The sequence below is a fragment of the Notechis scutatus genome, chromosome 3 (assembly GCF_049901735.1).
Source record: "Notechis scutatus isolate UNSWTSFEM ecotype Mainland chromosome 3, rNotScu1.2, whole genome shotgun sequence".
Lineage (NCBI taxonomy): Eukaryota > Metazoa > Chordata > Lepidosauria > Squamata > Elapidae > Notechis > Notechis scutatus.
In genome coordinates, this window is record NC_142011.1 from 1,023,964 (window position 1) to 1,312,321 (window position 288,358).

Genomic DNA, 288,358 nt, shown 5'->3' on the forward strand with positions numbered 1-288,358 from the left:
GATAGAATTTTAAGGATGGAAGGAATAATGGAAGCTTGAGATCGGGAATGCAAAATGCCAAGAAACCACCTCAGGAAAGAAGACATCCAAAGACATGTGCTCCATTTCTAAGATCTTCCTCCAAATGTCTAACACAAACCTGCTTGTGGGATCCTTGGTGCTTCCTGAGTTTGGCTGATTTCTTGCAGATGTTTCAATACTTACCTAGGTGGTTAAGGTTGAAGATGTTATTTAGTTGGGTAATGAAATGTCTGCAAAAAAACCAATCAAGCACCCACAGTCCTTTCCTCCTCCTCCTCCTCCTCTATCAACCCTCCTCCTTGTAGCATTGATGACGTTACTTAGTTGAGTAATAAAACATCTGAAAGAAAACCAAGGTCAGAGATCACCAAAGACCCCACCGTTGTCCTCTTCCTCTTCCTCGTCCTCTTCTTCTTTTTCTTCTTAAATCTTCATCTTCCTCCTCTTCTTCTCCTCCTCCTCTACCTCCTCCTCCAACCCCATTTGCTTCTAGTACTGGTGATGTTTTATTTATTTTATTTTATTTATTTGATTTGTCAATCGCTTACAAGGTAACAGGTATAAGTGTCAACATAGTTTTGAATACATGAGATGGATACGTATAAGAAAAATAAAAAGAAACAATAGGACAGGGACGGTAGGCACGATTGGTATGTTCCCTAATTGGGTATTGAAATGTCTGCCAGAAAACAACTGATCTCAGAAAGCACTAAACACTCCACGCTATCCTTCCTCTTCTTCCTCTCCGCAAGGCCCACTACCTTCCAGCACTGATGATGTACTTAGTTTGGCACCTCACTTCCTCTGTCTTAAGATCTTCTACGGAAGTCTGCAAAAGTATTTAGAAAGTACCTTACTGCCAGAATGTTCAACCTTGGCAATTTTAAGACTTGTGGACTTCAACTCTCAGAATTCCTGGCTGGGAAATTCTGGGATTTGAAGTTCACAAGTCTTAAATTTGCCAAGATTGGACACCCCTCCCCTGCAATAACAGATAACAGATATAAGGGGCACCTGAGTCTTGGATGACTGCAGTGGCCCCCAGTTTCTGCAAACAATTTGAAGAGAGTCGGGGTCTCCTTTTGATGCAAGAATGACTCAAATTATGTGAAGGACACCCCTCCTGTGAGAAACCTGCCCATCTCTTGAGAGAGCTCTTGAGTGTGTTTTTACAACTCTGAAAGCATGTCAGGTTACTCAACTTAAACAACAACAGAAGAATGTTGGCCAAGGCATTTTTTGTCAACTTGGTGCCAATTTTGATAATTACTGCATTGATTCTAAGGAACCGACTGATGGATTCCTTTGCAATCTTCTCTAACATCTTTCTAAATGCTGACGTCAGACTGATTAGTCCTCTTGTTTTTAAAGATGGGGAAATTTTGTGTCCTCCACTTGGGACTAACACTTCTAAAATCTAACATCCAATACTAACATGGGCTCCCCAGGCCCTCCCTGCCCCCTTTTTTTGCATTGTAATGCGTTGCATGGTCTCCACGTGGAACAAGGATTACGGTCCATTGAAGGAGAAAGAAGGGAGAGATACTTGTCCTGGCTTCAATTGTCCCAGTTTGTCCAGGAGAACGGCAGATTTCAACAGAAGAGCATCTTTATAAACAACGGGACCTTGGTGCTCTCTGAGCTTGGTTACTTTCTTGCAGACATTTCATTACCCAGCTAGGGAACATCATCAGTGCTAGAAGGGAGGGGGTTTGTGGAGAGGAGGGGGAGGAGGGGAAGGGAGATTGTGAGGTACTTGGTGCTTTCTGAACTTGGTGATTCTCTTGTGAATGGCCCAATGTGAATGACCTTGGTGCTCTCTGAGCTTGGTTACTTTCTCGCAGACATTTCATGACCCAACTAGATAATATCATCAGTGCTGGGAGGCAGAGGGGTTTGTGGAGAGGAGGAGGAGGAGGAGGAGGAAGAGGAAGAGGAGGAAGAGAAGGAGAAGGAGAAGGAGAAGAAAGGAAGGTGGAGAGGGGGAGGAGGAGGAGGAGGAGGAGGAGGAGGAGGAGGAGGAGGAGGAGGAGGAGGAGGAGGAGGAGGAGGAAAAGAAGAGCACTATGGAATCCTTGATGGTCTCCAAAGTTGGTTGTTTACTTGGAGATGTTTCATTACCCAACTAGGTGGCATCATCAGTGCTTAGAAAGGAGTGGGGTTGCTACATGGAAGGATAAGGGAATGAGGAAGTTTTCTTGCAGATATTTTGGTACCCAATATCATCAATGCTATTAGTTCTATCATGATACAGTAGCCCTGATGATGTCTCCTAATTGGGTAATGAAAAAGCCTGCAAGGGAAAAAAAACACACACACAACCTCAGAGAACACCAAGGAACCCACAACCTCAGAATGGGGGATCCTAGGGGTTCATAAACCGGATGCCCAGAGCTGGGCCTGAGTTTGGAGAAGCATTGTAGAGATCTCCATACTCCTTTGGACTCTCCTTCCAAGCCAATGAATCCCCTTTACACCACAGAAAGATGTCACTACCCTGTTGACCCTGGACACTGTAGAGCGCACATGACTCGCTTCTACTACAATCACAAATATAACAAGTGTAAGAAGTTCATTTATGGCGGCTGTAAAGGAAACTACAACAATTTTGAGAGTTTCGAGGAATGCCTTCACTTCTGTAAAGGTAAGTGGGGAAGGGGATTTCGGGATGGGTTGGCCCTGTCAAAGACCTCCAGCTTGGGTAAAAAGAGGAAGCAGCCTCAGGCCCCACAATTAGAGAAATTTTAGTTCAGAATAGAGTGGGAAGGGACCTTGGAGGTCTTTAAGTCCAACCCCCTGCTCAAACAGGAAAGCATTATATAGCATTTCAGACAAGTGGTTGTCCAGTCTTTTCTTCAACACCTCAAGTGATGGAGAACCCACAACTTCTGAAGACAAGCCACTGGACAGTCACTTATCCCTTCCAGCTCTATTCTACTCTACTCTGTCCTTCATTTGGGTATGGCTAGCCTAGGGAAGGGAAGGCCCAGGGGTGACATGATAGCATCTTCCAATATCTGAGGCGCTGCCCCAAAGAAGAGGAAGGGGTCAAACTAGTTTCCAAAGCACCAGAGAAGGCAGGACAAGAAATAACAGATGGAAACTGATCTAAGGAGAGAAGCAACCTGGAATCAAGGAGGAATTTCCTGACAGTGAGAACAATTAACCAGTGGAACAGCCTTGCCACCAGAAATCGTGGGTGCTCCAACACTGGAAGTTTTCAAGAAGAGTCTGGATAGCGATTTGTCCAGAACAGTATAGAGTATCCTGCTTGGGCAGGGGATTGGACTAGAAGACCTCCAAGGTTCCTTCTAATTGTGTATTCTGTTTGTCAGGGCTCCAACAAATCCACCCCCATTCAAATCATAAGTCTCTCAGAGTAAAAAAATAAAAATAAAAGAGTAATAAAAATGATTTATTAGGAGTGGCCATGTTGGCATTACCTGGGTGCAGCTGACACCAAAACACATCATTCATTTCCCCCTTGACCCTGGTCTTCCCTCAACCCCCTGGATGTATATTCTCCAATGGGACACATCCATAGCCAAGAGTCCTCAGTCATGCTCTCCAGTAATAATCTTGCACGCCAACAGCTTTGGACTGCCTAGCAATTATCTGAAGCATTTCAGGAATGCACTACTTCCCCCACCTCTCTTTCTGCTGGCAACTAAAAAGACCAAAGAAGTATTATTATTATTTTTAGTTGACATTGTTATTCTGTCTAGAAGGAAAACAATTTTCCTCTTTGGAGGAAACAAGATTGCAGATTTCCGCTCCAGGATCCCAAATGAATAGAGAGGAGCCCAGTTCTAGGGTCCAGCCCAGGGTCCTGAGAAGTTGACCCCACAGTGGTTGTCCATGGCTGTGTTTTGTGGGGAAGTAAGGCATGGGGGAGGTAGGATCCTGTTCCACCTGTCCATGTCTCAATCTGGATTCACGGAGATGTTTTGGCTGCTCAAAGACCCAGAGACGGGGTCTTGCTTGATCTGGGATTCCAATTCCAGAGGATTCTCTCAGACTTGGGATCATCTGTTTTGCAGAAAAACCCGGGGTGTGTCCCAAGGCCCCTCCAGGCCTGATCACTGTTTGTCCCGTGAAGTGTGAAAGTGACTGGGAGTGCCATGGGAAACAAAAGTGTTGCCCTTATGGATGCATCGTTGACTGCACGGATCCAGTCTAAGGTAAGAGCATCAATCTCTCTGGAGGGCTTCATAGATCCCGGAATGGACTGGATCCAAGTGGATCTCTCTGGAATCCTTGAAACTTCTGTCCTTCTTGGCTGTGACCTTGGAAGAGCCAAGACTCAAATATGATGAAAGGAGAACATCCAGGTCTTCTCCAGCCATCAGAGACCTGGCAGCGAAGGCCAGTCCCACCTCAGAAAGATGGACAGAGAGGGTGGAGGGAGGGGAAAGTTCTCTCTTAGCTGAGCCTTAAGGGAGGGTCCGATTCTGGGTTTAAAAGATTGGGAAGGGGGGCCTCTTTGATTCCAGAAGACCTGGTCTTCTTTGCTCCTTGAGGGAATGAAGTCCCCAATCCTGCCATTTATTTTATATGTGTTCTAAATTCCTCTCTTTGACTATGTTGAGGCCACAGGAATCTTAAGAGCCATGGCTTCGATTCATTTGATGAATTTGGAAGTCCTGTCACCATCATCACCACCTCTTAGGAGGCCAGAAGAAAGGAGGCAGGCCTGGGAGGGTGGAAGGTCCAGAAAGCTCTGAAGGGCAGCAGATGCTGACCAATGGCCATGTATCTGAGAGTGCGGAGGATGGCCTGGGAGGATGACCCTCCACTCGTGGGAATCTCACACAATCCCAGCACATGGGACCTGCCTATGTTTCCTCGGTGCTGAAAGGAAGACATGTAAACCCATCAGTTGCACCATGTCATGCTCCACGCCCAAGCACTAAAGGATTTCTTTGGTAGGAAACATTGATAGGACCACTCTACTCAACCCAGGTGACTCTGGGCAGCTTAGAAGAATAGAATAGAATTCTCTATTGGCCAAGTGTAATTGGACACACAAGGAATTTATCTGGTGCAAATGCTCTCAGTGTACATAAAAGAATAGATACATTCATCAAGAGTCAAGAATCATCAGGTACAATACTTAATAATACTCATAGGGTACAATGAGCAATCAAATCATCATAGGAAACAGTCAATATAGATCATAAGGATACAAGTGTCAAAGTTACAGTCCTACAGTCACAAGTGGGAGGGGATGGGTGATAAGGAGTGATGAGAAGATGAATAGTAATAGGAGTGCAGCCTTTGTAAATAGAAAAATAAAATGCAAGGAAATCTAACAGAACTATTTTTAAAAAACCCTCAGGGCGCAGATCAACAGGCAATATTAAATCAATACAGCCCATCATCATTTAATGGAGGCTCTGGCACATCACGAGTCGAAGGCCCTGGGAAGAGCCAAGTTTTTCTAACAGGGTCAGGGCAGCCATAGGTTGGGAGAAGAATGTCCCATGAGGCAGGGTTCGTGTCCCTCGAGTTGGCATCGCTTCAACAAATGGACGCAGAATCCTTGTCAGTACGCATGGGGTGGGATGATGCAGGTCATGAGATAACCTGGTCCTATGCCATGTAGAGCAGGGGTGTCCAACCTTGGCAAAGCTGGCTGAGGAATTCTGGGAGTTGAAGTCCACAACTCTTAAAGTTGCCAAGGTTGGACACCCCTGATGTAGAGCTTCAATGGTTTACTTTTAATTGTACTCCAAAGCCCATTGGGAGCCACTGCAGCAGCCCTAAGAGTAGTGGAGGCATATGGGCAAGCGGTGGAGAGACCACAACAACACATGTCATCACATTCTAGACCAGTTTCTAGGGAAGTCCCCTGTAGAGTGCATTGCAACAGTCCACCAGGAAGTGATTATGACATGAGCAAGGTCTCCTGATGCAGAGAAGGACAATTGGTACAAATTTCTTCCCATTCTCTGGGGGTAGCAGCCTGATAGAATCTTCTAGGTCTTTCCTCCTCCTCCTCCTCCTCCTCCTCCTCCTCCTCCTCCTCCTCCTCCTCCTCCTCCTCCTCCCTCCTCCTCCTCCTCCTCCTCCCCCCCTCCTCCCACTCATGATGTTATGTATCTGGGTGATTAAACACCTGCAAGAAAACAACCAAACTGAGAGAGCACCAAGGACCTTTCAGTTGTTCTTCTCCCTGTCTCCTTCTCCTTCACCACTTCCAGCACTGATGATGTTCCCAAGTTGGGTCATGAAACATCTGCAAGAAAACAACCAAGCTCAGAGAGCACCAAGGACCCCACAGTTCTCCTCCTCCTCCTCCTCCTGCTCCTCCTCCTCCTGCTCCTCCTGCTCCTCCTCCTCCTCCTCCTCCTCCTCCATCTCCATTCTTCTTGAATAATGACATCCACTTGAATGCTTCTGGAGTTGACACTGGAATGGGGACATTTGGGACAAAGGGACAAAGGAGCAGTGGACTAGACACAGGTCTACACTCAGGTGTCACACATATTTATGGCTTGATCAGGTGAGCCAATTATAAACCCTTGTTTCTGTCAGACAGGGTCTATACCCCAATTGGTGATTGTCTTCATTTGGACATCTAGTGCAAAGTTCTTATTGGTAGCCTCATGTCTCTTGTCGTAACCATCTTCCCTCCCACTTGCCTTCTACTTTCTCCTCCTGAAAGTCCTTCATTGCTCCTGGAATGGTGCACATCGAATTAAAATTGCTGGCAATGGGACTCTTTTGAGAGAAGGTAGAATCCACCTACTAGGGTCCACCTCACCTGCACAGATGAACAGCCATTTGGCTGTGGACTTAGGTGACATAAAGTCCAATGGATTGGTCTGGTGACCCAACTACAAACTCTAGCTCTCTGAGAGGTCCTCTAAGGCTATCAGTGATGGTCCCACAAACTTTTGAATTCTCTGTTGTTGTAAGATTAAGCAGGGCAAGGCTCGGGGCCTCACGGTTGTAAGATTTAAGCAGAGTGTGGAAGACATCTCTGAGGAGAAACATCCTAACTGACTCTCTTTCTACAGGTTCCCGTCCATCAAGATTCACCATTCAACTTTTCCAAATTGTGTCTGGTGCCTCAACTTAGACCAAAGACCCACCAGCCGCCATGGGGACCCTTCCCCTCAAATACACGGTGGACTAATTCTTCTTTCCTCAAAATAAAGGCATTGGGTCCCTACTTCCCATGGAGTGGTGTTTCTTCTGTCCCTTGGAGGCTCTCCGCCCTCCCCTTTATGTGTTTTCCTCCCCATGTCTGAGGCTGAGGGGCTAATCAAGCAAGGGATCTCTCAAAGGCTGAGAGATTTAGGGGTTCGTGAATTCTCTGTGCAGCCGGATTTTCAATCCAGCCTCCATGAAGGAAGTCAGGGGTAGACAAGGAGACTCTGCTATCCTATAATAATGGCTTGACCTCAATGGAGAAATGATGCACACAAGCATGTCTTCTTTGAGAGTCAGAGTTGGCTATGATGCTAAGCAAGGATGGGTCAAGGACACCTTGCCCTGACCATCTTGTCATGGCCGGCTCACCTTAAGCAGAGGGACAATCCCTCTGAAAGCTAATTCAGCATGGATCCAGTTGAACATCAAACCATCTTTAATAAATTCCCTGTAAGACTAGATGAAAAAAAGGCTAAATAAGTGGACTTTCTTTTTTTGCTTTAGCATATGGCAAAAATGTTAAAAAGCACAACTACCTTCTCAATGAGCAAATATGAAACTATTTAGCCTGTTTACACATTCAAAGGTAGACTATTGTAAATACACGATGGAGTTGTATAAAGAAAGCCTCCAGCATTTCCCTGATACGCACACAGAGGGCACCGCTCCACAATATATCGCATTACTTTTTTGGAGCACCACAGCACCACCTTCCGAAGAGGAAAGCTTTCCCGATTTATGGAGGATTGACCAGATCTTACAGAGTAGATCAAATCAGGATAACAGATTTGGAACGGACCTTGTAGGTCATCTAATCTAGCCCCCCATCCCAAGCAGGAGACCCTACACCATTTCTGACAAATGGCAGTCCAGTCTCTTCTCGAAAGCCTCCAGGCTCCCACAACTTCTGAAGGCAACTTCTGTTCCATGGGTTGATTGTCCTCCCTGTCAGAAAATTCCTCCTCCTTATTTCCAGGCTGAATCTCTCTTTGAACAGTTTCCATCCATTGTTCCTTGTCTGGCCTTCGGGTGCTTTGGAAAATAGCTTGACCCCTTCCTCCTCTCTGTGGCAGCCCCTCAAATACTGGAAGGCTGCTGTCCTGTCTCCCCTGGTCCTTCTCTTCACTTAGATTAGCCAGGCACAGTTCCTGCAACCGTTCTTCGTGTTTTAGCCTCCAGTCCCCTAATCATCTTTGTTGAATTCTTTGGATTCAGCTGTAAAGCAGTGAATTGTTGTGACACTCTGGAGAAGCTCTTCAGAGTGGACCTTTCACTAATTGGGACAACCGCTAACCAATCATGGTAGCCTTGATTCGTTTCCTATCTCAAGAGATGAAGGCTCTGGAATTTCATCAGAGTCCCTTAAGGAGTAGCTGAAAGACTAGTACAGCAACCCAGCCACGGGAGGTAAAATACGAAACCTGTCTTTGTATTTGCAAGGCATGACTCAGCTGGCAGTTACTTTTTGGAGAACAATTTTTCACTTTTACTTGAGGAAAAGGGAAGTTCTGGAAATAGAATTAGGTTTGCTGTAAAAAAAAAAAAAGAGGTGAAGAGTAGGTGATGATGATGAAGGTGACATCCCTTCAGTTGTGTCTGACTCTTGGCAGTTCTCTGGGCCAGGTGGTCTCTCCACATCTTCCAATCCTGCCCTTCTTCTTTGTTCTACATTCTGGCTGGTGTCAGCTTTGAGTTCTTTGGCTGCTTGGTTTCCTTTTAGCACTTAGACTTGTATACCGCTTCACAGTGCTTTTCCAGCCCTCTCTAAGCAGTTTACAGAGTCAGCCTCTTGCCCCCAACAATCTGTGTCCTCATTTTACCAACCCCAGAAGGATGGAAGGCTGAGACAACCTTTAGAAAGAAGGAAGGAAGGAAGGAGGGAAGGAGGGAGAGAGGAAGGAAGGAGGAAGGAAATGTGAAAGACAGGAAGATAGCAATAGCACTTAAACTTATATACCACTTCACCGTGCTTTTACAGCCCTCTCTAAGCGGTTTACAGTCAGCCTCTTGCCCCCAACAATTTGGGTCCTCATTTTACCTACCTCAAAAGGACAGAAGGCTGAGTCAACCTTGAGCCTGGTGAGATTCGAACTGCCAAATTGCAGGCAGCTGGCACTCAGTAGAAGCAGCCTGCAGTACTGCACTCTAACCACTGCACCACTGAGGCTCTTTTTATTATTAACTCTTCCAAACATAATTGTGAATTCTCCCGCATGACATGTTTAAGCAGCAAACGGCCTCTGGATTCCCACCAAGTATGACCTTTAAGCAAAAAAGGGTGTCCAGATTCCTCTAATCACTGGGGGTTCAGAATCCTGGTTTGGGCAGATGTATGGGGACACCAGAACCAGAATCAGAATAGAGCTGGAAGGGACCTTGGAGATCTTCTAGTCCAGCCCCCTTTTCAAGCAGGGGATCCTAGACCGTTCCAGACAAGTGACTGTCCAATCTTCTTAAAAGCCTCCAGTGTTGGAGCGCCACAATTTCTGGTGGCAAGCTGTTTCACTGGTCAATTGTCCTCACAGTTAGAAAATTTCTCCTCAATTCCAGGTTGCTTCTCTCCTGGATTAGTTTCCATCCGTTGTTCCTTCTCCTGCCCTCTGGGGCTTTGGAAAATAAACTGAGCCCCTCTTCTTCTTGGTGGCAGCCTCAGGCTGTGTTACATACCTCCAGGGGGTTAACGCCTTGGGGTATTTTCCAGTCCCTTGGAGGAAGAGCCCAGCTAAGAGAACAAGAATCCAAGACCCCAGCTGGAAGTGTCACGAATGCTCCCTTCTCAACATCTTCATTTCAAACGTCCCATGACTGATTCCTGATGAGTCAGGTGGTGCAACATCTCCATGGCAGTTTACTCACATGTTCTGTGCAAGAAGAGGCCATAAACAGGAGATGAAATGTTTGCCCAGAGGTTGAGTAAGCTGGGTTTTGCAGCCCATCTTGAGGGATCTGGCCTGGTAAATGTTTGAGTTTCCTCATTCCGTGGGTTGTGTGGTTCAAGCCAAGTTGGAACAAAGCTCACTCTGTGGTTTGCATGCCACCTTGTCATAGGCTGATGATTGATCTCTTTCACCAGCTTCATATAGCTTTATTAAACAGGAGGGAGAAAGGACCCAGCCTGGAAGTGGTCTATCTTGAAGGGGTTGCCACCCCTGACTGGACCACCCACTTAGGTAGAACTGCTCCAACTCCCAACCATTTAGGTCAGGGGTCTCCAAACCTCTCCAGATAGCTAGGCAGGTCTGGGGAATTCTGGGAGCTGGAGTCCACAAGATTTAATTTTGGTGTCCTGTCATTTAGGTGATTTGAGAAGTGTAGGATAAAAGAAGACCCTTGGAGGCCTTCTAGTCCAGCCCCTGCTCAAGCAGGAAACCTTACACCATTTCAGACAAGTGACTCTCCAGTCTTTTCTTTAAAAACTCAAGTGTTGGAGCACCCACAACTTTTGGAGGTAACTTCTGTCCCACTGGTTATTTGTTGTAATTGTTGTCAGGAAATTTCTCTTTAGTATTAGGTTGCTTCCTTGGTAAATCTATGTTCACATCATCTATGACTAAGGAATATCAAAAGTAAGTGACATGTAGAGTTCAAGTCATATATTACATTGTATTGTATTGTATTGTATTGTATTGTATTGTATTGTATTGTATTGTATTGTATTGTATTGTATTGTATTGCATTGCATTGCATTGCATTGTATTGCATTGCTTTGCTTTGCATTGCATTGCATTACATTACATTACATTACATTACATTACATTACATTACATTACATTACATTATATTATGATATTAATTGTGTTGTGTTGTGTTGTGTTAGGGCTAATATAGTATCCTATCGTATTGTATCATATCATATCATTCGGCCTATAATACCAGGCCCTCTGTGCCAAAATCTCTCTGCAGTCCCAAACCAAAGAGGAGAAATCTCTTCACCTCTCCCATCACAACCCCAGGGCAGCCCTGGCAAGGAAGTGACATCATCCCCCCAGCTGAGCAGCCCCCATATTCCACCCTCAGTCAGGGACCCCCTAACTCCTTAATGGGGGGACTTTCCCGGCTCTGCTGCAACTCTGGAAAGGCGAGTTTTGCTTGACCAAAGAAATGATCCATCAACATCAAGAAGGAGCTGCCGAGCTCCCTCCAAATTGCTCAGCCAACCCAACTCTCAGATTCCCCACCTGTTGTTTGACCATCTTGTGAAAGAGGAAGGAATGTGTATTCTCACCGCATTACATCCTCCTGCTTCCTGGATGTGAAATTCCCAGTTGCGAGACTATTTAGTGCAAGCAGCCCGAGGGTGGTGCAGATAGATTCATCATGTCTTCTGGAGGTCTTCTTCTCCTGCTGGGACTCCTCACCCTCTGGGCAGAGCTGACCCCCGTCTCTGGCCAGGACCGTCCAAGTGAGTTTTCTGAATGATCTTGAGACCCTTGGAAGGGAGGGGCTGAAGTGATCAGAGTTCTCCCCCAGGAAAGGGAAACCAAAGACCCCAGTCTAGAACCTCTGGCTTGGTGGGGCTTCTTCTGCGGAGGTTCTTGAGATGGTGGTTGGGTGTCAGCTGAACAGGAGACAGAAATGGGAGGGGGTCCCAAGAAAGAGAGATGCAGTTTTAGGGGAAGACTGACCTATCTTGACTCAATGCAGCAGAAGAATCGGGATTTTGAGCAACAGGAACTATCATTCAGCCACCTGATCCAACATCTCAGATGGCTTTTGACCATGTGCAATCTGAGCATGCTAGGAGGGCACCAGGTTGGGGAAGTGTATTAAAGACTTTTGTGCTAGCTAATAATATAATATCCCACTCCCCTTTCCATTTGTTACAGGGTTTTGTCATCTTCCTCCTAACCCCGGACCATGTAGAGCAACAATCACTCGCTTTTACTACAACTCGGATTCAAAACAATGTGAAAAGTTTACTTATGGTGGATGCCATGGCAATGCCAACAATTTTGAGACCAAAGATAAATGTCATTACACCTGTGTTGGTAAGTAGAGGAGGAGTTGCAGACTGACTCTTCCAATACAAGGGAATTTATGTAGCTCAAGGTTGAACTATGGGGTCCTTGTTGCTTCCTAAGCTAGGATGTTTTCTTGCAGACATTTCATGACCCAACTAGGTAACAGATTATAGAAGGGAGTGGTTTGCAGGAAGGAGGGGGAGGGGGAGGAGGAGGAGGAGGAGGAGGAGGAGGAAGAAGAAGAAGAGGAGGATGGGATCCTTGGTTCTCTTTGAGCTCAGTTCTTTTCTTGCAGACATTTCATTACCCAACTGGGTAACATCAACAGTGCAACGAAGTATGTTATTTGCTCTGTGTATGCAGTTGCTTGCCCTGCCAGCATTGGTGTGGGTGTGGTTTTTCTCCTTGGTAGTTCCATAATGAGAGCATTATTTTCTGCTTAGCTTTTTTTGTCCCTGTTATCTGGATCTTGGCTTAAACCTCAGTCCTTGTCCATAGCTGTGCTTTAACAAAATAACCGAGTTGGAAGAGACCTTGGAGGTCTTCTAGTCCAACCCCCTGCTCAAGCATCCCATTTCAGAGAAATGTCCAATCTCTTCTGAAAAACCTCCAGGGATGGAGCACCCACAACTACTGAAGGGAAGCCATTCCACTGATTAATGGCCCAGTCAGGAAATCCCTCCTTCCTTCCAGATCTAATGAAAAGAAGGATTAGGGGAGACATGACAGCAGTCTCCCAATATTTGAGGGGCTCCTACAAAGAGGAAGGGAGTCAAGCTATTCCCCAAAGCTCCCGAAGGCAGGACAAGAAGCAATGGATGGAAATTGAACAAGGAGAGAAGCACCCTTGAACTAAGGGAGGAATTTCCTGACAGTGAGAACAATTAATCAGTGGAACAACTTGCCTCCAGAAGCTGTGGATGCTCCAAGACTGGAAGTTTTAAAAAAGAGGTTGGATAACCATTTGAAGTGGTGTAGGGTTTCCTGCCTGGGCAGGGGGTTGGACTAGAAGACCTCCAAGATCCCTTTCAACTCTGTTATTTTATTCTCTATTCTAGTTGCTTCTCTCCTTGATTTAGTTTCCATTCATTGCTGGAAATCAAGGAGAGTTTCAACCGAGAACTAGGGAGAAATTCCCCTCCTTCATTGGGAAGGAAGTGGGGAGATTGGACCCTTCTCTCATCCTGGATGCATGAGAGGCTTGGGCTGCTGAAAGATCCAGAGATGGGATCTTATTTGCTCTGCGATTCCAATTCCAGAAGAATCTGTCAGTTTCGTGGTGTGTTGAAAAGACATTGGGAGACCTGGCTGAGGAGATATTGCCAAGAAATGGTCAAGGAAGAGACTGCCTAGCCTGATGCTGCACAATGGGTGGATAAAGAGACTCAAAAGAGACCCTCCCTAGTAGCTCAGCCTGTAAAGGAGACAGTGAGAGATTTGTCCTTTCAGACCTGCAAGATTCTGTTAATGTAGCTGTCAGGGTTCCGGCGATTGCCCTAATTAAATCATGAGCCTCAAGCCAAGCTTCAAAAAAATTCAAAAGATTTATTAGGAGCAACATGCTGGCATTAGGAGCCTCTGTGGCGCAGTGGTTAGAGTGCAGTACTGCAAGCTACTTCTGCAGCCAGCTGCCTACAATTTGGCAGTTCAAATCCCACCAGGCTCAAGGTTGACTCAGCCTTCCACTCCTTCCGAGGTGGGTAAAATGAGGACCCAAATTGTTGGGGCAATATGCTGACTCGGTAAACCATTTAGAGAGGGCTGTAAAGTACTATAAAGTGGTATATAAGTCCAAGTGCTATTGTTATCAACCTAAATGAAGCCGACTCTGGCATACGTAATTTACAGTCACCTGTAACCCTGTTTCCCCCCTCCCCCTTGGTGTGTCATAAATCAGATTCTCCAATGAAGCACATTGACAGGCTGGGTGTCATCAATCACATTCTCCAATGAAGGATTTTCATGGGTAGAAGATCCGGTAGCCTAGCTACAATCTTTGTAAGATAAGGGTGGAATGTACTTCTGGTTTTAAACTGCCCTACTGCTCCTTCAGATTTTCCCCCTCCCTTGTTTATTGGAACTTGAAAACAGGCATAGGAATGTTTTACAAGTTGATAGTAGCTTTACAATAAATCAGAATTATGCTATCTGGTTGTGTTTCTTGTCTGGTCTACCTGATAAGTCAGACACTCAGCCTCGGGATTTTCTATTTGCAGAAAGGCCTGGGGTGTGTCCCAAACCCGATCCAGACGTTTTCACCATTTGTCTCGTGAGATGTGAAAGTGACTGGAAATGTCCTGGGAAGCAGAAGTGCTGCAATTACGGATGCCTGGTTGATTGCATGAATCCTGTCTAAGGTAACTCCTGTATGTTGCCACTTAATTTACTTAGAGCAAAGGAACAGCTGTGTGGCATCTCCTAGAATTCAATGGAATGACATCTACATGAAGTAAGCAGTGGGGTACCACAAGGCTCCATCTTAGGCTCAGTACTTCTTCAAAAATGGTTTAGATGAGGGTATAGAAGGGGAACTCATCAAATTTGAAGATGACACCAAGCTGGGAGAAAGTAGCCAACACCCCAGAAGATAGGCTCAAGATCTAGAAGGATCTCAACAGACTTGAGCACTGAACCCTATTGTCAGTGTTCCAACTAACCAACACCAAACCAATAAACTCCAAGGCAATAATTTTCTCAAAGTTCCATTTTATTAGAGTTGTCATATTGGCACATCTGGGAAACCTTGAATCTGGGAGTTCCGGGTTTTCCCTTCCCAAAAGAAAATCAAAAATCCATCCTCTGCGTCCATCAGTCCAATCAAATATTCTTCCCAACTGGAGACATCCCTCTAGACGCTCCTCTGCAGGTGCAGGGTAGAGTGTCCTTGACTCTCTGAGAAGAATGTTGTTGTGTCTAGTCTTCTGCCCCACTATGAAATCCCCCCTCCCAAATTCCCAGATACTGAATGTGGCAACCTCGAAGCTTCCAAGTAAAAAATGCCTTCCAAGACTGACACCTATCCAATAAAATGCAATTCAGTGGTGAGAAAAATAAAGCCACATACTCAGGCAAACATCCACCCACCCCAAATATACAGATATAGTAGAATAGGTGGCACTTGGCACAACAGCAGTAATAGGGAGAGAGATCTGGGAGTCTGGAGTGGACAATCGCTTAAATATGAGCAGCAAAAAAAAGCCAAGACAGTCCAAGGCTGCATCAACAAACGGATAGTATCAAGGTTACAAGTGTTGGTACTGCTTTGATAAAACCACTCTTGGAACACTGTGTCCAGTTTTGGTCACCACAATACAAAAATGTTGTTGAGACTCTCAAAAGAGTGCAGAGAAGAGCAACAGAGATGATGATGAGACTGGAGGCTAAACTGTGTGATAAATGGAACTGGATACGTCCAATCAGATGAAGAGAAGGACTAGGGGTGACATGTAGCAGTCTTCCAGGCAACTACTAAAGCAGGCATAGGAATCACGATTTAATTAGGGAGATTTCTGGAATTCTGACACTTCCAATATTTGAGGAGCATCCACAAGGAAGAGGGGGGTCTGGACAGCCATTTGTCTGGGATGGAATAGGGTCTTCCGCTTGAGTAGGGGATTGGACTAGAAAACCTCCAAGGTCTCTTCCACCTCTATTCTTTTGTACTTTATAGCTCCTGTCCATTGTCACTTGTGTAGTTTGCTTAGAACAAAGAAACAGCAGTGTGATGTTTCCTATACATGTAGCTCTCTTTGGGATCATTTGGGCTGTTGTGCCTCCAGGCTCTCCCCTCGTCCATCGAAGTTTTGGCTGATGGTACCAAAGGTGCTGAAGCAGGACTTGGAGTGGTGTGGTCTTCTTCCTGATAGATATTCACCCCCATTCTATGGAAGCCCTCAGGCTGACCTTCCACCCCTTCCCACTGTCTCTTGACTTCTCCTCAATCTCCATCGGTAGAACGCTGTGCCCCCCGCCCCCCAGTTCAACTGCTGTTGGGCATTGTGTTGAAGAAAATGGTCCCTCTGCCAGCCTGGTCAGAAAGCCAGAAGGCTCCAGGCAACTAGGACTTCCAGGAGAAGGAGAGGCCGGGACAGAACTCCTTGCCCACCTTGATCCAGCTCATCCTCTGGGCAGACCACAACTGGCCCAAGCTCAGGTGACGGGAAGGTCCATAGCTTCACCTGGGGAGCCAAAGACAGACTTACATTGCTGACTGTAAAAATGCTCCCTGCCTGAGTTAGGAAGCTCAAGTGAACATGCTCAAGTACTGACCTTGAGGGCTCCTAGAAACAGAGGATGGGGAAAGCATCCTGGAGGTCTTCTAGTCCATCCTCCTTCGAGTTCAGAAATCCTCTGAACCTCCCGGAGAGATTCTGTCCCACCTTTGCTGGAAACCTTCAATGATGGACAACTCCAAGGGAGAGGCTGTCCCATGGCTTCCTGGCTCTCCCAATCAGGCCATTTCTCCTGATTTCAGGTTTGGGTCTCCCTGGTTGTAAGACTGGGAAGAGTGAAGTCCTGGGTAGCAACAGAAGCCACCATGGGCAGAAACCTCATATCTGAATCTTTGTTTTTACAGCATCACCGAGGAGGAGACTCAACCGAATTGTGCCCAGTGTACCAGTCTCACCCAAAGACCTCTTCTCTAGCCTGGCTCACCCTGGAGTCCCTCCCCTAAAACCCACCCTGGATTTATCCCTTCTTTTCTGGAATAAAGTATTGGTCCTAGCTTCCATCTCGGGTCTCAGGTGTCTTCTTCGGCCCCTTTGGGGTTTTCCCCTCCCTCCCTTGACCCTTGTTCCTCCCCATGTCAAAAGAAGAGGAGCTGAGACAGGGGTGGGATTCAAATTTTTTAACAATCGGTTCTGTGGGCGTGGCTTGGTGGATGTGGCCATGTAGCTGGGTGGGCATGGCTCTTTTTTTTTTGCCACCCCCCTGTTTTTGGGGCCTTCTGGGCTGCAGGGAAACCTCCTGGTGGGGCGTTTTTGCTCCTGAAAGGCTTCCCTGGGGCTCAGGAAGGAAAAAAAACAGAGCCTGGAGGGGGTGTGCAGCACCCCCATGCTCCATTTTGGGGCCATCTGAGCCCCAGGGAAGCCTCTTGGGGGGGCATTTTTGCTCCCAGGAAGCTTCCCTGGGGCCTAGGAAGGCAAAAAATGGAGTGGGGGTGGGAAACAAGCTGCAGAGACCCTGGGAAAATCCCCCAAAAAGTCTGCAGGAAAATTCCCCATCCCATTTTCCTACCAATCTATCATTCTTTACAGTCTCCAGCTCCGTTCTCGGGGGGAAGAGAGAGCGAGAAAGTGTGAGACTTTTGGCCTCATGCAAGGTAAGCAGCAGAAGCCGCAGAAGTCTTTCTTTCTCTCCCCCAAACTCCGCCAGAAATGAGTCTTTGCTAGCGGAGCCTCTTGGAGCAGGAGGCCTTGCAGGGTCCCAAAGACTAATTTCTGGTGGAGTTTGGGGGAGAGAAAGAAAGATTTTTGCTTCTTTCCTTGAGTGCAGCCAAAAGCCAAATTACAAATCTGGGACTGGAACAACTAGTAACCAACAACACTAGACTAAACAACTGCCTCGATCTCATCTTCTGCAATAGTTTGAATTTAATTTACGGAATACAAACTAAAGAACCCTTTTCCAGTAGTGACCACAATATGATTGACTTTTGTCTCAACATACGTCCACACAAAAATCACCACAATGATATAATCCCCAATTGTAACTTCAAAAAGGCAACTATGATCTTATAGACAACGATCTCTCATCCCTGGATTGGCAATCTCTATTCACTGGATGCAATACTGTTGAAGACCATTACAACATATTTTTACTTGAAGTCAAAAGAGTCATCAAACTATATGTACCAACAACAACTCCCAAAACAAAACAAAAAAGCAGATTACCCATATCAATAAGGAAACTTCAATCCAAAAGAGATCACTCTGGCGGAAAAACAAATCTGGTCACGTTGCCAATTTCAAAAACCGATACAAAAATTTATGCCACCAGATAAAGACTGAATGCACCAATTATCACATTAAACAAGAGGAAAACCTTCTAAGCACCAATTCCACCCGTGCTTTTTCAATTTTGTAAACAACAAACTAAAAGACTCAAGGTCCATCCTCCCTTGATAGGACCTGATGGTAAAGACTGCAACGCACGACACCATTAAAGCCAACATCTTTAACACATTCTTCGGCTCAGTATTTGTAAACAGCAATGGATCATGCCCAGTATTTCCTAGCCGTACCACAGATAACAATAATGATCTAATACATATCGATTTCACAGAAGACAATGTTGAAAAATTACTACGCAATCTAAAACCATCTCTATCTATTGGACCGGATGGAATATGTGCCTACTTCTTAAGAAAGCTATCCACTGCCATAGCCAAACCTCTAAGCATAATCTTTGAAAAATCTTTCAGGACCAGCTCCTTGCCTAACCTATGGTCACAAGCCACAGTCATCCCCATCTTCAAAAAGGGAGACCCAAGCCTAGTCGAAAATTACAGGCCAATCTCCTTATGCTGCGTCACCTGTAAAGTCATGGAATCAATTATTAACCAATCCATCATCCTCCACTTAGAGACAAATAACCTACTCTCCAATAAACAATTTGGTTTCAGAAAAAAACTATCCTGTAATCTACAACTCTTACACTGCAAAAACATATGGACGACACAACTCGACCAGGGCAAAGCAATAGACGCAATCTACATAGACTTCTGTAAAGCCTTTGATTCAGTGGTACACGACAAACTACTCCTAAAAATAAAATCCTATGGTATCTCTGGACAACTGAATAACTGGATAGAAGCATTCCTGTCAAACAGACAACAAATGGTCAAAATCGGAAGCGTCCTATCAAATCCAGTACCTGTCAATAGTGGTGTCCCCAAGGCAGTGTTCTAGGACCAACTCTCTTCATACTCTACATAAACGACCTCTGTGATCATATTAAGAGCAATTGCGTTCTCTTCGCTGATGATGTAAAGCTGTTCAATACCACAGACAATACTGCTACCCTACAAAAAGATCTTGACTATGTATCAGAATGGTCAAACAAATGGCAACTTCAAATCTCAACAAATAAATGCTCTGTCTTACATATTGGCAAAAAAATCAGAAAATAAAATACAAGCTGAATAGTCAAGAACTTGTCGATGACCCAAGCTCTGTAAAGGACCTTGGAATACTCACCTCTAATGATCTAAGTGCTAGAGCCCACTGCAACTACATAGCCAAAAAGGCATTAAGAGTTGTTAACCTAATCCTACGTAGCTTTTTCTCTGGTAATATCACACTACTAACCAGAGCATACAAAACATTTGCTAGACCAATACTTGAATACAGTTCATCAGTCTGGAACCCACATTACGTATCTGATATTAGCACAATTGAGAAAGTCCAGAAATATTTCACAAGAAGAGTTCTCCACTCCTCTACTTGTTGTAGAATACCTTATGCCACCAGACTTGAAATTCTAGAACTAGAAAACCTTGAATTACGCCGACTTCGGTCTGACTTAAGCATGGTATATAAAATCATACATTGTAATGTCCTACCTGTCAGTGAATACTTCAGCTTCAACCATAACAACACAAGAGCACACAATAGATACAAACTCAAAGTTAACCGCACCAAACTTGATTGCAGGAAATACGACTTCAGCAATAGAGTGGTCAATGTCTGGAATACTCTACCCGACTCTGTAGTTTCTTCCCCAAACCCCAAAAACTTTAACCTTAGACTGTCTACTATTGACCTCACCCCTTTCCTAAGAGGTCTGTAGGGGCGTGCATAAGCGCACCAACGTGCCTACCGTCCCTGTCCTATTGTTTCTCTTATTCTTTTATTTTTCTTATATGTACCCATTTCATGTATTCATAACTATGTATACACTTATACTTATTATCTTTTAAACAATTGGCAAATCAAATAAATAAATAAATAAATAAATAAAAATAAAAGCAGAAGAAGGAAGAAGCGGAAAGAAGCAGCCTGGTGGCCAGGCCAGGCAAGTGGGATGAGTGGGGCAATTCCCCCCCCCTCCTCTCTTCCCCCCTCCCCTCACTACCTCGTGTTGTTTTCAATGCAAGCCTTGTGTTCCCGCAGGCCATATGGGCGGTGCAGCCTTGTGTTCCCGCGCAGCCTGGATTAATTGCTTAGGGGTGGACATTAATCTGTGGACCACCAACATTTTCTCACGGACCACCAGTAGGCCGCAACCCACCAGTTGGCAACCACTCTTCTAATCCAACCCCCTGCTCAGGCAGGAGACCCTAATGGTTGTCCAATCTCTTCTTAGAAACTCCCAATGTTGGAGAATTCACAACTTCTTTATCTTGTGCACATTATACCTTTGTTCTGAATGCTGCACCAACTCTCAGCTGTTCCTGGGTGCAATCCAAAGCCCTGATGGTCACCTGTGAATCCCTGCATGGAATGTGGGAAGGTTATTTGCAGGGCATCATTGTCTCCACCCATCCATCCCATCAGGTCAGGTCCCAGGGACAAATTCAGGATTCCGTCAAGCAGGGATGGTCATTGGGTAGGAACTGATAAGACTCTCCTGCCTGAGGTGAAGATGGCCTGGACCTGCTGACCTTCCAGCCTTGAAGATCTGGCTCTTTTCGGGGCATGGACATTGGAAGTGTAATCAAGATCATCCTGTTCCTGTTCCTGTAGCTTTCTTTCTTTCTTTCTTTCTTTCTTTCTTTCTTTCTTTCTTTCTTTCTTTCTTTCTTTCTTTCTTTCTTTCTTTCTTTCTTTCTTTCTTTCTTTCTTTCTTTCTTTCTTTCTTTCTTTCTTTCTTTCTTTTGGCAGCTGCTTTGTGATTTTCTCCATGCTTTTCATTTGCAACAAAAAGTACTTTTATATTGCATGTTTAAATCTTCATTAATCACCCTGAGTCATGATAGAAGGATGTATGAGTATGTAAATCAATATTTCAAGGGCATTTTTTCAAAAAGGCAACTGGGCTGTTTCTTTCCTTGAGGAGGAAGATCGAAGCCAAACATACTTTTTTTTTTCCAATAGGCAACTGGACTTTCTTTGGTTTTTCTTTTGAAGACATTTCACTTCTCATCCAAGGAGCTTCTTCAGCTCTGGCTGGATGGTGGGCAATGGAAGGATTTATACTCCTTGCAGACAGAGCTGGTCATTTGCATCCTTTTAGAGGGTCATTATGGTTACCTGGAAGTTTATTTGTGTCATCAGGGTCAAATGGATGTGGAGCCTTCTTGGCTGCAGGATGTTTTCTGCAGATGTTTTCATGCAAGTGGCTGTGGAGAAGGCTCCACATCCATTTGCAGCACTCAGGTGACCCTGAAGTGGCCCCAATGACTCTCTAAATGAATATTGGACCATAGATGGCCATCCATCCATCCATCCACAAAGGAATCTGATTAGTGGACACCTCAAAGGACATGGACGACCAAGAGTCACTCAAGAGAGCACCCATCATTTTATTATTCCTCTGAGCATCTTTTGATTGGAACTTTAGCAATGGGAGCATGATTGGAATTCTGTGTTCAAAGAAGAGGAGATCACCAAAGATATCTTTGGCTTCTTTGCACAGAATTCCAATCATGCTCCCATTGCTAAAGTTCCAATCAAAAGATGCTCAGAGGAATAATAAAATGATGGGTGCTCTCTTGAGTGACTCTTGGTCGTCCATGTCCTTTGAGGTGTCCACTAATCAGATTCGTTTGTGGATGGATGGATGGATGGTCATCTATGGTCCAATATTCATTTAGAGAGTCATTGGGGCCACTTCAGGGTCACCTGAGTGCTGCAAATGGATGTGGAGCCTTCTCCACAGCCACTTGCATGAAAACATCTGCAGAAAACATCCTGCAGCCAAGGAGGCTCCACATCCATTTGACCCTGATGACACAAATAAACTTCCAGGTAACCATAATGACCCTCTAAAGGATGCAAATGACCAGCTCTGTCTGCAAGGAGTATAAATCCTTCCATTGCCCACCATCCAGCCAGAGCTGAAGAAGCTCCTTGGATGAGAAGTGAAATGTCTTCAAAAGAAAAACCAAAGAAAGTCCAGTTGCCTATTGGAAAAAAAAAAGTATGTTTGGCTTCGATCTTCCTCCTCAAGGAAAGAAACAGCCCAGTTGCCTTTTGAAAAAATGCCCTTGAAATATTGATTTACATACTCATACATCTTTCTATCATGACTCAGGGTGATTAATGAAGATTTAAACATGCAATATAAAAGTACTTTTTGTTGCAAATGAAAAGCATGGAGAAAATCACAAAGCAGCTGCCGAAAGAAAGAAAGAAAGAAAGAAAAGAAAGAAAGAAAGAAAGAAAGAAAGAAAGAAAGAAAGAAAGAAAGAAAGAAAGAAAGAAACCTACAGGAACAGAATGATCTTGATTACACTTCCAATGTCCATGCCCTAAAAGAGCCAGATCTTCAAGGCTGGAAGGTCAGCAGGTCCAGGCCATCTTCACCTCAGGCAGGAGAGTCTTATCAGTTCCTACCCAATGACCATCCCTGCTTGACGGAATCCTGAATTTGTCCCTGGGACCTGACCTGATGGGATGGATGGGTGGGACAATGATGCCCTGCAAATAACCTTCCCACATTCCATGCAGAGATTCACAGGTGACCATCAGGGCTTTGGATTGCACCCAGGAACAGCTGAGAGTTGGTGCAGCATTCAGAACAAAGGTATAATGTGCACAAGATAAAGAAGTTGTGAATTCTCCAACATTGGGAGTTTCTAAGAAGAGATTGGACAACCATTAGGTCTCCTGCCTGAGCAGGGGTTGGATTAGAAGAGTGGTTGCCAACTGGTGGGTTGCGGCCTACTGGTGGTCCGTGAGAAAATGTTGGTGGTCCACAGATTAATGTCCACCCTAAGCAATTAATCCAGGCTGCGCGGAAACACAAGGCTGCACCGCCCATATGGCCTGCGGGAACACAAGGCTTGCATTGAAAACAACACGAGGTAGTGAGGGGAGGGGGAAGAGGAGGGGGGGAATTGCCCCACTCATCCCACTTGCCTGGCCTGGCCACCAGGCTGCTTCTTTCCGCTTCCTTCTGCTTTTGGCTGCACTCAAGGAAAGCAGCAAAAGTCTTTCTTTCTCTCCCCAAACTCCGCCAGAAATTAGTCTTTGGGACCCTGCAAGGCCTCCTGCTCCAAGAGGCTCCGCTAGCAAAGACTCATTTCTGGTGGAGTTTGGGGAGAGAAAGAAAGACTTCTGCGGCTTCTGCTGCTTAACTTGCATGAGGCCAAAAGTCTCTCGCTCTCTCTCTCTCTCTCTTCCCCCGAGAACGGAGCTGGAGACTGTAAAGAATGATAGATTGGTAGGAAAATGGGATGGGGAATTTTCCTGCAGACTTTTGGGGGATTTTCCCAGGGTCTCTGCAGCTTGTTTCCCACCCCCACTCCATTTTTGCCTTCCTAGGCCCCAGGGAAGCTTCCTGGGAGCAAAAATGCCCCCAAGAGGCTTCCCTGGGGCTCAGATGGCCCCAAAATGGAGCATGGGGTGCTGCACACCCTCCAGGCTCTGTTTTTTCCTTCCTGAGCCCCAGGGAAGCCTTTCAGGAGCAAAAACGCCCCACCAGGAGGTTTCCTGCAGCCCAGAAGGCCCCAAAAACAGGGGGTGGCAAAAAAAAAGAGCCATGCCCACCCAGCTACATGGCCACATCCACCAAGCCACGCCCACAGAACCGATTGTTAAAAAATTTGAATCCCACCCCTGTCTCAGCTCCTCTTCTTTTGACATCCTTCTTTTGACAACAGATGGAACCTAACCAAGGAGAGAAGCAACCTGGGACTAAGGAAAAATTTCATGACGGTGAGGACAATTAATCAGTGGAACGACTTCTTCCAGAAGTTGCGGGTGCTCCAACACTGGAAATTTGGAGAGTTTCAAGAAGTCACTGCACAATGATTTGTCTGAAATGATATAAGGTGTCCTGCTTGAATAGGGGCTGGACTAAAAGACCTCTGAGGTCCCTTCAAACTCTGTTTTTTTATTTTATTTATTTATTTTTATTTGTCAATTGCTTACAGGATAATAGCTATAAGTAAAAAAAAAACATAGTTATGAATACATGGATGCATATAAGGAAAATAAAAGAAACAATAGGACAGGGACCGTAGGCACGTTGGTGCGCTTATGCACGCTCCCTACAGCCCCCTTAGGAAAGGGGTGAGGTCAATAGTAGACAGCCTAAGGTTAAAGTTTTTGGGGTTTGGGGAAGAAACCTCAGAGTCAGGTGGAGTATTCCAGACATTGACCACTTTGTTGCTGAAGTCGTATTTCCTGCAATCAATTTAGCCGAATTTAGTAAGAGGAAAAATTCAGGTATTTTATTTACAAGGTTTCTTGCATTGAGTAGCTTGCATTTAAGGCAAGTTGTGGTTGGAATAGAGGTAGCTAGGGGCATGCGTGCCTAGTTTTGAGTGGTGTTAGATTGGATGGGGTAGGATTGGATGCGGAGTTGTGGGTTGTGTGACTTTCTTTTGATGCAATCAGCTCTGTAGTCAATGTATAGGTCCTTTTCCCCATTGTCTAGACGGTTTTTGAGTTCTGCATGGAGTTCATGGGAGTGGATTCTTTGCAGTATGGATAAGTCTGGTCTTGAGCGAAGTTTTTTGTGGTTGGGATTGGTTTTTGCAATGGCGTTTATTGTATGAATGAATATGCGTTTGCTGGACTCATTTTTGCATACAACTCTACAAAATCTTGGGGCCACAGAGCCGTCATTGTATTTCTACCCATGGCCATCTCTGGTTATTTCAATGATATCTTCAGGAGAGATGTTTGTTGTATTTGTGTTGCTTATGATATCACGAACTTTGGTGATGTCATCTGATTCGTTGGTGTCTTCGAGACCAAATAAGATGGCATTTGGACGTTTCTGTTCATGTTCCATGGTGTCTCTGATGAGTAAGGAGATATTATTTGTGGAATTATTTGAAGGGATAGTAATTGTTTGTGGCTGTGGTTTGGTGGTTATTTTTGGTTGTAGTTGTGATTGTAGTTGAGGTAGTGGTTGTGGTTGTTGTGGGATTTGATTTTGAGCTGATAGGTCCTCACTTATCTTTGCTGTATTTCTTTTTCAAGAGAAATTAGGCTTGCTTGTATAATTGTTTCAAAATGTGTTGCTAAGCATTCTTCGATTGAATGAATGAGTGATTCTATGCTTTCAACTCTGTCAGGTAGGGTACTCAGTTTGTTTAGCTTAGGAGAACATGATGGACATAGAAAAAAGAATGTATCTGAATTTCAGCTAGGCTGTTATTCCATATTCTTTGCCTAAATGTATCAGGCCCATGTCCCGAGGTAAAACTTCTCTGCAGTCCTCTCTGGACCAAAGAGAAAAAGTCTCCTTATGTCTCACATCCAGCTTGAGGGCAGCCCTGATGGGGAAATTGCATCATCTCAGCAGGTGAGCAACAGGGCTAATCCATTATGAAGTTGACACAACCTACCCATACCAACAACTCATTAGCACGGGACTTTCCCTCCTCTGCTGCAACTCTGGAAAGGTGAGTTTTGCTTGACCACAGAATTGACCCATGGAAATCAACAGGGACCTGCCTGGCTTCCCCCAAAGTGGTCAGCCAACCCAACTCTCAGATTCCCCACCTCTTGTTCGACCATCTTGTGAAAGAGGAAGGAATGTGGATTCTCACCACATTACATTCTCCTGCTTCCTGGATGTGAAATTCCCAGTTGGGAGAATAAATAGAGCCAGCAGCCTGAGTGTGGGGCAGACGGCTTCATCATGTCTTCTGGAGGTCTTCTTCTCCTGCTGGGACTCCTCACCCTCTGGGCAGAGCTGACCCCCGTCTCTGGCCAGGACCGTCCAAGTGAGCTTTCTGAATGATCTTGAAACCCTTTGCAGGGAGCGGCTGAAGTGATCAGAGTTTTCCCCCAGGGAAGAGAAACCAAAGACCCCAGTCTAGAACCTCTGGCTTGGTGGGGCTTCTTCTGGGGAGGTTCTTGAGATGGTGGTTGGGTGTCAGCTGAACAGGAGACAGAAATGGGAGGGGGTCCCAAGAAAGAGAGATGCAGTTTTAGGGGAAGGCTGACCTATCTTGACTCAATGCAGCAGAAGAATCAGGATTTTGAGCAACAGAAACAATCCCTTCAGCCATCTGATACAAACCCCAGAGCAGAAAACCAAGTGAAAACATCCCAGATGGCTCTTGACTGCTTGCAATTTGAGCATGCTAGGAGGGCACCAGATTGGGGAAGTGAACTGAAGACGTTTATGCTCTCTAATCAAATAACATCCACCCTCTTTCCATTTGTCACAGAGTTTTGTCATCTTCCTGCTAACCCCGGACCATGTAGAGCAACAATCATTCGCTTTTACTACAACTCGGATTCAAAACAATGTGAAAAGTTTACTTATGGTGGATGCCACGGCAATGACAACAATTTTGAGACCAAAGATAAATGTCATTACACCTGTGTTGGTAAGTAGAGGAGGATTTGCCGACTGACTCTTCCAATACAAGGGAATTCATGTAGCTCAAAGTTGAACTATGGGGTCCTTGTTGCTTCCAAAGGTAGGTTGTTTTCTTGCAGACATTTTGTTAGGGATATACACCCTAGCAGAACGTGCAACGGCAGTCTAGCAGGCAGGCAGATATGTGAGACAAAACGTTGTAGTAGCTTACACTCAGTAAGACAGATACACTGTGCAAGTTAAATAGTTTTTATTCCAGCAAGAGTTATAGCATAGTCAAACAGTCCATATGTCATACACTAAGTTCAGTCAGTCCGGGGGTTATTCAGTTTGCAAAGTCCAGTGTAGAAAAAGAGTTCATTAAACTTACAATATCAGTCCAGTAATTTATCTCTTTTGCAGTCAGAGATATGAAGAAAAATCAAACCCCTTTTCTTCTCTCAGCAAACACGCAGTTATCACCATCAATCCATCATTGTCAGCAATCCAGTAAAAGCCAGCAAACAGTGAGCTCTCTTGCTCCCTCTTATGGTGATTTTACAACCGCACCCAAAATACTTGGTTTACAGTTTAAAGTGATACATACACTTAAACTCACTAACATAGTTTATAGTTATTTTACCCAAACTAAGTTAGGTAACCAATGTTATCCCTAACATTCTCCCCTTTTGGGTAATATAATAATATATATATCTATTTACAATTTCAACCCATAGTTTTTACAATTTTCCTTGTGCTGTACTGCACCTTGGGCTTTTGTAAATCCATCTGCAAAAAATTTTTCAGTTATGCAATAGACCAATCTTATCAAACCATTTTTTACAGATTGTCTAACATTCAAATATCTAAGGTCAGTGTGCTTAGATCTAGTCTTTACAGCAATATTTGTAGCCAACCGTATGGCTGCTTGATTGTCCTCATACACTACAATGGCATCTTTAACAGTTATTCCCATATCTAACAACAACTGTTTATACAGAATTAAATCAGTACATAATAATGATAAACATGAAAATTCTGCTTCCATTGTGGACATACTTATATGTTGCTGTCTAATTGACCTCCAACCAATCAGTAGTTTTAAGCCTCGAAACCTAGTAGTACGTTGAGCTTGAAAGCTCACGAATCCCGCCTGAGAGTTGATTTCAACCAATGGTTTTACCTAGTATTTGATTTCTAGTTTTTATATCTGTTGCAAAACTTGCATCAGCATATGCACTTAAAATCAAATCATCTTTTGGCTCTAAATACAATGTATAGCGCATTGTCTTTTTAAGATACCTTAATATACGCTTTAGCGCTTGCCAGTGACGTTCATTTGGTTCAGCATTAAATCTTGCCAATTGATTAACGCCATAAGCAATATCTGGCCTTGACCAATTACTTATATATGATAAACTACCTATTAATGACTGATAAATAGTCTTATCGAATTTTGAACTTTGAGCATCAGTATGACAAAATTCCTGACTCATTGGAGTTTTTGCCGGTTTACAAAGTTCCATTTTATACATTTTTAGCAATTGGTATATTTTATCTTCTTGTGATATCTTAAAGCCACTATTGGTTTTGTTTATTGTCAATCCTAAATACTAATTGTCAATTGTCAATCCTAATTGCTTTAATTTTATCCTCTTACTTAATAATGATATTATCTCAGTAGTTTCATTATTAGTCTTCGTTATTAAAGCAATATCATCTATAAACAACAATAATAACGATACTATTCCATTTGTCTCTCTCTTGAATAAACATGGATCAGCTAAACCTGCTTTAAATCCTATATTGTTTAACTCTTTAACAATATATTGGTTCCATTCATAACCAGATTGCTTTAATCCATAGAGACTCTTTTTCAGTTTCCAACAGTCACTATTATTTTTATCATCTTTAATACCTACTGGTTTTCTTAAATATATAGTGTGCTGCAATGGTGCATGCAGATAGGCAGTTTCTACATCTAAATGATTTATAATATAATTTTTCTTAGCTGCCCACACTAAAGCTGCTCTCAAGGTTATTGTCTTTAAATTCGGTGCAAATACTTCATCATAATCACATGCAGTTTGATTAAATCCTTGAGCTACCAACCTAGCCTTATGGGTAACAGTCCCATTTTTACCAGTTTTTAATTTAAATATCCATTTGCAACCAATGGACTTTTCACCTGGAGGTAATTTGGCATCTTCATAAACTTTCATTTCTTTTAATGAATTTAGTTCCTTTTCCATTGCCTTATTCCAATTCTCCTGATCCTTTGCAGGATACATCCTAAGTTCTTCAACACTAGTTGGAACTTTACTAACTTGGCAAACTATACTTGCTTGATACCTATCAGGTGGTCTGGTTACACGTGTAGAACGTCTAGGTATTACAGGGCTTACAGGTGGACTTTCATGTTTATTTATTTTTATTTATTTTTATTTATTTATTTGATTTGCCAATTGTTTACAAGATAATAAGTATAAGTGTATACATAGTTGTGAATACATGAAATGGGTACATATAAGAAAAATAAAAGAAGAATAAGAGAAACAATAGGACAGGGACGGTAGGCACGTTGGTGCGCTTATGCACGCCCCCTACAGACCTCTTAGGAAAGGGGTGAGGTCAATAGTAGACAGTCTAAGGTTAAAGTTTTTGGGGTTTGGGGAAGAAACTACAGAGTCGGGTAGAGTATTCCAGACATTGACCACTCTATTGCTGAAGTCGTATTTCCTGAAATCAAGTTTGGTGCGGTTAACTTTGAGTTTGTATCTATTGTGTGCTCTTGTGTTGTTATGGTTGAAGCTAAAGTATTCATTGACAGGTAGGACATTGCAGTGTATGATTTTATATACCATGCTTAAATCAGACCGAAGACGGCGTAATTCAAGATTTTCTAGTTCTAGAATTTCAAGTCTGGTGGCATAAGGTATTCTACAACGAGTAGAGGAGTGGAGAACTCTTCTTGTGAAATATTTCTGGACTTTCTCAATTGTGCTAATATCAGATACGTAATGTGGGTTCCAGACTGATGAACTGTATTCGAGTATTGGTCTAGCAAATGTTTTGTATGCTCTGGTTAGTAGTGTGATATTAACAGAGTTTCATGTTCTACCTGTTCCTGATTATCTATTTCTTCCTGTTCTGGTATTTCTTCCTGTTCTGGTCCTATATGCTCTTCATGTACTTCCTCTTTAATTGTACTCTTCTTATTACTGATTTGTTCTTTTTGTCTTTTGTAGGGTTCTATAATTACTTCCTTATTTGAATCTTGCTCCAGTTTTTCCCATCCTACATGTTCTAGGAATTGTGCACTAGCACTACAGTAAACTCTAGATGTACCTTTTCCCCAGAATCTGTATGATTTGTGATTAGATTCATAACCTACAAAGAATAACCTTTTAGCCCTATGTTGCCCTTTCTTTTTCAGTTGTGTAGGGATATGCACCCATGCTGGTGCTCCAAATGTGTGCACGTAGCTTAGGTCAGGTTTTCTGCCATGCCACCATGTGAATGGTAATTCACCAGTTGTTGAGTTAACAACATTATTCAATATATGATTACCACTGTTAGTGTTTTGGGAATTAACCCCTAGCAGAGTATTGCAGCAGTAGTCAAGCCAGGCAGCCAAACGAGAGTGGAAGGGCCCCAGAGTATACACACACTGAACACAAACACTGTTTGTAGTTTAAATAGTTTTTAATTCATTTAGAGTTTAAAGCATTGTCATTCACTATATTTCCATCCAGTAAGACTCACTATTACAGTCCAAGTTAAGAGTCCTTACAATATCTTTATCAGCCGATAAAGATATCTTCTCCTCCTCCGGTGCCTCTCTCCAGACAAACAAACGCTGGATATTCAGCAAGACGCTCAAACAGTAGAACAGTTGAATTCCGCAGTAAATCAGCAAACAGTAGCAGACAGGATCATCTCGGTCACATGCACAGTACAAACAGTATTCACAGTTAGTCACAGTAACAGTAACAGTAACAGTAACAGTAAGCTTTCCAGCTTCCAATGCTTCCTTATATTGTAACTTCTAACCGCACCCTTAATCGGCTAATTGCCTGCAGCATTGTGCTTAAAGTGATAAGCACTTAAACCATGATATCTAAGTTTTATATATTTATTCACCCAAACCATATTTGGTATCAATGTTATACCTAACATACTCCCCTTTTGGGTGAAATAAATATATAATACCTTTACAATCTAATCCCATAGTTTTCACAACTCTCCTGGTGCTTACTGGCACCTTGGGCTTTAGTAAAATTATCAGCTAAATTGTCCTCCGACATACAGTACTCTAGCTGAATCATCTTACTTCTTACAGATTGTCTCACGTTTAGGTATCTTAGATCTGTATGTTTGCTCCTTGTTTTTACTGCAATATTTGTGGCCATTTGAATTGCTGCCTGATTATCTTCATGTATAATTATAGGATAATCCACAGTTATACCTATATCAATTAACATTTGTTTATACATGATTAATTCTGTACATAACAGAGATAAACAGGAGAATTCTGCCTCCATAGTAGACAAACTTATATGCTGTTGTCTTATTGACTTCCAGCCTATTAATGTCTTACCCAGCATTATGGCTGTTCCTGAAGTCGACTTTCTAGTGTCTCTTTCTGATGCAAAACTAGCATCTGCATAAGCACTCAGAATTAAATCACCTTTTGGTTCTAAATACAATGAATAATTCATTGTCTTTTTAAGATATCTTAATATCCTCTTAGCTGCAATCCAGTGTCTTTCACACGGTGCAGAATTGAATCTAGCCAACTGATTCACACAGTACGAAATATCTGGTCTAGACCAATTACTTATATAAGTCAAACTACCAATTAAAGATTGATAAATCACCTTATCAAACTCCGGGCTTTGTTCATCAGTGTTGCTAAACTCCTGACTCATTGGAGTCTTAGCTGGCTTACAAAGCTCCATCTTGTAATCTTTTAGCAATTTGCTTATCTTATCTTCCTGAGATATCTTAAAACCTTTCTGTGTTTTCTTTATATTCAAACCGAGATACTTCTTTATCTCCCCTAATTGCTTGATCTTTATTCTCTTTCCTAATGATGCTATTATTTTATTTGCTTCATCATTAGTTTCAGTTATCAATGCAATATCATCTGTGAACAACAATAATAATGATACTTTCCCATTTGTCTCCCTCTTAAACAGACATGGATCGGCTAAACCAGCTTTAAATCCTATATTGTTTAGTTCCTTTACAATATACTGGTTCCATTCATAGCCTGATTGTTTAAGACCATAGAGGCTTTTCTTTAACAACCAACAATCATTATTATCCTTATTTTCACTTTTAATACCAACAGGTTTTTTCATATAAATAGTATGTTTTAATGGGGCGTGCAAGTAAGCAGTTTCCACATCTAGATGGTTAACTATATAGTTTTTACTAGCTGCCCACACTAAAGCTGCCCTCAAGGTTGCTGCCTTAAGACTAGGTGCAAACACCTCATCGTAGTCATTAGCATTCTGCCTAAAACCTTGGGCTACTAACCTTGCCTTATGGATTAAATTACCATCTTTATCTGTTTTTACCTTAAATATCCATTTGCAGCCAATGGACTTCTTACCTACAGGTAATTTGGCATTCTCATACACTTTCATATCTCTTAATGAATTCAGTTCCTTATTCATTGCTGCATACCAACTTTCTTTTTCCTTAGTAGGATACTTTTTTATTTCTTCTACAGAATTAGGAACTTGATTAATCTGGCACACTGTGTTAGCCTGGTACCTATCAGGCGGTCTAGATACACGTGTAGTTCTTCTGGGAATTACAGGGCTTACAGGAGGACTTTGTTGAACTACTACCTGTTCATCTTCCTCATCCTGTTCAGCTATTGAATCTGTTTCTTCCTTTATGGGCACTATTTCATCCTGTATTTGTCTCTTTACTTTATTTTTAAAGTTACAGGGATAACTAATGGGATTTCTATAGGATTCAATAATTACATCTTTATTGGCATCCTGTTCTAATTTCTCCCATCCTTCATGTTCTAGAAATTGGGCACTAGCACTACATAACACTTTAGATGTGCCTTTCTCCCAAAATCTATATGCCCTATGGTTTGCCTGATAACCAACGAAGAAAAATCGTTTAGCTCTATGTTGCCCTTTTTTCTGAGTTGTGCAGGAATATGCACCCATGCTGGTGCACCAAATGTGTGCAGGTAACTTAGGTCAGGTTTCCTGCCATGCCACCTGGTGAATGGTATTTCACCTGTTGTTGTGTTAACAACGTTGTTCAATATGTTATTAGCACACATTGTAGCCTCCCCCACAAATAATCAGGTAACCCAGAATCATTTAACATTGTTCTAACCATTGCCTGTAGTGTTTGGCCTCTTCTTTCAATAAAAGCGTTATGTTCTGGCCTGTATGGAGCAGACTTCTTATGCTCTATTCCAGCTACCTTAAGTCTGTTCTGGAATTTGTTATTAATAAATTCCGTACCATTATCTGTCACCAGGGTTATCAGTTGCCGTTTAGACTTTCTTTCAGCAAACTTAAGCCAATTGAAAAAATGTTGATATGTTTCAGTTTTGCTTTTCATTAAATAGCAAAACCCATATCTAGAATAATGGTCCATAATGCTCAGTATATATCTAGCACCCCCCATACTGGGTTTCTTTGGACCTATGATGTCTGCAAATACCACTTCTAAAGGTTCTTTTGTTTTGAAACCATTTAGCCTATTTGCAGGCAATACCTTGCTCTTATCTTCACAGCAAACATTACAACGTAAATATTTATCACAAGGTTTTAACCTTATTCCTTCAGATAACTCAACTGTACGTTTTAGCATTTTAAAATTTACATGCCCCAAACGCCTATGCAATAAATGGATACATTCATTATGAGGCTTTATATTATTAAATACAGTCTGTGCCTCCCCTTTCTTACTATTATCTAAGACAGGGGTGGGCAATTAATTTCTGTCGGGGGCCACATGGAAAATCAGATCTGCGTTCGAGGGCCGAACCAATTTTATAAAAGGCCATTATAGATAGACAGATTCTTCCCCTACGAATAAACGACTGTGTATGTGTGTGTGTGTGTGTGTGTGTGTGTGTGTGTGTGTGTATGTATGTATGTATGTATGAATGTACCCCCTCAGTTTACACAAGTTGACCACTTATAAGATAAAAAATAAATAAACGCCCACCCCCCAAAACATAACTCCTCCGGTGCCCACGGATAAACTGTGAACCACCAATTAGTAGCAGGGCTGACCCTCCCTCTTGAACCAACGTCTAATTGGGGGAGCAGACCGCCTTCAGTCTCTTACAAGAAACTGCTGGCTAACCCTGCAAACCGCTTGCCGAGGTGTGTGTGTGTGGGGGCTTTCGCCTGCCTTTCCCCCGCCCGGCCAGTGCCCATCCCGCCGCTTTTGCCATTAAACCGCGAGTCCTCCCGGGCACTTGGGAAGCCCGCTTGGCAGAAAACATCTGCGCGCCTCTCCCAGGACCTGCCCGCCTCCGCCCAGCCAGGACGTCCACCACCGAGTGCGCCGGTCCGGCTGCGAGGTCCCGGCACCGGTGCGCTGAGGGCGCCACTGTTCTCTCCCATCTTACCGCAGGGGAAGGTCATGGAGGGAGGTGTGAAGCGCCTGCTGGTGCTCAGGTCTACGGGAATACGCATCACAACAGCGGGCGTTAGGGGAGGAAGGAGGCGGTGGCGGCGGAGCTGCTGCTGTTGCTGCTGCTGCTGGCTGAGAGGTGAGGAAAGGCGCGCCCAGGGCGCAGCGAGCCAGATGCCCAAGAGCGCACGGCGGGCCGCTCCGAAGCCAGGCGCGCGGGAGAAAACCGCCCCAGCCCCCCCTGCACAGGTCGGGCCCTCGCCACCACTGCCAGTCCTGGCCGCTCCGGCCGCCAGTCGCTCCTTGGGGCGCAGCTCTTCCCGTGGCCCCGTTGCGCTTCGTGCTCCTCGCCGCCGGCAGTGCTCGGGAGCTCCGCCTGAGCCGGCGGCGGGAAGAGGCACGTCGAGCTGCAGCGAGCCGGCTCAGATCTCTTGGTCGAGGAATCCCCTCCACCGAGGTGCCTGAGCCTCAGTGGAGGGGGATTCCCCGGGACCAAGAGATCTCAGCCCGCTGCAGCTTCGACGCGCCTCTTCCTGCCGCTCGGCTCGCCATCCCATGGCGCTGGGTTCCGGAGCGCAGCCCCAAGGTCTGCCAGCCGTGGTGGGGAGCCCGGAGCTGCTCAGCGGGCGGTTGGCCGAACCCCAGAGCGCCCCTTCCAAATCAATCACGGCTCAGGCGAAAATCAAGCGGGGCTCCATCGGTGGCGGCCGCAAGGGCAGCGTTCGGGGATCCTTCTCCCTCAGTCATGACAGAGGGAGCGGGGAGGCGAGCCGGCAGCATCCCGCACTCCTCCCGGCTCGGCGGCTTCTCTCCCCGCGAAGGGACTGCGGCGAGACCTCAAAAGGTTTCAGCTCTCTCAACTTCCGGTTTGTCGGCTTCGCGAGCGGCAGGGATTTCTGGCGAAGCTGCGCGATCCCTGCCGCGCCAGCTAGCGTTTTTTTGGGGCTCCGACCCAGCCGGGTGCGGAGCTAGGCTGCCTGCAGGGGCAGCTGAAGTAGGGGGATCCGGAGAAGGGTTTGGGGGTGCTGCAGACTCCCTCCTGGCGGCAGAACTCCCTTTTCCCAGGACGGTGCAGCGGCGGTCCGTAATGGCCGCCACAAAGAAGCTGGCAGCCGGGTAAGAATGCGCAGGAGGAAGTGGAGAAAGTGATTGAGAGGAGAAAGTTTTTCTTGGCTCCTAGGACTCTAAGACATATTTAATAAAATTCCTGAAAAGTATGATTCTCTGAATAATACCTGCCAGAAGAGGAAAAAGCGGCTGCTTGAAGGTGCTGAAAGGATAGCTTTCCCTCTTTTCCTACGGAATAAATAACTGGATATTAAGAAACCTATTTTTTTAGGTGGAAATTGGTTTTAAGCGATGAGTGGGAAGAGAGAGGATTAAGAAGAAAATATTTGTATGCTAAGATTTGTTGGAGCAGATGCCTTAAGGATTTGAAGACTAGAATATATTGTAATAAGATTTTAAACAGATTTGGACTTTCTTTCTCTTTGATTGATATTACCCCAGAAGGAGAAAGTGAGAACTCTGCCTTGGTTTGGACTGATTGATAACTTTGGGACTGTTTTATCTTTTTTTATTTTCTTTTGAATATTCTGGTTGTTGTAAGAAGAAAGAAGAAGAAAAAGAAGAGAAAAGATTTATAATGGCTCTTTCTGTTGAGGAACTAAGAAAAGAATATGAACAAGCAAAAAAAAAATGGTAAAGATGGTGTGGAAGAAGCTTTCCTTTTCTTAGAAATGGCGCTTACTAATTATCAACAAAAATTACAACAGATGAAGACAGCAGAGGAACAAGAAAGAAAGGAAGGAGCCATCTTTAATGAATCTCAGAATTTGATCCAGAAAAAAGGAAGAGAGAAACAAAAGAAGAGAAGAGAAAAGAAGAAAACTAAAGGATTTAAGGACTTAAGATCCAAAAAAACATTTAAGAAAGGGAAAAATAAAGTGCAAAACCAATATGATGATTGTAAACAAAGGGGAAAAAAGAAATACGACAGAGAAGGGAAGCCGGTAAGGCAGAGGCTAGAAGAAGGGGGGGTAGAAAGGTTTGTTGGGAAAAGAAAGAAAGGGAAAAGGTGGAGAAAAAGCTACAACGTTTTGAAATTAAATGGAAAAAGGAATTTTTTATGGATAATGGATAAAGTATAATTTTTTTTTTTTTTAAAAAAAAGATTTTGCAAGGTACATAAGATGAGATGGTAGTATTGTAATGGTTTAAGAGTTGATAAGAGATTAAAATGTTAAAATGTTTAAAAATGATTGGCTTTAAAACTTAATAATAGGAGAGGTTTAGAATATTGTTTTAATTAAAGAGTTTAATAAAATTATGGTATTGATGTTATTATAAAATTTTTATTATAGTATTTCTTTTTAATATTTGGATTTATTGTCTAATTATGCACTTAATTGTGTTGGATGTATTAGTTAGATAGAATGTACCAAGCAAAATCTGATTGGGTATTAGATATTATTTTAAAGATTAATTTGATTAACTTAGGGGGAGATAGAAAGGCATCATACTCTGATTAATGATTTCAGGAGAAACTGATTTTCTTTTTTTCATAAGGGATGAGACAAAGGGATGATAAAAATGGACAAAAGATACAAGTATAATGATTTAAACTAAGATGATTAATTAAGGTAGAATTAAGAAGTGTGAAATATGTGGAGAAGTTAATATAGAAGGTTTAGAATGGTAAATAAAATAAGTAATGATATGTAAGATGAGCATGAATATAATTGAAGTCCATGAAGAGAGAGATACCTGGGCCCAAGTTACTTTCCAAAAAGATTTTTTTATGTTTTGTGTGTTGTGTGTATATGTCTTTTTGGGGGAGAATTGGTAAAACTTGTAGAAATATAGAATGAGAATAATGGTAACTAAGTCAGAAAGAATCAGATGAAATAATAATAATGATATTGAATAAGAGTAAAGAGAAGTAAAGAGAAATTGAATAAGAGGTTTTGGTATATTATATGGAAATGGTTTAAAACAGAATCATAATTTATCTGACTTGTTAAATTTACAATGGAAAAAGGTTTAAACATGTAATGAATAATGATAATTTGTGTGTTTTAAAAATTAATAAAACTTGTTTAAAAAAAAAAAAAAAAAAAAGGTTTCAGCTCTCTTCGCTCTGCCGGGCTCCTGCCCCCATTTCCTGCTCCGCCTGACAAGCCCGCTAGGCGCCCTGCTCGCCTCCGCTGCCCACCCTCCGCCTCAACCACCTCCTCTCGACGCCAGCGTCTGAAAGCAACCAAAAGTGGCCGCGGTTACATACGGACCAATCTTCGGCGGGCGGATTAAAAAGACCAACGGGCCGGATGTGGCCAGCGGGCCGTGGTTGCCCACCCCTGATCTAAGACATATAATGTTCCATTTAAAGCTGCAGTTACCCTTTTGTTATCTTTTTCAATTATGCAATTATTATCCTTAAAAGTAATTACGTAACCTAATTTATCTAATACCCTTACTGAAAGCAAATTAAACTTTAGTTGCGGTACATACAACATTTTTATATCCTGGTTTATGCACGGACAATGTGCAACACCTTCACCTTTCGCTTTCAGATTCCAGCCGTTAGCAAGAGATATATGTTGAGAGCTTGTAGACATTTTTATAAATTTTGTCTTATCTCTTGTGATGCAGTGGGATGCGCCACTGTCAACCACCCATAGATCATTCTTCACATCAGAGTTGCTAAACATGGCTAGTTCAAATGCTTTCTTTGGCTTTTTTACATTCTGGCTTTTTCCCTTTTTGCAGAAACTTGCCAAATGTCCTTTTCCTCCACAATTAAAACATTTTTTAATTGTGTATGCTGTTGAAGATAAATTCTTTTCTTCCATGTGCTGTATTTTGCTAAGCTGGTTTCTTTCAAGCTTTGAAGATAATTTCTCTTCTTTCTTATCTTCTCTCAGCTAAATCACGCTCACGCCTTCTTCTGGCTTCTTCTAATAGCCTGCCTGTTATGTCGGTTAATGAGAGGCTTTCTTTTGGCAATACCTCTAACGAAGTCACATAGTCATCATAGCTTTGATCTAATGAAGATAATATGATGTAGACTTGTTGCAGTTCATTAAATATAAGCTCTTTTTCTTGCAATTCTTGAAAAATGCTCTTCATACAGTTTAAATGAACTAACATATCTCCATTCCTCTGAAGATGCGTTCGAAAAAGCTTCCGTGTAAGATTTATATGTGCTCCTACACTGTCCCGAACATAAATCTTCCTGAGGTTCTCCCAGCAGTTTGCAGCATTTTCTACTCCACGAATATGGACAAGCTGCTGATCACAGAGAGTCAGTCCTATGATGCATAAAGCCTGCTCATTTTTCAGTTTAAAGTCTTGTAACTTTGTTATCATCATCATCAGCAGGATCCCAGCTACTCACATCTGGTGGGTTTGCTATAATGTCCCACAAACCTTCTCTGTAGAAGTAAACTACATTTCATTGACCATGAAACATAGTTTGTTCCATCCAGCCTGGATATCATGGACAGTTGTGACAAATTTACTTGTGCCATTACTCTTCAGATATTTTGACTATTTTAAACTAATTAAAACAGTTTGTTTTTACAGTAATGTGCAACTCACAACAACTCTCTCTGCTATATCCTGGTTAGTTAGACTATGCTGCTGGGCCCATAACCAATGTTAGTGTTTTGGGAATTAACCCCTAGCAGAGTATTGCAGCAGTAGTCAAGCCAGGCAGCCAAACGAGAGAGTGGAAGGGCCCCAGAGTATACACACACTGAACACAAACACTGTTTGTAGTTTAAATAGTTTTTAATTCATTTAGAGTTTAAAGCATTGTCATTCAGTCCATTTGTCATTCACTATATTTCCATCCAGTAAGACTCACTATTACAGTCCAAGTTAAGAGTCCTTACAATATCTTTATCAGCCGATAAAGATATCTTCTCCTCCTCCGGTGCCTCTCTCCAGAGAAACAAACGCTGGATATTCAGCAAGACGCTCAAACAGTAGAACAGTTGAATTCAAGCAGTAAATCAGCAAACAGTAGCAGACAGGATCATCTCGGTCACAGGCACAGTACAAACAGTATTCACAGTTAGTCACAGTAAGTCACAGTCACAGTAACAGTAAGCTTTCCAGCTTCTAATGCTTCCTTATATTGTAACTTCTAACCGCACCCTTAATCGGCTAATTGCCTGCAACATTGTGCTTAAAGTGATAAGCACTTAAACCATGATATCTAAGTTTTATATATTTATTCACCCAAACCATATTTGGTATCAATGTTATACCTAACAACCACACATTATTGCTTCTCCCCACAAAGTTTCAGGTAGTCCTGAATCTGACAGCATAGTACTGAGCCATTGCTTGTAATGTTTGGCCTCGTCTCTCAATAAAGGCATTATGTTGTGGCCTATATGGTGCAGACTTTTTATGTTCAACACCTGCCATCTTCAGTTTATTTTTGAATTTATTGTTTATAAATTCCGTACCATTATCAGTGATAAGAGTTACTAATTTCCTTTTAGTTTTTCTTTCAGCTAATTTAAGCCAATTAAAGAAATTTTGATATGTTTCCGTTTTGCTTTTCATTAGATAACAGAAACCATATCTGGAATAATGGTCCATTATACTTAGTATATACCCACACGTCCCACACTTGGTTTTTTAGGACCTATAATATCAGCAAACACGACCTCTAGAGGCTCCTTTGTTTTAAATCCATTAACTCTATTTGCTGGCATCACCTTGCTTTTCTCTTGACTACAAGAATTGCAGTGCAAATACTTACTGCAAGGTTTCAGTTTTATACCCTTAGATAGTTCTACCGTTTGTTTAAGCATTTTAAAATTTATATGCCCTAAACGTCTGTGTAACAAATGTATGCACTCATCATGAGGTTTAACATTATTATAAACTGTGTTAGCCACCTCTAATGAATTATCATTTAACACATACAAATCACCTCTTAAAGTTGCAGTAACTTTTTACCTTCTTTTTCAATTATGCAATTGTCTCCCCTAAAGGTAATTACATAACCTAGTTTAACCAAACTCTAACCGAAAGCAAATTAAACTTAAGCTGTGGTACATATAACATTTTACATTTTCTTTTATGCAAGAACAATATGCTATACCTTCACCTTTAGCTTTAAGTTTCCAGCCATTAGCTAACAATATCTGCTGTGAAATCGTGGACATCTTAACAAATCTTTTCTTATCTTTCGTTATGCAGTGCGATGCTCCACTATCTACCACCCATAAATTACTATTCACAGTTTTGTTGCTATACATGGCTAACTCTATGCATTCTTTATCCTTTTGATGCCTTTTAGCATTCTGGCTGGCTTTTTGGCTTTTGCTTTCTTGCAGAATCTAGCCAAATGTCCTTTTCCTCCACAATTAAAACATTTTCTAATTGTATACGCTGTGAAGATATTTTCTTCTTCACATTGTGGTTGTTCCCTTCTGAGTTGATCCCTTTCAAGCCTTCTCCTGGCTTCTTCAATTAATCTGCCAGTAATGTCAGTTAATGTAAGATTATCTTTGGCAGAACTTCAAGTGAAGTTACGTAGTCATCGTAGCTCTCATCCAAAGAAGACAAAATTATATAAACTTGGTGTAGTTCAGTGAAGATAAGTTCTTTTTCATGCAGTTCTTGAAAAATTCTCTTCATAGCGTTTATATGATTCAGCATGTCTCCATTCTTTTGAAGATGTGTTCTGAACAGTTTGCGTGTAAGATTAATATGTGCTCCTATGCTGTCTCGAACATAAATCTTCTTTAAATTCTCCCAACATTTCGCACCTGTTTCTTCTCCACGAATATGGACAAGCTGTTGGTCAGAGAGTGTCAGTCCTATTATACAGAGAGCTTGCTCATTCTTCAATTTATCATCTTGTATTTTCTGGGCATCATCCTCATCCTCCGGATCCCATGCATCTACTTCTGGTGGGTTTTGTATTATACTCCACAAACCTTCTCTGCGTAGAAGTAGGCTGCATTTCATAGACCGTGAAACATAGTTTGTTCCATCCAGTTTGGATATTAGAGACAAACTTTGTAAATTGACTTGTGTCATCTTTATCTGGATATGAAACTATAATTAATAAAACACAGCTGTCTGTTTACAGTATTGTGTTGCTACACAAACTCTCACTTTAATATAAGCCTGTTATATCCTGGTTAGTCTGACTATGCACCTGGGCCCATAACCAGTGTTGGGGATATACACCCTAGCAGAACGTGCACCCAGCGGCAGTCTAGCAGGCAGGTGCGAATATGTGAGACAAAACATTGTAGTAGCTTACACTCAGTAAGACAGATACAGAACAGCTGGCCGGGAGGATCGCTGGGCGAGAGCGCTCCAACTGTGGCTTCAGCTCGACAGGCAACCGTCTGTCTCTTCTCCCTCCAACTCCGAGGAATGAAAGCTTTCCAGGCGGATTTGGCTCTGCTCTGCTTCTTCCTCGTCAGCCAAAGAATTGCCACATCCACTATCCAGACTATTGAGATTCAGCGGTGAGACGGTGAGATTCATCCCATCCTTGCAGGGCGGTGAGCACTGGGAGCTGTGAGTCTGTCTTCAGAAGTTTGCAGCCAGAGTGTGAAGCAGACTGCTTCCCCCTGCCGCCCCCACTTCCCTCTTCCCTCTTCTCTCTTCACCAAATTGCTAATCCGGACTCCATCTTTAAAAGGACAGTAACTTTGGACTCCCAATAAGTAGGGAAGTATTGTTATAACTGAACTCCTGTGAAGATTGGAAGCAATTTTATTTCCTGTGATAGAAGCAGAAGTATATTGAAGCCAGGAGTGATAGAAGCAGAAGTATATTGAAGCCAGGAGTGAATGCTCAATACAAATCTGAGTCTACACAGTAAAAATATAAACTGTTCGAATTGCCAGTGCAAGACGTGCCTCTTTCTCTTAAAAGCAACAAACTTTGAAAGTGTATTTAGTTAACTAGGAGGGGCCCAGAAATCTCATTCATCAAGGGAAAACAAAAACAAAAAGTTTCCTGTTGTCTCCCTGTGAATTGTTCAGTTTGTCTCTGCTGAATCAAAGTCTTCTTGCAAAAAGGAGAGAAGAATAGTTGGTTTCCTCTGTTCTTAGAAGTGAAGCCCTTTCCTTCACTCGGATAAAAACCCTTTGAACATCGTGTTACAACCTTTGTTTACAGAGTAATAGCAATCTGCTATTACAAAGAGCAATAAATTCCTCTCATTCAGTCAACTACAGCTGCTAGTAAAACAATTAACCCTTTCCTTGCAGACTCTTAATACTACCTCATTACTTTAATCAAACACTGATTAATTCATTACCTCAAAACTTACAACTTTTCTACATCATCACCTATATCAACGATTAGATAATCAATTTCTATAAAATATTTTATTAATGGTTTAATTGATTTATTGTTTTAATTGATTAGTGTGATTAGAGTGTTTTAGTGCAAATAGTGTGATTACTGACTAGTTTAAAAGATCAAGATTCATGTAATTTAATTGAATAGTAAAATCAATGATTTAGTGAATTTAAGTGAACAGTGTGATTAATGATTAGTGTAATTAATTGATTAGTGATTAGAGTAATTAATTGATTAGGCTGTTTGTTGCTCAGGAATATTATCTGACTAGAGAGATTACTGCAATTGATTGTTTGATTTGATATTGGCTATATAGATTACCCAAAATTGTTCCTTTAATTAATTCAATCAACGTACTATCTTAACAAACCTACCATGCCAAAAAGAAAATCCAACGCCAAACCACAATCTAAAGAGAAGATAATCCCACCAATGAACCACAAGACTCCTGCACATGCCTTAAATGCTACAAAAATCTAAAGGATAATGAAAACTCCATCAAATGTTCTCTGTGTAAAAATACGCTCATCATGACTGCTTGGGATTACCTGAGCAAATGATTCAATACCTAGAATCATCCAATGAGTTTCCATATCTCTGCAAATCATGCAGACCCAAACTGGATCTGTCTAAAAGAGTTGATACCATTGAAACCATTGAAACATCCCTTAACACCATAGTAGCATCCCTGGACGCCGTAAAAGAAAGAATATCCAACCTTGAAAAAAAAGACACAACGCAAAAACCTGAACATCCAATAGCTACAAACCACATCTCTACCCAACAACCACAACCCAATCCAAAACCCAATCCACAAATAAACACAACCCAGACAAATATTGATATCCCAATCCTCATCAGAGAAGCCGTTGAGCGTGAACGGAAACGTCCAAACGCCATCTTATTTGGTCTAGAGGACATCAATGACAATGATGACATCACAACTGTTCAAACATCATCAGTGATTATCAAGCATCAACCATCTCCGCTGATGAAATACTTGACATTTCCCGCATTGGCCGAGAGCTCAAAAACAGAGACGGCTCTGTGGCCCCATGCTTATGCAGGGTCATTTGCAAAAATGAATCAAGCAAACGTAAATTCATTTACACTATAAATTCACTCGCCAAAACCAACACCAACCATAAGAACCTCCGTTGTCGCCCTGACCTAACCATACAGCAACGTGCCGCTCCCGTGTACTCCGCACTGAACTCAAAAAACGTCTAGACAATGGAGAGAAGGACCTGTACATTGACTACCATGCTGACTGTATCAAAAGTAAGCCACACAACCCGCAACTCAGCTTTAACCCTCAACCACAACCCTACCTCAACCGATCCACCATCACCCAAGACTAGGCATGCACGTCCCTAACTACCTCAATTCCAACTACTACGGCCTTAAATGCAAACTACTCAATGCAAGAAGCCTCGTGAATAAAATACCTGAATTTTTCCTCCTACTAAATATGGCTAAATTCGACATTATATTTGTCTGTGAAACATGGCTCAATGCATCTCTCCCTGACTCCATTACCACAGTAAGGGACTATCATGTTTACCGATCAGATCGTGAAATTCGTGAGAGGTGGTGGTGTTGCTATCTTCTATAAAAAGTCCTTACATCTAAAAAATATCCAAGTTACCCAGGAGCTTGCTCTTCCTGAGACCATCATCTGTGAACTATCCTTAAATATCACAATTCGATTCTTACTATGTTACAGAGCACCTGATTATGACATCGAACATGTAAACAAGCTAAATACACTACTAACATGGGCTGCATCCTGCCCATACCCTTTTATCTTTCTTGGCGATTTCAATCTACCTCATATTGACTGGACCCTAAATGAATGTACAACTGAAATCATACACACAACCTTCTACAATGCTATTACAAATCTGGGACTGGAACAACTAGTAACCAACAACACTAGACTAAACAACTGCCTCGATCTCATCTTCTGCAATAGTTTGAATTTAATTTACGGAATACAAACTAAAGAACCCTTTTCCAGCAGTGACCACAATATGATTGACTTTTGTCTCAACATACGCCCACACAAAAATCACCACAATGATGTAATCCCCAATTGTAACTTCAAAAAGGCAACTATGATCTTATAGACAACGATCTCTCATCCCTTGATTGGCAATCTCTATTCACTGGATGCAATACTGTTGAAGACCATTATAACATATTTTTACTTGAAGTCAAAAGAGTCACCAAACTATATGTACCAACAACAACTCCCAAAACAAAACAAAAAAGCAGATTACCCATAACAATAAGGAAACTTCAATCCAAAAAGAGATCACTCTGGCGGAAAAACAAATCTGGTCACGTTGCCAATTTCAAAAGCCGATACAAAAATTTATGCCACCAGATAAAGACCGAATGCACCAATTATCACATTAAACAAGAGGAAAACCTTCTAAGCACCAATTCCACCCGTGCTTTTTACAATTTTGTAAACAACAAACTAAAAGACTCAAGGTCTATCCCACCCTTGATAGGACCTGATGGTAAAGACTGCAACGACGACACCACTAAAGCCAACATCTTTAACACATTCTTCAGCTCAGTATTTGTAAACAGCAATGGATCATGCCCAGTATTTCCTAGCCGTACCACAGATAACAACAATGATCTAATCATATCGATTTTACAGAAGACAATGTTGAAAAAGCACTACGCAATCTAAAACCATCTCTATCTATTGGACCGGATGGAATATGTGCCTACTTCTTAAAAAAGCTATCCACTGCCATAGCCAAACCTCTAAGCATAATCTTTGAAAAATCTTTCAGGACCAGCTCCTTGCCTAACCTATGGTCACAAGCCACAGTCATCCCCATCTTCAAAAAGGAGACCCAAGCCTAGTTGAAAATTACAGACCAATCTCCTTATGCTCGTCACCTGTAAAGTCATGGAATCAATTATTAACCAATCCATCATCCTCCACTTAGAGACAAACAACCTACTCTCCAATAAACAATTTGGTTTCAGAAAAAAACTATCCTGTAATCTGCAACTCTTACACTGCAAAAACATATGGACGACACAACTCGACCAGGGCAAAGCAATAGACTTAATCTACATAGACTTCTGTAAAGCCTTTGATTCAGTGGTACCTACAAACTACTCTTAAAAATAAAATCCTATGGTATCTCTGGACAACTGAATAACTGGATAGAAGCATTCCTGGCAAACAGACAACAAATGGTCAAAATTGGGAGCGTCCTATCAAATTCTGTACCTGTCAATAGTGGTGTCCCCCAAGGCAGTGTTCTAGGACCAACTCTCTTCATACTCTACATAAATGACCTCTGTGATCATATTAAGAGCAATTGCATTCTTTTCGCTGATGATGTAAAGCTGTTCAATACCACAGACAATACTGCTACCCTACAAAAAGATCTTGACTATGTATCAGAATGGTCAAACAAATGGCAACTTCAAATCTCAACAAATAAATGCTCTGTCTTACATATTGGCAAAAAAAATCAGAAAATAAAATACAAGCTGAATAGTCAAGATCTTGTTGATGACCCAAGCTCTGTAAAGGACCTTGGAATACTCACCTCTAATGATCTAAGTGCTAGAGCCCACTGCAACTACATAGCCAAAAAGGCATTAAGAGTTGTTAACCTAATCCTACGTAGTTTTTTCTCTGGTAATATCACACTACTAACCAGAGCATACAAAACATTTGCTAGACCAATACTCGAATACAGTTCATCAGTCTGGAACCCACATTACGTATCTGATATTAGCACAATTGAGAAAGTCCAGAAATATTTCACAAGAAGAGTTCTCCACTCTCTACTCGTTGTAGAATACCTTATGCCACCAGACTTGAAATTCTAGAACTAGAAAACCTTGAATTACGCCGTCTTCGGTCTGATTTAAGCATGGTATATAAAATCATACATTGCAATGTCCTACCTGTCAATGAATACTTCAGCTTCAACCATAACAACACAAGAGCACACAATAGATATAAACTCAAAGTTAACCGCACCAAACTTGATTTCAGGAAATACGACTTCAGCAATAGAGTGGTCAATGTCTGGAATACTCTACCCGACTCTGTAGTTTCTTCCCCAAACCCCAAAAACTTTAACCTTAGACTGTCTACTATTGACCTCACCCCTTTCCTAAGAGGTCTGTAGGGGGCGTGCATAAGTACACCAACGTGCCTACCGTCCCTGTCCTATTGTTTCTCTTATTCTTCTTTTATTTTTCTTATATGTACCCATTTCATGTATTCACAACTATGTATACACTTATACTTATTATCTTGTAAACAATTGGCAAATCAAATAAATAAATAAAATAAATAAATAAATAAACTGTGCAAGTTAAATAGTTTTTATTCCAGCAAGACTTATAGCATAGTCAAACAGTCCATATGTCATACACTAAGTTCAGTCAGCCCGGGGGTTATTCAGTTTGCAAAGTCCAGTGTAGAAAAAGAGTTCATTAAACTTACAATATCAGTCCAGTAATTTATCTCTTTTGCAGTCAGAGATATGAAGAAAAATCAAACCCCTTTTCTTCTCTCAGCAAACACGCAGTTATCACCATCAATCCATCATTGTTAGCAATCCAGTAAAATCCGGCAAACAGTGAGTTCTCTTGCTCCCTCTTATGGTGATTTTACAACCGCACCCAAAATACTTGGTTTACAGTTTAAAGTGATACATACACTTAAACTCACTAACATAGTTTATATATTTTATTTTACCCAAACTAAGTTAGGTAACCAATGTTATCCCTAACACATTTCATGACCCAACTAGAGAACATCATCAGTGATAGAAGGGAATTGAGTTTTCCGGTAGCAGGAAAAGGAGAGGAGGAGGAGGAGAGGAGGAGGAGGAGGAGGAGGAGGAGGAGGAGAGGAGGAGGAAGACCTTAGAGTCCTTGGTGCTCTCTGATCTTGGTTGTTTCCTTGCAGATGTTTCATGTCCCAAACTAGGTAACATTATCAGTGCTAGAAGGGAGGAGGGCATATAGAGAAAGGAGGAGGAGGAGGAGGAAAAGGAGAAGGAAAAGGAGAAGGAGGAGGAGAGGAGGAGGAAGACCTTAGGGTCCTTGGTGCTCTCTCATCTTGATTGTTTCCTTGCAGATGTTTCATGTCCCAAACTAGGTAACATTATCAATGCTAGAAGGGAGGAGGGCATATAGAGAAAGGAGGAGGAGGATATAGAGAAAGGAGGAGGAGGAGGAGGAGGAGGAGGAGGAGGAGGAGGAAGAGGAAGAGGACTGAAGTGTACTTGGTGCTCCCTGAACTTTGCTGTTTTCTTGCAGACATTTTATAACCCAAATAGCAAATACCATCAGTGCTAGAAGGAAGAGAAGGAGATCATGATCTTGGCTGGTTTTTGTATGGGGGTTCGCTTTCTGTATGTATGTGTGTATGTATGGTATTCAGCTTTGTTCGGGTATTGGCTAGGGTTTTGGTGCCTTCAAAACAGACAGAAATATAACAGCCATCCTTAGGAACCCCAAAGATAAAATTGACCTGGAAAACCAAGGTATATATGAAGTCCCCTGCGCATCATGCTCTGCCACATATATTGAAGAATAAGTACCCATCTAGATGAACACAAAAATGCAGTAAAAAAGCTGGAACACACTTCCTCACTAGTCCAACACATGAAAGCCTCAGGTCATAGCATCGACTTCAATGGGACCAAAACCCTAGCCACTATAGAAAACCCCAGCTACAGAATTATCAGAGAAGCCATAGAGATTGAAAAAAGACCTGAAAGCATGAATAGAAGAGATGATTCCACCAGACTGTCAATTATTGGGAAGCCTGCACTCTCAAACAAACAAAATCTCCACACCACAAGCCAGGCAAACACCTGGGCACAAACAGATCCCCCCTGATACCTCCAGCTCAAACACACCCCAACCAGGCACCCAGATGAAACCTAGCTTCCTAACAAATGATAGCCGTCCATTTACTCGGAGCCAAGCTGCACTAAAAGCCTCCAATACAGGAACACAATGTTGCTAGCCAATCAAGACAAAAAAAACCCACAAAACAGACAGAAGATATTAGAAACACCAATCATGCAGAACACAGCAAACTCCAAGACCAATAAACACAGACCAAGACTCCCAACCAATCAGGATGAAGAAAAAACCATTCTGGCACAGCAGTAGGCTAGCACCAAATTTAAAACAGAAACGGCTGTGAAAGTCTGACTCAAAGACGAACACAATACAGAAGCCTGATGATGTCAGATGAGATTCTGCCGAAATGTTGCTACAACTTTAAAAGCACAACTATAATGACGTGGGAAAATACCCGAACAAAGCTGAATACCATACATATAAATACCCGCAAAAACTTAAGAAAACTAACATAAAGATGTATCATTACTGGATGGATTTGGGATAATAATATGAATTGTTATAATATAAATCAATTTAAAAATATGGAACATCTCGCATAACATGAATAATAGTATAGTCAAATGAATGATTAACAATGATAATAAATGTATTCAGAAATATTTCATTGATAATATGAGAATATATACAAACAATTGTAAGTGAAGACTATGGAAAAGATGCACAAAAAGTGTGTAATCAAGTGACACACTGTATGTACGTAATTGGAAGCTGGCCTTGTGTTTTTATGTTTTGTTTGTGTATGTTTGTCTAAAAATAAAAAAATCTTTTAAAAAAAAGAACTTTGAAAGGAAAGCAATATAGAGCTCCACCTAATGGTTAAAGATTTTCCTCTTTTATGCTTCTATGGAAAATTACTGGTCGTATAAATATCTGAAAGAGAGAAGAAATGGAATAAAAGACTACTAATACAAAAAGAACACTGAAAGTTTTTTAAAAAGTTGGGACTACAGTAAAATATAAAGGAATACAATATTTTGGGATTGTTTGAGGTTGACTGTGACAAGAAAACAGAAGAAAGAGAGTGTGAGATAAACGGAGACTTTTGGCAAGGACTATAACAGAAAAATCCTACTCTTAATAAAACAAAGATTAACTCAACAGATTAAAGAAATGGAAGAAATAAGCAAAGAATTTAAGTTGGAACTGCAAACTGTGAGAGGTATGTTAAAAGAAAGAATGAAACTGTTGGACATAATATCTGGTAAAGTAATGGTGTTGCAGCTTTCAGAAGAACAAAGAAAGCCCAGAGGGGACGAGTTAAACAAGAAAGACAGCAGCCCAGATGAATATAGAAAACAAAGGCCATTGCCAAAAGACATAAGAGGACTTAAAATAGAGACATTGATGACAGAGACAACAAATAAAAGAGAAAACACTTCCAAGACTAAGCAGCAGAAGAAGAAATTATACAAGAAGAAACCACCCCCCAAAAAAGAACTGAAAAGGATGGGGGAAAACATGGCTGATAGGCAGAGGGAAATAAAAATAATATTAGAAAGAAAAAAGAAGAAAGACTGGGGAAACCTAGAAAAGGGAAAGCTGGCTAAAATTAAAAGAAATGTTAAGGCCAAGAGGTGTAGAGATAAGGGTTAGGTATAATGTAAGGGGGATACCAAATGGGGATGTATATTGGTATTTTAGATTGGGGAAATGATAAGTTTAAAGCTTGCTGGGAAATTTCTTAGGATTGTATAACTATATATATATAATTGTATATGAATTATGCTGTTATGAACCCTTTCTTTTGAGATTTAAAAATAGGGGAATGGAAATTTTTCAAAACCTATAGATGAACTTGGATTAAGTGGAAAGAAAGAAAAAACATGATTATGAATGATATACAAGAAAAGTTAAGATAAAATGAGAGATATTAATGACTTATTGTAATTATTTTGTTGTGGGGGTTGGGGGGGTGTTTAAGAAGTTATTTTAGTTATTTCCTGGGGGGATACTTTAAAATATATACATTTTAAAATATACAGTTGATTATTTAATGGATGATAGAAATGTATAATGAGAATACTTTATTATGATTAAAGCAGGGGAATGAAAATTTATTAAATTAGATAGACTGAGGGGATATACCACATGGATCCTAAATATATTGGTTTTGCTTTATTTTTACTCTTTTTAGATTGTTTATTATATATCGGCCTAGAGAAAATTAAGGATAATAATGATGTGTAATGTAAAATAAAATAGGTAGTAAGCTGAAAATGGAAATAATAGGGGATAAAGAAGTGAAAATTTATGTGTGGATGAAATGATATAGATATTGAATTAATGAATTGAAATATGAAATGGAAACATTTAAAAATGAGTGAAATGGATAATGACATGAAGTGATAGTATATAAGATTGATGGAAATGGAAGTATGACTATGTACAAGTGTTGTAATCCAGAACCACATTGGTCATGTGAAGAGATGTGTAAAAATAAAAAAATAAAAAACTTTTTGGGAAAAAAAAGAGTACTGGACCTAAGAAAGAACCTGTGGAACCCACTGCTTACTTCCCTCCTTGTAGATGTAGTACCATTATGGACTACTCGTTGAGTACGGTTTGTCAGCCAGTTGCAAATCCACCTGTTGGTGATGCTATCTATCCCACATTTTACTAGCTTATCAAAAAATAGGTTGAGGTCTACTTTGTTGAATGCTTTGTTGAAGTCTAAGTATACTATGTCCATAGTATTTCACTGGTCTACTAATTTAGTCACTTTGTCAAAGAATGGCACGATCTGTTTTTAACTAACCCTTGCTAGCTTCTAGTTGTAACCTTATTTGTTTCTAGATGTTCACAGATCTGTTTTTCCCCCCAGTATCTTCCCAGGCATTGATGTTATGCATAATAGGGTAGTTCAAGTCTCCCACCTGGATGGAGAAGCCTTCTTTCTCAGCCCAGCCTCCCTCACAGGGCTGTTGTGAAGAAAAGAATGAAGTGCAACTCCTGGAGGTGAGGATATACCTCTATGAATTCCTGGTGACATACATCTAACCAGGAAAACACTTTTATTTCTCCCATTTTATTTTCCACATTCGCATTGCATGTGTAGTGGCTGCACACGCATACGCATGTGAGGCAGCCACAAGACATCCGTGTGAGCTTAGCCCGGAAACCATGTGGTAGGGAAAGCTAGGAGTGACTGGGGCAAGTGAGTGACCGGGTGACCAGGTCAGGGGCATGGCCAGCCAGGGGTCACTACCAGTTCAATGACCAATGCCAAATCACTGCTAATGGTTTGCCCAAATTGGTGCAAACCCGTTGAATACCACCTCTGATTTCAGGCATCAGTGCTAGATGGAGGGGTTGCAGAGAGGAGGAGGAAGAGCAACCTGATGTTGGAAACAACTGCCCAACTGCAACCTTCATGGAATCTGAACAGCAAGAGTGCCAGGCTGGGTTGGATGGATGGACCTTTAAGTCCTACTTTGAGGATGCAAGAATATCCTTTGCATTTGAAGGGATTTTTTTCTACACAATGGTCCATTGGCCTTTCCTATGTCAGGTGAGGCCCACACATGTCACCTGTATTGAACAGGTGAGCCCTGTAGCCACTGCTCCTTCCTGGATCCTGGCTTATATAACAATGTCCTGCATTGCAAAGCCTGTTTGCATGTTGGCATCAGAAATTGTACCATGACTGAGTCAGAAGAGGGAAACAACAGCCCAGATGAATATGGAGAACAAGGATCATTGCCAAAGGATATTAAAGGATTTAAAATAGAGACATTGACAACAGAGACAATAAATCAAAGAGACAAGGCTCCCAAGACTAAGAAGAAAAAGAAGGAATTATATAAGAAGAAACCCCCAAAAAAGAGAACTGGAAAGGGTGGGGGAAAACATGGCTGACAGGCAGAGGGAAATAAATCTAAAACTAAGAAAAAGGAAAGCTGACTAAAATTAAAAGAAATAATAAAGCTGAAAAATTTAGAGATAAGGGTTAGGGATTCTATAAGGGGGATACCACAGGCGAATGTGTTTATGATTACAAAATGTATATGAATTATGCTGTTATAAGCTCTTTCTTTGGAGTATTAAAAACAGATAAATGGAAATGAATTAAAATATATAGATCAACTTTGGCAAAGTGGAAAAGAAGAAAAAATATGATTATTAATGATTATAAGTAAAGTGAAGATAAAATGAGACATATTAAGAAGTTATTTCAGTTATTTCCTGGGGGGATACTTTAAAATATATACATTTTAAAATATACAGTTGATTATTTAATGGATGATAGAAATGTATAATGAGAATACTTTATTATGATTAAAGCAGGGGAATGAAAAATTATTAAATTAGATAGACTGAGGGGATATACCACGTGGATCCTAAATATATTGGTTTTGCTTTATTTTTACTCTTTTTAGATTGTTTATTATATATTGGCCTAGAGAAAATTAAGGATAATAATGATGTGTAATGTAAAATAAAATAGGTGGTAAGCTGAAAATGGAAATAATAGGGGATAAAGAAGTGAAAATTTATGTGTGGATGAAATGATATAGATATTGAATTAATGAATTGAAATATGAAATGGAAACTTATTTAAAAATGAGTGAAATGGATAATGACATGAAATGATATTATATAAGGTTGATGGAAATGAAAGTATGACTATGTACAAGTGTTGTAATCCAGAACCACATTGGTCATGTGAAGAGATGTGTAAGAATAAAAAAAATAAAAAACTTTTATACTCAAAAAAGAAAAGAAATGGTACCCTGAGTGAAAGGTTTGGAAGGGACATCCTGCATGAGTGATGCTGCCCTCGCATGACCCCAACTTCAAATCATGAGGGTCCATTTGTGTCCTGTACCAGCATGGAGGGCATTGGGGGGACTCTGGAAGAGGGATCCAGTAGAAGTTCAATAGAAGTTCAAATTTGGTGGGCTCTTGGGGAATAACGCCAAGAGGTCAGAGTGCCTCACTAAAGTCCTTAAGCCCTCGCAATGGAAAGGAGAGGAGATGCTGTTGAAGAATGGATTTTAAAATAGACTTAATTGGCAGAGATGTCAAAATGATTAGAGATGATGGACTAGACGGCTTTATAAGAGACTGGAAACCTTTTATGGACTTTCTACATTTCAACCACAATAACAGACGGTGAACAGAGGGATTTGAAGTCTAGTGTAATGTTTGGGTTCAGCTGTTGACTATTTTATATATTTTTTCTTTTTTTTTCTATATAAATATTAAATGCTGGGTTGATTCAATTATTAGATAGGGTCCTCCTCATCTGAAATATTTGTTGTTATAATATATTTTTTGTGTTAAAGTTTATAACTGTTTTGTGAGAAAGCTTATAACTATTGACAGATCCATCGTGTAAGATGAAGAGAATCAATCAATTGATTTTTTAAAAACTTTTACTTTTCAGCACCCAGCCAGGGTAGGTGTTTTATATGTTTAATGTTGGGTGTTTGGGTCTTTCTTTTTCTTTCTTTCTTTCTTTCTTTCTTTCTTTCTTTCTTTCTTTCTTTCTTTCTTTCTTTCTTTCTTTCTTTCTTTCTTTCTTTCTTTTTATCTATGTTTAATGTTGGATGTTTGGCTCTTTCTTTTTCTTGTCTTCTTTTCTGTACACATTTTGTCATTGTTGTTACTGCTGGATCTTGCACTTTTTCTTTTTTCTTTTTCTATTTTATTTCCATTGATAAATATAGAGATGAAAAAATAAAGTCTTTAAACTGCTAATGTGTGTGCGAGTGGGACTGGAATAGGTTAACAGGCTAACTTCCCTGCCTAACTTCCCCCAAACTATATAATATCCCCTCAATCTATATAATTTAATAATTTTTCATTCCCCTGCTTTAATCAAAATAAAGTATTCTCATTATACATTATACATTAAATATTCAACTCTATACATTCCCCTGTGACATCCCCCTTATAGAATCCCTCACCCTTATCTGTAAATTTTTCCGCTTTATTATTTCTTTTAATTTTAGCCAACTTTCCTTTTTCTAAGTTTCCCTGGTCTTTCTTCTTTTTTCCTTCTGGTATTAGATTTATTTCCCTCTGCCTGTCAGCCATGTTTTCCCCCACCCTTTCCAGTTATCTTTTTTGGGATTTCTTCTTATATAATTCCTTCCTCTTCTTCTTAATCTTGGATGCTTTGTCTCTTTTATTTGTTGTCTCTGTTGTCAATGTCTCCATTTTATATCCTTTTATATCCTTTGGCAATGATCCTTGTTCTCTATATTCATCTGGGTTGTTGTTTCCCTCTTCTGACTCGGTCATGGTACAATTTCTGATGCCAACATGCAAACAGGCTTTGCAACCCAGGACCTTGTTGTATAAGCCAGGATCCAGGAGGGAGCAGTGGCTACAGGGCTCACCTGTTCAATACAGGTGACATATGTGGGCCTCACTTGATATAAGAAAGGCCAATGGACCATTGTGTAGAAAAAGATCCCTTCAACTGCAATGGATGTTCTCATGTCCTCAAAGTAGGACTTAAAGGTCCATCCATCCAACCCAGCCTAGCACTCCTTCTGTTCGGATGCCATGAGGGTTGCAGTTGGGAAGTTGTTTGCAACATCAGGTTATTCTTACTCCTCTTCCTCCCCCTCTCTGCAACTCCCCCTTCTAGCAGTGATGCCTGAAATCACAGGTGGTATTCAACCGGTTCGCACCGGTTTAGGCGAACCATTAGCAGTGATTTGGCATTGGTCGCCGAACCGGTGGTGACCCCTGGCTTGCCATACCCCCGACCTGGTCGCCCAGTTGCTCACTTGCCTATAGGTGCCACGTCTTTTTTTTGGTGTTGCTCAAGTCCAGCTACATGGAAAAAAACGCATGGTGGCTGTAGGGATCTTGTGACAAGGGTGAGATGTGGGGTGGCAGGGAGCCCAAGGACAACAATGGCTCAGCCCTGGCTTGCTTTCCCTGGCAGCCAGCTGCGGGAGGAAGGTAAAGTTTCAGGCAGTCAGGAAAGCCAAACCGAAGCTGCCTAGCCCTGAGCTGCCAGCTGGAGGGGGGGTGAGGCTGCAGCACATGCCTCGCTTGAATTTCCTAGCCCCTCCAGAAGTCCCTCCAGCAGTCCTTTTGTTGGACCCAGAAGCCTTGCCTGCCAGTTTTTTCAGGCAACATGGGATTGGAGACTGATCGGTTAGAACCCTAGTAACAAGTGATTCTGCCAGGTGCTTGGAAGCGTGTGTGTGTGTGTGTGTGTGTGTGTGTGTGTGTGTGTTTCAGGTGGGTCTCCTTTTCTAGCTTTTATATCCTTTGGCAATGATCCTTGTTCACCATATTCATCTGGGCTGTTGTTCCCTCTTCTGACCCGGTAACGGTACAATTTCTGATGCCAACATGCAAACAGGCTTTGCAACCCAGGACTTTGTTGTATAATCCAGGATCCAGGAAGGAGCAGTGGCTACAGGGCTCACCTGTTCAATACAGGTGACAGGTATGGGCCTCACCTGACATATGAAAGGCCAATGGACCATTGTGTAGAAAAAGATCCTTCAACTGCAATGGATATTCTTATGTCCTCAAAGCAGGACTTAAAGGTCCATCCGTCCAACCCAGCCTAGCACTCCTTCTGTTCGGATGCCATGAGGGTTGCTGTTGGGAAGTTGTTTCCAACATCAGGTTGCTCTTCCTCCTAGGAGTCGCTCTCCTCGCTTATCCTACCACATGATTGCCAGGGCGCAGCTCGGGCAGATGTCCCGCGGCTGCTGCACATGCTTAGTGCATGTGCAGCCACTACAGATGCAGTGCGCATGTGAAACATAAAAGGGAAGAAATAAAAATGCCACCTGTAAAACATCTCATACAAATTCTCTTTATAGGCCATTGACATAGTTAATTTATAATTTCTAGACCATAATATCTGCCATTTATCTAAATCTATTCCATATCCCAAAATTTTCCCCCGTGCAATCATTGTTTCATTTACTTGTTCATCCTCTGATTTCACTCCTAATAAATAACCATATACTTTTTTTAATCAACTTATTTTATTTATTTTTATTTATTTATTTATTTATTTATTTTTGTCAATTGCTTACAAGATAATAGGTATAAGTAAAAACACAGTTATGAATACATAGATACATATAAGAAAAATAAAAAATAAAAGAAACAATAGGACAGGGACGGTAGGCACATTGGTGCACTTATACATGCCCCCTACAGACCTCTTAGGAAAGGGGTGAGGTCAATAGTAGACAGCGTAAGGTTAAAGTTTCTGGGGTTTGGGGAAGAAACCACAGAGTGAGAAAGAAACCACAAAGGAGAGAGGCAGTTTGAATTGCTTCCATTGCATTTCAAATTAGCAGAGGTTGTGGGAGGAGCTGCTGGCTGCTTGTGAAGGAAGCAGAGGGTGAATAAAAAGGAGAAAGATAGTGGCCCGCATGCCTAACGGCACGTGAATCATATAACTATAAACCAAGATTACCAATAATACATTTAGGGTAAGTGCGCTTGAGATTGTGATTTTATTTTATTTCAAAATGACCGGCTTAGTTCAGTGTAATACTTGTTTTACAGCTGTCTTTCGCAGTACTCTTTTCAAACTTGGATACTGTCCTCTTTGTAAAAAAATTACCAGTCTACATGGACAGATTACCTATCTACAATCTCTAATCTGTGCTCTCCAAGCAGAAATTAGGTTCCCAATCCAGCCATCTATTGAGCTGCCGTGCTACCAGCCCCCGCTACCACAAAGACCCTACATGAAAAGGGCAGTATGGACAACCGTGGGATCTGGCAGGGTGGAAGCTATGGACCACAAACGCAAAGCTTTTGCTGTTTCCCAGCATAACAGATACAGTGCCCTTGCTGACCTTAATAGGGACACTAAAGTGACAGGTCAAGGTAGTTGTGATAATGATAACTCAAGTAAGCTGGGGATCATGGTCCTAGAAGAAGAACTTACTTTGGAAAGGAGAAAGTGTGAATCAGGTATTACGCACGAGTCACACAAGAAGAGCAAGGCATCCAAAAAGAGAAGCCACCTTCTGGTTGGGGACTCAGTTGTAAGGGGTGTAAATTTAGGAAAGGATACAGAGGTTTTGAAAGAGGTCAAGTGTCTACCAGGTGCTACTGCCAGCAGAGACAAGAAGTGTATTCTTAAGATAGTAAAGAATGCCAGCAAGGACTATGATGTTGATGCTATTATACATCTTGGTACAAATGATCTGTCCCAGAAGGATGTACTTTCTGTTCAGAATGACTTCCAGAGCTTGGGGAATGAACTTAGTAATATGGACTGTAGGCTTATCTTTTCAGAGGTTCTACCAGTATACAAGGAACAAAAAGGGAAAGGGCAGCGTGTAGCAGAGTTTAATGTGTGGCTAAAGGAGCGGTGTCAAAGAGAAGGCTTTGGTTTTATTAGTCATGATGTCTGCAGCTGGTCCAATGAAAAACTGTACAAAAGAGATGGTTTGCATCCATTAAAGAAAGGGAATGAGTTACTTGGCATTAAATTCACAGATTTCCTGGATAAACATTTAATCTGAACAGGTCCCCAGCAACCTAAAACTGATAAGGATACCAGTGCATGCAAAATAGATGTTAGTGCAGGTAAGATTATCAACCTTGATGCCAACCAAAACCAAGCATTTAATAGTGAGTGCCATACCAAGTGCATTAATCAAACAGGCAAGAAAGTAGGACCAGGCAGGCACAACACAGGTTATGGAGACAGTAAACACAGTGTCAGACATAAAGATCTCAAGTGCCTATATACAAATGCACAAAGTCTGGGGAACAAACAGGGTGAACTCAAATTACGAATACATGAAGGTAAATATGATATAGTTGGAATAACAGAAACTTGGTGGGATGAAACCCATGACTGGAATATATTGGTAGAAGGATACAAACTATTGAAAAAAAACAGACCCATAAAATGGGAGGTGGAGTTGCACTGTATGTAAAGGACCACTATATTGCTACAGAAATGCATGAAATCCAAAATGAAAACCTCCTAGAATGCATATGGGTCAATATAAAAGAAAAAAAGAATGACATGGCCATAGGCGTATATTATAGGCCACCCAATCAAGCAGAAAAAATAGATGTCCTTTTTGTCAGCCAACTAACAAACATATGCAGGAAACACACAACAATAGTAATGGGAGACTTCAATTATCCTGACATCAATTGGAAAACTAATTCTGCACCAAGTGAGAAATCAAATAAGTTCCTTACCAACCTAGCTGACAATTTTGTTGTCCAAAAGGTAGAGGGTGAAACTAGAGGGACAGCCATACTGGACTTAATTCTTACAAACAGAGAAGAAGTGATAGAGGGAGTTGAAACTGCAGGAACCTTGGGTGAGAGTGACCATGTCATACTAGAATTCAACATAACACAAACACAAGCAACAGAACATAATGACACCTGAGTCTTGGATTTTAAAAGAGCTGATTTCAATAAACTCAGAGAGAACTTGGGAAATATTCCATGGATGAAAATCCTAAAGGGGAAAACAACTCAACAATCTTGGGAAACTCTAAAAAGTATGATCATAGAAGCCCAGACCAGCACAATGCCACTGAGAAAGAAAAACAAGAAATCCAAGAAGAAACCAGCATGGCTGCACAATGATCTCTTTGGGAAATTGAAAGAAAAAGGACAAGTACAAAAAATGGAAAGAAGGACATACAACTAAGGCAGAATATCAGCAGATAGCCAGAATCTGCAAAGACGAAGTCAGGATAGCAAAGGCTCAGAACAAACAAAGACTTGCAACAAAAGTCAAAGATAATAAAAAAAGTTTCTTCCAACATATAAATAACAAGAAAAAAAATCAAGGAAACAGTTGGTCCACTAAAGAGAGAAGACGGCAAGGAAGTAACAGGCAACACAGAGAAAGCAGAATTGCTTAACTCATTCTTTGCATCAGTCTTCACGCAAAAAGAAACTATAGCTCAACCCACCAAAAACATAACTGTAAAAGACAGACCAGAAATAAAAGTTAAAATAAGCAAAAAATAATAATAGTAAGAGAACACCTGTCTGATCTTGATGAAACAAATCACCGGGGCCTGATGGATTACATCCCAGAGTTTTAAAGGAGCTGGCAGAGGTCATCTCAGAACCACTGCACCATTTCTTTCAAAAATCCTGGAGCACCGAGAGAACTACCAGAGGACTGGAAAAAAGCAGATGTGGTTCCCATCTTCAAAAAAGAAAAAGAAACAGACCAGGAAACTATAGACCAATCAGCCTAACATCAATACACAGGAAGATACTGGAAAACATAATAAAAAAACAGATCTGCCAACATCTAGAAACAAGTAAAGTAATAACTTGCAGTCAGCATGGGTTGTTAAGAACAGATCATGCCAAACCAATCTTATTTCATTCTTCAACACAGTGACTAAATTAGTAGACCAGCAAAATACTGTGGACATAATATACATTTGGATTTCAGCAAGGCATTCGACAAAGTAGACTACAACCTACTTCTTAGTAAGCTAGAAAAAGTGAAATAGATAGCACCACCACTAGATGGACTCGTGGGCTGGCAAACCGTACTCAATGAGTAGTCCTTAAAGGGTCTAAGTCTACATGGAGGAAAGTAAACAGTGGGGTGCCACAAGGTTCAGTCTTAGGCCCAGGACACTTCAATATCTTCATTAACGGATGAGGAAATAGAAGGGAATTTACAAAATTTGCAGATGATACTAAGCTGGCAGGAATAGCTAACCAAGAAGATAGGCTCAAGATCCAGATGGATCTTGACAGACTAGAACACTGGGCCGTATCTAACAAAATGAAATTCAATGTAGAGAAAAGTGAAGTCCTACACTTAGGCAAGAAAAACCAAAAGTACACATATAGGCTGGGTGAAACCAGACCAATAGCAGTAGCTGTGAGAGGGATCTTGGAGTCTTAGTGGACAACCAGCTAAATATGAGCCAGCAGTGTGCAGCAGCAGCCAAAAAGCTAATGCAAACCTAAATTGTATTAACAGAGGGATACAATCAAGATAAAGGGAAGTAGTAATATCACTCTATAAAGCCTTAGTAAGATCACACCTAGAGTACTGCATCCAGTTTTGCTCACCACATTATAAAAAAGATGTTGAGACTCTAGAAAAAGTACAGAGAAGAGCAACCAGGATGATTAGGGACTGGAGAAACAATAGGACAGGGATGGTAGGCATGTTGGTGTGCTTATGCAAGCTCCCTACAGACCTCTAAGGAAAGGGGTGAGGTCAATAGTAGAAAGTCTAAGGTTAAAGTTTTTGGGGTTTGGGGAAGAAACCACAGAGTCAGGTAGAGTATTCCAGACATTGACCACTCTGTTGCTGAAGTCGTATTTCCTGCAATCAAGTTTGGTGCAATTAACCTTGAGTTTGTGTCTATTGTTTGCTATTGTGTTGTTATGGTTGAAGCTGAAGTATTCGTTGACAGGTAGGACATTGCAATGTATGATTTTATATATTATACTTAGATCAGATCGAAGGAGGCGTAGTTCTAGGTTTTCCAGGTCTAGAATTTCGAGTCTGGTGGCATAAGGTATTCTGCAACGAGTAGAGGAGTGGAGAACTCTTCTTGTGAAATATTTCTGGACTTTCTCAACTGTGTTAATATCAGATACATAATGTGGGTTCCAGACTGATGAGATGTATTTGAGTATTGATCTCGCAACTGTTTTCTATGCTCTAGTTATTAGTGTAATATTACCAGAGAAAAAGCTACGTAAGATTAGGTTAACAACTCTTAATGCCTTTTTGGCTATGTAGTTATAGTGGGCTCTAGCACTTAGATCATTAGGCTCTAGCACCAAGATCCTTGACAGAGTTTGGATCATCAAGAAGGTCTTGACTATTCAGCTTGATATTTTTTTTGCCAATATGTAGGACAGAGCATTTATTTGTTGAGATTTGAAGTTGCCATTTGTTTGACCATTCTGATACATAGTCAAGGTCTTTTTGAAGGGTAGCAGTATTGTCTGTGGTGTTGAATCACTTTACATCATCAGCGAAGAGAACGCAGTTGCTCTTGATATGATCACAGAGGTCATTTATGTAGAGTATGAAGAGAGTTGGTCCTAGAACACTGCCTTGGGGGACACCACTGTTAACAGGTACAGAATTTGATAGGACTCTCCCAATTTTGACCATTTGTTGTCTGTTAGACAGGAATGCTTTTATCCAGTTATGCAGGTGTCCAGAGATACCGTAAGATTTTAGTTTTAAGAGTAGTTTGTTGTGTACCACTGAATCAAAGGCTTTACAGAAGTCTATGTAGATTGTGTCTATTCCTTTGCCCTGATCGAGTTGTGTAGTCCATATGTTTTTGCAGTGTAAGAGTTGCAGATTACATGATGTCAGGTGGTGCTCCATTCAAAATTCAAGAAAGAAAACTTAGACTCTTTAGATTAGAGCAAAGATAACTTTTACTGAATTTGAAGTGGTAACATCAGTAGAATTCTGAATCTGAGAAATTAGGCACGCAGATCACATATACAAAGTGTTGGAAACGTTCCCACCCCTCATAGTTCAAATGATTCTTCCAATTAAAAGTTGTGAATATGATCATGTGGGCATCTTCAGGTGGTGATGAGGCCTCTGTCCTTTGACCTTGACATATTTTGATAAAGATTTGCAGCTGCGCAGAGAAAAGAAAGCTAAGCGAGGAATAGAAACTTAAGAGCAAGAATTTATACTCCCCCCCACTCCTCATTTACACAACACAAGAATGTAACACCTCCAGCTCTCTTCCCAGACAATATCCCCCCTCCTCCCCCCATTACTTATGGCAGCCAAAAGATGCAAAGCAGTAGTACAAGATCTTGAAGGCTGACATTCGGCCCTCCTAGAAAAAAGACGTTAGTCCTGCAAGAGAGAACAACATAAAAGATATTGATTAATAATCAAATACATTTCTAGGGTTTATCAGGATACTTTGTGCGAAAGTTTTGATCAGTTTAGGGGCTCTAACATCCTTTTCAATGACCCACTCAGCTTGGGAAGATGGGAAATGTTTCTAAGCTACGAGGTATTGGAGGCGACTCCTCCATTTTCGAGAGTCCAAAATTTCTTTAACTTCAAAATGTTGTTCACCTTCAATCAGCAATGGTATAGGAGGATCAGTCTGGGTTGGTCTCAGACCAGAAGTGTGTTCAGGTTTCAACAAACTAACGTGGAAAACCAGATGAATTCGTCAAAGAGTTTTTGGTAGTGTCAATTGGACTGTCACAGGATTTACAATCGTGAAAGGATCTACATATTTAGGACCAAGTTTCTTCGACTTTTGAGTGGTTTGTAAGTATTTGGTGGACAGGAAAACTTTTTCACCCACTTGATAGGACTTCTGTGGAGTTCTCTTTTTATCTGCAAACTTCTTATGAGATTGATGTGCGTCATCTAATGCTTTATGGGCAACTGGCCAGTTAAGTTGGAGTTGAGATATCCATTCGTCTAGTGACTGGATGTTAGGTCTTTCACGAGGAAGCTCAGGTATGGGTACAAAGTCTTGTTCCGACGCCACTTTAAAGGGGGTGAACCCGGTACTACTATGAACAGAATTGTTGTATGCCACCTCGGCAAATGGCAATAAGTCAGCCCAATTATCCTGTTGATAATTTATGTAACCTCTGAGGTATTGTTCTAGCACTGCGTTAGTTCTCTCACAGGCCCCATTGGTTTGGGGGGGTGGGCGGAGCTTAAGCCCTGGGCGGAGCCTATTAACTTCAGGAACTCCCTCCAAAAGTTCGAGGTGAATTGAACCCCTCGGTCAAAAATTATACGTTCAGGAACGCCATGCAGTCTATAAATATGTAGTATAAACAGTTTAGCCAACAACTTTGCAGAGGGAATCTTAGAGCAAGGTATGAAATGCGCTTGTTTGGAAAACAAATCGGTTACTACCCAAATAACTGTGTTTCTGGCACTCTCGGTTAACTCTACTATAAAGTCCATAGAGATTTCCTTCCAAGGAGCTGTTGACCTAGCCACATTTTGTAACAGCCCTGCTGGCTTACCAGGTGGCCTTTTTGTTGAGGCGCAGACTGAGCAGCTAGCCACATAAGTTTCAATGTCCTTCTTCAGTGTAGGCCACCAGAATTGTCGCTTAACGAGATGTAAGTTTTTCACGAATCCAAAGTGACCAGCCGTTTTAGAGTCATGGGCTTGTTGCAATATTTGGCTTCTCAATGTCTCTGGTACATACAACTTTGCTCCCATCCAGGCCAAACCATCTCTAATTGTACAGTTATTCGAATGAGCCAGGAACCATTCATCCAATTTTAGGGCCTCCTTTAATTGCGCCGTCAAATCACTCGATAAATCCACTTCTTGTTTCTTCTTTTGCACTCTAGTGACCACCGGGGCGGCTAGCTGTTTGGTTGAAACAATCGGCCGTATCACTTCCTGACGAACACTGCTATATTGAGGCAGTCTAGATAAAGCATCCGCCATAAAATTCCTCCCCCCCGGGATGTACTTCAGTGAAAAGTTGAACCGCATAAAATACTGGGCCCACCGAACTTGTTTAGGAGACAGTTTTTGAGGCATTTTTAAGGCCTCCAAATTCTTATGGTCAGTCCATACCTCAAACGGGTGTTTCGCTCCTTCCCAAAAAAATGTCTCCATGTCAATAGAGCCCAGCGAACTGCAAAAGCTTTCTTTTCCCAGATGGCCCACCTCCTTTTGCTTTCAGTTAGTTTACTAGGCGCAGGGTTGTAGAGTTCCCTTCTCATTGATTTGAAGTAAGACCGCTCCAACGGACACATCACTCGCATCGGCTTGGATCACGAAAGGGGCATCCATGTCCGGGTGCTTTAGCACTGGCTCTGCAGCGAACAGTCGCTTCAGCTTTTCAAAGGTGGCTTGGCATTGCTTGGACCACTCCAGCGGCTTGCTAGGCTTTGGTTTCGCCTCCCCTTTAGTTTTTAAGAGGTTGGTGATAGGCATTGCTATTTTAGCAAAAGACGGGATGAATTGCCGGTAAAAGTTGGCAAATCCCAAGAAGCTTTGAAGTTGTTTTCGGGTGCGCGGGGGGGGGGCACTCCAACACAGCCCGCACCTTCCCTGGATCCATTTCGATGCCCTCGTGTGAAATGCGATACCCCAAGTAGTCGATTTTCTCTTGATGGAACTCACATTTGGACAGTTTAGCATACAGTTTAGCAGCTCGCAGTTTCTGTAGCACTGAACGCACCAGTCTCACATGTTCATCCCAAGTTTCCGTGTAGATAAGGATGTCATCAAGGTAAACCAAAAACCCCTTGTATAAATGTTCATGTAGCACCTGATTGATCATCTGCATGAATATGGCTGGAGCCCCTTGTAGGCCAAATGGGAGAATGTTGAACTGGAAACAACCCATCGGGCAGTTAAAAGCGGTTTTCCACTCATCTCCTTCTTCTGAGAAATCCACTTACGCCCTATAGTATGTTTACCCGGTGGTAACCTGACATTTTCGTAAACCTCCAACCTTTGTAAGGATTTCAGTTCCTTATCCATTGCTTTCTGCCAAGCAGACTGATCCTTAGCAGGATACAGTTTCAGTTCACTATAGTTACCAGGAACTGTATTCACTTGGCATACAACACTAGCCTGACATCCATCAGGTGGTCGTATTACTCGGGTTGAACGTCTAGGTAATACAGAGCTTACTGGGGTACTCTCCTGTTCCACCTGCTCCTGTTCTTCCTCCTCATCCTGTTCCTGTTCTTCCTGTTTAATGGCTATTGATGGTTTAACTTTTTCATCATTAGGGACTACTTGGGTGTCAATAATAACATCATTGTTGTATTCCTGTTCCAGTTTATGCTACCCAACGTGCTCAAGAAATTTAGCACTAGCGCTGCAGTAAATATTAGCTGTGCCTTGATCCCAAAATCTAAACGATCTATGGTTGGCCTCGTAACCTACAAAAAATAATTTCCTAGCTCTATGTTGCCCTTTCAGTCTTACTTGTGAGGAAATATGTATCTATGCTGGAGCTCCAAATGTGCGTAAATAACTTAAATTTGGCATTCTGCCATGCCAACGAGTGAATGGCAATTCACCAGTTGTTGTGTTCACCACATTGTTTAAAACATGGTTGCTACACATTATGGCCTCACCCCACAGTGTTTCAGGCAAACCTGAATCAGATAACATAGTGTGATCCATAGCTTGTAACATTTGCCCTCTTTGTTCTATAAATGAGTTAAGTTGTGGCCTGTAAGGTGCAGAACGCTTATGCTCAACACCAGCCAATTTTAACATCATTTTGAATCTATTATTAATAAACTCAGTCTTGTTATCAGTAACTAAAGTCATTACCCTACGTTTCATTTTTCTCTCTGCAAATCTTAGCCAATTAAAGAAATTTTGTTTGAGCATTTTAAAATTAATGTGCCCCAGATGTCTATGCAGTAAATGTATACATTTGCCATGTGGCTTAACATCGTTATAAACTGAGTTAGCCATCTGCAACTGGTCATCATGTATCACATATAAATCATTCTTTAAAGTAGCAGTAACACTTTTACCCTCTTTCTCAATTATACAGTTATCTCCCCTAAAGGTTACTGCATAACCAATATTAACTAAAGTCCTTACTGATAACAAATTAAATTTCAGTTTAGGTACATATAACATAGGTAAATGCTTATTTACACATGAAAAATATGCAGTACCTTCACCAGATGCTTTCATTTTCCATCCATTTGCTAATGATACCTGTTGCTTACTTGTGGACATCTTTACAAACCTCTCTCTATTTCTAGTAATGCACTGCAATGCTCCACTATCAACTACCCACAAATCATGGTTTACAGTTGAATTGCTAGACATAGCTAAATTAACATTCTTCTTAGCCTTCTGGTGATTACCAGTATTATGTTGTTTGCCCTTCTTACACAATCTAGCTATATGTCCCCTAGCCCCACAAGAAAAACATTTCCTAATAGTATAGGCAGTTGAAAACAAATCCTCTTCTTGTGGTTGTTTCTCTCTCAGTTGGTCTCTATCCTACCTTCTTCTTGCCTTTTCTGACAATCGTCCGGTTATGTCAGTTAATGTCAGTTCATTTCTGGTGAGGACTTCCAGTGAAGATACATAATCATCATAACTTTTATCCAATGAGGAAAGAATGATGTAAACTTGATGCAGCTCTGAAAAAATCAGTTCCTTTTCATGTACCTCTTGAAAAGTTCTTTTCATGAAGTTTAAATGAGCTAACATATCTCCAGCTTTCAGAAGACGTGCTCTAAACAGTTTACATGTAAGATGTATGTGTGCACCTATACTGTCGCAAACATAAATCCTCTTCAAATTCTCCCAACACCTAGCAGCAGACTCTTCTCCATGAATATGGACTAGATGCTGGTCACTCAGTGTTAGTCCAATTATATAAAGAGCTCATTTGTTGTTTTGTTTAAAGTCAGCTAACTTCTTGGCATCATCCTCATCATCTGGATCCCAAGCATTTACATCTGGTGGATCCTGAACTGCATTCCATAACCCTTCTCTACGCAAAAGTAGACTGCACTTCATAGAACAGGAAACATAGTTTGTTCCATCCAACCGGGTTATCGGTGATAGACTTGTTGACTTGTGCCATCTTTACCAGGACAGTAACCCACAATTAAACAGTAAACAGCTGTCTGTATACGGTACTGTGTATTCACACCAACTCTCACAAAACTGAGCCTGGTATGGCCTGGGCCCATAACCAGGGTTGAGGTAATTCCCTGTTAGGTGAATGAGTGCACACAGGGAGACGTAGTGAGAGTGATGTTGAATAACACACGACCAGCACACAGATACACTGAATAGTAAAATATAGGTATTACTTCCAGTAAATGGTTAAGCAAAGTCCAACAAACAGTCCAAGTCATTCACGGTTAAAGCAGTCAGTTTTCAGTCCAGGAATAATCCAAATAACAAAGTTCAATATCATAAACAGTTCAGTAACAGACTTACAGCAATCCAAGAAGAACAACGATCAGCAACAGTCACTAGGAAAAATGCAGGAACCCAAAACAGCAAACATCAGAACATCTAGCAACAACAGAACTAACAGCAACAGAACAACCCAGGTTTCTGGCTCCATCTTATGGCCGTTTGAGGAACCACACCCAATTACAATTTTAGCATTCCCTTAAAGAGACAGTATTACATGTCTTTCCTGGTTTATATATTTCCAAGCCAACTGTTAGGTGACTATCAATTCCTAACACAACTCTACAAAATCTAGGGGGCCACAGTGCCGTCATTGTATTTGTACCCAGGGCCATCTCTGGTTATTTCAATGATATCTTCAGGAGAGATGTTTGTTATATTTGAGTTGCTTATGATATCGTGAACTTTGGTGATGTCATCTGATGGTGTCTTCGAGACCAAATAAGATGGCATTTGGACATTTCTGTTCATGTTCCATGATGTGTTTGATGAGTAAGGAGATATAATTTGTTGAACTATTTGAAGGGATAGTAATTGTTTGTAGCTGTGGTTTGATGGTTATTTTTGGTTGTAGTTGTGATTGTAGTTGAGGTAGTGGTTGTGGTTGTTTTGGGATTTGATTTTGAGCTGATAGGTTATCACTTATCTTTGCTGTATTTTTTTTTTCAAGAGAGATTAGGCTTGCTTGTATAGTTGTTTCAAAATGTGTTGCTAAGCATTCTTCGATTGAGTGAATGAGTGATTCTGTGCTTTCAACTCTGTCAGGTAGGGTACTCAGTTTGTTTAGCTTAGGAAGACATGATGGACATAGATAAAAGAATGTATCTGAATTTTTAACCATATCATCTAGGCTTTTGTTTCCATTTAAGCAGGCAGGGTGGGCTAGATTGTCACATAGGTGGCATTTGATGTAAATTTCACTTTCATTGATGGTTTCAAGACATCTGAAATATGTACAGGAGTCTGGGAGGTCATTGGTAGAGATATTTTTCTTTTGTTTTGGTTTGGAGTTTTTGGCTGGCATGGTCAATGGCAATAGCACACTAAACAATTACAATAGCTAATTAATGTGATTGGTAGACAGTTACTTAATGAATGTTGGTAATTAATAATTGTTAATTGATATGTTAGAGAACAAATCAAAAGTAAGGTTACTTATGACTAAAAATGAATCAACCAATCAATTGGATATTCAAATCACTCTAATAAAATAATTTTGCTAAGCAACAAACAGCCTAATTTATTACAGTAATTACTAAACACACTGGTCAATTAAATTCACTAAATCACTGATTTTACTAATCAGATATTCAGTAATCACACTATATGCACTAAACACTCAATCATACTAATGAATAAAACAATAAATCAATTAATCATTTGATAAAAATTAATTATTTTAAAGAAATTGATTTGGAGATATGATTATCTAATCTTTGATACAGGTCTTGAGGTAGAAAGTTATGTTTTGAGATAATGAAAGTAATGAAATAGTATTGAGAGTCAGTAAGTAAAGAGTTATTACTTCTCTTCGTGCCTGTTAGGATTTTATCCAATTCAGTCAATTCTTTATTAAACTTAGTCATCTTAATGTCTTTTCATACCTTGTATGTATTTGCAAATATGAATACCAATTTATATTTATCCCTTGTAAATCTAATTCTTGATTTGTTTTGAGTTCACCCTTTTCATTTAGAATTTCTTCATATCCAATTATATTTTCCATTTAAAATAGCTGTGGATATGTAAAAGCTTCTAATGTTGATAACCAGACTGGTATTTTCATATAATGATAGTCTCTTATTTTTCCCATACAGTTAATAAAGCATCTCTAATGTAATGTCTCCTAAAATATCCATGTGCCTTACTTTCTTTATACCATAAGAATGCATGCCAACCCAATTGTAAATCATGCCCCTCTAATGTTAATAATCTGGCATTTTTCAATACAATCCATTCCTTCATCCACATCAATATTGTTGCTTGATAGTATAATTCCCAATTGGGTAATCCAAAACCCCCTCTCAACCTTGTATCCTGTAATAATTTTATCTTAATTCTTGCATTTTTCCCTTGCCAAATAAATTTCATCATCATTTTATTTAAGTCTTCAAAATATTTTTTTTCAGTCTTCTTGGAAGTGTTTGGAATAAGTACAATATTTTTGGCAGTGTGTTTATTTTAATTGTCCACAGGTTCTGTCTTAGGCCCAGTACTCTTCTTCTTTTTTTCCCCAAAAAGTTTTTTATTTTTTTATTTTTACACATCTCTTCACATGACCAACATTGTTCCAGATTACAACACTTGTACATAGTCAAACTTTCATTTCCATCAATCTTATATAATATCACCTCTTATCATTATCCATTTCACTCACCTTTAAAAAAGTTTCCATTTGCATTCATTAATTCAATATGTTTTCATCCACACATAAATTTTCAGTTCTTTATCCACTATTATTTCCATTTTCAGCTTACCACCTACTTTATTTTACATTACACATCATAATTATCCTTAATTTTCTCTAGGCTGATATATAATAAACAATCTAAAAAGAGAAAAAATAAAACAAAACCAATATATTAGGATCCACATAGTATATCCCCTCAGTCTTTCTAATTTAATACATTTTCATTCCCCTGCTTTAATCAAAATAAAGTATTCTCATTATACATTTCTATTATCCATTAAATAATCAACTGTATATTTTAAAATGTATATATATATATTTTAAAAACCCTCAAAAATCACTACAATGGCTTCTCAATATCTCTCATTTTATCTTCAATTTCTTATATATCATTAGTAATCATGTTTTTTCTTTCTTTATACTTCGCCAAAGTTTATCTATATGTTTTGATAAATTTCCATTCCTCTATTTTTAAACCTCAAAAGAAAGGGTTCAAAACAGCATAATTCATATCCAATATATATATATATATATATATATATATATATATATATATATATATATATATATATATATATATATATATATATATATATACCAACCAAGCCAACACCATACATGAAGTACCGCGAAACTTAAGAAAACAAATATATATATAGATAGATAGATAGATAGATAGATAGATAGATAGATAGATAGATACAATCATAAGAAATTTCCCAGCAAGCTTTAAACTTATCATTTCCCCAATCTAAAATACCAACATACATCCCCATTTGGTATCCCCCTTACATTATCCCTAACCCTTATATCTAAACCTCTTGGCCTTATCATTTCTTTTAATTTTAGCCAGCCTTCCCTTTTCTAGGTTTCCCCGGTCTTCTCTTCTTTTTCTAATATTATTTTTATTTCCCTCTGCCTATCAGCCATGTTTTTCCCCATCCTTTTCAGTTCTTTTTTTTGGGGGTGTTCTTCTTGTATAATTTCTTCTTCTGCTGCTTAGTCTTGGAAGTGTTTTCTCTTTTATTTGTTGTCTCTGTCATCAATGTCTCTATTTTAAGTCCTTTTATGTCTTTTGGCAAGTGGCCTTTGTTCTCTGTATTCATCTGGGCTGCTGTCTTTCTCGTTTAACTCGACCTCTCTCGCCTTTCTTTGTTCTTCTGCGAGCTGCAATGCCACTACTTTACCAGCAATTATGTCCAACAGTCTCATTACTTCTTTCAACATACCACTCACTGTTTGCAGTTCTGACTTAAATTCTTTGCTTATTTCTTCCATTTCTTTAATCTGTTGAGTTAATCTTTGTTTTATTAAGAGTTGAATTTTTCTGTTATAGTCCTTGCCAAAAGTCTCTGTTTATCTCACTCTCTCTTTCTTCTGTTTTCTTGTCACAGTCAACCTCAAACAATCCCAAAATATTATATTCCTTTGTACTTTACTGTAGTCCCTACTTAACAGATAATCAGATTGGAAGGGACCTTGTAGGTCAACTAGTCCAACCCCCCCGCCCAAGTGGGAGACCCTACACCATTTCTGATAAATGGCAGTCCACTCTCTTCTTGAAAGTCTCAAGTGATGGCAGTCCCACAACTTCTGTTCCATTGGTTGATTGTTCTCACTGTCAGAAAGTTTCTTCTTTTTTCCAGGTTAAATCTCTCCTTGTTCAGTTTCCATCCATTATTCCTTGTCTGGTCTATAGGTGCTTTAGAAAATAGATTGACCCCTTCCTCTCTATGGTAGCCCCTCAAATATTGGAAGACTGCTATCCTGTCTCCCCTGGTCCTTCTCTTTACTAGACTAGCCAATCCTAGTTCCTGTAACAGTTCATTGTATGTTTTTGTCTCCAGTCCCCTGATCATCCTGGTTGCTCTTCTCTGTACTTTTTCTAGAGTCTCAACATCTTTTTTATAATGTGGTGAACAAAACGGGATGCGGTACTCTAGGTGTGGTCTTACTAAGGCTTTATAAAGTGGTATTAGTACCTCCCTTGAACTTGATTGTATCCCTCTGTTAATACAATTTAGGATTGCATTAGCTTTTTTGGGTGCTGCTGCACACTGCTGGCTCATATTTAGCTGGTTGTCCACTAAGACTCCAAGATCCTCCTCACAGTTACTGCTATTGAGCCTGATTTCACCCAGTCTATATGTGTACTTTTGTTTTTTCTTGCCTAACTGTAGGACTTTACTTTTCTCTACATTGAATTTCATCTAGTAGATACGGCCCAGTGTTCTAATCTGTCAAGATCCATCTGGATCTTGAGCCTATCTTCTTGGGTGTTAGCTATTCCTGCCAGCATAGTATCATCCCCTTCTATTCCCTCATCTAAGTCGTTTATGAAGATATTGAAGAGTACTGGGCCTAAGGCAGAACCTTGTGGCACCCCACTTCTTACTTCCCTCCAGGTAGACTTAGACCCATTAAGGACTACTCTTTGAATACCATTTGTCGGCCAGGCAGGAAAAACCAAAGGTACTAAAACAGACCAGGAGAAACCTGGCTCAAAAATAGTAACTGTGAGGGGGACCTCAGAGTCAGAGGTGGTATTCAACCAGTTCTTCTTCTTCTTTTTTTGTAAATTTTATTGGTTTTTAAAGACAAAACATAAACAAATAAAACATAAAAACATCCAACTTTCTTCCATAAGTATACAAGCAGTGTGCCGGTTGGTTTACAATTTTTTGTGTGTATCCATTTCATAGTCTTCAATTACAGTTACATTGCATAATAACTCATATTATCAATCAAAAGTTGAATACCCTAGTATCATTATTAATCAATCATTTGACAATATTTTTATTCATTCATATTTTGCGAGATAACTATAATTTACTTAGTTTATTTTATAACAATTCATATAATCCTCCCAAATCTATCCTAAAAACATTTTGTAGATACAATAAAAAAAGAAAAAGAAAACACATCTTTATATATTTATTATTTTCTAAAATTCTACATATTCCATTATTGTATTTTATTATCTAACCATTGATAGAAAAGGTCCCAAATTTTACAAAATTGTTTATCCTCTTGTTCTCTAATTTCAAATGTCAATCTACTCATTTCAGCACATTCCAATATTTTCTTAATGATTTCCTCCTGCGATGGTATTTTCTCATTTTTCCAATTTTTAGCAAATACAATCCTAGCCGGTGTTAATACATTTACAATCAGGTATTTCAAATCTTTGCTATATGTATCAGGTAAAATTCCCAATAAAAATATCTCTGGTTTCAAATCTGTATGTTTTTTTGTCATTTTTTCCAACCACATGCAAATTTTAGTCCAGTATTTTCTAGCGTCCGCACAAGTCCACCACATATGGTAATATGAGCCAGGTATCTGATGACATTTCCAACATTTTTTGGATTTGTTCTTGAACGTTCTTGCTATTCTTGTTGGGGGGAAATGCCACCCGTAAAACATCTTATACAAATTTTCTTTATATGCTGTTGACATTGTCATTTTATAATTTTGAGACCACAATTTTTGCCCTTTCTCTAAGTCAATCCCATATCCAAAATTCTTCCCCCAAGCAATCATAGTTTCTTTAACTTGTTCTTCTTCTAGTTTAATTTCTAATAGATATCCATACAGGTTTTTTTTTTTTGTCAGAAAGAAGCTTTTAATGACAGGGAACCAAGATGAGTGACATTCAGCAAGGCTTCTTGGCTAGCTAGAAAGAATGACATTCAAATGTGAGTTTACATACCCTTTCTGAGTTTTGGTCTAAAACTGGTTTGTGGTGAAGGTTAATTTTGTGCTTAGTGATGTTTAATCCTGTGTTTATTGATGGGAGAATTTCCCTATTCAGCTTCAACAAGCAACAGCTACTGTTGTGATTTAATTATTTGTATTGTGTTTGAATATTTTCCTGCCTCATGGTTTCTTTTTCTATCCGGGGTGGGCGGGGTCTTCCTTCACTGCTTTAGTACTATCTGGCACTGTCCTTTGGGGTGTATTTCCAAGAGGCAGGATGCAAGCTTGGAGATATCCATACAGTTTTTAAATCACCTTTTCATCAGTACCTGTCAAAATCTTATCTAAGTCAGTCAATTTATCATAGAAACCTTCTGTTTTAAAATCTTTATCATACCTTGAATGTGTTTGCATATGAAAACCAACTCATCTTTATACCTTGTTCCTCTAGTTTTTGTATAGATTTAAGTTCACCCTTTTCATTCAATATTTCCCCATATCTAACTGTTTGTTCCTTCTTATATATTATAGGATAGGAAAATGCTTCAATAGTCGATAACCAGACTGGAATTTTCAAATAACATTGTCTTTTAATCTTCTCCCAATTTAACCACAGTATATGATGTCTTCTAAAATACCCCTGTATTTTGGTTCCCTTATACCATAAAAAAGTGTGCCACCCCAACAACAGATCATGTCCTTCTAATGTTAACAATCTAGTATTTCTTAATGTTATCCATTCCTTGACCCACATCAAGTTTGCAGCTTGGTAGTACAACTCCCAATTAGGCAAACCAAATCCTCCTCTAATTCTAGCATCTTGCAAAAGTTTTAACTTTATTCTCGCTTTCTTACCTTGCCATATATATTTCAACACAATTTTATTTAAGTCTTCAAAATAGTCTTTTCCAAGCCTAATTGGAATTGTTTGGAACAAATATAAAATTCTGGGTAATATATTCATCTTGATAGTTGAAATTCTCCCTATTAATGACAATTGTAGATTTTCCCATTTCGCCAAGTCTAACGCTATCTGCTGTTTAAGTTTAATATAATTGTTCTCTTTTAATGTACTGCATCTTGCTGTCAGATATATCCCCAAATACTTAATCTTATTCGTGACTTGAATTTTCAGTAGATCTGCCAATTCTTCCTTTTGTCTTGATAGCATATTTTTTATCAAAATCTTTGTCTTATCTTTATTTATTTTCAAACCAGCCACCTTGCCATATGCCTCTATCTTTTCCAATAATTTTGGTGCTGTTTCTAAAGGGTCTTCTAAGATAAAAACCAAGTCATCCACAAAGGCTTGCAATTTAAATTCTTCCTTTTTAATTTTCATTCCTTTTATACTCTTTTCATCTCTAATATTTCTGTTTAACACTTCCAAAGTTAACACAAATAGCAAAGGTGATAGTGGGCACCCTTGTCTTGTTCCTTTTCTTATATTAATAGAGTCCGTCAATTCTCCCTCTATCATTACCTTTGCCGTTTGCTTGTAGTATATGGCTTCTATTGCTTGAATAAATTTTCTGGCAAAACCCATCTGTTCCAACAATAATAACATGAATCGTCAGTTCACGTTATTAAATGCCTTTTGTGCATCTAGAAATATCAAAACCATTTGTTTTTCAGGGTGTGCCTCATAGTATTTCAAAGTATCCAAAATTACTCTCATATTGTCTTTGATTTGTCTCTTTGGCAGAAATCCATTTTGGTCAGAATGAATAAAGTTATTTAAATATTTTTTAAGTCTTTCTGCCAATATTGAAGCAAAAATTTTATAATCTGCATTTAGTAAAGAAATAGGTCTATAGTTCGTAATTTGCAATGGATTAGCCTCTTCTTTTGGAATAAGTGTAATATAGGCTTCTGACCATGATTTAGGTATCTTCTTCTTTAACATAACTTCATTCATAACTTCTAGCAATGGAAGGTTCAACGATTCTTGTAGTGTTTTATAAAATTCTGCCGGAAGTCCATCTGGGCCTGGTGCCTTTCCATTATTTTGCTTCTTAAGTGCTTCAGTTAACTCCATCATTGTTATATTGCTTTCTAACATTTTTTCAGTCTCTTTAGGTATTTTAGGTAAATTAGCATTCTGTAAATACTGCTTGACTCTTTCCTTATCAATATTCTCTTGCTTATATAATTTCCCATAAAAATCTCGAATAATTTCCTTCTTCTCTTTGTTACCATGGCAAACTTGGCCTTGATCATCTATTAACTGCAATATTTTCCTTGATTCTTTCTCTTTTCTCAATTTATATGCTAACCATCTACCTGGTTTGTTTGCATCTTCAAAATAGTTCTGTTTAGCACCTCTAATTTTCTGTGCTAATTCTTCTTTCTCTATTTGACCCATTTTGTGTTTAATTATATTCATTTTTAGCTTAATGTCCTTTTTCTGTGGTGTTTTCTGTAGCTCTTTTTCAAGTCTTTTATGCTCATCTTCTAGAACCTTAGTGGCTTGCCTTTTCCTAATATTCCTTTTCCTTGTATAGTCGGTATTCAGCCAGTTCTGACAGGTTCTACAGAAACAGTAGTGGAAAGTTTGAGTAATTCAGAGAACCGGCAAATCCAGCCTCTGACTGGCCCCACCAACCCCATCTCTTCCCTGCCTCCCATTGAGTCCCAGCTGATCGGCTGGGTCTTCTTTGGTTGCCCTGCCCAGGAGAACAGAGCTGGAAAACTGGTTATATGGTGGGGAGAGAATGGGATTTTACACTAACCTTCCCCTGCCTCCAAGCCATGCCCACAGTACCGGTAGTAAAAAAAAATTTGAATCCTACCACTGCTCAGAGTCCTAGTAGAGGAGCCAGACGTGTGTGGCAGCAACAACAACAAAAAAACCCTAATACATTCCTAGGTTTTATAAAGAGAGGCATAATAACAAAATCACATGAAGTATCAGTACTGCTTTACAAAATCTTAGTAAGGCCACACTTGGAATCCTGCATCCAGTTTTGGTCACTACATTACAAAAATATGCAGAGAAGAGCAACTAAGTTGATCAAAGGCCTAGAGGCTAAAACCTATGAAGAACGGTTGCAGGATTTGGATTTGGCTAGTCCAAAGAAAAGAGGCACTAGGGGAGACATGATAGCAGCCTTCCAGTATTTGAGAGGCTGCCCTAAAGAGGAGGGGGTCAACTTATTCTCCAAATCACCCTGGAAACAACCTGATATTAAGGAGAATCTTCCTAACTTTGAGGTCAATTAACCAGCGGAACAGATTGCCTCCAGAAGTATTGTTGCTTCATTACTGGAAGCCTTTAAGAAGAGACTGTTCAGCCATTTGTCATGAATGGTCTACTCTAAGGCCTTCTGCTTGAGCAGGGGGTTGGACTAGAAGACCTCCAAGGTCCCTTCCAGATGTTGGAAGAATTATCCTTCTGGGTTCAGTTCCAAGTGGGAGCTCCTGGGCGAAAAACGGAAGCGATGCTGAGAATCCCTTGGTTTTATACCCTCTGTTTGGCCCCACCTTAGTGTTTCCTGTCCCTGTGCAAGGAATGTATCCCATTGGCTGTCAGACTCCCAGGGGTGGGGGTCTTAGCTAACGTTGTAGGCTTTGTCCGGACCACAGGGCTTCACCTGAGTGCTGGCTGATGCAATCTTCCCAGGTGCCAGGTGGTGAGATGGGCAATTCTACCATTTCCTGAGGGCCAGGTCTTAATCCCATCACCCTGGAGCTGAAGGGCGGCCAGGGAGCCGCAGGAAGCTGCTTTGTCTTTAAAGCATGTTTCTCCTCTTTTCATCCAGGGAAATATACTATTCGGCCTTTTTAATATTTCCTAGAATATTTCACTCTTCTAGGAGAGGGGTGGGTGCTGACTTTCTACACAGATCTATTAGGAGAGGTCCCAGCCCAACAGATGGCCTCACCATCACGCCTGCCTTCGCAAAACCCTTGATCCTGCTTTCAATCGCCTCCCTCCCTCCATCCATTTAGAGGAGAAGAAGTTACAAATACCTTACGAACAGGTGGCAGGCAAAAAAGATTTTGCGTGGACAAGCACGGGAAGCCCTTGTTTTTCCTGATCTCCTGTTTTATTTTCCTGGGGGTTTTTTCCCCACTTCTTCTCTTTCTCTTCTACTTATTTAAATAAAGGCAGAAAACTTTCTCTGATCTCCTCATGGCCTCCAGCCAGACCATCCGTGTGGAGCCACAGCAGAGTCTGTGCGTCCATCCCAGACTTACCCTGAGTTTCAGGGATTTCAGCCTCCGAGAGAGGCTTCCCTCACACTTTCTCTCTGGAAAGCCACATGGGGGATCAATGTGCTGCCTCTCAGCCCCTCTTCCTCTGACATGGGAGGGGAACAGACAGGTCAAGGTGGGGAGGGGAAACCCCCAAAGGGGCCGAAGGAGACACCGGAGACCGAGAGGGCACTGGAACCAAAGCTTTATTGCAGAGAAAAAGGAACGAGCCCAGGGTGGGGTTTGGGGGGAGGGTCTCCAGGGTGGTCCAGGGCAGAAGCAGAGTCTTTGGGTCAAGTTGGAACATTAGATCCATTCCAGGTGGGTCTCCTCATTGGTCATGCTGTAAAAAGAAACATCCGGATATGAGGTTTCTGCCCAGAACTGCCTTCAATGCGTCACCCAACTAATCTTAGAACCATGGAAACCCAAAGCTGAAATTCAGGAGGAATGGCCTAATTGGGAGACAGCCAGGGAGCAATGGGGCAGCAGCCTCCCCCCTGGACTTGTGAGGCTCCATCACTGGGGGTTCCAAACAAAGGTGGGACAGAATCTCTCCAGGAAGCTCTGAGGATTTCTGCGCTGGAAGGAGGGTGGACTAGATCAGGGGCTCCCAACCATTTGGTCACCTGGGACCGGTTCCATGGGGAAAGGTTTTCCTGCCGACCGGAAGGTGTGTGGCTTTACATGCTGCCTGCATCCCACAGATGGGGCTTCCCTTGTTTGCTAGGGCAGCTTTCAGGCACTCCACAGCCCAGTGCTGGTCCATGGACTGTGGGTTGGGGACCCCTGGACTACATGACCTCCAGGATCTTTTCCCCATCCTCTTTTTCTAGGAGACCGCAAGGCTTGGGGTGCTTGGAGCACAGAGAAGGACAGGTTCACTTGTACTGCCCAATTCACACAGGGAGCATTTGTTACAGCCAGAAGTGTGAGATGGTCACTCTAGACCCCCTGGTGAAGCTGTGGACCTTCCTGTCCCCTGAGCTTGGACCACTTTTGGCCTGCGCTGGCCCAAAAGTGAGCATGGGGTTCAGTCATGGCCTCTCCTCTGGAAGTCCTCATTGCCCCTCTGGCAACCTGACCAGGCTGGCAGGAGCACCCTCTTCTCCAACAGAGTGCCCAACAGCAGCTGACCTGGGGCGGGGTCACCATTCTACCAATGGTGTTTCAGAAGGAGGAGAGGTCAAGAGCCAGTGGAAGAGGGACATGGAGGGTCTGTCTCCTGGCTTGCACAGAGTGGGGATGGGTACCTATCAGGAGGAACGGTCCCACGATACCAATTTCTGCTTTGGAATCACAACACCTTTTCTTTACATCAATTCTCCCTTTGAGGGACACAAGGAGAGCCTGAAAGACTCCAGACAGACCTCCGGGTGCCCAGACCATGTCTAGGCCTAGGAGACACCACACAGCCGTTCAGGGGTGGGATTCCACCGGTGTCAGAGAACGCCAGAAATTGGAGAGTTCAACCTGAGTGGCAAAGATTCCCTTCTATTGAATCAATCACAATCTGTTGTGAGAACCACAATATTTCATGAACCCACCTTATGCCTAATTTTAAGAGACAGCGAGTCTTTTTCAATGAAAAGGCCTGTCTGGAAATCCTTCCCTACTTACCAGCACAGGTGCGTTTGCATTCATCTATGGTCTTAAAATTGTTAGAATTCCCTTGGCATCCACCATAAATAAACTTTAGGCATGTATGATAAACTGGGTTGTAGTAGAAGGCTTGGATGTTGCGTTTACATGGTCCGGTGTCATGAGGCAGATGACAGAAGTCTGTGAAAAATTGAATAAAGATAGATCAGCCTTCCCCTAAAATCCATCTCTTTCTAGGGACCCTCTCCCATTTCCATCTCCTGTTCAGCTGACACCCAATCACCACCTCAAGAACCTCCCCAGAAAGTGCTGGACTTTTCTGGAATGGACAAAAATTATGGTTAGTACTATGGAAAAGAGAATGAAAAACAAAAGAACTTTGAAAAGAAAGTGATAGAGAGAACCACCTAATGGTTAAAGATATTTCTTCTTTTATGTTCTTATAGAAAATTACTGGTCGTATAAATATGTGAAAACGAAAAGAAATGGAATAAAAGATTACAAACACAACAAAAACCCAGAAGTCTTTAAAAAGAGGGGACTACAGAAAAGTATAAATGAATGTAATATTTTGGGACTGCTTGAGGTTGACTGTGACAAGAAAACAGAAGAAAGAGAGAGTGAGATAAAAGAACCTCCCCAGAAGGAGCCCCACCAAGCCAGGGCTTCTAGACCAGGCCCTTTGGTCTCTCTTTCCTGGGGGAGAACCCTGATCATTCCAGCCCCTCCCTGCCAAGGGTCTCAAGATCTCAACTCACGTGGACGGTCCTTGCTGGAGACGGGGGTCAGAATCTCCCAGAGGGTGAGGAGTCCCAGCAGGAGAAGAAGACCTCCAGAAGACATGATGAAGCTCTCTGCACCACCCTCAGGCTGGCTCTATTTATTCACTTCATTTCCCACCTCCAGATCCCGGATACAGGATGACATAATGCAGTGGGGATCCGAATTCCTTCCTCTTTCAGAAGGTGGTTGAACAAGTGTGGAGAATCTGCGAGTTTGATTGGCTGGCCAGTTTGGGGGAAGTTAGGCAGGGAAGTTAGCCTGTTAACCTATTCCAGTCCCACTTGCACACACGTTAGCAGTTTAAGGATTTTATTTTTTCATCTCTATATTTATCAATGGAAATAAAATAGAAAAAGAAAAAAGAAAAAGTGCAAGATCCAGAAGTAACAATAACAAAATGTGTACCAAAAAGAAGAAAAGAAAAAGAAAGACCCCAACAAGCAACATTAAACATAGATAGATAGATAGATAGATAGATAGATAGATAGATAGATAGATAGATAGATAGATAGATAGATAGATAGAAAGAAATTAGAAAGAAAGAAAGAAAGAAAGAAAGAAAGAAAGAAAGAAAGAAAGAAAGAAAGAAAGAAAGAAAGAAAGAAAGAAAACAAAAGAAAGACCGAAACATCCAACTTTAAACATATAAAATACCTACCTTGGCTGGGTGCTGAAAAGTAAAACTTTAGAAAAAACCAACTGATCAATTATCTTCATCTTACATGATGGATCTGTCAATAGTTATAAACTTTCTCACAAAACAGTTATAAACTTTAACACAAAAAATATATGTTATATCAACAAATATTTCAGATGAGGAGGTCCCTATCTAATAATCGAATCAACTCAGCATTTAATATTTATATAAAAAAGAAAAGGAAAAATATATAAAACAGTCAACACCTTAACCCAAACATTACACTAGACTTCAAATTCCCCCTGTTCACCATCTGCTATTGGGGTTGAAACGTGGAAAGTCCAGAAAAGGTTTCCAGTCTCTTATAAAGCCGTCTAGTCGATCATTTCTAATCATTTTGCCATCTCTGCCAATTCAGTCCATTTTAAAATCCATTCTTCAACAGCATCTCCTCTCCTTTCTATTGCGAGGGCTTAAGGACGTAAGTGAGGCACTCTGACCTCTTGGCGTTATTCCCCAAGAGCCCACCAAATTTGAACTTCTATTGGACTTCTACTGGATCCCTCTTCCAGAGTCCCCCAAATGCCCTCCATGCTGATACGGGACACAAATATCCCCTCAGTCTATCTAATTTAATAATTTTTCATTCATTCTTTTGGCAAGCACTATAACAGAAAAATCCTACTCTTAATAAAACAAAGATTAACTCAACAGATTAAAGAAATGGAAGAAATAAGCAAAGAATTTAAGTCGGAATTGCAAACTGTGAGAGGTATGTTAAAAGAAAGAATGAAACTGTTGGACATAATATCTGGTAAAGTAATGGTGTTGCAGTTTTCAGAAGAACAAAGAAAGCTCAGAGGGGACGAGTTAAACAAGAAAGACAGCAGCCCAGATGAATATGGAAAACAAAGGCCATTGCCAAAAGACATAAGAGGACTTAAAATAGAGACATTGATGACAGAGACAACAAATAAAAGAGAAAACACTTCCAAGACTAAGCAGAAGAAGAAGAAATTATACAAGAAGAAACCCCCCCAAAAAAGAACTGAAAAGGGTGGGGGAAAACATGGCTGATAGGCAGAGGGAAATAAAAATAATATTAGAAAGAAAAAAGAAGAAAGACCGGGGAAACCTAGAAAAGGGAAAGCTGGCTAAAATTAAAAGGAATGTTAAGGCCAAGAGGTTTAGAGATAAGGCTGGTCTATAATGTAAGGGGGATACCGAATGGGGATGTATATTGGTATTTTAGATTGGGGAAACGATAAGTTTAAAGCTTGCTGGGAAATTTCTTAGGATTGTATAACTATATATATATAATTGTATATGAATTATGCTGTTATGAACCCTTTCTTTTGAGATTTAAAAATAGGGGAATGGAAATTTATCAAAACCTATAGATAAACTTGGGCTAAGTGGAAAGAAAGAAAAAAACATGATTATGAATGATATACAAGAAAAGTTAAGATAAAATGAGAGATATTAATGACTTATTGTAATTATTTTTTGTGGGGGTTGGTGGGGGGTTTAAGAAGTTATTTCAGTTATTTCCTGGGGGGATACTTTAAGATATATACATTTTAAAATATACAGTTGATTATTTAATGGAGGATAGAAATGTATAATGAGAATACTTTATTATGATTAAAGCAGGGGAATGAAAAATTATTAAATTAGATAGACTGAGGGGATATACCACGTGGATCCTAAATATATTGGTTTTGCTTTATTTTTACTCTTTTTAGATTGTTTATTATATATCAGCCTAGAGAAAATTAAGGATAATAATGATGTGTAATGTAAAATAAAATAGGTGGTAAGCTGAAAATGGAAATAATAGGGGATAAAGAAGTGAAAATTTATGTGTGGATGAAATGATATAGATATTGAATTAATGAATTGAAATATGAAATGGAAACTTATTTAAAAATGAGTGAAATGGATAATGACATGAAGTGATATTATATAAGATTGATGGAAATGAAAGTATGACTATGTACAAATGTTGTAATCCAGAACCACATTGGTCATGTGAAGAGATGTGTAAAAATAAAAAAAATAAAAACTTTTTGGGGAAAAAAAGAGTACTGGACCTAAGAAAGAACCTGTGGAACCCACTGCTTACTTTCCTCCATGTAGATGTAGTACCATTATGGACTACTTGTTGAGTACGGTTTGTCAGCCAGTTGCAAATCCACCTGTTGGTGATGCTATCTATCCCACATTTTACTAGCTTATCAAAAAATAGGTTGAGGTCTACTTTGCTGAATGCTTTGTTGAAGTCTAAGTATACTATGTCCATAGTATTTCACTGGTCTACTATTTTAGTCACTTTGTCAAAGAATGGAATAAGATTGGTTTGGCACGATCTGTTTTTAACAAACCCTTGCTAGCTTCTAGTTGTAACCTTATTTGTTTCTAGATGTTCACAGATCTGTTTTTTCCCCCAGTATCTTCCCAGGCATTGATGTTATGCATATTAGGGTAGTTCAAGTCTCCCACCTGGATGGAGAAGCCTTCTTTCTCAGCCCAGCCTCCCTCACTGGGCTGTTGTGAAGAAAAGAATGAAGTGCAACTCCTGGAGGTGAGGATATACCTCTATGAATTCCTGGTGACATACATCTAACCAGGGAAAACACTTTTATTTCTCCCATTTTATTTTCCACATTCGCACTGCATGTGTAGTGGCTGCACACGCAGTACGCATGTGAGGCAGCCACAAGACATCCGCGTGAGCTTAGCCCCAGAAACCATGTGGTAGGGAAAGCTAGGAGTGACTGGGGCAAGTGAGTGACCGGGTGACCAGGTCAGGGGCAAGGCCAGCCAGGGGTCACTACCAGTTCAATGACCAATGCCAAATCACTGCTAATGGTTTGCCCAAATCAGTGCAAACCCGTTGAATACCACCTCTGATTTCAGGCATCAGTGCTAGATGGAGGGGTTGCAGAGAGGAGGAGGAAGAGCAACCTGATGTTGGAAACAACTGCCCAACTGCAACCTTCATGGAATCTGAACAGCAAGAGTGCCAGGCTGGGTTGGATGGATAGACTTTAAGTCCTCCTTTGAGGACGCAAGAATATCCCATGCATTTGAAGGGATCTTTTTCTACACAATGGTCCATTGGCCTTTCCTATGTCAGGTGAGGCCCACACATGTCACCTGTATTGAACAGGTGAGCCCTGTAGCCACTGCTCCTTCCTGGATCCTGGCTTATATAACAATGTCCTTCGTTGCAAAGCCTGTTTGCATGTTGGCATCAGAAATTGTACCATGACTGAGTCGGAAGAGAGAAACAGCAGCCCAGATGAATATGGAGAACAAGGATCATTGCCAAAGGATATTAAAGGATTTAAAATAGAGACATTGACAACAGAGACAATAAATCAAAGAGACAAGGCTCCCAAGACTAAGAAGAAAAAGAAGGAATTATATAAGAAGAAACCCCAAAAAAGAGAACTGGAAAGGGTGGGGGAAAACATGGCTGACAGGCAGAGGGAAATAAATCTAATACCAGAAGAAAAAGAAGAAGAAAGACCGGGAAAACTAAGAAAAAGGAAAGCTGACTAAAATTAAAAGAAATAATAAAGCTGAAAAATTTAGAGATAAGGGTTAGGGATTCTATAAGGGGGATACCACAGGCGAATGTGTATATGAATACAAATTGTATATGAATTATGCTGTTATAAGTTCTTTCTTTGGAGTATTAAAACAGATAAATGGAAATGAATTAAAAGATCAACTTTGGCAAAGTGGAAAGGAAGAAAAAATATGATTATTAATGATTATAAGTAAAGTGAAGATAAAATGAGACATATTAAGAAGTTATTTCAGTTATTTCCTGGGGGGATACTTCAAAATATATACATTTTAAAATATACAGTTGATTATTTAATGGATGATAGAAATGTATAATGAGAATACTTTATTATGATTAAAGCAGGGGAATGAAAAATTATTAAATTAGATAGACTGAGGGGATATACCACGTGGATATTAAATATATTGACTTTATTTTACTTTTACTCTTTTTAGATTGTTTATTATATATCGGCTTAGGGAAAACTAAGGATAATAATGATATGTGTTAGGGATAACATTAGTTACCTAACTTAGTTTGGCTAAATATAATATATGTTAGTTAGTTTAAATGTGTGTGTCACTTTAAACTGTAAGCCAAGTATTTTGGGTGCGGTTGTAAATCGCCATAAGAGGGAGCAAGAGAGCTCACTGTTCGCCGGCTTTTACTGGAATGCTGACAGAGAAGGATTGATGGTGATTACTGTGTACGTTTGCTGAGAGAAGAAAAGAAGGTTTGATTTTGCTTCATATCTCTGACTGCAAAAGAGATACATCATTGGACTGATTGTTTGTGAGTTGAACGACCTATTTTCTACACTGGACTTTTGCAAACTGAATAACCTTTGGACTGCCTGAACTTAGTGTATGACATATGGACTGCTTTGACTATGCTATAACTCTTGCTGGAATAAAAACTATTTAATTGCACAGTGAATCTGTCTTACTGATTGTAAAGCTACAACAACGCTTTATCTCACACACACTCTCTGTCTGCTTGACTGCCGTTGCACGTTCTGCTAGGGTGTTGTATCCCTAACACTGGTTATGGGCCCAGGTGCACAGTCAGTCTAACCAGTATAACAGGCTTGTGAGTGAGAGTTTGTGTAGCAACACAACATTGTAAACAGAAAGCTGTGTTTTTATTAATATAGTTTTATATCCAGTTAAATGATGGCAGGAGTCAATATACAAAGTTTGTCTCAAATATCCAAGCTGGATGGAACAAACTATGTTTCATGGTCCATGAAATGTAGCCTACTTCTACGAAGAGAAGGTTTGTGGGATTTAATACAAAACCCACCAGAAGTAGATGCATGGGATCCGGAGGATGAGGAAGATGCCCAGAAGATAAAGGAATATCAAGTGAAAAATGAGCAAGCTCTTTGCATAATAGGACTGACTCTCTCTGACCAATAGCTTGTCCATATACGTGGGGAAGAGACAGCTGCGAAATGTTGGGAGAACCTAAGGAAGATTTATGTTCGGGACAGTGTAGGAGCACATATAAATCTTACACGGAAACTGTTCAGGACAAATCTTCAGAAGGATGGAGACATGCTAAATCATATAAACTCAATGAAGAAAATTTTTCAAGAACTGCATGAAAAGGAACTTATCTTCACTGAACTGCACCAAGTTTATATTATTTTGTCTTCATTAGACCAGAGCTACGATGATTACGTAACTTCGCTTGAAGTATTGCCAAAAGATAGTTTATCTTTAACTGACATTACTGGCAGATTAATTGAAGAAGCCAGGAGACGGCTTGAAAGGGATCAACTCAGAAGTGAACCATCACAATGTGAAGAAGAGAAAATATCTCCGTCAGCGTATACAATTAGAAAATGTTTTAATTGTGGAGCAAAAGGACATTTGACTAGATTTTGCAAGAAAGCAAAAAGCCAAAGAGCCAGCCAGAATGCTAAAAAGCATCGAAAGAATAAAGAAAGCATAGAGTTAGCCATGTATAGCAACGAAACTGTGAATAGTAATTTATGGGTGATAGATAGTGGAGCATCTCACTGCATAACAAACGATAAGAAAAAATTTGTTAAGATGTTCACAAGTTCACAGCAAATATTGTTAGCTAATGGATGGAAACTTAAGGCTAAAGGTGAAGGTATAGCATATTGTAATAGCATAAGAGAAAATGTAAAAATGTTATATGTACCACAGCTTAAGTTTAATTTGCTTTCGGTGAGAGTTTTGGTTAAACTAGGATGTAATTACCTTTAGGGGAGACAATTGCATAATTGAAAAAGATGATAAGAAAGTGACTGCAACTTTAAGAGGTGAATTGTATGTGTTAAATGATAGTTTAGAGGTGGCTAACACAGTCTATGATAATATTAAACCTCACAATGAGTGCATACATCTGTTACACAGACGTTTGGGGCATATAAATTTTAAAATGCTTAAACAAACAGTAGAACAATCTAGGGGTATAAAACTGAAACCTTGCAGTAAGTATTTGCAATGCAATGTATGTAGTGAAGAGAAAAGCAAGGTGATATCAGCAAATAGAGTAAATGGATTCAAAACCAAGGAACCTTTAGAAGTAGTATTTGCTGATATTATAGGTCCTAAAAAACCAAGTGTGGGAGGTGCTCGATATATTCTTAGTATAATGGACCATTATTCTAGATATGGTTTCTGTTATCTAATGAAAAGTAAAACTGAAACTTATCAAAATTTCTTTAATTGGCTTAAATTCACTGAAAGGAAAACTAAAAGGAAGTTAGTTACACTTATTACTGATAATGGTATGGAATTTACAAACAATAAATTCCAAGATAAGCTGAAGTTGGCAGGTATAGAACATAAGAAGTCTGCACCATATAGGCCACAGCATAATGCCTTTATAGAGAGACGAGGCCAAGCGTTACAGGCAATGGCTCGTACGATGATCTCAGATTCATGATTACCTGATAATTTGTGGGGAGAAGCAATAATGTGTGGGAATCATATACTGAATAATGTGGTTAATTCTACTACTGGTGAATTACCATTCACACGGTGGCATGGCAGAAAACCTGACCTAAGCTACTTGCACACATTTGGAGCACCAGCATGGGTGCATATCCCTACACAACTGAGAAAGAAAGGTCAACTTAGGGCAAAAAGATTGATTTTTGTAGGATATGAATCTAACCATAGATCATACAGATTCTGGGAACAAGGTACATCTAGAGTTTACTGTAGCGCTAGTGCACAATTCCTAGAACATGTAGGATGGGAGAAACTGGAACAAGATTCAAGTAAAGAAGTAATGATAGAATCCTACAAAAGGCCAGATAAAAACAGTAATAAGAATAGAGCAATTAAAGAGGAAGTAAAGGAAGAGCATATAGGACCAGAGCAGGAAGAAATATCAGAAGAGGAAAAAATAGATAATCAGGAGCAGGTAGAATATGAAAGTCCACCTGTAAGCCCTGTAATACCTAGACGTTCTACACGTGTAATTAGACCACCTGATAGGTATCAAGCCAGTATAGTTTGCCAAGTGAGTAAAGTTCCTACTAGTATAGATGAACTTAGGATGTATCCTGTAAAGGATCAGGAGAATTTGCAAAAGGCAATGGAAAAGGAGTTAAATTCATTAAAGGAAATGAAGGTTTATGATGAAACCAAATTACCTCCAGGTGAAAAGTCCATTGGTTGCAAATGGATATTTAAGTTAAAAACTGGTAAGAATGGGACTGTTACCCATAAGGCAAGGTTGGTAGCTCAAGGATGTAATCAAACGGCATGTGATTATGATGAGGTATTTGCACCAAATTTAAAGGCTACAACTTTAAGAGCAGCGTTAGTGTGGGCAGCTAAGAAGAATTATATAGTTAACCATTTAGATGTGGAAACTGCCTATCTGCATGCACCATTGCAGCACACTATATATTTAAGAAAACCAGTAGGTATTAAGGATGGTGAAAATAATATTGACTATTGGAAACTGAATAAGAGTCTCTATGGATTGAAACAATCTGGTTATGAATGGAACCAATATATTGTAAAAGAGCTAAACAATATTGGATTTAAGGCAGGTTTAGCTGATCCATGTTTATTTAAGAAAGAGACAAATGGAAAGATATCATTATTATTGTTGTTTACAGATGATATTGCTTTAATAACTAAGACTAATAATGAAGCTAGTGAGATTATATCATTATTAAGTAAGAGAATAAAATTAAAGCATTTAGGAGAAATCAGACAGTATTTAGGATTGACAATAGACAAAACCAATAGTGGATTTAAGATATCACAAGTAGATAAAATATACCAATTGCTCAAAATGTATAAAATGGAACTGTGTAAACCGGCAAAGACTCCAATGAGTCAGGAATTTTGTCGTACTGATGCTCAGAGTTCAAAATTTGATAAGACTATTTATCAGTCATTGATAGGAAGCTTATCATATATAAGTAATTGGTCAAGGCCAGATATTGCATATGGAGTTAATCAACTGGCAAGATTTAGTGCTGAACCAAATGAACGTCACTGGCAAGCGCTAAAGCGTATATTAAGGTATCTTAAGAAGACAATGAATTATGCATTGTATTTAGAGCCAAAAGATGATTTGATTTTGAGTGCATATGCTGATGCAAGTTTTGCAACAGATATAAAAACAAGAAAATCAACTTCTGGTATGGCTATACTATTAGGTAAAACACTGATTGGTTGGAAGTCTGTTAGACAGCAACATATTAGTATGTCCACAATGGAGGCAGAATTTTCATGTTTATCATTACTATGTACTGATATAATTCTGTATAAACAGTTATTGTTAGATATGGGAGTAACTGTTAAGAATGCCATTGTTGTGTATGAGGACAAACAAGAAGCCATACGGTTGGCTACAAATATTGCTGTAAAGACTAGATCTAAGCACACTGACCTTAGATATTTGAATGTTAGACAATCTGTGAAGAGTAGTCTGATAAGATTGGAGTACTGCATAACTGAAGAAAATATTGCAGATGGATTTACAAAAGCCCAAGGTGCAATAAGGCACAAGGAGAATTGTGAAAAATATGGGTTGAAATTGTAAATAAAGATATATATTATGATGTTACCCAAAAGGGGAGAATGTTAGGGATAACATTATTTACCTAACTTAGTTTGGCTAAATATAATATATGTTAGTTAGTTTAAATGTGTGTGTCACTTTAAACTGTAAGCCAAGTATTTTGGGTGCGGTTGTAAATCGCCATAAGAGGGAGCAAGAGAGCTCACTGTTCGCCGGCTTTTACTGGAATGCTGACAGAGAAGGATTGATGGTGATTGCTGTGTACGTTTGCTGAGAGAAGAAAAGAAGGTTTGATTTTGCTTCATATCTCTGACTGCAAAAGAGATACATCATTGGACTGATTGTTTGTGAGTTGAACGACCTATTTTCTACACTGGACTTTTGCAAACTGAATAACCCTTGGACTGTCTGAACTTAGTGTATGACATATGGACTGCTTTGACTATGCTATAACTCTTGCTGGAATAAAAACTATTTAATTGCACAGTGTATCTGTCTTACTGATTGTAAAGCTACAACAACGCTTTATCTCACACACACCCTCTGTCTGCTTGACTGCCGTTGCACGTTCTGCTAGGGTGTTGTTGATCCAATATGTAATGTAAAATAAAATAGGTGGTAAGCTGAAAATGGAAATAATAGAGGATAAAAAACTGAAAATTTATGTGTGGATGAAATGATATTGATATTGAATTAATGAATTGAAATATGAAATGCAAATTTATTTAAAGATGAGTGTAATGGATAATCATATGAGATGATATTATATAAGATTAATGCAAATGAGAGTATGACTATGTACAAGTGTTATAACCCGTAATCATGTTGCTCACATGAAGAGATGTGTAAAAATAAAAAAATAAAAAACTTTTATACCAAAAAAAAGGAAAGAAATTGTACCCTGAGTGAAAGGATTGGAAGGGACATCCTGCATGAGTGATGCTGCCCTCGCATTGCCCCAACTTCAAATCATGAGGGTCCATTTGTGTCCTGTACCAGCATGGAGGGCATTGGGGGGACTCTGGAAGAGGGATCCAGTAGAAGTCCAATAGAAGTTCAAATTTGGTGGGCTCTTGGGGAATAACGCCAAGAGGTCAGAGTGCCTCACTAAAGTCCTTAAGCCCTCGCAATGGAAAGGAGAGGAGATGCTGTTGAAGAATGGATTTTAAAATAGACTGAATTGGCAGAGATGTCAAAATGATTAGAGATGATGGACTAGACGGCTTTATAAGAGACTGGAAACCTTTTATGGACTTTCCACGTTTCAACCCCAATAGCAGATGGTGAACAGAGGGATTTGAAATCTAGTGTAATGTTTGGGTTAAGCTGTTGACTATTTTATATATTTTTTCTTTTCTTTTCTATATAAATATTAAATGCTGGGTTGATTTGATTATTAGATAGGGTCCTCCTCATCTGAAATATTTGTTGTTATAATATATTTTTTGTGTTAAAGTTTATAACTGTTTTGTGAGAAAGCTTACAACTATTGACAGATCCATTGTGTAAGATGAAGAGAATCGATCAATTGATTTTTTAAAAACTTTTACTTTTCAGCACCCAGCCAAGGTAGGTGTTTTATATGTTTAATGTTGGGTGTTTGGGTCTTTCTTTTGTTTTCTTTCTTTCTTTCTTTCTTTCTTTCTTTCTTTCTTTCTTTCTTTCTTTCTTTCTTTCTTTCTTTCTTTCTTTCTTTCCTTTTATTTATGTTTAATGTTGCCTGTTGGGGTCTTTCTTTTTCTTTTCTTCTTTTCTGTACACATTTTGTCATTGTTGTTACTGCTGAATCTTGCACTTTTTCCTTTTTCTTTTTCTATTTTATTTCCATTGATAAATATAGAGATGAAAAAATAAAGTCCTTAAACTGCTAATGTGTGTGCGAGTGGGACTGGAATAGGTTAACAGGCTAACTTCCCTGCCTAACTTCCCCCAAACTATATAATATCCCCTCAGTCTATATAATTTAATAATTTTTCATTCCCCTGCTTTAATCAAAATAAAGTATTCTCATTATACATTATCCATTAAATATTCAACTGTATACATTCCCCTGTGACATCCTCCTTATAGAATCCCTCACCCTTATCTCTAATTTTTTCCGCTTTATTATTTCTTTTAATTTTAGCCAGCTTTCCTTTTTCTAAGTTTCCCTGGTCTTTCTTCTTTTTTCCTTCTGGCATTAGATTTATTCCCCTCTGCCTGTCAGCCAGGTTTTCCCCCACCCTTTCCAGTTCTCTTTTTTGGGATTTCTTCTTATATAATTTCTTCCCCTTCTTCTTAATCTTGGATGCTTTGTCTTTTTATTTGTTGTCTCTGTTGTCAATGTCTCTATTTTAAATCCTTTTATATCCTTTGGCAATGATCCTTGTTCTCTATATTCATCTGGGTTGTTGTTTCCCTCTTCTGGCTCAGTCATGGTACAATTTCTGATGCCAACATGCAAACAGGCTTTGCAACCCAGGACCTTGTTGTATAATCCAGGATCCAGGAAGGAGCAGTGGCTACATGGCTCACCTGTTCAATACAGGTGACATGTGTGGGCCTCACCTGATATAAGAAAGGCCAATGGACCATTGTGTAGAAAAAGATCCCTTCAACTGCAATGGATATTCTCATGTCCTCAAAGTAGGACTTAAAGGTCCATCCATCCAACCCAGCCTAGCACTCCTTCTGTTCAGATGCCATGAGGGTTGCAGTTGGGAAGTTGTTTCCAACATCAGGTTATTCTTACTCCTCTTCCTCCCCCTCTCTGCAACTCCCCCTTCTAGCAGTGATGCCTGAAATCATAGGTGGTATTCAACCGGTTCGCACCGGTTCAGGCGAACCATTAGCAGTGATTTGGCATTGGTCGCCGAACCGGTGGTGACCCCTGGCTTGCCATACCCCCAACCTGGTTGCCCAGTTGCTCACTTGCCTATAGGTGCCACGTCTTTTTTTTAGTGTTGCTCAAGTCCAGCTACATGAAAAAAACACATGGTGACTGCAGGGATCTTGTGACAAGGGTGAGATGTGGGGTGGCAGGGAGCCCAGGGACAACAATGGCTCAGCCCTGGCTTGCTTTCCCTGGCAGCCAGCTGCGGGAGGAAGGTAAAGTTTCAGGCAGTCAGGAAAGCCAAACCGAAGCTGCCTAGCCCTGAGCTGCCAGCTGGAGGGGGGTGGTGAGGCTGCAGCACATGCCTCACTTGAATTTCCCAGCCCCAAAAGTGGGAGTGGAGGAAGTCCCTCCAGCATTCCTTTTGTTGGACCCAGAAGTCTTGCCTGCCAGTGTCAGCCAGTGTTCCATTCAAAATTCAAGAAAGAAATACTTAGACTCCATAGATTAGAGAAAAGATATATTTTACTGAAAATGAAGTGGTAGCATCGGTAGGATTCTGAATCTGAGAAATAAGGCGCGTAAATCAGATATACAAAGTGATGGAATTGTTCCCACCCCCCATAGTTCAAAAGATTATTCCAATTAAAAGTTCTGAATATGATCATGTGGACATCTTCAGGTGGTGATGAGGCCTCTGTCCGTTGACCTTGACATATTTTGATAAAGATTTGCAGCTGCGCAGAGAAAAGAAAGCTAAGCGAGAAATAGAAACTTAAGCAGGAATTTATACTCCCCCCCACTCCTCATTTACACAACACAAGAATGTAACACCTCCAGCTCTCTTCCCAGACATTAGTCCCTCTCCTCCCCCGTTACTTATGGCAGCCAAAAGATGCAAAGCAGTAGTAGAAGATCTTGAAGGCTGACATTTGGCCCTCCTAGAAAAAAAGACGTTAGTTCTGCAAGAGAGAAAAACATAAAATATACTGATTAATAATCAAATACATTTCTAGGGTTTATCAGGATACTTTGTGCGAAAGTCTTTGATCAGATTAGGGGCTCTATCCTTTTCATTGACCCACTCAGCTTGGGAAGAAGTATTGGAGGCGACCCCTCCATTTTCGAGAGTCCAAAATTTCTTTGACTTCAAAATGTTGTTCCCCTTCAATCAGCAATGGTATAGGAGGATCAGTCTGGGTTGGTCTCAGGCCAGAAGTGTGTTCAGGTTTCAACAAGCTAACATGGAAAACCGGATGAATTTGTCAAAGAGTTTTTGGTAGTTTCAATTGGACTGTCACAGGATTTACAATACGCTCAATCGTGAAAGGACCCACATATTTAGGACAAAGTTTCTTCGACTTTTGAGTGGTTTGTAGGTATTTGGTGGACAGGAAAACTTTGTCACCCACTTGATAGGTCTTCTGTGGAGTTCTCTTTTTATCTGCAAACTTCTTATGAGATTGATGTGCATCATCTAATGCTTTACGAGCGACTGGCCAGTTAAGTTGGAGTTGAGATATCCATTCGTCTAGTGACTGGATGTTAGGCCTTTCACGAGGAAGCTCAGGTATGGGTACAAAGTCTTGTCCTGACGCCACTTTAAAGGGGGTGAACCCAGTACTACTTGTTGTATGCCACCTCGGCAAATGGCAATAGGTCAGCCCAATTATCCTGTTGATAATTTATGTAACATCTGAGGTATTGTTCTAGCACTGCGTTAGTCCTCTCACAGGCCCCATTGGTTTGGGGATGGTGGGCGGAGCTTAAGCCCTGGGTGGAGCCTATTAACTTCAGGAACTCCCTCCAAAAATTCGAGGTAAATTGAACCCCTCGGTCAGAAATTATACGTTCAGGAATGCCATGCAGTCTATAGATATGTAGTATAAACAGTTTAGCCAACGATTTTGCAGAGGGAATCTTAGAGCAAGGTATGAAATGCGCTTGTTTGGAAAACAAATCGGTTACTACCTAAATAACCATGTTTCCGGTGCTCTCGGGTAATTCTACTATAAAGTCCATAGAGATTTCCTTCCACAGAGCCGTTGGCCTAGCCACATTTTGTAACAACCCTGCTGGCTTACCAGGAGGCCTTTTTGCTGAGGCGCAAACTGAGCAGCTAGCCACATAAGTTTCAATGTCCTTCTTCAACATAGGCCACCAGAATTGTCGCTTAACGAGGTGTAGGGTTTTCACAAATCCAAAGTGACCAGCCGCTTTAGAGTCATGAGCTTGTTGTAATATTTGGCTTCTCAGTGTCTCTGGTACATACAACTTTGCTCCCATCCAGGCCAAACCATCTCTAACTGTACAGTTATTCGAATGAGCCAGGAACCATTCATCAAGTTTTAGGGCCTCTTTTAATTGCGCCGTCAAATCATTCGATAAATCCACTTCTTGTTTCTTCTTTTGAGCTCTAGTGACCACCGGGGCGGCTAGCTGTTTGGTTGAGACAATTGGCCGTATCACTTCCTGACAAACACTGTTATATTGAGGCAGTCTAGATAGAGCATCCACCATAAAATTCCTCCCCCCGGGATGTACTTCAGTGAGAAGTTAAACCGCTTAAAATACTGGGCCCACTGAACTTGTTTGGGAGACAGTTTTCGAGGTGTTTTTAAGGCCTCCAAATTCTTATGGTCAGTCCATACCTCATACGGGTGTTTTGCTCCTTCCAAGAAATGTCTCCATGTCAATAGAGCCCAGCGAACTGCAAAAGCTTTCTTTTCCCAGATGGCCCACCTCCTTTCGGTTTCAGTTAGTTTATGGGAGGTGTAGGCGCAGGGTTGTAAAGTTCCCTTCTCATTAATTTGAAGTAATACCACTCCAATGGCCACATCACTCGCATCGGCTTGGATCACGAAAGGGGCATCCATGTCTGGGTGCTTTAGCACTGGCTCTGCTGCGAACAGTCGTTTCAGTTTTTCAAAGGCGGCTTGGCATTGCATGGACCACTCCAGCGGCTTGCTAGGCTTTGGTTTTGCCTCCCCTTTAGTTTTTAAGAGGTTGGTGATAGGCATTGCTATTTTAGCAAAAGACGGGATGAATTGCCGGTAAAAGTTGGCAAATCCCAAGAAGCTTTGAAGTTGTTTTCGGGTGCGCGGGGGCACTCCAACACAGCCCACACCTTCCTTGGATCCATGTCGATGCCCTCGTGTGAAATGTGATACCCCAAATAGTCAATTTTCTCTTGATGGAACTCACATTTGGACAGTTTAGCATACAATTTAGCGGCTCACAGTTTCTGTAGTACTGAACGCACCAGTTTCACATGTTCATCCCAAGTTTCCGTGTAGATAAGGATGTCATCAAGGTAAACCAAAAACCCCTTGTATAAATGTTCATGTAACACCTGGTTGATCATCTGCATGAATACGGCTGGAGCCCCCTGTAGGCCAAATGGGAGAACGTTGAACTGGAAACAACCCATCGGGCAGTTAAAAGCAATTTTCCACTCATCTCCTTCTTCAATTCGGATTCGGTAGTACGCTTCTCTCAAGTCCAATTTCATGAAAAATTTCACGTTAGCCAGGTGGGCTAGCATGTCCTTCATCAGGGGGAGGGGGTACACGTTTTCCATGGAAATTGCATTCAGGTTTCTATAGTCCACTACCAAATGCTTGGAGCCATCTTTCTTTTCACGGAACAGTACTGGGGCCGCTACCCAAGGTCTAGCGGGTTGAATGAAATCACGTTTCAAATTTTTATCAATAAACGATCTCAGCTCTTCTAATTCCCGTGGTGTCATCGAATAAAGTTTCGGTTTCGGGAGCGTCACCCCAGGTAAAATTTCAATACTACAATCTGTTGACCGATGAGGGGGAAGCTCATCTGAAGCTTTTTCACTGAACACTTCCTTTAAGTCCCAATATTCTTTCGGAATTCTTTCCTCCCCCTCCAAGTCCTCGGTACCTGTGGAGGCTAGCTCAACCGGATTCTAAAGCTTCTGCTGGGATCGCCCCTCCCTTTCCAGTCACTGATTGGTGCATATGCGCAATGACCCCTTCCTCCAGTTCACATGAGGGTTCCACTTCCGTAGCCATAGCAATCCCAGTATTAATGGTTGCTCCATCCCAGGGGCCACAATAAGACACAGAGTCTCTTTATGCCCCCCCCCCCATGGTCATTTCTAGGGGTTCCGTTATGAAACGTGCAGGGCAACCTCCTGCCACTGATCCATCCAATTGGCAAAAGGCTATGGGCATTTTTAAAGTTTTCAGTCTGATGCCCATTTCCTCAACTACTTTCATGTTGATTACACACCTCGTGCACCCAGAGTCTAGCAAGGCTAGCATCTCCCTTTCAGTCCCTGAAGTGGGTACCCTCACTTTTACTGGAATGGTCATGGGGCCCTTGTTTGGACTTACCATGAAGTCGTCTTCGGAGTCAGATTCACTCTCTTCAGAGGAGGTCGGAGGTCCCAGCTCCTCTCCTCCTAGAGGGGCGACCTCTACAACCTCCCCCATCTTTAGCGCAGTTTCGTGAGGCCTGCCTGGGTTTTTCAGGTTTCCTCCCTCCTCTCTGCGCCCCTTTTGGATCCAGCTTGACCCCACAGTTCGCAATCCGGTGGCCCTCCTTCCCACATCGAAAGCAGGCAGTGGATTTGGGTCTTGCCATCACTCCTCCCTTCAGAGGCTTTGGGGCCTCTTGGAAGCATGGGGGTGGCTTGCTCCATCCAGAGCCCCCTGCATCTGCTTTGGGTCAAATCTATTTCCACTTCTTCTGCCAGCAAGTACCACAGCTGCAAATCATTGGGGTCCCTTCTGGAAATACACATCTAGTATACGTCTTCATTTAGACCATCTTTGTAGGCTTCTATCAGGGCTCCCTGGGACCAGCCTCGGATATGGCGCGCCAGCTGTCTAAACTCTTGGGTGTAGTCGGCCACTGACCTCCTCCCTTGATTTATGGTTTTCATCCTGATCCTGGCCTTTCGCTCCGCCAGTGGGTCCTCAAATCTTGCCCGCAGCACGATCATGAATATGTTATAGTTCAGCAGTTGGGGGGAGTTATCATTATACAAAGTCACCATCCTCTCTGCAGCTATTCCCTCCAGGGCCCTGGTAACACATCTCACTTTGCCTGCTTCTGAGGTGAACTCTTCCCGTATTCTTCCATATAGCTCCAAACTTGTGCCAGGAAGAAACCCAAGTCTTTGGGATTTCCCCAAATTTCACTTCTAACGGAGGCGGCTTGAGAGCTCTGCGTCTTCTAGGGATCACACCTCCTGCTGGGGCCCTCGGGGCTGCAGCTGGCTGCTGCGCTGGCTCAGGCTGAATTATGGGGGTGGGGGCAGCTTGGCTGCCTCTGGCTGAGCTTGCTCCCCCTTCCCCTTCATACCTTGGTGCAGCGTGGGGTTGTCCAAATGCCTCATTGAGGAGATGCCTGGCTTGATCCAGTAAAAATTATCTCCTTTTCCTCTCTTGCCATGGCTCCTCTCTCCCATGCTGTCGGGTAGTGGTGATTCCAGGAGGGGGGGGCTCTTTGGGATCCTTCCAGCCAACTCCCAATGACCATCTGGGCTTCACAGCTGGAACCTCTTCCAGGGTAAGCTCCGCTAGCAATTCAGCTGCTGGCACCTCCGGTATGAGCAAAGATTGCCCCCCCACAGCTCCCAGATCCTCCTGGCCTCTGTCCGTTGACCTTGGCATATTTTGATAAAGGTTTGCAGCTGCGCAGAGAAAAGAAAGCTAAGCGAGAAATAGAAACTTAAGCAGGAATTTATACTGCCCCCCCCCCCACTCCTCATTTACACAAGAATGTAACACCTCCAGCTCTCTTCCCAGACATTATCCCCCCTCCTCCCCCCATTACTTATGGCAGCCAAAAGATGCAAAGCATTAGGAGAAGATCTGGAAGGCTGACAGCCAGTTTTTGGGGCAACATGGGATTGGAGACTGACCGGTCTGTCTGGGGAACAAACAGGGTGAACTCAAACTACGAATACATGAAGGTAAATATAATATAGTTGGAATAACAGAAACTTGGTGGGATGAAACCCATGACTGGAATATACTGGTAGAAGGATACAAACTATTAAAAAAAACAGACCCATAAAATGGGAGGTGGAGTTGCACTGTATGTAAAGGACCACTATATTGCTACAGAAATGCATGAAATCAAAAATGAAAACCTCCAAGAATGCATATGGGTCAATATAAAAGAAAAAAAGAATGACATGGCCATAGGCGTATATTATAGGCCACCCAATCAAGCAGAAAAAATAGATGTCCTTTTTGTCAGCCAACTAACAAACATATGCAGGAAACACACAACAATAGTAATGGGAGACTTCAATTATCCTGATATCATTTGGAAAACTAATTCTGCACCAAGTGAGAAATCAAATAAGTTCCTTACCAACCTAGCTGACAATTTTGTTGTCCAAAAGGTAGAGGGTGAAACTAGAGGGACAGCCATACTGGACTTAATTCTTACAAACAGAGAAGAAGTGATAGAGGGAGTTGAAACTGCAGGAACCTTGGGTGAGAGTGACCATGTCATACTAGAATTCAACATAACACAAACACAAGCAACAGAACATAATGACACCTGAGTCTTGGATTTTAAAAGAGCTGATTTCAATAAACTCAGAGAGAACTTGGGAAATATTCCATGGATGAAAATCCTAAAGGGGAAAACAACTCAAGAATCTTGGGAAACTCTAAAAAGTATGATCATAGAAGCCCAGACCAGCACAATGCCACTGAGAAAGAAAAACAAGAAATCCAAGAAGAAACCAGCATAGCTGCACAATGATCTCTTTGGGAAATTGAAAGAAAAAAGGACAAGTACAAAAAATGGAAAGAAAGACATACAACTAAGGCAGAATATCAGCAGATAGCCAGAATCTGCAAAGACGAAGTCAGGATAGCAAAGGCTAAGAACAAACAAAGACTTGCAACAAAAGTCAAAGATAATAAAAAAAGTTTCTTCCAACATATAAATAACAAGAAAAAAATCAAGGAAACAGTTGGTCCACTAAAGAGAGAAGACGGCAAGGAAGTAACAGGCAACACAGAGAAAGCAGAATTGCTTAACTCATTCTTTGCATCAGTCTTCACGCAAAAAGAAACTATAGCTCAACCCACCAAAAACATAACTGTAAAAGACAGACCAGAAATAAAAGTTAAAATAAGCACACAAAAAAATGGTAAGAGAACACCTGTCTGATCTTGATGAAAACAAATCACCGGGGCCTGATGGATTACATCCCAGAGTTTTAAAGGAGCTGGCAGAGGTCATCTCAGAACCACTGCACCATATCTTTCAAAAATCCTGGAGCACCGGAGAACTACCAGAGGACTGGAAAAAAGCAGATGTGGTTCCCATCTTCAAAAAAGGAAAAAAAACAGACCCAGGAAACTATAGACCAATCAGCTTAACATCAATACACGGGAAGATACTGGAAAACATAATAAAAAAACAGATCTGCCAACATCTAGAAACAAGTAAAGTAATAACTTGCAGTCAGTGTGGGTTTGCTAAGAACAGATCATGCCAAACCAATCTTATTTCATTCTTCAACACAGTGACTAAATTAGTAGACCAGCAAAATACTGTGGACATAATATACATTTGGATTTCAGCAAGGCATTCGACAAAGTAGACTACAACCTACTTCTTAGTAAGCTAGAAAAAGTGAGATAGATAGCACCACCACTAGATGGACTCGCAACTGGCTGACAAACCGTACTCAATGAGTAGTCCTTAATGGGTCTAAGTCTACATGGAGGAAAGTAAACAGTGGGGTGCCACAAGGTTCAGTCTTAGGCCCAGGACACTTCAATATCTTCATTAACGACTTAGATGAGGAAATAGAAGGGGAATTTACAAAATTTGCAGATGATACTAAGCTGGCAGGAATAGCTAACCAAGAAGATAGGCTCAAGATCCAGATGGATCTTGACAGACTAGAACACTGGGCCATATCTAACAAAATGAAATTCAATGTAGAGAAAAGTGAAGTCCTACACTTAGGCAAGAAAAACCAAAAGTACACATATAGGCTGGGTGAAACCAGGCTCAATAGCAGTAGCTGTGAGAGGGATCTTGGAGTCTTAGTGGACAACCAGCTAAATATGAGCCAGCAGTGTGCAGCAGCAGCCAAAAAAGCTAATGCAAACCTAAATTGTATTAACAGAGGGATACAATCAAGATAAAGGGAAGTAGTAATATCACTCTATAAAGCCTTAGTAAGATCACACCTAGAGTACTGCATCCAGTTTTGCTCACCACATTATAAAAAAGATGTTGAGACTCTAGAAAAAGTACAGAGAAGAGCAACCAGGATGATTAGGGGACTGGAGAAACAATAGGACAGGGATGGTAGGCATGTTGGTGTGCTTATGCAAGCTCCCTACAGACCTCTAAGGAAAGGGGTGAGGTCAATAGTAGAAAGTCTAAGGTTAAAGTTTTTGGGGTTTGGGGAAGAAACCACAGAGTCAGGTAGAGTATTCCAGACATTGACCACTCTGTTGCTGAAGTCGTATTTCCTGCAATCAAGTTTGGTGCAATTAACCTTGAGTTTGTGTCTATTGTTTGCTATTGTGTTGTTATGGTTGAAGCTGAAGTATTCGTTGACAGGTAGGACATTGCAATGTATGATTTTATATATTATACTTAGATCAGATCGAAGGAGGCGTAGTTCTAGGTTTTCCAGGTCTAGAATTTCGAGTCTGGTGGCATAAGGTATTCTGCAACGAGTAGAGGAGTGGAGAACTCTTCTTGTGAAATATTTCTGGACTTTCTCAACTGTGTTAATATCAGATACATAATGTGGGTTCCAGACTGATGAGATGTATTTGAGTATTGATCTCGCAACTGTTTTCTATGCTCTAGTTATTAGTGTAATATTACCAGAGAAAAAGCTACGTAAGATTAGGTTAACAACTCTTAATGCCTTTTTGGCTATGTAGTTATAGTGGGCTCTAGCACTTAGATCATTAGGCTCTAGCACCAAGATCCTTGACAGAGTTTGGATCATCAAGAAGGTCTTGACTATTCAGCTTGATATTTTTTTGCCAATATGTAGGACAGAGCATTTATTTGTTGAGATTTGAAGTTGCCATTTGTTTGACCATTCTGATACATAGTCAAGGTCTTTTTGAAGGGTAGCAGTATTGTCTGTGGTGTTGAATCACTTTACATCATCACCGAAGAGAACGCAGTTGCTCTTGATATGATCACAGAGGTCATTTATGTAGAGTATGAAGAGAGTTGGTCCTAGAACACTGCCTTGGGGGACACCACTGTTAACAGGTACAGAATTTGATAGGACTCTCCCAATTTTGACCATTTGTTGTCTGTTAGACAGGAATGCTTTTATCCAGTTATGCAGGTGTCCAGAGATACCGTAAGATTTTAGTTTTAAGAGTAGTTTGTTGTGTACCACTGAATCAAAGGCTTTACAGAAGTCTATGTAGATTGTGTCTATTCCTTTGCCCTGATCGAGTTGTGTAGTCCATATGTTTTTGCAGTGTAAGAGTTGCAGATTACATGATGTCAGGTGGTGCTCCATTCAAAATTCAAGAAAGAAAACTTAGACTATTTAGATTAGAGCAAAGATAACTTTTACTGAATTTGAAGTGGTAACATCAGTAGAATTCTGAATCTGAGAAATTAGGTGCGCAGATCACATATACAAAGTGTTGGAAACATTCCCACCCCTCATAGTTCAAATGATTCTTCCAATTAAAAGTTGTGAATATGATCATGTGGGCATCTTCAGGTGGTGATGAGGCCTCTGTCCGTTGACCTTGACATATTTTGATAAAGATTTGCAGCTGCGCAGAGAAAAGAAAGCTAAGCGAGGAATAGAAACTTAAGAGCAGGAATTTATACTCCCCCACTCCTCATTTACACAACACAAGAATGTAACACCTCCAGCTCTCTTCCCAGACAATATCCCCCTCCTCCCCCCCATTACTTATGGCAGCCAAAAGATGCAAAGCAGTAGTAGAAGATCTTGAAGGCTGACATTCGGCCCTCCTAGAAAAAAGACGTTAGTCCTGCAAGAGAGAACAACATAAAAGATATTGATTAATAATCAAATACATTTCTAGGGTTTATCAGGATACTTTGTGCGAAAGTTTTGATCAGCTTAGGGGCTCTAACATCCTTTTCATTGACCCACTCAGCTTGGGAAGATGGGAAATGTTTCTAAGCTACGAGGTATTGGAGGCGACCCCTCCATTTTCGAGAGTCCAAAATTTCTTTAACTTCAAAATATTGTTCACCTTCAATCAGCAATGGTATAGGAGGAACAGTCTGGGCTGGTCTCAGACCAGAAGTGTGTTCAGGTTTCAACAAACTAACATGGAAAACCAGATGAATTCGTCAAAGAGTTTTTGGTAGTGTCAATTGGACTGTCACAGGATTTACAATCCGTTCAATCGTAAGACATAAGACATAAGAATTTATTTGTCATTACACTCGCAAGCGGGTGCAACAAAATGAGGTGCTCTTCCACAAAGTAAAAACTGGACAAACACCACTAAAAAGAAAAAAAATTAAACTAAACACAACCAACCATACAATCATCTCTATGCAATTTAAAAATGTAAATACCCCATTACTCTCAGCCATTTAATTCCACAAAAATCTTATGACCCTGCATTCAAACTCAAAACTGCACTTGGATAAAAACTGTTCTTAAATCTGGTCGTCCTTGTTCTTAATACCCTAAATCTCCTTCTCGATGGTAATAGTTCAAAGAGCTGATGTCCCGGATGAGAGGAGTCTTTCAATATATTAAGTATCTTCCTCTTACGTCTATTCCTATACAGTTCTTCCAAAGAGGGGAGTGAGCAGCCAATGATGTTTTGGGCCGTCTTGATCACCCTCTGAATTGCCTTTTTCTCTGCCACTGTGCAGCTCGAGAACCATACACAGAGACAGTAGGATAATATACTCTCAATTGAACTCCGATAGAAGGTATCTACATATTTAGGACCAAGTTTCTTCGACTTTTGAGTGGTTTGTAAGTATTTGGTGGACAGGAAAACTTTGTCACCCACTTGATAGGACTTCTGTGGAGTTCTCTTTTTATCTGCAAACTTCTTATGAGATTGATGTGCGTCATCTAATGCTTTATGGGCAACTGGCCAGTTAAGTTGGAGTTGAGATATCCATTCGTCTAGCGACTGGATGTTAGGTCTTTCACGAGGAAGCTCAGGTATGGGTACAAAGTCTTGTCCCGATGCCACTTTAAAGGGGGTGAACCCGGTACTACTATGAACAGAATTGTTGTATGCCACCTCGGCAAATGGCAATAAGTCAGCCCAATTATCCTGTTGATAATTTATGTAACCTCTGAGGTATTGTTCTAGCACTGCGTTAGTCCTCTCACAGGCCCCATTGGTTTGGGGGTGGTGGGCGGAGCTTAAGCCCTGGGCGGAGCCTATTAATTTCAGGAACTCCCTCCAAAAGTTCGAGGTGAATTGAACCCCTCGGTCAAAAATTATACGTTCAGGAATGCCATGCAGTCTATAAATATGTAGTATAAACAGTTTAGCCAACAACTTTGCAGAGGGAATCTTAGAGCAAGGTATGAAATGCGCTTGTTTGGAAAACAAATCGGTTACTACCCAAATAACTGTGTTTCTGGAACTCTCGGGTAACTCTACTATAAAGTCCATAGAGATTTCCTTCCAAGGAGCTGTTGACCTAGCCACATTTTGTAACAGCCCTGCTGGCTTACCAGGTGGCCTTTTTGCTAAGGCGCAGACTGAGCAGCTAGCCACATAAGTTTCAATGTCCTTCTTCAGTGTAGGCCACCAGAATTGTCGCTTAACGAGGTGTAAGGTTTTCACGAATCCAAAGTGACCAGCCGCTTTAGAGTCATGGGCTTGTTGCAATATTTGGCTTCTCAATGTCTCTGGTACATACAACTTTGCTCCCATCCAGGCCAAACCATCTCTAATTGTACAGTTATTCGAATGAGCCAGGAACCATTCATCCAATTTTAGGGCCTCCTTTAATTGCGCCGTCAAATCACTCGATAAATCCACTTCTTGTTTCTTCTTTTGCGCTCTAGTGACCACCGGGGCGGCTAGCTGTTTGGTTGAGACAATCGGCCGTATCACTTCCTGACAAACACTGTTATATTGAGGCGGTCTAGATAGAGCATCCGCCATAAAATTCCTCCCCTCCGGGATGTACTTCAGTGAGAAGTTAAACCGCTTAAAATACTGGGCCCACCGAACTTGTTTAGGAGACAGTTTTTGAGGCATTTTTAAGGCCTCCAAATTCTTATGGTCAGTCCATACCTCAAACGGGTGTTTCGCTCCTTCCAAGAAATGTCTCCATGTCAATAGAGCCCAGCGAACTGCAAAAGCTTTCTTTTTCCAGATGGCCCACGTCCTTTCGGTTTCAGTTAGTTTACGGGAGGTGTAGGCGCAGGGTTGTAAAGTTCCCTTCTCATTAATTTGAAGTAAGACCGCTCCAACGGACACATCACTCACATCGGCTTGGATCACGAAAGGGGCATCCATGTCTGGGTGCTTTAGCACTGGCTCTGCTGCGAACAGTCGTTTCAGCTTTTCAAAGGCGGCTTGGCATTGCATGGACCACTCCAGCGGCTTGCTAGGCTTTGGTTTCGCCTCCCCTTTAGTTTTTAAGAGGTTGGTGATAGGCATTGCTATTTTAGCAAAAGACGGGATGAATTGCCGGTAAAAGTTGGCAAATCCCAAGAAGCTTTGAAGTTGTTTTCGGGTGCATGGTGGGGCCCACTCCAACACAGCCCGCACCTTCCCTGGATCCATTTCGATGCCCTCGTGTGAAATGCGATACCCCAAGTAGTCGATTTTCTCTGGATGGAACTCACATTTGGGCAGTTTAGCATACAGTTTAGCGGCTCGCAGTTTCTATAGCACTGAACGCACCAGTCTCACATGTTCATCCCAAGTTTCCGTGTAGATAAAGATGTCATCAAGGTAAACCAAAAACCCCTTGTATAAATGTTCGTGTAGCACCTGATTGGTCATCTGCATGAATATGGCTGGAGCCCCTTGTAGGCCAAATGGGAGAATGTTGAACTGGAAACAACCCATCGGGCAGTTAAAAGCGGTTTTCCACTCATCTCCTTCTTCAATTCGGATTCGGTAATACGCTTCTCTCAAGTCCAATTTCATGAAAAATTTCCCGTTAGCCAGGTGGGCTAGCATGTCCTTCATCAGGGGGAGGGGGTACACGTTTTCCATGGAAATTGCATTCAGGTTTCTATAGTCCACTACCAAATGCTTGGAGCCATCTTTCTTTTCACGGAACAGTACTGGGGCCGCTACCCAAGGTCTAGCGGGTTGAATGAAATCACGTTTCAAATTTTTATCAATAAACGATCTCAGCTCTTCTAATTCCCGTGGTGTCATCGAATAAAGTTTCGGGAGCGTCACCCCAGGTAAAATTTCAATACTACAATCTGTTGACCGATGAGGGGGAAGCTCATCTGAAGCTTTTTCACTGAACACTTCCTTTAAGTCCCAATATTCTTTTGGAATTCTTTCCTCCCCCTCCAAGTCCTTGGTACCTGTGGAGGCTAGCTCAACCGGATTCTGAAGCTTCTGCTGGGATCGCCCCTCCCTTTCCAGTCACTGATTGGTGCATATGCGCAATGACCCCTTCCTCCAGTTCACATGAGGGTTCCACTTCCGTAGCCATAGCAATCCCAGTATTAATGGTTGCTCCATCCCAGGGGCCACAATAAGACACAGAGTCTCTTTATGCCCCCCCCCCATGGTCATTTCTAGGGGTTCCATTATGAAACGTGCAGGGCAACCTCCTGCCACTGATCCATCCAATTGGCAAAAGGCTATGGGCATTTTTAAAGTTTTCAGTCTGATGCCCATTTCCTCAACTACTTTCATGTTGATTACACACCTCGTGCACCCAGAGTCTAGCAAGGCTAGCATCTCCCTTTCAGTCCCTGAAGTGGGTACCCTCACTTTTACTGGAATGGTCATGGGGCCCTTGTTTGGACTTACCATGAAGTCGTCTTCGGAGTCAGATTCACTCTCTTCAGAGGAGGTCGGAGGTCCCAGCTCCTCTCCTCCTAGAGGGGCGACCTCTACAACCTCCCCATCTTTAGCGCAGTTTCGTGAGGCCTGCCTGGGTTTTTTCAGGTTTCCTCCCTCCTCTCTGCGCCCCTTTTGGATCCAGCTTGACCCCACAGTTCGCAATCCGGTGGCCCTCCTTCCCACATCGAAAGCAGGCAGTGGATTTGGGTCTTGCCATCACTCCTCCCTTCAGAGGCTTTGGGGCCTCTTGGAAGCATGGGGGGGTGGCTTGCTCCATCCAGAGCCCCCTGCATCTGCTTTGGGTCAAATCTATTTCCACTTCTTCTGCCAGCAAGTACCACAGCTGCAAATCATTGGGGTCCCTTCTGGAAATACACATCTAGTATACGTCTTCATTTAGACCATCTTTGTAGGCTTCTATCAGGGCTCCCTGGGACCAGCCTCGGATATGGCGCGCCAGCTGTCTAAACTCTTGGGTGTAGTCGGCCACTGACCTCCTCCCTTGATTTATGGTTTTCATCCTGATCCTGGCCTTTCGCTCCGCCAGTGGGTCCTCAAATCTTGCCCGCAGCACGATCATGAATATGTTATAGTTCAGCAGTTGGGGGAGTTATCATTATACAAAGTCACCATCCTCTCTGCAGCTATTCCCTCCAGGGCCCTGGTAACACATCTCACTTTGCCTGCTTCTGAGGTGAACTCTTCCCCGTATTCTTCCATATAGCTCCAAACTTGTGCCAGGAAGAAACCCAAGTCTTTGGGATTTCCCCCAAATTTCACTTCTAACGGAGGCGGCTTGAGAGCTCTGCGTCTTCTAGGGATCACACCTCCTGCTGGGGCCCTCGGGGCTGCAGCTGGCTGCTGCGCTGGCTCAGGCTGAATTATAGGGGTGGGGGCAGCTTGGTTGCCTCTGGCTGAACTTGCTCCCCCTTCCCCTTCATACCTTGGAGCGATGTGGGGCTGTCCAAAAGCTTCATTGAGGAGATGCCTGGTTTGATCCAGTAACAATTCTCTCCTTTCCTTCTCTTGCCATGGCTCCTCTCTCCCACGCCGTCAGGTAGTGGTGACTCCAGGAAGGGGGGGGCTCTTCAGGATCCTTCCAGCCAACTCCCAACGACCATCTGGGCTTCTCAGCTGGAACCTCGTCCAGGGTAAGGTCCGCTAGCAATTCAGCTGCGGGCACCTAAGGTATCAGCAAAGATGCCCCCCCACAGCTCCCAAATCCTCTTGGTCGCTAGCTGGAGATGACATGACGATCAAACCCCCTCGGAAGAAACTGGATATTTTCTCCGGGTGGGCTGGTGATGAGATTCAGAATAATGTCATGTGGTGCTCCATTCAAAATTCAAGAAAGAAAACTTAGACTCTTTAGATTAGAGCAAAGATAACTTTTACTGAATTTGAAGTGGTAACATCAGTAGAATTCTGAATCTGAGAAATTAGGCGCGCAGATCACATATACAAAGTGTTGGAAACGTTCCCACCCCTCATAGTTCAAATGATTCTTCCAATTAAAAGTTGTGAATATGATCATGTGGGCATCTTCAGGTGGTGATGAGGCCTCTGTCCGTTGACATTGACATATTTTGATAAAGATTTGCAGCTGCGCAGAGAAAAGAAAGCTAAGCGAGGAATAGAAACTTAAGAGCAGGAATTTATACTCCCCCCCACTCCTCATTTACACAACACAAGAATGTAACACCTCCAGCTCTCTTCCCAGATAATATCCCCCTTCCTCCCCCCATTACTTATGGCAGCCAAAAGATGCAAATCAGTAGAAAAGATGCAAAGCAGTAGTAGAAGATCTTGAAGGCTGACACATGATAGTTTTTTCCTGAAACCAAATTGTTTATTGGAGAGTAGGTTGTTTGTTTCTAAGTGATGGATGATGGATTGGTTAATAATTGATTCCATGACTTTACAGGTGATGCAGCATAAAGAGATTTGTCTGTAATTTTCAACTAGGTCTGGGGTCTCCCTTTTTGAAGATGGGGCTGACCATGGCTTGTGACCATAGTTTTGGCAAGGAGCTGGTCCTGAAAGATTTTTCAAAGATTATGCTTAGAGGTTCAGCTATGGCAGTGGATAGCTTTCTTAAGAAGTAGGCACATATTCTGTCTGGTCCAATAGATAGAGATGATTTTAGATTGTGTAGTGCTTTTTCAACATTGTCTTCTGTAAAATCGATATGTATTAGATCATTGTAGTTGTCTTTGGTTTGACTAGGAAATACTGGGCATGATCCATTGCTGTTTACAAATACTGAGCCAAAGAATGTGTTAATACTACAGTACCTGATGTTGATTTACGTGTATTAACATCTGTAGCGAAACTTGCATCAGCATATGCAGTTAAACTTAGTTCATCCTTAGGCTCCAAATATAAGGCATGATGCATCGTCTGTTTCAGATATCTTAACACATGTTTAGCAGCTTGCCAGTGCCTTTCAGTTGTCTCAGCGTTAAACCTAGCTAATTGGTTAACACTGTATGCTATATCTGGCCTCGACCAATTACTGATTTAAGATAAGCTACCAATCAAAGACTGATAAATGTTCTTATCAAAAACAGGACTTTGAACATCACTGTGGCTAAACTCCTGGCTCATCGGTGTTTTAGCCAGCTTACAAATTTCCATTTTAAAATTATTTAGTAATTGGTTAATTTTATCTGCCTGTGAGATTTTGTATCCTCCCCTGGTTTTATCTATCTTTAAACCAAGATATTGTTTAATTTCACCTAACTGTTTTATGTTAAATTTCTTTTCTAACAGTGAAATTATTTCAGTAGCTTCTTGCTCAGTTTTGGTGATTAATGCTATGTCATCAGTAAACAATAGCAACAATGAAACTACACCATCACTTTCCCTTTTAAATAAACATGGATCAGCCATGCCTGCTACAAAGCCTATCTTAGTTAATTCCTTAACGATACACTGGTTCCACTCATATCCTGATTGCTTTAAGCCATAAAGACTCTTTTTCAATCTCCAGCAATCAGATGTATTATCATTTTTGTCTAAAGGTTTATCTAACCTAAACATTTTTGTCTAAAGGTTTATCTAACCTATCTAAAGGTTTCTTTAAATACATAGTGTATTGCAACAGTGCATGCAGATATGCCGTCTCTACATCCAAATGATTTATAATGTATTTCTTCTTAGCTGCCCAAACTAATGCTGCTCATAATGTAGTGGCCTTCAGACGAGGCGCAAACACCTCATCATAGTCATTGGCTGTCTGATTAAACCCTTGTGCTACTAACCTGGCTTTATGTGTAACAGTCCCATCCACACCTGTCTTAAGTTTATAAATCCACTTATGTCCTATAGTATGTTTACCTGGTGGTAACCTGACATTTTCGTAAACCTCCAACCTTTGTAAGGATTTCAGTTCCTTATCCATTGCTTTCTGCCAAGCAGACTGATCCTTAGCAGGATACAGTTTCAGTTCACTATAGTTACCAGGAACTGTATTAACTTGGCATACAACACTAGCCTGATATCTATCAGGTGGTCATGTTACTCGGGTTGAATGTCTAGGTAATACAGAGCTTACTGGGGTACTCTCCTGTTCCACCTGCTCCTGTTCTTCCTCCTCATCCTGTTCCTGTTCTTCCTGTTTAATGGCTATTGATGGTTTAACTATTTCATCATTAGGGACTACTTGGGTGTCAATAATAACATCATTGTTGTATTCCTGTTCCAGTTTATGCCACCCAACGTGCTCAAGAAATTTAGCACTAGTGCTGCAGTAAACATTACCTGTGCCTTGATCCCAAAATCTAAACGATCTATGGTTGGCCTCGTAACCTACAAAAAATAATTTCCTAGCTCTATGTTGCCCTTTCAGTCTTACTTGTGAGGGAATACTGTATCTATGCTGGAGCTCCAAATGTGCGTAAATAACTTAAATTTGGCATTCTGCCATGCCAACGAGTGAATGGCAATTCACCACATTGTTTAAAACATGGTTGCTACACATTATGGCCTCACCCCACAGTGTTTCAGGCAAACCTGAATCAGATAACATAGTGTGATCCATAGCTTGTAACGTTTGCCCTCTTTGTTCTATAAATGAATTAAGTTGTGGCCTGTAAGGTGCAGAACGCTTATGCTCAACACCAGCCAATTTTAACATCATTTTGAATCTATTATTAATAAACTCAGTCTTGTTGTCAGTAACTAAAGTCATTACCCTACATTTCATTTTTCTCTCTGCAAATCTTAGCCAATTAAAGAAATTTTGTTTTGAGCATTTTGAAATTAATGTGCCCCAGATGTCTATGCAGTAAATGTATACATTTGCCATGTGGCTTAACATTGTTATAAACTGAGTTAGCCATCTGCAACTGGTCATCATGTATCACATATAAATCATTCTTTAAAGTAGCAGTAACACTTTTACCCTCTTTCTCAATTATACAGTTATCTCCCCTAAAGGTTACTGCATAACCAATATTAACTAAAGTCCTTACTGATAACAAATTAAATTTCAGTTTAGGTACATATAACATAGGTAAATGCTTATTTACACATGAACAATATGCAGTACCTTCACCAGATGCTTTCATTTTCCATCCATTTGCTAATGATACCTGTTGCTTACTTGTGGACATCTTTACAAACCTCTCTCTATTTCTAGTAATGCACTGCGATGCTCCACTATCAACTACCCACAAATCATGGTTTACAGTTGAATTGCTAGACATAGCTAAATTAACATGCTTCTTAGCCTTCTGGTGATTACCAGTATTCTGTCATTTGCCCTTCTTATACAATATATGTCCCCTAGCCTCACAAGAAAAACGTTTCCTAACAATATAGGCAGTTGAAAACAAATCCTCTTCTTGTGGTTGTTTCTCTCTCAGTTGGTCTCTATCCTACCTTCTTCTTGCCTCTTCTGACAATCATCCGGTTATGTCAGTCAATGTCAGTTCATTTCTGGTCAGGACTTCCAGTGAAGATACATAATCATCATAACTTTTATCCAATGAGGAAAGAATGATGTAAACCTGATGCAGCTCTGAAAAAATCAGTTCCTTTTCATGTACCTCTTGAAAAGTTCTTTTCATGAAGTTTAAATGAGCTAACATATCTCCAGCTTCCAGTTTACATGTAAGATGTATGTGTGCACCTATACTGTCACAAACATAAATCCTCTTCAAATTCTCCCAACACCTAGCAGCAGACTCTTCTCCATGAATATGGACTAGATGCTGGTCACTCAGTGTTAGTCCAATTATACAAAGAGCTCGTTCGTTGTTTCGTTTAAAGTCAGCTAACTTCTTGGCATCATCCTCATCATCTGGATCCCAAGCATTTACATCTGGTGGATCCTGAACTGCATTCCATAACCCTTCTCTACGCAAAAGTAGACTGCACTTCATAGAACAGGAAACATAGTTTGTTCCATCCAACCGGGTTATCGGTGATAGACTTGTTGACTTGTGCCATCTTTACCAGGACAGTAACCCACAATTAAACAGTAAACAGCTGTCTGTATACGGTACTGTGTATTCACACCAACTCTCACAAAACTGAGCCTGGTATGGCATAGGCCCATAACCAGGGTTGAGGTAATTCCCTGTTAGGAGAATGAGTGCACACAGGGAGACGTAGTGAGAGTGATGTTGAATAACACACGACCAGCACACAGATACACTGAATAGTAAAATATAGGTATTACTTCCAGTAAATGGTTAAGCAAAGTCCAACAAACAGTCCAAGTCATTCACGGTTAAAGCAGTCAGTTTTCAGTCCAGGGATAATCCAAATAACAAAGTCCAATATCATAAAGAGTTCAGTAACAGACTTACAGCAATCCAAGAAGAACAACGATCAGCAACAGTCACTAGGAAAAATGCAGGAACCCAAAACAGCAAACATCAGAACATCTAGCAACAACAGAACTAACAGCAACAGAACAACCCAGGTTTCTGGCTCCATCTTATGGCCGTTTGAGGAACCACACCCAATTACAATTTTAGCATTCCCTTAAAGAGACAGTATTACATGTCTTTCCTGGTTTATATATTTCCAACCCAACTGTTAGGTGACTATCAGTTACTAACACAACTCTACAAAATCTAGGGGGCCACAGTGCCGTCATTGTATTTGTAACCAGGGACACCTCTGGTTATTTCAATGATATCTTCAGGAGAGATGTTTGTTATATTTGAGTTGCTTATGATATCGTGAACTTTGGTGATGTCATCTGATGGTGTCTTCGAGACCAAATAAGATGGCATTTGGACGTTTCTGTTCACGTTCCATGATGTGTTTGATGAGTAAGGAGATATAATTTGTTGAACTATTAGAAGGGATAGTAATTGTTTGTAGCTGTGGTTTGATGGTTATTTTTGGTTGTAGTTGTGATTGTAGTTGGGGTAGTGGTTGTGGTTGTTTTGGGATTTGATTTTGAGCTGATAGGTTATCACTTATCTTTGCTGTATTTTTTTTTTTCAAGAGAGATTAGGCTTGCTTGTATAGTTGTTTCAAAATGTGTTGCTAAGCGTTCTTCTATTGAGTGAATGAGTGGTTCTATGCTTTCAACTCTGTCAGGTAGGGTACTCAGTTTGTTTAGCTTAGGAGAACATGATGGACATAGATAAAAGAATGTATCTGAATTTTTAACCATATCAGCTAGGCTTTTGTTTCCGTTTAAGCAGGCAGGATGGGCTAGATTGTCGCATAGGCAGCATTTGATGTAAATTTCACTTTCATTGATGGTTTCAAGACATCTGAAATATGTACAGGAGTCTGGGAGGTCATTGGTAGAGATATTTTTCTTTTGTTTTGGTTTGGAGTTTTTGGCTGGCATGGTCAATGGCAATAGCACACTAAACAATTACAATAGCTAGTTAATGTGATTGGTAGACAGTTACTTAATGAATGTTGGTAATTAATAATTGTTAATTGATATGTTAGAGAACAAATCAAAAGTAAGGTTACTTATGACTAAAAATGAATCAACCAATCAATTGGTTATTCAAATCACTCTAATAAAATAATTTTGCTAAGCAACAAACAGCCTAATTTATTACAGTAATTACTAAACACACTGGTCAATTAAATTCACTAAATCACTGATTTTACTAATCAGATATTCAGTAATCACACTATATGCACTAAACACTCAATCATACTAATCAATAAAACAATAAATCAATTAATCATTTGATAAAAATTAATTATTTTAAAGAAATTGATTTGGAGATATGATTATCTAATCTTTGATACAGGTCTTGAGGTAGAAAGTTATGTTTTGAGATAATGAAAGTAATGAAGTAGTATTGAGAGTCAGTAAGTAAAGAGTTATTACTTCTCTTCGGTGCCTGTTAGGATTTTATCCAATTCAGTCAATTCTTTATTAAACTTAGTCATCTTAATGTCTTTTTCATACCTTGTATGTATTTGCAAATATGAATACCAATTTATATTTATCCCTTGTAAATCTAATTCTTGCTTTGTTTTGAGTTCACCCTTTTCATTTAGAATTTCTTCATATCCAATTATATTTTCCATTTAAAATAGCTGTGGATATGTAAAAGCTTCTAATGTTGATAACCAGACTGGTATTTCCATATAATGATAGTCTCTTATTTTTCCCCATACAGTTAATAAAGCATCTCTAATGTAATGTCTCCTAAAATATCCATGTGCCTTACTTTCTTTATACCATAAGAATGCATACCAACCCAATTGTAAATCATGCCCCTCTAATGTTAATAATCTGGCATTTTTCAATACAATCCATTCCTTCATCCACATCAATATTGTTGCTTGATAGTATAATTCCCAATTGGGTAATCTAAAACCCCCTCTCAACCTTGTATCCTGTAATAATTTTATCTTAATTCTTGCATTTTTCCCTTGCCAGATAAATTTCATCATCATTTTATTTAAGTCTTCAAAATATTTTTTTTCAGTCTTCTTGGAATTGTTTGGAATAAGTACAATATTTTTGGCAGTGTGTTTATTTTAATTGTCCACAGGTTCTGTCTTAGGCCCAGTAATCTTCTTTTTTTTCCCAAAAAGTTTTTTATTTTTTTATTTTTACACATCTCTTCACATGACCAACATTGTTCCAGATTACAACACTTGTACATTGTTAGGGTTTTGGGGATTAATCCCTAGCAGAGTATTGCAGCAGTAGTCAAGCCAGGCAGCCAAACGAGAGTGGAAGGGCCCCAGAGTATACACACACTGAACACAAACACTGTTTGTAGTTTAAATAGTTTTTAATCCATTCAGAGTTTAAAGCATTGTCATTCAGTCCATTAAGTCATTCACAGTATTTCCATCCAGTAAGACTCACTATTACAGTCCAAGTTAAGAGTCCTTACAATATCTTTATCAGCCGATAAAGATATCTTCTCCTCCTCCGGTTTCACTCTCCAGAGAAACAAACGCTGGATATTCAACAAGAAGTTCAAACAGTAGAACAGTAGAATTACGCAGTAAATCAGCAAACAGTAGCAAACAAGAACAGTTCAGTCACAGGCACTCACAGTCAGTAATCACAGTTAGTCGCAGTAATACACAGTAAGTCGCAGTAACACACAGTTAGTCGCAGTAACACACAGTAAGCTTTCCAGCTTCTAATGCTTCCTTATATTGTAACTTCTAACCGCACCCTTAATCGGCTAATTGCCTGCTGCATTGTGCTTAAAGTGATAAGCACTTAAACCATGATATCTAAGTTTTATATATTTATTCACCCAAACCATATTTGGTATCAATGTTATACCTAACATACTCCCCTTTTGGGTGAAATAAATATATAATACCTTTACAATCTAACCCCATAGTTTTCACAACTCTCCTGGTGTTTACTGGCACCTTGGGCTTTAGTAAAATTATCAGCTAAATTGTCCTCCGACATAGAGTACTCTAGCTGAATCATCTTACTTCTTACAGATTGTCTCACGTTTAGGTATCTTAGATCTGTATGTTTGCTCCTTGTTTTTACTGCAATATTTGTGGCCATTTGAATTGCTGCCTGATTATCTTCATGTATAATTATAGGATAATCCACAGTTATACCTATATCAATTAACATTTGTTTATACATTATTAATTCTGTACATAACAAAGATAAACAGGAGAATTCTGCCTCCATAGTAGACAAACTTATATGCTGTTGTCTTATTGACTTCCAGCCTATTAATGTCTTACCCAGCATTATGGCTGTTCCTGAAGTCGACTTTCTAGTGTCTCTTTCTGATGCAAAGCTAGCATCTGCATAAGCACTCAGAATTAAATCACCCTTTGGTTCTAAATACAATGAATAATTCATTGTCTTTTTAAGATATCTTAATATCCTCTTAGCTGCTATCCAGTGTCTTTCACATGGTGCAGAATTGAATCTAGCCAACTGATTCACGCAGTACGATATATCTGGTCTAGACCAATTACTAATATAACTCAAACTACCAATTAAAGATTGATAAATCACCTTATCAAACTCCGGGCTTTGTTCATCAGTGTTGCTAAACTCCTGACTCATTGGAGTCTTAGCCGGCTTACAAAGCTCCATCTTGTAATCTTTTAGCAATTTGCTTATCTTATCTTCCTGAGATATCTTAAAACCTTTCTGTGTTTTCTTTATATTCAAACCGAGATACTTCTTTATCTCCCTAATTGCTTGATCTTTATTCTCTTTCCTAATGATGCTATTATTTTATTTGCTTCATCATTAGTTTCAGTAATCAATGCAATGTCATCTGTGAATAGTAATAATAATGATACTTTCCCATTTGTCTCCCTCTTAAACAGACATGGATCGGCTAAACCAGCTTTAAATCCTATATTGTCTAGTTCCTTTACAATATACTGGTTCCATTCATAGCCTGATTGTTTAAGACCATAGAGGCTTTTCTTTAACAACCAACAATCATTATTATCCTTATTTTCACTTTTAATACCAACAGGTTTTTTCATATAAATAGTATGTTTTAATGGGGCGTGCAAGTAAGCAGTTTCCACATCTAGATGGTTAACTATATAGTTTTTACTAGCTGCCCACACTAAAGCTGCCCTAAAGGTTGCTGCCTTAAGACTAGGTGCAAACACCTCATCGTAGTCATTGACATTCTGCCTAAAACCTTGGGCTACTAACCTTGCCTTATGGATTAAATTACCATTTTTATCTGTTTTTTACCTTAAAAATCCATTTGCAGCCAATGGATTTCTTACCTACAGGTAATTTGGCATTCTCATACACTTTCATATCTCTTAATGAATTCAGTTCCTTATTCATTGCTGCATACCAACTTTCTTTTTCCTTAGTAGGATACTTTTTAATTTCTTCAACAGAATTAGGAACTTGATTAATCTGGCACACTGTGTTAGCCTGGTACCTATCAGGCGGTCTAGATATACGTGTAGTTCTTCTGGGAATTACAGGGCTTACAGGAGGACTTTGTTGAACTACTACCTGTTCATCTTCCTCATCCTGTTCAGCTATTGAATCTGTTTCTTCCTTTATGGGCACTATTTCATCCTGTATTTGTCTCTTTACTTTATTTTTAAAGTTACAGGGATAACTAATGGGATTTCTATAGGATTCAATAATTACATCTTTATTGGCATCCTGTTCTAATTTCTCCCATCCTTCATGTTCTAGAAATTGGGCACTAGCACTACATAACACTTTAGATGTGCCTTTCTCCCAAAATCTATATGCCCTATGGTTTGCCTGATAACCAACGAAGAAAAATCTTTTAGCTCTATGTTGCCCTTTTTTTCTGAGTTGTGCAGGAATATGCACCCATGCTGGTGCACCAAATGTGTGCAGGTAACTTAGGTCAGGTTTCCTGCCATGCCACCTGGTGAAGGGTATTTCACCTGTTGTTTTATTAACAACGTTGTTCAATATGTTATTAGCACACATTGTAGCCTCCCCCCACAAAGAATCAGGTAACCCAGAATCATTTAACATTGTTCTAACCATTGCCTGTAGTGTTTGGCCTCTTCTTTCAATAAAAGCGTTATGTTCTGGCCTGTATGGAGCAGACTTCTTATGCTCTATTCCAGCTACCTTAAGTCTGTTCTGGAATTTGTTATTAATAAATTCCGTACCATTATCTGTCACCAGGGTTATCAGTTGCCGTTTAGACTTTCTTTCAGCAAACCTAAGCCAATTGAAAAAATGTTGATATGTTTCAGTTTTGCTTTTCATTAAATAGCAAAACCCATATCTAGAATAATGGTCCATAATGCTCAGTATATATTTAGCACCCCCCATACTGGGTTTCTTTGGACCTATGATGTCTGCAAATACCACTTCTAAAGGTTCTTTTGTTTTGAAACCATTTAGCCTATTTGCAGGCAATACCTTGCTCTTATCTTCACAGCAAACATTACAACGCAAATATTTATCACAAGGTTTTAACCTTATTCCTTCAGATAACTCAACTGTACGTTTTAGCATTTTAAAATTTACATGCCCCAAACGCCTATGCAATAAATGGATACATTCTTCATGAGGCTTTATATTATTAAATACAGTCTGAGCCTCCCCTTTCTTACTATTATCTAAGACATATAATGTTCCATTTAAAGCTGCAGTTACCCTTTTGTTATCTTTTTCAATTATGCAATTATTATCCTTAAAAGTAATTACATAACCTAATTTATCTAATACCCTTACTGAAAGCAAATTAAACTTTAGTTGTGGTACATACAACATTTTTATATCCTGGTTTATGCACGGACAATGTGCAAAACCTTGACCTTTAGCTTTAAGGTTCCAACCGTTTGCAAGAGATATATGTTGAGAACTTGTAGACATTTTTATAAATTTAGTCTTATCTCTTGTCATGCAGTGGGATGCGCCACTGTCAACCACCCATATATCATTCTTCACATCAGAGTTGCTAAACGTGGCTAGTTCAAATGCTTTCTTTGGCTTTTTTATATTCTGGCTTTTTCTCTTTTTGCAGAACCTTGCCAGATGTCCTCTGCCTCCACAATTAAAACACTTTTTAATTGTGTATGCTGTTGAAGATAAATTCTCTTCTTCCAGGTGCTGTACTTTGCTTTGCTGGTTTCTTTCAAGCTTTGAAGATAATTTCTCTTCTTTCTTATCTTCTCTCAGCTCGTCACGCTCACGCCTTCTTCTGGCTTCTTCTAATAGCCTGCCTGTAATCTCGGTTAATGAGAGGCTTTCTTTTGGCAATACCTCTAACGAAGTCACATAGTCATCATAGCTTTGATCTAATGAAGATAATATTATGTAGACTTGATGCAGTTCATTAAATATAAGCTCTTTTTCTTGCAATTCTTGAAAAATGCTCTTCATACAGTTTACATGAACTAACATATCTCCATTCCTCTGAAGATGCGTTCGAAAAAGCTTCCGTGTAAGATTTATATGTGCTCCTACACTGTCCCGAACATAAATCTTCCTGAGGTTCTCCCAGCAGTTTGCAGCATTTTCTTCTCCACGAATATGGACAAGCTGCTGATCACAGAGAGTCAGTCCTATGATGCATAAAGCCTGCTCATTCTTCAGTTTAAAGTCTTGTAACTTTTCTTTATCATCATCATTAGCAGGATCCCAGCTACTCACATCTGGTGGGTTTGCTATAATGTCCCACAATCCTTCTCTGCGTAGAAGTAAACTACATTTCATTGACCATGAAACATAGTTTGTTCCATCCAGCCTGGATATCATGGACAGTTGTGACAAATTTACTTGTGCCATTGCTCTTCAGATATTTTGACTATTTTAAACTAATTAAAACAGTTTGTTTTTACAGTAATGTGCAACTCAGACCAACTCTCTCTGCTATATCCTGGTTAGTTAGACTATGCTGCTGGGCCCATAACCAATGTTAGGGTTTTGGGGATTAATCCCTAGCAGAGTATTGCAGCAGTAGTCAAGCCAGGCAGCCAAACGAGAGTGGAAGGGCCCCAGAGTATACACACACTGAACACAAACACTGTTTGTAGTTTAAATAGTTTTTAATCCATTCAGAGTTTAAAGCATTGTCATTCAGTCCATTAAGTCATTCACAGTATTTCCATCCAGTAAGACTCACTATTACAGTCCAAGTTAAGAGTCCTTACAATATCTTTATCAGCCGATAAAGATATCTTCTCCTCCTCCGGTTTCACTCTCCAGAGAAACAAACGCTGGATATTCAACAAGAAGTTCAAACAGTAGAACAGTAGAATTACGCAGTAAATCAGCAAACAGTAGCAAACAAGAACAGTTCAGTCACAGGCACTCACAGTCAGTAATCACAGTTAGTCGCAGTAACACACAGTAAGTCGCAGTAAGACACAGTTAGTCGCAGTAACACACAGTTAGTCGCAGTAACACACAGTAAGCTTTCCAGCTTCTAATGCTTCCTTATATTGTAACTTCTAACCGCACCCTTAATCGGCTAATTGCCTGCTGCATTGTGCTTAAAGTGATAAGCACTTAAACCATGATATCTAAGTTTTATATATTTATTCACCCAAACCATATTTGGTATCAATGTTATACCTAACATACATAGTCAAACTTTCATTTCCATCAATCTTATATAATATCACCTCTTATCATTATCCATTTCACTCACCTTTAAAAAAGTTTCCATTTGCATTCATTAATTCAATATGTTTTCATCCACACATAAATTTTCAGTTCTTTATCCCCTATTATTTCCATTTTCAGCTTACCACCTACTTTATTTTACATTACACATCATAATTATCCTTAATGTTCTCTAGGCTGATATATAATAAACAATCTAAAAAGAGTAAAAATAAAACAAAACCAATATATTAGGATCCACATGGTATATCCCCTCAGTCTATCTAATTTAATAAATTTTCATTCCCCTGCTTTAATCAAAATAAAGTATTCTCATTATACATTTCTATTATCCATTAAATAATCAACTGTATATTTTAAAATGTATATATATATTTAAAAAACCCTCAAAAATCACTACAATAGCTTCTCAATATCTCTCATTTTATCTTCAATTTCTTATATATCATTAGTAATCATGTTTTTTCTTTCTTTATACTTCGCCAAAGTTTATCTATATGTTTTGATAAATTTCCATTCCCTTTTTAAACCTCAAAAGAAAGGGTTCAAAACAGCATAATTTTATCCAATTATATATATATATATATATATTATATATATAGGCTCTCAAAAGAATCTCATCTGCCATCATCAGGTTCTGTATAGGCTAACAGAAGCCTGATGATTTCTGCTGAAACTACAATGGGAAAACCAACCACCGAACATAATTAAGAAAACATATATATATATATATATATATATATATATATATATATATATATATATATATATATATATACACACACACACACACACACACACACACACACACACACACACACACATATATATATATATATATATATATATATATATATATATATATATATATATATATATATATATATATATATATATGTGATACAATCATAAGAAATTTCCCAGCAAGCTTTAAACTTATCATTTCCCCAATCTAAAATACCAACATACATCCCCATTTGGTATCCCCCTTACATTATCCCTAACCCTTATATCTAAACCTCTTGGCCATATCATTTCTTTTAATTTTAGCCAGCTTTCCCTTTTCTAGGTTTCCCCGGTCTTTCTTCTTTTTTCTAATATTATTTTTATTTCCCTCTGCCTATCAGCCATGTTTTTCCCCATCCTTTTCAGTTCTTTTTTTTTGGGGGGGTTCTTCTTGTATAATTTCTTCTTCTGCTTAGTCTTGGAAGTGTTTTCTCTTTTATTTGTTGTCTCTGTCATCAATGTCTCTATTTTAAGTCCTTTAATGTCTTTTGGCAATGGCCTTTGTTCTCTGTATTCATCTGGGCTGCTGTCTTTCTTGTTTAACTCATCCTCTCTCGCCTTTCTTTGTTCTTCTGCGAGCTGCAATGCCACTACCAGCAATTATGTCTAACAGTCTCATTATTTCTTTTAACATACTGTTTGCAGTTCTGACTTAAATTCTTTGCTTATTTCTTCCATTTCTTTAATCTGTTATCTTTGTTTTATTAAGAGTTGAATTTTTCTGTTATAGTCCTTGCCAAAAGTCTCTGTTTATCTGTCAAAATCTTATCTAAGTCAGTCAATTTATCATAGAAACCTTCTGTTTTAAAATCTTTATCATACCTTGAATGTATTTGCGCATATCAAAACCAACTCATCTTTATACCTTGTTCCTCTAGTTTTTGTATAGATTTAAGTTCACTCTTTTCATTCAATATTTCCCCATATCTAACTGTTTGTTCCTTCTTATATATTATAGGATAGGAAAATGCTTCAATAGTCAATAACCAGACTGGAATTTTCAAATAACATTGTCTTTTAATCTTCTCCCAATTTAACCACAGTATATGATGTCTTCTAAAATACCCCTGTATTTTGGTTCCCTTATACCATAAAAAAGTGTGCCATCCCAACAACAGATCATCTCCTTCTAATGTCAACAATCTAGTATTTCTTAATGTTATCCATTCCTTGACCCACATCAAGTTTGCAGCTTGGTAGTACAACTCCCAATTAGGCAAACCAAATCCTCCTCTAATTCTAGCATCTTGCAAAAGTTTTATTCTCGCTTTCTTACCTTGCCATATATATTTCAACACAATTTTATTTAAGTCTTCAAAATAGTCTTTTCCAAGCCTAATTGGAATTGTTTGGAACAAATATAAAATTCTGGGTAATATATTCATCTTGATTGTTGAAATTCTCCCTATTAATGACAATTGTAGATTTTCCCATTTCGCCAAGTCTAACGCTATCTGCTGTTTAAATTTAATATAATTGTTCTCTTTTAATGTACTGCATCTTGCTGTCAGATATATCCCCAAATACTTAATCTTATTCGTGACTTGAATTTTCAGTAGATCTGCCAATTCTTCCTTTTGTCTTGATAGCATATTTTTTGTCAAAATCTTTGTCTTATCTTTGTTTATTTTCAAACCAGCCACCTTGCCATATGCCTCTATCTTTTCCAATAATTTTGGTGCTGTTTCTAAAGGGTCTTCTAAGATAAAAACCAAGTCATCCACAAAGGCTTGCAATTTAAATTCTTCCTTTTTAAGTTTCATTCCTTTTATACTCTTTTCATCTCTAATATTTCTGTTTAACACTTCCAAAGTTAACACAAATAGCAAAGGTGATAGTGGGCACCCTTGTCTTGTTCCTTTTCTTATATTAATAGAGTCCGTCAATTCTCCCTCTGTCATTACCTTTGCCGTTTGCTTGTAGTAAATGACTTTTATTGCTTGAATAAATTTTCTGGCAAAACCCATCTGTTCCAACAATAATAACATGAATTGTCAGTTCACGTTATCAAATGCCTTTTGTGCATCTAGAAATATCAAAACCATTCGTTTTTCAGGGTGTGCCTCATAGTATTCCAAAGTATCCAAAATTACTCTCATATTGTCTTTGATTTGTCTCTTTGGCAGAAATCCATTTTGGTCAGAATGAATAAAGTTATTTAAATATTTTTTAAGTCTTTCTGCCAATATTGAAGCAAAAATTTTATAATCTGCATTTAGTAAAGAAATAGGTCTATAGTTCATAATTTGCAATGGATTAGCCTCTTCTTTTGGAATAATTGTAATATAGGCTTCTGACCATGATTTAGGTATCTTCTTCTTTAACATAACTTCATTCATAACTTCTAGCAACGGAAGGTTCAAGGATTCTTATAGTGTTTTTTAAAATTCTGCCAGAAGTCCATCTGGGCCTGGTGCCTTTCCATTATTTTGCTTCTTAAGTGCTTCAGTTAACTCCATCATTGTTATATTGCTTTCTAACATTTTTTAGTCTCTTTAGGTATCTTAGGTAAATTAGCATTCTGTAAATACTGCTTGACTCTTTCCTCATCAATATTCTCTTGCTTATATAATTTCTCATAAAAATCTTGAATAATTTCCCTCTTCTCTTTGTTACCATGGCAAACTTGGCCTTGATCATCTATTAACTGCAATATTTTCCTTGATTCTTTCTCTTTTCTCAATGTATATGCTAACCATCTACCTGGTTTGTTTGCATCTTCAAAATAGTTCTGTTTAGCACCTCTAATTTTCTGTGCTAATTCTTCTTTCTCTATTTGACCCATTTTGTGTTTAATTATATCCATTTTTAGCTTAATGTCCTTTTTCTGTGGTGTTTCCTATAGCTCTTTTTCAAGTCTTTTATGCTCATCTTCTAGAACCTTAGTGGCTTGCCTTTTCCTAATATTCCTTTTCCTTGTATAGTCGGTATTCAGCCAGTTCTGACAGGTTCTACAGAAACAGTAGTGGAAAGTTTGAGTAATTCAGAGAACCGGCAAATCCAGCCTCTGACTGGCCCCGCCAACCCCATCTCTTCTCTGCCTCCCATTGAGTCCCAACTGATCAGCTGGGTCTTCTTTGGTTGCCCTGCCCAGGAGAACAGAGCTGGAAAACAGGTTATATGGTAGGGAGAGAATGGGATTTTACACTAACCTTCCCCTGCCACGCCCTCCAAGCCACGCCCACAGTACCGGTAGTAAAAAAAAATTGAATCCTACCACTGCTCAGAGTCCTAGTAGATGATCACTTAAACATGAGCCAGACGTGTGTGGCAGCAACAACAAAAAAAAACCTAATACATTCCTAGGTTTTATAAAGAGAGGCATAATAACAAAATCACATGAAGTATCAATACTGCTTTACAAAACCTTAGTAAGGCCACACTTGGAATCCTGCATCCAGTTTTGGTCACTACATTACAAAAATATGCAGAGAAGAGTAACTAAGTTGATCAAAGGCCTAGAGGCTAAAACCTATGAAGAACGGTTGCAGGATTTGGATTTGGCTAGTCCAAAGAAAAGAGGGACTAGGGGAGACATGATAGCAGCCTTCCAGTATTTGAGAGGCTGCCCTAAAGAGGAGGGGGTCAACTTATTCTCCAAATCACCCTGGAAACAACCTGATATTAAGCAGAAACTTCCTAACTATGAGGTCAATTAACCAGTGGAACAAATTGCCTCCAGAAGTAGTTGTTGCTGGACTTCTGGTGGCGAGGCAAGGACGGTCAGAGGGGCAGAAATCCACTTGCGGTTCTAGCCATCCTTCTCTTGAGTTTGGTGCGATCTTTCAGGGTGCTCGAGTCTCGGAGAGACCTGTGCCGGTGTGGGGGAACCTCGGGCTGCAGTGTGGGGAAAGCAACCCCCCTGCAACGAAGAGGAAGCCCTCCAGAGCCCAATGATCAAGAACAGCCTCCTGCCAATGGAGGCTCCGAAGTCCGGACTGCCACCGATGGGAAGGAAAGGGTGAGTGAAAGTTTGCAAGCTTGCGGGGAAAGAGAGTTGTGGTTAAAGATAGTGGCAGAGAAGATATTTGACTGACAATAGACTGATTTCAGGCTGTTATATATTGTGTGAATGCCTGCTGTGAGCTCTAAGAGAAAGCGGCTACAAGAGAATCGGTCTAGTGAAAGTGAAGGAGCTCGGCAGGCAGAAGAGAGTTGGAAATAAAAAAGAAGTAAAGAGAACTTTGGAAGTCTGGAGACTAGCACGGGGGAGCGATTAAAAAGACTCTATTATCACTAACATTTGGATTGAAGCTATTAAATCGGAGCCAGAAGCAGAACGAAGCCGATCGGGGGGAAAGACAGAGCGGCACCATAGGCGGTATCCAGAACGTTGAAGTGGCTACAACAAAGTAACAGATCTGTCTGAAGGGACACAATCTAATCTATAAACTTTGGGAAAATTGAGAACTGGTCCTAGCAGAGGAGACAGTTCCTTTTTCTATTTGAAGAAGATCAGAACAATTGATTTAAAGAACACTAAAATATAAGTAAAAGAGGAAGTCTTTAATCGAGTGGGAACATTGCTTACTGGCAGCTGTTACTCAGCAAATCTTCATTTGCCATTTCTGGCGTGCTCGAAGTGAAAGCTCCCAAAGTGAAAAGCGGAAACAAAAAACTCTTGTCTTTGGATTTTTCTTTTTTCTTTCCCTCTACCCTTTTCTGTGTGTACATACTTACTAAAATAGCCTCTCTTCCTTTCTACTTGTTGATGGTATGCTATGTTGAAATATGCTTGCTTTTTTTTCTGATTTCCTCTTGATAAATATGTACATTTAGTAAAGAAATATTAGAGTGTTAAAATATTGGATTAATTAATTCAGTTAAGTTATTATTAATAGAGATTGTTATAATTTGAATGGGAATATAGGGGAGACAGTAAGAATATTAAGCATTAGTTATTTAACAATCTTAGAGCTCTCTAGACCAATATTATATTTCATTGTGTGGGTGTATCTGTGAATGTAATATATTGTGTAGTTAAGGTTACTTTATATTGAAGTTAAACTAGAGAAATATATATACACTTTACTAATTAGTTAAGAATATAGCTATTTAATAGATTGATAGATTTTGGTCAATTTTAGTTACAGAACTAGGAATACTGAATGCCAATTTGGAATAATATATTTAGCATTGTACAACAACAAAAACAAATTTTAAAGGAAATGACTACTACAACTACCACTGCTCTGAAATCTGGTAGGAAGGTTAACCCCACAATAAAGACCACTTTGGCAACAACTTCACCTATGGCACAAAAAACAATAGAGGAAACACTACCAACAGCAAAGTCAAACTAGCATCTCGAATGCGAATATTCAAGCAATGTTCCTAACCTTACAGGACTCATTGACAAGATTGCAAGAAACAATGACTAAAAACCACAGTGAAACAAGAGCAGATATTAATGAATTGAAGGAAGAAATGGGGAAACTAAAGACAGAAATGAAAGCGGACATTTCCAAAGTAGAGGATAAAGTGGGGGTGTTGCAGCAGGCCTTGGAGAAAAATGAAGTTATAATAAAAGAAGTAGAGAAAAGAACCGAACGAATGGAAAGGGAAATAGAAAGGGTGGATGAAGATCTCAAAAGCATGAGCAAAGAAATGGAAGACTCCCTCGTCCTCCTAGAAATGGACAAGGCAGCAAGTTACCTAAGATTCCAAAATGTGGCAGAATCAAAAGAAGAAGACCTGGAATACTTGATGGCAGAAATACTGGCCGGTTTATTGAAGATGGATAAAGATGAAATTCAAAAACAGTTTGATGAAGTCTACCGGGTCAATACAAACTATGCAAGACGCCACAAATGTTCCAGGGAAGTACACATACGATTCACTAGAAGATGTGTTCGAGATATGATATATAGAACCTCAAGAGATAAAACAATAACCTACAAAGAGAAAGAAATTGTGATTCTTAAACAGATACCGAGGAGAATAAGGGAACAAAGGCGTGACTATAAATTTCTGGCAGCATATTTAAATCAAAAAAGAATTACATTTAAATGGCTTATTCCAGAAGGAATGTTAGTGTCATGGAAAGAGAGGAAAATCAAAATAGACACTATGGAAAAAGCCCAGGATTTTTACGAACGGATGGTGGGCCCCCAGGAGCAAAGTAGTAGGGAAGAATTGGACACAAATTTTCAAGAAGAATATGGTGGACATAAAAATAGAACTGGAATGGTAGGAAACCAAGAGAATATCTATCCACAACAAAAGACAGAAGGAACCACATCAACACAAGCGCAAGAAGAGAGAGGAATTGTTGCACGACAAAGAGCGAAACAAAACTAAATAGATGGGAGAAGAAGAAAAATTACTATCAATAAACATAAATGGTTTAAATTCGACAATTAAGAGAAAAAGGATATTATCTAAATTAATTAAACAAAATGCAGATATAACGTGCCTGCAAGAAACCCATATAAAGAAGAAGGATGAAAAATATTTAGAATGCCCGAAATTAGGAAAGTTATTTACCACACCAGCGGATGAGGAGAAAAAGAAGGGAATTGCTGTATATGTGAAAGAGGACTTGAAATCTGAGCTAATATGGTCGGACTTAGAAGGAAGGACTCTGGGTTTGCAGATCTGGATTAATGATATTCCAATTCTTTTAGTAGTAATATATGCCCCAAATGGAAACCAAAAAGAGTTTTTTAAACACCTATATAGAAAATTGGTTGAATTGCAAAAAAGAAACATTTGCACAGTAGGGGACTTCAACTCCATTGCTGATTTCCAAAAAGATCACAGTAATGCCGGGAAGAATAAAAAGGGGAAGAGAGAGCTCCCCAAGATCTGTAGGGAAATGATGAAAGAGCTAAATCTGACAGATATATGGAGAAGATTACATCCTGAAAAAAGACAATTTACATTTTATTCAAATCCCCACCAAACATGGACACGGATCGATATGGCATGGATGAGTGGGGAAATAGCAAACGAGACAAAAGAAGTGGAAATTTTGCCTAACGAATGGGCAGACCATAATCCAATACAGGTAATATGGAAGGGCAGGGCAAAACCAAAGAAAAGATGGACCTTAAACACTCAATTAATAAGAGAGAAAGAATACATTAATAAATAAAGGAGGAATTGAACTTTTTTATAAAAGAAAATGACAATGGAGAAACCACGAAACAAAATGTTTGGGATACGATGAAGGCGGTTATAAGAGGCATAACAATCTCTTATAACGCCAAGAGAAACAAGGAAAAATATTCCCAACAAAACAAATTACAACAAAGAATTAAGGAGCTAGAAACCCTTCTACAAAATAACCCAAAAGAACCCAAACTGCAAAATCAGATAAGTATAGCCAAACACAAACTGAATTTAATTGATCAAGAGAAAATGACTATGAATTTGAACTTAACCAGACAAACCTATTTTGAACATGCCAACAAGCCAGGAAGATGGCTATCTTATAAATTTAAAAAAAAAGAAAGAGAAGAGATTGATATACCAGTTAATAGACAGCAAGGGAGATACATACCAGGAAATAGAACAGAAAAAAGAAATCATTCATAAATACTTTGAAGATTTATATAAAAGAGAGAAAGTCAGTGAAGATAGAATAAGGAATTATCTAGATGAAGTAAAGGATAAGGCAATTGGGGAAGAAATGGCTGAACTACTAAATAAAGACATTACTGAATCGGAATTGAAATCAGCAATAGAGAACCAGAAAAATAATAAAACCCTGGGCCCAGATGGGATCCCAGGGGAGCTGTACAAGGCAATAGCAGATCAAATCGGACCATTTATGGTGGAAGTCTTTAATGATGTTTTACTGGCATCCAGGATGCCGGACTCATGGAGGGGGGCGTTGATCTCGCTGATCCCGAAGGAGGATACAGATCCCAGATATATAAATAACTACAGGCCGATTTCACTTTTAAATACTGATTACAAAATATTCACACTTATTATAGCAAACAGATTAAAAAGGATCTTAAACTTGTATATACATGAAGACCAAAACGGATTTCTCCCAACTAGGCAAATAAAGAACAATTTAAGAATAGTATTAGACGTACTAGAATTCTACGAAGCCCACCCCGAGAAACAAGTAGCACTTACGTTCCTAGACGCAGAGAAGGCTTTCGACAATCTAAATTGGCAATTTTTAATTCAAAAAATTTATAATTTGAATTTGGGCACCAAATTTGAAAATATTATAACAACTATATATGACACACAACAAGCTAATATAATAGTGAATGGGAAATGCACTCGCCCAATAAAGATAGAAAAAGGAGTGAGACAGGGTTGTCCACTCTCTCCCCTGCTCTTCATATTAGCATTAGAGACATTATTAACACGAATTAGGCGGAATTCAGATATAAAGGGATTAACAGTTAAGAAAGAGGAATATAAATTGCAAGCATTTGCGGATGACATGATTTTTTTTATTGAAGAACCCAAAGACAGGGGACCAAAATTGATGAGTGAATTAGAGAAATTCGGAGCAGTAGCTGGACTTAAAATAAATATTAAAAAAACCAAATTAATGACCAAAAACCTAACAGAAAAACAGAAAATAGAACTAGAAGAAATAATGCATATACAAGTGACAAAGAAAGTGAAATACTTAGGAATTTGTAAGACACTTAAAGAAAACAATTATGATAAACTGATACACCAGGTAAAGAAAGATTTAGAATCGTGGGGGAAACTTCAAATTTCACTACTAGGCCGAATTGCTACTATTAAAATGAACATTCTCCCCAAATTCTTGTACCTATCCCAAACGATCCCAATCAAATTACATTTTTTTTTTTTGAAGAACTCAATAGAATAACCTTGAAATTTATTTGGCAAGGGAAAAAACCCAGAATACATGTAAAAGCAATGCAGGATATGAAGAGCAGGGGAGGCCTAGCATTTCCAAATTGGGAGTTATATCACATGGCCTCTTCGTTAGTTTGGCTGAAGGATTGGGTGAACTTAACCAACAAAAGAATATTATTCTTAGAAGGCCATGATTTACAAAGGGGGTGGCACGCTTTCTTATGGGATGTAGGGAAAATCAATCAAAAATACTTCCATAGACACTTAATCAGAGACGCACTATTAACAAATTGGAGGAAAATACGGAAAAAACATTACACAAAAATACCAGTATGGATTTCAACAATGGAGGCAATGATTCACCCAAACAATTTGGAAATTACCAAAATGATTAAATACAAAGATTTACCGGACCCACAAGGAAATTTGAAACCGAGGGAGGAACTTCAGGAGCAAGGACAAAAAATTGATCAATGGGTTTATCTTCAGATTCAAAGCAGATACAAAAAAGACAAAAAAGAATTCGGAATCAACAATAAATTGCAACAATTAGATAAAATTTTATTAGGATCAAATAAAAAAAACATAACAAAATTTTATAATTACTTATTAGAAACAGAACTAGAAGAAGAAATCGTAAAAGGAAATATGATTGCTTGGAGTAAGAACGTAGGGCGCAGCATCACATTAGCGGAATGGGAGAAAGTTTGGGGCAGAAACAATAAGATTACCAAATCGGCCGCATACAAGGAAAATCTTTATAAAATATTTTATAGATGGCATCTCCCTCCTTCGAGGATAGCGAAGATGCACCCCAACATGAGTCCGCATTGCTGGAAGTGTAGGAAAAAAGAAGGAACCTTTTTCCATATGTGGTGGTCTTGTGCAGAAACCCAAAAGTATTGGAAGAAAATCAAAACTTGGTTGGAAGAAATCACCAAAGAGCAGATCGAATACAAACCAGAGTCCTTCCTACTAGGGATTTTTGATAAGCAAATTTCCAAAAAAGCTAAATACATAACAATACACATTTTAACAGCGGCCAGATTAGCCTTCGCTCGACACTGGAAACAACATCAAACTCCATCAGAAGAAATGATTATTGAAAAAATCTCAAAATGCGCAGAAATGGATAAATTGACTTTGGCGCTAAAAAACAAAGACACTTCACTATACTACGATAGCTAGAATTGTTGGTATAATTGGATTGACCAAAGATAAATTATATATCATAAGGCATAAAAGAAAAGTATCAACCCATAATAACGAGGTAGCGATATAGTAAAAAACAGGTGTGGTTATATGACACAAGTTAAGGTTATGAAAACAAAAGAAGATCTTGCAAACTGTTAAAATAAGAATACTTTTAACCTTGTAACCTCCTTCTTTCTTTCTTCCCCCTTTCCTTTTCTTTCCTTTCCCAAATTCTTTCCCTCTCTTCCTCTCCTCTTTTCCTTCTTTTCCTTTCTTTTGCTTATTTGTGTATGTATTGTGACTGGTTTTAATTGTAAAAATTAATAAACTATATTTAAAAAGAAGAAGAAGAAGTAGTTGTTGTTTCATTACTGGAAGTTTTTAAGAAGAGACTGTTCAGCCATTTGTCATGAATGGTCTACTCTAAGGCCTTCTGCTTGAGCAGGGGGTTGGACTAGAAGACCTCCAAGGTCCCTTCCAGATGTTGGAAGAATTATCCTTCTGGGTTCAGTTCTAAGTGGGAGCTCCTGGGCGAAAAACGGAAGCGATGCTGAGAATCCCTTGGTTTTATACCCTCTGTTGGACCCCACCTTAGTGTTTCCTGTTCCTGTGCAAGGAATGTATCCCATTGGCTGTCAGACTCCCAGGGGTGGGGGTCTTAGCTAACGTTGTAGGCTTTGTCCGGACCACAGGGCTTCACCTGAGTGCTGGCTGATGCAATCTTCCCAGGTGCCAGGTGGTGAGATGGGCAATTCTACCATTTCCTGAGGGCCAGGTCTTAATCCCATCACCCTGGAGCTGAAGGGCGGGCAGGGAGCCGCAGGAAGCTGCTTTGTCTTTAAAGCATGTTTCTCCTCTTTTCATCCAGGGAAATATACTATTCGGCCTTTTTAATATTTCCTAGAATATTTCACTCTTCTAGGAGAGGGGTGGGTGCTGACTTTCTACACAGATCTATTAGGAGAGGTCCCAGCCCAATAGATGGCCTCACCATCACGCCTGCCTTCGCAAAACCCTTGATCCTGCTTTCAATCGCCTCCCTCCCTCCATCCATTTAGAGGAGAAGAAGTTACAAATACCTTACGAACAGGTGGCAGGCAAAAAAGATTTTGCGTGGACAAGCACGGGAAGCCCTTTTTTTTCCTGATCTCCTGTTTTATTTTCCTGGGTTTTTTTTTCCACTTCTTCTCTTTCTGTTCTACTTATTTAAATAAAGGCAGAAAACTTTCTCTGATCTCCTCATGGCCTCCAGCCAGACCATCCGTGTGGAGCCACAGCAGAGTCTGTGCGTCCATCCCAGACTTACCTTGAGTTTCAGGGATTTCAGCCTCCGAGAGAGGCTTCCCTCACACTTTCTCTCTGGAAAGCCACATGGGGGATCAATGTGCTGCCTCTCAGCCCCTCTTCCTCTGACATAAAGGGTGGGGGAAGAGACAGGTCAAGGTGGGGAGGGGAAACCCGCAAAGGGGCTGAAAGAGACACCGGAGACAGAGAGGGCAGCTGGAACCAAAGCTTTATTGCAGAGAAAAAGGAATGAGCCCAGGGTGGGGTTTGGAGGAGGGTCTCCAGGGTGGCCCAGGGCAGAAGCAGGGTCTTTGGGTCAAGTTGGAACTGTAGATCCAATCCAGGAGGGTCTCCTCATTGGTCATGCTGTAAAAACAAACATCTGGATATGAGGTTTCTGCCCAGAACTGCCTCCAATGCGTCACCCAACTAATCTTAGAACCATGGAAACCCAAAGCTGAAATTCAGGAGGAATGGCCTAACTGGGAGACAGCCAGGGAGCAATGGGGCAGCAGCCTCCCCCCTGGACTTGTGAGGCTCTATCACTGGGGGTTAGAAGCAAAGGTGGGACAGAATCTCTCCAGAAAGCTCTGAGGATTTCTGCGCTGGAAGGAGGGTGGACTAGATCAGGGGGGCCCAACCCTTTGGTCACCTGGGACCGGTTCCGTGGGGAAAGGTTTTCCTGCCGACCGGAAGGGGTGTGGTTTTGCATGCTGCCTGCATCCCACAGATGGGGCTTCCCTTGTTTGCTAGGGCAGCTTTCTGGCACTCCACGGCCCAGTGCTGGTCCATGGACTGTGGGTTGGGGACCCCTGGACTACATGACCTCCAGCATCTTTTCCCCATCCTCTTTTTCTAGGAGACCACAAGGCTTGGAGTGCTTGGAGCACAGAGAAGGACAGGTTCACTTGTACTCCCCAATACGCACAGGGAGCATTTGTTACAGCCAGAAGTGTGAGATTGTCACTCTAGACCCCTGGTGAAGCTGTGGACCTTCCTGCCCCCTGAGCTTGGACCAGTTTTGGCCTGTGCTGGCCCAAAAGTGAGCATGGGGTTCAGTCATGGCCTCTCCTCTGGAAGTCCTCATTGCCCCTCTGGCAACCTGACCAGGCTGGCAGGAGCACCCTCTTCTCCAACAGAGTGCCCAACAGCAGCTGACCTGGGGAGGGGTCACCATTCTACCAATGGTGTTTCAGAAGGAGGAGAGGTCAAGAGCCAGTGGAAGAGGGACATGGAGGGTCTGTCTCCTGGCTTGCACAGAGTGGGGATGGGTACCTATCAGGAAGAGCGGCCCCACCATACCAATTTCTGCTTTGGCATCACAACACCTTTTCTTTACATCAATTCTCCCTTTGATGGACACAAGGAGAGCCTGAAAGACCCCAGACAGACCTCCGGGTGCCCAGACCATGTCTAGGCCTAGGAGACACCACACAGCCATTCATGGGTGGGATTCCACAGGTGTAAGAGAACACCAGAAATTGGAGAGTTCAACCTGAGTGGCAAAGATTCCCTTCTATTGAATCAATCACCGCCTGTTGTGAGAACCACAATGTTTCATGAACCCACCTTATGCCTAATTTTAAGAGACAGCGAGTCTTTTTCAATGAAAAGGCCAGTCTGGAACTCCTTCCCTACTTACCAGCACAGGTGCGTTTGCATTCATCTATGGTCTTAAAATTGTTAGCATTCCCATAGCATCCACCATAAATAAACTCTAGGCATGTACGATGAACTGGGTGGTAGTAGAAGGCATGCAAGATGCCTCTACATGGTCCGGAGTCAGCAGGCAGTTCACAGAACTCTGTGAAAAATTGAATAAAGATAGATCAGCCTTCCCCTAAAATCCATCTCTTTCTAGGGACCCTCTCCCATTTCCATCTCCTGTTCAGCTGACACCCAATCACCACCTCAAGAACCTCCCCAGAAAGTGCTGGACTTTTCTGGAATGGACAAAACTTAATGTTAGTACTATGGAAAAGAGAATGAAAAACAAAAGAACTTTGAAAAGAAAGTGATAGAGAGAACCACCTAATGGTTAAAAATATTTCCTCTTTTATGTTCTTATGGAAAATTACTGGTCGTATAAATATGTGAAAAAGAAAAGAAATGGAATAAAAGATTACCAACACAACAAGAACCCCGGAAGTCTTTAAAAAGAGGGGACTACAGAAAAGTATAAATGAATGTAATATTTTGGGACTGCTTGAGGTTGACTGTGACAAGAAAACAGAAGAAAGAGAGAGTGAGATAAAAGAACCTCCCCAGAAGAAGCCCCACCAAGCCAGAGCTTCTAGACCAGGCCCTTTGGTCTCTCTTTCCTGGGGGAGAACCCTGATCATTCCAGCCCCTCCCTGCCAAGGGTCTCAAGATCTCAACTCACCTGGATGGTCCTTGCTGGAGACGGGGGTCAGCTCCGCCCAGAGCGTGAGGAGTCCCAGCAGGAGAAGAAGACCTCTAGAAGACATGATGAAGCTCTCTGCACCACCCTCAGGCTGGCTCTATTTATTCACCCCATTTCCCACCTCCAGATCCCGGATACAGGATGACATAATGCAGTGAGGATCCGAATTCCTTCCTCTTTCAGAAGGTGGTTGAACAAGTGTGGAGAATCTGCGAGTTTGATTGGCTGGCCAGTTTGGGGGAAGTTAGGCAGGGAAGTTAGCCTGTTAACCTATTCCAGTCCCACTCGCACACACGTTAGCAGTTTAAGGATTTTATTTTTTCATCTCTATATTTATCAATGGAAATAAAATAGAAAAAGAAAAAAGAAAAAGTGCAAGATCCAGCAGTAACAACAACAACAAAACGTGTACCAAAAAGAAGAAAAGAAAAAGAAAGACCCCAACAGGCAACATTAAATATAGATAAAAAGAAAGAAAGAAAGAAAGAAAGAAAGAAAGAAAGAAAGAAAGAAAGAAAGAAAGAAAGAAAGAAAGAAAGAAAGAAAGAAAGAAAGAAAGAAAGAAAGAAAGAAAGAAAGAAAGAAAGAAAACAAAAGAAAGACCGAAACATCCAACTTTAAACATATAAAATACCTACTTTGGCTGGGTGCTGAAAAGTAAAACTTTAGAAAAAACCAATTGATCAATTATCTTCATCTTACATGATGGATCTGTCAATAGTTATAAACTTTCTCAGAAAACAGTTATAAACTTTAACACAAGTTTTTTTTTTTTTACACATCTCTTCACATGACCAATGTGGTTCTGGATTACAACACTTGTACATAGTCATACTTTCATTTCCATCAATCTTATATAATATCACTTCATGTCATTATCCATTTCACTCATTTTTAAATAAGTTTCCATTTCATATTTCAATTCATTAATTCAATATCTATATCATTTCATCCACACATAAATTTTCACTTCTTTATCCCCTATTATTTCCATTTTCAGCTTACCACCTATTTTATTTTACATTACACATCATTATTATCCTTAATTTTCTCTAGGCCGATATATAATAAACAATTTAAAAAGAGTAAAAATAAAGCAAAACCAATATATTTAGGATCCACGTGGTACATCCCCTCAGTCTATCTAATTTAATAATTTTTCATTCCCCTGCTTTAATCATAATAAAGTATTCTCATTATACATTTCTATCCTCCATTAAATAATCAACTGTATATTTTAAAATGTATATATTTTAAAGTATCCACCCAGGAAATAACTAAAATAAATTCTTAACCCCCCCCCCCCAACCCCCACAAAAAAATAATTACAATAAGTCATTAATATCTCTCATTTTATCTTAACTTTTCTTGTCTATCATTAATAATCATGTTTTTTCTTTCTTTCCACTTAGCCCAAGTTTATCTATAGGTTTTGATAAATTTCCATTCCCCTATTTTTAAATCTCAAAAGAAAGGGTTCATAACAGCATAATTCATATACAAATATATATATATATATATATATATATATATATATATATATATATATATATATATATATATATATATATATATATATATATATATATATTATATATATAGTTATACAATCCTAAGAAACTTCCCAGCAAGCTTTAAACTTATCATTTCCCCAATCTAAAATACATCCCCATTTGGTATCCCCTTACATTATACCTAACCCTTATCTCTACACCTCTTGGCCTTAACATTTATTTTAATTTTAGCCAGCTTTCCCTTTTCTAGGTTTCCCCGGTCTTTCTTCTTTTTTCTTTCTAATATTATTTTTATTTCCCTCTGCCTATCAGCCATGTTTTCCCCCACCCTTTTCAGTTCTTTTTTGGGGGGTGGTTTCTTCTTGTATAATTTCTTCTTCTGCTGCTTAGTCTTGGAAGTGTTTTCTCTTTTATTTGTTGTCTCTGTCATCAATGTCTCTATTTTAAGTCCTCTTATGTCTTTTGGCAATGGCCTTTGTTTTCCATATTCATCTGGGCTGCTGTCTTTCTTGTTTAACTCGTCCCCTCTGGGCTTTCTTTGTTCTTCTGAAAGCTGCAACACCATTACTTTACCAGATATTATGTCCAACAGTTTCATTCTTTCTTTTAACATACCTCTCACAGTTTGCAGTTCCGACTTAAATTCTTTGCTTATTTCTTCCATTTCTTTAATCTGTTGAGTTAATCTTTGTTTTATTAAGAGTAGGATTTTTTGTCATAGTCCTTGCCAAAAGTCTCCGTTTATCTCACTCTCTCTTTCTTCTGTTTTCTTGTCACAGTCAACCTCAAACAATCCCAAAATATTGTATTCCTTTATATTTTACTGTAGTCCCAACTTTTTAAAAAACTTCCAGTGTTCTTGTTGTACTCTTTTATTCCATTTCTTCTCTCTTTCAGATATTTATACGACCAGTAATTTTCCATAGAAGCATAAAAGAGGAAAATCTTTAACCATTAGGTGGTTCTCTATATTGCTTTCCTTTCAAAGTTCTTTTTTTTTTTAAAGATTTTTTTTATTTTCAGACAAACATACACAAACAAAACATAAAAACATAAGGCCATCTTCCAATTACGTACATACAGTGTGTCACTTGATTACACATTTTTTGTGCATCTTTTCCATAGTCCTCACTTACAATTGTTTGTATATATTCTCATATTATCAATCAAATATTTCTGAATACATTTATTATCATTGTTAATCATTCATTTGACTATACTATTATTCATGTTATGCGAGATGTTCCATATTTTTAAATTGATTTATATTATAACAATTCATATTATTATCCCAAATCCATCCAGTAATGATACATCTTTATGTTAGTTTTCTTAAGTTTTTGCGGGTATTTATATGTATGGTATTCAGCTTTGTTCGGGTATTTTCCCATGTCATTATAGTTGTGCTTTTAAAGTTGTAGCAACGTTTTGGCAGAATCTCATCTGCCATCATCAGGCTTCTGTATTGTGTTCGTCTGTGAGTCAGACTTTCACAGCCATTTCTGTTTTAAATTTGGTGCTAGCCTACTGCTGTGCCAGAATGGTTTCTTCTTCATCCTGATTGGTTGGGAGTCTTGGTCTGTGTTTATTGGTCTTGGAGTTTGCTGTGTCCTGCTTGATTGGTGTTTCTAATGTCTTCTGTCTGTTTTGTGGCTTTTTTTGTCTTGATTGGCTGGAAACACTGTGTTTCCTGTATTGGAGGCTTTTAGTGCGGCTTGGCTCCGAGTAAATGGACGGCTATCATTTATTAGGAAGCTAGGTTTCATCTGGGTGCCTGGTTGGGGTGTGTTTGAGCTGGAGGTATCGGGGGGATCTGTTTGTGCCCAGGTGTTTGCCTGGAGATTTTGTTTGTTTGAGAGTGCAGGCTTCCCAATAATTGACAGTCTGGTGGAATCATCTCTTCTATTCATGCTTTCAGGTCTTTTTTCAATCTCTATGGCTTCTCTGATAATTCTGTAGCTGGGGTTTTCTATAGTGGCTAGGGTTTTGGTGCCACTGAAGTCGATGCTATGACCTGTGGCTTTCATGTGTTGCACTAGTAAGGAAGTGTGTTCCAGGTTTTTTACTGCATTTTGGTGTTCATCTAGATGGGTACTTATTCTTCTATTGGTCTGTCCAATATATGTGGCAGGGCATGATGCTCAGGGGACTTCATATATGCCTTGGTTTTCCAGGTCAATTTTATCTTTGGGGTTTCTTAGGATGGCTGCTATTTTTCTGTCTGTTTTGAAGGCAGTCTTGATGTGATGCCTGTGTAGTATCTTACTGATTTTGTCTGTGGTACCTCTTATGTAAGGCAGGACAGCTGTTCCATAGGTCTCTTCACGTTCTAGGTCTCCATTATGTCTCAGTGTGTTTTTGTGGATCAAGCCAGTGATTTTGCTTTTGTGGAAGCCATTGGCTGTCAGTACTTTAGTCAGGGTGCATAATTCAGTCTTTATGTGTGTCTTGTCTGCCAGGCATTTGGTTCTGGCAATTAGTGTTTTGGCCACGGAGTTTATCTGTGCTGGGTGCTGGTGGGATTGGGCGCTGAGATAGCAATTGGTGTGTGTTTTCTTCTGGTATATGGTGTGTCCTAGTGTGCCATCTGTTTTTTTGTAGATTAGTACATCTAGGAATGGTAGTTGTTTGTTTCCGTTTCCATGGTGAACTTGATTTTGGGGTGTGTGCTGTTTAGGTGTGTTAGGAAATTGTTTAGGTTTTCTTTTCCATGGGGCCAAATCACAAATGTGTCATCAATGTATCTTAACCATAGTTTGGGTTTGTGGGTGTGTTTTGTGGCTGTTTAGGTGTGTTAGGAAATTGTTTAGGTTTTCTTTTCCATAGGGCCAAATCACAAATGTGTCATCAATGGGTTTGTGGGTGGCATTGGCTAGGGCTCTGGATTCGAATTCTTCTATGAACAGGTTTGCAATGACGGATGACAGTGGTGATCCCATAGGGGCAATTTGCTTGTATCTTTGTCCTTTGTAAATGAAATATGTGTTGGTTAAGCAGTGTTCTGTTAGTTCCATGAGGTGTTTGGGTGATTGGTATTTATTTTTGATGATTTCGAGAGTTTCTTTTATCAGAACTTGAGTGAATAGTGAAACCACGTCGAAACTTACAAGCAGATCTTCTTGTTCCATGTGTAGATCTTTTATCATTTCCAAGAAGTGGTATGAGTTTTGTACATGTGAAGCTGCTGCTTCAGCATGGGGCTGTAGCTGCTTTGCTAGGTATTTGGCTAGGTTTTGAAGTGGTGCTCCTCTGGAGCTGACTATGGGTCTGAGAGGTATGCCTTCTTTGTGTATTTTTGGGAGGCCGGATAGTTTGGGGCATCTGGAGGATTTTTCTCTTGGGATGATTGTCTGTTGGATCTCTTTGCTCATGTGGCTGGTTATAATTTTCTTCTTGGTTATTTTTTCCAGATATGTGGTTGGGTCCGTGTTTATGGGTCTGTATGTGGAGTCTTGGAGTAGGTCTGTCAATTTTGTTTCGTAGTCTTTTCTATCCATTACTACTGTGGCATTCCCTTTGTCTGCTGGGAGGATGATTATGCTGCTGTCGTTCCTTAGGGCTTGCAGGGCTGGCCCAACCCCTGCTGCCCCACCCTCCCAAGAGTCTCCACATAGCCCATTTTCAATGGAGGTAAGTGCAGGGTCTATGCAGAGGCTCTCGGGGAAAAATGTGCCTTCTGGAAGGCCATAAACAGGCTTGTTTCTGGCTTCCGGAGGGCCCCCAGAGCCCAGGAGAGGCTGTTTTCACCCTCCCAGAGACCTGGGGGAAGACTCTGGACCCTTGGGAGGGTGAAAACAGCATACCCTGGGCTCTGGAGGCCCCCCAGAAGCCAGAAACAGGAAGTTCTGGTAGGGCCCACCCACCATGGCTATGCCCACCCAGCAACTGGGCAGCGAACCAGTTGCTGGGATTTTTGAATCCAGGTGGCACAAAGCCAGGGAAAACTGCAGGTGCCCAGGCCAAGACTTGCCCTAGGAGCCCCCCCCCAGCCATTCTTTTGGTCTACGCAAACTTGTATCGGTGTTACCTTACATAGCATCCATGCAGTCAGTAATGCAAGCATAAGTGCAACACTTCTGTTTCCCATCACATTGCCAGTCACTTCGACATCTCACAGGACAAATAGTGATTGTGCCTGGACGGGCCTTGGGACACACCCCAGGTTTTTCTGCAAAAGAGAAGATCCCAAGGCTGAGATGTTCCCCTGGAACTGGCATCCCAGATTAAGCAAGATCCCATCTCTGGGCCTTTCAGGACCCAAAACATCTCCATACATCCAGAGGAGACATGGCCAGGTGGGCCATCTCCCACCCTCAGCATCCTCACAAAGTGCAGCCATTTCCTCCTGGGGTCAACCTCTTAGGATCCCAGGCTGGCCTTTATAACTGGGTTCCTGACTCTTGAGTCGGGAATGGGAATGTGCACCTCCCATTTCTACCAAATACTGTTTCCCCCAAAATAAAACCTACCCTGAAAGTAAGTCCTAGCTTGATTTTTATATATGCGCCCAATATAAGCCCAACCCCCCCAAAATAAGCCCTAATTAAGGTCCCACCTACTTGAATGCCTGGGTAAAAATTAAGGTAGGGTGGGGATGAGGGTGGTGGAGCCGCCCTACTACTTACCTTTGGACAGTTGTAGCCAGGCCTCACACTCACCCCCGACACCTGTCTTGCTGGCCCATTTCTTCTGCAGCTGGCAGGGCTGGCAAGGCTTTCATGAAGGCCTCTGTAGCTGATAACACAGCTCTGGATCGATCCAGAGCTCCATTATTGGCTGCAGGGGCCTTTCAGGAAAGCCTTGCCAGCTGCAGAAGAAGAAGTTCCTGAAGGCTTCTGACAGCGAAAAGGAGGCCAGGGGTGATGTGCACAAGTGAGGTTAGTCAGTGGATGACATCCCCCCCAAAATTTTCAGGGAAACACAGTAGGAAGATAGTTCTCCTTGTGGGTGTGCTGAGGGTGCCTGTTAGTCTATCTTCTCCATCAGGAAGGGATTCCAGGGAATGGGAGGCAGACACTTTCTCTGCTGGCTTTGAACACTACTGCAGCCCCCTCCCCCAAAACAGAGGGGGAGAGACACAGCTCTCCCTCTGGACATCTAAAGGAATCTTCTTTCCTTGGGCCTCTCATAAGTTACCCTGATGTTGCTGGGCTCAAGGCAGAGAAGCTTCAGTGAGGCTGAGGATCTGAGCTGGGCCACTCAGCACACACACCTGGACCCAGGTGGAGATGGGCCTTGGATGATTCCAGAAGAGGGCAAGGTGTTCTTAGGCTAAATGCTGATTAGGGCCTAATGTGACTATGCCAACGACCACATAAGCAGTGACAAACAACCGCACACAAAATGATTCCCCAATCAAGGAACTGTGAAAAAGAAAACAGCACTCTGAACAAGACTTGCAGGGAAAGCTGTCATATAGAAACAGGGAGCCATTAAACTGCTGTTTTTCTCCCTGAAGCTGCCCTGAAGACGGGAAGCTGACGGGACCTAAGTTTGTGCTGGAGAGTGGAAGTGGTGAGCGGTGTGTAACTGGAGAAAAGACTTTGAATATTTTTTATTGAAAACCCCAAAAAGCGGAAAGAAAAAGTCCTCGCTTGGAAGAATGGTAGCGGCGAACGGAGAATAAGAGGAAGATATAAGGTAAAGGAAACACCAGAAATAAAAGAATTATACAAAATCAGACATTAAATTTGAACTAATTTACAGAATTGCAAATTAATTAAGCATTGGATAAAATGCTGGACTTATTTGGAATGGATAAAAATTAACATTAATACTGCGGAAAGGAGAATTAAAAAAAAAACCTTTGAAAAGAAAGTGATATAGAGCAGTGATCCCCAACCTTTTTGACGCTGCGGCCAGAGCAGAAATCACAGCACAAGACCAAGGATACCACAGCAATAAATCTCACAAGGTCACCACACAACCCATTACCCAAGCCATTACAACACAGGAGGCTAATGGAAAAGAGATCAAAAACAAACGACCCAGGAGATTAAAGCACAAGATCCAGGAGATAGATAGATAGATAGATAGATAGATAGATAGATAGATAGATAGATAGATAGATAGATAGATAGATAGATGTTTTCTTAAGTTTTCACAGGTACTTACATGTATGGTATTCAGCTTTGTTTGGGTATTTTCCCACATCATTATAGTTGTGCTTTTAAAGTTGTAGCAACGTTTCGGCAGAATCTCATCTGCCATCCTCAGGCTTCTGTATAGTGTTTGTCTGTGAGTCAGACTTATTTATTTATTTTATTTATTTATTTGATTTGTCAATTGTTTACAAGATAATAAGTACAAGTGTATACATGGTTGTGAATATATGAAATAGGTACATATAAGAAAAATAAAAGAATAAGAGAAACAATAGGACAGGGACGGTAGGCACGTTGGTGCCCTTATGCACGCCCCCTACAGACCTCACCGGAAGCACTTTTCATCAAAAAGATGGCGCATCTCCGGTGAGCTTTTCCGGTAGAAAGCCATTTCTACCGGAAAAGCTCATCGAAGCTGGCGGTACCGCCATCTTTTGATGAAAACGTGCTTCCGGTGAGCTTTCTACCGGGAAAAGCTCACCGCAGCTTTTCATGAAAAAGATGGCAGCGCCCAGCAAGCCAGCAGCCCGGTAGGAGTTGTTCCGCTGGATCGGTACCGTCCACGGACCGGTAGTTGGGGACCCTGATATAGAGCACCATCTAATGGTTAAAGATTTTTCTCTTTTATGCTTTTATGGAAAAGTACTGGTCATATAAATATCTGAAAGAGAGAAGAAATGGAATAAAAGACTACTAAAACAAAAAGAACCCCAGAATTGTTTTTTATAAGTGGGGACTACATTAAAATATAAAGGAATACAATATTTTGGGACTGTTGGAGGTTGACTGTGACAAGAAAACTGAAGAAAGAGAAAGTGAAAGGAACGGAGACTATAGAAGGAATGGAGACCTAGAAGATGAACAGACCTATGGAACAGCCCTACATAAGAGGTACTACAGACAAAATCAGTAAGATACTACACAGGCATCACATCAAGACCGCCTTCAAAACAGACAGAAAAATAGCAGCCATCCTAAGAAACCCCAAAGATAAAACTGACCTGGAAAACCAAGCCATATATGAAGTCCCCTGCGCATCATGCCCTGCCACATATATTAGACAGACCAATAGAAGAATAAGTACCCATCTAAATGAACACAAAAATGCAGTAAAATACCTGGAAGACACTTCCTCACTAGTCCAACACATGAAAGCCACAGGTCATAGCATCGACTTCAATGGCACCAAAACCCTAGCCACTATAGAAAACCCCAGCTACAGAATTATCAGAGAAGCCATAGAGATTGAAAAAAGACCTGAAAGCATGAATAGAAGAGATGATTCCACCAGACTGTCAATTATTGGGAAGCCTGAACTCTCAAACAAAAAAATCTCCATACCACAAGCCAGGCAAACACCCCTGATACCTCCAGCTCAAACAGACCCCAACCAGGCACCCAGATGAAACCTAGCTTCCTAATAAATGATAGCCCTCCATTTACTCGGAGCAAAGCCGCACTAAAAGCCTCTAATACAGGAAACACAATGTTTCCAGCCAATCAAGACAAAAAAAGCCACAAAACAGACAGAAGACATTAGAAACACCAATCAAGCAGAACACATCAAACTCCAAGACCAATAAACACAGACCAAGACTCCCAAGCAATCAGGATGAAGAAGAAACCATTCTGGCACAGCAGTAGGCTAGCACCAAATTTAAAACAGAAACGGCCGTGAAAGTCTGACTCACAGACAAACACAATACAGAAGCCTGATGATGGCAGATGAGATTCTGCCAAAACGTTGCTACAACTTTAAAAGCACAACTATAATGACGTAGGAAAATACCCGAACAAAGCTGAATACCATACATATAAATACCCGTGAAAACTTAAGAAAACTAACATAAAGATGTATCATTACTGGATGGATTTGGGATAATAATATGAATTGTTATAATATAAATCAATATAAAAATATGGAACATCTCATATAACATGAATAATAGTATAGTCAAATGAATGATTAACAATGATAATAAATGTATTCAGAAATATTTGATTGATAATATGAGAATATATACAAACAATTGTAAGTGAGGACTATGGAAAAGATGCACAAAAAATGTATAATCAAGTGACACACTGTATGTACGTAATTGGAAGATGGCCTTATGTTTTTATGTTTTGTTTGTGTATGTTTGTCCGAAAATAAAAAAAATCTTTAAAAAAAAAAAAACTTTGAAAGGAAAGCAATATAGAGAACCACCTAATGGTTAAAGATTTTCCTCTTTTATGCTTCTATGGAAAATTACTGGTCGTATAAATATCTGAAAGAGAGAAGAAATGGAATAAAAGACTACTAATACAAGAAGAACACTGGAAGTTTTTTAAAAAGTTGGGACTACAGTAAAATATAAAGGAATACAATATTTTGGGATTGTTTGAGGTTGACTGTGACAAGAAAACAGAAGAAAGAGAGAGTGAGATAAACAGAGACTTTTGGCAAGGACTATAACAGAAAAATCCTACTCTTAATAAAACAAAGATTAACTCAACAGATTAAAGAAATGGAAGAAATAAGCAAATAATTTAAGTCGGAACTGCAAACTTTGAGAGGTATGTTAAAAGAAAGAATGAAACTGTTGGACATAATATCTTGTAAAGTAATGGTGTTGCAGCTTTCAGAAGAACAAAGAAAGCTCAGAGGGGACGAGTTAAACAAGAAAGACAGCAGCCCAGATGAATATGGAAAACAAAGGCCATTGCCAAAAGACATAAGAGGACTTAAAATAGAGACATTAATGACAGAGACAACAAATAAAAGAGAAAACACTCCCAAGACTAAGCAGCAGAAGAAGAAATTATACAAGAAGAACCCCCCCAAAAAAAGAACTGAAAGGGGTGGGGGAAAACATGGCTGATAGGCAGAGGGAAATAAAAATAATATTAGAAAGAAAAAAGAAGAAAGACCTGGGAAACCTAGAAAAGGGAAAGCTGGCTAAAATTAAAAGAAATGTTAAGGCCAAGAGGTTTAGAGATAAGGGTTAGGTATAATGTAAGGGGGATACCAAATGGGGATATATATTGGTATTTTAGATTGGGGAAACGATAAGTTTAAAGCTTGCTGGGAAATTTCTTAGGATTGTATGTATGTATATATATATATATATATATATATATATATATATATATATATATATATATATATATATATATATATATATATATATATATATATATATGTATATATATAAATTGTATATGAATTATGCTGTTATGAACCCTTTCTTTTGAGATTTAAAAATAGGGGAATGGAAATTTATCAAAACCTATAGATAAACTTGGGCTAAGTGGAAAGAAAGAAAAAACATGATTATTAATGATATACAAGAAAAGTTAAGATAAAATGAGAGATATTAATGACTTATTGTAATTATTTTTTGTGGGGGTTGGCGAGGGGTTTAAGAAGTTATTTTAGTTATTTCCTGGGGGGATACTTTAAAATATATACATTTTAAAATATACAGTTGATTATTTAATGGATGATAGAAATGTATAATGAGAATACTTTATTATGATTAAAGCAGGGGAATGAAAAATTATTAAATTAGATAGACTGAGGGGATATACCACGTGGATCCTAAATATATTGGTTTTGCTTTATTTTTACTCTTTTTAGATTGTTTATTATAAATTGGCCTAGAGAAAATTAAGGATAATAATGATGTGTAATGTAAAATAAAATAGGTGGTAAGCTGAAAATGGAAATAATAGGGGATAAAAAAGTGAAAATTTATGTGTGGATGAAATGATATAGATATTGAATTAATGAATTGAAATATGAAATGGAAACTTATTTAAAAATGAGTGAAATGGATAATGACATGAAGTGATATTATATAAGATTGATGGAAATGAAAGTATGACTATGTACAAGTGTTGTAATCCAGAACCACATTGGTCATGTGAAGAGATGTGTAAAAAAAAAAAAAAACTTGTGTTAAAGTTTATAACTGTTTTCTGAGAAAGTTTATAACTATTGACAGATCCATCATGTAAGATGAAGATAATTGATCAATTGGTTTTTTCTAAAGTTTTACTTTTCAGCACCCAGCCAAAGTAGGTATTTTATATGTTTAAAGTTGGATGTTTCGGTCTTTCTTTTGTTTTCTTTCTTTCTTTCTTTCTTTCTTTCTTTCTTTCTTTCTTTCTTTCTTTCTTTCTTTCTTTCTTTCTTTCTTTCTTTCTTTCTTTCTTTCTTTCTTTCTTTCTTTCTTTTTATCTATATTTAATGTTGCCTGTTGGGGTCTTTCTTTTTCTTTTCTTCTTTTTGGTACACGTTTTGTTGTTGTTGTTACTGCTGGATCTTGCACTTTTTCTTTTTCTTTTTCTATTTTATTTCCATTGATAAATATAGAGATGAAAAAATAAAATCCTTAAACTGCTAACGTGTGTGCGAGTGGGACTGGAATAGGTTAACAGGCTAACTTCCCTGCCTAACTTCCCCAAACTGGCCAGCCAATCAAACTCGCAGATTCTCCACACTTGTTCAACCACCTTCTGAAAGAGGAAGGAATTCGGATCCTCACTGCATTATGTCATCCTGTATCCGGGATCTGGAGGTGGGAAATGGGGTGAATAAATAGAGCCAGCCTGAGGGTGGTGCAGAGAGCTTCATCATGTCTTCTGGAGGTCTTCTTCTCCTGCTGGGACTCCTCACCCTCTGGGCGGAGCTGACCCCCGTCTCCAGCAAGGACCATCCAGGTGAGTTGAGATCTTGAGACCCTTGGCAGGGAGGGGCTGGAATGATCAGGGTTCTCCCCCAGGAAAGAGAGACCAAAGGGCCTGGTCTAGAAGCTCTGGCTTGGTGGGGCTTCTTCTGGGGAGGTTCTTTTATCTCACTCTCTCTTTCTTCTGTTTTCTTGTCACAGTCAACCTCAAGCAGTCCCAAAATATTACATTCATTTATACTTTTCTGTAGTCCCCTCTTTTTAAAGACTTCCGGGGTTCTTGTTGTGTTGGTAATCTTTTATTCCATTTCTTTTCTTTTTCACATATTTATACGACCAGTAATTTTCCATAAGAACATAAAAGAGGAAATATTTTTAACCATTAGGTGGTTCTCTCTATCACTTTCTTTTCAAAGTTCTTTTGTTTTTCATTCTCTTTTCCATAGTACTAACATTAAGTTTTGTCCATTCCAGAAAAGTCCAGCACTTTCTGGGGAGGTTTTTGAGGTGGTGATTGGGTGTCAGCTGAACAGGAGATGGAAATGGGAGAGGGTCCCTAGAAAGAGATGGATTTTAGGGGAAGGCTGATCTATCTTTATTCAATTTTTCACAGAGTTCTGTGAACTGCCTGCTGACTCCGGACCATGTAGAGGCATCTTGCGTGCCTTCTACTACCACCCAGTTCATCGTACATGCCAAATGTTTATTTATGGTGGATGCTATGGGAATGCTAACAATTTTAAGACCATAGATGAATGCAAACGCACCTGTGCTGGTAAGTAGGGAAGGAGTTCCAGACTGGCCTTTTCATTGAAAAAGACTCGCTGTCTCTTAAAATTAGGCATAAGGTGGGTTCATGAAACATTGTGGTTCTCACAACAGGCTGTGATTGATTCGATAGAAGGGAATCTTTGCCACTCAGGTTGAACTCTCCAATTTCTGGCGTTCTCTTACACCAGTGGAATCCCACCCCTGAACGGCTGTGTGGTGTCTCCTAGGCCTAGACATGGTCTGGGCAACTGGAGGTCTGTCTGGGGTCTTTCAGGCTCTCCTTGTGTCCATCAAAGGGAGAATTGATGTAAAGAAAAGGTGTTGTGATGCCAAAGCAGAAATTGGTATGGTGGGGCCGTTCTTCCTGATAGGTACCCATCCCCACTCTGTGCAAGCCAGGAGACAGACCCTCCATGTCCCTCTCCCACTGGCTCTTGACCTCTCCTCCTTCTGAACCACCATTGGTAGAATGGTGACCCCGCCCCAGGTCAGCTGCTGTTGGGCACTCTGTTGGAGAAGAGGGTGCTCCTGCCAGCCTGGTCAGGTTGCCAGAGGGGCAATGAGGACTTCCAGAGGAGAGGCCATGACTGAACCCCATGCTCACTTTTGGGCCAGCGCAGGCCAAAACTGGTCCAAGCTCAGGGGACAGGAAGGTCCACAGCTTCACCAGGGGGTCTAGAATGACCATCTCACACTTCTGGCTGTAACAAATGCTCCCTGTGTGAATTGGGCAGTACAAGTGAACCTGTCCTTCTCTGTACTCCAAGCATTCCAAGCCTTGTGGTCTCTTAGAAAAAGAGGATGGGGGAAAGATGCTGGAGGTCATGTAGTCCAGCGGACCCCAACCCACAGTCCATGGACCAGCACTGGGCCGTGGAATGCCAGAAAGCTGCCCTAGCAAACAAGGGAAGCCCCATCTGTGGGATGCAGGCAGCATGCAAAACCACACCCCTTCTGGTTGGCAGGAAAACCTTTCCCCACGGAACCGGTCCCAGGTGACCAAACGGTTGGGCCCCCCTGATCTAGTCCACCCTCCTTCCAGCGCAGAAATCCTCAGAGCTTTCTGGAGAGATTCTGTCCCACCTTTGCTTCTAACCCCCAGTGATGGAGCCTCACAAGTCCAGGGGGGAGGCTGCTGCCCCATTGCTCCCTGGCTGTCTCCCAGTTAGGCCATTCCTCCTGAATTTCAGCTTTGGGTTTCCATGGTTCTAAGATTAGTTGGGTGACGCATTGGAGGCAGTTCTGGGCAGAAACCTCATATCCGGATGTTTGTTTTTACAGCATGACCAATGAGGAGACCCTCCTGGATTGGATCTACAGTTCCAACTTGACCCAAAGACTCTGCTTCTGCCCTGGACCCCCCTGGAGACCCTCCCCCAAGCCCCACCCTGGGCTCATTCCTTCTTCTCTGCAATAAAGCTTTGGTTCCAGCTGCCCTCTCGGTCTCCGGTGTCTCCTTCAGCCCCTTTGGGGGTTTCCCCTCCCCACCTTGACCTGTCTCTTCCCCCACCCTTTATGTCAGAGGAAGAGGGGCTGAGAGGCAGCACATTGATCCCCCATGTGGCTTTCCAGAGAGAAAGTGTGAGGGAAGCCTCTCTCGGAGGCTGAAATCCCTGAAACTCAAGGTAAGTCTGGGATGGACGCACAGACTCTGCTGTGGCTCCACACGGATGGTCTGGCTGGAGGCCATGAGGAGATCAGAGAAAGTTTTCTGCCTTTATTTAAATAAGTAGAACAGAAAGAGAAGAAGTGGAAAAAAAAACCCAGGAAAATAAAACAGGAGATCAGGAAAAACAAGGGCTTCCCATGCTTGTCCACACAAAATCTTTTTTGCCTGCCACCTGTTCGTAAGGTATTTGTAACTTCTTCTCCTCTAAATGGATGGAGGGAGGGAGGCGACTGAAAGCAGGATCAAGGGTTTTGCGAAGGCAGGCGTAATGGTGAGGCCATCTGTTGGGCTGGGACCTCTCCTAATAGATCTGTGTAGAAAGTCAGCACCCACCCCTCTCCTAGAAGAGTGAAATATTCTAGGAAATATTAAAAAGGCCGAATAGTATATTTCCCTGGATGAGAAGAGGGGAAACATGCTTTAAAGACAAAGCAGCTTCCTGCGGCTCCCTGCCTGCCCTTCAGCTCCAGGGTGATGGGATTAAGACCTGGCCCTCAGGAAATGGTAGAATTGCCCATCTCACCACCTGGCACCTGGGAAGATTGCATCAGCCAGCACTCAGGTGAAGCCCTGTGGTCCGGACAAAGCCTACAACGTTAGCTAAGACCCCCACCCCTGGGAGTCTGACAGCCAATGGGATACATTCCTTGCACAGGGACAGGAAACACTAATTTGGGGCCCAACAGAGGGTATGAAATGAAGGGATTCTCTACAGAGGGAACAAGCATCAAGGGAGAGGGCAATATCCAACATAGGTCTTTAATCCAAGCAGCTTCTTCCCACTATTCTAAGAAAGCTTCCTCCCTCCATCCCAAACCGCCTAGATTGCAAGCAGGTTCCAGTGTCTTGCATCAATTCTCTCCTGCTGGGTCTCACCATCCTTCCAGAGCATCCTCCTGTCACAGTGTCGCATCTAAAGCCTCCAAAGCAGCAAGTTACACCGACTGAGCTGTAGTTTTCTGAGATAGAAGCGGCGGTAGCAGAAGCAGATTTACGTATCATGATGGAGGTAACAGGGCAGAAGGCAGAAATGGCCAAACAGGCAGAAATAGCCAAAAGTCAGGCCCAAGTGGAGTTGCTCGAACGACAAAGAGAGACAGCAGCAAAAACAGTGCGGGTTGTAGCATGGCGGAAGGTGGCTGACAACGCCTCCTTCAACTTCGACCTCGAAGAGTTGGGAGAAGAGAGCCCAGATATGCGGGTCAAGGCCTATGTGGATGAGCAGCAATCGCTACAAAACGAGCAGGTGGAACCACCTCAGTTACTTAGAAGTCTCCCACAACCTGGGACGCACAAGAGTGAATCTCAACCACAGATTCTAAACGTCAGTCACACAACTGACATTGTAAGACCTAACGTACGAGATTCACTTCCCACCAACAGCAAACCTCCCCCAACCTACCAAGAGTCAATTCAGTGACCAATCAGGTTTACAGATGTGGCCACATGACATGAACTTCATTTCCCAGGATGCCTTAACTACATTTACCATGATGTCCCCCTTAAGGGGACAGCTCCCAATTCCTAACTAACTATACCTAGCTGGACAGCACACTCCCCGCCTGGAATTATAAATTCCACTAAGTAAAGAGCGAGTAACTGTATAACTAAGAGAAACAGTAAAGAGTAATACTAATTGGATAGCAGTTAACTATATAACTAAGAGAAACAGTAAACAATAATAAAGCATCAAACAAGGCAAAGCATGCAAAGCTTGAGGTTCAATCTTCAAGTTCAGCCTTTCTCTTCAGCAACACTAGGTCGGTGACTTGTCTGGTGTAGAGCTTCCTGGTGAAAGTCTGCTGGTCGCTTCTGGTGGCCGTTTAGGGTGGACAGGTCCTCTTGCTTCCAACGGTTCTAAGGGGTCTTGACAAGCAGTTGAAATGGATGTTGCGAAGACATCTGCCCAGTTAAAGCATCTTAGTGAAAGTCTACTGGTCGCCAGTGGCTGTTTAGGGTGGACTTCTTGTTTTTGATGGTGCCAAAGGGCGTCGGAAGGCTGTTGGAATGAATGGTGCGAAGGCATCTGCCTGGGCTGGGGCCTGCATCCGATCGACACAGACTATTCCTGAGATTCCCCAACCCAGCTCAGTCTTGAAGGCAAAGGGGGTGCCTCTCGGGCCCCCGACTACTTCATTGTGAGCTAAAGTGTCAATTGAATCCATTCCTAACAAGAGCAAAATCTTGGCTTCAGGAACTAAGGTGGGAATGTGATGGGCCACATGCTGCAGGTGAGGTATGCTGCTTGCTACCTCTTGCATTGCAATCTTGCTGCGGTCGTCTGGTATCCCAGCCCATTCTAACACAGGCGGCAGTGGGAATCGGGAACTCCCTTCTAATGACTCTATGCAGAATCCAGTAGCTCTCCTCCCCGCCGTGCTTCGTAGTGCAGTGCACATTGATATCGTGAAGTGCACGTTTTCCTTCTGAACATCAAAGTGGTCGAAGAATGCAGACCTGGCCAGCGAATGATTGCTCTGAGGATCCAGTATTGCATACATCTTCACTGCTTCTTCTGGGCGTCCATTGGGGTAGACGTTGGCTAAGCATATCTGATGACACGAGTGAGGGGCTGGTGTGTTATCACACACCGCCGTGCAATTGACACTCACCACTGGCTCCTGGTATGCTTCTGTAGCACGTTGAGGCTCCTTGGCCAAGGGAGGGTTATGTGTTGTCTGCTGTGTTGTCTCGGAGTCTGGATGCAAAGCGGCTGGGTGCTTGTTGCTGTTGCATAGATGACATTGCACTTTGGCTGTGCAGTCTTTGGGCACGTGCTTAGAAGATTCACAACATTTGTAGCAGAATCTGAACTCCCATTACAAATCCTTTCTTTGGTGCACAGGTTTCCATGCAAACACTTGGCACCTGTTCAGCGAGTGTCGAATGTTGTGCAAAGGACAAAGCTTGACTCTCTCTGTAATTGGAGATCTAGATTGGATTGTGTCTGATGAGTGCTCTCCTGGACTCTTTATGGAGGAGGTTGTGACCTCTGTGTCATGTGTTGTCATGTGGTTGTGATCTCTAGCAATTTGCAGTATACCCCTGAGAGGTGTAGAGTTTCGGTTGTGTTCTTCGTTAGTTGGGAGGAATCTGTGTCTGAGACGGAGGTTTCTAAAGCTGTTGCAGGACTTTGCCTCGTGCTAGCCTCCCTACTACTATGGGATGAAATATGGGATAGAAAGATTACTATCATTTTACACTACGATTTCAACTATGCAAAGAATTGGACATTAGATGCATCTCGACATAACTGTGAGTTACCTTGAGGATACCTAATATAATCCAATAAAAGAAACTTTGTATGGTAGAATTTGTAGAGTTATCTACTTGTCTTTATATTCAGCAAGTGAATCAAAGGACAGAATAGTAAAATGATAGTAATCTTTCTATCCCATATTTCATCCCAGAGTAGTAGAAGCAGGGGGTAGAGATGCTACCATGAGCCTGTGTTCAGGCAAGAGTGAAGAACCCTCCCCCGACCTACCAAGGGTCAATTCAGTGACCAATCAGGGTTACAGATGTGGCCACATGACATGAACTACATTTCCCAGGATACCTTAACTACATTTACCATGATGCATTCCCTTAAGGGGACAGCTCCCAATTACTAACTAGCTATACCTGGCTGGACAGCACAGCATCCCTTCCCTTTTTCGCCCAGGAGCTCCGAGGAATGTGGTCCTGTCCACCATTATACCTTCTTTCCAAGCAACTTCCATGAATCCAGTGTCTTTTTCCCCACTTGGAACTGAACCCAGAAGGATAATTCTTCCAACATCTGGAAGGGACCTTGGAGGTCTTCTAGTCCAACCCCCTGCTCAAGCAGGAGGCCCTAGAGTAGACCATTCATGGCAAATGGCTAAACAGTCTCTTCTTAAAAGCTTCCAGTAATGAAGCAACAATACTTCTGGAGGCAATCTGTTCCGCTGGTTAATTGACCTCAAAGTTAGGAAGATTCTCCTTAATATCAGGTTGTTTACAGGGTGATTTGGAGAATAAGTTGACCCCGTCCTCTTTATGGCAGCCTCTCAAATACTGGAAGGCTGCTATCATGTCTCCCCTAGGGCCTCTTTTCTTTGGACTAGCCAAATCCAAATCCTGCAACTGTTCTTCATAGGTTTTAGCCTCTAGGCCTTTGATGAACTTAGTTGTTCTTCTTTGCACTTTTTCCAAAGTCTCAACGTAGTTTTTGTAATGTGGTAAACAAACTGTATGCAGGATTCCAGGTGTGGCCTTGCTAAGGCTTTATAAAGCGGTACTGATACTTCATGTGATTTTGTTACTATGCCTCTGTTTATAAAACCTAGGAATGTATTAGTTTCTTTGGTTGCTGCCAGACACGTCTGGCTCATGTTTAAGTGATTGTCTACTAGGACTCTGAGCAGTGGTGGGATTCCAAAAATTTTACTACCGGGTCTGTGGGCGTGGCTTGGTGGGTGTGGTGTGGCGTGGCTTGGAGGGTGTGGCAGGGGAAGGTTAGTGTAAAAGCCCATTCTCTCCCCACACCGTAACCTGCTTTCCAGTTCCGTTCTCCTGGGCAGGGCAACCAAAGAAGACCCAGCCAATCAGCTGGGACTTGGGAGGCGGAGAATAGATGGGGGCGGGGCCAGTCAGAGGCGGGATTTGCCAGTTCTCCGAATTACTCAAACTTTCCGCTACTGTTTCTGTCGAACCTGTCAGAACTGGCTGAATACCACCTCTGACTCCGAGGTCCCTCTCACAGTTACTATTTTTGACCCAGGTTTCTCCTGGTCTGTATTTGTACTTTTTTCCTGGCTAGGTGTAAAATCTTGCTTTTCTCCACATTAAATTTCATGTTGTTGGATAGGCCCCATTATACAAGTCCATCATTGGATACTAAGTTTGTCTTCTGGGGTGTTGACTATTCCTGCCAGCTTAGTGTCATCTGCAACTTTGATGAGTTCCCCTTCTATTCCCTCCACTAAGCCATTTAGGAAGATATTGAAGAGTTCTGGGCCTAAAACGGAACCTGAGGTACCCCACTGCTTACTTCCCTCCATGTAGATGTAGTACCAATAAGAACTACTCATTGAGTACAGTTTGTCAGCCAGTTGCAAAAACATCTGTTGGTGATGCTGTCTATCCCACATTTTACTAGCTTATCAAAAAATAGGTTGAGGTCTACTTTGTCGAATGCTTTGTTGAAGTCTAAGTATACTATGTCCGCAGTATTTCGCTGGTCTACTAATTTAGTCACTTTGTCAAAGAATGAAATAAGATTGGTTTGGCATGATATGTTTTTAACAAACCCTTGCTAGCTTCTAGTTGCAACTTTATTTGATTCCAGATGTTCACAGATTTGTTTTGTTTCCCCCCAGTATCTTCCCAGGCATTGATGTTATGCATATTAGGGTAGCTCAAGTCTCCCACCTGGATGGAGAAGCCTTCTTTCTCAGCCCAGCCTCCCTCACTGGGCTGTTGTGAAGAAAAGAGGAAAGTGCAACTCCTGGAGGTGGTGATATAAGTCTAGGCATTCCTGGTGATATACATCTAACCAGGGAAAACACTTTTATTTCTCCCGTTTTATGCCCCAGATGTGCTTGCTAAAATGCTGCCTTCATTCTGCTGGCAGGTGGCACCACCTGGCCAGGTGTTTGTGCTCAGAGCCTCAGGAAATCTCCCCCCCTCTCACGCACACCATGGTCTGTCCCAGCACGCCCTTCCCTGCCTGTCTAAGGCAAAGGGTCCCTCCTGATATGAGGCCATCCTTGCTCTGCTCCAAGCGTTCCTCTTGCGCCAATCCTCGTGCAACATGCCGAACAGACCAGCTCATTCAAGGCTCTGGTCCTCCTTAAGGGGCTCCTGCAGCTGTGTTTGCAGCTGTGGCGAAGAGCCCTTCCAGCCAGCGAGAGTTGGAGGCTTCTCACCTCCTCCTAGAAAAACAGAGTAACTGAGTTGGAAGGGATCTTGGAGGTCATCCAGTCCAACCCCCTGCCAGGCAGGAGACCCTATTCCATTCCAGACAAATGGTTGTCCAATCTCTTCTCAAAAACCACCAGCGATGGAGAATCTGGTTTCTCCTCCTGAGAAAACCCCCCGTAAAGGAAAAAAAACAGCTCTTGCCCCTCGCCCAGCATCTGGGGCAGAATGTCTGCTGGGGTTCCCCCTCCACGAGGGTGAAGGAGACCCCAAAGGTCAAGTTTTTTTCAGGAGGCAACTGGACTTTCTTGTTTGCTTGTTTTTTTTGAAGACGTTTTGCTTCTCATCCCAGAAGCTTCTTCAGCTCTGACAGGATCGTGAAGATTAGTCAGAGGTGAAGAAGCTTCTTGGATGAGAAGTGAAACGTCTTCAAAACAACAACAACAAGGAAGTCCAGTTGCCTCCTGAAAAAAAACAAAAAACCAAGGACTTGGATGACTGAGAATCTCTACAGACTTTTAGGGATAAAAAGAGTTCCCCTCCCCCGAACTCCCCTGGTGCCTTGGCCAAATTTATTTATTTACTAACTCAATACCCTATGTGGTCAGGTTTAGTTTTTGGGGAGGAAAATAAGGGGAAAAAACTTCTGCCTCTGCCTACCAGCATCCATTGGTATCCATCTGTCTAGCGTCCTGTCAGTGTGTGGGAGAGTTGAGGGCTGTTTGGAAACTGAAAGAGTATTTGCTGTGTGAGCAAGAAGGAGACAGCAAGGAGCCTGGGTGTGGCTTAGCTCAACTGTTCTGTACTAAAGCTGCTTGGCGCTGTTAAACTGAAACTGAAACTTCTCTGTTTCAGTTGGAAGAGATTTCTTTCCAGGTGGGGAGGGGGAGTAGAACTCCTTAGCATCAGAGCGTGTTAATAATAATAATAATAATAATAATAATAATAATAATAATAATAATAATAATATAAGAAATACTCTAAATGCTCTGATGATCATTTTAAAGAATCCTTTCTTAGTGAGCGCCTAGAAGCCAAGAAGAACTTAAGGGCCAAATTTCAAGTTTGTAGGCTTTACGGTTCTGGAGATTTTGTGATGATGCTTGAGTGGTATTTCGCTTTTATATATATATAGATTTATCCTATGGCACCATCGCGTCACATTTTGGGGGGGGAAAGCACAGGAGACAAAAATGCAAAATATAAAATCCAAAATATTATAAACATATGTTAAGACGTTGACACTCTGGAAAAAGTGCAGCGAAGAGCATCCAAGGTGATGAGGGGCCTGGAGGCTAAAACATACGAGGAATGGTTGCAGGAACTGGGCCTGGCTTGTCTGGGGAAGGGAAGGACCAGGGGAGACATGAAGTCCCCCATCTGAACAGGTTATGCAGCTCTGTCTCTCTAGCACAACTCTGCTGATAGAGACAGTGTAGAGAAGAGCAACAAAGATGATCAAAGATCTGTAGATGAACTCATACAATGAATGGTTGAGGGAACTAGGAATGTCTAGTTTAATGAAAAGAAAGACTAAGGGCAACATGATAGCAAGAGTTCCAATATCTGAGGGTCTGCCCCAAAGAAGAGTGGGGCAACCTATATCTCCAAAGCACCAGAAGGCAGGACAAGAAGCAAAGGATGGAACTTAATCAAGAGTTACTACAGAAGCAACCTAGAACTAACGAGACATTTCCTGACAGTGAGAACAATTAATCAGTAGAAGAGCTTCTCTCCAGAAATTGTGAGTGCTCCGTCACTGGAGGGTTTTAAGAAGAGACAGGACAACCACTTCTCTGTCCGCCGTGAGCAAGGGGTTGGACTAGAAGATCTTTGAGACCGTCCACGGATTAATTGTTCACACTGTCAGGAAATTTCTCCTTAGTTGTTGAATCTCTCTTTAATGATCTTCCACCCATTTCTTCTTGTAATGAGGTAATTGTGGATTTTATTTTCTTCTTCCAGAGGATAAACTGTCCCATGCAATCAATTTGCATTTCCTCCCCCTCTTCGCCCAGAAATTCAGAGCCACACCAAAGAGCAGAGGACCAGGAAAAACCCTTGTGGCCCCACCCTTGGTATCTCCTTGGTGGATCCTTGGTGCTCTGAGAACCTGGTTTGCATATTGATCACCTTTCACTGCGGTTCCTGGTGATGTCCTCAGGGCAGTAAGATTGGTCCATGAATAGGAAGGGTTGGCACACAGCAGCTTCTCCTGCCTGCTAGTGATATTGATTGTTCCTCCTTCCTTTATCTGTCCTTGTTCCTCCTCAACCAACAGTGGTTAATAGATGGGCGGGGGTGAGGGAGGAGCTCCCTGGGGTAATTAGGGTTCTCTGCTAGCAGTTTTTATTTATTTATTTATTTATTTGATTTGTCAATCACTTACAAGATAATAGGTATAAGTATATACATAATTATGAATACATGAAATGGGTACATTTAAGAAAAATAAACAATAGGACAGGGATGGTAGGCACGTTGGTGTGCTTATGCACACCCCCTACAGACCTCTTAGGAATGGGGTGAGCTCAATAGTAGACCGTCTAAGGTTAAAGTTGCTGAAGTCGTATTTCCTGCAGTCAAGTTTGGTGCGGTTAACCTTGAGTTTGTATCTATTGTTTGCTCTTGTGTTGTTATGGTTGAAGCTGAAGTATTCATTGACAGGTAGGACATTGCAATGTATGATTTTATATACTATACTTAGATCGGATCGAAGGAGGCGTAGTTCTAGGTTTTCTAGGTCTAGAATTTAGAGTCTGGTGGCATAAGGTATTCTGCAACGAGTAGAGGAGTGGAGAACTCTTCTTGTGAAATATTTCTGGACTTTCTCAACTGTGTTAATATCAGATACATAATGTGGGTTCCAGACTGATGAGATGTATTTGAGTATTGATCTCGCAAATGTTTTCTATGCTCTAGTTATTAGTGTAATATTACCAGAGAAAAAGCTACGTAAGATTAGGTTAACAACTCTTAAAGCCTTTTTGGCTATGTAGTTATAGTGGCCTCTAGCACTTAGATCATTAGGCTCTAGCACCAAGGTCCTTGACAGAGTTTGGATCATCAACAAGGTTTTGACTATTCAGCTTGTATTTTATTTTCTGATTTTTTTTGCCAATATGTAAGACAGAGCATTTATTTGTTGAGATTTGAAGTTGCCATTTGTTTGACCATTCTGATACATAGTCAAGATCTTTTTGAAGGGTAGCAGTATTGTCTGTGGTATTGAACAGCTTTACATCATCAGCGAAAAGAACGCAGTTGCTCTTAATATGATCACAGAGGTCATTTATGTAGAGTATGAAGAGAGTTGGTCCAAGAACACTGCCTTGGGGGACACCACTATTGACAGGTACAGAATTTGATAGGACACTCCCAATTTTGACCATTTGTTGTCTGTTTGACAGGACTGCTTCTATCCAGTTATGCAGTTGTCCAGAGATACATAAGATTTTAGTTTTAGGAGTAGTTTGTCGTGTATCACTGAATCAAAGGCTTTACAGAAGTGTATGTAGATTGCGTCTATTGCTTTGCCCTGGTCGAGTTGTGTAGTCCATATGTTTTTGCAGTGTAAGAGTTGCAGATTACAGGATAGTTTTTTCCTGAAACCAAATTGTTTATTGGAGAGTAGGTTGTTTGTCTCTTAGTGGAGGATGATGGATTGGTTAATAATTGATTCCATGACTTTACAGGTGACCCCAACTAGGCTGGGGTCTCCCTTTTTGAAGCTGGGGATGACCGTGGCTTGTGACCATAGGTTAGGCAAGGAACTGGTCCTGAAAGATTTTTCAAAGATTATGCTTAGAGGTTCTGCTATGGCAGTGGATAGCTTTTTAAAGAAGTAGGCACATATTCCATCTGGTCCAATAGATAGAGTTGGTTTTAGATTGCATAGTGCTTTTTCAACATTGTCTTCTGTAAAATCGATATGTATTAGATCATTGTAGTTGTCTGTGGTTCGACTAGGAAATACTGGGCATGATCCATTGCTGTTTACAAATACTGAGCCGAAGAATGTGTTAAAGATGTTGGATTTAATGGTGTCGTCGTTGCAGTCTTTACCATCAGGTCCTATCAAGGGAGGGATGGACCTTGAGTCTTTTAGTTTGTTGTTTACAAAATTGTAAAAAGCGCAGGTGGAATTGGTGCGTAGAAGGTTTTCCTCTTGTTTAATGTGATAATTGGTGCATTCAGTCTTTATCTGGTGGCATTTTTGTATCGGCTTTTGAAATTGGCCCACGTGACCAGATTTGTTTTTCCACCAGAGTGATCTCTTTTTGGATTGAAGTTTCCTTATTGTTATGGGTAATCTGGTTTTTTTTTTTGTTTTGGGAGTTGTTGTTGGTACATATAGTTTGATGACTCTTTTGACTTCAAGTAAAAATATGTTGTAATGGTCTTCAACAGTATTGCATCCAGTGAATAGAGATTGCCAATCAAGGGATGAGAGATCGTTGTCTATAAGATCATAGTTGCCTTTTTCGAAGTTATAATTGGGGATTACGTCATTGTGATGATTTTTGTGTGGGCGTATGTTGAGGCAAAAGTCAATCATATTGTGGTCACTGCTGGAAAAGGGTTCTTTAGTTTGTATTCCATAAATTAAATTCAAATTATTGCAGAAGATGAGATCGAGGCAGTTGTTTAGTCTAGTGTTGTTGGTTACTAGTTGTTCCAGTCCCAGATTTGTATCAGCATTGTAGAAGGTTGCGTGTATGGGTTCAGTATTACATTCGTTTAGGGTCCAGTCAATATGAGGTAGATTGAAGTCACCAAGAAAGATAAAAGCGTGTGGGCAGGATGCTGCCCATGTTAGTAGTGAATTTAGCTTGTTTGCATGTTCGATGTCATAATCAGGGGCTCTGTAACATAGTAAGAATCGAAATGTGATATTTAAGGACAGTTCACCGATGATGGTCTCAGGAAGAGCAAGCTCCTGGGTAAGAACCAATGGAAACTCACAAGTTTCACAAGACAGAGAGAACTTCAACTGCAGTGAGAGATGGATTTGGATTAGGCAAGGTCTGAGAATGTAGGAGAATTCCCATTTGTTGCATAGCAATAAGCAATAAGGCTCATCGATACCAAACATTAAAAACAGCACCCAAATAGCAATTGCTTTGATTTTGCAAGATTGCAACTGGTGTGGCAGGGCTGCTTAGTTGCAGTTCAGATGTTGGGATGGAGGCCGGGTTGACCCTGTTGGGTTTCAGAGATGCAACAATTCCGTCTTACCGAAATGATCTGCAGGATCACTTCTTCTTTTTTAAAAATATTTTTATTAAACATATTTCATCATTTTATATCACTTTTGCAGTCTTTGCAGTGCTCCAGCATCAATAATACTCATATATACGTATCAATTACATTCCTTTTTTCTTCTTTAACTATCTGCATTGCCATTAAGTTTAATATACCTCTTAAATTACCTTTATATTTAATCTTTACTTCTATTTTCTCACCATTTATACCATGTGTCCCAGACTAAATAATATTTCATTTCCCCTCTTTCTTTTAATTCTAATGTTAGCTTGTCCATCTCCACACAATCTAACACCATTTTTATCACTATTCCCTCAGGGTCACTTCTAAAGGATCCTATTTCGTGGAAAAGACAGGAAACACCAAAGGTAAAAGTACAGATTAGGAGAAACCTGGCTCAAAAACAGGAACTGTGAGGGACCTTGGAGTCTAAGTGACAATCTCTTAGACATGAGCCAGCAGTTTTGGCAGCAGCCGAAAAGGCGAACACAATCCTGGGTTGTATAAATAGAGGCATAGAATCAAAATCAGGCGAAGTATCGGGGCCACTTTATAAAGCCTTAGTAAGGCCACACCTGGAATTCTGCATCCAATTTTGGTCACCACATTGCAAAAAAATGTTGAGACTTTGGAAAAAGTGCAGAGAAGAAAAACTAGGATGATCAAAGGCCTGGGATGGGGAGGGAAACAAATGAAGAATGGTTGCAGGATTTGGGTTTGGCTAACCTAGAGAAAAGAAGGACTAGAGGTGACATGATAGGAGTATTCCAGTATTTGAGGGGCTGCCACAAAGAGGAGGGGGTCAACTTATTTTCTAAAGCAATTTGGAATTAAGGAGAAACTTCCTGACAGAACAATTAACCAGTGGAACAGCTTCCCTCCAGAAGTTGTGGGTGGTCCATCACTGGAGGTTTATAAGAAGAGATTGGACAGCTATTCGTCTGAATGGTATTCGTCTGAAATGCTTGAGCAGGGGGCTGGACTAGAAGACCTCCAAGGTCCCTTCCAGATTCTATTCTATTCTATTCTATTCTATTCTATTCTATTCTATTCTGTTCTATAGGAACAACAGGGCCCTGCCTAGCCTCTCCCAAAGTGTCCATGAATCTACATTCCCAGATTCTCCACTCCTTGTTCCACCATCTTGTGAAAGAGGAAGGAATTCAGATTCTCACTGCATGAAGTCATCCTGCTTCCTGGATCTGGAGGTGTGAAATTCCCAGCGGGGAGAATAAATAGAGCCAGCAGCCTGAGTGTGGGGCAGACGGCTTCATCATGTCTTCTGGAGGTCTTCTTCTCCTGCTGGGACTCCTCACCCTCTGGGCAGAGCTGACCCCAATCTCCGGCCAGGACCGTCCAAGTGAGCTTTCAGAAAGATCTGGAGACCCTTGGAAGGGAGGGGTGAAGTGATCAGAAACCAAAGACCCCCGTCTAGAACCTCTGGCTTGGTGGGGCTTCTCCTGGGGGAGGTTCTTAAGATGGTGGTTGGGTGTCAGCTGAACAGGAGACAGAAATGGGAGGATGCCTCAGGAAAGAGAGATGCAGTTTTAGGGGAAGGCTGACCTATCTTGACTCAATGCAGCAGAAGAATCGGGATAATGAAAGGAGAATATTTGTAGCTAGGATTGAAATGAGGGGTCTTTGATGCTCTCTGAGCTTGGTTGCTTTCTTGCAGATGTTTCATGACCCAAACTAGGTAGCATCATCAGTGCTCATGAAGATGTTCCCTAGTTTGGATCATGAAACTTCAAAACTTCAAAAAAACTGCCAGGCGCAGAAAGTACCAAAGTCTCCACAGTATCAGGATTTTAAGCAATAGGAACTGTCATTCAGACATCCTGTGTCCAACTCCCAGAGCAGGAAACCAAATTAAAACATCTTAGATGGCTCTGGACTGTTTGCAGACTGAGCATGCTAAGAGGGCACCAGGTTGGGGAAGTGAGTTAAAGACTTTTGTGCTAGCCAATCCAATAACATCCCCCCTCCCCTTTCCATTTGTCATAGAGTTTTGTTACCTTCCTGCGGAAACTGGACCATGTAAAGCCAAAATGCCTCGCTTCTACTACAACCCGGCTTCAAAACAATGTGAAAAGTTTACTTACGGTGGATGCCAGGGGAATGGCAATAATTTTAAGACTCTGGATCAATGTCGCTACGCCTGTGTTGGTAAGTAGGGAAGGGAAGGAGCTGCAGATTGACCTCTTCGTTGAAAAAAACCTGCTGTCTCTTAACACTAAGCATAAGATGGGCTAATGAAACATCGTGCTTCTCACAACAGGGAATCTTTGTCAATCGGGTTGAACTGTTAAAACTCTGGTGCTCTCTGAGCTGGGTGGTTTTTAAACTAAGGAACATCATCAGTACTAGAAGTCAGGGGAGTTTGCAGGGAGAGGAGGAGGAGGTCTTTGTTGCTCTCTAAGCCTGGTTGTTTTCTTGCAGACATTTCATTACCGAAGTAGGGAACATTATCAATGCTAGAAGAGAGCGGAGTTTGCTCTCTGTTTAGATACTTCCACTTGCATAATAAGCCTTGGTGGGGGTGGGTTTTTCTTCATGATGTTTTCTCGATTTGGGTATTATTTTCTGTTGGGGTTTTTGTCCCTGTTTATGGGGATATTGGCATGATGGCTGCATCCTGCCCAGTCCATGAACCACCAAGGACCCAATTCTGAGGGTCCCGATTTAGCCTAAGAACTTCAGGCAACTTCCAAGAGGTCCAAGGACAGGTTGTCCAGCCTCTGCTTTGGGAAGGGTCCTGTCTTACCACCACCACCACCACCCCCGTATTTGGGGAGGGGACTGTGGGCAGTGGCGGATTAAGGGTCACTGGTGCCCTGACAAATCTTGGTGCCTCCCTCCTTTGTTTTATCAATTTGGGTTTTTCTCTCTCTCATCTTTTTGGTGCCCCCTTTGGGCCTGGTGCCCTAAGCATGTGCTTAGTCTGCTTAATGGTTAATACGCCCCTGGTTGTGGGAATGTGCAGAACCAGCCCAGAAAGTCTCTACCCCACCACTCCTTGGAATTCCTCCTTCCTCTTTGGTGGAAACTGGGGTTGTCCATGTCCACCCCTGATCCCAGCCAAGAGAAGGGGGGGCATTTATAGTCTCCCCCCTCCCCCAGGGTCCTGAGAGGTTGACTCCAGAAGGAAATGGGTCCACTCTGTGGGAACAGAGATGGGATCCGGCTCCAGCTAGGAATGCTTCATTCCTAAATGTATGGAGATGTTTTGGGTCCTGAAAGGCCCAGAGATGGGATCTTTCTTGATCTGGGATTCCAATTCTGGAGGATTCTCTCAGCCTTGGGATCTTCTCCTTTGCAGAAAAACCTGGAGAGTGTCCCCGGGCCCCTCAACAACAGCAACAACAACAACAACAACAACAACAAAAACTTCCTTGTCTTGAGAAGTGTCAACATGACTGGAACTGTCCTGGGCAGCAGAAGTGTTGCCGTTACGGTTGCCTGACTAAGTGCAAGGACATTGTCTATACGATGCATGGTAGGTCCCATACATTGTCACCTGTGCACTTTGCGTAGACCAAAGGAGAAGTTGTGGGGGGTCTCCTAGGCCTCAACGTGGTCTGGGCACCTGCAGGTTTCTCTGGGGTCTTCCAGGCTCTCCTCATGTCCATCAAAGGGAGAGCAGGTGCCCAAAAGGAAAGTGCCACGATGCTGAAGCAGAACCTGGTGTGGTGGGACCCTTCTTCCAGATCGATATCCGCACGTATCTGACTGACCCTCCCCCTCCCACTGTCTCTTGACCTCTTCTCCTCTTGAACCTCCATTGGTAGAATGCTCCACCGCACCCATTTAGCTGCTGCTTGGCACTGTATTGAAAAAAAAATGGCCCTCTTCATGGCCATCATCCTGGTCAGAAAGCCAGAAGGATCCAGGCAAAGAGGACTTCCAGGAGAAGCAGAAGCTCTGATAGAAGACCTTTGCCCACTTTGGTCCAGCTCATCCTCTTGGCAAGTTAGAAAGCTCCTGTGAGCATGTCCTTGTCTGTGTTCCAAGAGGTGGCCTTGAGGTCTCCTAGAAGGAGAGGATTGGGGGAAACACTGGAGGTCATCTAGTCCAGGGGTCTCCAACCTTGGCAACTTTAAGACTTGTGGACTTCAACTCCCATAACTTTGCTGGTTGAGGAACTCTGGGGGTTGAAGTCCACAAGTCTTAAAGTGGCCAAGGTTGGAGACCTCTGATCTAGTCCAACCTCCTTCCAATACAGAAATCCTCAGAGCACCCTGGAGAGATTCTGCCCCATCGTTGCATGAAACCCCCAGTGATAGAGTCCCAGAACTCCAATGGAGAGGCTGTCCCATTGCTTCCCTTCTTTCCCAATCAGAACATTCCTCCTGATTTCAGCTTTGGGTTTCCATGGTTCTAAGATGAGGCAGGGAGAAGCACGGGGTTCAGTTCTGGGCAGAAACCTCATATCTGAACGTTTCTTTTTACAGGAGCACCAACGAAGAGACCCTCCCAGATTGGAACAAATGTTTGAACTTGACCCAAAGAGTCTTCTTCAGTCCTGGACCACCCCGGAGACCCTCCCCCCAAACCCCACCCTGGGCTCATTCCTTTTTTTCTGCAATAAAGCTTTGGTTCCAGCTGCCCTCTTGGTGTCATGTGTCTCCTTCGGCCCCTTTGGGGGTTTCCCCTCCCCACCTTGATCCATGCCCCCCCCCCCCCAGAGGAAGAGGGGTTGAGAGGAAGTGCAACATTCCTCAATGTGGCTCTCCAGAAAGAGTGCACAGGGGAAGGAAGAGTGCCTTTATTCAACCAAGTAGAACAGAAAAGAAGAAAAACAGGAAAAGAACACAGCAGGAAAAACATTAGATACACGAGGGTTTCTTATGGATGTAGATACATGTTTACTTTACACATAATAGTTGTCCCTGCAAAGTCTCCTTTGCCTGCCACCTGTTTGTAAGTCATCAGTAACGTCAATTCCTGGGAGAACCCAGAGCCTCTGCAGCAGAATTGCTCCTGCCCATCTTCCCTTGGGCCCCTTCTGATGTCCCCCAATGCTCTTCAAAGGCCTTAGTTGTCTTCTCTCCAGAATGGCCACTCCAGGATCTTCAGCCTGTTCCCATAAGCCACGTCCAGGAGGCTCCGTGTCATCTGGCAGACACATCAACGGTCAGAGGGTTGGAAAGAGTTCCGGTCTCGGTTGGAGAAGAGACCATTGTCATCTACTGCTACTTTTCCCACCTCAGATACACCAACAGGAGCCAAATGTCCCACACCTATCTCCACCCTTCTGCCCTCCCCCTCCCCCTCTGGTGTTCCTAGAAAAAGATGTGCAAGGTTTATTTCATAGACAAAAGGGCAGAAAAGCATCGGGCCCAGATGGAGCAACTCCTTCTTGCTTGGAATCCTGGGCTGATCTACGGCCCCTCCCATCTTCACCTGCATCTTTCATAAATCCCTGGAGGGGCGCTAGGTCCCTTCTTGCTTCAAGCACTCTACTCTCACCCCAGTGCCCAAGAAACCCTCCGCCCAGGAGCCGAATGACTACAGACCGGTGGCTCTGACATCCATAGTTGTGAAAACCTTTGGGAGGTTAGTGTTGGCCCACCTGAAAAACATCACAGATCCGCTCTTAGACCCCTTGCAGTTTGTCTACCACACAAATAGATGGTGCGGTCAATATGGCACTGAACTACATCTGGCAACATCTGGAATCTCCAAGGACCTAGGCACAGGTCCTTTTTGTAGACTTCTGCTTGGCATTCAATACTATCACATTTAGCCAATAAAGTCTCTTCTCTTCTCTTCTCTTCTCTTCTCTTCTCTTCTCTTCTCTTCTCTTCTCTTCTCTTCTCTTCTCTTCTCTTCTCTTTTCTATTCTTTTCCCTTCCCTTCCCTTCCCTTCCTTTCTCTTCTCTTCTCTCCTCTTCTCTTCTCTTCTCTCCTGTGCTGTTCTGTCCTCTTGTTTCTTCTCCTCTTCTCTTGGGTGATTCACATGGGTGATTCAGAAATTGCGGGGTGGGGGAGAGAGGGAAGGAAGGAAGGAAGTATGGGAGGGAGGGGGGATGGTAGGGGGAGAGAGAGAGAGAGAAAGGAAGGAAGGAGAAAGAGAGATAGGAAGGAAGGAAGGAAGGAAGGAAGGAAGGAAGGAAGGAAGGAAGGAAGGAAGGAAGGAAGGAAGGAAGGAAGGAAGGAAGGAAGGAAGGAAGGAAGGAAGGAAGGATCAAGAGTTTTGTGAACACAGGTGCAATTGTGAGGCCAACTGTTGGTCCTTCTTAACCCAGCCTCCCCACGGGGCTGTTATGAAGAGAAGAGAAATTCCTCGAGATGGTGATATACATATATAAATTCTGATGATACAAATCTAACCAAGCAAATACGTTTATTTCTCCTATTTTATGTCCCCAATATAGATACTCAAGTATTCCCTCCCTTCTGCCAGCAGCTGCTTTTTCAGGAGGCAACTGGACTTTCTTATTTATTTTTTTGAAGACATTTTGCTTCTCATCCAAGAAGCTTCTTCAGCTTTGACTGGATGGTGGGGAAGGGAAGGATCCTTGCAGAAAACTGACCACTTGCGTCCTTTTGGGGGGACTTTGAAGCACTTGAAGGTTTATTTATGTCCTCAGGGTTATCTGAAGATTGAAAATGGGTGTGTGGAGCCTCCTTGGCTGCAAGATGTTTTCTGTCCTGTCTGTCTTCACTGTTGAAGACCTTCCCATCCCACCATCCTATCAGAGCTGAAAAAGCTTCTTGGATGAGAAGCAAAACGCCTTCAAAGACAAAAGAAGAAACTCCAGTGGCCTCCTCAGAAAGCCCCTTTGCGACAACCATGATCTGGATGACGGAGAATCTCCATAGACTTTTGTTCCTTATTCATTTATCTGTCCTTGTTCCTCCTTAACCAGGGTTGGTTAATAGATGGGCATTGAGGGAAGTGGTCTCTTAGCTGATTAGCATTGCCAGCTGGCAGTCAGAAGAACCCACGGAAACTCTAAATTTCACAGGACAGAGAGAATTTCAACGGCACTGAGAGACGGATTTGGATTAGGCAAGGTCTGAGAAAGCAGGAGAAGTCCAGGAAGTTATTGCATGTCAATAAGCCTCATCGATACTGAACATTAAAAACAGTAGTCAAATAACAATTGCTTGGGTTTTGCAAGATAGAATAGAGTAGAATAACAGAGTTGCAAGGGACCTTGGAGGTCTTCTAGTCCAACCCCCTGCTCAGGCTGCAACCCCCTGTAGCATTTTAGACAAATGGTTGCCCAATCTCTTCTTAAGAACCTCCAGTGTTGGAGCATTCACAACTTCCCGGAGGCAAACTGTTCCACTGATCAATTGTTCCAACTGTCAGGAAATTTCTCCTTAGTTCCAAGTTGCTTCTCTCCTTGATCAGTTTCCATCCTTTGCTTCTTGTCCTGCCTTCAGGGGCTTTGGAGAATAGCTTGACTCCCTCTTCTCTGGGGCAGCCCCTGAGATTTTGGAAGGCTGCTATCATGTCACCCCTAGTCCTTCTTTTTGTCAGACTAGACATAGTTCCTGCAGCCGTTCTTCATATGTTTTAGCCTCCAGACCCCTAATCATCTTTGTTGCTCTTCTCTGCACTCTGCACTCTGTGCAATTTGTGTAGTAGAGCTGCTCAGTTGCACTTCAGAGGTGGGGATGGATTCTGGGTTGACCCTGTGGTCAAGAGGGAACAATTTGATCTTAAAGAAACAATCTCCGGAGTCATCTCAAAGGTGTTTTTTGTAAGAGGCAAGTGGACTTTCTGGTTTTTCTTTGAAGACGTTTTGCTTCTCATCCAAGAAGCTTCTTCAGCTCTGAATGGATGGCAGGGAAGGGAAAGATTTGTATGCAACTGTCTGTAAGGAGTGTAAATCCTTCCATTCCCCACCATCCAGTCAGAGCTGAAGAAGCTTCTTGGATGAGAAGCAAAATATCTTCAAAGAAAAACCAGAAAGTCCACTTGCCTCTTGAAGACAACCATGACCTGGAGGACGGAGAATCTCTATAGACAGATCTCCAGGGTCCCTTCCAATGGATCCTTCTTCATGGAATAGAAAGGAAGAACCAAAGCTACAAGTACAGATTAGGCGAAACTTGGCTCAGAAACAGGGAGTGGGAGAGGCATCTAGGAGTCTTAGTGGAGGATGGCTTATCCTTGATTGCATAAACAGAATCAAAATCAGGCGAAGTATTGGTGCCATTTTATAAAGCCTTAGTAAGGCCACACCTGGAATTCTGCATCCAATTTTGGTCACCACATTGCAAAAAAATGTTGAGACTTTGGAAAAAGTGCAGAGAAGAGAAACTAGGATGATCAAAGGCCTGGGGGGAAAACAAATGAAGACCGGTTGCAGGATTTGGGTTTGGCTACTCTCGAGAAAAGAAGAACTAGGGGGAACATGATAGCAGTATTCCAGGATTTGAGAGGCTGCCACAAAGAAGAAGAGGGGGCCAAGCTATTCTCCAAAGCACCAGAAAGCAGGACAAGAAACAAGGGATGGAAACTAACCAAGGAGAGAAGCAACCTGGAATTAAGGTGAAACTTCCTGATAGTGAGAGTAATTGATCAATGGAACAGCTTGCCACCAGAAGTTGTGGGTGCTCCAACACTGGAGGATTTTAAAAAGAGATTTGACAGCCACTTGTCTGAAATGGTAGAGGGTCTCCCACTTGAGTAGGGGGCTGGATTAGAAGACCTCCACCTTATGTTCCATTCCATTCCATTCCATTCTACTCTACTCTACTCTACTCTACTCTACTCTACTCTACTCTACTCTACTCTACTCTACTCTATTCTTGTTCTATTCTATTCCTGTTCTATTCATTTGTATTGAAAGTGAGTGTCAAAATTTTCAGGGAGATCTAATAGCAGGGAACATGACAACAGGGCCATGCCTAGCCTCTCCCAAAGTGTCCATGAATCTACATTCCCAGATTCTCCACTCCTTGTTCCACCATCTTGTGAAAGAGGAAGGAATTCAGATTCTCACTGCATGAAGTCATCCTGCTTCCTGGATCTGGAGGTGGGAAATGGGGAGAATAAATAGAGCCAGCAGCCCGAGGGTGGGGCAGACGGCTTCATCATGTCTTCTGGAGGTCTTCTTCTCCTACTGGGACTCCTCATCCTCTGGGCAGAGCTGACCCCCATCTCCGGCCAGGACCGGCCAGGTAGAGCTTTCAGAATGATCTGGAGACCCTTGGAAGGGAGGGGCTGAAGTGATCAGAGTTCTCCCCCAGGAAAGGGAAACCAAAGACTAGAACCTCTGGCTTGGTGGGGCTTCTTCTGGGGAGGTTCTTGAGATGGTGGTTGGGTGTCAGCTGAACAGGAGACAGAAATGGGAGGGGATCCCAAGAAAGAGAGATGCAATTTTAGGGGAAGACCAACCTATCTTGACTCAATGCAACAGAAGAATCAGGATTTTAAGCAACAGGAACAATCCCGTCAGCCATCTGATACAAACCCCAGAAACCAAATTAAACCATCTCAGATAGCTCTCGACTGCTTGTAATGCTAGGAGAGTACCAGGTTGGGGAAGTACCTTGAAGACTTTTGTCCTAGCTAATCAACTAACATCCCCCTCCCCTTTCCATTTGTCACAGAGTTTTGTCATCTTCCTCCTGAGCATGGACCATGCTTAGCCATTAAGTATGTCTATCCCTACAACCCGGCTGCAAACGAATGTCAACAGTTTTCTTAAGGTGGTTGTGGGGGAAATGCCAACAGGTTTGAGACCAAAGATGAATGCCACTACACCTGTGTTGGTAAGTAGGGAAGGAGTTCCGAACTGGCCTCTTCATTGAAAAAGAACTGCTGCCTCTTAACATTAAGCATATGATGGATTAATGAAACTTCGTGGTTCTCACATCAGGCTATGATTGTGAAGGAATTTGTGGAATTTGTGGAATTTCTGATGTTCTCTGAGCTTGGTGGTTTTCTTACAGACTGTTTCATGACCAAACTAGGGAACATCATCAGTGGAGTTGGCAGGGAAGAGGAGGGGGAGGAGGAGGAGGAGGAGGAGGAGGAGGAAGAGGAGGAGGAGGGTTATTTTCTTGTAGACATTTCATGACCCAACTAGGGGACATCATCAGTGCAGCTGAGTGTGGGGTTTGTTCTCTGTTTAGATACTTCAGCTTGCTCTGCAAGCCTTGGTAAGGGTTTCTTCTTGATAATTCCTGGATTAGGGAATTGCTTTCTGCTGGATTGTTTGCCCCTGCTTAAGTGGATGTTGGCATGATGGCTCCATCCTTCCCAGTTCATGAACCACCAAGGACCCAATTCTGAGGGTGCCCAGGTGCATGTGCTGAGGGAGCCACTCAGAAATACAATGTCCCCATTCAGCCTAAAAACTTCAGGCAACTTCCAGGAGGTCCAAGGGAAGAAGACTGCTCTGGTTGTCCACCCTGTGCCGTGGGAAGGGTCCTGTCTTACTCCCCTCTGTATTTGGGAAGGGGGATATGGGAATTTGCAGAACCAGCACGGAAAGTCTCTAACCCCCCCCCCACTTCCTGGAACTCCTCCTTCCTCTTTGATGGAAACCAGGGTTGTGCATGTCCACCCCCTGATCCCAGTCAAGAGAGGGGGGGCATTTATAGTGTCCCTCCCCCCAGGGTCCTGAGAGGTTGACCCCAGGTGGAAATGGATCCACTTTGTGGGAAAGGAGGTGGGATCTGGTTCCAACTGGGAATGCATCATTCTAGATATATGGAGATGTTTTTGGTCCTGAAAGGCCCAGAGATGGAATCTTTCTTGATCTGGGATTCCAATTCTGGAGGATTCTCACAGCCTTGGGATCTTCTTTTTTGCAGAAAAACCTGGAGTGTGTCCCCAGGCCCCTCAACAACAACAACAACAACAACAACAACTTCCTTGTCTCGAGAAGTGTCAACATGACTGGAACTGTCCTGGGGAGCAGAAGTGTTGCCGTTACGGTTGCCTGTCTGAGTGCAAGGACATTGTCTATGCGATGCATGGTAGTTCCCATACATTGTCCCCTGTGCACTTTGCGTAGACCAAAGGAGAAGTTGTCGGGGGTCTCCTAGGCCTCAACGTGGTCTGGGCACATGCAGGTTTCTCTGGGGTCTTCCAGGCTCTCCTTGTGTCCATCAAAGGTGGAACTTAGGTAAGAAAAAAAAAGGAAGGTGCCTTGATGCTGAAGGAGAACTTTCTGGGATGGGGCCTCCTTCCTTACAGGTCCCGATCATGGTGGGTTTCAAAAAAATTGCCTACTGGTTTGGAGAGCTCGATTTGCACGCACACGTGCAGGGCTAAGAGACCATCCTCTGCATCGACGCTGGTGAGCTGTGCTGTTTCTTAGCTCAGCTGAGGTAAGGCAGTCCACTCTCCATGCAGATCAGCTGGGCTAATAAACAAGAGAATATAGGAGAGGTCACGGTGGGGGCAGGTGGGCGGGGCCAGCCAGAGGTGGCATTTGCTGGTTCTCCGAACCTGTCCAACTTTTTGCTACCGGTACGCCTGAACCGGTCTGAACCGGCTGAATACCACCTCTGGTACTGATCTGCCTTAGGTGGAAGCCCCCAGGCTGACCCTCCACAGCCCCCTCCCACTGTCTCTTGACTTCTCCTCCTCCTGAACCTCCATTGGGAGAATGGTGGCCACCCAGTTCAGCTCCTGGCTGGGCAGTGTTGGAGAAGGCGGTTCTCCTGCCAGGCTGGTCAGGAAGCCAGAAGGCCTCGGGCAATGAGGACTTCCAGGAGAAGGAGAGGCTGGGATAGAACTCCTTGCCCACTCTGGTCCAGTGCATCCTTTGGGCAGACCAGAACTGGTCCAAGCTCAGGAGACAGGAAGGTCCAGAGCTTTGTCTGGAGAGCCAAAGAGAAGCTCACATTTCTGACTCTGAGAAATGCTTCCTGCCTGAGTTAGAAAGCTCAAGTGAATAGGCCCTTGCCCATGCTCCAAGTGGCAGCCTTGAGGTCTCCTGGAATGAGGAGATGCTGCAGGCCACCAAGTCCATCCTCCTTCCAGGGCAGAAATCCCCAGAGCACCCTGGAGAGACCCTGTCCCACCTTTGCTTGAAACCCCCAATGATGGAGCCCCAGAACTCCAGGGGGGAGGCTGATGCCCCATTGCTTCCCTTCTCTCCCAGTGAGGACACCCCTCCTGATTTCAGCTTTGGGTCTCCGTGGCTGTAAGATTAAGCAGGGAGAAGCACTGGGTTCAGTTCTGGGCAGAAACCTCATATCTGAACGTTTGTTTTTGCAGGGTCATCAACAAAGAGACCCACCCGAACTGGAACTACTGTTCGAACTTGACTCAAAGACCCTTCTTCTGCCCTGGACCACCCTGGAGACCCTTCCCCCAAACCTCACCCTGGATTCATTCCTACTTCTCTGCAGTACAGCTTTGGTCCTGGCATCCCTCTCTGTCTCAGGTGCCTTTTCCTGCCCCTTTGGGGGTTTTCCTCTCCATCCCATGTCCGAGGGGCAGCGCATCATCCCCGATGTGGTTTTCTAGAGAGAATGTGCAGGGGAAGCATCTCTCGGAGCCAGAAATCCCTGAAACTCAGTCCCTACAAAGGGCTTACTCCAAAGTTAAGTCTGGGATGGACCCAGAGACTCTGCTATGGCTCCACGTGGATGGTCTGTCTGGAGGCAATGAGGTGACTTAGTGAAAGCTTCCTGCCTTTATTTATTAAAGCAGAACAGGAATAAAAGAGAAGCAGGAAAAAAAGAGAAAAAGAAAATAGAATGACTGGAAAAATATTAGATATTTGAGAGCTTCTCACGCATGCAGATATTTCTCTGTTTTAAACATATTTAACATTTAAGTATATGTTATTATAGCTGTCCACGGAAAATCTCCCGGGCCTTCCACCTGTTCCTAAGTCACCAGTAACTTCATCTCCTGAACCTGGAGAGGCAGGGAGGGAAGGAGGGAAGGGGATTGAAAGCAGGATTGAGGTTTTGTGAAGGCAGGCATAATGGTGGGGCCATCTGCTGGGCTGGGACCTCTCAGCTAATCAGAAAAGAGCTGGAAGGGACCCTGGAGGTCCTCTAGTCCAACCCCCTTCTCAGGCAGGAGACCCTACACCATTTCAGACAAGTGACTGTCCAGTCTCTTCTTTACAACCTCCAGTATTGGAGCACGAACAACTGCTGAAGGCAATCTGTTTCACTGGTTTCCCATCTGGAGTATCTGGATAGACTTTAGAGAAGCCTTCTTTCTCAGCCCAGCCTCCCTCACAGGGCTGTTGTGAAGAGCTAAGTGCAACTCCTGGAGGTGGTGATATACGTCTAGGCATTCCTGGTGATATACATCTAACCAGAGCAAATACTTTTATTTCTCCCGTTTTATGCCTCAGATGTGCTTGCTTAAGTGCTGCTTTCATTCTGCCAGCAGGTGGCACCACCTGGCCAGGTGTTTCTGCTCAGATTCATTCAAGGTGAGCTCACATGTGAGGGAAGCCCCCCCCTTTTCCCAGAAGAATGAATTATTTTAGGAAATATTAAAAAAGGCAGAATATTATATTTCCCTGGATGATAAAAGAGGAAACATGTTTTAAAGACAGAAAGCAGCTCCCTGGCTCAAGCAGATATTTGGTGCCCATTATGAAATATTTGATTCTCCATATAATCACAGCAGAAAGAATTGCGTTGGCCCAATGTTGGAAGGGTGATCAAATGCCAACAAATAATTTTTATTACTCAGAAAATACTTGACTGCGCTGAAATGGACCCACTCACACAAAAACTTAGGAATAAGGAAGACTCAGCTTGGGATAAATGGTATAAGTGGATTAAAGAGAAAAAAACAGGAAATTAAGAGAGAGGGTTTTGATGGAGTGGTTAAATTAAGAACGTTTATCAAATTAAGAAAGGAATAGTAATAAAATTATTACCAAGAAAAAATCACACTGTCTTAGTTGATCAGAAACATATGTTTTATAGGTTTATTTATTATGTATTCGTATATATAGATTTTGTCTGCAACATAAAGTTGTATTCGATGTATTGTACATAGTGTTTTTCTTTTAATCTTTAATAAAGTTTTCTTTTAAAAATTAAAAAAAATAAAAGCAAATGACCAGAAAGAAAGAAAGAAAGAAAGAAAGAAAGAAAGAAAGAAAGAAAAAAAGAAAGAAAAAAAGAAAGAAAGAAAGAAAGAAAGAAAGAAAGAAAGAAAGAAAGAAAGAAAGAAAGAAAGAAAGAAAGCCTGGGTCAGTGTTGTAATGACGAGGCAGTCGAGTTGTTTGATCACGATCAACTGAATCATGATGATCTTTATTGGAGTCTAGTCTTGCATTATACACATTTTTAGTAATCCTCCAACATTGATTAACTTTGGTTACTGCTTAACTTTCATTACTGTTTAGCATAATAGTAATTAACACAATTAATTATCTCTAGTTAAAGTCTAACATATGTTTACTTCCTCTCTCTAATCCTCCTTTAGATTAGTGACTTTGTTTGCCTGAGTTGTATTTGCTTGTAAACATTCTTTATCTGAGGTTTGCCATCCGAGATTGGAACATTCCTGCAATTACAACTCTACAGGTCAGCCTATCTACAAGACAAAAGACCTCTGGCTCCAGGGTGATGGGATTCAGACATGACCCTCCAGGACATAATAGGATCAACCCATCTAGCAGCAGAGCCCACCACATGGCACAATCCCTGGGGACGCTGCATCCCCCAGGAAGCTTCAACCAAGCCTGGGACTCAGACAACCTACAGAGCCAGCTGTGACCCCTACAGCAACCAATAGAATACATGCTCTTGCCACAGGAACAGGAAGCTCAAGTTCAAAGCCCAAGAGAAGGTATAAACCCCCTTCTCAGCTCCATGCCCAGTGCTTCTGCTTCACCATTAAACCATCTTTCCAATCAGCCTCCGTGTTTCCAGTGTCTTTCTCCCTGCTTGGAACTGAACCAGATGGATATTTCTTCCAACACACAGGTCCAGCTGTGTTTGCAGCTGTGGTAAAGAGCCCTCCCAGACAGTGAAAGACGGAGGTTTCTCGCCTCCTCCTGGGAAAATATAGAACATCAGAGTTGACACATTGGAGGGCCTCTACTCAGGCAAGGCATCCGATACTATTTATTTATTTATTTATTTATTTATTTATTTATTTATTTATTTATTTTATTTGATTTGCCAATTGTTTACAAGATAATAAGTATAAGTGTATACATAGTTGTGAATACATGAAATGGGTACATATAAGAAAAATAAAAGAATAAGAGAAACAATAGGACAGGGACGGTAGGCACGTTGGTGCGCTTATGCACGCCCCTACAGACCTCTTAGGAAAGGGGTGAGGTCAATAGTAGACAGTCTAAGGTTAAAATTTTTGGGGTTTGGGGAAGAAACTACAGAGTCGGGTAGAGTATTCCAGACATTGACCACTCTATTGCTGAAGTCGTATTTCCTGCAATCAAGTTTGGTGCGGTTTACTTTGAGTTTGTATCTATTGTCTACTACTTCTACTACTTCTACTACTTCTAGTAGAAGTAGTACTTCTACTACTTCAGAAAAGTGACTGTCCAATCTCTTTTTTTAAAACCTCCAGTGATGAAGCACCTACAACATCTGGAGAGAAGCTGTTCCACTGGTTAATTGTTCTCATTGTTGGGACATACTTTCTAGTCCAAACTCTTGCTCAAGCAGCAGGCCCTACACTATTCCAGACAAATTGCTGTCCAATCTTCTCTGAAAATCTTCCAGCAACGGAGCATCCCACCACTTCAGAAGTCATTCCACTAATTAATGGTTCTCCCTGTCACCAAATTTCTCCTTAGTTCTAATTTCCATCTCCCTTTAATGATCCTCCACCCATTTCTTCTTGTAATGAGGGGTTGGAAGAAATATCCATCTGGTTCAGTTCCAAGCTGAGAGAAAGGCGCTGGAGGCCAAATGAAGGCTGGAGGCTGATTGGGAAGATGGTTTATTGGGGAACAGAACCACCAAGCACATGTGATCATGGGTAGCTGACCACATGGAGTTAAGAGAGAGTGCCCTTTTTGACCTTTTCTTGGGCTTTGCACTTGAACTTCCTGTTCTTTTGCAAGAACATGTATTCTGTTGGCTGTTGTCAGACTCCCAAGGGGCCACGTGGGGTCATATTGGTCTGAGATAAGTTTGGTTGAAGTTTGCTGGGTGACGCAATGTCCTTAGGACAGGGGTGGGCAAACTTTTTGGCTCGGGGGCCGCATTGACTTTTAAAATTTGACAGACAGGCCAGGTCAGCACAAGATTTTTGGGAATCGCCCTCCTTCCCCCACTCTTCTCCTCCTTCCCCTCCCTCAGAGGCCCCCTGAGTCAGGAGTTGCTACCGCCGGCGCGGCTCCAGCGCGGCTCCAGTCCCAGGTTGCCTCGGGAAGGAAAGGCAAAAAGGAAGAGCCGCGGCGGTGCTTTGCAACGGCAGCAGCGGCACCGGAGGCTCAGGCTCAGCGGCTCCTGGTTTTGCCTTTTCCTTCCCAAGGCAACGGACTGGAGCCGCACGAGCTGCGCCGGTGGTGCTAACTCCTGACAGCCCAGCCGGACACCTGAGTGGAGCCGGGTGAAACTGCCTGTTGCTGCTGCCGGAGCACCGCCGGGTCGCCTCCTCCAAGCAGCCTGCCTGCCCACCGGGCTTCCCCTCTGCCGCGCGGCTTGGGGCCAGGCGCGGCGCCCGTGAGTTAAAAGGAAGCCGAAAGTTGCTGGGAAGTTGCTCGGATGCTGGGAGCAGGCTTTTAAAGTGCCGCCCGAGCAGGACCGCCAAGCCGGAAGCGGGCACCAAGGCAGGGCAAGGCTCCACCAGCAGCGGCCTAGCTTTAGGTGGCTCCAAGCAGCCCGCCCGCCCGCCAGGTGGAACCCTTCCCACTCCTCGGCGGGAAGATGCTCCAGCCTGCAAGCTTTGCCTTTGCAAAATTTAAGCCTGGAAGCCCCGGAAAATAAAGGGGGATCGGCGGGGACTCACCTTCAGAGAGGTCGCACTCGAAGGTGATTTCGAACTCCCAGCCGAGGCCTTTGCAAATTTCTTTTCTTTCCTACCCCTAGATCGCTCCGCACTGTTTTGCAGCTTTGGGGCCACGCGGCACAGGGCAATCGCCACGCCCAGCGATTTTTTTCAGGGGCGGGCGGATTGGACAGACCAATGGCAGCGATTTTTTTTCAGGGCGGGCCGCATTGGACAGGCCAAGCGGGCGGATGTGGCCCGCGGGCCGTAGTTGCCCACCCCTGCCTTAGGAGATTGCAATGCAGTGGACTCTGTGTCTTCTGCTAAATGGCCCTATTATGTCCTGAAGGTCTTGATCCCATCACCCTGGAGCCGAAGGTCTCTTGTCTTGTAGAGAGGCTGGCCCAGTCCTGCTGAGGCTATTAAGAAAGGTGGGGGCTGTTTTCCAAGAGCATGTTTCTCCTTTAGGAAAATATAATATTCTACCTTTTGAAATATTTCTCAAAGTATTTCATTCTTCAAGGAGAGGGGTGTGTGCTAACTTTGTACACAGGTAGTTTGGGGTTTTATTTTTTTCTTCCAGAGGATTAGTTATCTCATGCCATCAATATACTCCCCTCCTCACCCAAGGATTCAAAGCTTCACGGAAGAGCAGAGGACCCAGGAGAAACCCTTGTGGCCTCACCCTAGGTATCTCCTTGGTGGATCCTTGGTGTTCTGAGAACCTGGTTTGCATATTGATCACCTTTCACTGCCATTCTTGGTGATGTCATCAGGGCAATAAGATTGGTCCATGATAGGAAGGGTTGGCACACAGCAGCTTCTCCTGCCCGCTTGGGATATTGATTGTTCCTCTTTCATTAATCCTGTTCCTCCTCAACCAGGGTTGTGTAATAGATGGGGGTTGAGGGAGGGGCTCTCTGGCCTGATTAGCATTGCCAACTGGCAGTTAGAAGAACCAACGGAAACTCCTAAATTTCACAAGAAAGAGAGAACTTCAACTGCAGTGAGAGATAGAGCTGGATCAGGCAAGGTCTGAAGGTTCAATAGAAACCCAAGAAGTTGTTCCATAGCAAAAAGCCTCATCGATACCAAATATTTAAAGCAGCATCCAAATAACAACTGCTGGGTGTCTGCAGGGTTGCAAGTGGTGTGACAGGGCTGCTCCGCTGTAGTTCAGATGTGGGGAGGGAGGCTGGGTTGGCCCTGTCATGTAAATCCTGCAAAGAGGGAAGAGAAACTGGTCGCTCAGGGTTGGATTGCTGGCTCCTAGGTGCTCTCTGAGCCTGGTGGTTTTCTTGCACACATTTCATGATGCAACCAGCACATCACCGCTACAAGAGAGTGGGGTTTGTAGAGAGGAAGAGGAGGATGGTGGGGTCATTGATGCTCTCTGAGCTTGGTTGTTTCTTGCAGGTGTTTCATTACCCATTGCTAGAAAGGAGTGGATTTGAGGAGGAGGAGGAGAGGAGGAGGAGGAGGAGGAGGAGGAGGAGGAGGAGGAGGAGGAGGAGGAGGAGGAGGAGGAGGAGGGAGGAGGAGGAGAGGAGGAAGAAAGAGGAGGAGGAGGAGGGAGGATGTGGATCCTTGGTGCCTATGAGCTTGTGTTTACCTGCAGGTGTCTCTACCATTGCTAGAAAGGAGGGATTTGAGGAGGAGGAGAGGAGGAGGAGGAGGAGGAGGAGGAGGAGGAGGAGAGGGAGGAAGAAAGGAGGAGGAGGAGGACTGTGGGATCCTTGATGCTCTCTCAGCTTGGTAGTTTTCTTGCAGGTGTCTCATTACCCATTGCTAGAAAGGAGTGGATTTGAGGAGGAGGATGAGGAGGGGAAGGAGAGGGAGGAAGAAAAGGAGGAGGAGGAGGAGGACTGTGGGATGCTTGGTGCTCTCTGAGCTTGGTAGTTTTCTTGCAGACATTTCATGACCCAACTAGGGAACATCATCAGTGCTAGAAGGGAAGGGGATTGCAGACAGGAGGAGGAAGAGCAGCATGATGTTGGAAACATCTGCCCATTTCCCCTGCTCTTTCCCTACTTCTTGACTTGAGTCTGGAACTGGGCTTCGGTTTACCACGTCTTTCGACCTCAGAATTGCTCGTTGGATTCTGGATTCGTACCTTGGCTTGGTTACCATTTATGGACTTCGGACTGTGCCTGGATTTCGATTTTTGTGTGTGTGGATTTGTGCACTTGTGCCTTCCCTCCTGGACTTTGTGACCTTGTGCCACAGTTTAACAGTACCAGACTCGAGAGAACTTCACATCTGCTGCAAGTGAGGCCTTGGGAAATCACATTAGGGGCTCGGAGTACCCCAATAAAGACTTTACACTTCTGGGGTGCACTTGAGGGGGCTGGAAAAGGACAACCGGGGCCTGGCTAGCCTCCCCCAAAGTGGCCAGCCAATCCGACTCTTGTTCCACCATCTTGTGAAAGAGGAAGGAATTCAGATTCTCACTGCATGAAGTCATCCTGCTTCCTGGATCTGGAGGTGTGAAATTCCCAGTGGGGAGAATAAATAGAGCCAGCAGCCCAAGTGTGGGGCAGACGGCTTCATCATGTCTTCTGGAGGTCTTCTTCTCCTGCTGGGACTCCTCACCCTCTGGGCAGAGCTGACCCCCGTCTCTGGCCAGGACCGTCCAAGTGAGCTTTCAGAAAGATCTTGAGACCCTTGGAAGGGAGGGGCTGAAGTGATCCGAGTTCTCCCCCAGGAAAGGGAAACCAAAGAGCCCCGTCTAGAACCTCTGGCTTGGTGGGGCTTCTCCTGGGGAGGTTCTTGAGATGGTGGTTGGCTGTTTCAAAGGTGTTTTTCTAGAGGCACCTGGACTTTGTTTTTCTTAAAGATGTTTCACTTCTCATCAAAGAAGCTTCTTCACTTCTTCAATTCTTCAATGAGAAGTGAAATGTTTTCAAGAAATAAAGGAAGAAAGTTCAGTTGCAAAGTACCTTTTGGGGCAACCATGACCTGGATGATTGAGAGTCTCCATCAACATTCTGAGCAGGCAACCAAATAATCAAATTAAAACATCCCAGATGGCTCTTGACTGTTTCAGTCTGAGCAGGTTAGGAGGGTGCCAGGTTGGGGAATGGTGTTAAGGACTTTTGTGCTAGTCAGAAGTAGTATTCAGCAGGTCCTGACCAGTTCTGGAGCTGACCAGTTCTGAACCAGTAGTGGAAATTTTGAGTAGTTTGGAGAACTGATAGTGGAAATTGTGAGTCGTTTGGAATCCCACCTCTGACTGGCCCCACCAACCCCATCTCTTCTCTGCCTCCCATTGAGTCCCAGCTGATCGGCTGGGTCTCTTTTTGTTGCCCTGCACAGGAGAACGGAGCTGGAAAGCAGGTTAGTGGGGTGGGGAGGGAAGGGGGATTTTACAGTATCCTTCCCCTACCATGCCCACCAAGCCACGCCCACCAAGCCACACCCACAGAACCGGTAGCAAAAAAAATGAATCCCACCAGCTAGCTAATCAGATAACATTCTCCCCCTCCATAATTAACAGGCTTTTGTTATCTTCCTGCTGAAACTGGGCCATGTGAAGCTTTAACCATTCGCTTCTACTACAACTCAACTTTGAACAAATGTCAAAAGTTTAACTACGGTGGATGCCGTGGCAATGCCAACAATTTTGAGACCAAAGATGAATGCCACCGCACCTGTGTTGGTAAGTAGAGGAGGAGATCCGGACTGACCTCTTCACCAAAAAAGAACTGCTGCCTCTTAACATTAAGCATAGGGTGGCTTAATGTAACAGTGTGGTTCTCACAACAAGCTATGATTGATTCGATAGAAGGGAATCTGTGTCACTCAGGTTGAACTGTGGAATTTCTGATGCTCTCTGAGCTGGGTGGTTTTCTTGCTGTTTCATGGCTGAATGAGGGAACATGGCTAGAAGGGAGGGGGTTTTGACAAGAAGAGGAGGAGGAGGAGGAGGAGGAGGACTGTGGGGTCCTTGGTGCTCTCTGAGCTTGGTGGTTTTCTTGCTGACAGTTTCATGACCGAACTAGGGAATATCATCAGAGCTAGAAGAGAGTGGGATCTGTAGAGAGATGAAATGGGGAGGGGGAAGAGGAGGAGGAGGAGGAGGAGAGTGCAGTCCCTGCTGCTCTTTGAGCTTGGATATTTTCTTGCAGTCATTTCATGACCCAACTAGGGAACATCATCAGTGCAGCGGAGTGTGAGGTTTGCTCCCTGATTAGATACTTCAGCTTGCCCTGCAAGGCCTTGGTGGGAGTGTGGGTTCCTTGAGTAGGGAATTGTTTTTTGCTGGGGGTTTTGTCCCGGCTTATGTGGATGTCGGGATGATGCTCCATCCTGCCCGGTCCATGAACCACCAAGGACCCAATTCTGAGGGAGCCTCTCAAAAGTTCAACCTCCCCATTTAGCCTAAGAACTTCAGGCCACCTCCAGGAGGTCCAAGGAAAGGAGACCTCTCTGGTTGTCCACCCTCTGCTTGCGGGAGGGTCCTATCTTACCCACCCCCATATATAAGGGGAAGGGGCTGTAGAGGTTCTCCTGCTTGATCAGGGGGCTGGACTAGAAGACCTCCAAGGTCCCTTCCGGCTGTGTTCTGATTAGCTGAGAGGTTACAGCCCAACCATTGGCCTCACCATTATGCCTGGCTTTGCTCACACAAGACCCTTGACCTGAATCTTTCTTTCTTTCTTTCTTTCCTTCCTTCCTTCCTCCCTCCCCTCCCCTCCCCTCCCTTCCCTTCCCTCCCTTCCCACTCTCTCCATCTTCAGGAGGTAAAGTTACTGGTGACTAATGAACAGGTGGCAGGCAAAGGAGATTTTGCATGGATGGCTTATACCTTATACTGAAAATGGACAAGTATCTATATGCATAAGAATCACTCATATATCTAATATTTTCCTACCATTCTGTTTTATTTTCCTGGGTTTTTTTCCCCCCCTACTTTGCTCCACCCCCCTTCTGATTCATTAAATAAAGGAAGAAAACTTTCTTTGAGTTGCCTCATTGTCTCCAGCCAGACCATCAGGGAGTAGCAGAGTCTCCGTGTCCATGCCGGACTTAACTCTGGAGTAAACCCTTTGTAGAGACTGAGTGTCAGGGGTTTTCTGATCCGAGAGAGGCTTCCCCTGCGCATTCTCCCTGGAAATCCACATGGGGGATCGATGCGCTGCCTCTCAGCCCCTCTTCCTCTGGCATGAGGGGGGGACACGGGTCAAGGTGGGGAGGGGAAACCCCCAAAGGGGCCGAAGGAGACACCGGAGACCGAGAGGGCAGCTGAAACCAAAGCTTTATTGCAGAGAAGAAGGAAGGAGCCCAGGGTGGGGTTTGGGGGGAGGGTCTCCGAGGTGGTCCAGAACAGAAGAAGGGTCTTTGGGTCAAGTTCGAACAGTACTTCCAATTCTGGTGGGTTTCCTTGTTGGTAATGCTGTAAAAACAAAGGTTCAGTTGTGAGGTTTCTGCCCAGAACTGAACCCCGTGCTTCTCCCTGCCTCATCTTAGAACCATGGAGACCCAAAGCTGAAATCAGCAGGAATGTCCTGATTGGGAGAGAAGGGAATCAATGGGGCAACCTCCTCCCTGGAGTTATAGGCAGTGGTGGGATTCAAGTAATTGAACAACTGGGTTCTCTACCCTAATGATTTCTTCCAACAACCAGTTCACCAAACTGCTCAGAAAGTTAAGAACCGGTTCTCCTGAAGTCGTGCGAACTGGCTGAATCCCACCACTGGTTATAGGGCTCCAAGTCTGAAGGTTTCAAGCAAAGGTGGGACAGAATCTCTCCGGGATGTACTAAGGATTTCTGCCCTGGAAGGAAAATGGACTAGATGACTTCCAATGTCTTTCTCCAATCTTTTCCTTCTAGGAGTTCTCAAGGCCATGAGCTTTCTAATTCTGCCCCGGAGCATTTATTAGAGTCAGAAATGTGGGAGTGTCACCCTAACCCCCTGGCGAAGCTATGGACCTTCCTGTCCCTAGAGCTTGGACCAGTTTTGGGCTGCTCAAAGGATGAGCTGGACCAAACTTGGCAAAGGAGTCCTGCCCCGGCCTCTCCTTCTCCTGGAAGTCCTGATCACCTGGGGCCTTCTGGCTTCCTGACCAGGCTGGAGGAGAGCCACCTTCTTCAACACTGCCCAGCAGCAGCTGAACTGGTGGGCCACCATTCTACCAATGGAGGTTCAGGAGGAAGAGAAGTCAAGGGACACTAGGAGGGGGGGATGTGGAGGGTCCGTCTCATGGCTTCCACAGAGTGAGGGGGGTTATCTATCAGGAAGAGGGTTGCCACTACCACACTAAAGAATGCTTGAGCATCAGGGCACACCTGCTCTACCTTTGCTGGACACACGGACAGCTTGAAAGACCCCCAAGGAACCTTCATGTGCCCAGACCTTGTCGGAGTCCTGGAGACCCCCCACAGCCGTTCCTTTGGTCTAAGCAAGCTGCACAAGGGACAATGCACGGCACATACCTTACTTCACAAAGATAGGATCCCTGCACTCATATATGCAGCCGTAACGGCAACATTTCTGCTCCCCAGGACATCTCCAGTCATTTTTACACTCCCTGATGCAAGGAGGTTTTTGAGGGCGTGGGGGACACAGTCCAGGTTTTTCTGCAAAATAGAAGACCCCAAAATCTTTAACACTCTTCCCCAACCTGGTGCCCTCTTTACATACTCAGATTGCAAGCAGTTGAGAGCCACGGAAGATGTTTTACATTGTTTTCCTTCTCTGGGGTTTCAACCGGATGGCTGACGGGATTGTTCCTGTTGCTCAAAATCCCGATTCTTCTGCTGCATTGAGTCAAGATAGGTCAGCCTTCCCCTAAAATTGCATCTCTCTTTCTTGGGGCATCCTCTCATTTCTGTCTCCTGTTCAGCTGACACCCAACCACCAACTCAAGAACCTCCCCCAGGAGAAGCCCCGCTAGGCCAGAGGTTCCAGACTGGGGTCTTTGGTTTCCCTTTCCTGGGGGAGAACTCGGATCACTTCAGCCCCTCCCTTCCAAGGGTCTCAATATCTTTCTGAAAGCTCACTTGGACGGTCCAGGCTGGAGACGGGGGTCAGCTCCGCCCAGAGGGTGAGGAGTCCCAGCAGGAGAAGAAGACCTCCAGAAGACATGATGAAGCCGTCTGCCCCACACTCAGGCTGCTGGCTCTATTTATTCTCCCCGCTGGGAATTTCACACCTCCAGATCCAGGAAGCAGGATGACTTAATGCAGTGAGAATCCGAATTCCTTCCTCTTTCACAAGATGGTGGAACAAGAGTCGGATTGGCTGGCCACTTTGGGGGAGGCTAGCCAGGTCCCGGTTGTCCTTTTCCAGCCCCCTCAATTGCACCCCAGACGTGTAAGGTCTTTATTGGGGTACTCCGAGCCCCTAATGTGATTTTCCAAGGCCCCACTTGCAGCAGATGTGAAGTTCTCTTGAGTCCGGTACTGTTCAACTGTGGCACAGGGTCACAAAGTCCAGGAGGGAAGGCACAAGTCCACAAATCCACACACACAAAAATTGAAATCCAGGCACAGTCCGAAGTCCATAAATGGTAACCAAGCCAAGGTACGAATCCAGAATCCAACGAGCAATTCTGAGGTCAAAAGACGTGGTAAAACGAAGCCCAGTTCCAGACTCAAGTCAAGAAGTAGGGAAGAGCAGGGGAAATGGGCAGATGTTTCCAACATCAGGCTGCTCTTCCTCCTCCTGTCTGCAATCTCCTTCCCTTCTAGCACTGATGATGTTCCCTAGTTGGGTCATGATATGTCTGCAAGAAAACTACCAAGCTCAGAGAGCACCAAGGATCCCACAGTCCTCCTCCTCCTCCTCTTTTCTTCCTCCCTCTCCTCCCCCTCCTCTTCCTCCTCCTCAAATCCACTCCTTTCTAAAAGAAATGGGTAATGAGACACCTGCAAGTAAACAACCAAGCTCAGAGAGCATCAATGACCCCACAATCCTCCTCCTCCTCCTCCTCTTTCTTCCTCCCTCCTCCTCCTCCTCCTCCTCCTCCTCCTCCTCCTCCTCCTCCTCCTCCTCCTCCTCCTCCTCCTCCTCCTCAAATCCACTCCTTTCTAGAAATGGGTAATGAGACACCTGCAAGTAAACAACCAAGCTCAGAGAGCATCAATGACCCCACAATCCTCCTCCTCCTCCTCTTTTCTTCCTCCCTCCTCCTCCTCCTCCTCCTCCTCAAATCCACTCCTTTCTAGCAATGGGTAATGAGACACCTGCAAGAAAACTACCAAGCTCATAGAGCACCAAGGATCCCACAGTCCTCCTCCTCCTCCTCTTTTCTTCCTCCCTCTCCCTCCTCCTCCTCCTCCTCCTCCTCCTCCTCCTCCTCCTCCTCCTCCTCCTCCCCTCCTCCTCCTCCTCCAATCCACTCCTTTCTAGCAATGGGTAATGAGACACCTGCAAGAAAACTACCAAGCTCATAGAGCACCAAGGATCCCACAGTCCTCCTCCTCCTCCCCTCCTCCTCCTCCTCCTCCTCCTCCTCCTCCTCCTCCTCCTCCTCCTCCTCCTCTTTTCTTCCTCCCTCTCCTCCTCCTCCTCCTCAAATCCACTCCTTTCTAGCAATGGGTAATGAGACACCTGCAAGAAAACTACCAAGCTCATAGAGCACCAAGGATCCCACAGTCGTCCTCCTCCTCCTCCTCCTCCTCCTCCTCCTCCTCCTCCTCCTCCTCCTCCTCCTCCTCCTTTTCTTCCTCCCTCTCCTCCTCCTCCTCCTCAAATCCACTCCTTTCTAGCAATGGGTAATGAGACACCTGCAAGAAAACTACCAAGCTCATAGAGCACCAAGGATCCCACAGTCCTCCTCCTCCTCCTCCTCCTCCTCCTCCTCCTCTTTTCTTCCTCCCTCTCCTCCTCCTCCTCAAATCCACTCCTTTCTAGCAATGGGTAATGAGACACCTGCAAGAAAACTACCAAGCTCATAGAGCACCAAGGATCCCACAGTCCTCCTCCTGCTCCTCCTCCTCCACCACCTCTTTTTTCCTCCCTCTCCTCCTCCTCCTCCTCCTCCTCCTCCTCCTCCTCCTCCTCCTCCTCCTCCTCCTCCTCCTCCTCCTCAAATCCACTCCTTTCTAGCAATGGGTAATGAAACACCTGCAAGAAAACAACCAAGCTCAGAGAGCATCAATGACCCCACCATCCTCCTCTTCCTCTCTACAAACCCCACTCTCTTGTAGCGGTGATGAGCTAGTTGCATCATGAAATGTGTGCAAGAAAACCACCAGGCTCAGAGAGCACCTAGGAGCCAGCAATCCAACCCTGAGCGACCAGTTTTCTCTTCCCTCTTTGCAGGATTTACATGACAGGGCCAACCCAGCCTCCCTCCCCACATCCGAACTGCAGCTGAGCAGCCCTGTCACACCACTCGCAACCCTGCAGAAACCCAGCAGTTGTTATTTGGATGCTGCTTTAAATGTTTGGTATCGATGAGGCTTATTGCTGTGCAACAGCTTCTTAGACTTCTCCTGAACCTTCACACCTTGCCTAACCCAACTCCATCTCTCACTGCAGTTGAAGTTCTCTCTTTCTTGTGAAATTTAGGAGTTTCCGTTGGTTCTTCTAACTGCCAGTTGGCAATGCTAATCAGGCCAGAGAGCCCCTCCCTCAACCCACATCTATTACACAACCCTGGTTGAGGAGAAACAGGATTAATGAAAGAGGAACAATCAATATCCCAAGCGGGCAGGAGAAGCTGCTGTGTGCCAACCCTTCCTATCATGGACCAATCTTATTGCCCTGATGACATCACCAAGAATGGCAGTGAAAGGTGATCAATATGCAAACAGGTTCTCAGAGCACCAAGGATCCACCAGGAGATACCAAGGGTGGGGCCACAAGGGTTTCTCTTGGGTCCTGTGCTCTTCAGTGTGGCTCTGAATCTTTGGATGAAGAGGGAGAAGAAATGCAAATTGATTGCATGGGAAAGGTAATCCTCTGGAAGAAAAAATAAATAAAATAAAAGTTTCCATTGGTTCTTCTAACTGCCAGTTGGCAATGCTAATCAGTGTGCCCTTACTAAGGCTTTATAAGGTGGCACCGATACTTCGCCTGATTTTGATTCTATGACTCTATTTATACAACCCAGGATTGTGTTCGCCTTTTCGGCTGCTGCCACAACTGCTGGCTCATGTCTAAGAGATTGTCACTTAGACTCCAAGGTCCCTCACAGTTCCTGTTTTTGAGTCGGGTTTCTCCTAATCTGTACTTTTACCTTTGGTGTTTCCTGTCTTTTTCCATGAAATAGGATCCATTAGAAGTGACCCTGCAGATCCTTTTTGCAAGTGAACAGGCTCAACCCAGCCTCCCTCCCCACATCTGAACTGCAACGGAGCAGCCCTGCCATACCAGTTGCAATCCTGCAAAAGCTCAGCAGTTGTTATTTATTTTTTATTTTATTTATTGGTTTGTTTGTCAAGCGTGTATGGTAAAACATGTGTAAGTATGAACATAACATATAAATATATAAGTATAAACAGATAAGAAATGGATATGAATAAAGGAAACAGTAGGGCAGGGACGGTAGGCATGCTGGTGCGCTTATGCAAGCCTCCTTACACACCTCTTAGGAATGGGGTGAGGTCCATGGTAGACAGTTTTGGTTAAAATTTTCGGGGTTTGAGGCTGGAACAACAGAGTCAGGTAATGAATTCCAGGCATTGACCACTCTGTTGATGAAGTTGTATTTTCTACAGTTGAGTTTGGAGCAGTTTACTTTGAGTTTGTATCTACAGTTTGCCCATGTCTTATTGTGGTTGAAGCTGAAGTAGTCATTGACGGGTAGGACTTTGTAGCAGACAATTTTGTGAACTAAGCTTCGATCAGACTGTAGGCGGCGTAGTTCTAGGTTGTCCAGGTCCAAAATGTCTATTGTGAGCAGAGGAGTGGAGGACTCTTCTCGTGAAATACCTCTGGACTCACTCAATTGTATTAATGTATATTATACCATGTGGATTCCAGGCAGATGAGCTGTACTTTTTTGGCAATGCTGTTACAGTGAGCTCTGGGGCTTAGATCTTTTGAAATGAGTACTCCTAGGTCCTTGACAGAGAGTGGGTTGTCTATGAGGTTATATCCTCCCAGTTTGTTTTTTGTGTTCTGATTTTTGTTGCCAACGTGTAAGACAGAGCATTTGAAGTTGCCAATTGTTCGTCCATTCTGACACAGAGTCAAGGTCGCTTTGTAGGGTAGCAGTATTGTCAGTGGGGTTAAATAGTTTTATGCCATCAGTGAAGAGTTGCTTATAATAGGGTTTCAATGGTCATTTATGTAAATTAGATAGAGAGTGGGTCCTAGTACACTGCCTTGGGGGATACCGCTGTTAACTGGTGCAGGGTTTGATGGCGCACCTCTTATTTTGACTACTTGTTGCCTGTTTGACAGGAATGCAGCTATCAATTTGTGCAGTAATCCAGAAATGCCTTAAGAATGTAGTTTTAATAGTAGTTTGTTGTGTACCACTCAATCAAAGGCTTTGCAGATGTCTATGTAAATTGCATCTATTGCTTTACCCTGGTTGAGTTGTGTAGTCCAAATGTTTCTCCAGTGTAAGAGTTGTAGATTACAGGACAAATTTTTCCTGAAACCAAACTATTTGTTAGAGAGTGGGCATGGACATAAACAGCTGGGAAACCTTGACCTCTGATCATTCAACTTGGAGGCTAAAGATGCAGCATGGCCTTCTTCAATTCGAACAGACCCTCGTTGAGCAGGCTGAGGCCAAGGGACAGTCCTGGAACCAGCGAAATCTGGGGGCTTGACAGGAGGCAGACTATATCTGTCCTCAGTGTGGAAGGGATTGCCACTCTCAAATTGGCCTTTTTAGCCACACTAGATGCTCTTTTAGGACCTCTTTTCAGAGCATGCTACCATCGGCTCTTGAGATGGAAGGATGCCAATTCAAATTCAATGTTAGAGAGTAGGTTGTTTGTCTCTAAGTGGATGGTAATGGATTGGTTGATGATTGATTTCATGACTTTGCAGGTGACAAAACATCATGAAATTAATCTGTAATTTTCAACTAGGCTGGGATCTCCCTTTTTGAAGATAGGAATAACTGTAGCTAATGACCATAGGACGGGCAAAGAGATGGTTCTAAAAAATATCTCGTAGATTTCGCTTAGTGGTTCGGCTATGGCAGTGGAAAGCTTTTTTAAGAAGAAGGCACATAATCCATCAGGGCCGATAGATAGGGATGGTTTTAGTTTGTGTAGTGCCTTTTCAACGTTATCTTCTGTAAAATGAATATGTAGCAGATCGTTGCAACTAGTTGTGGTACGATTAGGAAATGGGGGGCATGAGCTATTGCTGTTGATAAAGACTGAACTGAAGAACGTGTTGAAAATATTGGCTTTAACGGCTTCATCATTATAGTCTTTCCTGTTAGGCCCTTTTAGGTTTTATGATTTTCGAGTCTTTAAGTTTGGTATTTACGAAATTATAGAAGGCACGGGTGGATTTTGTGTATAACAGTTTTTCCTCTTGTTTGCAGTAGTAAATTGGTGCATTCTGCCTTTATCTGGTGGCATAAGGTTTTGTAGCGGTTTTTAAAGTTAGCTACGTAGCCAGTTTTGTTTGCTCGCCAAAGAGATATTTTTCTTGGATTGTAGTTTTCTTATTGTCATGGGTAATTTGTTTTTATTTTTGGCTTTAGGAGTTATTTTAGGTATGTATAAATAAATGACTTCAAGCAAAAAAGTGTTATAATGATCTTCTGCATCATTACAACCCGTGAACAGAAGGTGCCAATCAAGAGATGGGAGGTCTGCAAATATGAGATCATCTTTGGCTTTTTTATGTTATAATTTGGAGTCCCGTCATTATGATGCAAGGACTCAAGTTGAGACAAAAATCAACCATGCTGTGAGAAATGAGATTTAAGCAATTGTTTTTTTTTATAAAATGTTTTTTATTTTTTAAGACAAACATATACAAACAAAACATAAAAACATAAAACCATCTTCCATTTTATATACATACAGTGTGTCAGTTGGTTACAAATCTTTTGTGCTATCCTTTCATAGTCATTACTCATGGTTTATATAAATTTTCACATTGTCAAACTAACATATGTTCATATATTTATCAGTTATTAATCATCCATGACTAAACTATTTATTCCTTCATTTTATACGAGATATTCCAAATTTTATTTTGAAATTTATATTGTACTTTCATCCAATGGTTATATATGTCTGTATTATATTTTATCTCAATCTATTAAACTTCTATTACAAAATTATCTAATATATTACATTACCATGTCTTTTTGTCCAACCATTGATAGAACAAATCCCATATCATATAAAATTGTTTATCTTCTTGTTCTCTAATTTCAAATGTCAATTTACTCATTTCAGCACAGTCCATAATTTTCTTAATAACTTCCTCCTACATAGGTATTTTTTCATTTTTCCAATTCTTAGCAAATACAATTCAAGCCGCTGTTAAAACATTTACAATAAAATATTTCAGTTCTTTATTAAATATTTCAGTCCTTTTGTATATTTCCGGTATAATTCCCAATAAAAATATCCCTGGTTTGAAGTCTATGTGTTGTTTTATCATTTTTTCCGACCATGTGTGGATTTTAGTCCAATATCTTTTTGCATCCGAGCATATCCACCACATATGGTAATATGAACCAGGTATCTGATGACATTTCCAACATTTATCCGATTTGTTCTTGAACATTCTCGCAATTCTCGTTGGGGGTAGATGCCACCTGTAAAACATCTTATACCATTTTTCTTTATATGCAGTTGTGATCTAAACAATTGTTGAGCCTGGTGTTGTTCGTTACCAACTGCTCCAGCCCCAGAGTTGTAACAGCATTGTACAGGGTTGCATGTATAGGTTCAGTTGTGCATTCATTTAGGGTCCAATTCATAAGAGGTAGATTGAGGTCACCAAGAAAGATAAGAGGGTGCGGGCAGGAAGCTGCCCATGTTAGTAGTGCAGTTGGCTTGTTCATAGGACCAAGGTCATAATCAGGGGCTCTATAACATAGCAAGAAACGAAGTGTGGCATTTTGGGACAGTTCGCAGGCAATAGTCTCAGGAAGAGCAAGCTCTGGAGCGACACGAATCTTTTTCAGACCTCGGGGCTTCTTATAGAAGGTAGCAACACCACCACCTCTATGATTATCACTGTCAGACTGGAAAAGGTGACAGTCACCGTAACAATGGAGTCTGGAAAAATAAGATCGAATAGAGAAACATCAGAGTTGGAAGGGACCTTGGAGGTCTTCTAGTCCAACTCCCTGCTCAAACAGCAGACCCTATACCATTCCAGACAAATGGTTGTCCAATCTCTTATTAAAAACATCCAGCAATGGAGTGCCCACCATTTCCGAAATCATTCTACTCATCCCATTAATTGTTCTCACTGTCAGGAAATTTCTCCTTAGTCCTAGGTTGTATCTCCCTTTATGATCTTCCACCCATTTCTTCTTGTAATGAGTCCCAAAGATGCTTTTTTCAAGAAGCAACTGAATTTCTGGTTTTTCTTTGAAGACGTTTCCCTTCTCATCCAAGAGGCTTCTTCAGCTCTGGAGAAGCTTCTTGGAGGAGAAGTGAAATGTCTTCAAAGAAAATCCAGAAGGTCCAATTGCCTCTTGAAAAAAGCACCTTTGGGACAACCATGACCTGGATGATTGAGAATCTCCACAGACATTCTTGTAATGAGGTGATTTGGGATTTTATTTATTTTTTCTTCCAGAGGATTACCTTTCCCATGCAATCAATTTGCATTTCCTCCCCCTCTTCATCCAAAGATTCAGAGCCACGCCGAAGAGCAGAGGACCCAAGAGAAACCCTCGTGGCCCCACCCTTGGTATCTCCTGGTGGATCCTTGGTGTTCTGAGAACCTGGTTTGAATATTGATCACATTTCACTGCCATTCTTGGTGATGTCATCAGTGCAGATAGATTGGTCCATGAATAGGAAGGGTTGGCACACAGCAGCTTCTCCTGCCTGCTTGAGATATTGCTTGTCCCCCCTTCATTTATCTGTCCTTGTTCCTCCTTAACCAGGGTTGGTTAATAGATGGGCAGTGAGGGAGGGGGTCTCTGGGCTGATTAGGGTTCTTGGCTGGCAGTCAGTACCATCAGAAACTCCTAAATTTCACAACACAGAGAGAACTTCAACTGCAGTGAGAGATGGAGTTGGATTAGGCAAGGTCTGAAGGTTCAATAGAAACCCAAGAAGCTGTTCCATAGCAAAAAGCCTCACTGATACCAAACACTGAAGACAGCATCCAAATAACAATTGTTTGGATTTTTCAAAAATTGCAGCTGGTGTGGCATGGCTGCTCAGTTGCAGTTCAGGTGTGGGGATGGAGGTTGGGTTGACCCTGTCAGGTAAATTGTGCAAAGAGGGAAGAGAAAATTGGTAGCTCACTGTTGACGTGTTGTCTCCTAGGTGCTCTCTCAGCCTGGTGGTTTTCTTGCACACATTTCATTACACAACTAGCTAGGATCATCAGTGCTAGAAAGTAGCAGTGTTTGTGGAGAAGAAGAGGAGGAAGAGGAGGAGGGGGAGGACTGTGGGATCCCTTGTGCTCTCTGAGCTTGGTGTTCTTCTTGCAGGTGTTACCTGAATCCTAACAGGTAACATCATCAGTGCTAGAATGGAGGGGGGGTTGCAGAGAGGAGGAGGAAGAGGAGGAAGAGCAACATGATGTTGGAAACAACTGCCCATTATTCATCTCGTGCATACACTAACTCCATGTCTTCCATTTCCTTGATGCCATTCCTGCGGTTTGTTTGACTACATATTTGGAACTTGGAATTGCTCATTGGATTCTAGACTCATACCTTGGCTTGGTTATCATGTGTGGACTTTGGATTGTGCCTGGATTTCATGTTTTGTGTGTGTGTGTGGATTTGTGGACTTGTGCCTTCCCCCTTGGACTTTGTGATCCTGTGCCTAAATTGAACAGTACCAGACTCAAGAGAACTTCACATTTGGTGGGAGTGGGGACCTGGGGAAGGTGAGGAGACCCAGGAGGAGGAGGAGGAGGAGGCCGCGAACAGCCTTCATGGTGCCCGAACAGCAGGAATGCCAGGCTGGGTTGGACGGAAGGAGCCCTGCTTTGAGGAATCTAGAAGATACCTTGCAGGAAAAAGAGGAAAAAGAGGAAATGGAAGGATGTTGAGATCTCTTTCTCAATGCAAGGAACTGTTGGCTTTGCCCATGTCAGGAAGAGCCAATAGATGGGGTAACACCTGTCATCTGTATCAAGGGAGTCCTGTTGTGTTTGAACTGGTGAGCCCTGGGCTGCTGCTGCTTCCTGGATCTTGACTTACACAACGTCATCCTGGGTTGCAAAACATGTTTGTATGTTGGCATCACAAATTGTACCCTGACAAAAGGGATTGGAAGGGTCATTCTGAGAGAATTACACGCCTCGCCTCATGGTCCCAGCTGCAAATTACGAGGGTCCGTCTGTGTTCTGCAGCTGCAAGGGGGCATTCAGAAGACTCTGGAAGAGTTTCATCTCCACTGTGGAAATTGATGGGTGGAGGGTGGAAATGGATGCTTTTCGATCAACTATTCTCCACTTAGAAACAAACAACCGACTCTCTAACAAACAATTTGGTTTCAGAAAAAAATATCCTGTAATCTGGAACTCCTACACTGCAAAAACATATGGACTACACAAGTCAACCAGGGCAAAGCAATAGACACTATTTACCTAGACTTCTGTTAAGACTTTGATTCAGTGGACAAACTACTCCTAAAACTAAAATCTTATGGTATCTCTGGACACTTGCATAACTGGATAGCTGCATTCCTGTCAAACAGGCAACAAATGATCAAAATAGGGAGCAGCCTATCAAATCCCATACCTGTTAACAGTGGTGTCGCCCAAGGCAGCCCGCTAGGACCTACTCTCTTTATACTTTACATAAATGACCTTTGTGATCATACTAAAAGCAACTGCATTCTTTTCGCAGATGATGTAAAACTATTCACGACCACCGACAATGCTTCTACCCTTCAAAAAGACCTTGACTATGTGTCAGAATGGTCAAACAAGTGGCATCTTCAAATCTCAACAAACAAATGCTCTGTCTTACATATTGTCAAAAAAAAAATCAGAAAATAAAATACAAGCTGAATAGTCAAGATCTTGTTGATGACCCAAGCTCTGTAAAGGACCTTGGAATACTCACCTCTAATGATCTAAGTGCTAGAGCCCACTGCAACTACATAGCCAAAAAGGCATTAAGAGTTGTTAACCTAATCCTACGTAGCTTTTTCTCTGGTAATATCACACTAATAACTAGAACATACAAAACATTTGCTAGACCAATTCTCGAATACAGCTCATCTGTCTGGAATCCGCATTGCATATCAGACATTAATGCAATCAAGAGAGTCCAGAGATATTTCACGAGAATAGTCCTCCACTCCTTTACTCCTCTACTCACAACAGAATACCCTATACCTCCAGACTTGAAATTTAGGCTTAGATAACTTAGAACTACGCTGCCTTCAGTCTGACCTAAGCATAGTACATAAAATTATCTATTGCAATGTCCTACCCGTCAATGACTACTTCAGCTTCAACCACAACAATACAAGAGCACACAAGGTAAACTGTACCAAACTGGATTGCAGGAAATACGACTTCAGCAACAGAGGGGGTCAATGTCTGGAATACTCTACCTGACTCTGTGGTTTCTTCCCCAAACCCCAAAAACTTTAACCTTAGACTTAAACCCAAAAAACTTAACCTTTTACTATTGACCTCACCCTTTTCCTAAGAGGTCTGTAGGGGGCGTGCATAAGCGCACCAACGTGCCTACCATCCCTGTCTTAATGTTTCCTTTTTATTCATATCCATTTCATGTATTCATAACCCTGTTTATACTTATACTTGTTATCTAATACTTACTTGACAAAATAAATAAATAAAATAAATAAGCAAACAGGAGACCTCAAATCCCCAGTTGAAGATGAGAAGAAACATTGGCAGCTGGTTGCTGCCAATCATGTATTCATAATCATGTATATACTTATATCTGTTATCTGATATATGCTTGACAAATAAATAAATAAAGATCTGCTGAGAAAGTAATTCCTGCCCATTGTGAAAGTTATCAGTGAATTATGAACAGAAGGCTTGCAAAGGAGATATTTCATGAACACCTCTAATAACATATGCCTAAAACATATACATTCTACATGCATAAAATGTTCTCATCTATCTAATTATTATTTTTTCTGCCATTCCATTTTCTTGTTCTCTAAATTTGGTCATTTTCTTGCAGATGTTTCATTACCCATCGAGGGAACAACATCAGTGCTAGAAGAGAGGGGTTTTTGGAGGGGGGGGAGGGAGACTTGGTTATCATGCATGGACTTTGAAGTGTGCCTGGATTTCAGATGTTGTGTGTGTGGATTTGTGGACATTTGCCTTCATTCTTGGACTGTGTGACCCTGGGCCTAGATTGAACAGTACCAGACTCAACAGAACTTCACATTTGGTGCAAGTGGGTACCCGGGGAATAAGGCTAGGGTCTCGGAGTGCCTCTTGTGTGAGGGGAGGGACTGGAACACAACAAAAGGGACCTGCCTAGCTTTCCCCAAATTGGCCAGCCAATGCAACTCTGAATGTTGTCATCTCATGTTCAACCAACTTATGAAAGAGAATTCAGATTCTCACTGCATTAAGTCATCCTGCTTCCTGGATCTGGAGTTGTGAAATTCCCAGCGGGGAGAATAAATAGAGCCAGCAGCCCGAGGGTGGGGCAGACGGCTTCATCATGTCTTCTGGAGGTCTTCTTCTTCTGCTGGGACTCCTCACCCTCTGGGCAGAGCTGACCCCCATCTCCGGCCAGGACCGGCCAGGTAGAGCTTTCAGAAAGATCTGGAGACCCTTGGAAGGGAGGGGCTGAAGTGATCCGAGTTCTCCCCCAGGAAAGGAAAACCAAAGACCCCAGTCTGGAACCTCTGGCTTGGTGGGGCTTCTCCTGGGGAGGTTCTTGAGTTGGTGGTTGGGTGTCAGCTGAACAGGAGACAGAAATGGGAGGGGGGTCCCAGGAAAGAGAGATGCAATTTTAGGGGAAGGCTGACCTATCTTGACTCAATGCAGCAGAAGAATCAAGATTTTAAGCAACACGAACAATCCCATCAGCCATCTGATCCAAACCCCAGAGCAGGAAACCAAACTGAAACATCCCAGATGGCTCTTATTTTCTTGCAATCTGAACATGCTAAGATGGCGTCAGGTTGGGGAAGTGAGTTAAAGACTTTTGTGCTAGCAACTCAAATAATGTTCCCGCTCCCCTTTCCATTTTTCACAGAGTATTGTTATCTTCCTCCTGCCCCCGGACGATGTAAAGGCTATTTCCCTCGCTTCTACTACAACCCGGCTTCAAACCAATGCCTAGTGTTTATTTATGGTGGATGCCAGGGCAATGCCAACAGGTTTAAGACCAAAGATGAATGCCACCGCACCTGTGTTGGTAAGTAGGTAAGGAGTTGTGGACTGGCCTCTTCATTGAAAAAGAATTGCTGCCTCTTTACATTAAGCATGAGATGTGTTAATGGAACATCGTGACTCTCAGGCTATGATTGATTCAGTACAAAGGAATCTTTGTTACTCAGGTTGAACTCTCAGGTTGAAATGGGGAGGAGGGGAGTGCACATTTGCACCCCCAGCATTCTGAGTTAAGAGAGAGGAACCCAGTTATAAAGTCCAGCCCAGGGTCCAGAGAGGTCGACTCCAAAAGGAAATTGCTGTGCTTTGTGGGTAAGGGGAGGAGGTGGGAATCCGGCTCCAACCGGCAGCATCTTATCTGGACAGAAGGAGATGTTTTGGATCCTGAGAGGTCCAGGGACAGGATCTTTCTTGATCTGGACCACACAGCCATGAGATCTTCTCTTTTGCAGAAAAACATGGAGTGTCTCCAGGGGTGGGATTTCACCAGTTCTCACCTATTCGCTAGAACCGGTTGTTAACATTCTAAGCAGTTCGGATAACCGTTTGTTAGAAGAAATTACTGGGCTAATCCTGTAAGGAAGGCAGGAAGGAAACATTCTGGTGTTGCTTGTAGAAACTGCCTCTCCATTAACCCTTATTACATTCTTGGCAGGACTAGACTTCCTGTCTCAGGAACTTCTCTGTGGTTTTTTTCCCCCTCCTTTGCTGGTACTTTGCTTGGGTGGAGTGACCGTTCAAAGTTACAATGGCACTGAAAAAAGTGACTTGTGACCATTTTTCACACTTACGACTGTTGCAGCATCCCCACAGTCATGAGAGGCCAGGCGAGGAGTTGCGTGCCTCGATGTGAGTGATATTGAGTTGGCCACGCCCAGCCAGTCACATGACCACCAAGCCATGCCCACCCAGTCACATGACCACCAAGCTACGCCCACACCTAAGCCATGCTCACAGAACCAGTTGTTAAAAATTTTAATCCCACCCCTGAGTGTGTCCCCAGGGCCCTCAACAACAACAACAACAACAACAACAACAACAACAACAACAACAACGTCCTTGTCTCAGCAAGTGTCAACATGATTGGAACTGTCCTGAGGAGCAGAAGTGTTGTTGTTACGGTTGCCTGTCTGAGTGGAGGGACATTGTCTATACGATGCATGGTAGCTCCAGTACATTGTCCCTTGTGCGGCCTGCTTAGACCTAATCAGAGGTGGTATTCACCGGGGTCTGACCTGTTCTGGGGAACCAATAGTGGAAATTTTGAATAGTTCAGAATCCCACCTCTGACTGGCCTCACCCCCATCTCTTCTCTGCCTCCCATCGAGTCCCAGCTGATTGGCTGGATCTCCTTTGGTTGCCCTGCACAGGAGAACGGATCTGGAAAGCGGGCTAGTGGGGTGGGGAGGGAATGGAGATTTTGCAGTAACCTTCCCCTGCCACGCCCACCAAGCCCACACAACTGGCAGTAATTTTTTTTGAATCCCACCACTAGAGCAAAGGAATTGCTGTGTGGTGTCTCCCAGGCCTAGATGTGTCTTGGGCACATGAATGTATCTCCAGGGTCTTTCAGGCTGATGCAGCTCCAGGCTCTTGTCCATCAAAGGTAGAGTAGATACAGAAAGGGATGATGCCCTGACACTCAAACATTTTATTTATTTATTTATTTTGTCAATTGTTTACAAGATAATAGGTATAAGTAAAAACATAGTTATGAATACATGGATACATATAAGAAAAATAAAAAGGAAACAATAGGACAGGGACGGTAGGCAGGTTGGTGCGCTTATGCACGCCTCCTACAGGCCTCTTAGGAAAGGGGTGAGGTCAATAGTAGACAGTCTAAGGTTAAAGTTTTTGGGGTTTGGGGAAGAAACCACAGAGCCAGGTAGAGTAATCCAGACATTGACCCCTCTGTTGCTGAAGCTGAAACATGCCTTGGTGTAGTCCTGTGGGGCCCTCCTTCTTAATAGTATCTACCCCCACTTTGTGGAAGTTCTCAGGCTGACCCATCACTTCCTCTCCCACTGTCTCTTGACTTCTCCTCCTGAACAACCATGGGCACTGTGTTGGAGAAGATGTTCCTCCAGCCAGCCTGGTCAGGAATCCAGATGGCTCCAGGCAATGAGGACTTCCAGGAGAAGGAGAGGCTGGGACAGGACACTTTGCTCACCCTGGTCCAGCTCATGCTCTGGGCAGGCCACAGCTGGTCCATGTTTAGGTGACAGGAAGGTCCATCACTTCATCTGGGGAGGGAAAGACAAGCTCATATTTCTGAGTGTAAGAAATGCTCCCTGTCCAAGTTAGAAAACTCAAGTGAACATGCCCAAGCAGTGGCCTTGAGATCTCCTAGAAAGAGAGGATGGGGAAAAGACCCTGGAGGTCTTCTAGTCCACCCTCCTTCCAGTAAAGAAAATCCTCAGCATCCTGGACAAACAAATCTCCCACCTTTGCTTTGTCATGGAAGAGAGGGAGTCAACCTCTTTCCAAAAGCACCAGAAGACAAGACAAGAAAGAACGAATAAAACCTGATCAAGGAGAAAAACAACTTAGAACCAAATGTCTGTGGAGATTGGGGACAACCTAGAAGTAAGAGGAAACTTCCTACAAGTGAGAACAATTAACCAGTGGAGTAACTTGCCACCAGAAGTTATGGGTGGTCCATCAGTGAATGCTTCCCAAAAGAGACTGGATAGCCATTGTCTGAAGTGGTGTAGGGTCTCCTGCTTGAGCAGGGGATTGGACTAGAAGATCTCTGAAGTCCCTTCCAACTTTGTGACTCTGTATTCTACTTGAAGCCCCCAGTGATAGAGTCCCATAACTCCAACAGGGAGGCTGCTCCATTGCTCCCCTTCTCTCCCTATCAGGACATTCCTCCTGATTTCAGTTCTGGGTTTCCATGGTTCTAAGATGAGGCAGGAAGAAGCACGGGGTTCAGTTCTGGGCAGAAACCTCATATCTGAATGTTTGTTTTTACAGCATCCCCAATGGTGAGACCCTCACGGATTGGAACTACTTTTCGAACTTGACCCAAAGACCCTTCTTCAGTCCTGCGCCACCCTGGAGACCCTCCCCGCAAACCCCACCCTGGGCTCATTCCTTCAGTTCTGCAATAAAGTTTGGTCTTTGCATCCCTATTTGTCTCAGTGTCTTCTTCTGCCCCTTTGGGGTTTCCCCTCCCCATCTTGATCTGTGTCCCCCACCCCCATCAGAGGAGCTGAGGGGCAGCACATCATTCTCCAATGTGGCCTTCCGGAGACAATGTGCAGGGGAAGCATCTCTCGGAGCCAGAAATCCCTGTCCAATATCCAGAAACTCAGTCCCCGCTAAGGGCTTACTCCAGAGTTAAGTCTGGGAGAGAGACTCTGCTACTCCCTGATGGCTCCACGTGGATGATCTGACTGGAAGCAATGAGGCAAATCAGTGAAAGTTTTCTGCCTTTATTTAATGAAGCAGAGCAGGAATAAAAGAGAGAATCAATAGGGAAAAGCAGGAAAAGAAAAGTGTTAGATCGGGTACAGACGAGACGCGAGACCAGTGTACTTCAAGCTCTTTATTTTAAGTTAAGACCTGTACAAGATCTTGGAGCCGTGGCAGCCCTTCATATAGGGATTGCTCGCGGCTCGCCGGCCAATGACAGGGCTTTGAATCTCCCGCAATCGGCTCAGCCAATCGCGGTTGATTCTTAGAAAGCCAATCACGGCCGTTCAGTGGACCAATCAGGAAGCGGTCCGTGTGGACCAATCAGATTTCAACGTTTGGAGTATGTTAATATAGAACAAAAAGGGAACAGCAGGAAAAATATTAGATACATGAGGGGTTCTGTGATGACCCATAGAGTCTCAAAAATAACACAAAAGCTAAAACATGAATCAAGGTCTTGTAATGCCTTCAACAGTTTAAATTCAAAAAGTAGATAATGAAGCAAAAGGAAACCAAAAACAAACCGTATTGACGAGAGTTCCAAGGCAAACCAAGATAATTAATCAAACATTCCAGGAAAATAACTGGGGAGAGTCCATGGGAAGAACGTCAACAAAGATAAACCTCATCCAAGGAAAACACTAATTTGACTCCAGCGTCTGTGAATACGCAGTTCCAAACTCTGATACAGAGCTCACAGCTGCAAACCACGAGGAGGATCATGGCCCTCTCCTCCTGAGTAGACCTCGCTTTTCCCTGATCCTCTCCTCCCTGCGTGACCTAGGATGGAGAGGGAATGGGCCTGGATCCTCCTCTGATTGCTCAGCCGGCCTCTGCCCTTCCCCAGCCTCCTCCACCACCTCTGGAGCCACACTCCCACTCCCTGTTGGCTGTTCCTCCTCTTCCTCAGAGTCAGACTCCACCAGGGGCATGACAGGTTCGAATGCATGTAGATACATGTCTATTTTACACATATGTCATTATAGTTGTCCATACAAAATATTCTTTGCCTGCCATCTGTTCATAAGTCACCAGTAACCTTATCTCCTCAATGTGGAGAACCCAGAGCCTCTGCAGCAGAATTGCTCCTGCCCATCTTCCCTTGGGCCCCTTCTGATGTCCCCCAATGCTCTTCAAAGGCCTTAGTTGTCTTCTCTCCAGAATGGCCACTCCAGGATCTTCAGCCTGTTCCCATAAGCCACGTCCAGGAGGCTCCGTGTCATCTGGCAGACACATCAACGGTCAGAGGGCTGGAAAGAGTTCCGGTCTCGGTTGGAGAAGAGACCATTGTCATCTACTGCTACTTTTCCCACCTCAGATACACCAACAGGAGCCAAATGTCCCACAACTATCTCCACCCCTCTGCCCTCCCCCCCCTCCCCCTCTGGTGTTCCTAGAAAAAGATGTGCAAGGTTTATTTCATAGACAAAAGAGCAGAAAAGCATCGGGCCCGGATGGAGCAACTCCTTCTTGCTTGGAATCCTGGACTGATCTACGGCCCCTCTCATCTTCACCTGCATCTTTCATAAATCCCTGGAGGGGCGCTAGGTCCCTTCTTGCTTCAAGCACTCTACTCTCACCCCAGTGCCCAAGAAACCCTCCACCCAGGAGCCGAATGACTACAGACCGGTGGCTCTGACATCCATAGTTGTGAAAACCTTTGGGGGGTTAGTGTTGGCCCACCTGAAAAACATCCCAGATCCGCTGTTAGACCCCTTGCAGTTTGTCTACCACACAAATAGATGGTGCGGTCAATATGGCACTGAACTACATCTGGCAACATCTGGAATCTCCAAGGACCTAGGCACAGGTCCTTTTTGTAGACTTCTGCTTGGCATTCAATACTATTGTTAAGCCTGGATTCCCCAACGGGTGTTAAGGAAAACAAACTAAACAGAACGTGCAGCGAAGTCAGATAGGAAGACAGGTAATTGTGTGAGATAAGTTTTCTAGTTAACACGCAGTAAAAATACAGATACGCTTGTGCTATCAAAAATATAGTTTATTCCATTTAAGAATTATAGCATAGTCAAAATAAATGGTCCATTAGTCATATATCAATTTCAGTCAAGTCTTGTCGGGGATACTCTATTTGCAAAGTCCGTGTTGAATAGCCAATGTCAGTTCACTTACAATAAATCAGTCCAATCTTTATCTTCTCTCCGTTGAGAAATTATCAACACTCCTTTATCTCTCCCCGTTCCAGCAAGAACTCAGTCATCAATCCATCCAGTAATTAGGGATCAATAAGCCAGAGAGAGCGAGCTGCAATTGCCTCGCTTCTTATATAGTGCTTTTACAACCACACCCTTAATTACATTCTTGCTGTTAAAGTTACACACACTTTAACTAACAAACCATGATACCATATTTATTATTTTTACCCAAACCAGTTAGGGTAAACAATGTTATCTCTAACAACTATCATTCCAGATATTCTTCTCACTAAACTGACTCAGCTATCTGTGCCCAACCACACTTGTAAATGGATCATAAGCTTTCTAACAGACAGGAAGCAGCAGGTGAAATCACATCAAATACCTGTTTGGTAAGCACAGGTGTTCCCACCCCCCAGGGCTGTATGCTCTCTCCCCTACTCTTCTCTCTCTCCACCAATGACTGCATCTCAAAGGATCCCTTTGTTAAAGTACAGAAGTTTGCAGATGTTTCAACAATCATAGGTCTCATTTAAGAATGTGATGAGTCCACATACAGACAAGACATAGATCAACTGGTGCAGCCGGGTGAATATAGAGATGAACATGCTAAAAACTGTAGAGATGAGAGTAGATTTTAGGAGGAGCCATTTCAACAGTGTGCAGCGGCAGCCCGAAAAGCCAATGCAATCCTAAGCTGCATTAACAGAAGGATGCAATCAAGATCAAGGGAGGTATTAATACCATTATATAAAGCCTTAATAAGGCCACACCTAGAATATTGCATCCAATTTTGGTCAAAACACTATAACAAAGGTGTTGAGACTCCAGAAAGAGTGCAGAGAAGAGCAACCAGGAGGATTAGGGGACTGGAGACTAAAACATAAGATGAATGGTAGCAGGAACTGGGCCTGGATAGTCTAGGGAAGAGAAAGACCAGGGGAGACATGATAGCAGCCTTCCAATATTTGAGGGGCTGCCACAGGGAGGAGAATGAGGGAAGAAGGAAGGGAGGGAGGGAGGAGGGGAGGGAGGAAGGAGGGAAGGGAAGGGAAGGGAGGAAGGAGTAAGGAAGTAAGGGGAAGGGGAGGGGAGGGGTGGGGTGGGAAGGGAAGGGGAGGAAAGAAAGAAGGAGGGAAGGGAGGAGGGGAGGGGAGGGAGGGAGGGAAGGAAGGGAGGAAGGAAGGGAGGAGGGAGGGAGGAAAGAAAGGAGGGAATGGAATGGAAGGAAGGAGACTGAAAGCAGGTCAAGGGTGTTGTGTGAACAAAGCCAGGTGTAATTGTGAGATGAACTGTTGGGATGGAACCTGGCTAGCCATCTGGACTGACCTCAGTCAAGCCTTCTTTCTCAGTCCAGCCTCCCCCGCAGGGCTGTTGTGAAGAGAAGAGCTATTCCAATTCCTGAAGATGGCGATATAACAAAATCCTGACGGTGTAAATCTTATCTTGACTTATTTTGGATCCCAAAGGGAAACCTGAGTAGTGCCTTCACTCTGCCAGCAGGTGGCACCACCTGCCCAGGTGTTTGTTGCTCAGATTGTCAGGAAATGCCCTCCCCCACAGTGGGCCCATCCCCGCTTGGCCGAGGCAAAGGGACCCGCCCGATTTGAGGGCTTCGCTGCTTGCTCTGAGCGTTCCTCTTGACACAAATCGCCTCCTTCAAGCCTGTGGTCGACTCCTGCAGCTTCTTTGCTGCTGTGGCAAAGAGACTTTTTTTAAACAGATTAACAGAGTTGGAAGGGACCTTGTAGGTCATCTAGTCCAACCCCCCCTCTGCCCAAGCAGGAAACCCTACACCATTTCTGACACATGGCAGTTCAATCTCTTCTTAAAAACTTCCAGGGTTAGGGCACACCACAACTTCTGGAGGCAACCATTTCCACTGATTAATTGTTTTCACTGTTAGGAAATTCCTCCTTAATTCTAGGTTCTCTCCTTGGTTAGTTTCCATCTGTTTCTTCTTGTCTTGCCTTTGGGTGCTTTGGGGAATAGGTTGACCTTCCCCCTCTTCATTGGGGCAGCACCTCAAATATTGCAAGACCTCTATCAGGTCACCTTTTCACTAGACTAGGCATAACCTAATTCCTGCAACCGTTCTTCTTGAGTTTTATCTTCCAGACCCCTTTATTGCTCTTCTCTGCACTCTTTCAAAAGCCTCAACATCTTTTTTCTTTTGTGGCGACCAAAACTGGATGCAGGATTCCAAGTGTGGCCTTACCAAGGCCTTATAGAATAGAATACAATTCTTTATTGGCCAAGTGTGATTGGACACTCAAGGAATTTGTCTTGGTGCAAATGCTCCCAGTGTACATAAAAGAAAAGATACATTCGTCAAGAATCATCAGGTATAACACTTAATAATAGTCATAGGGTACAATAAGCAATCAAATCATATGAGGAAACAGTCAATATAAATCATAAAGATACAAGTGACAAAGTTACAGTCATACAGTCACAAGTGGGAGGAGATGGGCAATAAGGAGTGATGAGAAGATTAATAGTAATAGTAGTGCAGACTTTGTAAATAGTTGGACAGGGTTGAGGGAATTATATGTTTAGCAGAGTGATGGCATTTGGGAAAAACCTGTCTTTGTGTCTAGTTTATGTATTTATGTATTTATGTATTTATTATTATTTATTTATTATTTATTTATTTATTTATTCATGCCAATTGTTTACAAAATAATAGATATAAGTAAATACATGAATACATGTAAGAAAAATAAAAAAATAAAAGAAACAATAGGACAGGGACAGTAGGCACGTTGGTGCGCTTATGCACACTCCTACAGACCTCTTAGGAAAGGGGTGAGGTCAATAGTAGACAGTCTAAGGTTAAAGTTTTTGGGGTTTGGGGAAGAGACTATAGAGTCGGGTAGAGTATTCCAGACATTGACCACTCTATTGCTGAAGTCGTATTTCCTGCAATCAAGTTTGGTGAGGTTTACTTTGAGTTTGTATCTATTGTTTGCTCTTGTATTGTTATGGTTGAAGCTGAAGTATTCATTGACAGGTAGGACATTGCAATGTATGATTTTATATACTATTCTTAGTATATACTATTCTTATATACTATTCTTAGATCGGACCGAAGGCGGCGTAGTTGTAGGTTTTCTAGGTCTAGAATTTCAAGTCTGGTGGCATAAGTCACAATGAGTAGAGGAGTGGAGAACTCTTCTTGTGATATATTTCTGGACTTTCTCAACTGTGTTAATATCAGATACGTAATGTGGGTTCCAGACTGATGAGCTGTATTCGAGTATTGGTCTAGCAAATGTTTTGTCTGCTCTAGTTAGTAGTGTAATATTACCAGAGAAAAAGCTACGTAGGATTAGGTTAACAACTCTTAATGCCTTTTTGGCTATGTAGTTACAGTGGGCTCTGTTGAGGTAATTCCCCGTTAGGAGAATGAGAGCATACAGGGAGACGTATAGAGAATAGTGTTTGAATAATACACACACAGCACACAGATACACTGTACAGTAAATGTAGGTTTTTTACTTTCAATAAAGGTTTAAGCAAAGTTCAAAACAAGCATTCCAAAGTCATTCACAGGTAAATCAGTCAGTTTTCAATCCAGGGATAATCCAGTAACAAAGTCCAGTGTCAAAAACAGTTCAGCATCAGACTTATATCAAATCCAGTAATATCAGTCAATTAGAAGAAATGGAGGAACGGCAATACTTTCCAACAGAAGGAAACAGAGACGGAGACACACTCTCTTCTGATACTAAGGTTAAAACAACTCAGGTTTCTGGCTCCATCTTATGGCCGTTTGAGAAACCACACCCAACTACAGTTTTGCATTTTCTTAAAGATACAGTTTTAAAATGTTTATCCTGGTTTATATATTTCTAACCCAAATACCTGTTAGGTGACTTATATTCCTTAACAGGCTCTAGCACTTAGGTCATTTGAGATGAGTATGCCAAGATCCTTGACAGAGTTTGGATCATCAACAAGGTCTTGACTATTCAGCCTGTATTTTATTTTCTGATTTTTTTCTTTGCCAATATGTAGGACAGAGCATTTATTTGTTGAGATTTGAAGTTGCCATTTGTTTGACCATTCTGATACATAGTCAAGGTCTTTTTGAAGGGTAGCAGTATTGTCTGTGGTGTTGAATAAGTTGTTCTGGTGTGCAGTGCTCTATAGCATCGTTTTGAGGGTGGAAGTTGATACAGTTTATGTCGAAGATGTGAGGGGTCTGTAGATACTTTCACAGCCCTCTTTTTGACTCCTGCAGGATATAGGTCCTCCATGGAAGGCAGGTGGGTAGTAATTGGGGTTTTGTTTTTTTTGTTTTTTTGCAGTCCTAATTCCTCTCTGGAGTCTGTGTCTGTCCTGTCGGGTTGCAGAACCCAACCAGACAGTTATAGAGGGCAGATGACCGACTCAATCATTCCTCTGTAGAACTGGATCAGCAGCTCCTTGGGCAGTTTGAGCTTTCTGAGTTGGCGCAGAAGGAACATTCTTTGCAGTGCTTATTATGTGGTATTAACACTTCACATGATCTGTTGATGCAGCCTAGGACTGCATTGGCTTTTTTAGAGGGTCCCTTCCAACTCTATTATTCTGTTTCATTTCACTTAGAACTCAAGCATCTAACCACCTTGTTGCAAATTCTCCTACAGAAGTTTACAACTTCCATTCCTACCTGACCCTGCTCTGTTGTTTTTTTTTCCAGCTTCACTGACACTTGTTCTGCTTTCCACCCAGGGGTAATTTTCTTTTCTTTTGTAAGTTTCCTTTCTGAGCTCAGATGGCTTTAAAGATTATGATTGATTCCAGCTAAAATTCCCCAAAGTTGTCTTTCTTCCTTCCTCAAACACGTAGAATCTATGAAGACCTGTCCTCTCTCATTCCAGAGAACAGAATTGGTGCAAGTTACAGGAAGCAGAATCAATGGACTGAGAGAGAAAAACCCTCATTGCAAGAAGAATTGGACAAGGAAGTCAATACCCCTGGGATACGGTGGCCTTCCTTTGGCTGGGAGAGTTCAAGAGAGGCTGAACAATCACCCACCCGGGAAACTTTAATATGGATTACTTCTCGAATCCAAATATCCTTCAACTGGGACTTTCCTGGCTCTGCTGCCACTCTGGAGTTTTGCTTGACCACAGAAATGATCCGTGGACATCAGTGTGGACCTGTCTAGCTTTCCCCCCAAACTGGCCAGACAATCCAACTCTCAGGATTCTTCACCTCTCAGCCAGCGCTGGGATTCTACTAGTTTCCCTACCAGTTTGGTGATCCTGCCCTTTGCGCACTCATGCAGCTTTCCAAACACCAGCTGAGGCTCTTCTGCCTCAGCAACCCGCTGAGAGGATAAAGAAGGGAAAAGCAAAGGGGCCGATGGAAGGGCCGATCCTGCCCCTTTCTCTTCTCTCAGCTCATCCTCGGAGCTTTTTTGTTTACTACCAGTTTGGCCAGTAGCAATTTTTGTTACCGGTTCAGATGAACCGGGCCAAACCGGTAGCATTTCACCACTGCTCCCAGCTCTTCACTTTTAACAGTACTAATTAATAAATTGATATTTAGTATTCGCACTCTTGCTACAGCTTTATAAAGCCCTACTAAAGCCACACCTGGAATGCTGCGTCCATGTTTGGTCACCAAGTCACAAAAATGATGTTGAGACGTTGGAAAAAGTGCAAAGAAGAGCAACTGAGAGGATCAAAGGCCTGGATAATAAAACATATGAAGAATGGTTGCAGGATTTGGGTTTGGCTAGTCTAGAGAAAAGAAGGAGTACAGGGGACATGATAGCAACATTCCCGTATTTGAGGGGCTGCCATAAAGAGGAGGGGGTCAACCCTGTTCTCCAAAGCCCCAGAGTACAGGACAAGAAGCAACGGATGGAAACCAACCAAGGAGAGAAACAACCTAGAATTAAGGAGAAACTTCCTAACAGGGAGGACAATTCACCAGTGGAACAGCTTTCCACCAGAAGTTGTGAGATGTTCATCACTGGAGGTTTTTAAGAAGAGACTGGACAGCCCCTTGTCTGGGATGGTGTAGGATCTCCTGCTTGAGTAGAGGGCTGGACTACAAGATCTCCCAGGTCCCTTCCAGCTCTATTATGATTGATTGATTATAAAAATCTTTGTCTTTCCGATCTGGATCTTCTTCTTGGTAAAGCTGTAACCCAACAATTGTTGGCTTTTCTTCTAAGGGCTGTCTCTTTTTCTGTGAGCAGAATTCTGTGAGGGCAACGGTCCCACTGAACATGTGTAAAAGCCCATATCAGGGATGGCAACGTGGCAACATATCATAGGCAAATCATTTCTCCACCCCTATTGCATCTGCCACTTGGCCAACAGTCATTGCTGGGTGATTTTGCTCCTTGTTTGGCAGGTGTGAGGAATATTCTGGGTTTTTGGTGAATAAAGTTGAGACATCCAGAAGGTGACAGGCAGAATAACAGAATTGGGAGGGATCTTGTAGGTCTTCTATTTCAACCCCCTGCTCAAACAGGAGACCCTACACCATTTCTGACAAATGGCAGTCCTGTCTCTTCTTGAAAGTCTCAAGTGATGGTGCTCCCACAACTTCCGAGGGCAACTTTTGTTCCATGGGTTGATTGTTCTCCCTGTCAGAAAGTTTCTCCTTATTTCCAGGTTAAATCTCTCCTTGTTCAATTTCCATCCATTATTCCTTGTCTGGCCTTCAGGTGCTTTGGAGGAAAGTTTGACCCCCTCCTCCTGTCTGTGGCAGCCCTTCAAATATTGGAAGACCACTATCATATCGCCCCTGGTCCTTCTCTTCTTCCCTAGACTAGCCAAGCCCAGTTCCTGCAACCGTCCATCGTATGTTTTAGTCTCCAGTCCCCTCATCCTCCTGGTTGCTCTTCTCTGCACTCTTTCTAAGGTCTCAACATCTTGTGTATAGCATGGCACCTGATGAGTAATGGTAGTGGGGAAGGACTTGAAGATCTTGGGGGCAGAATGAAAAGAGAGATGAGACAAAAATCCCTATGTTGCCACAACCAAGTTACGTTCAACCCTCCTACAGTGTAATTGGCTCTTATTTAATTCTAACCAGGTATTGATTGTTAGTTGAGAAGATTCCTGTCACATGCATTTAGGTATAAATCAGCTTAATTGAACCTTCAAATGTGGACCTGGTCTTTTGCACCCAACAGGTGGCCACTTTAAGAGTTACGACAGTTACACCAGACTTGAAGGAGGTGATGATTAGACTGTCTACTGTCTACTATTGACCTCACCCCTTTCCTAAGAGGTCTGTAGGGGGCGTGCATAAGCGCACCAACGTGCCTACCGTCCCTGTCCTATTGTTTCTCTTATTCTTTTATTTTTCTTATATGTACCCATTTCATGTATTCACAACTATGTATACACTTATACTTATTATCTTGTAAACAATTGGCAAATCAAATAAATAAATAAATAAATGATGGTAGTGGGTCACGAGTTCTTTCCTTTTCAAGAAGGTTCTTGAGAAGGTCATTGGGTTACAAGGGGCCCTGGAAGAAATAGATTATTTAGACCCCTTTCAATTGGAGTTTCAGGCTGGGACACTGTATGGAGACAATGCTGATCATATTTATTTATTTATTTATTTTAAGATATGTTTTATTTTTATTCATAAACATTTTGAATACAGTGTATTGTCAGAGTATGTCATTTACATAAAATCAAAAAGAATACAAACTGAGATATTAGCATATATATTGATAATAATAATAGTAGTGTCACAAAGTCATTTTAACTATGTTTCTCTTTATATTACCTTATTTATAGTTCTATAAATTATATCAACCTGTTTATAATTATAAACCCTCTTATATATTTAATTCATACATAACAATAATCTTTCTTCGCTTTCTACCTCTTATCTCTAACCACTCATAAAACCTATTTCTTGTTAAGTAATATTTTGTATCTTCTTTATCCTTTATTTTTAATGTCAACCTATCCATCTCTGTACAGTCTAGTATTTTCCGAATTATGTCCTCATCTTATGGAGTGTTCACATTTTCCCAAAATTGTGCAAATATGATCCTTGCAGCTGTCAATACATACAAAACTAAATATACAGTCCCTTTATCATAAGCCTCGGGTATTATATCCAATAAAAATATTTCTGGCTGCTTCAAATCTATATGTTGCTTAATCATCTTTTCCAAAAAAGTATGTATTTTTGTCCAATATTTTCTTGCTTTCATGCAAGTCCACCACATATGATAATAAGTACCTGGGGTTTGATTACACTTCCAACATTTGGTGGACATATTGCTAAACATTTTTGCTAATCTTGCCAATGGCAAATGCCACCTATAAAACATTTTATAGAGATTTTCCTGATATGCAGTAGCCATTGTCAGTTTATGATCCCATTCGTAGATGACCTGTGATGGGGTTGGGATGGGGACGGCGAAGCCATCCTGGTTCTTCTTGATCTCTTGATGGTTTTCAATGATACCTATCATCAAATTGATCTGGATGGGGGAGTGGAAGGAACAGGATTTGGTGCTCATCCTCCTTTCTCCATGGCTGGTTCCAGTCAGTATTGATAGGGGGAGAGAGGTCAACCTTGAAATCTTTGGGATGCCTCAGGGTTTGAAGCTCTCACACTTTCCATTTGTCACCTGCATGTGGCTCCTGGGTCAGGTCATCTATAGGTTCAGGATCAGATATCATCAGTATGCCGAGGGACACTCAGCTATACATCATGACCCTTGACCAGTCAAGCAATGCGGTCAACTCTTGTCCCAATGCCTGGAGGTAGAGAAGGTTTCAATGAGATGGAACCAGTTCAAACCCAACCCTAGCAAGACTGAGTGGGTCCCTTCCATATTTCACCCTGAAAAGACTTCCATATTCCCTTTGGGACTGGTGCATAATCAGAATAACAGAATAACAGGAAGGGGCCTTGGAGGTCTTCTAGTCCAACCACCTGCTCAATCAGGAGACCCTATACCATTCAAGACAAAAGATTGTCCAATCTCTTCTTAAAAACCTCCGGTGATGAAGCCCCCACAACTTCTGGAGGCAAGTTGTTCCATTGGTTGATTGTTCTCACTGTTGGGAAGTTTCTGCTTAGTTCTAGGTTGCTTCTCTCCTTGATTGGTTTCCATCCGTTGCTTCTTGTCCTGCCCTCTTGTGCTTTGGAAAACAGGTTGACCCCGCCTCTTTGTGGCAGCCACGCAAACCAGGAGGGTTTTCACAGAGATTCATCTTGTAAGCTGTTGCATCCTTCCCTGGTCTAGAGGTCAGGGTGCATTGTAACAATCATTCAAGCCTAGTCAACTCATGGATGGACTACTTCAAAGAGCTTCTACATGGAGCTGTTCTTGGAGACCATTCTGAATATGCGACTGGTTAGAATGTGGTAGCCCAAGCAGTGATATACAGACCATGCCACACCTACATAAATATTTCATGTTACACTCACTACTATGGACTTCTGGATGCCACTTGTCACCTTTTGAGCCCTACATGGCAGAGGGCCAAACTATTTAAGGCACGTTCTGTCTTTACTTTCTGCTCATCTTGTGGTCATCGATCGAGTTGACTCTCTCCGGCTCCCAGTGATAAAGCAGTGCCATCTAGCACACCTCACGAAAGGTGCATTCTCCATGTAGTTGCACCTTCCCTCTAGCATAGCATCCCCTAAGACTCTCACTCCACCTGGCCAGCATCGGAAAGACCATTAAAAACAGCCCTCTTCTCAGATCTTGGTGAAGTCTGGTAGTGGGTATCTGTTTCGGTCTCTGCTAAAGAAGGTAAGGAGATTTCGGTGGCTTTTCCCTCTGGTTGATGCCTTCAGTTGGGTTTAAACATGGATTGTACATTTTTTGCATATGTCAGATATTCGTATATGTCAAGGAAGACCATCCCACCCCTGACAGGGAAAGCCAGTAGAATATAAACTGAGAGCAAACCCCACTCTTACTAGTTTGGGTAATGAAACATCTACAAAAAACCCACCAAACTCAGAGAGCACCAAGGACACCAGAGTCTTCCTCCTCCTCCTCCTCCTCCTCCTCCTCCTCCTCCTCCTCCTCCTCCTCCTCCTCCTCCTCCTCCTCCACAAATCTCACACCCTTCTAGCAGTGATGATGTTCCCTAGTTGGGTCATGAAACGCCTGCAAGCTTGGAGAGCACCAAGGACCCCTCATTTCAACCCTGAGCTACAAATATTCCCCTTTATGTGTCAAGTTGCGCAGAAGCATTTGGAGTCCAAGTGACTTCAACATTTCAATCAATAAAGACATAGAATCGACCTTAACCTCTCCTTGGTGATGGGTGCTCAACCATCTTGTGAAAGAGAAAAGAATTCAAATTGTCTCTGCATGAAGTCATCCTGCTTCCTGGATCTGGAGTTGTGAAATTCCCAGCGGGGAGAATAAATAGAGCCAGCAGCCCGAGTGTGGGGCAGACGGCTTCATCATGTCTTCTGGAGGTCTTCTTCTCCTGCTGGGACTCCTCACCCTCTGGGCAGAGCTGACCCCCGTCTCCGGCCAGGACCGTCCAAGTGAGTTTTCTGAATGATCTTGAAACCCTTGACAGGGAGGGGCTGAAGTGATCAGGGTAGAGAAACCAAAGACCCCAGTCTAGAACCTCTGGCTTGGTGGGGCTTCTCCTGGGGAGGTTCTTGAGATGGTGGTTGGGTGTCAGCTGAATAGAAATGGGAGGATGCCCCAAGAAAGAGAGATGCAGTTTTAGGGGAAGGCTGACCTATCTTGACTCAACGCAGCAGAAGAATCGGGATAATGAAAGGAGAATATTTGTAGCTCAGGACTGAAATGAGGGGTCTTTGATGCTCTCTGAGCTTGGTTGCTTTCTTGCAGATGTTTCATGACCCAAACTAGGTAACATCATCAGTGCTCATGAAGATGTTCCCTAGTTTGGATAATGAAACTTCAAAGCTTCAAAAAAACTGCCAAGCGCAGAAATTACCAAAGTCTCCTCAGTATCAGGATTTTAAGCAATAGGAACTGTCATTCAGACATCCTGTCCAACTCCCAGAGCAGGAAACCAAATTAAAACATCTTAGATGGCTCTGGACTGTTTGCAGACTGAGCATGCTAAGAGGGCACCAGGTTGGGGAAGTGAGTTAAAGACTTTTGTGCTAGCCAATCCAATAACATCCCCCCTCCCCTTTCCATTTGCCATAGAGTTTTGTTACCTTCCTGCGGAAACCGGACCATGTAAAGCCAAAATGCCTCGCTTCTACTACAACCTGACTTCAAATCAATGTGAAAATTTTACTTACGGTGGATGCCAGGGGAATGACAATAATTTTAAGACTCTGGATCAATGTCGCTACACCTGTGTTGGTAAGTAGAGGAGGAGTTGCGGACGGAGAATGTTTGTGGCTCAGGGTTGAACTGTGGGGGTCCTTGGTGCTTTCTAACCTTGGTGGTTTCACAGAATCACAGAGTTGGAAGTGATCTTGGAGGTCTTCCAATCCAACCCCTGCTGTCTCACAAACGTTTCATGACCCAACTAGATAACATCTTCAGGGCTAGGAGGGCACAGGATTTGCTGCTTATTTATGTCTAAAAGAGCCCTGGTGGTGCAGTGGTTAGAATGCCATATTGCAGCCTGGAATTCAATGCTGATGGGGCTCAAGGGTGAGTTCTATCCTTCCAATGTTGGTAAAATGAGGGCCCAGGTTGTTGGGGGAAAGATGCAATACATTGTAAACTGCCCAGAGAGTGCTGTAAAGCAGGAGTCGCCAACCTTTTGGACCTCAGGGATCACCAAACTCATCATTTTAAATCCTGCAGACCAGAGACCCTGGGAAAATCCCCCCAAAGTCTGCAGGAAAATCCCCCATCTGGTTTTCCTACCGATCGATCAGTCTTTATTTGGGATCACAGGATACTGTCTCCAGCTCCATTCTCAGGGGGAGAGAGAGAGAGAGAGAGAGACTGACTTTTGCTTACTGCAAGGAAAGCAGCATGTGCAGCAGAAGTCTTTCTTTCTCTACCCTGAACTCCGCCAGAAATGAGTCTTGGTGAGACTTGTCACACCGGTGCAGCCTCTTGGAGCAGGAGGCCTTGCAGGGTCCCAAAGACTCATTGCTGGCGGAGTTTGGGGGAGAGAAAGAAAGACTTTGGCTGCTTTCCTTGCATGCAGCCAAAAGCAGCAGAAGAAAGAAGCGGACAGAAGCAGCCCGGGGGCCAGGCCAGGCAAGTTTCCCCCCTCCGCCCTTTCCCCCCTCCCCTCACTACCTCATGTTGTTTGCAATGCAAGTGACACAAGCCTTGTGTTCCCGCAGGCGATGTGGGCGGCGCAGCCTTGTGTTCCTGCGTAGGCTGGGATTAATTGCTTTGGGGGTGACATTTCCCTGTGGACCACCAAAATTTTCTCGCAGACCACCAGTGGTGCCTGGCCCACTGGTTGGCAACCACTATTGTAAAGCATTATGTGGCAGTATATAAGTCTTCAATATCTTCATAAATGACTTAGGTGAGGAAATAGAAGGGGAACTTACCAAATTTGTGGATGATACTAAACTGGCAGGAATAGCTAACACCCAAGAAGATCGGCTCAAGATGGATCTTGACAGACTAGAACACTGGACCATATCTAACAAAATAAAATTCAATGTAGAGAAAAGTGAAGTCCTACACTTGGGCAAGAAAAACCCAAAGGACACATATAGACTGTGTGAAACCAGGCTCAATAGCAGGAACTGGGAGAGGGATCTTGGAGTCTTAGTGGACAACCAGCTGAATATTAGCCAGCAGTGGGCAGCAGTAGCCAAAAAAGCTAATGCAATCCTAAATTGTATTAACAGAGGGATACAATCAAGATCAAGGGAGGTACTAATACCACTCTATAAAGCCTTAGTAAGGCCACACCTAGAGTACTGCATCCAGTTTTGATCACCACACTATAAAAAAGATGTTGTGACTCTAGAAAAAGTGCAGAGAAGAGCAACCAGGATGATTAGGGGACTGGAGGCTAAAACATACGATGAATGGTTGCAGGAACTGGGCCTGGCTAGTCTAGTGAAGAGGAGGACCAGGGGAGGCAGGATAGCATCCTCCAGTATTTGAGGGGCTGCCCCAGAGAGGAGGAGGGGGTCAAGCTATTCTCCAAGGCACCCAAAGGCCAGACAAGGAACAATGGATGGAAAGTGAACAAGGAGAGATTCAACCTGGAAACAAGGAGAAACTTTCTGACAGGGAGAACAATCAACCGATGGAATAGAAGTTGCCTTCAGAAGTTGTGGGAGCTTCATCATTGGAGGCTTTCAAGAAGAGGCTGGACTGCCATCTGTCAGACATGGTGTAGAGTCTCCTGATTGGGTGGGGTGGGGGGTTGGACTAGATGACCTACAAAGTCCCTTCCAACGCTGTTATACTGTTATTGCTAAGTGCTATTGCTATTGCTGTATCTAGCAGTTTCCTTCATCAATATTGATGTGGTGTGTTTTCTCCTTGGTAGTTTCTTGAATTGGATATTGTTTTCTGCTTGTTCTCTCTGCTTATTTGGGTGTGGTATGACTTATCCCCTCTGCCATGTGCTGCCCCAGAATCACCAAGGACCCAACTCTGGATTAGGCCAGATGTGTGTGTTAGGGATACACCCTAGCAGAATGTGCAACGGCAGTCAGGCAGGCAGGCAAATATGTGAGATAAACGTTTTTGTAGATTACACTCAGTAAAACAGATACACTGTGCTAGTTAAATAGTTTATTCCAGTAAGAGTTTTAGCATAGTCAAACAGTCCATATATCATTCACTAGTTCAGTCCGTCAGGGGATTATTCATTAGCAAAGTCCAGTGTCGAAAAAGAGGTCAGTAAACTTACAAATTATCAGTCCAGCAATAAATCTCTTCGCAGTAGAGATAAGAAGAAATCAAACCTCCTTTCTTCCTTTGCAGTTGAATAAACTCAGTAGCAGGGAAAACACGCAGTTAGCAAACCATCAATTCATCAATCCAGGAAGCCAGCAAACAGTAAGCTAGCAAGGTTCTCTTGCTCCCTCTTATGGTGGTTTTACAACCGCACCCAAAATCACATGCTTTGCAGTTAAAGTGACACACACTTAAACTCACTATCATAGTTTATATATGTTAAGCCTGGATTCCCCAACGGCTGTTAAGAAAAACAAACTAAACAGAACGTGCAGCGAAGTCAGATAGGCAGACAGGTAAATGTGTGAGATAAGTTTTCTAGTTAACACGCAGTAAAATACAGATACGCTTGTGCTATCAAAAATATAGTTTATTCCATTTAAGAATTATAGCATAGTCAAAATAAACGGTATCAATTTCAGTCAAGTCTTGTCGGGGATACTCTATTTGCAAAGTCCGTGTTGAATAGCCAATGTCAGTTCACTTACAATAAATCACTCCAATCTTTATCTTCTCTCCCCGTTTCAGCAAGAACGCAGTCATCAATCCATCCAGTAATTAGGAATCATTAAGCCAGAGAGAGAGAGCTGCATTTGCCTCGCTTCTTATATTGTGCTTTTACAACCACACCCTTAATTACATTCTTGCAGTTAAAGTTACACACACTTTAACTAACAAACCATGATACCATATTTATTATTTTTACCCAAACCAGTTATGGTAAACAATGTTATCCCTAACATTATATATTATTTTATCCAAAAAAAGTTAGGTAACCTATGTTATTCCTAACAGTGTGTGTTGTCTCCTTCAGCTCATAACCTCAACCTCACTCCCTGAAGCTCCTCTGAATTGATCCTAAGAACCTCAGGGCAACCTCCAGGAAACCCATGGAAAGGGGGGTTCCCCTAGATGTCCAGAGGGAAAGCACTACCTCTCCCACTCTGTTTTTGGGGAGAAGGGGACTGCAGGAGTGTGTGCAGAGCCAGCAGGGGAAGGCTCTACAGACCTCATTCCTTGGAATCCCTTCCTGATGGAGAAGGTAGGCGCACCTACCACAAAGAGCACTGCCTTCCTACTGGGTAGAAACGGGGGGTGCCCCTTCCCGTTCCCAACTCAAGAGAGAGGAGCCCAGTTATAAAGCCCCTGAGAAGTTGAGCCCAGAAGGAAATGGCTGTGCATTGCAAGGAAGGAAGTGAGGAGGTTCCAGCTGGCGCAACTCATCCTGCTCACGCGGAGAGGCTTTGGCTGATGGAATTTTCCTTGCTCTGGGACTCCAATTCCAGAAGAATCTCTTGGTGTATAAGGTATATATGTGAAAGACTTTGGAAAACTAGGTGAAGAGATGCTGTCAGAGAAGAGACTGCCTAGCCTGAAGCTGCACAAGGGGTGAATAAAGAGGCTCAGACAAGACCCTCCCTACTAGCTCAGCCTGTATAGGGGACAGTGGGAGATTTGTCCATTCAAACCTGCAAGATTCTGTCAAGGTGGCTTTACAATAATTATCTCATCTGCTTGTGTTTCTTGTCTGGTTGACCTGGTAAGTCTGACACTCAACCTCATGATCTTCTATTTTGCAGAGAAGCGTGGGGTGTGTCCCGAGAAACCTTCAGATATAGTCACTTTTTGTTTCACGGACTGTGAAAATGACTGGAAATGCCCTAAGAATCAGAAGTGTTGCGAGATTGGTTGCATGATTACCTGCAGGGATCCTGCCTAAGGTAACACCTCCAGGTTGACATTGGCTTTAGTTTGCTTAGACCCGCCCGACTAGGCTTTCGGTCTTTCTGACAAAGGTATAATTGAAGTGGAAAAGAAAAGAGGAGTGATCTTTAAGCATGAAGCATGCACACCAACTTTGGTGTGATGTGGTGTGGTGAGACTCTTCATCCAGATAGATAGCTATGTCCACTCTGTGGAAGCTCCACTGGTCCTCCACATCCCCCTCCCACATCCCCCTCCACATCCCCCTCCCACAGTCTCTTGACTTCTCCACCTCCTGAACCATCATCAGGAGAACGGTCGTGCCCAGTTCAACGGTTGCTGCCGGAGAAGAGACGGTTCTCCTGCCAGCCTGGTCAGGAAGCCAGAAGGCTCCAGGCAACAAGGACTTCCAGGAGAAGGAGAGGCCGGGACAGAATTCCTTTGCCCACCTTGATCCAGCTCATCTTCTGGGCAGACCACAACTGGTCCATGCTCAGGTGACAGGAAGGTCCATAGCTTCATCTGGGGAGCCAGAGATAAGCTCACATTTCTGACTCTGAGAAATGCTCCCTGCCTGAGTGAACGTGCCCTTGTCTGTGGTCTCAGCAGTGGCCTTGTGATCTTCTAGAAGGTGAGGATTGGAAAAAGACACCGGAGGTCATCTAGTCCATCCTCCTTCAAGTGCAGAAATCCCCAGAGCATCCTGGAGAGATTCTATCCCACCTTTGCTTGAAGCCCCATAACTCTAAGGGGGAGGCTGCTGCCCCATCGCTCCCCTTCTCTCCCCATCAGCCCATTCCTGCTGATTTCACCTTTGGGTCTCCACGGTTGTAAGATGGGGCAGGGGGAAGCATTTGAGGCAGTTCTGGGCAGAAACCTCATACCCGAACATTTGTTTTTACAGCATGACCAATGAGGAGACCCACCTGGATTGGATCTAGTGTTCCAACTTAACCCAAAGACCCTTCTTCTGCCCTGGACCCACCCTGGAGACCCTCCCTCCAGATTCCACCCTGGATTCAGTCCTTCTGTTCTTCAATAAAGCTTTGGGCTCCAGCTTCCCTCTCGGTCTCGGTCTCTTCCACAATGCGTCTGTAGAGATTCTCGGTCATTCAGGTCATAGTTGTCCCAAAGGTGCTTTTTCTCATCCATGATGAGAAGCGAAACGTCTTCCAAGAAAAAAACAAGAAAGTCCAGTTGCTTCCTGAAAAAGCATCCTGGGGGCTTCCATAATGTGGTTTTCCAGAGGCAATGAGCCAGCTGTGCGGCTGCGGCTGCCAAATCAGCCGATGCAATCCTGGCCTGCATCAATAAAGAGATAGCACTGAGATTGCGAGAAGAGAGAACACTGCTTTATACCACAGTACTGAGGCCACACTTGGAATAATCCAGTTTTGCTCACCACAATATAAAAAAGAGGTTGAGACTCTGGAAAGAGTGCAGAGAAGAGCAACCAGGATGATGAGGGGACTGGAGGCTGAAACACACGATGAACGGTTGCAGGAACTGGGCCTGGCTAGTCTGGTGAAGAGAAGGACCAGGGGAGACATGGTAGCAGGACAGGCAATGGGTGGAAGCTTGTTAAAGAGAGATACAGCCTAGAAGTTAACCAGTGGAACAGCTTGCCAGCTGGAGTTGTGGCTGCTCCATCACTTTCAAAAATAAATCTTTTGACTGGCTATAACAGTGTTCCAATATCTCAGGGGCTGCCTCAAAGAAGAGGGAGTCAAGCTATTCTCCAAAGCCCCTGGAGGCAGAACAAGAAGCAATGGGTGGAAACTAATCAAGGAGAGAAGCAACCTAGAACTAAGGAGGAACTTCCTGACTGTGAGGACAATTAACCAGTGGAACTACTTGCCTCCAGAAGTTGTAAATGCTCCAAAACGAGGAGTTTTTAAGAAGAGGTGAGATAACCATTTGCCTGAAATGATATAGGATTTCCTGCTTAAGCAGGGGGTTGGACTAGAAGACCTCCAAGGTCCCTTCCAACTCTATTATTCTATTATGGAGCAGGGAGTCGGACTAGAAGACCTCACGTGTCCCTTCCAGCCTTATGATTCTATGCTCCATGTTCGCCTCTCAAATCCAGAGGGTTGGGTGGGGTGGCTCAGAAATCCCTGCCCTTTGGCCTGAAACTCAGTCCCCATAAAGGGCTTACTCTAGAGTAAGTCGGGGTAGATACTGAGACTCTTGCAACGGCTACAGAGATATGCTCTGCCTGGAGACAGTGAGACAACTCAGGTGGTAAGGTGTTTATTTAATTTTTTTGCCTTTCTTTAATTAAGCAGAACAGGAAAAAAAGCAGCAGAAGCAACAACAGAATCAATAGAAGAGAATATGTGCGGTTGGGGGTTGAATTGTGGGGTTCTTGGTGGTCTCTGAGCTTAGTGGTTTTCTTACAGATGTTTCATTTCACAACTAGGTAACACCATCCATGCTAGAAGGGAGTGGGGCTGGCTCTCAATTAAGGTTGCTGAAGTGTGTTTGTGAGCAGCTGTGGTGTTCTTATCCAAGCACAAACCACATTGTACCAATTCTGAACATCAGAAACAGGAATCAGATCATCTACGCCGCATCTTCGTTATCTAACCGTGATGACATGAGTTAGATGATCTCATGATGTGACGATATGAGTTTGACACCCCTGATCTAACCACTCAACCCCATGTAGCACATTGAAAACAAGTTGTGAAAGGGATAACACTGCCAAGCATCAAAAACATCTGAGAAACCACCCACACACTCATACAACCACGTGGCATCACAGTAGCAGACAAGCCAACTAATGCCATCCTATGCAAACCAAAAGACCCAGTGTTGTGGCCCACCAGTAGGCAGCAGAGCTGGCGGCAGACTCAGACACTGAGGAGGTTGGGGAGGAACATGGGCCAGTCCTGGAGTCTGGGGAAGGCTCTGGCGAGGGCTCTGCATCGGAGGCAGAGATGGGGCCAGGGCCGTCCGATAATTACCAGCTGCCTTCGGAGTCGGAAATCAGTGGGGAAGAAGAACAGCTGGAGCCTGTTCCCAGTGTGTGAATGTACAGAGCTGCCAGGAGAAGGGAACAGCTAAGGTAGAAGGGTCGACTCGGGAGTAAAGCCACAGGTGGACGGTGAATGGCTCCTCCCAGAGGGAATAAAAGAGGAGCGAAAGAGGAGTGGGGCTTTGCAGGAGACAATTCATTCAATTCATTCGGGTGAAGATCTATTCCTGACTTCTTGCAAAGTCATTGCTGCTACAGCATGGCATTTGGAAGATATCGGCCTGGCAACTCTCCAAGCCTGATAATGGTCTGTGGCTGTGAAATCTCTTGAAAGGCTGTTTGCCCAGACTTTGCTGGACAGGAATTCACTTTAACCTAAATAAAAGGGGTTTTATCCGGATAAGGAGTCAGCTTCATGATCTTGGGAAGCCTCGGTCAGAACACGCAGCAGCCTGATAAGAAAAACGGGAATCATCTACAACATACAGTTTAAAGACAGCATCAGCCTCTGCATTGGAGAAACAGGCAAAACGCATCCATGTACACCAATCAGAGGTCAGAAGAGATGATGAAAACTCTTTAATTGCCCAACATATGGACAGGCTTCCCTCGAGGTTCAACGGAGAAACTGTGACCGTCCTAGATGAAGCCAAGTTGAAACAATGCCCCCCCAGCAATTAACACCCAGATGAGTGGAGATCAACAAGATTAATGGGACTTCCGGTGGCACTTCCGTCAAGGACAGACGGAGACCACGATTGTGCGCGGCTTCGATCCGTGCTTACCCTGTTGGAGGATCCTGACAGGACTGAACCATCACACCCACCTCAGAGGGGTGGGGGAAGAGGGGGAGACTGCCAGCTGGGTCGAGGGGAGCTGCATCTCAACTCCCTGGCTTGGTATACTCCCCTGAAAGATTGGGAGAAGTGGCAGTTGTAATGGCTGCCCTGAAGACGGGAACCTATTGGGACTTAAGTGTGCACTGGAGAGGTGAAGTGGTGAGCGGCGTGTATCCAGACAAGAGAAGCTGAACCTTTTGTTTTAATAACACCGAAAAGCAGAAAGAAAGATTCCTCGCTTGAGAGTACAACAGCAGCAAATAGAAAACAAGAGGACAATATAAGGTAAATAAAAATCTGGACTACAAAAGAGCTATAATGAAATTAAGGATGGAATTGGGACTAATATACAGAAACTGGCATTAATTAGGCATTGGATAAAATGCTGAACTTGCTTGGAATTGATTATAGTTAAAAAGAAAGTCAATGGTTGAAATGCTTGAAAATTAACATTAATATCATTGAAAAAAGGGGGGAAAAGAACTTTGAAAAGTGGAAGCGATATAGAGCACCACCTAATGGTACAAGGCATTTTTTCCTGGATGACTTTATGGAAAATTACTGGTCTGTTAAATGTGTGAATGAGAAAAGACGTGAAATAAAAGACTATAACATAACAAGAACCCTGAAAGCTTAAAAAAAGGGGGGGGCGAGATTGCAGCAAGAGGACAGAGGAAGGCAATATCTTGGCACTGTTGGGGGTTGACTGTGCAAAGGAAATAGAAGGACCAATAAGGAAAAGAGATATAAATGGAGTCTCTTGGCAAGGATTACAGTTAACTTTAATAAAATAAAGAATACCACAATTGATTAAAAAATGGAAGTAGCAAGCAAAGAATTTAAGATGGAACTGCAAACTGTGAAAGAAATGATAAAAGAAAGAAGGGGACTATTGGACACACTGGCAGAAAAAGTAATGCAATTTACAGCAGAACAAAGGAACCTTAGAGAGGAGGAGCCAAAGGAAGAGGAAAATAGCCAAGATGGACATGAAGATTCAGAAACTTTGCCAAAAGACAAAAAACGAACTAAAACTAAGACATTGATGACAGAGATAATAAATAAAAGAGAAAAAGCTCTCAAGAGTAAACAAAAGAAGAAGCTGTACAAGAAGAAATTTCAAAAAAGAGAAAAGGAAAGGGGGGAGAAAAGTTGGGGACTGGCAGATGGAAATAAATGTAATATTAGAGGAAAAAAGAGGGAAAGGAAAACTTAGTAAAGGGAAAGCTGGCTAAAATTAAGAAAATTGACAAGGCCAAGAGATTTAGAGATAAGGGTTAGATATAGCATAAAAGGGGGACACCACATGGGAATGTGTCTTTGTATTTTTTATTAGAAATTTGAAATTATAACTTACTGGGAATTACCTTAAGATTATTAGATAATTATAGATGAGAAAAATGAAGATGGAGTGAGTTAAGATTTTATTTTTTTATTTTTATTTTTGAAACAAATTTTATTAATTTTAAAGACAAACAAACCATCATTATCCATTAAGTACACAAACCTCTCCATTATTAATTTTACAAGTCAGATAGAATACTATTTTATACAACATAATTCTATTTTTCACCATTTCAATATAACCATATAGCTATCTCTCAACAAATTTCTCATTATTTCTTTTTTTCTTATTCAATTTCATTAATTATTATTAATTTTCTATATTTATCCAGTTTATAACCATCATCTTCATTCCTCTCTGTCTTGTTTAACATTATTCTCATCCAACATTCCTCCGAGGTTTTATTAATTCTCAAAAAAACACATAGACACACAAAACACAAAAATATAAAACTTCTTTTAAGAAAGTAGTTTGGCCCCAGATTACCTCTCTTTGTATGGACTTCAATTAAATTCGTGCTCATCTTATATGCCATTACCTATCTTATTTATCATTCTATATCTTCCATATAACTTCTCCCCACTTTTCACTCTTCTTATTTCTATTTTATTTAATTCATTTTAATTTAATTCATTATATTTATATTTTTTGTCCATTCTTTCCAAATTATCCATTTATCTCATTCCCTACAGCAAGTAAAGAAAAAAAAAATTTTCCCTGAAATCCCTGATCAAGGTATGATGCCTTTCTATCCTCCCCCTAAATTGATATTTAAAATAACACCTATTACCCAATCTGATTCTGCTTAGTACATTCAACCTACTAGTCTCTAAAGAAAAAATAATAATAAGTCCACAATAATTAATATAATTAAATAATAAATCTAAATTTTAAATCTTATAGCCTTCCAATTGTCTCTTTCAAGAAACAAATGCTACAGTAATGAGTTTATAATAAGATTAAAAGCAGCAGTAAATTAGTCTTTTCAATTAAACTCAATATTTTAAACATTCCTTTTAATCTTTTATTAAATTTTAAAATCTATCATTACTAAACATTTCAGATTCTTATAACATTCTAATTTTCTATTTCTAATACAAATACTACCATACCATCTTATGTACCTTGCAGAATCTTCTTTTTAAAGAAATTATACATTACCCTTTATCCCTGAAAAAAATTCCTTTTTTCCCATCTTGTTTTATACCTTTGTGGCTTTTCCCTCCCTTTTCTCTTCCTTTCTTATCCCACCTAACCTTTTTACCTCCAACTTCCCCTCTCTGTTGTATTCTTTTCTCCTTTTGCTCAGTAACATTAACATTGAATTGGTTTTGCATCTTATTTTTTCCTTTCTTAAGTATTTTTTTAGATCTTAAGTCCTTCATTTTCCTTCCTTTCTTTGTCCTTTCTCTCTTAACTAAATTTTTAAATTCATTGAAGATGGCGTCTTCTTCTTCTTCTCCTTCTTCTCCTTCCATTTCCTCCATCTGTTGTTGTTTTTGATAATTAACAAGCGCCATTTCTAGAGAGAGAAAGGCTCTTTTCACAGCGTCCTTTCTTTCTTCATATTCTCTAAGTTCATCAGCAGATAAAGCCATTCTTTATTCTTCTTCTTAAAGCAACCAAAGTGTTTCAAAAATTAGAGCAATTCCCCAAAATTCCAGAGAGAGTCAATCAGTCCAAACAAAACACAAAGTTCTCACTTTCTCTTCCTGGTAAGGTATCAAAGGGAAAGGAAAAAACCTCCAATCTGTATTTTAAAACCTTATTACAATTAATTTCTGGTCTCAAGATCTTCAAGGCATCTCCTCCAACAAAATCTTAATATATATATTTTGTCCTCTTCCTTCCCACTTATAACAAGAAGCCAAGTCTTTACCTTTTATAAAAAAACAACAACAGGTTTCTCAATGGCCATTTGTTGATTCCATAAGGAAGGAGAGTAAACTTTCCCTTTCAGCACTCAGTTTTGCCGCTTGAGATCCTCCTCTGGAAACAAAGTATTTTTCAGAAAACCATCGTTCTCAGGGTTAAACGCCTCTTAAAGTCCTGGGTCAGCCACAAAAACTTTCTCTTTACCACTTTCTCCTCTCTTCCTCCTGCTCAGTCTTACCCAGCTGCCGGCTTCTTTGAGGCGGCCATTACAGATCTATTGACAATGTCTGCACTACTATTACTATTAACCTTCTCATCACTCATCACCCATCCCCTCCCACTTGTGACTGTATGACACTAACTTTCTCGCTTGTAACCTTACGATCTATATTGACTGTTTCCTAGTAGGATTTGATTTCTTATTGTACCCTGTAAGGTCACAGAAGTTTCCCCGTGCCATGGAGATACCAAAGAATGAGATTCGAGATGAGGCTTGCAAAAATAACAGCTTTTTATTTTTATTTATTTATTTATTTATTTATTTATTTATTTATTTATTTGCCAATTGTTTACAAGATAATAAGTATAAGAGTATACATAGTTGTGAATACATGAAATGGGTACATATATGAAAAATAAAAGAAGAATAAGAGAAACAATAGGACAGGGACGGTAGGCACGTTGGTGCGCTTATGCACGCCCCCTACAGACCTCTTAGGAAAGGGGTGAGGTCAATAGTAGACAGTCTAAGGTTAAAGTTTTTGGGGTTTGGGGAAGAAACTACAGAGTCGGGTAGAGTATTCCAGACATTGACCACTCTATTGCTGAAGTTGTATTTCCTGCAATCAAGTTTGGTGCGGTTTACTTTGAGTTTGTATCTATTGTGTGCTCTTGTGTTGTTATGGTTGAAGCTGAAGTATTCATTGACAGGTAGGACATTGCAATGTATGATTTTATATACCATGCTTAAATCAGACCGAAGACGGCGTAATTCAAGGTTTTCTAGTTCTAGAATTTCAAGTCTGGTGGCATAAGGTATTCTACAACGAGTAGAGGAGTGGAGAACTCTTCTTGTGAAATATTTCTGGACTTTCTCAATTGTGCTAATATCAGATACGTAATGTGGATTCCAGACTGATGAACTGTATTCGAGTATTGGTCTAGCAAATGTTTTGTATGCTCTGGTTAGTAGTGTGATATTACCAGAGAAAAAGCTACGTAGGATTAGGTTAACAACTCTTAATGCCTTTTTGGCTATGTAGTTGCAGTGGGCTCTAGCACTTAGATCATTTATTCTTTGGCCAAAGCAAAAAGTCTGGGTGAATGTCCAAAACATACAGACAAAATGCATGTAAGGAATAGCCACACCCTGCGAAAGTGGCTCAGAGTATTATATACATTTTATGCTGATAGAAACAAAGTTTATCCAATTGGAAACAAAGGTTCATTATTCATTGTGCGCAATGTCTAGCCTATGCCCTCCCCTTCCTTATCCATGGAGCGTTCTTTGTCCGTGCTCTCTCCATACTTTGTTATTTTACACAGTATCCCTTGTCCTTGTGTGTTTGTGCTCCTAGACAGCCACCACTTATCTATGGAGCAGGATGTTCCTGGGAATTGTCACCAAGGGTGTGTCTAGCTCTGAAGCAAATTGCAGAGGCGAGAAACCAGATAGAAAAGGATACAATTCTCTTAACAAGAGATTTCCATCCTTAGCAAAATAGTACAAGCAACTTCTTTAACAGATGCAAAGAGCAAAGGTTAGATTGATTCATGTCAAAATGTCCCCAACTATAACTTTGTCGCTTGTGTCCTTATGATCTATATTGACTATTTCCTATGATGATTTGATTGCTTATTGTACCCTATGAGTATTATTAAATATTGTACCTGATGATTCTTGACTCTTGATGAATGTATCTTTTATGTATACTGAGAGTATTTGCACCAAGACAAATTCCTTGTGTGTCCAATTACACTTGGCCAATAAAGTATTCTATTCTATTCTATTCTATTCTATTATTATTCTATTCTATTATTATTGTACCCTATGACTATCATTAAGTGTTGGACCTTATGATTCTTGACTCTTGGCGAATGTATCTTTTCTTTTATGGACACTGAGAGCATTTGCACCAAAGACAAATTCCTTGTGTGTCCAATCACACTTGGCCAATAAAGAATTCTATTCTATTCTATTCTATTCTATTCTATTCTATTCTATTCTATTCTATTCTGTTCTGTTCTGTTCTGTTCTGTACTGTTCTGTTCTGTTCTGTTCTATTCTATTCTATTCTATTCTATTCTATTCTATTCTATTCTATTCTATTCTGGTGATGTGGAAGCCCAGGAAATCTTTAGTGCCGGCTTCCACCAGTTCATGCCAAGATGTGTAGTAAGAATAAAATCATTATTTGAGGAATTGGAATGCCTCTGAGTTCATTTTGTGATGACTGCATTACTTCATCAATGCAGGATAACTCAGAGGAGGGACCAGTGAATTGCAGTGGGCCTTGCCTTGCTTTGGGTTTGAACCTTTTTATTTATTTATTTTTTATTTATTTGATTTGCCAATTGTTTACAAGATAATAAGTATAAGTGTATACATAGTTGTGAATACATGAAATGGGTACATATAAGAAAAATAAAAGAAGAATAAGAGAAACAATAGGACAGGGACGGTAGGCACGTTGGTGCGCTTATGCACGCCCCCTACAGACCTCTTAGGAAAGGGGTGAGGTCAATAGTAGACAGTCTAAGGTTAAAGTGTTTGGGATTTGGGGAAGAAACCCCAGAGTCAGGTAAAGGATTCCAGACATCGACCACTCTGTTGCTGAAGTCGTATTTCCTGCAATCAAGTTTGGTGCAGTTAACCTTGAATTTGTATCTATTGTTTGCTCTTGTATTGTTATGGTTGAAGCTGAAGTATTCATTGACAGGTAGGACATTGCAATGTATGATTTTATATACCATGCTTAAATCAGACCGAAGACGGCGTAATTCAAGGTTTTCTAGTTCTAGAATTTCAAGTCTGGTGGCATAAGGTATTCTACAACGAGTAGAGGAGTGGAGAACTCTTCTTGTGAAATATTTCTGGACTTTCTCAATTGTGCTAATATCAGATATGTAATGTGGGTTCCAGACTGATGAACTGTATTCGAGTATTGGTCTAGCAAATGTTTTGTATGCTCTGGTTAGTAGTGTGATATTACCAGAGAAAAAGCTACGTAGGGATTAGGTTAACAACTCTTAATGCCTTTTTGGCTATGTAGTTGCAGTGGGCTCTAGCACTTAGATCATTAGAGGTGAGTATTCCCAGGTCCTTTACAGAGCTTGGGTCATCAACAAGATCTTGACTATTCAGCTTGTATTTTATTTTCTGATTTTTTTTGCCAATATGTAAGACAGAGCATTTATCTGTTGAGATTTGAAGTTGCCATTTGTTTGACCATTCTGATACATAGTCAAGATCTTTTTGTAGGGTAGCAGTATTGTCTGTGGTATTGAACAGCTTTACATCATCAGCGAAAAGAACGCAATTGCTCTTAATATGATCACAGAGGTCATTTATGTAGAGTATGAAGAGAGTTGGTCCTAGAACACTGCCTTGGGGGACACCACTATTGACAGGTACAGAATTTGATAGGACGCTCCCAATTTTGACCATTTGTTGTCTGTTTGCCAGGAATGCTTCTATCCAGTTATTCAGTTGTCCAGAGATACCATAGGATTTTATTTTTAGGAGTAGTTTGTCGTGTACCACTGAATCAAAGGCTTTACAGAAGTCTATGTAGATTGCGTCTATTGCTTTGCCCTGGTCGAGTTGTGTCGTCCATATGTTTTTGCAGTGTAAGAGTTGCAGATTACAGGATAGTTTTTTTTCTGAAACCAAATTGTTTATTGGAGAGTAGGTTATTTGTCTCTAAGTGAAGGATGATGGATTGGTTAATAATTGATTCCATGACTTTACAGGTGACGCAGCATAAGGAGATTGGCCTGTAATTTTCAACTAGGCTTGGGTCTCCCTTTTTGAAGATGGGGATGACTGTGGCTTGTGACCATAGGTTAGGCAAGGAGCTGGTCCTGAAAGATTTTTTAAAGATTATGCTTAGAGGTTTGGCTATGGCAGTGGATAGCTTTTTTAGGAAGTAGGCACATATTCCATCCGGTCCAATAGATAGAGATGGTTTTAGATTGCGTAGTGCTTTTTCAACATTGTCTTCTGTAAAATCGATATGTATTAGATCATTGTTGTTATCTGTGGTACGGTTAGGAAATACTGGGCATGATCCATTGCTGTTTACAAATACTGAGCCGAAGAATGTGTTAAAGATGTTGGCTTTTAATGGTGTCGTCGTTGCAGTCTTTACCATCAGGTCCTATCAAGGGTGGGACAGACCTTGAGTCTTTTAGTTTGTTGTTTACAAAATTGTAAAAAGCACGGGTGGAATTGGTGCTTAGAAGGTTTTCCTCTTGTTTAATGTGATAATTGATGCATTCGGTCTTTATCTGGTGGCATAAATTTTTGTATCGGCTTTTGAAATTGGCAACGTGACCAGATTTGTTTTTCCGCCAGAGTGATCTCTTTTTGGATTGAAGTTTCCTTATTGTTATGGGTAATCTGCTTTTTTGTTTTGTTTTGGGAGTTGCTGTTGGTACATATAGTTTGATGACTCTTTTGACTTCAAGTAAAAATATGTTGTAATGGTCTTCAACAGTATTGCATCCAGTGAATAGAGATTGCCAATCAAGGGATGAGAGATCGTTGTCTATAAGATCATAGTTGCCTTTTTTGAAGTTACAATTGGGGATTACATCATTGTGGTGATTTTTGTGTGGGCGTATGTTGAGACAAAAGTCAATCATATTGTGGTCACTGCTGGAAAAGGGTTCTTTAGTTTGTATTCCGTAAATTAAATTCAAACTATTGCAGAAGATGAGATCGAGGCAGTTGTTTAGTCTAGTGTTGTTGGTTACTAGTTGTTCCAGTCCCAGATTTGTAATAGCATTGTAGAAGGTTGTGTGTATGATTTCAGTTGTACAATCATTTAGGGTCCAGTCAATATGAGGTAGATTGAAATCGCCAAGAAAGATAAAAGGGTATGGGCAGGATGCAGCCCATGTTAGTAATGTATTTAGCTTGTTTACATGTTCAATGTCATAATCAGGTGCTCTGTAACATAGTAAGAATCGAATTGTGATATTTAAGGATAGTTCACAGATGATGGTCTCAGGAAGAGCAAGCTCCTGGGTAACTTGGATATTTTTAGATGTAAGGACTTTTTATAGAAGATAGCAACACCACCTCCTCTACGAATTTCACGATCTGATCGGTAAACATGATAGTCTCTTACTGTGGTAATGGAGTCAGGGAGAGATGCATTGAGCCATGTTTCACAGACAAATATAATGTCGAATTTAGCCATATTTAGTAGGAGGAAAAATTCAGGTATTTTATTCACGAGGCTTCTTGCATTGAGTAGTTTGCATTTAAGGCCAGCAGTAGTTGGAATTGAGGTAGTTAGGGGCGTGCATGCCTAGTCTTGGGTGACCTTCTCAGATGAGAAGTACTCAAGGCTGGGCTTGTGTGGTGTCCCAGCAGCCCAGCGGCTGATCAGCATTGGATGGTCCCTCAGAAAGTTCTCCAGTGGCAAGCTGGCAGGAGTGAGTTAACCATGGCAAGTTGTCCTAGACCTAGACCTTGGCAGCTGCAAGATAGGTAGGTAGATTAGATAGATAGATAGATAGATAGATAGATAGATAGATAGATAGATAGATAGATAGATAGATAGATAGATTCTCTATTATTCTTTCATTCTCTTCTCTGTTCTTCTCTATTCTATTCTACTCTACTTTTACTCTACTCTTTTATTTGTTCTCTACTCTACTCTACTCTACTCTACTCTGTGGTGGTCTCTCATGAAAAGAAGACACAACGCAGGGTTGTCTCGGGATGAGAGCTCAGAGCAAACTCTGAAACCCTCTTTTATTAGAAGCAATCTTTGTTAACATAGCAATTTTTGTTAGCGTCCTATCACAAACGTATTACACCACACAAAATGCACTGATCATTCACATAAGCACACAAAGCTGCAAAGTTTAAGTTTGCTACAGTTCTGGGTAAGAAATGGCAACAATTTGTCCTTGCTTCGTGTTGCAGCCAACCACCAGAAGGCTCCCTTGTCCTAGCACGTACACAAAGAACAAAGAATAATTCCCAATAACAATCTTTGTCAGGCACGTAGGCAAGAGTGCTGTGCATGCTGATGTTATCCACAGCGTTCGTGACTTCTTCAACCATCACAAACATCTTGTCCTCGTCTGGGTCGTCACAGGTTGGCTCTCCTATCTCATCTTCAGATGGCAGTGGTTCATATGTGTTAGTTATTTGTTGATTCCAGAGAGCCATTACCTGCGCAGTGGCTTTTTTCTCAGCCAAGAGGGATAAACTGTTAGAAATAGTGCATACAAAGATGGGTAATACACAAGGCAATACAACACATCCCGCAGCAATCATACCAATGAGCGCTACAATAGCTTGCAAGCCAGGCAATTTTGGGAACCAGGATCCAAACATGTCTCTAAAATAAAGACCATTCCATGTTTGTACAGGTACATGCGCAACCTTGATCATTCTATCAGTAATTTGTTGGATAACTTTTCCGCTATCATCTACCTCAATACAACAATTACTAAGGTTAAACTTTCCACACACTCCTCCTTCTTTGGCAAGAAGATAATCTAAAGCCAAGCGATTTTGCATAATATAAGTTCGTGAAAGCGCGCTTTCTTTTCCTGTAGATAAGATCTCTGCCAGCTGTGTGAGCCGCAGGTAACTCCTGCAGCGTCATTAGGACCTTGACCTTTGCTGATGGCAAGGCAAACATCAAAGCATACTGAGGTGTTGGTACCCCCCGAGTGACATTATGGGTTATGTACCCATTTTTTGTTTGACTGGTTGAGAACATTCCTGCAAGATCAGAACTGGAGCCACCTTTGTATGCATAGACATAGAGGGATGCTGTAACAGGTCCCACTGCCTTAGGCTCGTAGCACTGAATGCCTTCGGCAGTGTAACATCACGCATATTGAGTGTTGTTATGCAGACAAGGGGAGACCGTCGTGGAGTTGCACTCAGGCTTCAAAGTATGATAGATCAGGGTGGATTGGGTTGTCGTTCCGCTGCGAGTAGTTTTGATGCAGGCGTCGCAGGAGGATGGGGTGGCTGTCGTATCGGCAGGAACGATGTGGAAGCCCAGGAAGCAAATGATGAATGCAGCGGGCAGCTTCATGATGCTGATGTAGGCAAGGCTGGTTTGGGTAGAAAAGGCCTCACTTGTCGTCCGGGGACCCAGGTGGTGGTGTTGTTGTAGGAAACAGCCGCATACCCTCGTCCCCAGGTTATAAGTTCAGCAGGCCCGTGCCATGTGGGATCTGGCAACTGTCGAAAGTAGACTGGAGGTCTAGGAGCATCCTTGGATGGAGAGCAAAAGTGTCGAGAGGCGGCAGAAGAAGCAGGTGTGTCAGTCTCATTCAGGAAATTCAGTGTAAATAAGCACAAGTTAAACTTGTTTTGCAGCGTGGGTAACCCTGGGGTGAGTTTCCCCATCGAGTTTTGAACTTTGTCAAGAGCATTCTTTAGGGTCAGATTGTTTCTTTCTACTATGGCCTGCCCTTGAGAATTATATGGAATGCCTAATTTGTGCAAAATGCCCCATTGTTCCCAGGCACGCAAATGACCGGATGCAGTGGTTAATGACATGTTTTGTGGTCTCTCCTCTTTGCGGGGAGGCCATGATGAACCCTGAGTATGTGTCCACTGAAACATGGATATATTTCCATGGTGCAAAAGGCGCATACTGGGTTACATCCATTTGCCAAATCTGGCAGGCTTTTAAGCCTCTGGGATTTACTCCCATTGGCAGGGCAGGGGCTTGCTTGCTGCAAGTAGGGCATTGTTGAATAATTGCAACAGCCTCTTGGGCAGTGATTTGGAATTCCTTCATAAGAGCCCTTTATTTTGATGAAAATAGTTATGACTGTCCCAAGGGGTTAGGGGAGAAAGAGAGAAAGCGGATAGAATAGTAGCAGCGGGTGCGGCTGAAGGATTTGATTAACATAGTATTGGCACATTGTGGGGCTGTTGAGCATGCCTTGAGGCAATACCTTCCATTGATATCGTTTAGTGGGATGAGAATTGTTAGGTTGGGGAATAGTAAAGGCAAAGAGTTTGCGGTCTTCCACATGAAGGGGGATGGAAAAGAAACAGTCCTTGAGGTCAATCGAAGGGGAAGAGGGTGAGTCATTCTAGCTGCAAGATTAGCAGGTACATCTGAATAAAATTGAATTTTTATAATATTTGTATAATCCTGATCAATAATCCCTGGAATCACAAAAACCCTTTCTTAGCTGAGGAACGAGGCAAGGCCAACTCTTCCAAAAAAGAGCAGCACCCCCCCCTGGGGCCCGGCATTGGGCTTTGAAATCCCCAGGCTTCCCACAATTGAAGCAATTCCCAGTAGGTTTAAGACCCTTTTGCAAAGCTACAGTCAAGGTCTCCATGTTATAAAATTGCAAACTCACTACAGCACAAGCTTTAATCAAATCTGCCAAGGTTGCCTCCCCCCGCGCGACCAAAGGCTGCAAAACTCGCTTACAATCTGTATTTGCATTTTCCACTGCCAATTTCATCAAGAGTTCTTTCGCAGCTTCTGAATTAGAAATTTGCTGCTGAATGGCATTTTGGAGCTTCTCAATGAAATCTGCATATGGCTCTGTAGCTGCTTGTTTGATTTGTGAAAAAGATTTAGTAGGCACTCCTGCCTCCTCCACTCGCCTCATAACAGCAGTCGTAACAACCGGGAAGCAGTAATCAGGCAAATTTATTGCCTGCTGCTCCACAGTTGCAAACTGCCCTGCCCCATAGATTTGATCAGGTATATACAAACCCCCTAAATTATTTCCTCTGTTAATTGCTTCTCTTTGATATTCTGCATCAAATACCATGTATTGTGTCCCGTTCAGAATCATTCTCATTAAGTCTTTCCAATCTTGTGGAATCATCTTTTGAGCTTGCCCCAGACTGTGAAGCAAACCCTGGACATATGGACTTTGTATGCCAAACTCCCTCACAGATTTCTTTACTTCCCGTAAAAGAGATAAAGGCAGTGGATTCCAGACAGCCTGTAAATTTCCTGTATTATCAACTTGCTTCTGAACTGGAAACAATTGCATGGAGTCAATCTCCTGCCCCTCCAGCTGTCCTGTTTGAAAAGTTGCTTGCATAGCTGCTTGAACTCTCCCAGCATGGGGTGTATTTATTTTAGGATTTCCCACCTTGACATCTCCTGATGGATTTTTAGGAGCTGTCGGGGGAGATTTACTGACCTCATTTGCCTCGGGGGGGCAGTCGATTTAAGAGACACAGGCGTCACAGCGGGAGCAAGAGTTGTACAGCAGAATTCACATAGGGAGGGGTGCAGAAAGGGGCCAAGTAGGGGTTGCTCTAGAAAGGAGAGAGCCTCAAAAACCACCTCCAAGCAATTAATATAGACGAAGGGGCCCTAGGACTTGCATGAAGGTATTTTCCAATCTCCTTCCATACTGTAGTTTTGATACTGCCTTTAGCCGGATAAGAAGGGCAGTGTTGCCAAATGCATTCTAGGAGTTCCTCAATAGAGGTTTTTGTGAGGGGGGCATGAAGGGAGCTCCCCTTTTTAAAGGTAAAAAAATTTCGTTTGGTCAATTCTCTAATTTCCTGAATGTGAGCTGCCTGCTCCTTAGAGAATCTACCACCCATACTCACGAGGGATCCGTTGTCGCCAGCGATTCAAGCGGATGGGGTGCACCAAGTCTATTCCAGACGATGAGAATGGGTGTGCCAAAGACGTATCGCTTTTAGTGGATCACGTCGGGGTCACCAGTTGTGGTGGTCTCTCATGAAAAGAAGACACAACGCAGGGTTGTCTCGGGATGAGAGCTCAGAGCAAACCCTGAAACCCTCTTTTATTAGAAGCAATCTTTGTTAACGTAGCAATTTTTGTTAGCGTCCTATCACAAACGTATTACATCACACAAAATGCACTGATCATTCACATAAGCACACAAAGCTGCAAAGTTTAAATTTGCTACAGTTCTGGGTAAGAAATGGCAACAATTTGTCCTTGCTCCTTGCTTCGTGTTGCAGCCAACCACCAGAAGGCTCCGTTGTCCTAGCACGTACACAAAGAACAAAGAATAATTCCCACTCTACTCTATTCTATTCTATTCTATTCTATTCTATTCTATGTTCTATCCTACCCTATCCCATTCCGTTCCATTCCATTCTATTCTCTATTCCCCACCAGACAAATGACCAAAAAGAAAACAATGCCCTAATGAAGGAACCACCAAGCCCTCTTGCTGAAGAGTTAAGTTCCCAGCTGAGGTTGGGTGCTTCTCATTTCCTGTTCATGCACTGGGACACATCCTGAACATTCTGGCTTTCTGGCTGCCTCCATGTTTCCTCATCTAGCCATCACTTTCACTCCTGGCCATAATGGTGTACGGCAGAGATGGACTCTGCTGAGCCCCAGCTGTGACCCGTGACATCCAATGGCTTCAGTCACTGTACACTTTGTAATTCCAACATGCAAACATGTGTTGCAATCCAGGATCCTATTTTGCAACTCAGAATCCGGGAAGGAGCAGCAGCCCCAGCTCTGCCCTACGCGAAGCCCAGCTGCAAACACGATGGGCCTCTGTTGATAAAGATCTCGGTTACCTGCCCCACCTATTTGTCCTATCAAGGGAAAAGCTAACAATTGACAGGGTTGAGAAAGATACCTTGTTAGCTTTCCATTTCTCCTGCTTCCTCAACAGCCTTCGCACTTCCTCCAAGCAGGACTTAAATACCCATCCCTCTGGCCCCAACTCTCACTCCCAGCACCATGAAGGCTGCTCACGGCTTCCTCCTCCTTCTGGGTCTCCTCTTCCTCTTCACAGAGCTTCCCCTTTCGAGGGGACAAATGGGTAAGGGGGGGGAAACACCCCCATGAAGCAACTATTGCCAACCCTCAACGCATCTTAGTCTTTCTGAGGGTTTCATCCAGTTGATTCTGCTAGAGAGATACAGAGAGGGGGGGAGAGAGAAAGGGAGAGAGAGATGCAGAGAGAGAGATGCAGAGAGAGAAAGGGAGGGAGAAAGAGCGAGGGAGAGACAGGGAGAGAGGGAGACATAGAAGTGGTAGGGAGAGAGGGAGGGGAGAGAGAGACATAGAGTGATAAAGAGAGGGGAGAGAGAGAAGGGAAGATAGAGAGGGGGAGAGATACAGAGATACAGAGAGAGGGGGAGGGAGGAAGAGAGGGGGAGAGAGTGTATGATATAGAGAGGGGGAGAGAGTGACATAGAGTGATATAAAGAGAGAGGGGAGAGAGAGAGTAGGGAGAGGAGAGGAGAGGAGAGGAGAGGAGAGGGGAGAGAGAGACATAGAGTGATAGAGAGAAGGGGGAGAGAGGGGAAGATAGACAGGGAGAGGGGGAGAAAGAGATACAGAGAGAGGGGGAGGGAGGGAGGAAGGGGAGAGAGAGACGGAGCATGATATATAGAGAGGGGGAAAGAGAGAGGGAGAGAGAGGGAGAGGGAGAGAGAGTGATATAGAGAGAGGGGGAAAGAGGGGAGAGATACAGTGAGAGAGATACAGAGAGAGAGAGAGATGAGGGAGAGAGAGACATAGAGTGATGTAGAGAGGGGAGAGAGGGGAAGATAGAGGGGAGAAGGGGAGAGAGAAAGAGAGAAGAGGGAGGGAAGAAGAGAGGAGGAGGAGAGAGAGAGACATAGAGTGATAGAGAGAGAGAAGGGCAGAGAGAGGGGAAGATAGACAGGGAGAGGGGGAGAAAGAGCTACAGAGAGAGGGGGGAGGGAGGAGGGGAGAGAGAGACATAGAGTGATATAGAGAGGGGAGAGAGGGGAAGATAGAGGGGGAGAGGGGGAGAGGGAAAGATACAGAGAAAGAGGGAGGGGGAAGAGTGGAGGAGAGAAAGAGAGAGACATAGACTGTTATAGAGAGAGGAGGGAGAGAGAGAAGGGTGTTGTGGTTCCTGGAGGTGTTTTTTTAACAACCGGTTCTCTGCCCTAAGGACTGACTGTGTGGGCGTGGCTAGGGGGGGTCCTGTGGCTGGGTGGGAGTGAGTGACATGGAGTTGGCCACGCCCACCCAGGTTTTGTGGCTCCAGGTGTTTCCTTTTTCCCTGTGGGAAAAGGGTCCAAGTGGGTCTTTGAGTGTTTAAGGTTGCAGCCCCACCCCCGTGCTAGGGGTTTGCCCGGACCCCCTTAAGGAAGAGCCAGAAGAGAGATCAGCAAATGGAATGAGAGAATTAAGGGGAGGGCGGGGCAAGGGAGGTGCAAGGAATCAGGACAACGGGTTAGGTGGCCCATAGAGGGTGGATCCAAGCCCATAAATGAGAACCTGGATGACTCAAGTTCAGAACAATCTGGCCGCCAGATAAAGAGCGGTGCAAAGTCCCTTATTTTGCAGAGGGGAGTGGTTTGGGTGGTTTGATCTTTTATTTATTGACGCAACGATTCTCAGTACTGCTGTGTTGGGAGCCAACTTCAAAAGGACAGTTAATGTGACTCTGGTTTTCAAGAGACCTTCATTGTTCAGCAATGGGCCACTTAAAATAATTATTTTACACACCACCAAATGAGAAACATTCATGTATTGACCCTTTAACTTTTTTTAAAAAAATCAGGTTTTTTTTATATTTATATATAAGCATTTTGAATACAATGTATTATCCGGGCATACCATTTTAGAAAAGAAAAGGGAAAAAGAAAAAAGAAATAGTAACATATATACTGATAGCAACAGAATGATTCTAACCATATTTATAATTATACTAGCTCGATATAGTATAATAGTTTTTGGGGAGGAAAATAAGGGGGGGGGATTCTGCCTCTGCCTACCAGCATCCATCGGTATTCATCTGGCTAGCGTCCTGTCAGTGTGTTTGGAAAGTGAAACAGTATTTGCTGTGTGAGCAAGGAGGAGACAGCAAGGAGTCTGGGCGTGGCTTAGCTCAACTTCTTCTGTACTAAAGCTGCTTGGTGCTGTGAAACTGAAAGTGAAAGTGAAACTCCTCTCCTCTGTTTGCACTTTGCTTTGGGAAGAGATTTCCTTTCAGTTGGGGAGGGGGAGTAGAACTCCTTAGCATCAGAGCGTGTTAATAATAATAATAATATAGGAAATACTCTCTAAATACTCTAATACTCTAAATGCTCTGATGGCCACTTGGAAAAATCCTTTCTTAGTGAGCACCTAGAAGCCAAGAGGAACATACGTGCCAAATTTTAGGCTTTACAGTTCTTGAGAGTTTGCGATGATGCATGAGTGGCATTTCGCTTTAATATAGAGAGATGAGCTTATTTGTAACACTATTGATTATACACTGCTCAAAAAAATAAAGGGAACACAACAATAAGACATCCTAGATCTGAATGAATGAAATATTCTTATTAAATACTTTGTTCATTACATAGTTGAATGTGCTGACAACAAACTCACACAAAAATGATCAATGGAAATCAAATTGAGCAACCCATGGAGGTCTGGATTTGGAGTTACACTCAAAATTAAAGTGGAAAAAAACACTACAGGCTGATCCAACATTGATGTAATGTCCTTAAAACAAGTCAAAATGAGGCTCAGTAGTGTGTGTGGCCTCCACATGCCTGTATGACCTCCCTACAATGCCTGGGCATGCTCCTGATGAGGTGGCGGATGGTCTCCTGAGGGATCTCCTCCCACACCTGGACTAAAGCATCCCCCAACTCCTGGACAGTCTGTGGTGCAATGTGGCATTGATGGATAGAGCGAGACATGATGTCCCGGATGTGCTCCATTGGATTCAGGTCTGGGGAACGGGCGGGCCAGTCCATAGCATCAATGCCTTCATCTTGCAGGAACTGCTGACACACTCCAGCCACATGAGGTCTAGCATTGTCGTGCATTAGGAGGAACCCAGGGCCAACTGCACCAGCATATGGTCTCACAAGGGGTCTGAGGATCTCATCTCAGTGCCTAATGGCAGTCAGGCTAGGTCTGTTGAGCACAGGGAGGGCTGTGTGGCCCCCTAAAGAAATGCCACCCCACACCATTACTGACCCACTGCCAAACTGGTCATGCTGGAGGATGTTGCAGGCAGCAGAACGTTCTCCACGGCATCTCCAGATCCTGTCACATCTGTCACATGTGCTCAGTGTGAACCTGCTTTCATCTGTGAAGAGCACAGGGCACCAGTGGCGAATTTGCCAATCTTGGTGTTCTCTGGCAAATGCCAAACATCTTGCATGGTGTTGGGCTGCAAGCACAACCCCCACCTGTGGACATCGGGCCCTCATACCATCCTCATGGAGTCTGTTTCTGACCGTTTGAGCAGCCACATGCACATTTGTGGCCCACTGGAGGTCATTTTGCAGGCCTCTGGCAGTGTTCCTCCTGTCCCTCCTTACACAAAGGCGGAGGTAGCAGTCCTGATGCTGGGTTGTTGCCCTCCTACGGCCTCATCCATGTCTCCTGATGTACTGGCCTGTCTCCTGGTAGTGTCTCCATGCTCTGGACACTACGCTGACAGACACAGCAAACCTTCTTGCCACAGCTCGCATTGATGTGCCATCCTGGATGAGCTGCACTACCTGAGCCACTTGTGTGGGTTGTAGACTCCGTCTCATGCTACCACTAGAGTGAAAGCACCACCAGCATTCAAAAGTGACCAAACCATCAGCCAGAAAGCATAGGAACTGAGAAGTGGTCTGTGGTCACCACCTGCAGAACCACTCCTTTATTGGGGATGTCTTGCTAACAGCCTCTGCTTTCCACCTGTTGTCTATTCCATTTGCACAACAGCATGTGAAATGGATTGTCAGTCAGTGTTGCTACCTAAGTGGACAGTTTGATTTCACAGAAGTGTGATTGACTTGGAGTTACATTGTGTTGTTTAAGTGTTCCCTTTATTTTTTTTGAGCAGTGTATTAGTATACTTGAGGTTATAAACATTGTTCATGTTTAACTTATACCTAACAATGCTTTTTCTTCATCTAATTTCAACCTCCTTTCTCTAACCATTGATAAAACCTATTCCACGTTAAGTAATACTCTGTATCAGTGGTGGGATTCAAATTTTTTTACTACCGGTTCTGTGGCTGGCTTGGTGGGCATGGCAGGGGAAGGATACTGTAAAATCTCTAGCCAGAGGTTGGATTTGCCGGTTCTCCAAATTACTCAAAATTTCTGCTACCAGTTCTCCAGAACTGGTCAGAACCGGCTGAATACCACCGCTGCTCTGTATCTCCCTTATCTCTTATTTTCAATGTCAGTCTATCCTTCTCTGCACAATCCAACATTTTTTGGTTTGTTTAGTTTGGCATAATAAGCTGACATAGAACAAAAAACAAATACATCCCACAAACCCCTGGAATGTTCTCCTTTTCAGTGAAGCCTGGGGGGTGTCCCAGGGCAGCTCCAAACTCCTTCCAGCCTTGTGTCCAGACATGTGAAAGTGACGAAGACTGTTCAGGGAAGCAGAAGTGTTGCCTTTTTGCTTGCAACGTTCAGTGCATGGATCCCATCTAAGGTAAGAGCATTGGGTCTTATACCACTCTGTAGAGTTTCATAGATCCCAGCATGGACTGGATCCAAGCGGAACTCTCTGGAATCCTTGAAACTTCCATCCTTCTTGGATCTGTCCTTGGATGAGCCAAGACCCAAGTACGATGGTGAGGAAAGGAGACCATCTGTTATGGCCCACCAGAGGAGCTGATGGCCAACTCGGACAGTGAGGAGGTTGGGGAGGAGCATGGGCGAGGCCTGGAGTCTGGGGAAGGCTCTGACGAGGACTCTGCATCAGAGGCAGAGATGGGGCCAGGGCCGTCCGACAGTTATCAGCTGCTTTCAGAGTTGGAGGTCAGTGGGGAAGAAGAAAACCTGGAGCCTGTTCCCAGTGTGCGCATGCACAGAGCTGCCAGGAGAAGGGAACAGCTAAGGAACAAGGGTTGACTCAAGAGTAAAAGCTCAGGTAGACAGAGAATGGCCCCTCCCAGAGGGAATAAAGAGGAGCGAAAGGGGAGTGGGGCTTTGCAGGAGACAATTAGTTCATTTAATTAGTGTGAAGATTTGTTCGTGACTCTCAGAGATTCCTTGCCAAGTATTTCCTTGGACAGCATTGCACTTGGAAGCTATTGGCCTGGCAGCTTTCCAAGTCTGATAAGGTTTGTGGTTGTAATTCACCCTTGAAAGACGGTTTGCCGGGACTTTGCTGGATGGGAATGATAGGAATTCACATTAGCCTAATAAAAGGGATTTTATCGGGACAAGGAATCTGCTTCGTGGTTTTGTGAAGCCTAAGTCAGAACATGATTCAGACCTTCTCCGGCCATTAGAGACCATGCAGTGATGGCCAGTCCCACCTCAGAAGGAGGGCCAGAGAGGGTGGGGGAGGGGAAGTTCTGAGCCTCCTGAAGGGAGGGTCCGATTCTGTCTTAGGAAGATTGGGGTGGGGGCTCTTGGACTGCAAAGTCTTTCCTCTTTGCCCCCTTGAGAGAAGGAAGGCCCCCATCCTGCCACTGAGTTGACATTTATGGAGAAGGCTTCTGAATCAAGGACAGCACCCAAAACACCCACAATCAATGCTCACCACAGTTGTCATTTATTTATTTTATTTACTTTTATTTGTCAATTGCTTACAAGATAATAGGTATAAGTAAAAACATAGTTATGAATACATGGATACATATAAGAAAAAATAAATAAAAGAAACAATAGGACAGGGACGGTAGGCACGTTGGTGCGCTTATGCACGCCCCCTACAGACCTCTTAGGAAAGGGGTGAGGTCAATAGTAGACAGTCTAAGGTCAAAGTTTTTGGGGTTTGGGGAAGAAACCACAGAGTCAGGTAGAGTCTTCCAGACATTGACCATTCTGTTGCTGAAGTCGTATTTCCTGCAATCAAGTTTGGTGCGATTAACCTTGAGTTTGTATCTATTGTTTGCTCTTGTGTTGTTATGGTTGAAGCTGAAGTATTTATTGACAGGTAGGACATTGCAATGTATGATTTTATATACTATACTTAGATCGGACCGAAGGCGGCGTACTTCTAGCTTTTCTAGGTCTAGAATTTCAAGTCTGGTGGCATAAGGTCTTCTGCAATGAGTAGAGGAGTGGAGAACTCTTCTTGTGAAATATTTCTGGACTTTCTCAACTGTGTTAATATCAGATGCGTAATGTGGGTTCCGGACTGATGAGCTGTATTCGAGCATTGGTCTAGCAAATGTTTTGTATGCTCTAGTTAGTAGTGTGATATTACTAGAGAAAAAGCTACGCAGGATTAGGTTAAAAACTCTTAACATCTTTTTGGCTATGTAGTTACAGTTAATTAACTATGTAGTTAAGTTTGTAGTTAACTATGTAGTTTACTGAGAGCCCACTGGAAGAATCCCTTTCAGAAAACCATGCTAGGGATTCCTACAGACAAAATGATGCCCCCGTATTTATACAATTCTGGAGGGCAGGGAGGAGAAAATGATATAGTCATACATAGGTAATAGATGATGCAAGTGTGAATATTCATAATTAGCAAGTCTCAAGCTTCTTTCCTGCCCTTCCGCTGTTATTAGTCTCAAGAAAGGGAGGCTCATCCCATCTTATTGTACACCTGTTGTGCATTAACAATAAAGGTTTGAAAATGAAATTGAGTTATTGTCTTAAAAAAGAGAAAGAAACATAGAACTTCTACTGCCACAGTAATTTTGATAAACCTATTGAGACCCTCAAGGTTACTCCAATTAACACATATACCATCTATATCCCACTCCTCCAAGATGTCTATGGAGATTCTGCCTCATCCAGGTCATGGTTGCCCCAGAGGTGCTTATTTTTTTTCAAGAGGCAACTGGGCCTTCTGGTTTTTCCTTGAAGACATTTCGCTTCCCATCCAAGAAGCTTCTTCAGCTCTGACTGGATGGTGGGGAAGGGAAGGATTTATGCTCCTTGCAGAGAGCTGGTCATTTGCCTCCTTTTAGAGGGTCATTAAAGTTTAAAAGACAAAGGCCGCTCTTTAGCCTTTTGGGCAGAAAAACTGCTTATGAAAGAGGGTTAAGAGAAAGGTCCCATTAAAAGCCCCTTTTCTTAACAGAGGGATGTAGACATCATCTATCTCCAGTCTACAGCACTGTCCTTTCAGCGGTTCCACATCCATTTGCACCAGTCAGGTGTGAGGACAATGCCTTAGAAGCAAGTCTTCTAAATTTGGGATGGGAAATAGAAGGTGGAAGATGACTCAACCACATTCCTTTTCGAGAGTCAAGGAAGTTGTTTCCTGGAGGAACTGGAGGTAAGTGGGGTTGGACCACGGGATGGACTGGTGGGTGCAGGGGAGGGGGGCTTTGATTTCTCTTTTGGAAAGGGAAAACCTGGAACTCTCTGCTTCAGGTTTTCCCAGATGTGCCCAAATGACAACTCTAGTAAAATGGACCTTTGAGAAAATGCCTGTCTTGGAGTTTATTGGTTTGGAGCTGGTTAGCTGGAACACTGACAACACATCAGCTTCCAGGTGGCCTCGATGACTCTCTATAAGGATGCAAATGTCCGGCTGTCTGCAAGGAATTGAAGAAAGCACCTTTGGGTTTTCTTCTTTCCCCTTTTCCTTCTTGTGGGTAGGAAGGACCTGGTCCTGCCATTTACTGGATATTTTTTGAGAAAGTTTCCAGTGGCTTCAAGAGATCCCTCATGCCTGACTCTGTCTCTTTTCACAGGACCCTTTGGGTGGCAACTGGATCTTTCTGCATGAACTTCGCCTTTCCAAATTGTGGCTAGTGGTCCAACTTGACCCAAAGACCCTTCTTCTGTCCTGGAAAACCTTCTCCAAAACACACCGAGGTTCATTCCTTCTTCTCTTCAATAAAGCATTGGATTCTGGCCTCCCTCTCGGTCTCTTGTGTCTCCTTCTGCCCCTTTTCCCTCCTTCCTCTCCTCCCCCCTCCACAAGAGCAAGAGGGGCTGAGCCACAGAGCGTCTTTCCAAGAGAGAGGGGAGGAGGAAAGATCCCTGATGGGCCAACCTCCGAGAAAGTAGGCCCAGGTTGGGTGAAGAAATGACAGAATAACACAATAACAGAAGTTGGAAAGGACTTCTAGTCCAGGGGTCACCAACCTTTTGGACCTCAGGGAACACCAAACTCATAATTTTAAATCCCACTGAATGTTGACTGACGGTGGCTTGCTGACGTTGGTGGGAAAGTGGCTCCCATATTCCAGAGCTGCAGGAGTCACAGGACTGGCCTTTTGGTCACCCTGGAGCAGCTGCTCCTCCACTGGGGTGTACTGGCCTGCCATGGACTGGACTAGGAGCTGCTCCGGGATGACCAAAGGGCCAGTCCTGTGAGTACTGCAGCTCTGGAATATGGGACCGACTTTCCCACCAACGTCAGCAAGCCACCCCGGGGCGGATTTCCCTCCCCTGCCGTTGGTCTTGCCTTCCAGTTCCAGCTCGCCTGGCTCTACTCAAGGTTTGCACTCAGCCGAAGGGTGGGGGCCAGTGGGTGGGCAGGCCATGTGGGCAATGCAGCCTTGTGTTCCTGTGCAGCCTGGATTAATTGCTTTGGGGGGGGACATTTCTCTGCGGACCACCAAATTTTTCTCGCGGACCACCAGTGGTCCCCGGACCACCAGTTGGCGACCACTGTTCTAGTCCAACCCCTTGCACAAGCAGGAAACCCTATACCATTTCTGACAAATGATGAGCCACGGTGGTGCAGTGGTCAGAATGCAGTACTGCAGGCTACTTCTGCTGACTGACTGCAATTTGGCAGTTCGAATCTCACCAGGCTCAGGGTCCACTCAGTCTTCTGTCCTTCCCAGGTGGGTAAAATGAAGACCCAGATTGTTGGGGGGAAGAGGCTGACTCTGTAAACTGCTTAGAGAGGGCTATAAAATGTGAAGCGGTATATAAGTCTAAGTGCTATTGCTACCTTCCTGCTTATTACATTTCCTTCCTTCCTTCCTTCCTTCCTTCCTTCCTTCCTTCCTTCCTTCCTTCCTTCCTTCCTTCCTTCCTTCCTTCCTTCCTTCCTTCCTTCCTTCCTTCCTTCCTTCCTTCCTTCTAAAGAATGACTCAGCCTTCCGTCCTTCCCAGGTGGGTAAAATGAAGACCCAGATTGTTGGGGGCAAGAGGCTGACTCTGTAAACTGCTTAGAGAGGGCTGTAAAGTACCATGAAGCAGTATATAAGTCTAATGGCTATTGCTATTTTCCTTCCTTCCTTCCCAGTATTTTCCTTCTTTAAAATTAAAACCATCCTTCCTTCCTTCCCAATGATTAGAATGCAGTATTGCAGGCTAATTTTGCCAACTGCCAGCAGTTCGATCCTGACTGGCTCCAAGTTGACTCAGCCTCCCGTCCTTCTGAGGTGGGTAAAATGAGGAGCCAGATTGTTGGGGGCAAGAGGCTGACTCTAAACCGCTTAGAGAGGGCTGTAAAAGCACTGTGAAGTGGTATACAAGTCTAAGGGCTATGGCTATTGCCCAATCTCTTCTTAAAAACCTTCAGTGATGGATGTCTATGGAGATTCTCAGTTACCCAGGTCATGGTTGTCTTAAAAGACACTTTTTTCAAAAGGCAGCTGGACTTTGTTTTTCCTCAAGGGAAAAAAAAAAACATAGCCAAGTTACCTTTGGAAAAAGCACCTGTGAGACTCCAGTGGAGGAAGAACCTACAAGTTCTGGAGGCAAGTTGTTCCACTGATTAATTGTCCTCACTATCAGAAAATTCCTCCTTAGTTCTAGGTTGCTTCTCTCCTTGGTTAACTTCTACCTGTTGCTTCTTGTCCTGCCTTCAGGTGCTTTGGAGAATAGCTTGACCCCCGCCTCCTCCTCTCTGGGCCAGCCCCTCAAATACTGGAATGCTGCTCTCCTGTCTCCCCTGGTCCTTCTCTTCTTCCCTAGACTAGCCAGGCCCAGTTCCTGCAACCGTCCATCGTGTGTTTTAGCCTCCATTCCCCTCATCATCCTGGTTGCTCTTCTCTGCTCTCTTCCCGGAGTCTCAACATCATATTTTTTATATATATTGTGGCAACCCAAACTGGATGGTTCACTGGGCAGGGATCCTGTTGGGCTCTTCTGTCTTCCCCTGTTGATCCTCTGGGCCACAGCACATCCTGTTTCCCTTGCACTGGGCCAGAGAACAATGGTATCCGGTACCCATCAATGCACAGATTCAACTGCCAAACTGTCGGTCAGTTGAGGCAAACAAAGTGTTCCAGGACACAATGAGATTTCTATCAAGTGCATACAGCTCATCGACGCAAAGCCACTACAATGCATGTGCCAGAACAAAGGGCATCCCCACAGCAAGGTGGGATCAGGGACTCCCTGCCCCAGATCAGACACCGAGCTGGCAGGCCAAAGACACCGCCCGGAGGGACCTCAGCAGGGAGAATGGGTGTCCAAGGAGCCATGTTGGTCTCCATGGCTACACAGTCAAACCGCTGCTCTTTTTCCTTCTGGCTTTCAGATGGTTTTAGATTACCAGCAAAAGAAAATCTTTGTAGCTCAGGGTTGAACTGAGGGGTCCTTGGGGGTCTCTGAGCTTAGTGGTTTTGAGATTACAGTGTGACTAAATGCCAAAGGCACACAGACTGCTGTTCCCTTCCCACCAAAGGGGTCCCTATTTTTCTACTTGCACTTTTTTTAACCTGCTTTCAAACTGCTAGGTTGGCAGAAGCTGGGACAAGGAACGGGAGCTCACTCCGTTATGTGGCAATGCTAGGGATTCAAACCGCCGAACTGCCGACCTTTATGATCGACAAGCTCAGCATCTTAGCCTCTGAGCCACCACATCTCTTTTATGATGGGTAGCTTACACCATCCTAAAAGCAAAGAGAGCCAACATGAAGGCATTAATATAAGATTCTCAGAAATTAAATAAGTTAGGATCCAGAACGCAACAGGGTGGAGGTGGGATTTTAGGTCTCCAACCGGGATATGCTCCCTCGTCCAAAAAAAGGCATTAGCAATAAAAACCTTCCATGCAGGAATGGGCGTATGGCAAAATACGTGTCTTCCTGTTTACGCTTTCATCTTGAGATCCACACGATATTACAGAAGGAAAACAAACTTTGATGAGAACCCATTAGGTCAGTGATTCTCAACCTCAGTGAGTTTAAGGTGGGGGGACTTCGATTCCCAGAATTCCCAGGCCAAGGGGAATTCTGGGAATCGAAATCTACCTCTCTTAAACTTGCTGAATCCGTGAGAAACAGGGATTTGGAGGAAGAGGGATGGGCCAAAAATTAGGCTCAACTCAACTCACCACGCTTGTAGATGTAGTAAGCTTTCACAGCTAAGGATGGGTACCACGTTACAAAAACAGATGAATTTGGGGAAAGGGCAGAGAAGAGTAACTAAGATGGTTAAAGAACGGTGGCAAGGAACTGGGTATGGCCAGTCTAGAGACAAGAGGGACTGGGGGGGACATGATAGCAGCCTTCCAGGGTCTGAGGGGCTGCCCCAAACAAGAGGGAGGCCCCACCTCTTCTCCAAAGCACTAAAAGGGAGGACAAGGAGCAGTGGGTGGAAACTAATCAAGGAGAGAAGCCACCTGGAATTAAGGTGAAACTTCCTAGCAGGGAGGACATTTACTCAGTGGAACAGAAGTTGCCTCCAGAAGTTGTGGCTGCTTCATCCCTGGAGGTTTTTAAGAAGAGACTGGAAAGAATTTGTCTGAAATTGTATAGGGTCTCCTGCTTGAACAGGGGGTTGGACTAGAAGACCTCCAAGGTCCCTTCCATCTTCTCTTCCCTTCCCTTCCCTTCCATTCCATTCTATTCTTATTCTACTCTACTCTACTCTACTCTACTCTACTCTACTCTACTCTACTCTACTCTTTTTTCAATTAATTTCTGTTCTATTCTATTCTGTTCTGTTCTGTTCTATTCTCTTCATTCTATATTCTACATTCTACATTCTATTCTATTGTGTTCTGTTCTGTTCTATTCTATTCTATATTCCTATTCCGATTATCTATTCCATTCTATTTCTCTATTCTATTCTATTCTGTTCTGTTCTGTTCTATTCTCTTCATTCTACATTCTATTCTATTGTGTTCTGTTCTGTTCTGTTCTATTCTATTCTATTCTATATTCCTATTCCTATTATCTATTCCATTCCATTCCATTCCATTCTTCTATTCTATTCTATTCTGTTCTGTTCTGTTCTGTTCCGTTCCATTCCATTCCATTCCATTCCAGTCCTCTATTCTATTCTATTCTATTCTATTCTATTCTATTCTATTCTATTCTATTCTATTCTATTCTATTCTATTTCCATTCCATTCTAATTCTACTCTACTCTGTTCTATAGATCCATCATAGAGTCCAGCAACTGTTCCCCTCTCAAGCGTCCAACTCCACTCACAGGAGCCTCCCCTGCCCTCCACAGTGACGGTCAGATGTTCTGTGACCCCACGAGAGGCTTTGCCAGACACCTCCTGCCCGGTGCGTCTGCCTGGGACCGGAAGCCTGGCCAGAAGACTTTCTTCGTGGCCCCCGCGAGTGTCAATGTCAACCTCTCCTTTTCCCCCAAGCCACGTCCTGGTTCTCCTCCAAAGGATTCTTCTCCCTCTCTCCCCCTCCCTGCAGCATGATTGTCTGGGCTGGGCTGGGCTCGAGTGTGGAAAAGTCACCTTTGAAGTTGGAGAGGTCTGGGATATAAAAAGCCAGCGGCGGTTGAGGGACAGAGAGAATCGAGTCTGGAGGACACCATGGGACCTTTGGGCCTCCCGCTCTTCCTCTTCCTCTTCTTCTTCCTCTCCACGGGGTGTGCTCTGTTCCCCATCACCCTCCCCGTGGGAACTGTCAAGTTTTCTTTAGGTGAGTAAGGATGCAAGGGGTTTTTGAGAGCTTCTCCGAGCTGGGTGGTTTTCCAACAGACCCAAAGGTGCTTTTCCAAAAGGCAACTGGACTGGGGCTTTGTAGTTTTTGTTTTTTTTTCCCCTTGAAGATGTTTTGCTTCTCCTCCAAGAAGCTTCTTCAGCTCCTCTAGAATGGATGAGGAGCAAAACGTCCTCAAGGAGAAAACAAAATCCAGTTGCCTTATAAAAAAAAAAAAGCACCTTGGGATAACCATGACTGGGATGAGTGAGAACCCCCGTAGGTATTTTCCTGCAGATAAAGTAAAGATGGACATCCTTCCCTCTTCTGCAGCTTGGATCCGGGTTCTCGGGGTGTCAGCTTCAGCCCTGAGCTTCCTGTGGCTGCAGGGACCTTCCTCTTGTCCTGACACTGACCGCCGGGATGAGCAGCCCCTCCCCCCAGAGACTGTACAGCCCAAAGTTTGTGGGTTGCAAATAGGCGGTGTGATCTTGCCGTTTTCACTGTTTTTGCTTTTTGCATTGTTTTTCATCCTTTTCGGGAAGGGGGGTGACTTTTGCAAGCTGCTCCAAACCTCTTCTGATCAGAGCAAAAAACTCAACCCCAGGGAATAAATAAATCATGCAAATTGGGTAAATTCCTGAAGTGCTTAAGTGGCAGGAAGACAATATCTCATTTAAAGAACGATCTAATCTAAGGGGGAAATTTCTCAGGAGTGAAAACAAGTTGCAGAAGACCTTATGCCACCAGATGCGAAATCCTACACCTAGAACACCTAGAACTACGCCGCTAAGTATGGTATATAAAATCATACATTGCAATGTCCTACCTGTCAATCAATACTTCAGCTTCAACCATAACAACACAAGAGCACACAATAGATACAAACTCAATGTTAACCGCACCAAACTTGATTGCAGGAAATATGACTTCAGCAACGCAGTGGTCAATATTTGGAATCCTCTACCTGACTCTGTGGTTTCTTCCCCAAACCCCAAAAACTTTAACCTTAGACTGTCTCCTATTGACCTCACCCCTTTCCTAAGAGGTCTGTAGGGGGCGTGCATAAGCGCACCAACGTGCCTACCATCCCTGTCCTATTGTTTCTCTTATTTTTTTAATTTTTCTTATATGTATCCATGTATTCATAACTATGTTTTTACTTATACATATTATCTTGTAAGCAATTGACAAAAATAAATAGATAAATAGATAAATAGATAAATAGATAAATAGATAAATAGATAAATAGATAAATAGATAAATAGATAAATAGATAAATAGATAAATAGATAAATAAAATTAACCAGTGGAACAGCTTGCCTCCAGAATGTGGATGCTTCAACCCTGGAGGTTTTTCTAGAAGAGACTGGACAACCATTTGTCTAGAAAGATATAGGTACAGATACAAATACAGATAATCAGAGTTGGAAGGGACCTTGTAGGTCATCTAGTCTAACCCCCTGCCTAAGCAGGAGACCCTACACCATTCCTGACAGAGGGCAGCCCAGTCTCTTCTTGAAAGCCTCCAGGGATGAAGCTCCCACAACTTCTGAATAACAGAATAATAATAGAGTTGGAAGGGACCTTGTAGGTCATCTAGTCCAACCCCCCCCCAACCCAAGCGGGAACCCTACACCATTTCTGACAGATGGAAGTCCAGTGTCTTCTTGAAAGTCTCAAGTGATGGCGCTCCCACAACTTCCGAGGGGAACTTCTGTTCCATGGGTTGATGGTTCTCCCTGTCAGAAAGTTTCTCCTTATTTCCAGGTTGAATCTCTCCTTGTTCAGTTTCCATGCTTAGCTTGTCTATCAGAAAGGTTGGCAGTTCAGCGGTTCGAATCCCCAGCGCCTCATCACGGAGTGAGCTCCCGTTCCTTGTCCCAGATTTTGCCAACCTAGCAGCTCGAAAGCATGTAATAAAAATGCAAGTAGAAAAATAGGGACCCCTTTGGTGGGAAGGGAACAGTGCTACGTGCGCCTCCGAAGGCGTTTAGTTCTGCCAGTCACATGACCACGGAGACGTCTTCGGACAGCGCCGGTTCTTCTTCGGCTTTGTAACAGAGATGAGCAGCGCCCCCTAGAGCCAGAAACGACTAGCATGTATGCGCAAGGGGAACCTTTATCTTTTACCTTAATGTAGCATAGAAAGAAAACACAAAAGTAAATGGTGGGGAAAATATGGAAGGGAAAAGGGAGCGAAAGAGAAGAGAATAAAGGGGGGAAAGGCATTGACTTGCGACTCTCAAGGCATTGGCATCAAACCTCAACTTTATACTTTTACGTAGTCGTATAAATGAGCCATTTCTATAACAACCAATCTTTCTAATATTGGCAAAACCCAAAATCAAGGTTTCATTTTTCCCCATCTCGCACACAAAGTCCAGAAGCGATTTCCAAGTACAAATAAAAGTATTAATTTTTTTTTCTTTGATCAATGTAGCCACCTCTGCTAACTTCATCAATTTTTGCAGCTATTCCTCCATTGTGGGGACCGAGATGAGCTTCCATTTATCTGCCTCAAGGGGTGTTGGCTACGACTTATGACCGTGGCAGCATCCCCATGGTCACATGATCAAAATTCAGGTGCTTGACCTGTCATGCCCCTATCAGAGTTTGAATCCGAGGAGGAAGACGAGCAGCTGACAGGGAGCGGGAGTGTGGCTCCGTTGGCTGTGGAGGAAACTGGGGAGGGGCAAAGTCCGGCTGGGCAGAGCAGGGAAGAGGGAGAACAAGGGAGAGGGAGTTCAGAGGAAGACCCAGGCCCACTCCCTCTTCATCCTAGGGAGGAATGCAGAAAGGAGCAACGTGGGTTGCGTGGCTTACAGGGGAGGAAAGGGCCCTGATTACCTTCATTAGGCACACCTGTGAAGAGTTTAAAAGAGATGCATGCAGAGTGCGGCAGCTGCTGGGAACAAACATGGGCGTCCTCCCAACCGGGCTGAATTACTGCTATTCCTTCACATCTGGACTTCTTGCTCCTGCCCTGTCAGACTAATTACCTCATCTTGCCTTGATTGGACTTATAGTTACAGTTTTTGTTGACCATGTTTTGGACTTGATTCTCTGCAACCCAAGGCTATTCCTGGGAGAGTTTTTCTCCAGCCCAGAAAGTAACCAGGACATTGGGGGCAAAGTTGGAGCTAATAAAGGGACTCCTACTGATTATCTGACTGTGTGGCCTTTGTGCCACGCCCCTTTGGGTCATCACATGACCCCTGGTTCATATTTATGACGGTGGCAAAGCCTGGGGTCATGTGATCCCCTTTTGCAACCTTCTGACCTTCCGTGCTCCATCACTAAAGACCCCCCAAAAGAGACTGGACTGCCCCTTGTCCAGAATAAGGTCTCCTGCTTGAGCAGGAGGTTGGACTAGAAGACCTCCAAAGTCCCTTACAAATCTATCCATTCTAATGTTCAAATGAAGTTGGACACAGGCAGCCTCCCCACCAAGGGTGTGTGACCCAAGAGTTGTGGGCCGAGGCAGATGCCACTTGCCTTTGGGGGAAAGGACAGGCCTGAAATGATGCAACATCTCCTGCTTGAGCAGGGGGCTGGACTAGAAGACCTCAGGGGTCCCTTCCAAAACTATCCTTCTGTTATTTGGCTTTCGCAGGTGCCTGCCCCCAGGTATGTCCCCCCCCCAGCCCTCACTCCCTTGCCCCTCTGCTCTGCCCAGCCCCTGCCTCAATGCCACCTCCGTCTTGCCCCATCCAGTGCGACGTTCGCGATGCCAGTTGCCCGCTGAGCCGGGACCCTGCCAGGTACTGCAACCACGCTACTTCTACAGCCCGAACCATGGGCGCTGCCGGGTTTTCTTCTACGGCGGATGCCAGGGCAATGCTAACAACTTCAGGAGCAGAAGCGAATGCCACAGAGTCTGTGGCAGGAGCCAGCCAGGTAAGCCAGGTGAGGTGGGCCCCGCAGCCAACACACACATTACACCCTGAAGGCGCCCGGGAGACACTGCCACCCCTGTGCTTGGCCCGGGAGGAGGGAGGTGGCTCCCAGCTTTCAGCCCGGTTGGCACAGAGTTTGGTACAGTGGTAGCCACATCTGACCCTGGGTTCCACCTGGGTTTTATGTATTTTATTTATTTGGGAATTTAATATTGTCACCTGTTCGCACATGACAACTGAAGGTGGCTTACGGAATAAAAAACCTCATATAAAAACAATACAACTAATAAAGTGTCAGATAATAAATTAATATCATAAAATCCCCACCACCCCCTCTCCATCTCCCAATAAACAACTGTCAAGAGAATCATTTGGGGCTCCAACTCCAAGAATAAATCAAAAGGAGATCCAGATAGCTGTGAGGAAAGAAGAAAATATTTATTTCTAAAAGCCAAACGGTTGGCCTTTAGGGGCAACTGCAGAGAAATGGGGTACAGCAGGAGATTTTTATAAGGGGAACATGTCCAGGGGTGTCGCATGCTGATTCTAGGGTGACACTTGAGTGGTGTGTGGGTTTGTGTGTGTGTGTGAGAGAGAGAGAGTTTGTTCTTGGGAACATGCAATTCACAAGGAACTGGAAGCTTCTAATTTCTTTGGGAGGCATAATTTAATTGGTTGTGTTTGCAGACCTTATCCCTTGATACGTTGATTAGGTCTGGGTAACTTATTTGAGGAAGTTTGAGTAAAAGATTTTCCCCAGTTTGCTATTTTTATTTGATTAATTTAGTTTTCAGCTTGGCCATCAATTATCTAGTGGAGACACCAATTCTGAGATCCCTGCATATTGTGTTAATATTTGAAGGGAAGATGGAAACAGTATAAAGTGTAAAATATATTTCGATATAAAGCTTCTCATATAACACCGAGTCAGAAGATCATTTAAAAGCCATTTATTAGAGTATTCTGACAAAGATCTGTCTCACGGTTACTACGAGTGAGCGACGTGCCACCTATATTATACCTGCGTGTTTGGATTTTCTTGCCAAAATGGAGAGCCTTACTTTTTGGTTTGATAAAACCTTATCATCATTTTAGAAAGAGAGAGAAATCCGATAAATTTAAAATACAAAGTAAGTATGTCAATTAACAATTTACGAAATCCATGTCATGCGTCCCTCCCCAGCCAGACCCACCTCCCCTGCCCTTTAGCCAGTGGTGGGATTGGAATAACTGAACCATCGGTTCTCTGGCTAGTTAGGCATGGCCAGTTGGTCATGGGACTGGGTGGGTGACGTCACTCATCACACTCAGCCCCGCCTCCTGGCCACTCACCTGAAAGGCAGAGGTAGGATTCAGCTGCTTGGGGTTAATCCCACCACTGGCTGGTCCTGCCCCTGTGCATTTTTGGGCGGTTTTGGGGGGCTTGGGGGCATTTTCAGGCCATTTTTTGGCTCAAGAATGTCCTGAAAACTGGCCTGAAAATGGTCAAGCACCAGGCCAAAAAACAGCCCAGAAAACAGGCTGAAAAATGAGCAGGGGCTGGGTTAGCCAGTGGTGGGATTTGCCGGTTCACTGAACTGCACAGAATTTTAACAACCGGATCTCTGAAACCGGTGCGAACCAGCAGTAGCAGAAAGGATTGGGGTGAAATTTGGGGGGAGGGTCTGCCAAAGAAGGCTGCTGGGAGGGTGCAGGGTGGGTCTGAAGGCCAATTCTGGGGGTGGAAGCCAAGAGGGGCAGGGCCCCTTCCCTGTCCTTGCCCAGGCTGCCTGCTTAGTGGGTCCCCAAATGGATCGTGTGCATTTGGTATCTCTGAGTGGGAATGTTTTCGGAAGGGGAGAGCACCTTAGCTGAGCCACGGCGAGTCCATTGGGCCTTCCCCACCAGCTTGTGGGTCTCACACAGGGATTGTGGGTCTGGCCACAGAATGCCAAGAGAGCTGTGTCAGAAACAAGCAACGGGAACATAAGTAGCTTCCAGCAGAAACTTTATGGCAGTCACGACTTATGATTCTTCATTTATTGACCATTCAAAGTTACAATGGCACTGGGGGGAAAAAGGGACTTAGGACCATTTTTCACACTTATGACCATTGAGGCATTCCCCTGGTAATGTGATCCAAATTTAGATGCTTGGGAAGGGGCTCGTATTTATGACGGTCGCTGTGTCCCTGGGGGGTGAAGTCACGTGATTCCCCTTTTGCAACGTCCTGACGTGCAAAGTCGATGAGGAAGCCTGATTCACTTAATAACCGTGCACCTAACTTAACTGCGGTGATGCACTTCACAACAGTGCCAGGGAAGGTCGCAAAAATGGGGCAAAGGTCACTGAACAAATGTCTCGCTTTACAACAGAAATTTGGGGGTCAATTGCAGTCGTAAGTCCAGGACTGCCTGTATTACAAGAATCTGACCAGACCCACTGAATCCAGGGGTGGGATTCTCTTGGTTCGGACTGGTTCGGATGAACCGGATGTTCGGTTTCCATCTGGTTCGCTGAACCGCTATTTCAACCAACTGGCTGGCCCCGCCCACTCCCCCCTGGGGGGAAACTAGCCTTCTGGAAGTCTGAAAATGGGCCTGTTTTCAGCTACCGGGGGGCCTCCAGAGCCTGGGGGAGCCCATTTTCACCCTTCCAGAGGCCTGGTACTTCTGGAAGGGCCATTTTTCCTATCCCCAAGGGTGTGAAGGTCTCCCCCGGGCCGCTGGGAGGTCGAAAACAGCCTTCCCCTGGGCTCTGGAGGCCCACGGGAAGCCGGAAACAGGCCCGTTTCTGGACTTCTGGGAGTTCTGGTAGGCCACACCCATCATGGCCACACCCATCATGCAACCGGGCAGTGAACCGGTTGCTGGGATTTTTTTAATCCCACCCCTGGCTGTATCCCTTTGGGGAGGTCAGATAAGACTTTGGGGATGCAGGGAGACATCAGGCCTGGGCCACGTTCTGCACTGCAAGGGTCCAAACTGGGGCCACTTGCCCGCTCCCGCATCTCCAATCTGTTGGAAGCCACAGGCGGAGAGATCCCTGATCTGGATAAAATGGGGCTCCCTTCTCTTTGTGGCCTTTTCTGCGGCTTCCTGTTCTTTTTTATTTTTTATTTTTTTGGCCCTCCTCCTATGAATGGGGGTGCCCAGCCCCCATAGCTTCCCCATTCCCCCCAGTGCCTCTCTTGCTTTTTCTCCGCAAACCCCATCTTCGACTAAGATCCTGGACCGGCTGCTCCCTTCGGCTGCAAGATTGGACTTCTCCAGCCCAGGAGGATGGACACAAAGCCGGCGTAGCTGGGCCCTGCTTGCCCTGAGGCCTCAGGCCCCCTTGGGAAGCAGCTGGCATTACCCCCTCCCAAAATAAAGCCACTCTTTTCTCATTGCACCCCACAGATTGGTCTGTGAGTTGAAAGCTTCCATCTCTTGTGCAGAGGTCCCCTTGTCTATGGAGGGGGGCAGAGCTGTTGCAGCACATAAGGTTGTGCTGGAATCGTTGGGTTGGACATCACCTTGAGTCCATCTGGGCACAAACCCCCCATGGAGGACCCTCAGCTAACCCAGGGAACAAAGATATTAACAGATGCTCCTTATATCCGAAATAAAAGTAGATTTATTAGGAAATAAATAAGAGTGCCCTTGGCCTGGCTTGCAACAGATAGTATAGTATTAGTATTAGTATTAGTATTAGTATTAGTATTAGTATTAGTATTAGTATTAGTATTAGTATTAGTATTAGTATTAGTATTAGTATTAGTATTAGTATTATATTAGTATAGCATAGTATAGTGTTAGTATAGTATAGTGTTAGTATAGTATAGTGTTAGTATAATATAGTATAGTATTATACTAGTATAGTATAGTATTAGTATTAGTATTAGTATTAGTATTAGTATTAGTATTAGTATTAGTATAGTATAGTATATAGTACAGTACATTATAGTATACCCTGTTCCCCAAAATACGACCTACTTTGAAAGTAAGTCCTAGCTTGATTTTCACATGTATGCCCAATATAAGCACTACCCCCAAAATGAGACCTAATTAAGATGCAAAGTGTATGGGTAAAAATTAAGCTAAGGTGGGGATGAGGGATGGAGCTGCCCTACTACTTACCTTTGGGCAGTTGTAGCCAGGCCTCACACACCCTGACACCTGCCTTGCCGGCCCATTTCTTCTGCAGCCAGGAAGGATGGCCAGGCTTTCCTGAAGGCCTCTGGAACTGAGAACAAAGCTCTGGATCGATCCTGAGCTCTGTTATCGTCTGCAGAGGCCTCCAGAAAGCCTTGCCGGCCGCAGAAGAACAAGAAGTTCCTGAAGGCCACAAACAGGGAAAAGGAGGCTGGGGGGGCAACGCACACGTGAGCTTAGTCAGTGGATGACATCCCCCCAAAATAAGACCTGGTGCCCTTTTGGGTGGCAAAAAATATATAAGACAGGGTCTTATTGTCGAGGAAACATGGTAGTATAGTATAGTATAGTATAGTATAGTATAGTATAGTATAGTATAGTATAGTATAGTATAGTATAGAGATTAGAATAGAAAAGAATAGAATATAAATTAGAATAGAATAGAATATAAATTAGAATAGAATGGAATGGAATGGAATGGAATGGAATAGAATAGAATAGAATAGAATAGAATAGAATAGAATAGAATAGAATAGAGTAGAATAGAATAGAATAGAATAGAATAGAATAGAATAGAATAGAATAGAATAGAATAGAACCAGAAAGGATCTTGAGTTCAGATGTTCTTCTTGATAAGCTGAAACAATGGCTGGGCTCTCACTGTACAGTGAACAAAAAAACACTAGCGTGGGTCACACTCAGCACCCCTCCCCCAGCCTGTACCTTTCCAGATGTGCAGAAGCAGCATGTCCTAGAAACTCACCTGGAGGATACCAGGTTGCGGGGACACACTTGTACCTGTTGCCGCTGCCTCGAAGGAAGAAGAAGTAGAGAATGAAGAGTAGAGGTGTCCACAGGGAGGTGTCAACCAGGTTGCCCATAAAGAGGGACAGACCTGGAATCTCATGGGGATGGCCACCACCTTCATCTTTGGAGACCCCTCATTGTGGACACCCTTAATTGTAGATCAGTGTAGATCCGGTGTCTCTAAACATGGAAAATTTCAAACTTGTGGACTTCAACTCCCAGAATTCCCCAACCAGCACGTCCAACCTTGGCAACTTTGAGACTTGTGGACTTCAACTCCCGAAATTCCCCAGCCAACAGAGAATTCTGGGAGTTGAAGTCCACAAGGCTTAAGATTGCCAAGTTTGGAGAGCCCTGATGTAGAGGAATAATAGCAGAAGATCTTCCGTGAAGAACATCTTCACAAAGAGGACAGCCCACCCCAATCTGCCTGTGGCTTGCCTCTCTCCTTCTCTGGAGCTTCCATCCAGCTGCCAGGCCTGGCTGTCCAGACGGAACATTCTGTGATGACCAGATGGCTATCATAGCCTCCCCGATGCTATCTCTCCAATGGTATTGTGCAGGATCAAAAGCCGTTTCCAAAACAGTGGAAGGGCAGCATCACAAGGAAGGTGTGTTCCAGAAGAAAAGTCATTGTGTTATTCTGGAACGCACGTCCCTGACGGGGGACCTTAAGGGTACGGGTGCCCCGTGAGCAAAGGGTTTATGCACCGTCCGTTCTACGAAACTTAAGGTACCATCCTGGTAGCAAAGCGCCATCTACTCTGTTTCCCCGAAAATAAGACCAGGTCTTATATTAATTTTTGCTCCAAAAGCTGCATGAGGGCTTATTTTCAGGTGATGTCTTATTTTCTGGGAAATACCGTAGTAAATGTGTCTCTCTGGCTAATGATCTTAACTGGGGCTTATTTTTGAGGGCAGGGCTTATATTGCAAGAATCTGGAAATCCAGGCTAGGCCTTATTTTCCGGTTGGGTTTTATTTTCAGGGAAACACGGTGGTTGCCTAACAGAATAATAGAGCTAGAAGGGATTTGAGTCCAACCTCCTGCTCAGGCAGGAAAGCCTATAACGTTTCAGATAAGGGACCGTAGAGGTTCTTCTTAAAAGCTTCCAGGGTTGGAGGATTCCCATCGTCTGGGGGGAAGCTGTTCAACTGATTATTTGCTCTCACGGTCAGGAAGTTTCTTCTTCGTTCTAGCTTGCTTCTCTCCTTGATTGGTTTCCCTCCGTTGCTTGAAGGGGGTTGTAATGGAAAGCTAAGATCCCATCATCCACCCCTGCTGCCCTTTCCTTAGCACTTGGGAGACCAGCCAGGTGCTCTTATTATACCTTTTGACCTGGGGTCAGTCCCTCTCTCTCGGTCCGGCCCACCTCACAGGGTTGTTGTGGGGAAAACAGGAGGAATATGAGGTGTGTGACTGCAGGACACATGAATGCAGCAACCGGTTGTAAAGATAAGTGGTTGATGAACTCCCAAAATGTGGTCTTGGGATTATAGCAGGGGTCTCCAACCTTGGCAACTTTAAGCCTGGAGGACTTCAACTCCCAGAATTCCCCAGCCAGCCCCTGCACTATAGTGTGTTGGGGGGGGGGAATTCTGGGAGTTGAAGTCCTCCAGGCTTAAAGTTGCCATGGTTGGAGACCCCTGGACTATACTGGGCGTGTTGTTGGGGAAGACACAACATTTTACAATGGCATGTTGTAATTTCAAATAGAAATAACACTTAGACTTGTATGCCACTTTACGGCCCTCCCTAAGCATTTTACAGAATCAGCAAATTGCCCCCCAACAATCTGGGTCCAAATGGTTATTGAGGGACTGGTCAGAAGCCCAGGATTCCTGCACCTGCTTTTTCAAGGTGTCGTCCCATCCAGAGCCCAAGATGGAGTCACCCTGGACACCGAAAGCCTCAGCCCAAACAGCATTGGGGACCCCAATTGTTGTGGGGGGCAGATGCTGACTCTGGAAACTGCTTAGAGAATGGCTGCCAAGGGCCTGTGGCTCTTCTGTGCTTATTCCGTTATTCCATTATTCTAATCTGGCCCAGGAGGACACAAGGGCAGAGCCTAAGGGGGAGTTGAGGAGGGTCTGGGGCTGGGACTGGGGGCAGAGCAGCCCACTCTGTGGAAAGGCTATGGGCCAGAAATCTTCAGTTCAGCCTGCTGTGGCTTGAGTTCGACAGGAGATGGCATGTTTGCTCTTTGCAATCTTGCTGCCAAGAAAGGAAGAATGTATTTTCAGAGTCCAGAATCTCCTGGAAACCAATCCATCAGGATAGAGCTGGAAGGGACCTTGAAGGTCTTCTAGTCCAGCCCCCTGCTCAAGCAGGAGACCCTATCCCATTTCAGACAAGTGCTTGTCCAGTCTCTTCTTCAAAGCCTCCAGTGATGGAGCACCTACAATTTCTGAAGGCAACTTCTGTTCCATTGGTTGATTGCTCTCCCTCTTAGAAAGTTTCTCCTTATTTCCAGGTTGAATCTCTCCTTGATCCATTTCCACCCATTGTTTCTTGTCCTGCCTTCAGGTGCTTCAGAAAATAAGTTGACCCCTTTCTCCTCTTTGTGGCAGCCCCTCAAATACTGGAATACTGCTATCCTGTCTCCCCTAGTCCTTCTTTTCTCTGGAGCAGCCAAACCCAAATCCTGCAACCGTTCTTCATTTGTTTTTTCCTCCAGGCCTTGAATCATCCCAGTTGCTCTTCTCTGCACTTTTCCCAAAGTCTCAACACCTTGTTTGTAACGTGGTGACCAAAACTGGCTCCAGGATTCCAGGTGTGGCTTTACTTGGGCTTTACGAAGTGGTACTGACACTTCACGTAATTTTGACTCTATGCCTCTGTTTATACCACCAAGGCAGCTGCCACACATGGTTGGCTCATGTTTAAGTAATTGTCCACTAGAAGATAGTGGACCAGTGGACAGTAAACCCCAGAAGCCAGTGAGGAGGGGAAAGGCCCAATGTCCTCCCTAGCTTTGGTTGCCTACCCCACCCCTCCCCTTCTCCCACCCCCCATGACAGTGATGGGGAATATAGTATATAAAGTGTTTTGATGGCTTAAAAAAGATGTTGAGACTCTAGAAAAAGGGCAGAGAAGAGCAACCAGGATGACGAGGGGACTGGAGGCTCAAACACACGAAGAACAGTTACAGGAACTGGGCCTGGCTAGTCTGGTGAAGAGAAGGACCAGGGGAGAGAGGAGAGCATCTTCCAATATTTGAGGGGCTGCCCCAGAGAGGAGGAAGGGGAGTCAAGCTATCTATTTCTGTCTGTCTGTCTGTCTATCTATCTATCTATCTATCTATCTATCTATCTATCTATCTATCTATCTATCTATCTATCTATCTATCTCTATCTATCTATCTATCTATCTCTCTCTCTCTCTCTCTCTCTCTCTCTATCTATCTATCTATCTATCTATCTCTATCTATCTCTATCTATCTATCTATCTCTATCTATCTATCTATCTATCTATCTATCTATCTATCTATCTCTATCTATCTATCTATCTATCTATCTATCTATCTATCTATCTATCTCTACCATCTATCTATCTATCTCTATCTATCTATCTATCTATCTATCTATCTATCTATCTATCTATCTATCTATCTATCTATCTATCTCTGAAGAACAGTTACAAGAACTGGGCCTGACTAATCTAGGGAAGAGAAGGACCAGGGGAGACAGGAGAGCATCTTCCAATATTTGAGGGGCTGCCACAGAGAGGAGGAGGGGTCAGCTATCTATTCTGTCTGTCTGTCTGTCTGTCTATCTATCTATCTACCTATCTATCATCTATCTATCTCTGAAGAACAGTTACAAGAACTGGGCCTGACTAATCTAGGGAAGAGAAGGACAAGGGGAGACAGGAGAGCAGCCTTCCAGTGGTGGGATTCAAATAATTTAACAACTGGGTTCTCTACCCTAATGATTTCTTCCAACAACCAGTTCAACAAACTGTTCAGAAAGTTAAGAACCGGTTCTCCCAAAGTGGTGCGAACTGGCTGAATCTGACCACTGCAGTCTTCCAATAGTTGAGGGGCTGCCCCAGAGAGGAGGAGGAAGGGGGTCAAGCTATTCTCCAAGGCACCTCAAGGCCAGACAAGGAATAATGGATGGAAACTGTTCAAGAAGAGATTCAACCTGGAAATAAGGAGAAACTTTCTGACAGTGAGAACAATCAACTCATGGAACATGAATATGGCCTTCAGAAGTTATGGAAGCTTCATCCCTGGAGGCTTTCAAGAAGAGATTGGACTGACATTTGACAGAAATGGGGTAGGCAGGGTCTCCCGCTTGGGTGGGGGTTGGACTAGATGACCTACAAGGTCCCTTCTGGCTCTGGTTATCTGTTATATGTCAAGGTGTGTCCACTGTACCTGGGAGTACGTGATACACACCCTCTTCGCAAAGTAGTAAAATAAAAATTAACCATTGTTTTCTTTTATAAGTTTTGGCTTGCAATCATTTCCAAAACCAGACAACAAATCCCACGCCTTGCAAACCCCTCCCTAACCCTGAAGACCCCAGAAAGAGGATGCAGGCAAGACTTTTGTTTCCCCCTCCCCCCCACCATCCCTGTGGGTGATAGCTAAAGGTGCCCAAAATTCAGGGCCCACCCCCCCAGCATCTCCTGCCTCGCAATGTGAGTTGTTTTATATCCAAATATATTTTACTCTTCACGCTGCATCCATCTTTCCTTCAGACGTTAACACAATCTGCAACGATCTCAGGATCGGTGTCTCCACCAGATAATTAACGATCAAGCTAAAACTAAAATGAATCAAGTTAAAAATAGCAAATTGGGGAATATCTTTTACTCAAAATTCCTCAACCCCCCCCCCCCAAAAAGTGATCCAGATCTAATCTGTAAATCAAAGGATAAGATCTGCAAACACAGAGATAATTAAATCAGACCTCCCAGCAGAACTGCAGGGACACGAGAATAAACATCACAGGTGGCATACCTACACACATACATACACACACACACCTCACTATGCAGACATTCCACACCTCGGACAAGCTCCCCCTATAAAAGTCTCCTGCTGTACCCTATTTTTGTTCCGCTCGCTAAAGGCCAACCGTTCTGCTTTTAGGAATAAATAAATTCTTCTTTCCTCGCGGCTGCCTGGGTCTCCTTTGGATTCATTCTTGGAGTTGGAACCCCAAAGGATTCTTCTGAGAACATCCAATGTCACATTCACACACAACACACCCAAAGGGTGCCCCCCACTCTCCGCAGGCAGCGTCTGTCCACTAGAGGGCAGCAGCACCACACGCAACGGACATGAAAAGGCTTCGGAGGAAGAGGAGGGGTCCAGGGCTCCGCAGGGGGCTGCGTCTGCCTCCTCCAGGTGGGGCAGGGGCTGTGCACAGAGACCCCTCAGGTGGGGCAAAACCTTTAGCAGAGGGGAAAGTTTGCTTTCTGTCTTTGCACAGCTATTAAAAGCTGCCCCGGTAGTAACTCAAGGCAGTGAACAGACCCGATGCTCCTTCCTCCTCCTCTCTCCCCCACAACTAGAACTCCCCGTCTCCTGGTGATTGGACCAAATTCATTCACCTGGCTTTTATGCCTAGGGCGGGACTAGAACTCCCTGTCTCCTGGTGATTGGACCAAATTCACCCACCTGACTATTATGCCTAAGGCGGGACTAGAACTCCCTGTCTCCTGGTGATTGGCCCAAATTCATTCACCTGGCTTTTATGCCTAGGCCGGGACTAGAACTCCCCGTCTCCTGGTGATTGGACCAAATTCACCCACCTGACTATTATGCCTAAAATGGAACTAGAACTCCCTGTCTCCTGGTGATTGGACCAAATTCACCCACCTGACTACTATGCCTAAGATGGAACTAGAACTCCCTGTCTCCTGGTGATTGGCCCAAATTCATTCACCTGGCTTTTATGCCTAGGCCGGGACTAGAACTCCCCGTCTCCTGGTGATTGGACCAAATTCACCCACCTGACTATTATGCCTAAGGCGGGACTAGAACTCCCTGTCTCCTGGTGATTGGACCAAATTCACCCACCTGACTATTATGCCTAAAATGGAACTACAACTCCCCGTCTCCTGGTGATTGGACCAAATTCACCCACCTGACTACTATGCCTAAGATGGAACTAGAACTCCCTGTCTCCTGGTGATTGGCCCAAATTCATTCACCTGGCTTTTATGCCTAGGGCGGGACTAGAACTCCCTGTCTCCTGGTGATTGGACCAAAATCACCCACCTGACTATTATGCCTAAGATGGAACTAGAACTCCCTGTCTCCTGGTGATTGGACCAAATTCATTCACCTGGCTTTTATGCCTAAGGCGGGACTAGAACTCCCCATCTCCTGGTGATTGGACCAAAATCACCCACCTGACTATTATGCCTAAAATGGAACTAGAACTCCCTGTCTCCTGGTGATTGGAACAAATTCACCCACCTGACTACTATGCCTAAGATGGAACTAGAACTCCCTGTCTCCTGGTGATTGGCCCAAATTCATTCACCTGGCTTTTATGCCTAGGCCGGGACTAGAACTCCCCGTCTCCTGGTGATTGGACCAAATTCACCCACCTGACTATTATGCCTAAAATGGAACTAGAACTCCCTGTCTCCTGGTGATTGGACCAAATTCACCCACCTGACTATTATGCCTAAAATGGAACTAGAACTCCCCGTCTCCTGGTGATTGGACCAAATTCACCCACCTGACTATTATGCCTAAGATGGAACTAGAACTCCCTGTCTCCTGGTGATTGGACCAAAATCACCCACCTGACTATTATGCCTAAGGCAGAACTAGAACTCCCTGTCTCCTGGTGATTGGCCCAAAATCACCCACCTGACTATTATGCCTAAGATGGAACTAGAACTCCCTGTCTCCTGGTGATTGGCCCAAATTCATTCACCTGGCTTTTATGCCTAAAATGGAACTAGAACTCCCCGTTTCCTGGTGATTGGACCAAATTCACCCACCTGACTATTATTCCTAAAATGGAACTAGAACTCCCTGTCTCCTGGTGATTGGACCAAAGTCACCCAGCTGGCTTTCCTGCCTAAGGCGGGACTAGAACTCCCCATCAACTGGTGATTGGACCAAAATCACCCACCTGACTATTATGCCTAAGGCGGGACTAGAACTCCCCATCTCCTGGTGATTGGCCCATACTGGCTGAGGAAGTCTTGGAGCTGAAGTCACGGAACTTAAAGTCGGCAAGGTGGAGCCACCCGCCCGGCTCGCTGTCCTTCCCATCCGCTGGTAGCAAAATCTGAATAAACCCCAGTCTTTATAAGTGCGTTTAATTCTTTCTAGAGAAGTATCTTGAAACACCGGGCAAATCAAATAAATAAATAAATAAATAAATAAAGCAACACCGGTTTCAAAAGTGCTACAACAACGGTTACAAAATCTGTTTTCTTTTTCGTTTCCCTAGTTTAGCCTTTAGCTGGGAACAGTTTGTTTACCTTTTTGTCGAAATTTTAATACGGAGGTTTTTATTGGTAAATGTTTAATTATCGCTGCCGCCTGTGAGCAGGAACGCCGGTTTTAATATCCCTGCTTTCTCGTGCTTTGCCTTGGGAAGAAGAAATGATTATTATTCATGAGAAGCCAGCCAACCGGGCTGTGCAATCCCGAGACTTCTTGGGGGTGGGGGTTGCCTTATCACCACCCCCCCAAGACCTGTCGGGGAGCCTCCTCGGGCTGTCAACTGGCTGGTCTTATCGGCCTCCTCCTGCCACCCGCTCCTGCAATTAAATTGGCTTCTCGTTGCCCCCAAAGTCCTGCCTGGCCAAGGCGATAAGGCTTAATAGCCACCTGATAGGAGCTATCGGTCTCCTCGCGGAGGCATAAATATTAATAGGGTTTGAATGAGCCCCTTTGAGATGCTCCCCGCAAAGGGAGCCTCTCTGCTGGCATCAATCAGCCAGCCGGATTGGCATTTCACGGGGGAGAAGATGATCACTGGCTGCCCCTCATCCCCAACCCCCCCCGGCCATCTGCCCCCCACGCCGCCAGCTGCAAAGGAGAGAGTTGTTCCTGGGACAACGTGCCCCGCCGGGGGAGGATGGAGAGCCATCCCTGCCCTTCGCCAACCTCCATCAAGGGACACGGCCCTCCCTTAAGGCCTTTTGAGGGGGGCAACTGGCTTGGCCAAAAACAGATGTTTGATATTTCAGCCCTGAAACTAGCAAGCGACTGTGAAACTTTTCGTCGTTTTTATGTTTTTATTTTTATTTTTTTTTTAGGAAGAGAGCATCGGAGAACGATGAAGTCTACCTTTCTTCTTCTCATTCTGCTCTTCTCGGAGCAGGCTTTGGAACAGAGGTCTCCAAATTCAGCCCCTCTAAGATATTGAGAGTTTTGCAGTGATAATTCAGCGCCAGAAAAATAAACCCAGATGGCCGATGCTTCATTTCACATCTTTATAAACATAAGTAGATTTTACAAACCAGTTGTAGGTTTTTCCAACAGGGAGCAAACTCAGACAGAAACATGTTGCAAGTTCAGAGCAGAGCTCCAGTCTTCAGCAAGCAAGCAAGTTAATTTCATCTTCAATAGACCGTCTCAGAGCTTCACATAGCTGCAGAGCTGCAGAGCTTAACATGGAGCTACGCCTAAGTTACTTCTAGTTTCAGTTTCCAAACAGTCCTCATTGGCTGACCTTGTTACCAAGCTCTATTCCAGTTCATGAATATACTCTGCCATAAGACTTGTGGACTTCAACTCCCAGAATCCCCCAGCCAGCAGGTCTCCAAACTTGCTTACTTAAAGATCTGTGGGACTTCAACTCCCAGAATTCCCCAGGCAGCCTCGTGTTTCACACTTATGACCATTGTGGAATCCCCATGGTCACATGATCAGAATTCGGACGCTTGGCCATTGGTTCCTATTTACGACCATCACAGTGTCCCAGGATCATGCAATTCCCCCTTTTTTGCCTCCTGACAAGCAAAGGCCATGGGGGAGCCAGATTCGCTTTTACAACTGGGTTAGTCCTGGACATACGACCCCAATTGAGCCCAACGTTTCTGTTGCTAAGTGAAACATGGGTGAAGGGAGTCTTGCCCCATTTTGCAACATTTTTGGTCATGGTTGTTAAGTGAATCACAGCAGGTGTTAAGTGTCAGGATTCCAGCAATCGCCCTAATGAAATCATGATTCTCGAGCCAAACTTCAAAAAAATTCAAAGGATTCATTAGAGGCAACATCCTGGCCCTGCCCTGCATGAAGCCAACTCTGGCCTACATCATTTCCAGTCCCCTGGGACCCTGTTTCCCCCCCGGGTGTCTCATAAACCAGGTTCTCCCATTGAGCACCCTCACAGGCTGGGTGTCATCAATCACATTCTCCAATTAAATACATTCACTGGGCAAAAGCTCTGGTGGTTTAGTTACAGTCTTTTAAAGTTAAGAGTTGGAATGGACTTCCATTTTCCAACTACTGCACTGTTCTTCTGGATTTCCTTCCTCCCCCCTCCTCTTTTTTTATGGCAACTACTAAAACAGGCCTAGGGATGTTTGATGAGTTGACACTGGCAGCCACACAGAGTCCTGCTGGACAGGGATTTCAGAGCTGCTGCCACCAGGTGAGGCAAGTGTGATGGGACGTGGGTGGCCTGGCTGCGGGGACGCTGAGGTAAGCTAGTGTGGGGCGTGTGGGGCAGCTCCACTCTCCCGCCTCACAGCAGCAATGCAGCCGCCTTCCCTGCCACAAGCAATACATAGAAAAAAAGTAAGACTTCCCCTTAAAATAAGCCCTATGTCAGGATTCCAGCAGTCACCCAAATAAAATCATGATTCTTGAGCCAAACTTCAAAAAACTTCAAAGGATCCATTAGAGGTGATATCCTGGCCCTGCCCTGTATGAAGCCAACTCTGGCCTACCTCATTTACACTCCCCTGGGAGCTTGGTTTCCCCCTCCCTCCCCCCCTGGGTGTGTCATAAACCAGATTCTCCCATTGAGCACCTTCACGAGCTGGGTGTCATCAATCACATTCTCCAATTAAATATATTCACAGGCAAAAGCTCTGGTAGTTTAGCTACAATCTTTTAAACATAAGAGTTGGAATGTACTTTTGCTTCCAAACTGCTGCATGGCTCTTCCAGGTTGCCTTCCTCATTCCTCCTCCACCTCTTTTTTGGCAACTACTAAAACAGGCCGAGGAATGTTTGATGAGTTGACATTAAGTTCGTCACATGTTTGTTAAGCAATTCTGCCTTCCCCCTTGACTTGGCTTGTCAGAAGGTCTCAAAAGGGGGTCACGTGACCCCAGGACACTGCCACCATCGTAAGTATGAGTCAGTTGCCAAGCCCCCAAATTTTAAGCCCCGGGGAGGTTGCAACGGTCGTACCTGTGAAAAACGGTCGTCAGTCACTTTTTTCAGTGTCGTTGTAACTTTGAACGGTCACTAAACGAACGTTTGTAAGGCAAGGGCTGCCTCTTCTAAAGAACTACAATGGTTCGCTTAGCAACGGTGGCAAGAGAAGTCATAAAAAGGGGCAAAACTGGCTTAGCCCCAGAAAGTCTGGGCTCGGTGGTGGTTGTAAGTCGAGGACGGCCCATCCAAGGCCTTCAAAAAAAATATACATGTATATATTGAGATAAATCCTCCCACAGATCCTAAAAACAATCCACCTGCCTTCCCAGGCCCTGAAATCTTTCCTTGTCTTGGAAGATCCACCCTGCAGCCTTTTTCTCCCAGGAATCCAGAGGAGGCAGCAGCTGTCGGCACCTGCACAAAAGAGGCCGCTGATTAAATCCCGCCACCCAGAACGGGCGCAGGCGAGACGGGGGTGGTGCCACCTGCGACCCCAATCAAGGGGTTTGATTGAGGCTTTGTTCCCTGGCAGACCTGCCGATGGACGGGGCTCCCTCCGCCTGCAGGGAAGGCGCCAAGCTGGCAGGGCCCGGCTGGCTGGCATTGCTCCCGTGATGGTGAGGATGGAGGGATCCCCACCTGGAGCGTTACATGGCTAAAGGGGGGGGGGTTTACATTTCAGAAAGAAGCCCTGCAAATCAGAGATGTGCCAGCCGAGGACACACATGGACAGACACACACACAGGCATGCACCATACACACCATACACACAGAGTATTACACAATGAACCAGTGGAACAGCTTTTGCCTCTGGAAGTTGTGACTGCTCCGTCACGGGAAGTTTTTAAGAAGAGACTGGACAGCCACTTGTCTGAAACGATGTAGGGTTGCCTGCTTGGGCAGGGGGCTGGACTAGAAGACCTCCAAGGTCCCATCCAGCCCCTAGGATTGTATGATGCTGAGATAGATAGATAGATAGATAGATAGATAGATAGATAGATAGATAGATAGATAGATAGATAGATAGATAGATGGATGGATGGATGGATGGATGGATGGATGGATGGATGGATGGATGGATGGATGGATAGATAGATAGAGACAGACGGATGGATGGATGGATGGATGGATGATGGATGGATGGATAGATGGGCAGATGGATGGATGGACAGATGGATGAGGATGGATGGATGGATGGATGAGATGATGATGGATGGATGGATGGATGGATGGATGGATGGATGGATAGATGGATGATGATGATGGATGGATGATGGATGGATGGATGGATGGATGGATGATGGATGGATGGATGGATGGACAGATGGACAGATGGACAGATAGATAGACAGATAGATAGATAGTGGGTGGAGATGGATAGATGGATGGATGGATGGATGGATGGATGGATGGATGATGGATGATGGATGATGGATGATGGATGATGGATGATGGATGATGGATGGATGGATGGATGGACGATGGGGATGACGATGGATGGATAGACGGATAGATGGATGGATGGATGGATGGATGGATGGATGGATAGATGGATGGATGGATGGATAAATGGATAGAAAGATAAGACAAGATTAAGACAAGATTAAGACAAGACAAGATAAGATAGATGAGGGAGGGAGGAGAGAGGGAGGGAGAACAGAAGAAAAGGAAGGAAGGAAGGAAGGAAGGAAGGAAGGAAGGAAGGAAGGAAGGAAGGAAGGAAGGAAGGAAGGAAGGAGGGAAGGAGGGAAGCAAGGAACAGTTTGCCTCCAGAAGTTGTGGCTGCTCCATCACTGGCAGCTTTTAAGAAGCGATCGGACAGCCCTTCATCTGAAATGGTCTAGGGTCTCCCGCTTGAGCAGGGGGTTGGACTAGAAGACCTCTGAAGTCCCTTCCAACACTATTATTCTATATATTTCATGGTCAATGGAACGGCTGGCCTCCAGAAGTTGCGAGTGTGCCATCACTGGAAGTTTTTCAGAAGAGATTGGACACAACCATTTATCCGAAATGGTCCTTCCTGCTTGAGCAGGAGGTGGACTAGAAGACCTCCGAGGTCCCTTCCAGCTCTATTCTGATGGATTGATTATTGACTGATTGAGTATAAAGCAACTTCAAGACCCAGAGAGTCTCAAATCTGCCTCCAAAACAGCCCCCCGAAGCATCCCACCTTCCTGGAGGTGCTAGCAGGGGTGGCACAATTGTCTTCTATGCTCCAGGCCGCCCACCCATCTGCATCCCACCTTCAGTTACAGGTCGCCTCAACTTACAGTCTTTAGTGATGTTTGAAGTTGCGACAACCCTGGAAAAAGTGAACTATGGACTGTTTTTCACCCTTGCGGCCACTGTAGCATCCTCATGGACACGAGAGCAAAATCTGGAGGCTGGGCGAACAGCTTAGACTGCAGGCAGGTAGCTTGATGCCTAGAACTCTCCCCACAACCTGGTGCCCCCACCTGCCTTGAATTAAACACACGCTGTGGTTTTGGGGGGGGCACCAGGTAGGCAGGGGCAGGTGGGTGGTAGCTTGGAAGCGGCAAAGCCAGCAAAAAGGTACATTCACCTGGGCTCCGGTCCAGAGGAAGGGGAGGGATTGGAGCAAGGGGGGGCTGGATGTCTTCTTCCCCCCCTTCCCCAACCATTATGCCAACCGCATGGTAAGAAATGCCCCTTTAAAAATAGTATTTTATTGTATTTTTTACAATTGTTTGCACCCCCTTCTGGAGGATTAATGGGGAAGTTGGGATAGAAATCATGGTAATCACAGAAGGGTCGTAAATTGGGGCAAATTACTCAGAATCAGCCAGAACTCTGGCTGGGAGGGGCCCTGAGGGTCCTTATGACCCCCCCCCCCCAGGAAGACAGCCCCCTGAACAAGGTTCCCATGTCCTTGGGAGAAGCCCTCTCCCCCATGGCCAGGCAGGTGCCAAGGGGGGCATCCATGGCCCGTCCTAATGCAGCTCAGTTCCCCTGCTGGCCAAGTTTGGGGTCGCGGGGGGGGGGGCTGACAGTGGGAAGGAGGGGGAGATGCTGCCCCCAGGACATTCACTGTGCCCTCCTTGAGAATCAGTGGGAGGCCATCTTGGTTCCGCCCGTTTGGGTGGGGGGGTTGGACTAGATGACCTGCAAGATCCCTTCCGACTCTGTTAATCTCTAATCCGCTGACAAGATACTTGGGCTTTCCCTCAAGATTCTAGTCCTCAGGTAAAGAGCAGTTAAGCCCCCTCAACTCACGCTGGGCAAGGCGTACCCTCTGCCTGCTGTTGGAGACACGGGCCCCCCATTTCCCTTCTACAGAAGCAACAGAGAGAGCCATGCGGGGTTCACGTCCTCAGACTGTACAACCAGTGGTGAAATGCTACCGGTTTGGTCTGGTTCAGCTGAACCGGTAGCAAAAGTAAAAAGCCTCAGATGAGAAAGAAGGGAAAAGGGCAGAATCAGTCCTCCCAGCCGCTCCCTGCGCTTTTCCCTTCTTTCTCCTCTTAGCTGATGGCACAGCTGAGCCTCAACTGGTGTGTGGAAAACTCTGTGTGTGTGTGTGTGTGTGTGTGTGTGTGTTAGGTGCACACACCCGTATTAGGTGTGCGCACACATGCGAAGTGCACAATCACCGAACCTGTAGGGAAAGTGGTAGAATCCCACCACTGTGTACAACCTGGCTTTTCCCATCCTTTTTGGCACCTCTCGCTCTCCCTCCTCCCTTTTTGTCCCACAACCCCCTGCAAGGTAGGCTGCTCTGGGAAGGGCAAGTGGCCCCCCAAGCGCCCAGCAAGCTCTGGGGGCAGAGGAGGGACCTGACTCCTGCTCTCCATCCTGCTGTCACTGATCTTGCTTCTAGGCGGGCTGGTTTGCGGGGTGCAGCGGTGCAGAGCCATCTTGGATCTATGGGCACCGGTGCCAAGAGAAGGGCGGCAGGACTGGACCATCTCTGAGGGGCCACTCTGACCTTCGGTTCTTCCAGTTGGGAGAATGTGGAGCTGGCTGCAGACTCAGACAGTGAGGAAGTTGGGGAGGAGCATGGACCAGTCCTGGAGTCTGGGGAAGGCTCTGGCGAGGGGCTCTGCCTCGGAGGCAGAGATGGGGCCAGGGCCGTCCGACAGTTATCATGATGCTGCCTTTGGAGTTGGAGATCAGTGGGGAAGAAGAACAACTGGAGCCTGTTCCCAGGGTGCGCCTGCACAGAGCTGCCAGGAGAAGGGAACAGCTAAGGAACAAGGGCCGACTCGGGAGTAAAGCCACAGGTGGACAGTGAATGGCCCCTCCCAGAGGGAATAAAGAGGAGCAAAAGGGGAGTGGAGTTTGCAGGAGACAATTAGTTCCTTTAATTAGTGTGAAGATCTATTCCTGACTTCTTGCCAAGTCAGTGCTACTACAGAGTGGTGTTTGGAAGCTATCAGCCTGGCAACTCTCCCAGCCTGATCAAGGTCTGTCGTTGTGAAATCTCTTGAAAGACTGTTGGCCGGGACTTTGCTGGAGAGGAATTCCCTTGAACCTAAATAAAAGAGGTTTTATCGGGATGAGGAGTTCGGCTTCATGCTTTTGGGAAGCCCAGGTCAGAACAGAGAAGGAGAGACTGAGAATTGGAATCCAATGCCCGGCTTCCAGCCCTCCCAAGAGGCAGAGAGGCAGTCCCTTCACCCCAAGAGGAAAGGAGAAGCTCCCCTTCTTGGATAACTATTTGACCCGGGTAATATAAAGACTCCTGCCTTGAGTTGGGGGCTGGACTAGAAGACCTCTGTGGCCCCTTCCATCCCTGCCATTCTCTGTTCCTTCTTCCCGGGCTGGCAGAAAGCAACCATAAGCTCCTTCGAACACGGAGAAATTAAGTCGGTGTAAAATCAGCGGCAGATGATTTAAGGAAACTTAATTCCGAATCCCAGTGCAAATAAACTTTTGATAAGGTCAAATGGAAGATTAAACATTTCCAACCGATGAACCGTTTCCTGCCTGGTTCACCAATCTTGTCGGCGGAGCTGCTGCTGTCACCCATGGCTTGGCTCTGTATCCTCCAGGAACCTGAGCCCACCACCCCTGTGGGCCGGGGCGGGACGGTGTCTCCCTGGAAGCCAAATCGAGGGGGCTCCAGGCCCCACTCAGACCCCGACAGCTGAGGCTCCCATTGGGGTCACCGAAGACAAATTCCTTGTGGGTCCAATCACACTTGGCCAATAAAGAATTCTATTCTATTCTATTCTATTCTATTCTATTCTATTCTATTCTATTCTATTCTATTCTATTCTATTCTATTCTATTCTATTCTATTCTATTCTATTCTATTCTATTCTATTCTATTCTTTCCTTTATCTATTCCATTCCTATTCTATTCTATTCTATTCTATTCTATTCTATTCTATTCTATTCTATTCTATTCTATTCTATTCTATTCTATTCTACTCTACTCTACTCTACTCTACTCTATTCTATTCTATGCTAATTTCTATTTTATTCTATTCTATTCTATTCTATTCTTTATTTTATTTATATTTATTTGATTTGTCAAGCAATTATAAGATAACAGGTATAAGTAAAAACATGGTTATGAATACATGGATACATATAAGAAAAATAAAAAGAAACAATAGGACAGGGACGGTAGGCATGTTGGTGTGCTTATGCACGCCCCCTACAGACCTCTTAGGAAAGGGGTGAGGTCAATAGAAGACAGTCTAAGGTTACAGTTTTGGGGGTTTGGGGAAGAAACCACAGAGTCAGGTAGAGGATACCAGACATTGACCGCTCTGTTACTGAAGTCGTATTTCCTGCCATCAGGAGAGTAGCCTTCCAATATTTGAGGGGCTGCCCCAGAGAGAAGGAGGGGGTCAAGCTATTCTCCAAAGCACCCGAAGGCCAGAGAAGGAATAATGGATGGAAATGGAACAAGGAGAGATTCAACCTGGAAATAAGGAGAAGTTACCTGACATTGAGAACAGTTAATCAGTGGAACGGCTTGCCACTAGAAGTTGTTGAGTGCTCCATCACTAGAGGTTTTCAAGAAGAGACTGGACAGCCGGGCTGGGGCAGAGCTGGCATCGTGATGATACAGCATGCGAACTTGGAGGTCTGAGATCGCTGCCGATATCTTTCCTCCTGGACGGTCCTATCGGATCTAAACCGTCCCAAAGAGACGGTTGAAAGTGAAGTAGAAGAGAGTGGACAGCCATTTGGCCAGAATGGTACAAGGATGCTGGCTTGGGCAGAGGATTGGACTAGAAGATCTCTGGGGTCCCTTCCAATGCTGTTTCCTGTTACATCATACAGGCATGCTTGGAAGGGGGGCAGAGGGGGTGGGAATCTGCCCAGGATCTCTTGCCCTGAATCAGAGGAGGTGGGAGGAAGCATCGTGAGTGAATCCAGGTAGAGCAGGGATCCAGTCCAGCCTGTAGTGACCAGATGGGCCTCCAATTCCTTTAAGGCAGCACTTATAATTTGGCCTGGCCTCTCCCCTCCCCTCTGCACTGCCCACCTTCCTTCAGGGGGGGCCCAGGGTCCGTCACTCACTGCAGGAAGACAGGAGTGGGGGAGAGATATCCTGCCAATCAAGGAGAAATCTCACTATTCTCCAGCCCTCCTCCTCTGTCTCTCTGACACACACACACACACACAGAGTCACACACACTCGCTCACACAGGGCCCCGTACTCACAAGCCACTCAGAGACAGCTCTGGAGTTGAAGGGCTCCAACCGTGGAGATTATATTCCGATGACAGCAGCATCCGTCACCCAATTTTCGTTATTAAGAAACTTGCTGCACACAGGGAGAAATTTTGCACCTTATCTGAACTTAGCAGCTGTGCCCTAAATTCTGTGCCGCTGCTTCTCTGGAGGAATTCAGCTGCCGATATTTAAAATTAGAATTAGCATCTATCACTGCCCTGCTCCGAAGGGGTTGGCTGTGTCAGCTGCCGGCAGCTCCCATCCGTCACCCAGGCGCTGGGCTGCCCCCGCCCCCCGGCCACCCTCCATCCATTACTGCCAGCTCCCTGGCTCTCCAGAGGGGGCACCTGCCACCCAGAGGCCAAGTGGCTCATTAGGTGCCCCCTGGCAGTCCCAGAGGTGCTTTTCCAAAGGGCAACTGGGTTTTCTTAGAGTTTTTTTTTTTCTTTCCCTTCAAAACTTCCCTTGAAAATTTCGCTTCTCATCCAAGAAGCTTCTTCAGTTCTGCAATTCAGTTAAAGGCAATGATGATGTCTATAGACAAAAACACGGAAGGACTCAGGTGGTTAAAGGAATTGCGGAGGCATAAAAAAGCCACATCCTGGTTCTTCTTGGTTCTCTTCTCCCCCTGCAGCATTATTGTTTGGCCTGGCCTGGCCTGGCCTGGGCTTGAGTGTGGGAAAGTCACCTTCTAAGCTGGTGAGGTCTGGGATATAAGAAGCCAGATGTCATTGAGGGACAAAGAGAATTGGGTCTTGGGGACACTATGGGACCTCGTGTTGTGGCCCACCAGTGGCCAGTGGAACTGGCATCTGACTCAGACAGTGAGGAGGTTGGGGAGGAGCATGGGCCAGTCCTGGAGTCTGGGGAAGGCTCTGACAGGGACTCTGCATCAGAGGTAGGGTTGGGGCCAGGGCCATCCGACAGTTATCAGCTGCTTTCAGAGTTGGAGATCAGTGGGGAAGAAGAACGGCTGGAGCCTGTTCCCACTGTGCGCATGCACAGAGCTGCCAGGAGAAGGGAATAGCTAAGGAACAAGGGTCGACTCGGGAGTAAAGCCACAGGTGGACAGTGAATGGCCCCTCCCAGAGGGAATAAAAGAGGAGCAAAGGGGGAGTGGGGTTTGCAGGAGGCAATTAATTCAATTCATGAGGGTGAAGATCTGTTCCTGACTTCTTGCCAAGTAATGTCTGCTACAGCGTGGCGTTTGGAAGATATCGGCCTTGGCAACTCTCCCAGCCTGATCAAGGTCTGTGGTTGTGAAATCTCATGGAAGACTCTTTGCTGGAGAGGAATTCCCTTGAACCTAAATAAAAAGGGGTTTTATCAGGACGAGGAGTCGGCTTCATGATCTTGGGAAGGTCTAGGTCAGAACATCTTCTGGCCTCCCACTCTTCCTCTTCTTCTTCTTCTTCTTCCTCTCCAAGCTTCCTTTAGGTGAGTCAGGATGTGGGGGGGGGGACCTTGGGGCTTCTTTGAGCTGGGTGGTTTTCCTGCAAGCCCAAAGGTGCTTTTTCAAAAGGCAACTAGACTGGACTTTGGGTTTTTTTTTCCTTGAAGACATTTCGCTTCTCATCCAAGAAGCTTCTTCAGTTCTGCAGTTCAGTTAAATGCAACGATGATGCCTACAGAGAAAAACACGGAAGGACTCAGGTGGTTAAAGGAATTGTGAAGGCAGAAAGTCGCAGCTGTGATGAGTGTAACAAGACCAATAACGAATGGTGGGACACCACTGCCTAGCAACAAGAAAACAAGACAGACACGTTCATCATAAGTGTGTAAAAATCATGTTTGCGTATTGTTTGAGATCTTGGCTCCTTTAACGGCTGAGACCCTTTTGCTGGAGAACTCCAACAAAAGAGAGAGAGAGAGAGAGAGAGAGAGAGAGAGAGAGAGAGAAAGAAAGAGAGAGAGAGAGAGAAAGAAAGAAAGAAAGAAAGAAAGAAAGAAAGAAAGAAAGAAAGAAAGAAAGAAAGAAAGAAAGAAAGAAAGAAGGAAGGAAGGAAGGAAGGAAGGAAGGAAGGAAGGAAGGAAGGAAGGAAGAAAGAAAGAAAGAAAGAAAGAAAGAAAGAAAGAAAGAAAGAAAGAAAGAAAGAAAGAAAGAAAAAGAAAGAAAGAAAGAAAGAAGAACAGATAATCAGAGTTGGAAGGGATCTTGAAGAAAGAAAAAGAAAGAAAGAAAGAAAGAAAGAAAGAAAGAAAGAAAGAAAGAAAGAAAGAAAGAAAGAAAGAAAGAAAAAAGAAAGAAAAAGAAAGAAAAAGAAAGAAAGAAAAGAAAGAAAGAAAAGAGAAAGAGAGAGAAAGAAAGAAAGAAAGAAAGAAAGAAAGAAAGAAAGAAAGAAAGAAAGAAAGAAAAAAAAAGACAGACGAAAGAAAGAAAGAAAGAAAGAAAGAAAGAAAGAAAGAAAGAAAGAATAACATAATCAGAGTTGGAAGGGATCTTGAAGAAAGAAAAAGAAAGAAAGACAGAAAGAAAGAAAGAAAGAAAGAAAGAAAGAAAGAAAGAAAGAAAGAAAGAAAGAGAGAAAGAAAGAGAGAAAGAGAGAAATAAAGAGAGAGAGAGAGAAAGAAAGAAAGAAAGAAAAAAGAAAGAAAGAAAAAAAGACAGACAGACAGACAGACAGACAGACAGACAGACAGACAGACAGACAGAAAGAAAGAAAGAAAGAAAGAAAGAAAGAAAGAAAGAAAGAAAGAAAGAAAAGACAGAGAGAAAGAAAGAGAGAAAGAGAGAAAGAAAGAAAGAAAGAAAGAAAGAAAGAAAGAAAGAAAGAAAGAAAGACCGACAGACAGACAGACAGACAGAAAGAAAGAAAGAAAGAAAGAAAGAAAGAAAGAAAGAAAGAAAGAAAGAAAGAGAATACCATTCCTTGTATCTGTTGGTCTTCACTGGTTTCAGGGCCAGGCGAGAGTCCCTGTTGGGAACAATCCAAGCTCTTCGGCTTCATAACGGAGATGAACAGCGCCCCCTAGAGCCAGAAACGACTAGCACGGATGTGCGAGGGGAAGAACCTTTCCCTTTAACCTACATTACAAGAACCTCCCCGGCCTGTAGGCCTTCCCTCGGGCGTTGAAGTCCACCAGCCTGAAACCTTCCCACGGCTGGGCCCCCTCCCCCTATGCCAGAGGTCTCCAAACTGGGCCACTTTAAGCTGGCTGGAGAATTCTGGGAGTTGAAGTCTTAAAGTTGCCCCGTTGGGGGACCCCTCCCCTAGACCATTCCAGACCAATGGCTGTCCGGTCTCTTCTTGAACCCCCTCCAGCGATGGAGCATCTCCAGGCACCCATCCAAGTTCCATAATCCCGCCCAGCTGCCTCTGTTAGAAGAAGAAACGGCCTTCTGGGTTCAGTTCCAAGCGGGGAAGAAAGACAGTGGAAACAGGGTGACTCGACTGCTTGGAAAGAGGGTTTAAGGGTGGACAGGATCACATCCCTTGGAGCTCCTGGGTGAAAAGGGCTGACATGCTAAAAGTGCCTCAGTTATATACCCTCCCTTGGTCCCCACCTTATGGTTTCCTGTTCCTGGGCAAGAAATGTACCCCATTGGCTGTCAGACTCCCAGCGGCGGGGTCCTTAGCTAACATTGTAGGCTTTGTCTGGGCCATAGGGCTTCACCTGAGTGCTGGCTGATGCAATCGGAGGTGGGTAGAGGCCTTTGTTATGTAGAATACTCTGGCCCGGGCCTTCATGACCCGCCTGTGGGAAGTGTATTCATTTTATGACTCAAAGCTCATGATGAAAAAGGGAGGTTTTCCTTTTGAAGTAAGGAAATGCGGAAATGCACTGATTAGAACTGATCTTGGAAAGTTTTTGAAGTGCTGGGAACTATCGCACATTTTGGAATGCCTTTGAAATGCTAGATACCGGATAAAGAAGTGTCTGTTACGAGCTAGGCACCATGAAAGATAATAAAATGTAACTTGTATCCTGAAAGATAGATTGTAAATCAAGCCATTTGTATACTGGGGGGGGGGGAGTAGTAGGGGGTAGTTTTGGGTATAAGAGTAGAGCCTTTAAGCTTTGCCTTTCGTTCCTCCCACCTGCCAGGGCAGGAACCCGTTTCTGCAGAAATGCTACAATAAAGCCTTTTTCCTTGGATCAACTTTGAATCCTGGTGGTTTTTCTTAGCCACTATCTCACACGCCCATTAACAAAAGGTGAGGGGGTGAGCTTCTGCTTCTGAGTTTCTACTTCTGTTTTTAGGGGAAATATCCTGCCTTTTGAGTATGTCCCAAAATATTTCATTTTCCTAGGAGAGGGGTGGGTTTTAACTTCCAACACCTCCTTCTCCAGGACCAGCGGGTCTGACTCAGTCCTCCCTCCCTCCTGGGGATGGACACACACACACACACACACACACAGATACACACACACAAAGAGGGTGCTGCTGTCCTGAGCCCGCCAGGCAGCTTCCTTGCCCGCCTCCTCCTCCTCCTGTCCCTCCGGAATGATGGAGGGCCTGCTGGGAGCACCCAGATAACGTACAAGGCTGGGTCGTGCCAGGCCCTTGTAGCGCATCCATCAGGCCGCAGCAGCAGGGGGGGGGCTTACCTCTCGCCACCCTCCGATGCGCCTTATCTGGCACCAAATGTGTTTCTTCCCCCAAGGTTAAATGGATGAGTGAGGTTTAGGGGATGACAGCTGGGCTGCACGGCAGAACAATAAATGAGCCAAGCCGCGCGGGAGGAGAGAGAGAGAGAGAGAGAGCAGGAAAAATGGCCCTTCGGCATCAACGCTTTACCTGAGCAGAGAAGGCTCAGCTGGCTCACACCCACCCCCTCCTGCCAGGGCTCTGGGGCTGCCTGTGGGGTGGCAGAGGAGACCCAGTTGCTCCCCTCCGGCAGCCTTCCTCCCACCCGCTCCTCCTGCTTTAGTTTTATTTAGTTAGTTTAGCTTGCTAAGCATGTATGAGAAAACAAGTAGAAGTATGGACATAACATGTAAACATATAAGTACAAACGGGTATAATCAGGGGTGGGATTCTACCAGTTCGCACCTATTCGCTAGAACCGGTTGTTAACATTCTAAGCAGTTTGGAGAACCGGTTGTTGGAAGAAATTACTGGGCTAATCCTGTAAGGAAGGCAGGAAGGAAACATTCTGGTGTTGCTTGCAGAAACTGCCTCTCCATTAACCCTTATTGGACAATTACGTTTAAATGCCTCTTGGTGGCAATACACGGAATTCTCAGCGCTGCATTAAAAAAGGTTTGCTTTTATACACAGTTTATGTTTGTTTAATTTGAACACTTAAGAATGGAGTTAGGTCCATGGTAGACCGTTTAAGGTTCAAGTCTTGAAGGTTCAAGTTTTGAGGCTGTAGGACATTCCAGGCATTGACCGCTCTGTTGCTGAAGTTGTATTCTCTGCAATCGAGTTTGGAGCAGTTTGAGTTTGTATCTATTGTTTGTTATTGTAGTTGAAACGGAAGTAGTCATGGACCAACAGGACATTGTGGCAGACAATTTTGTGTACTAAGCTTTGATTGTAATAAACTGGCCTGAAAATCCCCTGAAGAATTTTGGGGGTCACCAACCGGCTTTCCGGCAGGCGAACCTTCCGTGGTGTCCCTGGGGCAGGGCAGGGAAGGCAGGGCAAAAAAGGTCAACAGCGTGGCAGGGTGTGGATCATGGAGGTGTGAGCTGACGAAATAAAGGGGGCGGGGAGGCTCAGGTTGTACGAAAGCTCCATCACTGCAAGTCTGGAAGAAAAGTTTGGACAGCCCTTTGTCTAGCATGGTAAGGGCTCCTGCCTGGGGGAGGAGGTTGGACTAGATGACCTCTGAGCTCCCTTACAACCCTGCAATTCATCACTAGAAGGGAGTGGGGTTTGTGGGGAGGAGAACTATGGGGTCCTTGGTGCTCTCTGAGCTTGGTTGCTTTCTTACAGACATTTCATGACCCAACCCAGCAACATCATCAGTGCTAGAAGGGAGTGGGGTTTATGGGGAGGAGGAGGAGGAGGAGGAGGAGGAGGAGAGGAGGAGGAGGAGGGAGAAGGAGGAGGAGGAGGAGGAGGATGAGGTCCTTGGGTGCTGTGCTCTCTGAGCTTGGTTGCTTTCTTACAGACATTTCATGACCCAACTAGCAACATCATCAGTCTAGAAGGGAGTGGGGTTTGTGGGGAGGAGGAGGAGGAGGAGGAGGAGGAGGAGGAGGAGGAGGAGGAGGAGGAGGAGAGGAGGAGGAGGAGGAGGAGGAGGAGGAGGAGGAGGAGGACTATGAGGTCCTTGGTGCTCTCTGAGCTTGGTTGCTTTCTTACAGACATTTCATGACCCAACTAGGCAACATCATCAGTCTAGAAGGGAGTGGGGTTTGTGGGGAGGAGGAGGAGGAGGAGGAGGAGGAGGAGGAGGAGGAGGAGGAGGAGGAGGAGGAGGAGGAGGACGACTATGGGGTCCTTGGTGCTCTCTAAGCTTGGTTGCTTTCTTACAGACATTTCATGACCCAACTAGGCAACATCATCAGTCTAGAAGGGAGTGGGGTTTGTGGGGAGGAGGAGGAGGAGGAGGAGGAAGGAGGAGGAGGAGGAGGAGGAGGAGGAGGAGGAGGAGGAGGAGGAGGAGGAGGAGGAGGACTATGGGGTCCTTGGTGCTCTCTGAGCTTGGTTGCTTTCTTACAGACGTTTCATGACCCAACTAGGCAACATCATCAGTCTAGAAGGGAGTGGGGTTTGTGGGGAGGAGGAGGAGGAGGAGGGAGGAGGAGGAGGAGGAGGAGGAGGAGGAGGAGGAGGAGGAGGAGGAGGAGGAGGAGGAGGAGGAGGAGGAGGAGGAGGAGGAGGACTATGGGGTCCTTGGTGCTCTCTGAGCTTGGTTGCTTTCTTACAGACGTTTCATGACCCAACCAGGCAACATCATCAGTGCTAGTCTTACGCCCAATCATGGAAAGGACTGTTTGGCTCACACAGCCACAGCCAGTCAGAATAAAACCGGCTAGCTGATCTGGCTCCTTTGTGCCAAGCCTGCTTTTTATTGCTGTTTTTGTTTGCAGCAGGAAGGGTGGCCGAAGGGTGAATGGGAGGGAGGGAGGGAGGGAGGGAGGGGGTTTTCTCTGGGCTGCCCTGAAAGACCCCCAAATCCATCCCAGGGCCTCTCCTTCCTCTGGGGGAAAAGGCCCAGGTGCTTCGCCTCTGAAGCGGCTTTTCTCCCCAGGTTCCCACTGGCCTGAAGCTCTCGGGCGGGGCAAGCGGCTGGGTGCCTCTCTAGAGCACAAGGGAGGCCTTGCGGGATTCCCCGAACCCTCTACGCCCCAAGTAGGATTAACGGAAAGGCTTTGGGGAAAAGCTGCAAGGCTGTGGAGCATCCGAGCGCCAGGCAGCCCTGAGCAGCAGCCCCACCTGGCTTGGCAGCCGATAAGAAGTGCAGGAGGAGGACCTCAGAGTGCGTTGGAGAGTAGAAAATAATAGGAAATAGGAAAGGAAAAGGAAAAGGAAAAGGAAAAGGAAAAGGAAAAGGAAAAGGAAAAGGAATAGAATACAATACAATAGAACAGAACAGAAAATTGGAATAGAATTTAGAATAGAATAGAAGTTGGAAGGGACCCTGGAGATCTTCTAGTCCAACCCCCTGCTTAGACAGGAGACCATGTACCATTCCAGACAAAGGGCTGTCCAATCTTTTCTTGAAAAGCTCCAGCGATGAAGCACCCACAACTTCTGGAGACAGGCAGTTCCACTGGTTAATTGTTCTCACTGTCAGGGAATTTCTCCTGAGTTCTACGTTGCTTCTCTCCTTGATCAGTTTCCACGAGAAGAAAGAAAAAGAGCAGAATAACAGAACAACAGAACACCTAGAGAGATTCTCAATCCTCCAGGTGATGACTGTCCCAAAGGAGCTTCTCCAAAAAGGCAACCGGCCCCCCAAAGGCCAGACAAGGAACAATGGATGGAAACGGATCAAGGAGAGATTCAACCTGGATATAAGGAAAAACTTTCTGACAGTGAGAACCATCAACCCATGGAACAGAAATTTGCCTTCAGAAGTTGTGGGAGCTTCATCCCTGGAGGCTTTCAAGAAGAGACTGGACTGCCCTCTGTCAGAAATGCTGTAGGGTCTCCCATTTGAGTGGGGGGTTGGACTAGATGACCTACAAGTCCCTTCCAACTCTGATTATCTGTTAATCTGTTGAAGTTTCTCCTCAATTCCAGATTGCTTCTCTCCTTGATTAGGGAGGGATGGAATTTTATTGATTAAATTTGTACGCCACCCACCTCATTCTTCAAAGCAGCTGCGGGCAGCTAAAACCTCCGGGCACACAGTTCTCCTTGTATTCATTCAACTTGTGCATCCACCCTGCGGCCCCTGGATGTATGTGTGGAGGGCCTGGTCAGGACGGAGGGGGGCTTGTAGAATGGAAGTCCACCCACCGAACCTGCATAGCAAAATAAAATTTAAAAACCAAGTGTAGAACAAACAGAAAACATGGCAGGCTACTTCGAACGGGTTTAGAAAAATGGAGCGAGAAGATCATTTGCAAAACGTGGCGTTCAAGTAAAACTTTGTGCTTGTGGGAAACCATTAAGGGTGAACATTTGGCTGTGAAAAGCTTCTGTGGTTCAGCTCCAACCCTTCTGGCTGGTTTCTGCTTCGAAGGAAGCATCCTTCTGCTCGGTTACGGGAATCTGAAGCCAGGCGTGCAAGCATGTTTTCAGTTGCTCCTGTCAACACTCTTCTGTTTTGCAGGCTGCCTTCCCACTTTCGGGATTTGGGAACTGTGCTTTAATGCTTTCATAGGATGGGAGCTCTGCTTTTCTTCTCCCCTACCCTGAGAGGTTCTGGAGAATGCCTTGGAGCTGCGGAACATGGCAGGAAACTTGGCAGAAAGAATCCTTTGGAAACCTGTCAACTAGCTTGATCAAAGATGACAGACAGGAGGAGGAGGAGGAGGAGGAGGAGGAGGAGGAGGAGGAGGAGGAGGAGGAGGAGGAGGAGGAGGAGGAAGAGGAGGAAGAGGAAAAGAAGAGGAGGAGGAGGAGGAAAAAGGAGAAGAAGAAGGAGGGAGGAGGAAGGAGGAGGAGGAAGGAGGAGGAGGAGGAGGAGGAAGGAAGGAAGGAAGGAAGGAAGGAAGGAGGAGGAAGAAGGAAGAAGGAAGAAGAAGAAGGAAGGGGAAGGAAGGGGAAGGAGAAGGAGAAGGAAGAAGAAGAAGAAGAAGGAAGAAGAAGAAGGAAGGAGAAGGAGGGGAAGGAGAAGGAAGAAGGAAGAAGGAAGAAGGAGAAGAGGAAGAAGAAGAAGAAGAAGAAGAAGAGGAAGAGGAAGAAGAAGAAGAAGAAGAAGAAGAAGAAGAAGAAGAAGAAGAAGAAGAAGAAGAAGAAGAAGAAGAAGAAGAAGAAGAAGAAGAAGAAGAAGAAGAAGAAGAAGAAGAAGAAGAAGAAAGGAAGAATCCTTGATCCCAGCACACACCAAGATCTGCGGAAAAGGAACCCTATTTGCATCTGAGGCCACTTCTACTTCAGGGTGTGTTGAGGGTGCTTAAAGCTTAACAACAACGTGAGGACTAGTGTCTTGAGGCAAAGTGCAGGGGACCACAATATAAACACAGGCATGAGCTCTGGAAAGGTGGCTGGGGCATTTGGGGAATTGAAGTCCACGAGTCTTAAAAGTTGCTAAGATTGGACGCTGCAGCTCTACTGCTTCATCTTGTGGCTTTGACTCCATTGCAAGACACGGAGAGTTGGCTCTTGGTAAGATGGGCAGCATATCAGTTGAATAAATAAATACATTGATGGCCTGTCTATGTTGCCCATCTGGCTGTCCAAGTTTTGTCTTTCTCCAAGGAAAGATATTGTATTCTATTGTACTCTATTCTGTAATTCTATTCTATTCTCTATATTCTCTTATATTCTCTATATTCTACATTCTAATCTATTCTCTATATTCTACATTCTACACTCTATTCTATTCTGTAATTCTATTCTATTCTCTATATTCTCTTATATTCTCTATATTCTACATTCTAATCTATTCTCTACATTCTACATTCTACACTCTATTCTATTCTGTAATTCTATTCTCTCTATTCTCTTATATTCTCTATATTCTACATTCTAATCTATTCTCTATATTCTCTTATATTCTCTATATTCTACCTTCTAATCTATTCTCTACATTCTACATTCTACACTCTATTCTATTCTGTAATTCTATTCTATTCTCTATTCTCTTATATTCTCTATATTCTACATTCTAATCTATTCTCTATATTCTCTTATATTCTCTATATTCTACCTTCTAATCTATTCTCTACATTCTACATTCTACACTCTAATTCTATTCTATTCTCTATATTCTCTTATATTCTCTATATTCTACATTCTAATCTATTCTCTATATTCTCTTATATTCTCTATATTCTACCTTCTAATCTATTCTCTACATTCTACATTCTACACTCTATTCTATTCTGTAATTCTATTCTATTCTCTATATTCTCTTATATTCTCTATATTCTCCATTCTATTCCATTCCATTCCATTCCATTCTTTTCTTTTTTCTTCTCTCCTCTCCTCTTTTCTATTACGAATACTAGATGCGAGTGTTAGCCAGCACAGCCAACGGAGCCTCCTGCGCCAGGAGCATCTACCCCACTTTGGAGGGGCAGCGAAAGGAAGGCGGGCTTCCAATCCTGGGCGCCTGGCCCACTCCCTCCGGGGAAAGCCGGCGGGTGGGGTGGGCGCGCGGGGTCTGGAAGCCGCTCCTGCCCGCCTCCTCCTCCTCCTCCTCCTCCTGCCCGACGGGGCCCGGCGTCGCCCTCGCTCAATGTCACTGCCGGAGCCCGTCAACGTGACGAAAGGGCCGCATCCTCCGATAAGCGATCGGGCTGTCAGGCGCGCCGCCTCGCCGGCTCCTGATTTACTGCAGCGCCGCGAACGGAGCACAGATTCCTCTTAATCTAAATTGAAAACCGCTCAAGGAGAAAAATAATTTCATTGCTTCGTCTTCTTCGCAGGAGGGGGAGGGAAAGGGGGCGCCGAGGAGGGCGGGAGGGGCGGCAGGAGTCCTGGCAGCTCCTTCGGGGCAGGAGCTGAAGACAGGATCTCAAGAGTTGGGAGGGACCTTGCAGGTCATCTAGTCCAACCTCCGTGTAGACATTCCATGCAGAGAAAAGTAAAGTCCTACACTTGGGCAAGAAAAACCCAAAGGACACATATAGACTGGGGGAAACCAGGCTCAATAGCAGGAACTGGGAGAGGGATCTTGGAGTCTTAGTGGACAGCCAGCTAAATAGGAGCCAGCCGTGTGCAGCAGCCGCCAAAAAAGCCAATGCAATCCTAAGTTGTATTAACAGAGGGATACAGTCGAGATCAAGGAAAGTACTAATGCCACTCTACAAAGCCTTAGTAAGGCCACACCTAGAGTACTGCATCCAGTTTTGGTCACCACACTATAAAAAAGATGTGGAGACTCTGGAAAGAGTGCAGAGAAGAGCAACCAGGATGTTGAGGGGACTGGAGGCTCAAACATACGAAGAACGGTTGCAGGAACTGGGCCTGGCTAGTCTAGGGAAGAGAAGGACCAGGAGAGACAGGAGAGCATCTTCCAATATTTGAGGGGCTGCCACAGAGAGGAGGGGGGTCAAGCTATTCTCCAAGGCATCTGAAAGGCCAAACAAGGAGCAATGGATGGAAATTGAAACAAGGAGAGATTCAACCTGAAAATAAGGAGAAACTTTCTGAGAGGGAGAACAATCAACCAATGGAAGAGAAGTTGCCTTCAGAGGTTGTGGGAGCTTCATCCCTGGAGGCTTTCAAGAAGAGACTGGACTGCCATCTGTCAGGAATGGTGTAGGGTCCCCTGCTTGGGCGGGGGGTTGGACTAGATGACCTATAAGGTCCCTTCCCACTCTGTTAATCTAATCCACTTATACTCCAGATGGTTTCTCCTCATCAGAAAACAAGGGCATAGGGGTTTTGTGCGAGTTTGAGGACCTGAGGGAGGGGGCATCAAGGAAAGCCACCACACCCCTCCCCCCTCCCCCAACCATGACAGAGTCTTTTTAAGGACACCAACCTCCCTTTCTAATCACCGGATTGAACAATGTTAAAGCTATCTGTGATCTTCAGAATTACACCTTCGTGAAGCCGCCTGATCATTTTACCTTCATCCTAGAATAAAAGAAATGTTATCCGTGAGTTTAAGAAGGGGAAGGACTTGAAACAAAGGCTAAACAAGCCAAACCAGTCTTTAATCTAAGGAAGTTATGAACTAGGGGTGACAGGATAGCAGCCCTCCAATATTTGAGGGGCTGCTACGAAGAAGAACGGGGTCAAGCTGTTCTCCAAAGCTCCTGAGGGCAGGACAAGAAGCGGCAGATGGAAACTGACCAAAGAGAGATTCAACCTGGAAATAAGGGGAAACTTTCTGACAGCGAGGACAAATCGCGAGTGGAACAGAAGTTGTGGGTGCTCCATCACTGGAGGTTTTCAAGAACTACTTATCCAGAATGGCATGGGGTCTCCTTCCAAAGGTGCTTTTTCAAGACTTCTGGTTTTCCTTTGAAGACCTTTTGCTTCTCATCCAAGAAGCTTCTTCAGCTCTGACTGGATGGAGGAGGGGAAGGGAAGGATTTATATGCCACTGTCTGCAAGGAGCATAAATCCTTCCCTCCCCCACCATCCAGTCAGAGCTGAAGGAGCTTCTTGGATGAGAAGCAAAAGGTCTTCAAAGGAAAACCAGAAAGTCCAGTTGCCTTTTGAAAAAAAAATAAGCACCTTTGGGACAACCAGGACCTGGAGGACGAAGAAGCTCCATAGGCTTAGGGAATCCTGTTTGAGCCGAGGGTTGGACTAGAAGACCTCCAAGGTCCCTTCCCATTCTGTTATTCCAGGTTATTCTAGGTTAAAGTAAGGGACTTTTATTATTTTGGGATATTAGGATTTGTACTGTGAGATTTTGGAAATAATTATATAAACCAACAGCACCTTCATGGCAACTAAATGGTTCAGTCTACCCTAAGTCACGAGAGAAAATCGAGACTTTATGATCTCTGAAATTGGACAGTAGAGGAGACTAAAGATCCCAGACATAAAAAAGAAAAAACAAGAGAGAAAGATTTGCCTTTTGTCAGCATTGAGGCAAAATGACAGAAAATGGGACAACAGCTGAGACATTCCAGGAGGTATTTGAAGAACGGGGACAGAAACTAGCGCTTACAATGTCAGCAATGCTGTCAGCTTCTGTAGATAAGTTACATCCAACAGATGTTGAGGAAGAACTGACAGGTGTGAAGTTGAATACTTTGGAAGATTTACAGGATAAAGAGCTGAAACAACCTCATCTAGTGCAAAATATATATTTTTAAAAAAATAAAGAAATGGCTGAAATACTGGAACAATAAAAAAAAATAGGGATTATAAGACAGAGTTGGCAGTCCTACAAATGACAAGCTCAGAGAATGATCTGGATATAATGACTCTTTGTACCGGTTTTACAAAAGAGGCTTGCAAAAGGCCCAAAAGGAGACTCTTGAGAGGACAAAAGCAAAACCTGAAGAAAGATCAAATCCTGATATCGCCTGAAAGAATGAAAGATCGAGATTGCTAGAAGTAAAAGGACAGAATGCAGAGCTGGTTTGTTTGACCAAGGTCAAACCAAGGTACTATCTATAGATATATAGATATTTGTTTTCTATGTAGATAGATAGATAGATAGATAGATGGATAGATAGATTAGATAGATAGATAGATAGATAGATAGATAGATAGATAGATAGATAGATAGATTAGATAGATTAGATAGATATGGATAGATAGATGATAGATAGATAGATAGATAGATAGATAGATAGATAGATAGATAGATAGATATAGATAGATAGATGATAGATAGATAGATAGATGATAGATAGATAGATAGATAGATAGATAGATAGATAGATAGATAGATAGATGATAGATAGATGATAGATAGATAGATATAGATAGATATAGATAGAGATATAGAGATATAGATAGATAGATAGATAGATAGATAGATAGATAGATAGATAGATAGATAGATAGATAGATAGATAGATATAAAAGCAAAATAGCTCTTATGCATCCTCACAAAATCTCCAAAACCATAAAGCCTACAAACTTGAAATTTGGCCCGTATGTTCCTCTTGGCTTCTAGGTGCTCACTAAGAAAAGATTTTGTAAAATGACCATCAGAGCTTTAGTATTTTCTGTATTATTATTACTAACACGCTCTGACGCTAAGGAGTTCTACTCCC

General features: G+C 43.0%; 7 protein-coding genes, 2 long non-coding RNA genes and 1 pseudogene across 10 annotated transcripts; 8 read left to right on the top strand and 2 right to left on the bottom strand.

The window, feature by feature from the left end:
- Nucleotides 1–11,429: 11,429 nt before the first annotated feature.
- Nucleotides 11,430–16,872, top strand: LOC113430948 (kunitz/BPTI-like toxin). Its single transcript, XM_087959108.1, has 4 exons — nt 11,430–11,581; nt 12,006–12,167; nt 14,357–14,497; nt 16,717–16,872. The coding sequence occupies exons 1-3, from the start codon at nt 11,497–11,499 to the stop codon at nt 14,494–14,496; spliced, it is 387 nt and encodes a 128-aa protein (XP_087815234.1). The 5' UTR covers nt 11,430–11,496; the 3' UTR covers nt 14,497; nt 16,717–16,872.
- Nucleotides 16,873–25,843: 8,971 nt separating this feature from the next.
- On the top strand, nt 25,844–172,312 carry LOC113431784 (kunitz/BPTI-like toxin). Its single transcript, XM_087959105.1, has 4 exons — nt 25,844–25,986; nt 26,437–26,598; nt 170,788–170,952; nt 172,202–172,312. The coding sequence occupies exons 1-4, from the start codon at nt 25,902–25,904 to the stop codon at nt 172,249–172,251; spliced, it is 462 nt and encodes a 153-aa protein (XP_087815231.1). The 5' UTR covers nt 25,844–25,901; the 3' UTR covers nt 172,252–172,312.
- On the bottom strand, nt 77,849–80,224 carry LOC113431885 (kunitz-type serine protease inhibitor tigerin-3). Its single transcript, XM_087959111.1, has 3 exons — nt 80,017–80,224; nt 79,277–79,438; nt 77,849–77,999 (listed from the first exon to the last, which is right to left on the bottom strand). Exons 1-3 carry the CDS (start codon nt 80,099–80,101, stop codon nt 77,995–77,997), a joined length of 252 nt encoding a protein of 83 aa, XP_087815237.1. The 5' UTR covers nt 80,102–80,224; the 3' UTR covers nt 77,849–77,994.
- LOC148131044 (kunitz-type serine protease inhibitor tigerin-1) lies at nt 133,357–134,840 on the bottom strand. Its single transcript, XM_087959114.1, has 2 exons — nt 134,106–134,840; nt 133,357–133,526 (listed from the first exon to the last, which is right to left on the bottom strand). The coding sequence occupies exons 1-2, from the start codon at nt 134,188–134,190 to the stop codon at nt 133,357–133,359; spliced, it is 255 nt and encodes an 84-aa protein (XP_087815240.1). The 5' UTR covers nt 134,191–134,840.
- On the top strand, nt 145,923–218,422 carry LOC113427667 (tigerin-4). Of its 2 annotated transcripts, XM_087959109.1 has the most exons (5): nt 145,923–146,451; nt 148,470–149,035; nt 178,786–179,511; nt 180,372–180,533; nt 218,327–218,422. In XM_087959109.1, the coding sequence occupies exons 3-5, from the start codon at nt 179,427–179,429 to the stop codon at nt 218,329–218,331; spliced, it is 252 nt and encodes an 83-aa protein (XP_087815235.1). In that variant the 5' UTR covers nt 145,923–146,451; nt 148,470–149,035; nt 178,786–179,426; the 3' UTR covers nt 218,332–218,422. The 2 variants fall into 2 exon arrangements, with proteins under 2 accessions (XP_087815235.1, XP_087815236.1); XM_087959110.1 differs by lacking the exons at nt 178,786–179,511; nt 180,372–180,533; nt 218,327–218,422 and adding an exon at nt 147,031–147,192 and having other exon boundaries at nt 146,247–146,451; nt 148,470–148,624.
- On the top strand, nt 152,296–153,129 carry LOC148131045 (uncharacterized). The gene is made up of 2 exons (XR_015748409.1): nt 152,296–152,664; nt 152,699–153,129. It is a non-coding gene; the product is annotated as an uncharacterized LOC148131045 (long non-coding RNA).
- On the top strand, nt 161,123–164,611 carry LOC113427669 (kunitz/BPTI-like toxin). Its single transcript, XM_087959104.1, has 4 exons — nt 161,123–161,365; nt 162,010–162,171; nt 163,325–163,501; nt 164,457–164,611. Exons 1-4 carry the CDS (start codon nt 161,281–161,283, stop codon nt 164,498–164,500), a joined length of 468 nt encoding a protein of 155 aa, XP_087815230.1. The 5' UTR covers nt 161,123–161,280; the 3' UTR covers nt 164,501–164,611.
- LOC148131046 (kunitz/BPTI-like toxin pseudogene) lies at nt 168,913–169,900 on the top strand (annotated as a pseudogene).
- Nucleotides 195,542–218,357, top strand: LOC113427666 (fused toxin protein-like). Its single transcript, XM_087958971.1, has 7 exons — nt 195,542–195,707; nt 196,163–196,324; nt 199,279–199,310; nt 212,258–212,378; nt 213,022–213,183; nt 217,299–217,439; nt 218,327–218,357. Exons 1-6 carry the CDS (start codon nt 195,623–195,625, stop codon nt 217,436–217,438), a joined length of 702 nt encoding a protein of 233 aa, XP_087815097.1. The 5' UTR covers nt 195,542–195,622; the 3' UTR covers nt 217,439; nt 218,327–218,357.
- A 16,748-nt stretch (nt 218,423–235,170) lies between the features above and the next one.
- Nucleotides 235,171–243,416, top strand: LOC113427668 (uncharacterized). The gene is made up of 3 exons (XR_003372884.2): nt 235,171–235,471; nt 239,933–240,073; nt 243,249–243,416. It is a non-coding gene; the product is annotated as an uncharacterized LOC113427668 (long non-coding RNA).
- The last annotated feature ends 44,942 nt before the right edge of the window (nt 243,417–288,358 follow it).

Bases quoted from the DNA above. Each gene is read 5' to 3' on its own strand.
- LOC113431784 (XM_087959105.1), top strand. From the start codon at position 25,902: ATGTCTTCTGGAGGTCTTCTTCTCCTGCTGGGACTCCTCACCCTCTGG. The intron at 25,987-26,436 runs GTGAGCTTTCTG...CATTTGTCACAG, and splicing joins CTCTGGCCAGGACCGTCCAA to AGTTTTGTCATCTTCCTGCT. The intron at 170,953-172,201 runs GTAGTTCCCATA...TTGTTTTTGCAG, and splicing joins CATTGTCTATGCGATGCATG to GGTCATCAACAAAGAGACCC.
- LOC113427669 (XM_087959104.1), top strand. From the start codon at position 161,281: ATGTCTTCTGGAGGTCTTCTTCTCCTGCTGGGACTCCTCACCCTCTGG. The intron at 161,366-162,009 runs GTGAGCTTTCAG...CATTTGTCATAG, and splicing joins CTCCGGCCAGGACCGTCCAA to AGTTTTGTTACCTTCCTGCG. The intron at 162,172-163,324 runs GTAAGTAGGGAA...TCTCCTTTGCAG, and splicing joins ATGTCGCTACGCCTGTGTTG to AAAAACCTGGAGAGTGTCCC.
- LOC113427667 (XM_087959109.1), top strand. From the start codon at position 179,427: ATGTCTTCTGGAGGTCTTCTTCTCCTGCTGGGACTCCTCACCCTCTGG. The intron at 179,512-180,371 runs GTGAGCTTTCAG...CATAATTAACAG, and splicing joins CTCTGGCCAGGACCGTCCAA to GCTTTTGTTATCTTCCTGCT.
- LOC113431885 (XM_087959111.1), bottom strand. From the start codon at position 80,101: ATGTCTTCTGGAGGTCTTCTTCTCCTGCTGGGACTCCTCACCCTCTGG. The intron at 79,439-80,016 runs GTGAGTTGAGAT...AATTTTTCACAG, and splicing joins CTCCAGCAAGGACCGTCCAC to ACTTCTGTCATCTGCCTCAT.
- LOC148131044 (XM_087959114.1), bottom strand. From the start codon at position 134,190: ATGTCTTCTAGAGGTCTTCTTCTCCTGCTGGGACTCCTCACGCTCTGG. The intron at 133,527-134,105 runs GTGAGTTGAGAT...AATTTTTCACAG, and splicing joins CTCCAGCAAGGACCATCCAG to AGTTCTGTGAACTGCCTGCT.
- LOC113430948 (XM_087959108.1), top strand. From the start codon at position 11,497: ATGTCTTCTGGAGGTCTTCTTCTCCTGCTGGGACTCCTCACCCTCTGG. The intron at 11,582-12,005 runs GTGAGTTTTCTG...CATTTGTTACAG, and splicing joins CTCTGGCCAGGACCGTCCAA to GGTTTTGTCATCTTCCTCCT. The intron at 12,168-14,356 runs GTAAGTAGAGGA...TTCTATTTGCAG, and splicing joins ATGTCATTACACCTGTGTTG to AAAGGCCTGGGGTGTGTCCC.
- LOC113427666 (XM_087958971.1), top strand. From the start codon at position 195,623: ATGTCTTCTGGAGGTCTTCTTCTTCTGCTGGGACTCCTCACCCTCTGG. The intron at 196,325-199,278 runs GTAAGTAGGTAA...TTGTTTTTACAG, and splicing joins ATGCCACCGCACCTGTGTTG to CATCCCCAATGGTGAGACCC. The intron at 199,311-212,257 runs ACTACTTTTCGA...GAGAATAAATAG, and splicing joins TGAGACCCTCACGGATTGGA to AGCCAGCAGCCCGAGTGTGG.